Consider the following 288,358-nt stretch of genomic DNA (forward strand, 5'->3'; position numbering starts at 1 on the left):
GAGCACCTCGTGGGTGCCGCGACCCGGAGATGAGTGGGACCCTGCCAGCCCTTGGGGAACTCCTAGTCTGGGGTGGTGGGAGAGTCGGGGAAGGGAGTGCAGACTACTGTCCACCCCACACCTGGCCAGCAGAAAGCCGTTTCCACCGGGGAGCCAGGGATTTGAGGGAACCATGAGACGAACACCAAACGCTTTACCACTGGAATAAAATTGAAAATGTCCCCGGAACCCACTTTATCCAGAATTTCCAGGGGAGTTTGGTGCAAGTGAGTCACCAAGGACACAATGGCAGGTTCCGAGTGCCAGGACAGCTGAGCTTGGTGGATATTTAAACAGATATTGGAGAAAAGACAGTCCAAAACACTCAGGCTGTGCCTGCCCCAAAGCCAAAAGGGTTGCCTCCATCCTTTCCAGCCCAGCCAGCTGTGCGCAGCTCTGCAGCCCCGTGCTTCTCTCCGAGGCTGGCTGAGGACAGGAGGAAACCCAGAAAGCAGAGAGGGCAATAAATCCCTGCCTGCCGTGACAGTGCTCTGGCTTGCCCAGCGTTCTTTCCCTCTGTGAGGGAAAAAAAGAGGCATAATGAATAACAATCCCCACGATCGATCTGAAGATTATTAGGGAAGTTTGGTGCTACTTCCCCCTCTCTTTCCCACAGATGAAACGCAGGCTTTCCGACAAGGCCTCCAGCCACTGCCTTGGGAAGCCCCCTTCTCCTTCGTGAAATGAGCATAGGACACAGGCCGGGGGGCAGAAATCGTCCTGTTCTGTTCCCCACGTGTCCATGCCGCTGGGAAAGAAAACCCAGACCCCACGTGGGAGAAGGTGGCTTGACTTCTAAGGACAATTTCCCCTTCACAGCCCAAGAAACTGTTCCAGAAAGTGAGAATGACGATAACTGTAAGTTACCACTAAACATCACTCATGTGCCACCACTTAAGTCTGACAACAACCCCTCCAGGAAGAATTCCCATTTAACAGATGAGAACACTGAGGCTCTGAGAGACTGAGTGCCCAGTCCCAGGCAGCATCCGCAGTGAGATGGTGAGTGGCAGATTCACGCATCCAAATCCACATCTAAAGGCCACGCTCCTGTCATTTCCCTGCCCCTCATTCTTCTTGACCTCAATAAATACCTGATACCTAACAGGAGTGAGCTCCCAAAGTGCAGAGTCTGTGGAAATGGCTCTAACATTCGGGAATCACCAGCATAACATCTGTGCAGCCTGGATACACCTGGAAGTGGGGCTAATTCAGGCCCAGCGGCCACTGCAAAGGTAAGAATCATGATAATATAATAATAATAATATTATACTATTGTAACTATGAAGTCTTCCTTGGTGCAGCAAAAACGCTGGGCTTTTGGATATTCCCCTGTAGAGAGAATCCAAAACCTGATACTGAGGTCCCAACTCACACTGAGGGGAAGGCAGGATGCTTCATTCTAGTGCGGACTTCCCCAGTGAGATGCGCTGAACAGGTAGAGAGCTCTCAGCTCCCCACAGGCCCAGGACACAGATCCACACCAGGCCTGGCCTCCTGCCCTCACCCCCTGGCCCCAGCCAGAGCCCCCCTCCTCCGGGCTCCTCCAACTGTCCCCCTGGGAGCCGAGCAACCCCCCGGAGCCAGGCCCCACATAAGCTGCAGCTTCCCTGCGCAAGGGCAGGTGCCGGGCTCAGAGGTACCCGGATGCTGAGCACACCCACGGCAGGCCTCCCTCTGAGGGGCGATGCGCAGGGTGGTCAAAAGCTCAGACAGAGTCACAGATGGGCGTCTGAGTCCGTGCTGTGTAACCCTGTGCCTCAGTCTCTTCTCCTGTAAGTTGGGAACAATATTAGGCACCACCACAAGAACGGTTGTGAAGGTTCAAACATATAAATGCCTCAAAACTCTCAATGTGGGGTCGGGTCCACAGCTGGTGCTCATTAAGTTCTACCTATTCATATGAGGATGATTAAATCCAAAGATTCAATACACTAGAAGGTCAAGGCACGTCTGCCCCAGACCATACCGCTTTCTGCCCTTTTGTCCCCAACTGTCCTGAAACCCCCTCCAGGCCTCAGCCTGGCCCTCAGGTCCTCAACACGTGCAGCTCCACTCAGAATGAAGTCACTCGTTCAGCCCGCCTCTGACACGGACAGGGCCTGGGGCGAGGGAACAAGTGAAAGCCTGTGGCCCACCGTCCTCCCCCATCCCGGCTCCGGCTCCTTCCTACACCAAGGGACTTCGTGAGGCCCCAGGCCCAGGGCTGCCCATACTGGGGCTTGGGAGCAGGTCTCAGGGCCGTTTGGTCAGAGGTTGCAGGGTCCCTGGCATCAGTAGCTGGGGGGAAGGGTCCCTGGCATCGGTGGCTGGGGGGAAGGGTCCCTGGCATCGGTGGCTGGGGGGAAGGGTCCCTGGCATCGGTGGCTGGGGGGAAGGGTCCCTGGCATCGGTGGCTGGGGGGAAGGGTCCCTGGCATGAGTGGCTGGGGGGAAGGGTCCCTGGCATGAGTGGCTGGGGGGAAGGGTCCCTGGCATCGGTGGCTGGGGGGAAGGGTCCCTGGCATCGGTGGCTGGGGGGAAGGGTCCCTGGCATCGGTGGCTGGGGGGAAGGGTCCCTGGCATGAGTGGCTGGGGGGAAGGGTCCCTGGCATGAGTGGTTGGGGGGAAGGGTCCCTGGCATCAGTGGCTGGGGGGAAGGGTCCCTGGCATGAGTGGCTGGGGGGAAGGGTCCCTGGCATCAGTGGCTGGGGGGAAGGGTCCCTGGCACCAGGCTCCTGTTGGGAGCATCGCTTTGAACCCTTGTCTTCTGGGGAAGGGCATGGCCAGAGGAAGACCAAAGCAGGGACACAGGGCACGTGGCCAGGACGCTTGCACTCACTTGTTTATCCAGTACCTTCACGGGGCACCCTGTGCACCCCGGGAATAGAGAGACAAATAAGACCCAGGGCCTGCCTACAAGGCCCTCACAGTCTAAGAAGAGACTCCTCCTCGCACCTGCAGGAAGGTGAGCCCTGGGGGAGAGGTGTCGAAGCTGGCGGTGGGGCAGCTCCGGACAGCGGCACACCTGGGAGCAGAGGATGAAGGGGTGTCCCAGGGACCAAGGGAGGCCAGGGCACGCCAAGAGGCAGAAGCAGGCATGAGGCTGAGAGGAGGGGAAGCACAGGCTATGGGGACTGGCACAGTCTGGGGTGCAGATGAGGAAGAGGGGGAGATGCAGCGCAGAAAGCAGAAAGGGGTGATGCTGAAAGGCTCAAAGAGCACATCCAGACTCTCAATCCCAGCGCCCACCCTACTGCCACCCGCAGTGTGACCTTCGCTCATCCCCGCCCCCCGGCTCTCAGCTCCCCCATACAAGGTGGGGTGGGGCTGAGAATTCAGGACCCTGATGCTGGCATTGGGCTGGCTGTTATATTACCCCCAGTCCCCGCTTTCAAGCCTCTAAGAGAAGCCGATTAGAGCACATTTCCAGATGGATCTCCAGCCACCCCAGATCCACAAAGGAACAAATGTGTAAAGCAGTTCCAGCTCTTTCCTTCCTCTAACAGCCAGAGAAAAATCACTCTGGCCTCCCCAGACCCCACGGCCCTTTACCTGGCCAAATCCTCCACCTCCTGCTCTGGTCCCAGCTCCTCCGAGAAGCTTTCTCAGCCTGCTTCACCCACCCCTCCTGGTGCTGGGCCCCACCTCTGCTCAGAGCCCAACTCAGCTCAGTCCTAGGCCATGGGGACCGTGATTGGTCTGCCCCTCCTCAGTGCACAACCTTGTCCCCACTCGGCATGGCTGGCACAGAACTGGACACACAAGGGACATGAGCAAACGAACACGTGCTAAAGAGAGGCATACAGTGCCCCAGAGAAGTGCGACGTCCATGGAGCGCCCTGCCTAGTGTCCTCAGGCCCTGAGCCTGTGGGCCCACCAGCTACTAGACATGGCACTTCCAGAGGCTGGGCACAGTGGTAACAGCCAACCCTTCTAACCCTTCTAACCTCTCCGTGTCTTATCGTCGTCCCTGAATCGGCCCTGGTACCGTGTGCGGACCATCCACTTCACGGAGGCCTACAGCCAAGCAACAGCAGAGCTGGAAAGGTGCTCAGAGAGCAGCTGGTCCCACCTGTCACTTTGCAGCTAGGAGAACAGAGGCCCCGGGTGGCGAGGGCCTCACCCAGTTTACTCCAGGCGCTAACAGAAAACATCCCCTTGTATCTTCTGCCCCTGTGGCTCTACCCTGCCTCCCTGCTCAGTGCCAACGTGGCACCAAGAACATCCGTGGCAGCTTCAGCCACTGTGCATCTGCAGCTCCGGACAGCACCCAGCCCCTGCCAGCCTGTGGCTTAGGCTTGCTGAGCTGGAAGGGGCCGGGCCCAGGGCTGATCGTTGCAGCCCGGCTGGCCCCAGGGCCCTCCAGAGCCAATGCCCATCTCCTCCAGGAGCACAGTCCCATGCTACCAAGGAATTAGCTCAATCCATTAGCACCCCCTCAGAACCATTAGCACCTACTTCCCTTAGCTCAGGGAGTAACACTGTGAAACAGCAAAAGCAATTCCTCCAAAACTTGGGGAAATATCAGAACTACAGATTCAGAAATCCCTAGAATGTGGAAGGCAGAAGACACATGACCTTTTCAGGCCTAGCTTCCTATAGCTGATGATTCCCTCAACTGGGTGAAAGGAGGTCGAGACTAGGGTGTAAGGAGGTGGGTAACATACTGACCACCCTCTTCCTCAAATCTGTCAGCCCCAGTCCTGCTTCATATTTTTCCAAAACACCACCCTCTTCTCAGCGTACACCTACCCCCAAAATCTCCCAACCCTGTAGCACACGGCTCCTCAGACATACACTGCGGCACTCAGAGGGGTCTCCTCGTTACTCAATGCCCTGCTTATACCTTCATAAATTCAACACATTCACTGAGGCCCCCGGGAAGGCGGTACCCTAGGTCTCAAAAAGAATCTGGTAAAGGAAGGCAACCCAAGAAGACAAACCAACATGGTCACAGGTGAGGAGATGCTCAGGGAACAGCAAGACTTGGCCCAGTGCAGCAGGGTACGGGGGAGAAGCAGAAATGAAATGAAAATTGTAGTTTGAGGTCAGGTCACCAAGAGTCCCCAACACCAGCCTGAGAATCACCCACCCCAACCCTTGCAAACCATAGGTTTGGGTTAGAATTTAAGATATGCTCAGAGATGGTAGGGGTTACCCAAGGGTATCCTCTGGACTCCTCGGTCATGATAGTGGCCCAAGGACCAAGGCTGTCTAGGCCTAGATGACAAACATACCCTCAGCTTCCAGACCCCAGCTTAAGGGTCACCTGCTCTCTGAAGCTTTTGCCCACTAACTAGATCCTTCCTAGACCCAGTGGACCTATGTAGAGTCTGTTATAGCACCCGTGACACTTCACTGTGCTTGATGGTTGATATGTCTATATCCTCCCACAGTTTAAGTCTTTCAAGTGAAAAGACCATGTCTTATTTATCTCTGTATCTCTAGAGCCCAGCAAAATGACTGGCATGACATACTTGCTCAAAGAATGGATGGATGGATGGATGGATGGATGGATGGATGGATGGATGGATGAATGGATGAATGGATGGATGGACGGATGGATGATAGAGCTTGACTTGAAGAGTCAGAATTCATGGAAAAGACCTTTATTTCCCAGCAGACATAGACTCCATGAACATATCCTAAAATTACCACTTGCCAAAACTCTACAATGGATAAAAGTATTTGACCCAGTTATCTTGGTTTTCCCAGGTCCTCTTCCCTCTGTCTATCTGTCCCATTGGTGCCCAAAACCCTTGGCAGGCTCCTCACTAGAGCTGAGCTGGGGCGTCAGGCCCAGCCTCCCAAAGACATCATGGGAGAGGAAGAGCCACGACTGGATCCTGGCACCAGAACATCCCTTTAGTAATTACATGGTTCCAGACAGACATAAATAGACAGATTAGCCTTTCTGCATTTTTCTCATAAAAATAACAACAGTTTCTAAGCACACTGGCATGAGTGTGGACATTAAGCATTGCAACCTGCTGTTCTTGGCAGTCGAGGGCTGGCCTTCCTTGCTGTTCCCCCCACCACCTCCCCCTCCTCCTCGGGGCTCTTGGAGGACTCCTCACGCCTGGCTCTGTCCACCCCTATTGCCCCAGAGCAGGTTGGCAGCCAAGCCCTGAGACTGGCTAAGGACTTTTATGAGCATCATGTCCATGGTTTGCTGTTCTCTTGGCTGAATCTTTATCTGCTTTTAGTCATTATGTGACTAGAAATCCTGTACACACGGTGAAATGATTACATGCCCCATTCTGTACTAGAGGAACTAAAGAGAATATTCGCTCTATTTCTGCCCTGACCTAGAAGAAGCACAGTCTCCAAGGTGAACCCCCTTGCTTTACACACACAAACAGTTGATCTCTCCCCCTTCCCCTCCCCCTCTTCTTCCTCCTCCTCCTCCCCCTTCTTCTTCCTCTTCTCCTTCTTCTTCCTCTTCTCCTTCTTCTTCTTCTCCTTCTTCTTCTCCTTCTCCTTCTCCTTCTTCTTCTTCCTCTTCTCCTTCTTCTTCCTCTTCTCCTTCTTCTTCTTCTCCTTCTTCTTCTCCTTCCCCTTCCCCTTCCCCTTCCCCTTCCCCTTCCCCTTCCCCTTCCCCTTCTCCTTCTCCTTCTCCTTCTCCTTCTCCTTCTCCTTCTCCTTCTCCTTCTTCTTCTTCTTCTTCTTCTTCTTCTTCTTCTTCTTCTTCTTCTTCTTCTTCTTCTTCTTCTTCTTCTTCTTCTTCTTCTTCTTCTTCTTCTTCTTCTTCTTCTTCTTCTTCTTCTTCTTCTTCTTCTTCTTCTCTCTCTCCCTCCCTTCTTCCCTCCCTCCCTATCTTGAGCTCACACCCCCTCATTATTTTTTACTTCCCCTCAGGTGCCCATGCTGACCTTGGATCATGACTATGACCCAGGGACCAAAGCACCTATGCCTCTGGCTTCCCTCTGTCTTCCTCTCTCTTCTACACCTGACCTTGCCTCCCTCAGGCCCAGGGTTCCAGAATCAGAGACAGGACATTGGGGCCTGAAGTATTGATTCCTGGACCCTCCTCTCTAAGGTGCATGAATTCCCCAGGTGGAAAGTAGTCCCAGCCTCATTCTCCTGGCAGATACCAATCCAGCCAGGCTTCTGGCCACAGGTCAAGCATCTGGATCTGCTATCAGATGACCATGGCTCCTTCTGGAAGACAAAATATGACCGAGACTGCTTGCAGGCCACAGAGGACTTCATTTCCTTTTCAATGTGATGCTATTACTCCTCATGGTTTCCTCCAGAAAGATCCAGAACAAGGTATCCAAGGTTGATCAGGCTACGTTCCGCACATACCCAATCAACGATGCAAGGCATCTCTCACGAGGGCTATGCCACTAAATGAGAAGAAAGGGGGATTTGAAGTCAGAGTCCTTAGGTTCAAGCCCCAGCTCCACCACTCACCAGCCGTGAGATTTGGGTAAGTCTCAAAAACACAATTTGCAATATAAGGTTTTGATCATTGCCAAATGCTGGTGAAAAATAGTATCTTAGTATGATTTGCGTTACTCTTGTTTTTAGTGGATATGAGAATCTTTTCATATTTTTACGGCCATGTGTATTTCCTTTTCTATCTGTTTGTAATCTTTGCCCGTTGTTTTATTGAGTCACTGGGTTGAGTCACAGGAGCTTTAACCTGGAACTTTGTAGGGTCCATAAACCTCCAAAAACTGAGTATAAATGTTGTATAAGTAAGTGTGCATTCATCTTTCTTGAGAATGTGCTCATTGCTTTTATCAAATGCTCAAAGGGTCTGTGAAGTTTCACAGTTAACAACCTGTGGATGAGATTGCCACCAAGAACCTTCCAGGAGTTAACAACAATTCTCATGGATCCATAAATGCATCAAAGTTTAGGCCCCGAGCATCAGTAAACACTCATCTGTGGCCAGCACTGGCTCTATGGGGTCAGAGGATACTCTAAAGGATTAGCTTTGCAAATCTAAAATGAGTTAGCTACCCATGTTCAACTGGCAGCTGAGGTGTTAATATCCTAGGTGGGAGGGTGGTGCCCAAGTTATATCATTACCATTCACTTAAAAAACTATAGTTCCCGTAGGTCTGGAAATTGACTGAGAGACGATGACTTTCAATTTGTGATGCCCCAATTTGGGACTTTGTTCACTAGATCTAAAATCCCTTCCAATTACACAGATCAAGTAAAGCTCTCGTTGGCTACGCACCTATTCACCCCTAAGGAGACCCTGATCATTAGACAACAATGGGATTCTGATTACCACTCCAGTTCTGCTGTGGGCTTCATTAACCACAATTGCCTTGTTTCTAGAGGTGAAATACTGACCATTGGCATTTGCCCCTCTGGAATCCCATTATCCCCAGTGAAATGAAGAAAATATTTGCAATGGCAATCTCTGTCCCCATCAAACCCTGCCTGCGGAGAATAGTCATCACCGAGCTTTTCAAGGCTCCTGATACTTCCATCGCCAAGGTATTTCTCAATGACTTTGTGAAAAGAGTGGTGTACGGGTGACCTCTCCTATAAGGGTGGGGGGTGTGTGTGTGTAACTAGGTTGCGTATGATAAACCCATTCCAACATTCCAGTCTCTTTAAGCCTTTGGATCTCTTTGTAGAAAGGAAGTTCTGATATTTCAGTTTCATTTAGTGCAGGCCACCACTGAGTCCAGGTTTAAGTCAAGAACAAAGCAAATTGCTGGAATCACTCCGAGCCGCTCAAGCTAACACATTAAATCAAGAATCTCTAGTTAGTACATACATCTTGATAAATCTGGCCCAATCCAACATTACATAGCCTCCTCCCTTGCCTATCACCTTGTAATTCTTCTGGTATGTATGCTTTCTCCTCCTGGGTCATACTTCATTCTCATCCCTCTTAGGCATGCTAGGATCTGCCTTAGTCGTGGATATGGAGGCAATGAGGGGCAATGAGGGGTGGTGGAAATATGTCTTAAGGAGATTAGCACCACGTGGTCTTCAGTCAAGTAGAAAGAAGCCCCCTCAGCCAGTGATGGAGAAGCCTGCGTCTAATGGCAAAGTAGACACAGAGAGCCTGGGGGAGTGGGTCGAGGTCCTCTGAGCTGAATCTGCCCAAATGTCCCCATCCCAGTTCTCAGATCTCACTCTTTTTTGAATCATGTCCTCACTTTCCCATAAGAAACCTGCTGCAGCTGTGGATTATATTGTACTATCATCTACAACCTCATGATCACTTTATGATACGTTAAGCTACAAGGCAGTTAAAAAGCAATACTTTTAGGGCATTACAGAAGCACTCTGATTCTCTGGCCATAAACTGCGCTGAGAAGGTAAAACCCTGAGATTATTCGTTCCTTTCTTTCCAGTGCAATCAGAAATAGCCAACCCACCCACATCCCAGCAGCCCTCACACTCTGTGTTTCCACCATAACATTCTGTAGCAGTGGCCATTTAATCTGCCAAAGCTTTGCCCTCCATAATACTTTAATTCCAGGCAACTTCAGATGATGAATTTAAAAACCATTTGTCAACATAAGCCTTGCATTATCTGTATTCCAGTTTCTATTGACAAGAAAGTCATCACCAGCTCCAAACCTAACCTGAACAGGTAACCAACCATTCTTCCCATCTTCAAAGGTCTGTTTTCTGTAAGCTCTTGTGATGTCAGTGCTGAATCAGGCAGGAGCCAATCACGAAAACAGAAATCGCTGTAGGTATATCAAGCAGGATACAATTTCATACAAAAATGTAGATGTTTATAAAAACTGTTAGAAAGACTGAAAGGAATAAGATCAGGGAAAACCACCATCAGCTCTTAGGCATACCACTAGTTTTCAGAGTCTGGAAGTTGTAGGAACCACAGGAAACCACAAAAGATGATCTGGGTAGGAAAATGTCCCCAAAATCTCCCTTCTACCTAGGTTCAGTGGAGTGAAAGATGAATAAACTTTCCATTCTCTGTTATGATTTTTCAACTGAAAAGTTAAAATACAATTAGGAATCTGGGCAAAGATACTTTGTGAAGGATGGGCAGACACAGACAAATGGATGGAAAGGGAGCCCAGTCTCGGCAGATCCTGCCTCGGTCCAGCTGTTTTCACATTACATACTTAAAAGGACGATATTATATATAATACTTTAGAAAAGCAAAGACAGAAATGAATTGACATGGTTATCTCAGGCTACTTTGGGTCTCAGGACTAGGAAGGGCTCAGCTTTCTAAAATCTTAAAGTGGTGTTCTCTTGTCACCTACTTTGACTTTGGTTTTTGTTTTAATTGTTTTCACTTGGACCCTCAACTGGCTTGTCCATGGTTCTGGGATTTCCAGCAGTTTCTCAGTCTTTCTTCCACCAAGGCCATCACTTTCCTAGAGAAAAGCTTTTATCTTTGACAATCACTTCCACTAATTCCTGGAAAAAAATCTTTGATCTCTCTTCATAAACCCCAAGTTGGGTCCATACACCAGAATGTTCTATTCTCTTGTGCATACATCGCTCTGCATAACAATTCACATAAGCTAGCAATGACTTCTCCCAAAGTATGCTCAAGCATTGATACCTGCAGTCAGGTTTCTCCAGAAAAGCAGAACCAACAGGATATGTGTATATGTAGAGAGAGATTTATTTTAAGGAATTGGCTCACACAATTGTGGAGGCTTGGCAAGTCTAAAATCTACAGGGTAGGCCAGCAACTGGAGACCCAGGGAACAGTTACAGTTTGTGGCCAAAGACTGTCTGCTAAAAGAATTCCTTCTTGCTTCAGGGAGGTCAATCTTTTTCTATTAAGCCCTTCAAATGACTGGATGAGGCCCACCCACATCCTGGAAAGAATCTACTTTCCTCAAAATCTTCTGATTTAAATGTTAATCTCATCCAAAACTACCTTCACAGAAACATCTAAAATAATGTTTGACCAAACATCCGAGTACCATGGTCTAGCCAAGTTCACACATAAAATTAACCATCACAACACCTCCTCCAGGAAGCCTTTCTAGGTGCTGACCCACTGAAATGCCTCAGAATGTATCCTTCCTCCCTTGCAGCATCCCCAGGCCTCCTGGGTGTTAGGGTATTTTATAAACATGTCACATCTCACCCACTTTGAGCCTCTGAGCACCTCAAAGGCAGAATCACTTCTGTTTCATCTTTGCAGCCTATTGCCCAGCCCAAAATGAGCAGAGATCACTCAGTAAGTGTTTGTGAAATGGAAGAGGGAATGATTATTGCAAAAGCTGGGAGCTCACAGCCCAGTGACTGATCCTAGCTCCTCTTTCCGCAGGGTTTTGCTCTCTCAAAACATCTTTTCAACAGACATTTGAATGTACGAAGCAGAATTTCAAGGTAGACCCAGTGTGATTTCTTCGTCAGGGGTGAGACATACATGAGACCAACTGAAGATTACAGAGCACCAACCTCACTTAATATCAAGCTGGTACCACAATTGGCGCCTTGAAAAAACCTCTGTGGGTCTTTCCGCTGATTGTCACTCAGTGAGTCACTAGGAAGGGACAGGTGTGCTGGCTGAAACCTCCTTTAAGTCAGAGTCTAGACGCTGTGATTGGAGTCCTTTTGCTTCTCACGCTGGTCCAGGTTCTGAGGATAGAAGCTGACTTCTTCCTGCAAAGTAAACGCATCAGGCTCCCAAACCGCACCCCTGCCGTCAGAAGGGGCTCGTGCAAGGAGGCATTCGCCTCGGAGCTCCCACGGTTCCCAGCCCTGCCAAGTCACTGACTGGCTTCCCCAGACACTGCTCATTCTGCCAGCAGGTCCTGCTGCGAGCCGAGTCTCCTCATGTCCTGATCCTCAGACAGACTCAGGGAGGGGAGCGTGAGCATGACATATGCAGCCATGTGGCCATCAGCCAGGGACATCCAGGGCCCAGCCTGCTCTTTTAGGGGGTGAAGACAGACATGGCGTTCATGGCAGGGGGATGCTGGATTTCCCCAGCCAAGTCCAGACCTCTTTGCTGGGAGCCTTGAAAGCTCCAGGCTCCAGGGTTACTTGACAGGTGTTAGGGGTAGGACCAAGGAGCCACAAAGCCAGGAAGGAGAGAAGGAAAGGGAGCTGGTGAGGGAATGGTCTGAGCGGGAAGGGACATCCCCCCGCCCCAGATCCTGGGCTCTGACGAAGGAAGGAGCAAGCATTGCCCCTCACTGGTGTGGGAGAACCAGCGCATATCTGGCGTCAGACCTGCCTCTAATCAGCTGGGAGACTCTCCGCAAGGTCTCTGGGTATCCTGGTCTGTGTCATGATGGAGAGAAGGCAGTCTGGCAATTAAATGGTGCCTGCGTCTCTACTTCCAGGATCACGGCTCTAATTCTCATCAGAGAACTGGGTGCTCCCCACCCCAACAGTGCAAACCAAGCCCAGGGCCAGGCACCTGGATCTCACCATCAATTGCTCTCGGATGGACCAACTAAGACAAGTCTTCCAAAGGGAAAACATGGTTTTTCGCTGGCTGGTGGGTTAATAACCTGAGGAAATGCCAGGACCCTGAACCCTAAACCACATCTGAAATGGGTCAGGCGCTTTCCTCCATTGTGTTCTGCTGGTAGGTTTTCTCTGGACCAGAGAACAGGGCCTATTCCGTCCTCTGCCCCACCCTCCTAGCCAAGAACAGGACCAGACACCAGCTGGGTGCTTTGTGAAGGATGGGCAGACACAGAAAAATGGATGGAAAGGGAGCCCAGTCTCTGCAGATCCTGTCTCGGCCCAGACTGGATTTTTCTTTCCCAATCTCCATTGCTGAGCTTTGTTTTTCAGGGAAATATATTGGTGAGCTCAGATCTCATACTTCCCCGGTGAGCTGCAGCTCACTCCTTCACCATTAATCTCTAGGAGGTTGGCTCCCCATGTGGCTCCATTTCCAGTTTTATCTAAAATAAAAATAGACTCTTGCAAACATTCCAGCCTCTGGGTCATCAGTTCACAGGCTTCGTCCAGCCCTGGCTGGGGTTCCTCTCTCTGAGCTCACTCGGAGCACCAGGCCTGCCCGGGCACGGCCAGCTAGTTTACACTGTAGCTTGACTCCACACAGCGTGTTCTTCCTCCAGACCTTTCCAACGGCCCTTGGATACGAAGCTATTTAGAGACACTGATGCCACCCAGCCAGACACCACGGCCAAGGTGCAGGCCCCTGGGGCCAATTATGTCCCTCTTGGGGCATGACTCAGTCATCACTTAGGAGAGATGCCACTCTTTCTGGGGGCTATCAGGGCCTGCTATTTGTGGTCCTTCTGCATTTAACTCATTCTACTCTGTGGGTGTTTGTTTATTTATATATCTTGCCCTGTGATTGGAGTGGAAGCTTCTGGTGGGTAAGAGCCAGATCTGATTCTGCTCTAGGACCTTGCCAGAAAATATAACCAATATCCCTCCTATACAATTTTCATTCAAAGAGACCTCAAGGGACTTCCCTGGTGGTCTAGTGGTTAAGACTTCGCCTTCCAATGCCGCGGGTGTGGGTTCGATCCCTGGTTGGGGAGCTAAGATCCCACATGCCTCGCAGCCAGTAAACCAAAACGTAAACGGAAGCAATATTATAACAAATTCAATAAAGACTTTTAAAAAAATGGTCCACATCAAAAAAAAAACCAAAGAGACTTCAAGACAAGAGAAATATTTCTTGAAGGATTAACCAAAGAATAGGCACTTGTTCTAGAGATTCTATAAAGCTTATGCTGGATTAGACCCAGTGATCAAGAGCTATTTACCCAGGGTGCTTTGCTTAACCATCAACTCCCATTAAATTTTCCTGAATTGAACAATTGCCATTATGTCCTCTGCTTGCATTGAGAACTGAGATAAGAAAGAGACATGTGAAGCACTCTGATTTATTTATGGATGGAAAGTTGTCTAACACTGTATGTGACAAACTGTCCCATTTTTGCGTAAGGTTTTTCCCAAGCATCTTATAGGTACAGTTATACATGTAACATCACATAATACATATAGATATACAATACTGTAAAGTTTGTTGCTATATTGTATGTGCTGTTACTGGTCAAATTTCCCTATTTACCTTGGCCATTAAGATCACAGACTAAACGCCCACCCACCACTAGGAAATACACAGAAGTTCATTTCGAGTAACTTTATCTCTGACTTTATTTTCATACTCCTATTTTCCCTTTACTCAATCCCTATCTTTTTATTTTATCCTGCTGTTTATAAACTGCCCTAAGTTCTTTAAGGACAAATAGAGATATAAATCAATTAAGCAATAGATTAACTTATTTCATAGCTTTATCAATTAAGGTAGGTTAAGTTTTGCTACAATAATAAATAATCCCCCAGATATCAGTGACTTAATACCATAAAGATCTATGTCGTATGTATGAGTGTATTTATTTCTCACACTCCCATCATTTATTTCTCACACAGCATCACTGGGAGCTGTGCTCCAGGCCATCATTGTTCAAAGTTGCAACCTGACCCAAGTTTCTCCTTGACATATGCTTCCGTGATGACTGCAGTGGGAGAAAGAGGAGAAATTGTGTATTGGGTCTTAACAACATCTCACATCACTTCTGCTCACATTTCATTGGCCAAAATAAGTCACATGGTCATAACTTGTAATTTTGACTAATTACAAAAAGAGCTAGGACAGACAAAATTACCACTGGTCTAAAAGATGAAAAACCAGAATATTTGTGCTGTCCAAACTGAGATAAATTTGAGAGTGAAAGAAGGAACTAAAAATAATAAAATTTACGTAATCTGTAAAATATTTATATATTAAATAGCAAATTGATTTTATCTTATTGATGGGCCATAAAGTTATTTTACTCCAAAACTAATTTCAAAAATAAAATGCTTTCCCTCCCCACACATCCATCCCCAGAAAATAAAATAAAATAAAATGCTTTCTAAAACTGTAATATATATAGCTGCATACATCAAATTTAAAAAACCTTCTTTATGTTGATAATCTGAACATTAAAAAATAATGTAAGCAAAATAATTTATTCTTGGTCTATATTCACACAGTTTCTTAGACACACCACTCTTTAATATTGTATCTCTGAATTTCTCTGAAGAATGTAATTTTTTCAATACGATCTTATCATTTTCAATTTTTCCATAAAATTGCCTGCAGTTTTCTTCAGTGTTGCATGTTATGATTAATAAATTTGAAATTATTGACTCTTTCGACTGACCCTTCTTTATAGCCACAATTTTTTAATTGAGACAGCATTCTGCCTCCTAGTGCCGAGATATCTGGTAAGTTTGGAGAAAATTTGGCTAAATGGAGGATATTGTCAATTTCAATTATTTTTCAAATGGAAAAGAGTAAATATTTCACTTTGAATAATTTCACAGATGCTTTCCTTTTGCCTCAGAGTAGTTTTCCTTGACAAAACATGTCAAATAAGTTGTCTCTATTTATGACTCTTTTGAATGGTTCACCAGTTTTAAATGCTGCAAAATTATAGGCCTGCTCAATTTCACTCCATTGCAGAGGAGAGTAGAAATTCACTTTACTACTCTCTGAGCACCATCACAAGACTATTCCGTGAACCAAGATATCCCAGACACTCTTACAAAATTTGAATATTAAATGCTGTGCCTCATTTCAGGTCTCATTATTTCATTTTTTTCAACTCCTCCTTCTCTTTCATAGAGATAAATCTCCCTCACTTTGGTAGAGATAAAGCACGCAGGTTTTGTTTTCAATCATTGCAATTCACTAAAAGATTGAAAACCTGATGTCGTGGGGTGAACCTTTCATTTAATATTGATTAAATATTTCCAGCTGGTTTTGAACAAAATGAACCAAAACTTAGAGGGTTTGTTTACACAAAACCTCAGCAAATTTTAGGACCCTCAAGTTGGTTCACAAAGGAGTTCTTTAAAAGTTCAGATTCCCAAAATCTGATTAATGATAGGCAGCAAAAGGAGAAAGTCTATACTGCCATGCTGAAGTAGTATTTTGTACTCAAAATCAGTTTTGTCACAAAATTTTTGTAGTTCCGTTTCTCTGAGCATGTATAAAATGATTTCATTTTTTACAACTACAGCTTGTAATTCAATGGATAGAACAACACGGTTATTAATTATGTGTCCAAGAACATTCCTAGTCTATAAACGTCTTAATTTAGTAAGAATATTATTTGCTCTACAATATTGTGTTCCGTCAAAATTTGTATTTTTATTATCACTGAAAAAAAGAAAAAAACCTTCAATGTTCAACTTCTTGACAAATTCAATCGTGTTCATTTCAGCTATTTCATCTTTGACAGAATTAACTTCCAAAAGCTTTACTTTGATTCCACAAATTGGGTGAAAAGTTGAACCAGTGTTAAAATTAACTTGGTGGAGATTCTATTTGAAGCATCTGATGACACTGATATAATGTTGGCTTCATACAACTCTTGGAAAAGTTATGCTTCTGCTAGTATAGCCAACACGTCCACTACTATCACTTCACTTTCCATCCATGCCCAGGAAAACCTGGAGTTGAAACTGAGTAAAATTAACTTAGTAAAACAGTCATTTGGTCTAAATGAGTCATGAAATGATATATAAACACACCTTTTGTAGTTATTAATCCTAATTATCTTTGGGCACAGACTTGACTACAAACTTTTCAGAGGCATCAGTCCCTTCAACAGACTCATTTGTGTCTTCTAGTTTCCATGCGGTCAGTGGTATAACTACACCGATGGTATCAACAAACTTTTTGCGAGTTACACATTAATCATTCACTTTCCAGAAAGAATAAAAAATTGTTCTTTATCTTGTATTAAGCATGTATTTTGGGTTTTTGAACTCATTGTTACAGAGATTATGTTCCCCCCCCCCAAATTTTTAAGTACCAAACGATAGAGTAAATAGTTAATCATTGACACCAAAAATAAATGACAAAACCATTCTAGAAAGAATATCCAAATTTCTTATTCACTCTACCACAGAACTTCTCAGCCTCGATTTTCTACACATTTCACATATAGCTAACGTATAATTTTCCCCATTTTCCAGTGACCCCACTTTGTGGCCTGGCAGTCTTTGTGTACTTGCCATATCATAACTGGCTGGTATACCAGGTGAATTTCCCCCATCACCACCCAAGACCAGGATTCCAATCATGCTTAGTTGTATCAGGAAGCAAGAGTATCCTGCACGCTGCCCTTAAAAGGTAGATGTTACTTATGCTCTGTCTGGAAAGGGAGCTGGATAAATAGAAGTTTGCTATAGCAAGGGACCTACCTTTTATGTGAAATCATACATTATTAACTCTACCACTAAAGCAATAAAGCTAAAAATGCAACCACTAAAATAATATTGCGAAGTATACAGCTAAAAATTCAATAGGAAATAAAAATAGAATGCTAAAATATATTCAGTTAACCCAAAAGAAGGAAAGAAAGGAAGAAAAGTGGAACTTAAAACAGACGTGACAAATACAAAACAAATGGCAAAATGATATACCTAGACCCAACTATATCAGTCATTACACAGAATACCAATGTATTAAACACTACAATTAAAAGGTCAAGAGAGAGTGGATTTTTAAAGTAAGTCTCAATTATATGCTATCTACAAGAGACATACTTGAAACAATTTATTTGTAAATAGTTGAAATTAAAAGAAAAGAAAAGAAAAACTACGCAAACATGTATTACGAGGACCTCTAAAAGAGTTGCATTTCCAAAATCACAGGGCTAAAACACAGGAGACACGCTTGGTACTTGCTCCCACCATGGATGAACTAGGTCAAGGGCCAGAGTTTCCTCACACCACTCACCTCCCTCTGAACGTCACCTTCTACAGGTATACCAAAGCCAGCAACCCCTCTCTCCCTGGATCTCTGAGAACATACTTTAGAAACACCACTCTTCCTAAAAATGCCACTAACTGGCTGCTCTCCTGGACCATGGCATCCCAGGATGGTTTTGGGAGCTAATGGATGGGCCCACACTGGAGCATCCACCTAGAAGAGTAGTTACATAATCGAGGTGGTTTGGTTCTGTTTTATTTTTTTCACTCAAAAATATATCATGAATATCTTTTTTTCCGATTGATTTGAAGATACTTTATCTTTTTGTAATGACTGCATCATTTTCCTTTGTAGTATGAGCTATACTTCCGTTAACTGGTCCCTTCATAATGGCTGTTAAGAGGCTTTTCCAGTTTTACATTAATCAGAAATTAATGAATATTCCAGTTCATTCTAATACAACTTTCCTCACTGGAACCATCTCCTTCTTATGGTAAATTTTCCAAGCAGGGTTGCTGGGTCAAAGGATATGGGCATTTTATGTTCTGATATTTGTCACACTGCCTTATAAACAGGTTCTACTAATTTATACTCTTCTGAACTAAGTATCTCTCAAAACCTCAACTAATACTGTTACTTTTTTTCATGAAATCTGTTCACCTTCACTTATAGGCAAAACATGGTATCTCAATCATTCATTAGCTTTTTTTCATCATTATGAGGGTTGAACATCTTTTCATATGTTCTAACCACCTTATTTCTTCTTTTTGTAAATTGCCTATTCAATCTATTTGTCCATTTGTCTATGTGGGTTTTATTTTTCTTTCTCCTTTTGTTTTTTAAGGGTCTTGTAGATACTGAGCCTATTAACCCTACTGGAAATGCTGCAAATATCTTTCCCAGTTTGTCATCTGGCTTTAAATCGTAATCTGATTTTCACAGGGCAGATGCTTTTGTTAAATGTTAGCTGTTAAATAAAACTTACATATTAGGAACCTATAGGGTTTTCTGATTAAATATTTAAATTAAATCAGATCCATGTCCTCCTAAATAGCCCACAGATAACGCAACCTTCCCTCCAGGAGCAATGATCTAAGCTCTGGGGCCAGTAAGACATTGATTAAATGTCTTCTGATGACACTGTGCTTCTTGCCTCTATACTTTTCCCTTCCCAGCCTCTTCCCCTTGACTTCCAAAGCTCTCACTGAGACGTAATGGAAGCCATCTGCATGACCATCGCCTTCCAAGGTTCCTGCTTTTTAAAGGTGAGGTACCTTCAGAAGTTTAGTCTTAGCATTGGAACCTAGCCCTCTGCCTTTATGCATTCGTTCGAATAATCCTTAGGAATCACCAAGCACTCAGCATCTGTTTGGCCTGTGTTGGATGGCACACCCCTTGAAGTGCCTCTCCGGTCATTAGTGGACTTGCTGGGTTCTATCCCAAAAAGGAAGAAAAGACAGGAAGATCAGCAAGGGGAAAGCCCGTGGCAGGACACTGCAGCTCAAGGTCTTACCCCAGCCTCCTTGTCATGGCTGTGGTTGAAATAGAGGTTGTCATCTGTGAACAGGCCCAGCCTTTTGTCGACAAAGCCCAGTCATTGCCAAACCTCAACCGCCTCCAAGTGCACCGTGGCAAGGGTTTGCTCAAAGAGATGACTTCACCAGCCCAGGGTAGAGCCAAGAACCGAAATACTTTGCCTTCTGCTGTTTATTTTTAAATCATGATTATGTGTTCCCTCTTCTTTCAAGGACATCAAACATGTAGGAACGTTGTGCAGGGACTTCTGGGGGGCCTGGCCACTGGCAAGAGCACAGAAGAGATGTCAGGCAGGTGCAGGGAACACTGTATCCACGGAGGATGTTCAAAGGGCTGACCACACTTGGCTAGACTTGCTATTCAATAAGTGTGTTTAGTCCCAAGGCTGTGGTCATCTGGGAACAGTCACGGTGCACAGGGTTCTCCTCTAAGAATAATACTTCCTCCGCTGCATCCCCCAAAGGAAGCTGCTTATCTTCAAGATCAAGAGGTGAAGCTGACATCTTCCTTGGTCTCAGGCTCTTCCAAAGCGATATTTCTTCACTCTGTGCAAATCCCAGCTCTCTGGAGGCTCACACCTTCAAGTAATCTACCCGCTACCACTCCCTATCACTGTTCATTCATCAAAAAGACCCCAGTGTCAGGTGAACAATTATCTTCACCAACCAAAGTCCCTAGGTGACCTCAACATCTGCACCCAGCACCTGGGCTGCTTCTTTTTTTTTTTTTTTTTTTTAAGTTTGTCTGTTTTATTTCCAGTCCAGTACCACACACACTCACACACGTACTGCATCCACTTGAACTTGACCTGGGCTGTATCTAACTCTCTTGACCTTCCAATCAACAGTGGCCTTTACCTCCACCCACCTTAACCATCATTCCTTTCGTGACACCCTAGATCTTGTCTTCACATGTACTCCTTCACCTCTGAAATCTTGAATCCAGTCACCCTGGTTTCCGACCACAGGCTTGAATTCTTTCAGCTCACTCATTTTTGTGCACTATTGCTATACAAATACGTTCCTCCTACTTTGTGCATTCTTCAGCCATATAGGGACCTTCTGCCCTCATCTCTTTGGCCTTCTCCCTCTCTCCCTTCCTTCCTTCTACTCTTCACTTCCTCCCCCACCCACCTGAAATTTCATGGTTTAACATCAAAATCCCTCTTCTGCCAATACCCTCAAATCAAACCCTTGTCCTTTTGATGTTTCACCACATCCACCCAACAGAACTGCAACCCTGGGTCATTTTGACCGATTCACTCCCTGTGCCTAAATGTAGGCAGCTAAACCCTACTGATGAAATTAGTTCAACCCTAGGTTTGGAGTCATTATAAATGTCTGGCCACCAACTAACCCAACACTGCTCTCATCTTCCCAGAGAGCTGGTTCAGATCTTCTGCACTCTCAAACCTCTGCCTCTGCCTCCACGCTCTTTCACCTCTCACTCCAGGGAGATGACTCCCTCGCCTCCTTCACAGAAGAGATAGGTGCCAGTGAGCAGGAATTTTGCCAGATACTTACCATCAAACCTACCAATTGTCCCCTCTGCCTCCTACCCTCCTCCCTCTCACTAAAATGGGAGATTTCCTTCTTCTGCTCAAATCTAAGCCTTCCACTATTCTTCCTCTGATCTGCTTCCACCTTAGAAGTCTCCTTCTATTGACTGTCCACTCCCTCTCTCATCTCCAAATCCTCTGTCTTGCTATTAATTCCTTGCCATCAATACTTAAACATGCTCAAGTCTGCCTAACGTTAAACAAAGATAAAACAACCTTCCTCAACCCCAAGTACCACCTCAACCCTTCTCAGACTCTCTTCCCCGGTCATAGCCCGACATGTTTAACCTTCTTTATTATAAAATAAAACACGGATACAGAAACACAATGTAAATGCATAATGTAACGAATTATTACAAAGTAAATAAATTTGCCAAGATGTTCAAGAAATGGTATTTTTCTAGCCATCCCAGAAGCCATCCAGGTGCTCCATGTCAGTGATAATTTCCCCTTTCCCGAAACGTAATCACCATTTTGACTTTCATAGTCAAACGCACTTTATTGCATGTTTTTATAGTTGTATCACCATAGTTGTGTCCCTAGACACTGTAGTTTAGTTTTGTCCGTGGTTTCTTTGATACATCTTTTGAATATCTGTTATCTACATGTTCCTCCTTGATCCCTTTCTTTTCCTTTTCTTCACAATGTTTCAGTTAAAGAACCTTGGTCATTTGACCTGCAGAGTTTCTCCCAGTCTGGATTTTGCTGATTGTATACTCTTGGTGAAGTTCAACATGTTCCTCTGTCCTCTGTTTTCCTGTACATTGGCCCCTGGATCTGGAGGTTTGGTCAGGCTCAATTTTGATCCATTCGACAAGACTATAGGTGGTAGTGTTTCTTTCATCAGGAAGTGTTTAAAGTCTGGTTGTCTTTCTTTTTAAATGTTAGCAATCATTGATGCACAATGTCTAGACCCTAATTCTATCACTTCCTTTTGTAGCTGAAATTCTTCTGTAAAAGATGCATCTCCTCTTTTACAACTTGGTTACATGGTGGTGTCGCTGATATGGGACAGACAGGATAAATGCTTGATTCTTTCCTTATCTTTACCTAGTTGTTAAGATAATAAATTTGTTCCATAACATCCTCTCAAGGTGACAAGTAGTTTTGGGGGGTTTTTAAGTATTATTATGAACCCATGGATTCCTCTCTTTTGTCAGTGGAAGCCTCTTCAAAATGGTTCCTTTGTCCCTTTGACACAGCTTTAGCAGTCTTTGATAGCTCCCTTGCTATCTGGTATGACAAGATGTTCCAGGCTTATCTTTTATATTTTCTATCCCAGACCCAGAATTAGCCGTTTATCCAAGAAGCCTTGATTTGTTTTAATGGGAGACGATTTTTCAAGATCACAAGCTTGGTGATAAGGATGTTCGTGGATACTTAGGCAGATTCCTTAAGAGCATTATCTTCATTCCTCCGTCCCCGTTTACTCCTTAGCCCATCCAACTTAATTTCTGCCACCACCACTTCCTCAAAAATATTCTTACTAATTGCTAAGGGAAACTGGCACTTCTGAGTCTTTATTCATAATTGACAGAATTGACCACTCCTTTCTTCTTGAAATACTCAGTGACATTGATATCCATGACACCACCTCTTTTTCCTCCTACCTTTTCAAGTTCTTCTTCTCATTCTCCATGGTGACCCTTGCCCAGCCCTTAAATGCTGTGGTCCTGAAAGGACTGAAAACATCTTAAAACTTTTCTCTTTTCACTGGACCTCTTTCTCTGACCTATACCACCCATCCTATGGCTGAAATTAATTTACATGTTGATAATTCTCAAATCTCCTATCATGATCTCTCTCCAGAATATAAGGCTACACTAGCCAACTCTTCACTTGGGTGTCCTACCCAGATACTCATCATGTCTCCATTCCTCAACATGGTCCTGCTGTGATGATCCTCATCTCAGTGATTAGGGGCTGCACCTACCTAGTTCCCTGAATCAGAATCCGAGCATCCACCTTTGACTCATCTCTAACCCAATCAAAACCTGAAACTGACTCAGTGCATGCTCCCACCTAACTGTCCAGCATCTATACACTTCTCTCCACCAACACTACCCTTACTTCAGCTCATGCTGTCATCACCCGGCAGCATCTAAGCAAAAGCCTCCCTACCTGATCTCCTGCCTCTGGTGTGGCCCCTCCAGTGCATGTCCAATCCTTCTAAAACACAAACTGGATCACATCATTCTACTGTTTAAATGTCTTCACATCAGTCTTGAAATAAAGTCCAAAATTTTTCTTAAGATTTTTTTTTGTACAAGACCTCTGCTCTTTTCAGAGAAGCGAGCTGATAAGTTTTCTTTCTGCTTAAGGTAGTTTGGATTGGGATTTCTGTCCCTGGTAAACCAAAGTGCCAAATGGATATAATCCTATTGTAACTCAACCCGTCTCAGGTCTCTCACCAGTCCATGGCAGATGTCTGGTCACATTAACAGCAGTACGATGGCTCTTAGTTTCCACCTACTGTACAGGGACTCAGCACCACCCTCCCAAGACTCCCTCAGTTATTTCATGGCGGCAGTTTCCCCAATGGGTGCCTCACATGTGTTCAGGAACAGTTCTGGTCGTGTTCTATTATAACACACTCTTGTCAAATGACTGAGGCCAGAAGAGTGAGATAAATCAACTGACTCCATTATAATCATGGGCAGAAGTGGGAGGAGAGTGAGTGTGGTTGGCAGCCTCCACTAAAACCACTCGATTAACATGGAGGAGAGGCCATCCCATAGAGAAAGGAGAGCTGTCATCAAAGAACAGGGGAAGGAGAGCTGAGCAGACAAGACAATGGGGACCACCAAGGGCAAGGAGGGCCATCATCAACAACTGATGACAAAACGAAGGCCTAGGGAAGGGAAGAGATGTGCCCATGGTCATGGTCATTGGGAGAGAAAGTTGCAAAGCTCAAACTTGAGCCCCGGGATCCAGGGTGCTTCCCCTGCTCACCCGCTTCCTTTACAGGAGAGCTGGACACAACTTAGGAAGAGCCAGGAATGCTCACGAATTCTCAGGCCAGTTCTTTCCAATCCACTGTCAAGTCTGAGCACATCCCTGAACAGTGGGGCAAAGGCATGATCTGTTTAACAACCCAATAGCCCCCCAACATAAGCACCAGGCTCTCAGGCTCCCCATGATGGAAACTGCCACGAAACAGAGGCCCAGACCACCGCAGCCTTCCTCAACTCAGAAAATGGCCATTTTATGGAGTTGAAACTTGGCCCTTTGGCCCCAGGCTTGATCCAAATACTTCCTGACTCACACCCACTTCAGCCAACCCTGTGACTCTAAGATCCTGAAATTCTCTCACGTCTCATTAAGCAAATGAACCTGGTCGTTTAGACTTTTCTCTCTCTCCATCCTTCCAGAATTCCCTTTCCCAATTCTATAACCTAAGAGGTCTCCTTTCACTTCTTTCTCTAAGATTTTTCTTCTTTAAACCAAGCCCCGACCCAACCTCCACATCCCAGACTCCTCAATAGAAAGGAGCCTGAATTGAGAGCAGGAGCCCAGAGGGTGGAGCATACTGGGACCGCTTCCCTGGATGAGGCCAAGCCAGTTCCTCCTCCTCTTGGACTTCAGCTTGCCCTTCCCGATGCCAAGCACACACATGCCAGACTTTCCCCCATCTTCTGACCCACTATAAGCATGAAAGATACCCTCTCTTCCCCCTCCCCCAACCACAATCCTCATGATACCAAATTCTCCAGCACTCACACTGGGGCTTCATTCTGCTCCCAGACTAGACCTGAATGGTGGGAAGAGATGGTCTTGGCCCTGGAGACACAGGGGTCCAGGGCTGTTTTTGTTTTAAAAATAAACCACATGACACTTTCAGATTTGGGGATTGAAGAGCAAAGGGAAAGGGGATATAAGAGAAGCTTCAGGGCTGATTGCCAAAAATGTTTCCCAGCCCCCAATTTCTTTAACTGGGAGAATCTCACGGGGGAGCCAGCCACATGGTCTTGATTTATTACAACTTCACTCATCAGGCTGGTAGCCTTTCAGGCGTATTGAACAGCTACAGGCAAGAGCCTTTTCAAAGCCCCTTCCCCTCTGTCCCGGGGCTGGCCGGTGGCCAGGAGAGAGGCCCTGAAGCCGGAGCCTTGTGCAGCCTCCCAGGAAGCTGCTTCTGCTGGATAACGTCCCCCCACGGAGCCAGAAGAAAGCTCTGCAGAGGATCACATGTGACAGAGATCACACAGGGACAAACGGTTCAAGAAGTCAAAGTCAGAATGGAAGCCTTGGGACTGGGCATAGGTGTGATGGACACATGTGACCATGGGTATGAATGACAACGTGGATAGTACCACACACAACCAGCCTCCCGTGGGTGTCACCCCCTCCCTCCTCACTGGTTCACACTCACATACAAGGGCCACAGTCTCTGCCTGCTGGCGAGACACACCCAGCGAGCTCTGTCCCTGCCTGTGGCTGGGACACCACTGACTCCCAAGCTCCCTGTGAACTGGTTGTTGAACCCGTGCACACGCTCTTGCTACAGACATACACACACACACAGACTCCCAAAGAGTCCGTCTTCAGGAAAAGCCATTTTAGCTATGCCAGGAGTTCACTCCCCGATCTGGGTGAAGAGTAGGAATAAGTGCATCTGCTCTCCACAACCGCCTGCAGGACACAGTCTCTTCATTGAGGCCCTGCGCTGTGATGGAGCCTTGCAGCTGGCACCTGTGCCCCAGGTGTGTGTCTGTGGCAACAAACATGTGCAAACATGTACAAGGACCAAAGCCCTCAGACACACAGAGACGAAGAGCAAGTTCCTTCTGGAGTCGGCTGTTGGAGGTTAGGGGTGATCTCTGGGAAGTCAAAGAAGGGGGCACCACACAGCTCACCTGGTGGCTTTTTCTAAGCATTATCCTAAAGCCAGCAAAGGCATAAACCCAGCCACAGTCTAGCGCCGAGACGCATTTTCCCACCAAAGGATCCTTACTAGACCGTCCTTTCCCGAGAGCCAATCAGGGGCCATGTTTCCTGACTTCTGAGCAGAGCCTGGCCGAGCATGTCTCCTTTCCCAGCCCGGGGTGCCTGTACCCCAGATGCCCAGCCTTCACACGCTTTTATTCACAGGCTGCAAATAAGCTCATCAGATCTGTCCTGGGGCCCAGCCTGGCTGGTGGAGGACTTCCGAGCTCTCTGGGGCTCAGTCTACAACCAACCAGGAGACCCACTGTGTGCGCAAAGGATGAGCCAGCCTGGGTATTCCCAAAGGACAATGTCCCCTATCCCCAGCTTAGGGAGGGAACGTGTTTTACGATTGGGAAACACACTGATGGTGACAGAGGAAAGAGTCAAACTCAGCAACTGGGTGTTCTATTCCCCAGACCAGGAAGTTCTAGAACATGATGTTGTCCAGTCAGATGGCTTTGATGCTTCCCTAAACACCTCCCAGCTACACTCAGTTTTGGGATAACTCCAGGGTTGTTGGTCTTCACAGATGATCACAGATGATGGCTCTGGAAGGGGATATAAACCAATACCTCGTTTTCCAAATGGGAAACTGAGGCCAGAGGAGAAGACAGTCCTGTCCAAGGCAGTGCAGAGCTGGGCCGTGAAACCAGGCTGGTCCAACAACTAAGAACACAAGCTTTGGAGATAGGAGGTCCTGAGTTCAACCCAAACCCCACTGTGGCCAAGGGCCAACACCAGCTTCTCCAGAACGAGCATCCTTGCTGGTGAAATAAGAACACCACTAGCCCATGGAGTTAGGTGAGCACTAAACAGGACACTAAATGGAAGAATCCAGCATGTAGTAGATGCTTCATAAATGCGGAGCTCTGCCCCTTCCTGCTTCCCCATTCTTCCACCACTCTGAGCACAGCCTTGGCTGCTTCCTGACCGTTTGATCAGATGATGCTTTGGAGACCTGGCCCAAACTGAGACGGCTGCCCCAGTGGATGGGAGCACATCAGCTCAGCCCCTCCCAGGGTCAAGGCCAGCTGGAGCTCAAGATTCCAGGAAGACCCCCTCTTTCCAGTTAGAGCCCAAAGCCTGCATCACCCTTCCCCTTGTGCTCCAATCCATCACAATAGCAGTACCAAGAGGGGAGACCCCTCCTCGTTTGGTGGCCTTGGTGGCCCTCCCTGAGAAGGAGAGAATCCTGATTCATAGTGTCGCACAGCCCCACGTGTGGCTGTGGACCTGGGCAGGGCCCTTTCCATCTGTGGATCCTGCAGGGCTTCCCTGAGCTGGAGGAGCACACAAGCTTCATGGTCCCAGAAGGCAGAGCCAGGACCCAGGGCAGCTACAGGCTGTTGGGAGGTCAGAGGAGTATCGTACCTGCCACGCCTATACCACTTTTCAATATAAAAAGCATTACAAGATGCTTCCTATCTATCTTCTCAACTCAGAGTATAATGGGCCCTCTCAAAACATGATGACTCCAAGATGAATCCTAGCAGAGGAGGACCATCCGCCAAAGATCATACTAGGAATTTCTCCAGTGGGTAAGAGAGGAAGGAGGCGGCTTTGAGGTCCTCCCCAGAGAGGTCTTCCAGGCATCAGAGGATTCGAGTCTAGCTCCATCAGAGTTTCAGGACACTGATGGACAACCCCAAACATCACATAGTGAGAAGCTGGTTGCTTTTATGGGGCTCAGGCCAGGTATGTCCAACAACTTAGCTGCAACTCCCCAGCCAGGAAAGGCCAAGCTAAAACGCCGGGCCTCCCTCCCCAACCCAGAAATTGGAAACTCACTTGCCACGTGAGCCTAGCAGAGCAGGATCTACTGCATTGACCCAGTGAGAGAACTAGGCCGCCCACTGGGGGGCTCCCTGTGATTGGCACCTGCAGTGAAGCATTCCAGGCTGAGCCTCCCAAGACACACACTCTGCCTACTCAGTCTCCACGCCATTAACAAGCGGAGATTTCCCTAGGCTGGTCCTCACCAGGCTAAATGGGGAGGAGAAAGGCAGATTTCCCAGGACAAAGAAAGTCACTTTGTCCAGGAACTTGTCATAGCCAAAGTGGGCCATCTCTCCTCTCTGGATTCTAAGACCTGCCACTAAGATGTGCCAGGGGTGGTGAGAGAGAAGGGACACTGGGGTCCAGTATAGTCCAAGCCCAGGGAGTGGAGGTGGTCCACAAAGAGTGCTTCAAACCGCAGAGGAGAAAGAGGAAGCTGGCATGAAGACACAGGACCCCTCAGCTCTGCCTTAATTCTTGGGGCTTATGGGCACTCGGTAGCCATTTGGTTTTATTCTGTTTTGTCAAGGTAGGGATGGGGTAAGAATCAGAATGTCATCTATCACCATGTCCTTACAGGTGACCCACCCTGGTGGTTTTCAAACTATGCTTGAAGGAGCCCCGGGGTGCACAGGTCCTTTAAGGGGTGCTGGGGATCAGATTGAAGGGGCAAGGTAGGGCCCTGCTGCTCTCCACCCCACCTTAAAAGAGTGATTCCGAGGTTATCTATTCTATGTGTGGGGCTTTTTGTTTGAAGAAGGGCTCTCACGGATCCTTAAAAAAAATTTTTTTTTGGATACTTCTTGCTTTTTACAAGAGAAAATAAAACCAAGGCCCAAAGAGAGAATGGAATTGGCAAAGGCCACCGAATGGGATGTGATGATCTCCTGCGTGTCCAGCCAAAGTTCTTTTCATGCAAGTCACCCAAACTTTAGCGCTACTTTAAGGGAAAAGGCACTACATAGGAATATTGAAAGTGAGAGGTGAGAGGCAATTACTCTCTAATTGTGGATCGTAAGAAATGCAAATGGATGGGTTTTTTCCCTGCACAGAAACCACACACAATCCGGGCTTGGACAGAGCACCTGGGACCTGGGCAGGTCCCCGTGCTAGATTGTTCCCAGGTCAGATTGACGGTCTGCACATCATCAGGCCCAGTCTCAGGGCCATCACAAAGCCCGGTAAATGCTTCACTTTCCTGAGCCTGTCCGTGAACTTGAGCATAGAGACCATCCTAGGGGATTTACCTGGCTCAGGTATGGAATCTTTCAAAGCCCCAGACGAGAAGGCCCCAGGCAGGGCCCCAGCGGGGCTGAGTCAGTGTCAGGAGGAGACATGGTGTCAGCGTCTAGCTAATGCGCAAATAGATCATGAATAATTTGCTGGAAGCAGCTGAAGGCCATACGCATTCTACAGCCATCAAATGTAGACTGTACATTGTTTTTAAACTTATTTCATTTTCTCTTTTGCCAAAAAAGGGGGGAAAAAAAGACACAAGTTTTGGGCCATGAGATCAACCCACTTCATCTGCTCTATGTCCCTGTGTTTCTCCAGGCCTGGACTTTTATTGGTGTTTTGTCTGCAATGGGCTTTGGCCATGTAAATGCAAACAAAATGAGGTAACTCACACTTAAATCTTCTGGCTATATTGTGGCTGAAGGCTAGTGCCTCTGAGTGTCGGCAGAGATAGACAGGCAGGCAAGCACCCCAATCGAGTGGTGGCCATCAGGCCGGGAGCCAGCATGTTCCACAGATTAGGGGTTCAGACCAGTGGTCTGGGATGGGGAGACTCGAGAAGGCAGGACAGGATGAACTTAGCTACAGCCTGCGGGGTCTGCTTCACGACACCGGGCACTGAGAGTCACTACGTCCTGAGCTACAGTGGGGCCCCCATTCTGAGTGTAGCACCAGGGGAATTCACTGCCCTGAATGGACCACACAACCCCTGGTAAGGAGAAATGGCCAAAAGGAGACCACAGCCCGTCCTCGCTCATCCTTGCAGAAGTGAAGGAAGAGAGAAGAGCAGGAGGGGGTCGGGCATGGGGGTGGGTGCAGCGGGACACAAATAAGGAGAGAGATTGGACGTCCAGCGGCCAGGAGGCTGGGGACTGAGCCAAATTTAATTTAGAAAAATAAATGTGACATTTCTTACACCCAAATGACATGGATCAAATTCACACTGGTTATGCTTGTTTTAAGTGTATCAAACTTAAAGTTTGCCAGCTGTCCACACCCACAGATACTAAGCACCCATTTTTCCATCAGCTCTTCTGCTGTGACTCTGCTCAGCCCCAGCAGATCCCCTGCACACCTAGGCGCACTGACACTCCAGATCCTGCAACAGGGGACGGGCAGATTTTTTCTGCCACAAGGGAAATTTGGGGCCTGGCTGAGGCCTTTGCATCTAGAAAGCCATTGGTAAACACCTGAAATGCTCCCAGGTGAAGAGTAAAGAGAACTCTCCCGAGATGAAGGGGCGGTGGGGGGGGGGGGCGGGGTGGGCAGTGGGTTTTTCCTTCCTTCCATGTATTCACCTATTCAACCAAAGTTTCTGGGGCCACTTCACTACACACATCCGGTGCTCACCAGTGTCTGTGTCTTTTCTTCTTCACGGAAGTAGAAGACCCTCTCACGGTTAGAGGGGGCCCCACAATTAATTCTAGCCAACGGGCTGTAAGCAGAGGTGATGAGTGTCACTTCCGGGCTGGAGCATTCAGAGCCGCTGGGGGACGCTCCTTTATCCCCGTCTACCACAGCATCAAGAGAGATCATGCCCCAGACGATCCAGATACAAGTGACGGAGCTTCCGGCAGCTTAGGACTTTGAATGGCTGGGTGGAGCAGAGTCTCTGGCCCTGATCTGTGGTGGAGAGGAAGCATGAGCGAGAAGTAAAACACCGTATGAAACCACTGAGGTGTCCAGGGTCATTTGCAAGCCAACCTGACCTAGCCTGACTACTACAGTGGCCAACCCCATAAAACCTGTCCCAGAAACAGGAGTTTTGGGGGGAGGGTCAGAAATCAGCAGAATGGAGAGAGAATGGAGAACATAGGGAGAAAAGCCACAGAAAGCAGGGCCTGGGGGCTGCCAAGGGGAACTTTGCCAAGTTCATGGTCTCTGGAGGTCAGTCCCAGCCAGCAACTATCTCCCACCACCTGGAAATGCCCTCTGCTCTGAGCCATTCAAAGTCTGCTCTGCCTCCTCCCCAGCCCTCCCTGGTCATCTATCAGAGCTGCACGAAGGGTGGGAGAGACTACCTGGGCGTGGAGACGTGAGCAGCTACATAATACAGGGGGCCCAGTGGGAACTGAAATATGAGTCCTCTTGTTCAGAAGTTAGGAAGAGTTTCAAGATGGTGATGGTGTGAGGCCCTTCTAAGCACGGACACCCACGGAGTGCGGAGGCCACACGACAGAGGTACAGGCGGGGGCGAGAGCCTCACACGGGGTCTCCGAGCCACTGCGGGTGAGTCACAGCACTCTGTTCCTAAAATACCCCCAGGAAAAGCAGCAGCTCCTGGAGAAGCCCAATGGGACACACAGCCAGGGAATAGCACACATGCACCCCCCGAGGCCAGGCCTCCCCCTGCACCCCGTGTCAGATGGGATGCTGGGGGAGCTGAAGCCGTGAGCTCAGCCCCGTGGAGGCCCCGGAGGGGCAGGCGTGAGGTTCAGACCCGCCACCTCCCAGGGGCTGCCGCCATCAACAGAGTGAAGGAGAATGAGTCACTGTCACATGGCCAGGCCAGGAAAGAGGCCGCCAGGGCTGAGCTCTCTGGCAACCCCTGGGCAGCACTGGGCAGCCTCAGGGGAGGCACTAGGACATCTCAGCAGCAGCGCGCTCCATGCCGGAGGCGGGGGAAGGAAGTCACAGGCTGGGACGGCACCCAAGGGCTCAGGAACCTTGCCCACACAGGAGGACCACATCCCCACAAGCTCAGGGCGTGTTCCCAGCCCTCGCTCCCCCTCTCTTTGGTCCAAAGCCACAACCTGAGGTGGGGAAAGAGGTCTGGTCTCAGCCCCAATGCCGACCTACTTCATGACCCTCGGCACGGCTTCCCCTCTCTCTCCCAGCTTATTTCTTCCACGGTAAAATCCAAAACTGGGTTATATGATCTCAGAGGCACTGCTGTCTCCAGAATCATGATTGTTCCTGAGAGGACTCTTCCTCGAGTGGGACAAGTCACGCTAGCCTTGGGGACTGAGTTCCAAGTCCCCCTAAGAGCAGACGGGGAGACAGGGCTGCATGACTTGACCTCCTTCCCAGCTTTTCTGTAGCCAACCTCCCTGCGGGGTCCCGGGGCCCCTCTGCTCAGCCCCAGGTCGTGTGGTGCGATTTCACATCATGGGGGCCGTCCCAGGCCGAGGCTTTGCTGTGGAATCAGCCAGAAGCTGCCGTCCAGCTGGCAGTGTGTGGGATCTCGGACAAAGGCCATGTGTAAATCACCCATAAAATCTCTCTCTTGCTCTCCACCGAGCTCTAATGGACCCCACGGAATAATTTATGTAGCCCAAGTGGGGAAGACTTCATCCCTCACCCAGGGCCATAAAGCACAGGGTCTCCTGGTCCTTCCCCAACAGTTCCACGGGCCCCAGGCTGGAACAGGGGACCTCCCCTCATGCACGTGTTTCCAGTCCCAACCCAGGGGGGCTATTTCAGTCCTGTGAAGGCCCGGGTGTCACGGCCTCAGAATAAGGACGTGGGCAGAAGCACAGGCATCCCAGGGCTATTTATCACCGCCGCTGCCCCCAGGATCTACAGCATACTCATGTGGAATTTCATAAATTTTTTCCAGATATCTATTTCATTATTAAAATCAAGGCGATGACTGTATAGAGTTAAAAAGTCAAATAGCGCAGAAATTTACACGATGAAAAGAAAAACCCCCATCTGACATTGAAAGAATCATCTCATGAGTGGAATCTAGTCCCCTCTACAGATACAGAAACTGCAGGAAGAGAGATCAAGTGGCTTGTCCAAGGTCACTCCGCTGATCCGTAATGGAGCCCAGGCCCTCTGACCACCTGAGGTGACCAGTCCCTCGGGATGGCATTTGCTACCCATTCTGGAGCTGGGAGGTTCAAGGTGCCTCCTGTCTACTTCCTGAGCCCCACACAGACCCGGATGCACGGCCTACCCTAAAGAAAGATGGGACTGAAGCTGGTTTCTGGTCCCTCTTGTGCCCGTGTGGAGTCTGGCGTCCACCACCTCATCCACCAACGGGCCCCTCTGCTCCCGGCTCGGCAGCCCCAGCTCCTCGTGGAGCTGGCTGCGTCACGTCCCCGTGCACGGCTCACACTGAGAGGGTCTGAGCTAGGGCTGGAGGGGCGTGGGGAGCAAGAGGGAGGAACTGTCCAGCCTGGCACCCGGGGGATGGGGGCCCTAACCTTCAGAGCAGACTCCAGGGGAGGGTAAAACACAGACGGGTGGCTTGAATGAAGAATAAACGAATGAGTATCTCATCTGGGGACAAATACACTCGCAGTACCATTGGGCCCCGAGGTAAAAGTCCTGCAGGCCATGAGGAAGGCAGCCAGAGACCACAAGGGCCAGACCACCTGCTGGACGTGCAGGGCCCACCCCAGCTGTGGCAGGATGACAGTGTCCGGGGGCCTCACATTCTGAGCAAGAAACCTGCGCCATCTGGGCCTGGCCCAGCCAGAGCTGTGTGATCTGGGACGAGTCCCAGAATCATCTGAACCCCCAAAAGCACCCAGAAGTCTAGGGTACTGAATGTTAGGAGAGCCCAGGATAGAACGTTGTATGTCCTTAAACAGAATCGCAGAGAGGAGGAGAAAGTCATCTGTGATGGCAAACTTCTCCCCACCCCAGGACAGGGTCCTCTCAGCAGCCATCCTCACTCACCTTAAATACTTCCACCAAGGGCATTCACACCCCTAGAAGTCTGCTCATTCCTTGGTTCAAATTTGTATCTTTTGAAAGTTTTTATTTTATTTTTTTTAGACTAGAATCTGCCTTTTTGTAATTTCTGCTAACCAGCTCACGTCTAATCTCTTAGAGCAGATTTTTGCCACATATTCTTCCTCCATGACATGTAACTGCTGGCTTCCAAATGTGCCTCATGGGCATTCACGCATGCGTTCATGCAACACATTTTATTGAGCATCTACTAGGTGCCAGGCACTGGAGCAGAAGAGAGCATGAAAAAGACAAAAACTCCTGCCTCACAGACCCTATATTTATTACAGTATTGCTTATAATAATAATAAATAAAATACACAGTACGTCAAATGGAGATAAGGAGAAAAATAAATGAAGCAGGGAAGGGGGGTTAGTACTCAGGGTAAGGTTTTAGATAGAGTGGTCAAGAAGGCCGCATGGAGTAAGGACCTAAAAGGGGGGAGGGAGCAAACAAGTCATGCAGGGGGAGTGGTAGGTGCAAAGGCCCTGAGGCAGCAAAGGCTGGGGCACAGATGGGCTTCAGGACAGGCATGATTCTACGGAGTCTGGGGAAAACTCCACCCTTAGCTCTCCACTCAACAAGGAAATGGGAACGCAGGGGAATGAGAAGGACGTCTCAGAGATGAACCTTGAATCTGCTCTCATTTCTTTTATAACGTACGTTAATTAGTACTTTATTATTTGCAACAGATTATGCTGGCAACACACCTCACAATGAAGACGACTCCCCAAGGCAGTGCCACACTGTGCTGAGAACGCTCTCCTAGCAACCAACACAACCAACACAGCCCTCTCCTTGGAGAAGAGAAGGGAGCTCACATCCCTCACTGTCCTGTCCCCCTCCTGGACCCCCTCCAGCCTGTCTAGGTCAATCAATCAGTCTCCATCCTTCTTTAAATCACGATGTGCAGCTCACAACATGAAAGATGGAGAAAAGGCACACTGCGTATCCGTTCACACGCAACTCAGGTTGCCTTAACCCAGACGCGTGACCTCCATGTTGGGGAGTCCGCACACGGGCCCCCCCTCCCCCCCGCATCCACGTCACCTCCAATACCAGAAACATGAATCACTCGGATCCTTTCCCTTTTTTTAAGATGTTCCCAGGAAAATCTGTATTTAATTTATGGGCAATTTATAATGGAAATAGACCATATAAAATGTATACAAATGTGTAGGACTGTATATAGGGCTTGGAAGGAGACAGTTGAGCTTAGCAATCATTAACGTGAAGGGTCTCTTCCCCGCTGCCAGGTAGACGTTTGGATTGCCTGTACTTTCATTAAACTTAAACCAGAAAGGGCTCGGGGGCCGAGGTCCAAACATTCCTCAACTCTACAGAGGACGTCAGGACACAGAGCCCGACGACAATACATTTCACCAGGATTGCCAAAGCCCTGTTTAAGTTTGGAAGATGCCTGTATTGCATTACTAGGACAGAGAGAGCCAGACTGTGCACCACAATCAATTTTCCGGAGAAACAAAACCATTTCCAACCAAACCAACCCCAAACCAATGTGAGGCCGCAAGGGTTTGCAAGGCAGTCAGCAGACACACAGCACACCTGTCTTCTGTCCCCACTCTGGGCTCCTCGGCCTCCAAAGGCAAGACAGCTGCTGCTCCCAGCCTAGGGCCGTCCTGCTCAAGTCAAAGAAGAGTTACAGAGAACTTCAGAGTTGCCAAAAGTTATTTCCAGGGGACTTTGATCAACTGATGCCGTAATCTCTGAAAGGAAACATACTTCATTTAGAAGGTATTCTTTGGTGTCATTCCCAAGGAGAAGGCATACTTGTTTTTGGAAGAACAGAGCACTTTCTCTCTCTCTCTCTCTCTCTCTCTCTCTCTCTCTCTCTCTCTCTCTCTCTCTCCCTCTCCCTCTCTCTCCCAGCCATGAGCACTCTAATTATGATGGTGCACAAATAACCTTGCTGAACACAGGGAAAGATCATAGAACATGCTGTCAGCCAGAAAAGCATGTTTTCAACAATGCCCCATTAGGAGCCAAAATCCTAGATGGCGGCAACACCATAGCCTAAGGGCCAAATCCCAGGCTCCAGCCTTTCCTACCCACCCCCTCGCTGGTCTCCTGAAGTCCCCACCCCCTGAGGATTCCTCCTCTCTGACCCCATTCAGGGTGAGACCCGAGTGTAATAGAGGCAGGCCCCCCTAGAGCACATATGGGTCCCTCGAACCCTCTGGATGCCATGGTGAAGGGTGGTACATTTAAATAAGTTTTTCCTGGCATATTCTGACATGGCTTAGACCAACTACCTCATTTTTCAACAATGAAAAGATTAAACAGTTGTTAAGAGTTATAATATGATATAATATGCTATTAAGCAGAGATGTAAACTATCAACGTTTAAATTTCCAGAGAGAGACTTAAATATCAATTATATTCGAATCCAATTTGTATCCAGCTCCCCCCATGCCCCCATCCAGAAGCCCACGTCAGGGGCAGCTCCCTGCCGCTGCCATGGGCACACACAGCCCCTCCGAAAACAGCTTTGGAAATCCAGTTTCCGTGCGCTGCTTTCATGAGAATTTGTCGCGGCCAGGGAAACCAGGCTCAGGCTGTTCACGACACTTGTTTCCTTTAAATGGAGAACGATATCAAGTTTTGGAGACATTCTGGGGATACGTCTCCGTGCTGAATGATGGGAAAGGACCGTTAAGTACCTGATTTGAAACCAGAGTAGGACTCTAACTTCTGAACTCTCACTGGTTCGGTGCTGGCAACTTTTCAAAGTGTTTTTGTTTGTTTGTTTGTTTGTTTGTTTTTTCCAAATTACCTTGTAAGGCAAAATGCAAAAAAAAAAAAAAAAAAAAAATTATTTTCTTCATCTGTTTCCTCTCCTTGCATTCACGTTTAAAAATATGGGTTCTTCTGTCTCACTTGACTCCCCCAAACCATTCAGCCTGAAAACCCGCAGCCCCTGCTACTGACATCTTCCCGATTCGCAGAGCCCCGTTTACATAATGCATCAACAGCCGTGTACCTGCCTCAGTTCACCTCCAGGCCGCTGGACAGGTTCCGACACCGTGGGCCTCATCAGGAGAATGACTCCGTAACCCATTTCATCAATTGCAACTGCAAGATGGAAGGGAAGGCAGACCCCACTGCGGGAGGAGTTCTGGGTCAGCTCTCACAGAACACAGATGTGCCCTCACCTCCTGACTGTCTCTCTCCCTGTTTACTCCAACTAGAGCAGATCATAGCGGAACGGCACCAGCACGGCAGGCTCTTGACACTGCCCTGTGGTCCAACCAAGCCCCCTGTCCCGGCCAGACCCGCAGGCCCCCATCTCCCTCCATCGGAGCCCAGGCAGCTTTAAAGATGATAAGGAAATCTGTGGAAGGGGAGCAGGACCATCCTTCTCTTGACAAGCGTGTGGGGGAAGCGGCTGAAAGAACATGTGAGAAAATGCTTTGCAGGGTGACTATCTCCTGACCCCAAACTACTGCTACCCAATATCCAGGAAACCAGAAAGTCCTTATTAGGGCAAGATTGTGATTGCAATTATTTAAAAATGCACATTCCATGTTTTTCAAGGGGAAGCCAGACTCCCCAGATTAACAGCAGATCAAAACGGAAAGCCATGCCCGTGCATGAGGCAAAGCACTTAGCCGCTGATGCGTCTTAGAGGAGAGACTTTCCACGGCTGCTGTGTGCGCGTTTCTGCTGTCAATGCAGCGACTCTCCCCAGTCGCCAAGTGTGAGGCCCTCGGGGCTGGTGAGACGCAGCCCGGTGACCTGGAAGTTTCCCGCCTCTCCGCCTGCTTCTCTCTCCAGCCTGCTGCAGAAGGAGGGACTCGGGGTCCACTTCCTTTATGACTTGTTTGGCCTTCCAGCTGTGCTCCTGGACAGCTTGTGATGAGCGGGTCGGGGGGGGGGGCGTGTCTCTGACCCTTTTCCTCATGTACCCCAGCTGGCTGCACCTGCCGGGCCTCTGGCTCCAAAGGACGGGCCTGTATCTGGGTGAGAGGGAACCTCGGTGTATCAGTCACCACGTCCCGAGCACTGTTGCCAGAGGCCAAGATGGGTTCTCGCCCTGAGTAGGTCTCCCCGTCCTGTTTCTGAAGCGTTGAGTCCCCTGTGCTGGGTCTGCAGCCGAAAGACACTCTACCAAAGGCAGGGGCACAGGGTGGGGACAGCTGCAAGCATGGACAGAAGCCATCGTCTGGGTCAGGCTCTGTCCTCCCTGAAAGGGGCCCTGACACACATCTCCACTGAGGAAGGCAGACTCGCGTTCTGTTAAGAGAGAGCGAAAACTAAGTCAAAATGATCCGAATTCTGGTCTTTAGTCCCTCAGTCAGTTTCTGCCACTTGAAAACCTTGTTTGGGGTCTGAAAAGGGGACCCCAGCAGAGGCGGATGAACTGTGGGCTCTGCACCTGGAGAGGGGCCCTGGCCAGGCGTCCGCAGTTTCACCGCCACCTACCCAGGGCCTCGGGAGGGAAGCTGGCGGGCACCCCAGGCTGCAGACACCCGGGCTCCCAAGAAGCAATTCTCGGAGCTGTTTCTAGAAGTGACTGCTGGCTCCCCTCCTTACAAAGGGCATCCAATAAGGCTGAGCGATGAGTTGAGCAAATGCAGATTGTTCATTTAGAGGCATCGTGTAAAAAGATGGGATAAAACTGATGTTCTGCTAAAAAACGAGGCTATAAATATCGCGCTGGAGGGTCTTTTCCCCCAAAGTCTGTGTCACGCCAGGAGCAGAGGTGATAGCAAGGCTCGCCTTCCCAGCCTGGCTGTTTGCACACAGAGCTGCTTCCCGAAAATCGAGGGGGGGTAAGAAAAGAGGTGGGCAAAGGCGCCCCCAGTGCCTGAGTAACCCCAGAATCCATGGACCTTTGCAAAGACTCAAGGACCCTGCTCGGACCTAACACACCGCAGCTCCCAGGAAGCTTCCAGAATCCCCTGCAGATAGGGGAGCGCTTCTCCTCTGCTCTTTATACCCAGATATCACATCACGATGCCCTCGGTGACCTTTGAGGTCGGCATTAGTGCCCCCCCAGGTTACAGGTGAGGAGACCGAGGTGAGAGGTCACACGGCAGGAAGCGGTGGAGCAGGACCAGAGCCCTGCCTCCCGCCTCAGCCACGTGCTCTTCCTCACGCTGGCCACGTGTGTGTGTGCACACCACACTCTCACACACGCACACAGCCACACACCTCACAACACTCACACTCACACACCCACCGGCGCGCGCGTGCAGGGCTCTCTGAGTGATAGACCCTGGCATGGCTGGCGGCAGGTCACCCGCAGCCTCGGCTTGCAGAAGAACCAGGGCTCCCTCCGTGCTTCCCGGGCCCGGCGTGTGTGTGGGAGTGTAAGGGCTGGATTTGGGATCTGGATAATATAAATAACGGACCACCACACTCAGATCGTCTTGTTTCCATGCAACCACAATCCCATGACCCTCCATTACACTCCAAGCCACTCTTGTCATATAATATATGAACTATGCATAAACATTTCTGGGTTATGATGGGTTTCCTAAAACTAAGAGAATTTCAGCCATAACACTGACATTTTGTTTCTGGAAATTAAAGCCTGGGAACAGTGGAAATAAAGTCCATCGATTTATGAATCGTGTTTCCGCACATAGCTCAGTTCCCAGCGCCTGTGGGGAAACAGAAACGCGATCTCGTTTCTGACGGCGTGGCCACTGAGGCCAGCAGGCCTGACTCTGCTCGGTTTTCCACTTCATACCAGGAAGCCGGACTCTCCAAATAAGGGCCCTGCTGAAACCCAGGTGAACTAATACTTCAGGAAAGGACAAGGACGCACCCAAGTAAGAGGGGCCCGTTCATTGCTCCTGGGACCCGGGCGTCCTCTGCCGCTGCCCGGCTGTGGCACGAAGCGGACAACACTTCAGAGCTGCTGGGAGAGGAGGCTGGGGCTTCATCTGGGCCGTTCCTCAGACACCAGGTCTGCACCCCGCTGTGAACCAGGCCTGGTGACACGGGGCGGGGACTGGTTGGTGTGTTGGCCTGTCCCCTGACTGTGACCTTCTGCAGATGGCGGACACGGACCCCCAACACCCAGCAAGCTGGAGGCCCGACCAATGTTTGCAGCATGATCACTAAGGGAGGTTTGAAAATGACTTCAGGCAGGCAAAGAGGGAGTGGTGCCTGGCGTGGAGGGAGGGCTGAGAGAAACCGGGGAAGCTTAACACACAAGGTGGGATCTGGGTCTGGGCGCGAGGGTAGGATCTCAGCGATGCCGGCGGGAGAACAGACTAGGTGGAGGGAACCCAGGGCAAAGCTAAGGGGTGGGGCCGGGGGCGCAGGAGGAAGGGTGGGAACGTCGCTTCGATGAGCGCTTTGGAGATGAGAAGGGAATCAGGGATGCAGCAGTTGGGATAAAGAGATCCCTGGTGATATCTAATAGATGTCCTTTACAAGATTAAGGAAGTTCTGTCATATTCCTTGTATGCTCAGGGATGTTTTATAATCATCATAAATGGTCATTTAATTTTATCACATTTTTATTAATTTATCAACATTGTACTGAAGGTACTAGCTAATGCATTTAAGAAGAATAAATAAAATATGTAAGCATTAAAAAAAAGAGAGAGAGAGAGATCCATGGTGACGCTTCCGTGCTAGAAGGCTCTGGAACGGCCTGGAGGGGCAGCCTGCCACCCGCACGTCCCACTCCCGCTCCTTCCTGGATGCTTCTGTCTGCAGGGCTTCCTCAGCCAGGATGGCCTCCCCACCCCTTCCTCTAGGATAAACCTATCCATACCTCAAGGCCCTGCTCAAACTCCGCCTCTTCCAGGAAGCTTTCCCTGAACTCCTCAAAAGGCAATAATGCTCTTTTTCCTCCCCTGTTCCTATTTCTACTGAACACAGTCTGTTCTGCCCAAGCCAGCCATCAGTTCAGAGCCGTGACAAGGCGGAGGAAGCATTTCAGGGCTCACAGTGTTGCCGCAGTGGACAGTGCTCTTCTGGAAGAAGGGCCACTTCCTACACCATCAGTTGCCCCCATGGTGTGACTTAACCCAGGCCGAGCACACAGGACTGCAGAGAGGGGCCTACCGATCCTGAGGGAGACTGGCTTGGGAGGGGGTGATCCAGCCAGCCTAGCCCCTCCCCACTTCCCCACCCTGCAGGGACTCTGCCTGCCTTCCCAGCCCTTGACCCACGAACCAGGACTTCAAGGCTCCTGTGGAAAGAGACTCCTGCACCCAGTTCAGGGGGCAGCCCTGCCTTCTGCGCCTCCCCCTGGAACACCCAGCCACCCGACCTCACCAGCCCTGCACAGCTAGAGACCATAGTCAGCACTCATTAAAGCCAGGCAGTGTGGCCTGCCCAGTGCCAGCACTTTCTGGGCACCATCATGTCCAGCCAGCCCAACTCCCAGGAGGCCAACTAGGCCTGCCGGCTGGCACCATCCACCCCCAGGGGCAACCTGTCTGGTCAGAGCAGCTGAAAACTGCCCTAGCTCTGTGAGCAATCCCACTATTACAAGCTGGGGGAGGGGGAGGGGGGAGGGGAGGGGAAGGGGGAGTGGGGAGAAGAGGCAGGAGGGCCGCAAGAGCTCTGGTCTTGGTCCTTCCCACTGAGGAGGAAGGTGGGAGACTGTCCCTTGCCTCTCCTGGCAGGGTGAGGCGTGGGCCTACAACAAGGGCTCCCACCTGCGAAGAAGCCAGAGCCCACCCCAGGCCTCTGGGTCCGCAGCACAGACACAGGCCCCGGGACTCTACCCTGCTCATAAGTAAGACACAGAACATGTTTCATGGATTATTTACAGGGCAAACACTCACATGACAAAACTTTTTTTTAATTCATTTTTATTGGGTATGGTTGTTTTACAATGTTGTGTTAGCATCCACTGCACAACAAAATGAATCAGCCATTGATGAGGATGATTATAATTTTTGTGACTTTCTGTTTGAATGAATAAAAAAAAAAAAACTTCAATTTTCTGCCTGACAAACCTTCCCAAGTACCTAAATAATTCTAAAAAGTCTAGTAAATTAGCGAAAGTGTCCTGATGAGATTACACACACATATGTAAATATGCATGTACATAAACATATACTATATATATAAAACACATAGAAACATGAAAAAAAAAAATGAATCATCCATACACATACAGATATCCCCTCCGTTTTGGACTTCTCTCCCATTTAGGTTGCCACAGTGCACTAGGTAGAGTTCCCTGTGCTATACAGTATGTCCCCATCAGTTGTCTATTTTATACATAGTATCAATAATGTCTATGTGTCAATCCCAGTCTCCCAATTCCTCCCACCCCACCTCTTTCCCCCTTGGTATCCATACATTTGTTCTCTATGTCACACAACAAAATTATTCTTCATTCAACAAAGGGTCCTCTTAGGGAATTAACAAATTTTTCTCCAACACCTAAGTGCCCCTGGGAGAGCTAAGTAAGGCCTTACCCCAAATTCACACCACTGAGGTGTTAGTCACTCACCCCTTAGTATGAATCTTCTGCCTCTGGTAGAATTCAACTTCCTGAAAGAATGGATTCAGTGAAGGACTGATACAGGCTGGTCATTTTGGAGCAAGGGCCACAGTATGAGGCTAGGGAGAGCAGAGGAGAGAAAGGGGACTTGTTCAGCCAGAGGGTCAAATAAGGAGATAAAAGAAGAGCCGGCATCAGTCAGAGGCCCAGCTGGAAGAAATGAGGGTCTGAAACAGCCTCTCAGATTTGGGCACTGCATTAGTGTGCTGGGGCGGCCGTGACAAAGTACCACACACTAGGGGGCTTAAACAACAAAAGTTTATCATTTGCCAGTTCTGGAGGCCAGAGTCCAAGATCAAGGTGTCTGCAGGGTTGGTTCTTTCTGGGGACTGTCAGGGAGAATCTGTTAGCCACTGGTGGTTTGCTGGGCATTTTCAGCGTCACTGGCATGTAGAAGCATCACCCTGACCTCTGCCTTCACCTTCACATGGCCTTCTTCCTGAGTGCTTGCCTGTGTCCAAATTCCCCCCTTTTATAAAGGACGCCATCGTACTGGATCATGGCCCCCTCCAGTCCAGTACGGCCTCATCTTAAGTAATGACATCTGTAACAGCGTATTTCTAAATAAGGTCGCATTCTGAAGTTTCTGGGGGTTAGGAATTCAACACGTGAATTTGGCGGCACACGATTCAACCCATAAGAGGCACCTCTACCATATGACCCAGCAATCCCACTATTGGGCATACACCCAGAGAAAACTGTACTTCAAAAAGACACATGCATTCCAATATTCATTGCTACACTATTTACAATAGCCAGGTCATGGAAGCAACCTAAATGTCCATCAACAGACAAATGGATAAAGAAGATGTGGTACATATATACAATGGAATATTACTCAGCCATAAAAAGGAACGGAATTGGGTCATTTGTAGAGACGTGGATGGACCTAAAGACTGTCATACAGAGTGAAGTAAGTCAGAAAAAGAAAAACAAATATCGTATGTTAATGCATATATGTAGAATCTAGAAAAATGGTACAGATGAACTGATTTGCAAGGCAGAAATAGAGACACAGATGTAGAGAACAAACGCATGGACACCACAAACATATGGACACCAAGCGGGGAAATGGAGGTGGTGGATGAATTGGGAGATTGGGATTGACATATATACACTAATATGTATAAAATAGATAACTAATGAGAACTGCTGTATAGCACAGGCAACTCCACTTCGCTGTACAGTGGAAACTAACACAACATTGTAAAACAACTATACCCCAATTTAAAAAAAAAAAAAGAGGCACCTTTTCGAGGATGGAGCTGTGGTAGAAGGGCACTCAGCCGCGACCAGCTGAGAGACCTTGAACAAGGCACTCCCCTGCCTGACCCTCAGTCTATGGCATGTGGATGGTGGGTCCCTCCCACCTGCCTCCCAGCATGTTGAGAGGGTCAGTGAGGACGGGCCTGTGCTCTGCAGGCACCAGGGCAGTGTCAAGGTCTCAGCAGAGCCTCGCCTGCCTAGATCTTCGAGGCCCTTCCATCCCTCAAAGAAGGTCATGGGCCTAGCTTCCAAGATTCCCAAGCCCCTGGGATGAGGGAGCTGGGACATTGCAGGTGCAAAAGCACAACCTGACACCAAGTGCCCTGGAGACTTCTTAAATGGGTAAGCCTCAAGGACCACAAGGCGGAGACTTCCACAGAAAAGCGTTCTATGAACAATCCCAGTAAATTCCTGATGTTGCCTGCAAACAGCTTGTGCGACCAGGAAGGAATAGCACTATCTCTGCCCCAGGCCCACCCGCTGCCTTCAGAACAGAGCCAGATAAGGGAACACACCTCCCCAGCCCCTATCATTGGCCAGCACCTGGTAAGCCCTTAAGGAGCCTTAGACTGCAGGAGGGAAGACCCACTTGCGGAGCGAGGGCGACACCCAGTGGTCATTTAGAAAATGGCACGCTCAGGCCCAGTGGCTGGACAGGAGAGAGGGACGCCGCCCCACCATGTTTACCCAAGCGGCTCTGCCAGATTTGCGTCCCACATCCTCCGGCCTCCAAGTTGAGACGCCAAGTCCTAGGAGGGACAGCAAGGTCTCCTTCACCTTCACAGGGCCATCTGACCTCCTACACAAATATTTAAAAGAACAAAACCAGGCACGAGAGTGGGGCAGCTGAGCCCTCCTATTCAGACCACTCGTGCCAGCTGTGGACAGTCGAGCTGGCCCTCTAACAGGGTTCCGTTCCCCAAGGGACACCCGCAGCAGGGCTCCCGGGCACCTCCCAGCAGGCCTGGAGTAAGGGAGCAGGGGAAACTCAGCGGCGACCGAGGCTCCAGGCCTGGCTCTGCACCAGGACCCGAGAAGCCCTCACCCCCGCCGGGACTCGCACATCCCATCCCTGAAGTGTGGGCGCAATGGGGATACAGCAAAGCACCTCTGAGGGCATTTGCAGCTCATATGCCCTCTGGGTCGTTGTGAGCCACTTACTTTCGAGACCCTGAGCCTTGGCATCAGGCAGAGCTGGGTTCAAATCCTGCCTCTACCCTTAACCAGCTCTGTGGTCTTGGGCAAGTCACTTAACTCCTAAAAGCCCATTTCCTCTGATGTAAAATAGGCTTTTAAAAGAACTTACCTCACAGGGTTACCAAGAAGATTCAATGATACAGTATATGGAAAGCACCCCACACTGTACCTTTCCCATAACAGGTGCTTTATTATTTAAAATAAGGGTTCTTTTAAAAATATATATAACATAAAAATAAAATAAGGGTTCTTCTTTTAGCCTCAGCTCTACGGCACGTGCCGAAGACAGCTCAGTATGGAATTAAGTAACGGAAGGTCAGAGAAGGCATCTACTTCCTCTGCCCTTCCACAGAGCCTCTCAGCCACAGACCCCACCCAGCCCTGATCACGCACTCCCACCCAACACGAGGCCCAAGACCACTCACTGACTGCCTCAGGTTCAAGCCCACATTGATCCCGCCCTGCATCCCATCCGGGAACCCCCTTCTGATGGGGGGTGGGAGAGGGGGTATTCCTGTTGGGCTGGGGGTTCTGCCCCTGCCCAAGTCCAGCCTCCCTGTGTGACTGGAGACCATCCCACACACACACCAAATGTCAGCATCTGCCCTCCGACCTCAGAGCTGGCCACAGTCTGGGGTGAGCACAGAGGGTCTCTCAACTCAGCGATTTTAGATGAAGGAAAACAGCTGCCCAGAGCCAGTAAGTGGCAGAAGCAGGTGTAATTAAGTTTAAGTGTATTTAACTTGACCTAATCTATCCAAATATGTTATCTTTTCGACCCACAGTCAACATGAAATATAATTCATGAGACGTTTTACATTATTTTATTGGTACTAATTTTTCAAAATCTGGTATATATTTAAAACAGCACATTTCAATTTGGACACTAAAATTTTCATCAAAAATAGTTGATCTGTGAATCTGTTGTTCCAAACATCCTTTAAATTTTTCCAATAACTGAACTGAGTATTTTAAAAATTTAAGTTAATTCAAGGAAAATTAAATAAACGGTTCCTCAGCAGCAGCAGTGACATTCAGGTGTTCAGTAGCCACACATGCTAGTCTACCAAGTTGGACAACACAGCTCTAGATCCTTTGAGTAATTCTTTTTTTTTTTTTCTTTTTTTTTGGCCACGCAGCTTGAGGGATCTTAGTTCCCCGACCAGAGATCGAACCTGTGCCTCCTGCAGTGGAAGCATGGAGTCCTAACACCTGGACCGCCAGGGAAGTTCCCAAGTAATTCTTAAATGAATCCACACCCAGAGACACAGCCCTTCGTAATCCATGTCTTTTCTTCTGGCTCTGCCCGGGAACTCAGTGTTTTTGACCTTCATACATTATTGGGCTGGCTGTGTGTCCCAAACCCCTCCTGATGATCCACGGGTATGTGTAACAGTCAAAGCATCAAGATCAGTATCCATAGAATAGAAAGGAACCCGGTGCAACTTCTGAGAAAGCAGCCAGTGCCCCAAAGAGTCCACGCTTGTAAAGCATCAGAGGGATAAGTCCAGTCTGCACATCTCACAGACTCAAGGGAATCCGAGAGGAGGTGCCATCCAGCTGCCACTCTGCTACTCAGCAATGGAGGCCCACACAGAAGAGTGAGTGGTCCAGACCACAGAGGCAGTAAGTGGCAGAGCCAGCACTGGAGCCCAGGTCCTCGAATGCTCAATTCTGAGCTAATAGGTGAGACAACTTCACCAACTCCATTTCCTGCAACCTTAGGTTTCCCTAGGAAGGCCGAGTCCTCCACCACGGGGGCACCCGGGGGGCCAACGTCCCACATGGTCTCTAGCCTGGGAGACAAGACCCCGACCCTCAGCAAGCCCTGTCCCCACTCACACCCATCATCTGTAAAAGCAGGGGTGTGTTAGTTTCCTGGGGCTGCTGGAACAAAGGACCACATACTTGGTGGCTTAAAACAACAGAAATTTATTCAGAAGTCAGAAATCAAGGTGTCAGTAGGGACCATACTTTCTCCAATGGCTCTAGGAGAGGTTCCTCCCTTACCTCTTCCAGCTTCTGGGGGTTCCAGAAGCTCCTCAGTTTGTAGCTTCAGCACCCAAATCTCAGCCTCCATCCACATGGTCTTCTCCTCGTCTCTGTCTCAAATCTCTCTCTGCTTTTCTCTTAAAAGGACACTTATCATTGGATTTAGGGTCCACTCAAATAATCCAGGATGCTCTCTTCATTTCAGGATCCTTAACTTAATCATACCTGCCACGATTCTTTTCCAAATAAGGTCATATTCACAGGTGCTGAGAGTTAGGTCTTAGGCATATTTGCAGCAGGGGGGTTCTGGACCAAATGAACTCAGGTCTCACTCAGTTCTAAAACTCTGACACAAAAATGTCAAAGGGCAACTATTTCAATATCTCTAATGCATCCAGGTAGGTTAAAAAAAATATCAACATCCCAAGAGGTAAATGGACAATTTTTACATACAGTTTGGAAGATACTCCAATTAGTAAGCAGACATACATGGATGCTCTGCCTTCCTAATGTCAGAGAGATGCAAACCAAGACGAGTCTTAGATGTGTTTATTCTAAGAAAACGCAAACCCAGTGCTGGCAAGGATGTGATGAAACTGGGACTTACACATGGACCCGCCATTTCTTCCCAGGGAAAGAAAGGGAGGCTCGAATTAAACTGAATTGAATTGCAGGTGGGTATGTAAATTAGCAAAACTCCTTGGGGGAAAGAGCGTGGCAACATATTCCAAGAACCTTGCAAATAAAGATGTCCATTGGCTGAAAATTCCACAGCTGAGAATTCACCCTAAGGAAATCATCCTTGTAAACAAATGTCTGTCTCACATTATTTACAAAATCTGAATATTGCAAACAACATACACTTTCAAGAGAATGGGAAGGGTTTTGCATGGACACTCTGTAGCCACAAACGCAACTTTAAAACCAGGAAAGCAGCTACGGCTAAGTGAATAAATCAGGATCACTGAGGAGGAGGGAAGGGAGTCTTCAGAGATGCAAGCCGTGTTTAGTTGTGGGTGATCAAGAGCGTGATGTGTCTGCTTTATAATTATGTCATAAACTGCATCTGTTTTAAGCATTTTTATCCTTAAATCGCATTTTAGGATGGATGGATGGATAGACAGATATATAGTTGTTTGGGGTTTTTTCATTTTGTTTTGTTTTGTTTTTCCTTTTTAAGAGGTAGATCCAAGAACCGTTAGGACACCAACTGCCCCACAAGCGGAACTCCATCTGGGACAGAGCCTTGAAGGGCTCCCAGAACTGGGAGATGAATCGTCAGCGATTTCTTTGTATTTCCATGAAGTCCACGGCTGTTGACACACACGGTCCTGAGTGAGGATGAACGGAAGGAGGTCCCTAGGTTTTAGGTCCCAAGAGGTGAAAATGTCATGACCGCGACTCCCAGGCCACGCCCTTGCCTCCTCGGACGCGCCCCCCACCCTCCCGTGGGAAGCCAGGCGCGGGGAGCGGGGGTCGCTCTGCAGCAGAGGAGCCCCTCCCGCCGCATCACACCGGGGGCGGCCGCGCGGAGCTGCAAGGCGGGTGGCACGCGACACACACCTGCCCCTCGGGGCCACCCCTCCTCTCCCTGGCGATGGCCCCGCGCAGCCCACCCGGCTCACCCCAGCTGAGCGCGCAGCCGTGCTCCCGGGGTAGGTGGCCTCAGTTCCCCTGCCCCTTGCTCCTCGCCGCCCTCCCCACCTGCCCGCTTCTCTGCCACAGGCTGTCCTTGCTGTTCCGGACCGTCTCCCCACGGCCGGGCCTGGAGGCGCCCAAACCAACCTCTCGCTGCCCCCGGGTCAGTGAAGGATCGACTGGAAGTGCTCGCGGGGAGTTCCCGTAGGGCAGCCGCCGGCCCGCCTTTTCCAGCAGACCCTGCACCGGGTCTTCCCAAGCTGCTTCCCTAGAATCTTCTGGATGAGGCTGGCCCGGGCTTTCTGAAAAACAAAACCTACCGCTTAGAACTGATTGGTGGGGACTTCCCTGGGGGCTTCCCTGGTGGCGCAGTGGTTAAGAATCCACCTGCCAACGCAGGGAGCACGGGTTGGAGCCCTGGTCCGGGAAGATCCCACATGCCGTGGAGCAACTAAGCCCGTATGCCACAACTACTGAGCCCGCGCTCTAGAGCCCGCGAGCCACAACTACTGAGCCCAGTGCGCCACAACTACTGAGCCCGCATGCCTAGAGCCCGTGCTCCGCAACAAGAGAAGCCACCGCAATGAGAAGCCCGCGCACCGCAACGAAGAGTAGCCTGCGCTCACCCCAACTAGAGAAAGCCCGCGGGGAGCAACGAAGACCCACTGCAGCCAAAAATAAATAAAATTAAATAAGTTAATTTTTTTAAAAAAGCACTTATTGGTGGGAGGGGAAGGGCCCTTGCGGCTTCTTATGGCCCCATGTCCCCAGAGCAACCTCCTGTCCCCCACCCCACCACCCTGACCAACAAGGTAAGACTGGCCTGGCCGGGGGCAGGGAAGGTAGTGAATTGAGGGGCCCCCCAGCAGAGCTGCCTTCCGGCATCGCCTGTCCTTCCATCTGTGGGCCCTGCCCACACCCCCGCCATGGAGATGAGCCACCAGGGCCTGGGAAGCATGAGGAACGCCAGTCAGAATGTGTGTCTCCAGGCCTGAAACTACTTCATTCATTCCTTCACTCTGTGAATGTGAGCCAAACTCGGTATTTACATGGAACACAGTCCCTTCGTATTTAAGCCTTATCAGCCATGAACTAGATCCTTTCCTGGAAGCAAGCTCGGATGAGATCAGTCTTGGGTCCTCCCTCCAGGAGGGCGGCCAGTGCACGCACATCCACTGCTCAGGGGCCTGGGCTTCAGAGACCGTGGGCGAGTTTCTCTTCATGGACGCCTGTCAACAAGTAGGCTTCTTTATGTGGCAGGTACACACAAGGGGGAGCAAGGCTCGGAGAGGGTCCCCGGCTCTGCATCTCATGGGCCCTCCTGGCCCACAGTCATGCATCACCTACACTGCGGTCCACACACATTCCCAGGACCCAGCCCAGCCAATACCCACACCCAGTTACATCTTCCAGAGCAGGGTATCTGCCCAAGGCCACGGGTCCGTCATAGGAATGGCCTTTCTTCTTGGGACCTAGATTCTCTGGAGGCATCCTCAGGGCTAAGGGCCTGGTTGGGGCACCGGCTTTGACCCCACCTCTGTGCCCCAGGCAACAGCGGGGCACCACCTGGCAGCAGTGACTGCATACAGCCTACCAACCTGCAGGCCTGGGTTCCTGCCATCTAACCCCTAGACCTAGACAGAAGTGGCTTCCAGATCCCAGGCCCCCAGGCTAGCAGACAACTCTATAGGTCCAGGGCCCAACATGCATGAGTTGCCAAATCTGCCTCTTCCGGTGAGGAAGCTGAACCCAGCCGTGGGGTGGGTCCCAGAATCTTTCCCTCCAGAGAATGCAAGCCCGGTTTGAGGTGGTTCTGAAGAAGACAGGCACATTAGAGGCTCCAGAAACCTCTCACAGAGTGTGTTCACCCCTCTTCAGGCTTCATTCGTGAGTAGCCAGGCCTCTGGGCTCTCCAATCATGGGGCCCCCTGCTCGGTGCTTCAGGAGGGCTCCTTGGCCTCCAGCAGCCTTGTGTCCTGTCTGCCCCGTGATCCCCGCCTGCCTCATTCCACCTTCCAGCCCTGTCTTAGGCCTCCTGCTGGCTCGAATCTAAAGCCACAGCATCTGCCTCCGTCCTGAGTAAAGAAGACCTTGAGTGTCTGCCTTGGTGGAATCCCTTTCCAGACTCACTGATTTCTCACTTCCTCTGTGGAAGATGACTGAGACGGTCACAGCTCAAAATCACCTCCTATCACTTCCACACCCTGGTGAAAATTATCCCATCTCTTCCTATGTGAATTCCCAGGCTTCAGAGCACATTTCAAATGCTGCCTCTTCCACAAAGCCTTTCTGGTTCTCCCTTCCCTCTCCCCCAACCCTCCTTCCTTTAAATTCTTATGATCAGAGTCATAACTATATTCTACCTTGTATGGTCATTTGTCCCTCATTGTTCGTCCTTATTTTCCTTTCTAAATGGATTGACTTGAAGGCAAGGCCCATGATCTTTGCCTCTGGTAGCATTCAGGCTTGGCATTCAACTCCTAAAATGTATGTGAAAATGAGTAAATTCTAATACTTGTCCACTCATCCTAGGTCAATGCTATTCTGCTGCCACTTGGGTAAAGAAACACTAACCCAAGTGGGCAGGCATGGGGACAGGCCAAGGAGAAAGCTGTTCTGCCACCAGGAGATGGCTCAGTAGTGTTGCAGACCCAGATTAGAGGTCAGTGGGGGACCGAGGGAGAACTTTCCTTAAGTATTTCTACCCGGTTGCTCTAGGCTTGGCATTCTCACTCAGTAGGGCCTATGAGGGGGCAGACAGACACTGGAGATGCAGACAAGGGTGGCTAAAGGTGAGGGTATTCCGGAGGGTATTCTGGGGGAAGGAGGGCAGAGGAGAAAATTCTCCCTGAGTTCACCAAATGCTTCCCCTCCTAAGATGAATCCTTCACTGAGTTCTACGTTGGGAAAATGACCACCGTGAGTCAGATGTCAGAGTCGGTGTTCTTTGAGATGGAACCGATGAGCTTGATGGATATCACAGCAGAATTACTCCTGGGCAAGTGCTGGGTGTCAGTGTCACCAGAATTTGACACTGGAACACAGTGAAACATCATTGTAAATGGCAAGTGCCCTCAGCTAGAAGCTAAGAGGGCAGAACCAGAACCCCAGTCTTACCAGAGGTAACAGTCCAAGATTCTGTAAGGACACCTCATGTGACAGAGCAAGACCCCTAAAGTGGGGGACCTGATCTCCCAGTGGGTCTTAGTGTCACCTGGGCCTACCTGAAAATTTTTCCAGCCCTTCTGTGCAGTTGCTCAGTCAGGATCTTCCCCTGACTTCCTAGCAGTTCCCTCCAGCCCCACACAGGCTTCCTCGTGTGTAACAAGGGGCCAGAATGGGCTGTAGTCAGATGGTGATGGACACAAGTTTTCTCCAGAGTGCCTCACACTTTGTCTCCAAATTCTTCCTGGAAGCTGCAGAAAAGAGAGTAACCTGTCGGAGGTAGGCTTTTACCCTGTTTCCCAGAGTGAGGGAGTCCTGTACCCCTCACTGGTCAAGAGGCTGGTGGGGAAGCATGTGGCATCTGCACGCAAAGAGGTGACCTCTCGGAGGACCAGAAAGCGCCAAACATGAATCTAGACTCCCAGTTACAGGGACAGTTTGGGGACACTGAGCAAAGTCTCTGGGAGCCCCAGGCCCCAAGTACTTTCTAGGTTTTGGGGAAGAGATCTGGCTCACACATACTGCTTGGTGACTTGGCGTCAACGTCCAGGTCAAGTCCAACAAATGGTGACTAGTAACTCAGGTTAAGCGTGGTGGGAACTGCCTGGTGTAAGCTGGACCTCTAGCTGATCCTCTGCTCAGCCAGCTGTTAGCGGGTGACCTGGACCAGTCATTTCTCCTTTTTGAACCTCCCTACCTTCTCTAGCAAAATAAAGACTTGAACCTATGAGGTCACTGAAGACCTTCAAAGTGATGGTAAAGCATCTAATTCATAGACATCCTGTTTGTGAGTCTCCACTGTTCCCCACTTCTGTTCTCATGAGTGTCTGCACTGCCTGACCCGAGTGTGTCTACATTCCGACCCTAATAGGCATTGTCCAGGCCAGTGTCCTGGGGAGGAGAGAAGAGGAGGTGAGAGCCAACCCCTACCAAGTTGTAGAGCAAGGACACTAACAAGTTCTGCCCATGAACAACTGCATCTTTCCCCTCCGTTGCCCAAGATGAGCCTGACCTTCGACAGCTGCCTCAAGGCCTGACCAACCCACAAACTCGCCTTTCTGTCGAGCTCTCTGAACAGCACACTGCGAATCACGGCTCCGTCTCAGCCAGGCCCGTTTTGTTCACTCAGCCCAAGGAAGAGGCTTTGCCTACAGATCTGTGTGATTTCTAAAGACTCTGGCCCAAACCACCTGGCCCTCACCCATCAAGCTTGTCTAGTGTCTGGCTATGCTCATTCTCAGGCATTTTATGAGACGTTTAACAAGTCTGGTTATCCTTCTAGAAAAAGGAAGTCCTGGAAGAAAGTCCACGTGAGCCAAGAAACCTTAGTTTTCCTTGCCTCGGTGACTTCCCCTCTCTGCATGCACCTTGAACTTGGGCCAGGAAAGTGTGCTTAACCTTATGGCCTGGGTTCTCAGTCAGGATCTTCCCCTGACTTCCTAGCAGTTCCCTCCAGCCCCATGCAGGCTTCCTCGTGTGTAACAATGGGCCAGAATGGGCTGTAGGCAGATGTTGATGGACGCAAGTGTCTATGGGGCCAGAAAGTCAAGACCTGAGAGGGAACCTCAGAACACATGTCACCTGAGACCCTGTCTTCTTCCTCCTCAGAGGGTGGCACCCAAAGTTCCTGGCCGTGGTTCTGCCTGGCTGTCTGCTTCCTCGTCACAGAGGTGGCCACTGCGCTGGCACTATCCAGGATGACCTGTAAGTCATTCCATGAATGTCAACAGATTTCAAATTCCAAACGCCCTTAACCAAGGACGTGTCAGCCCCGCTGCCCTGACAGTGGTGTTCCAGTTCAGGGATCTTGCACCCTTCCTTAAAACAGGGAGAATTCTCAGCACGCCACGGCAGGGGCCCTCCAAACTTGTTACCTTATAATTTGTTTTATGAGATGAATGACATCAGCCCTGTTGTCTGGTTTCCTGTCGGCAAAGAAAAAACTTTGGGGACAAGGATAGTCACCACATGCAGAGTCCTTTTGTGGAGGAGAAAGCTGCTCAGTAACTAATTTCTCCACAAGCATTTTCAACAGCTCCAGTCGGTCTGTCCCCACTTTCTCACATGTCCTAACCTGTTAGGAGCAGTTGTGGTCTCCATAGCAGCACATGTGAGGCCCAGCTGCCCACCTCTCCAGGTAAGAGTGTTTTCCAGTGATGACCATGTGACCGTCTTCACCCCAGGGGACCAATATTAACCCCACTGTGGGAGTTCACAGAACGCAGTCTGACTTTGGAGGTCATCTTTGGCATGGCTCTTTCTTCCTCCACGTGTGATCTAATGGCCTCAGATGTAGGCCAACAGTTGTGGAGCCCTTCCTGGCCAGTCCTGCAGCAGTCTCTGAGGAGGGCGGCAAGAATGTTTCCCCTGGGCCCAATTATGGAGCTTGTCTCCTTTCCAGAACATGCCGTAATGGACTGAGCCCTCAACTCGGCCCATTCTCCCCTTCCTGGCCCCCATAACGGTCTCAGGTGGGCAATGTTTCTCGCTGTAAAAATGGGAGGTCCGTCCTGTTAACCTAGCTGAATGTTATGGGTTGGCTAGCTATAATGGCCAGGGTGGTGTGAGTGGAGTGTAGTTCTTGGCTTTGGTGACAAAGAGCCCTGGCCGCAGAGTCCCTGCTGGTGGCCGGACCCCTGCTGGGCCACAGACGCTGATTCAAGATGATGGCTTCTCCGCACTTGAGGACCTCAGGCCCCCAATTCATTATGAGGATTTTAGAAACACCAAGAGCATCAAAGAAAAGAAAGAACACAGTTTAAGTGTAAGTATTGGCTCACATAAAGGAGACCCTTAAAGGGCCCCTAAGAAGACAGGATTTGCATGGTAACCACTGACTAAAACTTGAACTGCTTTAACAAGCAAAAGCCCCTAAGTAGTGTGTCTAAACTGATGGGCGTAAGTATTCAGAGAAAGGACAACAGCTCCGAGGAGAGTGAGAAAGTCCTCAGGAAGGAAGTGGCAACCCAGAGCCTTCTTGGAAGGGGAAGGGGCTCTGAACTTGAAGAGCAGAGGGTGTAATGTGCCCGTAGGGTGGATGGTGGCCGTGAGCCAAGGCTGTTGCAGCTGGACTATTGGGAGAGAGAGGAAAGGCTTAGTCCCCCACTCCTGATGCCTCCTTCCATGTGGGAAGAGCTCTAAGAGCAGTGACACTCAACATTTCTCCACCCCCTTACCCATCCCTCCCCAACCTGGGGTAAAGTGATTCCTCTTATTAGTGGGATAAAGAACCAAGCTGCATAGCTAGGACACGACCTCCCTTCCCTTCCTTCCTCTCCTGGGTGTAGCCTGGGTTTCAGAGTCTGTGCTTCTCTGGTTTCCTCCTGGCCATAAAGTCTTCCCTGGGCGGCAGCAGCAACCCACGTCTTCCCCAACGATGTGGCAGAGCAGCAGGGGGTGAATAAATTGTCCTAATTCTAAGTCACTGGTTGGAGGATACAGCTGACACTCTCTGTAAGCCCTGTATGCTGGGCTTCCCAGAGAAGCCCAGCATCCCCCCTAAATGTGCCTGTCTGCACTACCGGTTGGTTCAAAGCCCAGTGCTATTTCCTTGGCCCCTCAAGACTGGGGGGAGCTGGCAAGGAGTGGCCACTCCCATCCTCCCTCCTCCCCAAGAGCGCATGTGAAGCTCATTCTTGGATCCCATGAAACTTGTATCCTTAAAAGAAAGTCCCTTTTGACTTGAGTTGAATCTGAATAAGTTTTTGATCCGTGCACCTAAATTTGCCCCAAGGTGGAAATGGCAGGGATTGGCTTCCTCGGTGGCTGAACCACTAGTCTTCCTGTTTGTCATCCTCTCAGTCTGGGCTGAAGTAGAACCAGGCGGACAGCGCCTCCTGCTGACCAGTGCCCCACAGTGAAGTGCAGCCTGACGGGGGTTGGCGGAGAAGCAGCCAGCTTGGGGCCATGGACCCTTTCCCACCTCCACCCCAAAGCAGGGATCTTCTTGCCCAGCTGATGGGCGCCTGGCAAGACAGGCCAGGCTCAGGCCCTGTGGTGCCAGGATGGCTCCTGCCAAGATGCCTGTTGCCTGGGGACAAAAAGAGGGAGAGCTAAGTTTACCCAAGACTGGGGGTGTTCCCAGGATGCTGGACTTCCCATCTCGAAACCAAGAAAGTCTTGGGCAAACCAGGGCAAGTTGGTCCTGCTACAGGGAGCTTAGGTTCAAGGAAAAGAAGAACCTGGACTCTCTAGGAACTTTGACTCCAGCCTAATTTACGTCAGGACTCATTCCTTTTGGTAAAACGGATATAATGTCAATCTTGAAGGGACATAATGAAGCTTAAGTGAGAATGCAGGGAAGATGGCAGGCGTTTGCCTTACTGGAAGGTTCTCTAACTAGTGCCCGACCCTACTCCCAGCAGGTTGCCTTGATTTTGTGTGAGATGACTCTTCTCCTTCCCGTACTTGCAAGTCAGATCATAACAGCATTGAGGCGGGTGGAAACCCCATTGGGTCTACATGCCCTTCTCTATCCTCCCAGAGCTCTTTGTACCAATTCCTTCCCTGCAGCGCCCCCCCCCCTCCAGCTAGGGCCCCACAGCTTACCTGTGCCTTGGGGCATCCTCTCTACCTCAGGGGTGTGATTTGGGCACCTTTGTACATAGTGCTTCCCCGTGTTAGTTTTCCAGGCCTTCGCACAGGGCGTCCCAGGGCCGGGCCTTCGCACAGGGCCTCCCAGGGCTGGGCCTGTGGGGCTCCCGTTCTGGGCAAAGAAGTGGCTCTTGAAGCAGGTCCGGGTTTGGATTCATGAAAATAAGTATAAACTGAGGTGCATCGCCAACGGGTAGTCACTGTTATTCTTAAACTGAGGGTTCAGAAGGGCTGATCCCGTCATAGTTCTGTTGTTCACCAACTGCCTAACCTTGATGCCAGAACCTTCTCCTGTTTGTCTACAATAAATGAAGAGGCAGAGCACAGAGGAATTTTTAGGGCAGTGAAAACACTCTGTATGATATTATAATGATGGCTTTATGTCACCATACATTTGCCCAAACGCATAGGACGTACACTACCAAGAGTGAACCTTAGGATAAACTATGGGCTTTGGCTGATTATGATGTCAGTGTAGGTTCATCCACGGTGAAAGATGTACCACTCTGGGGAGTGGTGCTGATAACGGGGAAGGCTGTGCATGTGTGAGGGTAGAGAGTATATAGGCAATCTCTGTAACTTCCTCTCAGTTTTGCTGTAAACCTAAAACTTCTCTAAAACAGAAAGTCTTTTAACTAAATAATAAACAAATAAAAATACAGGAGGAGATGATTTCTTCCAGCTCAAGTGTCATATGACTCTGATTAAAATGATAGGCCCATTAGGCAATTCAAAAGGAATTATGTCTAGAAATTTGAAAGCCAGCAGCCAGCCTGAGGAGGAAGAGCACTTAAGGAAACATTCTGGGACGTTCTGCCCCCACCCGGGACTGCTGGCTGTGGTGGTAACTGACGGTGATGGGACACAGCAGTGTTTTATGAGAGCCCAGGAGTAGGGAGCCCGAGGAGGCTATACATTAGTCATGTCTGAAAATCCTTCTCGCTGATACTGTGTGCCAGAAGAGCTAGCCACCGCCACTTGCCCAGACGAGGGACTTAATTGATCCAGGGAAAGGAACCTTCAGCCAGCATTGTTTTACTTGCTCAATGGCAATGACTTTTTCCAGGGAGGAAAACCCACATAACACTGTTGGAAGTAGAATTCTGGATCAAGTCAGGCCCTGATGTGTTATTAACCCATTATGCAAAATTACATGGTATTCGTTTGGTCTCCAATTTGAGAGAAGCAGCTCAATGCCCTCCACCCCCCCTACAAGCTAAAATCCTAGAGAAACTCAGGAGAACAAAGGGAAATCGCCCTGCATCTTCCCTTTCACCCTCTCGCCTCCTCTCCAGTCCCCACACGCTTGAATAGAGACACTGGTCGGTTACTCTGGACATCAGTCATCCCATGCTTAGACCTGGGCTAAGTGCCAGAGAGCCGTACAAACGCTGCTCCTGTCCTCAGTGTCCCCAGCTTGAGGGGAAGGACAAACACACAGGAAGGGAAAGAGCAGAATTAGATGCTGGACTGAATGATACAGACAAGCGGTTCGCAAATTCGAGTGTGCCTCAGAGCCCCCTGGAGAAGGCTGCGCCCCGCTCCCAGGGAGTCAGGTTCAGTGGGTCTGGGCTGGGCCCAAATGTTACGTTCTGACAAGGTCCTAGGTTATGCTGGCACCGCTGGTCCAGAAACCACACTCTGAGAACCAGCCAAACAGACCACTGTTCCCTACACCTTAGTGTCCAGCCGAAGCACGTGGGGAGCTCATGGAAATGTAAATTCTGAGTCAGTAGGTCTAGCATAAGGCCTAGAATCTGCACTACTAACAAGCTCCTAGGTGATGCCAATGCTGCTGGCCTGTGGACCACGTTCAGTGGCAAAGGTGCTCTGTCTAGACCATCATGGAAAATGGGAGAACAAGGAGATGAGTTTGGGTTGATCTTGGCAGGGAAGGGTTAATGGTATTTGCTGGGACTTGAAGGAGGGGCAGGATTTAAATAAATGAGGGCAAGAGGGCATTCTGGGAGAGAATGCCAGAGTAGAAGCAGGGAGGTGGGAGTGAGAATAACCAAGGTAGAGAAGTGGCCCCTGGCCACTGTCACGGTGCTGGCATCAGTGACAGATGGAGGCTTGGGGCTCCGCAAGAAGGCGCCTCGCTCCATTCACCCTCCACCCCACCCTCCGCATCCAAGAGGCTGTTCCTATTCCAATAAGTCTACCAGCAGCTGGTCTTCATAATGGAAATGATTATTGTTCTGCAGGCCCCACTGACAGCTCCCAATCCTGCCAGCTTGGCCAACTTGGATGCCTGTCACCTGGCTTGTTGTAATGGCTTGTTGTTTGGCAGCCTGAAGGAACTCCCACTTTTCTTTTCCATTCTCAAGCCAGAGGAGCCTGTGTCCTCCAAGAACTGAGTGTCCGAAAGGCACAGGGGGTGGTTAGGAACATCTCAGCAGGCAGCCGGAGCAAACCAGCCTGTTTTTGTAGGGAGCTTACTCCTGGGTCCCTCTCCTGATTCAGTCAAGGTCATGACCAAATAAGGAAATAAGAGCCCTCTCTTTCCTCCCCTCCCTTGTTCTACCAAAATGTTCACCCTTTTCCCACAGAGCTGCATTTTGTGGGTGCAGGAACACGAAGGCATGCATGTAAAAAGTTTGGAAACAGAACTAATATTTACTGGGTACTCTTTTAATTTTCCCAGGGCTGCCAAAACCAAGTACCACAAACTGAATGGCTTGTAAGAAATTTTTTCTCTTACAGTTCTGGACACTAAAAGTCTGAAATCCAGATGTCGGCAGGGCCACGTTCCCTCCAGAGCCTCCTGGGGAGGATCCTTCCTTGTCTCTTCCGGTTCTGGTAGTTCCAGGAGATCCTTGACTTGTGGCAACATCACTCCAGTCTCTGTCTCCGTCTTCACATGGCCTTCTCCTCTGTGTCTGTCTGCATCCAAATTTCCTTCTTATAAGGACACCAGTCGTACTGGATTAAGGGCCCACCCCTCTCCAATATGACCTCATCTTAACTGATTACATTGCAAAACCCCAAATAGGGTCATATTCTGAGGTACCAGTGCTTAAGACTTCAACATATCTTTGGGGGGGGGGGGGGACACGATTCAGCCCATAACAAGAAGCCCCTGTTATAAAGCCATATTAAAACATAAAGTCCTTGCAGAATTTGACCTTGTCTTTTAGAGAGCTTTCGTCCTCTAAATTAAACTAGGACTATGAGCGGTTTTAAACACAACGAAAACAACTACAAATCAGGCCCTTTCTCAAGAACAATGTTGAAACAAGAGGTCAAACACCTGTCCACCCCATACCTAACAGCCAGGGATGAATCTGCAAGACCTAAACAGCAAGTCAATTGGCAGATTATGATCACTAATTCATCTATCCGTTCAACATATTTGAGGCCCTTCTGTGTGCCAGGCGCTGTTCTAGGTGCTGACGATACGGCAGTCAACAAAACAGACAATAACCTCTGCCCTGGTATAGCTTACTTGCCCAGGGGCGAGAAGACAAGCAGACCAAATCAATAAAAATGTGGTATGGGTTGACAGGGAAAAATAAAGTGCGATGAGGATTGGGATTTGCATTTTAAGCGGGGTGGTCAGAGGAGGTGACAGGCAAGCAAAGGCCTGAAGGACAGGAGGCTCTGGCCTTGGGGTGAGGGGTGCAGACAGGAAACAGCAAGTACAAAGTTCCTCAACAGAAGCTTTTGTGAGAACTCTGCTTCCTACTCTGTGATGAGCCACTGCATGCTTTCAAACACTCACATGACAAGTGTCTATTTAACTGAAGAACCAGAGACCCAACAGGATGAGAGCCTTTGAGGCACTGAGTAGTTTTAGTCAATGAGGAAGGTCCCAATTTTACCTGGGCATAAAGTTACTGGGTTAAAATCAAAACTGGTTAAGGTCCTCCAGGCCATAAAAACCATAAAATTTGGGGTTATCATTTCTACCAGGCTAAAATCATTTGCATCTCCTCTGGACAAAAATCTTCCAGTTATGTGTAATCTCACAGAGTCCAGGCCCTAATCAAGAGTAAATAGGAAATAAAAGAAAGACGCAACCCTGGAGAATTTAAACAGACCGTGGGTAGGTCTGTTAGGCTGTGCTCAGTAGGATACTGAAAGGCTATGCAATCCTCCTTTTGCCTTCTTCATAAATGTTGGACCCTTTTTCTTAACATAAGACACGAATTTACATATTGGCAGCTGTGGCTTTCAATTTTCCAAATGGAGTGTGCTATTAATATTAATCTGCTTTTCACCATCTTCTGTGTCTGTTTTCAGTCAGGCAGGAAAATTACCAACAAGCAATTCTAGAATTACAATAACGTTCCATTATAAAAACTAAGCATATTTTAATACTGTTTTGATACTCACCTTTATGGATACTAAAACATTTTATGAGCAATTTAAATTTTGTAACAGGACAAAAAAAAAAATCCACATATCTGCTTTGAGTTGAAGCCAGCAACAAAAAAACTAATTGACACTAACTGCGGTCTTGAATTTTATATGGATTTTGGACATAACTTTGGGCAAGTTACTGAATTTCTTAGCCTCAGTTTCCTCCTCTGAAAAATAAAACCTTCGTCACTTCACTGTCGTACGTGTGATTGTGCTGACAGACACAGAGCTGGGATTATGCTGCTGTGTTCGTCTTCACTCTGTTAAATGCATATTCACAGGTCATAATTTCTGCTTTTTGGGCTTTCTTGTAGGTTTCTTCTTTTTACCATGTCTTTTGCTACATGGATGTGTCCTTTCATCTTCTTGTGACTGTAAAAAGTAAAAATCAGGTTTTTTAATCTTACCAATTGCTTTTTTTTCCCAAGGGAAAAAAAAATTTTACTCGTATTTCTCATCCTTCCTTCCTTTTGTAAAGAACGAAATGGTGTTTTCTGAAGTACCCTTAACATTAGATATGAAATTCAACAAATCTCAGTCTCTCTCTCTCAATCTCCTCTCTGTCTCTCTCTAAATGCCGTTTTTAACTGGAATCCCTTTCCCGTAATTTAGTGTCACGTTTTTGAGAAATACAGAAAACAACACAACGTGCATTTATCTAGAAGCTGTTAAAATTACACACTTAGCTCATGTACCAACTGTTCTGTTAGCTCTTCGCTAGGTTCTTGGAAAGTTACACCATATGTTCGTCAATAATTAGTTTTTTAAAATAACAACCTGTTCACCCAAACACATTAAATAAATATGCCATAAGAAGTGAAAGTTCCACATCACGGCTTCAGGCAGAGATGCACCTCCCGTTTACTCCACACAAGTTTCTTGTCAGAGAACATCACATTAGCCAAATTGGAATCATGCTACTTATTTGGATGGAAGCAGAAGAGGCAGCAGTTTTTAGGACTCTTCCATCTGTGTTGTGTGTGTGTTATTAGGTGTTTTGAAACACTCTCATGTTTAGCCTTTAATTTGCCCAAAAGTGTTTTTCTGTGTTATAACTTCATTAAGTGCATTTTGCATGCCAGAAGACCATGAGACCCAAAAAGCTTGAAAAAGTTAAGAATGGTACAGAAACTCTGAATATACTTAAAAACCACTGAATTGTACACTCTGTATCTCAATAAAACTGTTTTTTTTTAATGGTTATAGAAAAAGTAATGAGTAAAGGAAGCATTCATGCCATTACAGTTTATGTAACTGTTGTAAATGTAATTATGTAATTCCAAATTATTACTTATATAAACTTGTCTTTATCAGTCAATTGATAAATGTATTTTTTAATTTTTATTGGAGTATAGTTGATTTACAATGTTGTGCTAGTTTCAAGTGTACAGCAAAGTGAATCATTTATACATATACTTATATCCACTATTTTTTAGATTTCTTTCCCATATAGGCCATTACACAGTATTGAGTAGAGCTCCCTGTGCTATACAGTAGGTCCTTATTAGTTATCTATTTTATATATAGTAGTGTGTATATGTCAATCCCAATCTCCTAATTTATCCCTCCCTCCCCTTACACCCTGGTAATCATAAGTTTGTTTTTACATCTGTAACTCTATTTCTGTTTTGTAAATAAGTTCATTTGTACCCTTTTTTTAGATTCCACATATAAGCGATTTCATATATTCGTCTTTCTCTGTCTGACTTACTTCACTTAGTGTGACAATCTCTAGGTCCATCCATGTTGCTGCAAACGGCATTATTTCGTGATATAGTTTTCTATCTGCAAAAAGTATTTGGGTATCTTGGGCTAAAATGGAATTTGTAATTTTTCCAATTAAAATGAATGTAAAATGTTTTCATTTTATGGCTTTTCACTTAGCAGAAGCATTTTCAAGGACAAATTAAAGTTGTTAAGCAAGATAGGGGTTTAATTATTTGAAGCTTAGAGTTAGATGTTTAAGGGGGATTAGACTTGGCAGAGATGGAGATATTGAGATGTGTCGGTGTATGCTGAACGGATCTGTGCTAAGTGGCAGGGTTGAAATATATTCTGCCCATTGAGAAAGACGAAGACCTGCAAAACAGCGGAAGGCTAATAAGACTATGTATAGTGTTGGGGGGGGGGGAAGGGGTAGAGAGGCCAGTGAAAGGCAGAAAAACCAGGAAAAATCTAGAAAAGGGCAAACAGATAATGACCAAAAGCTGACTTGGAAATTTCATTTGCTCATCCAGCAGCTGGGCTGTGGTTTGTTATCATAAAGGAAGTTCACATGCTTCATTCAGTTCCAGATTTCAGACAAAAAAACAAACAAACAAACAAAAAAACTCCATGCTTAAGAGTTAAAACTGATTTTCTAAGCTCAAAAGTAATTTATATCCATTTATTCTCTCTTACCTTACTTTGTAAAGGACAAACCTTAAAACAAACCACAATTTTCTGCCTTGTTTGTAGAGAGAAAAAAACTGGCAAACAATATAGTTTGGGCACTTTTCTAATAGAAAAGGAGCTCAACAAATACTGAAATGTGGGAAATATAAACAACAGCAAACATAAAATAACGTCTTTTTTAAAAGGTACATAGCGGGACTTCCCTGGTGGTCCAGTGGTTAAGACTTCGCCTTCCAATGCAGGGGGTGCGGGTTTGATCCCTGGTCGGGGAGCTCAGATCCCACATGCCTCGCCGCCAAAAAACCAAAACATAAAACAGAAGCAGTATTGTAAGAAATTCAATAAAGACTTTAAAAATGGTCCACATCAAAAAAATCTTTAAAAAATTTTTTTAAAAAGGCGCATAGCAAAGGTATTAGTCAATCAGAAATTTAGAATCTGAATGTGTAATGTCGAAAGTTTTGAAGAAATACATGAGGAAAATATATTATTCTTTAGTTATTTCCAGTAACTTGAGAAAAGTTAAGTGTCTGGGTTCCAAATCAGCAAGTGCTGATTCTGAACTTCAGTGACTTTTTTCTGATAAAGGATGAAGAAATGTTGAATAATAAAACCCTACAAACCAAATTAAATTTTTAATAAGCTTTTTTTCATATTACATCTGATCCCAGTCAAGAGTAAAGAAAAGAGAATATAAGCCAAGAGAAAATAAAGTTATTGAAGCATTTTTTAAGTATTCGATTTTCTGGATAGACTGGCTTTAAACCTTCCCAAGGTCTACGGACTTTGCTTTTTATTTACTTTTTTTAATAAGTTGTAAAAGAAGTTTTTAAAATAAGTTTTCTTAAGAGGAATTTTTCTACATTTTAATGCAACTTTATAAATTCTTTTAAAGACATTTCCAGCAAATAGAAAGATAAGTCATATTGGAAAATGTGAATCATTCCAGAAATAGAGATTTTAGTTTCCTTTCAAACTTCATTTCCTTTTAATACTCATTCACCTGCAGCCCAAATTCTTCATGTATTTTGCCAGATATTATTTATGAACTACAAACGAGGCAATTACGTCCTCTGCTTTATGAGATCACTTAAACTCAAACAAGACAAAACAAAACACCCTTCTAAGGGTGATGATGGTGATTGCATCCGAGAAGGTCACAGCAGTTACGCTGAGCCCTCCTCTGGAGACACTGGGCAAACATACTCTTTTCTCCCGATTAGGGCAATTTCCACCCCAGAACAGCTTTTTCCACAGCAATAATAAACTAGTTTGGGAAATCCCCAGATACAGGCTCTGAATCTTTGAAAGCCAAACCTCAACAATAAAAACACACACACAAAAATGTAGGTGAGACAATGGTGACTCTGGCTCGTTTTCCCTTCAAATCCTTCCCAGCTCTTGAAAGCTTCATCATAGCCTAACCATGCATTGCAGCACCCAAATAAAATAGATTTTTTTAAAGCCTTCTATTTACTAAGTGCTTTTAGTCAGTTTCTCACCTCTCTAACCAACCCCATTCCATTCGCAATTTATTACATAGCGTATGAACAGTTCTTGGCTTATAGTGAGTACTCCGTAAATGTTGATGATGGCAATTATTAGTGTCATTATCCAGAGACAAAAAACGATGCTCGATATTTAAATCTTAACCAGCTTATCAATGATTACTAGAGAAAATCAAGTGTAAGTTGAATTCTTTCAAATTGCTCTCATGCAAGACATGTGTTTATTTTTAAGCCCAAATGTTATGTCTCTCTAGCCTAGCTATATAAAATAGCTTTGCTCTCAAAGTGAATGCCATGGGGAGAAAATGGGCAGGGGACTATGGCAGATTAAAAGAACACAAAGAGACTTAACAACAAAATGCAATGTAACTTGATTGACTCCAGATCCAGAAATAAAAATCTACACAAGACATTTTGGAAACAATTGGGGAATTCGAATATGGGCTGGGTATGAATGATATTATAGAATTATTAGTTTTATTAGGTATTATAATGGTATTGTGGCTATAAAGAAGGCTGTCTCTATTCTTAGAAAATGCAGGCTGAAATATTTAGGAGTAAAGTATTGTGATATCTGAGCAACTTATTTTCAAGTGGCTCAGCAAAAAGTTATATATTTAAATACAGAGAAAAAGCAAATGTGACACAATGTTAACAACTGGTGAATCTCAGTGGAAAGTTTATAAGTGTTTATTGTACTATACTTCCAATTTTCTGCAGAGGTAAGATTTGTTTCATAAAAAGTTGGGAATAAAAAATAGCAAAATAAATAGTTTTACTGAAGAAAATACCACACATTTCTTTAAATATTTTACTGTAATAATATACAATTATACATTCTTTTTACTTATTTACACTTCATAAAAGCATACCTACTCAACATAGTTACTCAATCTGAAATTAACTACCTTAAGTACATCATTTAACTTTCAGTGCTGATGCATGAATCTCTTTATCTTAAATATAAATCAGAATAGCTTAACACCAGCTTTAAATTAGAGACAATGAGATGCCGGGTGGATCATGAGTTAATATTTCAATTAAGTTAAAATTTTCAATAATTTCTTCTTTGCTTTTCTTTTTTGTCTAGAACAGTCTGTTTTAAGCTCAAAATAGCATCTTGAAATCCAGGATTTAAGTCTAATACTTTCTTGAAATCTTCCAAAGCATCATCAAAGTATCCTGTGCCGGAACCCAAAAAAATGGAAAAGAAAAAACACTGAGTATTTCTATATATTATTCATAGCAAAGTTTGGATACATATACTTTTGCTTTTATATTTACAAGCTTTCAACCACTCCTACTAAAGGAATATTTTCCTCTTGATAATGATGTAGGGATGTGTGTATCACAGTAACTTTGTGTACCCTTACAGACTAATACACTTAAAATTAGTTACGGGTTTACGTACTGGGATTTAACAGGTACATAGCCTAAATCATCCCGAAGTTTCAACAAAACCATGTCACCTATTTTATATAATTACAGTAAAATTAAGAAACAGGAAATTAATATTCTTTTTAACACTTGAATGAGGAACGATCCTAACAGTCCCTTTAGTCCAAGAACCTAAGACCCCTTCACTTTATATTGTCTTGTATGCCTGCAAAGATTTTAACTCAGAAAAGTTTCACAGGGTATCAGCAGCATTACCCTCATTTCGCAGCTGGCGATGCAGACAGAGGCACAAAGTAACGGGAGCATGCTCACCCCGGCGCCCAGGTCCAATTCCCACCCCGGTGCCCCGCTGTGGTCTGTAACACCTACTGAAAGCCGAAAATAAATTCAGGTAGGCGTCCTTTGCTCCAGGCTCTAAACCTAAATTTCACATCACTTTCACACTGGATGATTACTACCTTAGTTTTACAACATTTGAGAGCTCTGAATTCACAGCATACAGTCAAGGACAAAAGGGGGAAAAAAATTCTTACCCAGCCTATATAATATCAACCCTCTGTTGTAATATGGAACTTCAAAATTGGGTTGGACTTCTATGGCAGATGTGTAGTCATCCATGGCTTCATAAAAATCCACCCTGAAGTACTTGATTTGCCCCCTGTTGTTATATGCAGTAGCCAAATCCTCAGGGCTGCATTTGCTTTAAACAAAAAGTTCACATTAAAAACACAGTGTTGCCAAATTCCTCTTGCTTCCCCTCTCATTCTCTTTTGGGTGTTGTCAAACTCATAGCCTATAACATGCAGTATCTACACTGAAAAACCAAGCGGGAGAAACAAAGTGCAAGGAAATAAAGCGGTGGAGTCAATTTTTGTTTAATCCTGTTTTCTACATTTGCAAGGTTATATAGCACTACAATGTCAATCTGAAAAGCACATTCATTTTACTGTGTGTTCAAAGCCCCTGTTCATTGTCAACTTGTTTTTTGAATATAATATGAAAATGTTTATTTTCTAAAGCACGTGCCAGTGCGGCAAAGTAGACAGCTCAGAATTGAATGAAGCAAGCAGGGAAAGCCAGCCCAAAGTTCAAGTGTGCTACAGACGTGTCATAAAGTGAATCAGTTTTATCCTCAAATTTTTAAATGATCTCAAAACGTTGAGATTTTAAATCATTTTCCACCAGTAAAGAAACAGAGGTTAACTCTAAGTGAAAAATCAACATGCTGATCCCTAGGGAGCGCTCTCTCGGGACAGAATCGCCCTCCCTCCAGCCTCAGCAGGCATCCTTCCCAAGGCCAGACTGGCTTCCTGCTAGTGAGACATCACGGCTCTGGTCCACACTGGGGGTCCTGTGTGCAGAAAAGGCACTGCATCTGAGGGCTCCAGAGGTGGTCCAAGGAGCTTTTTTTTTTTTTTTTTAACATCTTTATTGGAGTATAATTGCTTTACAGTGGTGTGTTAGTTTCTGCTTTATAACAAAGTGAATCAGTTATACATATACGTATGTCCCCATATCTCTTCCCTCTCGCGTCTCGCTCCCACCCTCCCTATCCCACCCCTCTAGGGGGTCACAAAGCACCGAGCTGATCTCCCTGTGCTATGCGGCTACTTCCCACCAGCTAGCTATTTTACGTTTGGTAGTGTATACAAGTCCATGCCAGTCTCTCAGCTTTGAGTGAGCGGACTCCTGTGAGTGGTTAGACATCCAGGCAGCTCTGACAAGCCACCAGCTCAACAGGACACACACACACACACACACACACACACACACACACACCAGCCTCTGCTGGACAAATCATCTACACAGAGAATATCAGTGGGCTCTGCTCCATGTCAGAGATGATTCTGTTTTCCTTTCTTCTTTTCAAAGAGGATTCTCAAATTTGAACCAAACAGGGAAGATGCAGGCTAAACTCAGCGGTCATTCTTTGTTATACTCCACAGTTCAAAGTCTAGTTCTCAGAAAATATTTGTGACTGCAGTCAGTGTTATTAAAAGTTACTTCTCTTAACATCTTGATCCTTGAGATCTCAGACAGGGACTGTAATTACTGCTGTCAGGAGGGGTACTCACAGCCTAGGGGTCTCCTTCAAGTTTAAGTTTCCTAACAATGGAAAGGAATCACTGCAACTTTAGAAAATGTCTGTTTCTGTGAGCTAGGACTGAGAGAGACTGGGTTACATGGACACTTCTAGATGCCACTAGCACCACCGTTAAATCCTAGTGAACAAGAAGGGACACTCCGTTTATCTCGCTCTGTTATGATATAGCCGAACTGCTGCCCAGTAAAGAGTATTAAGAAAAATGCAGCCTCAGGACTCGGTAAGGCTTTAGTCGTTAAATTTCTAAGCTTCAAAACTTTGTTACAAATGTCTTATTATCAGAGGATCATCAAATGTTTGATTTAGAATTAGATCTCATTACAACAAATTCTAAAAGCCTATTCTCCATATGGAAATCGTTTCATATTTTAAAGACATGGGCTAATTAAAGCTGAATTTTTTTAATATTGAGAATTTTTTAATGATAGTGTTTACTTGGATGGAATATAACCAAGTCACCTAATCCAAAAGTAGATTTTTTTTTCTTTGCACTTGCTAACTTTAGCAAAGAAAAAAAATATTTGGAAATTAGGTTTATGGCTAAGGCTGCACTTTTGGATATTAAAAGAAAACGTTATAAACCATTCAGAGTGGCAGGGCATACAAAGACTGTGAATACTGTTTCAAAATGATTCCCTGACCCATTGTTTTAAAAATAAACGAACCCTAAAAGATATATTTAAGGAAGAAAGTTGAAATGACAGAATTCAGTTTAACCATGAGTTTCTAGAAGGATTTCAGAACTATAAGGAAATTAGAAGGTTCATGCAGGCATGCTGGGCAACCTTCTGCTAAACCTCCACAGATTTTCTTTCCTATGCTGGTAAGGGGCAGAAATTACATTTGCCGCACAACAAATTTGTGCTCTCAGGCTGAGATGAAAAAAGGAGGAGGAGTAACAAGACTAGAGGCCTCAATATGCCTGTTGCTGATGAATCCTTTTTGAAACCTACTAGATAAGTCTAAAAAATATAACAAACTAGTGAATATAACAAACAAGAAGCAGACTCACAGATATAGAGAACAAACTAGTGGTTACCAGTGGGGAAGGGGGGAGGGGCAATACAGGGGTGGGAGATTAAGAGGTACAAAATATTAGGTATAAAATAAGCTACAAGGATATATTGTACAACACGGGGTATATAACCAATATTTTATAATAGCTATAAATGGAGTATAACCTTTGAAAATTGTGAATCACTATATTGTATACCTGTAACATATAATATTATACAGCAACTATACTTCAATAAAAAATTAAAAAATAAAAAAAAATTTAACCTACTAGATAAGTCTATGCTTAGAGCTTGAAACAAGAATAGAAAACTACATTTTCTATGTTTACTAACTTTGGGGGGGGGGTACCATCTTATTGCTTGTCCCAAAACTTCTATTAACTATTATTCTGGTGTATTACTGACATAAGAAAGCCACCAAATGTTTCTGATTTAATTCCACGTGAGTTTAACAAACAGGAGAAGAATCATAAGCCTCATACAAATAAGACAAGCTGGCATCCTGTCAAGAAAAATCAAATCCTTGAGGGGAGAGGAGGGTGATAGTGCAGACAACTCAAAACTGTCAAAAAACCCTGCTCATTCAGCTGTCCTTTCTTTTCTCATCCTGGACCACTCAACACAATCAACAAGAACAACAAAGGCAAAACCTGGAGTACAACAAATGCTACACACTCAAGCATAAATCCAAGATGCTTTGAGAGAGTAGGTATTAGCAGGTGAAGTTGAGACAGGCTGGGACCTGGGACCCTTTGCTGCAGTGCTTGCACCTGGACAAACATCTCCTTGAGCAACAAAATACAAAGAAACTATATGGGACTAAAAAGTTGGCGCAAATTATGGACAAGATACAACAAGACCAAAAACAAAAACAAAATCAAACCCCAACTGCCATTTCTGAAGAGCCGGGAGCAAAAACAGGGTGTCGGGAGCAAAAGCAGGGTACCGCACATGCCCCCTGCACTCAACACCACCAAAGGGGTGGGCAAAACACCTAAGCCGCCCCTCCGGCCAGCCGGACCCCTGGACACACCCCCTCCCCTCACCCCATATAAGGAACCAGCTCGCCCCTCCTCCAGGAGCAAGGGAATCTGTTACTTGTGCTTACTCCCTCCTGCTGCAGCAGGGGCCCCAAGAAAGCCTTGCCTGAATTTCTTGTCTAGCCTCATCAGTTTCTATTGATTGGGGAAGGCCAAGAACCCTAGTCGGTATCAAGGTTGCTAACATGACAAAAAGAAAGACATTACATGTTCTCTGACAAAAGGACACAACACCACCTACAATAGTGTTCTCACCATAATTCTGGATCTGAATTGGATCAAACCTCAAGATTTAACTACCAACTCACAAGAAATGCAGGAGACAGAGGACCATATTAAATGACATCAGGGGGATGAATTCAGCAAATCCAAAATACGGGAAACTCTCAGGACACATGACCCGGTTTCCTCACCAAATAAACTGCAAGGCAAAAAAATGAAGGGGAGCCTTAAAGGCTAAAAGACTTGATGTGCATCCCGACTTTAACCAACTGCTAAAAACCAACCAAACAAGCAAACAAAACAAAACAACCTTTATTGAGCAACCAGGAAAATTCCAAAACTTGACATTAGGAATTATGTGCTAATGATAATGTGGTTACGCCTTTTAAAATCCTTAATATCTAGAAATGCACTCTGAAACATCCATGGATGAATAATATGATGCCCTGGATGAACTGATAATGCTTAAGCCCTGTGATGGTTACCTGGAGGTTCATTACACCATTTCCATATATTTACATTTCTTTTCACAAATGAAAAACAAAACACCTGCTGCGATGTCGTGGAGCTGCGGTACTGTGTGCTAGCGTGGCCCCCACGGCACCTCGCCCTCACCAGGTCTCGCTCTAAGACTCTGGATCAGAGTAACATGGAACGGGGACACTCGAGGTGAAAGGCAGCCGGCGCCCCGGTGTCCGGACACCCTCATGGGTGTCGCAGAGGACTGCGTTCTAGGATGCTCCCTCACTGCCTTTCTGGAAAGACAAACGTCTGCCCGCTGCGCGGGTGAGCTCGGGTGGCCGAGAAACCAGACTAGACGGGCCCTGCCGCCCACCTTGCAGAGGTCCCGCTGTGCCCATTTCTCGCGATACTTACCTCCCGGGCGCCTCTCCCTCGGAGGCCGCACAGGCGTACTGGCGAACGTAAGCGGAGTACAGCGCTTCGGCCTCCGCGTACTCGCCCTTCTGGAAATGAGCTTGGGCAAGCGCTAGGGTCGCGAGGTTTTCTTGCCCTTGCTGCCCTTCCATAGCGGTCGGAGGCCTAGCTTTCCGTGTAGAATTGGGGTTGATTTCTGAGCGATTAGAGGCGGCACGACAAAGGTACTTCCGCACCCCGGAATTTAACTTGACGGCAAAAACCTGGGCTCTAGCAAAGGGGGAATTTTGTGCCTTCCGAGGACCCGTCGTCTCGCGGGATTAACGACGCTGCTGGTGGACGGCGCAGGTGCTTCAGGAAAGCCTAGGCAGACAGACCGCTGTGAACTGCAGTTCTCTTGTTACTGCTGGTCTCGCCTGCCTCGTCTCCAGAAAAGCAGTAGATCGATAGTCCCAAACTGGTTTCTAAGTCCGTGGTTACATGTTGCAAGGAGTTTGCCCTTTGTTAACAAACAGTGAATGGTGGGGGCAGGGGGGCGGTGCCGGAAGCGGAAAAGATGTAGGTTTGTTTTATGAATGGCTAAATGACCCACGGATTTATTGTAGCACTTTTCCAATTCCTGCGTCCACCTGCTAGAGGTTGTTCTAAGTAGGCTGTGGTTACACTGAGACATTTTATGTCGAAATCCCATGAGATTAGTTGTCCCATGGACGTGAGTCCAGTTTCAAACACTACCATTTATTAACTCCAAGGCTCTAGACTGCAAACTTCTCAACCTTTTTGAACCTCTAGAATAGTGTAAGGGTTAGTAGAATAGTATTTTGTGTTAATAGCCTGTGGTCGAGGACGTCAGTTTACATTCCCTGGCCCTTTATGCCAAAGGGAAGCCCATGTAGTAATGTATTAAGTACAATATGTTTAATCCAAGTAAAAATTACGTAAAATGAACAGTCCTGAGAGAACAATTCCATTTAACATAGCATTAAAAAGAATAAAATACTTAGAAATTAACCAAGGAGATGAAAGACTTGGTTAGATGAAAACTACAAAACATTGATGAAAGAAATTAAAGCCATAAATAGACAAACCATGTTCATACTAAAGCAGTCTACAGATTCAATGGAATCCCTATCAAAATCCCAATGATGTTTTTACAGAAATATAAAACTCCATCCTAAAAATCATAAGAAATTTCAAGGGATTCCAAATAGCCAAAACAATCTTGAAAAAGAACAAAGTTGGAGGACTTACACATCCTGATTTCAAAACTTACTAAAGCACAGTAATCAAAACAGTGTGGTATTGGCATAAAGACAGTCTTTTCCATAAATAGTGGTGGGAAAACTGGATATCCCCATGCAAAAGAATGAAGTGGGACCTAAATACCATATTAGAAAATTCACTCAAAATGGATTAAAGACCTAAACTAGAGCTAAACTAAGAGCTAAAGATTAAAAATTCTTAGAAGAAAACATAAAGCAAAAGCTTCATGACATTGGATTTGGCAATGATTTCTTGGCTATGACACCAAAGAGACAGGCGACAAAAAAAAAAATAAATAAACTGGACTTTATGAAAAGTAAAAACTTTTGTGCATTAAAAGACTATCAACAAAGTAAATAACCCAGAGAGTAAGAGAAAATATCTGCAAATCATGTATCTGATGAGGGTGGGAAATGCAAAGATGGAGGTTCTGTGGAGCAGGTTTGGGCTGGTGTGTCCATCTACTCGCAGAACCAAGGGATCTGACATGGCATCTCCATCACACTTGGGAAGCTCTGGTCTACAGGACACGGAGGGCCCTGCCCCGTGACTGAGGTGCTGGGCCCAGGCTCAGTTGCTGTCCGTCTCCGACTCTCTTGCCCGTCTTCCACGCAGTCCACCTGCACTCGGTGCTTTGCCTGCAGGGTGGCATCATCAAGACTTCCCTCAGCCAGCTCAGCCAGCAATACAACTATAAGATGATCTGCTGAAAGCGTCATGCTCGCCTTTAACCCCACACCGTCATCTGCCTCAAGAAGTGTGGCCACAACAACAGCCTGTGCCCTGAGGAGAAAGTCAAATAAGACACCTCCACGAGTTCCTCCTTCCTCTGCAGGGCAGCCCTCTGTCTGAGCCCCATGGCTAGGGGGCTTCACTAAGGTTTCCCTGTCATTGACTGGGATAGTAAAAATAAATAATAAATTAATAAATTTTAAAAATACGTGTATACACACACATACACTATACATATATATTTCCAGAATATATAGAGAACTTCTAAAACTCAACTTTTCCAGAGTGGGTGTACTACTCTGCATTTCCCCCAGCAATGTATGAGGGTTTCAATTACTCCGTATCTTCACCATTTGTCAGTTTCAGTTCTAGCTATTATAGTGGGTGTGTAGAGGTTTCTCATTTTTCTCTAAATTCCTCTATGTTTTACTAACTAGAAATTTAAACTGTGCCAAATAAGAAATGAATAAATAAAATAGAAACTCTAATGTCTACTTTTTCTTTTAATTTTTGAGAAATCTCTTAAAAACAAAGAGCTCTTATTATGAAGAAAACTTACAGAACAGCAATTTCTTCAGTTTCACCTCTTTTTTTTTCTTTTTTTTTCTGGCCACACAGCGGGGCTTGCGGGATTTTAGTTCCCCTACCAGGGATCGAACCTGCACCCTTGGCAGTGAAAGCATGGAGTCCTAACCACTGGACCACCAGGGAATTCCCATTTCACCTCATTTTTTTCTTCTCCTAAATTCAACTAAAATATAAATTAATGCCTTTTATTTTAAAAAAGGTTATTAAGACTATTTTTACTTTCTCATCTATTATGTACTTTTGAAATTTTCTCACATGAACATACGTTAGTTTTATACTCAAAAACCAGTAAGTGGGACTTCCCTGGTGGCACAGTGGTTAAGAATCCGTCTGCCAATGCAGGGGACACGGGTTCCAGCCCTGGTCCAGGAAGATCCCACATGCTGCGGAGCAACTAAGCCCATGCGCCACAACTACTGAGCCTGTGCTCTAGAGCCTGTGAGCCACAACTACTGAGCCCACGTACCACAACTACTGAAGCCCGCACGCCTAGAGCCCGTGCTCCACAACAAGAGAAGCCAGTGCAATGAGAAGCCCGTGCACCGCAACGAAGAGCAGCCCCCGCTCGCCGCAACTAGAGAAAGCCCGCGCGCAGCAACGAAGGCCCAATGCAGCCAATAAATAAATAAATAAATAAATTTATTTATTAAAAAAAAAAAGTGTTAATTTCTTTTAAAAAATGAACTGAGAAAATGATAATAGGCAGTAGGGGGCAACATAATATTGCTATTTTCATTTTAGAAACTCCGTAGCAATATTTTGGAGCTATAACATCATCAAATTAGGTACTCTTGATTTTCCATTAAAAATCTGGGAACAATGTTTCCCCCATTTCTAAATGTGAACTCTGTATGACCTCTAAGGAGTAATTCACTGCAACCTCCAGTCATCAGACATTTGCCTAGTATCTTTAATAAGTTGTTGTTGTTTTCCTGTAGGTAGCAAAAGTGACATTGTACAACTACTGTACCTCCCGTCCCTATCTCCCCTTATCCACTCTGGAGCCCAATACCCTTCGACCCAACCCCCATCAAAATATTTAAATCAAAACAAGACAAATACCATGTTAGCATGAGTTATAGAAAAAGAAAACAGGATAAATACAATTTTTACCTCAACATTTATTATTTTTATGTTTTTTCACTAATGCCACATAAAACCTAAGATCTCAGCTCTTAGAATACAAAAAGATAATTTCAAAGTGTATATTAGCAAAAACATGTATGTAATATATATATATAATACATATATAAAATAAAATTAGCATTTGTGCATGACAGCAGGTCAACAATGCTACGCTGCTTGTTAGCACACTGCTTATTTGTATAGCTTTATCAATCAGTTCAATCATCTCAATAGTTCGGCCTACCATGCTACTTTGAAACTTAACATAATTCAGGCCAAATTTTATGATAAAGAAAAGCATTACTTAAAGGGAGTCAGCTCATGTTTATTACAAGAAGAGAACAACCTTTATTACAATGTCTTCAATATACTGCCTCATTCTGTCTATCCAAATTCTCTCCAAGTATTTGTTATATATAGACAATTTTGCTTCTCACTGCCCCTTTAATCAGGGGAGAATTTGTTGGTGTTGTTATCCTGAAATTTCCTTCATGTTGAATAAAACCAATTTTCAAGCAGGACAAAGGTCTGTCCCCAAGACATCACGGCAGATCCCTAAAACATTCACAGATATAAATCCCAAATAGTCATAAGCTTTTACAGTAGTTGGAAAGATATGTCTGTGTGTGTACATATATATATATATGTGTGTGTGTGTGTGTGTATATGCATGTGGGTATATGTATAAGTATATATACATACATACACACATATACATATGTGATAATCTAGGTCTACAAGGTATGAGAGGTTGTTTTTAGAGATTTCGGTTTCTTGATTAAACTGAACAAGAAGTAGTGACAACAACTCGGGATCTGTCTGAAATAATTAGTTGGAGGAAATATTCTAGCGCTCAAGTAGCAAGGAATTAGTGGCAAATGAGAAGGCTCCAAAAGAGAGTTCCCATAAGATATGTTAGGAAAAGTCTGAGGAGTCAACAGCTGATTTCGGAATTGAAGCAAATGGGAGTGTAATCAACAAGTAACAGCAAGGGCTAGAGAATGACAATCTAACTTTTGAGTTCTCAGCCGATTTCTGGGATGAGAAAGGGAAAGAAGAGATATTCAGGCATTAGACCATGGACCAAGAATCACAACTCTGAACATGCAGTCCTGCAGGAATTCCTAAACCTACGTCCCTGAAAACTTCTCTCTCACTGATGAAGCAGAGAATAGTTTCATTCCTGAAAAGAGAAAGTCTTGTGGGAAGATGTAATTAAGTTCAACAGGAGATATATTCCCTAGGGCTGATATCTTAGTTAGGATGTTGTTTTCTGATTTGGGGGAATACTGCATTCTGTTATAGACAAAAGCAAATGAGACAGATGAAATTCACTGTCTTAAACTTAGGTAAGTTAGAAACTTATGAGACATGTTAGACAAAGTAAATAGAGCATATATGTGTGACTATACCGAATATTGACAAGGCACTAAAAATACAAAAGGCAACCAAGGCACTAAATATTCACGGCACACTAGGTATGCATAAGACTTATCAAGTGCTCAGTATGTGGGAGGTCTTAATTCAATTACCCACTGATGACACTTATTCTGGTCTGTCCTCTGCCCAGGAAATACAACTGAATCCACAACTGCTCAGGAGGCTCATTGGCACCTACAGCTATGACCAGGTAAAACTGCCTTTTCTATTGAGCAAATGTGCCTCACTGGCCTTGGGCACACTCCATTCGATCGGGTCCCCTGGCTCAAATCTCAGCTCTGGTCCTCTTCCTAGCCACACTATCAAGGGGAAGGTGATGAGGCAGAGTAAGAGTCAGGACATAAGAACAGTATATAACTCAGGAATCAGGAACTGTACTCTCTCTACCTGACTGGCATCCTATACTAATAGTATTAATCTACCCCATCACTTTCTCCTTGTTCTTCACTGTATATTTCAAGTTGATTCAATAAACCATGTGATTTGAGCTTGTAACCCTTTCTGTTCCATGACCTCTGGAATGGCTTGCTTGGTAGTGTATTTGGAGGCTACCATTGTATCAAGGTAACTTCCCACAAGGCACGTGAACACAGTCAAGAGACTTCGAAGATTTCTGGTCTTCTCATTTTATTTAGGCACAGGAGCTTGCTATCTATAATGAACTCATTTAAGCTCTAAACCTCTTCTCATAGCTCACTATTCTCCATCTGCATCAGGCTTAACTTGGCTCTAAAGGACCAGAAACATATCACATTGAGAGAGTTAACTAATCTAAGTATTGAAGCTGCAATAACAACCTTGCATATTTCTCTTTGTTGCCTCTGCTAAATATCAGCCAAACTTCACCAAATAATCTTGACGGAACAGTGCTTAAGTCTGGCCTGAAACCATAAAATGAGAGGAAGTAAGATCGTGAGAAATGGAGAACATTATTAGCTACATAAAACAGGTAAGAAATTACCCATTACTGATTACAATTTTTCTTTTTTAAATTAATGACAGTAAGTCAAAACAGATGCATATTGAGAATCACTCCCCACAACCCAAGAGTTGTTTAAAGAAAGGATCCAGCTTGGTGACAATGTTTCAAGTAAAACTACAGCTACAAACTAGATGTTTTTGTATAAATGTATATCATTATAAATAGAGCTAAGTGTTCGGCACAATAATATGAAGAGTAAAGTGCCAAATGTCATCTCTTAGATGAAACTAAAAGGGTAGATTAAAAAGGAAAAGCTATATAAAAATTAAGCTATTAGAAACAATTCAAATTGTAAAAAACAATGTCTTAAAATGCCTTCTCTTCACTTCTGAAAATAAAATAGAGAAGACTTTCAATGCTTATTTAATTAAACACAGCTAGAGACAGTACTCATTTTGGTATTTCAACTGTTTAACCTCTGTCTAATACAGGTTATGTCAGTTCCCTAAATTCAACTTTGCCCCATTCCCATGTTTCACCCATCCCTCCCTGCTAGTAACCGTGACACTGTGAGAAAAATTTTCTTATTTGGAATATTTCCATAGTATCATATAACCAACCACAAGATAGATAAATAGACAGATAGATAGATAAATAAGACAGACAGGCAGACAATATGGTCCATTGCCATACATTTATATGACAATCAGCATCATTATTTCATGGTTGTATTTTTACACAAAATTTTATATATGTATATATTATGTATTTTATATATATATAGAAAATTTTTATAAAAATACAACGGAAATAATGATGCTTATTTACATAAAGTCAACATTGTTATATAAACACTCCTATTATAGGCAGTTTGTCATTTCTTCATCCCACTGCACTATGGCATAAGGGACAGAAGTTATAGTTACTTATTTCCTGAGCCAGGACACAGTGCTTGCACACGTTGCACGTCCAGAATTGATATTCAGTGACCGGGTTTCCTGTGGCAACACATGTCGGCAGCTTCCCTTCCCCTCTGTAAAATAAGAGGGGACAATTATACTTTGAAACTCCTAATTCCTTAAAACTTCATTACACTACAAAAACTGAAGAATGAAAAGCATTTCAAGATAAGTTTCAAATAAAAAACTTTTCTTACAATGAGAAAATCAAGTATTAATATACTTACAAGACTAAATTAAATAGGGTATTATGTTAAGGTAGATTACTTCAAAATTTAGTGCTTTAATTATTATATTACACTATTTAGATATAAAGATCCAAGCTTCTAGTAAGGTGTTATAGAATGACATCTACTAGTTACATTTAGCCTACCCTTCAAGAAGGCTGTCCAATTCAGATTTTCTGTTATCTTTTGGAGTATGTTTGGTGAAGATTTCTAGAGCAAGATCTTCATATTGCTGTTTCTGTTCTGAACTGAGGGTCTCTAAAGATTCGAGTTTAATAAAAGCTTTTGAACAAGTGCCAAAAGCCCTACTGGCACACGCACAGAGTGCTAACAGAGAGTAGATCTCAACAGCAGGGATAATGTCTTCATAGTCTCTCAGGTGAAGAGCTAGGAAACAGAAGACAATTTGGATTTTTTAAAGCAATCATGATATCTTGAACATGCATGGGAAAAAATCTATGTTAAGCTGTTTCAGTTTAACCTACATGAACTTTAGCAAACTTAAAGAAAACAATGGTAGGTGGCCAGAGAACAAGTAGGAGGAAGGAGGCTCCGTGATCTCCGCATTCTGTGACTCCAGCTAACAGCTCAGGGCCTATAAAAATAACCATCATCAAATGATGCACATGGCTGTGCCACTTAGAAATATATACACAGACCAAAAATAATTGGTGTCAAAACACCCATCTTTTGTTGCATATAAATATGTTAGAATTTCTGTGGATTCTCAAGATATGTTTCTTTTTGTTAAAAAAGCAAAGTATGAAATCGTATGTTTTCTCTTTGTGTTTCTTTGAACAGATTATTGCTTTTGTTTGTCTTACTGAAACAATAGAACTTTGAGAAAAAAAAGTGAAAATGAGACTGTAAGTTGTCGGTTCAGACAATTTATTTTGACAGCTACCATATTATTATATGGTAATATATTATATATATTATATTATTATTACCATACCAGCTACTTATTTTCAATTTTTCTATGCTGGAGATATAATCTCTTTCTTAAAAATGCACTGCACAATTAATATCAGATTGGTAACCAAATTGTATCTTTTTATTCTCTAGACCTTGCAATCTTAAAAATATCTTGTTATAGTATGATATTGGAAATTTCACAAAACAATTTAAAACAACATAATTATGCATTTTACAACTAGATTCCTATAAACTAGTGTTGGGGTCAAGTGTTTACAACAAAGTTCAGTGGAAGAAATTTACAAAAAGGAAATTCATTGAGTTACAATAAAGAATACCCTCTAATTTCACAGGTTCACAGGCAATAATTTACAGAGTATACATTGTTTCAGATCATTTTAGCACCAAAGACAACAATATTAAAGCATATGGATATCTTTACCCAGTAGATAATCTCAAGTTAAAAGTCCAACTGATCTTGTAATATAGTAAGTCTAGATACTGTGCATAAATTATATAAAATACAACTATTTTAAACAGTGCATAACTTATATCACATATTAATCAGTTAAAATTCAATGAAGGTAAGTTATAAACATACAAAAATAAAAATGATTCCTATGTATAGCTGATAATCAATTAGAAAAAAAGGTACATTCCTCAGTGCTAACAATGACAAAAACAGGAATAAACTACAAAAGAAATGTACAGAGCATACAAGAAAACTACAGAACTTTAGAGAGAAACACAGATATACAAAAGATTTTTAAAAATTGATGTTTCTGGATGAGAAAACTCAATATTATAAACATAACAATGATCCCAATGTTAATACATTAAATTAATGCAATTCTAATTCAAAATCCACTAGGACTTCACTGAAACTCTTCCCACCTTCAAAAAGATTCTAAAGTTAATCTGAACGAACAAATGCAAGCGAATACCCAAAATGTTTTTCATAAAAGAAGAGGAATGAAGGATAACAGAAATTCCAGATATTAAAATATAAAAGTAAGGTAAATAAGAGAAAGTACAGACACAGAGATCCATGTCTAGAAAACAACAGCCTAGGAAGAGATTAACAAAATGTGTGAATTTAGTTTCATAAAGGTAGAACTTCAAATCTGTGAGGGATGAATAAGTTTTTAATAAATGGTTTTGGAATAACTAAGAAGTTAAAATAAAATACAATATTTAATAACCTTGAAGTGAAGGACCTTCTGAGCATGACCCCTATCAAGACTGATTGATAGGACTATGTAAAAAGCCACTGTCAATATCATCATCATGGGTACCACTTCTCGAGGGCTCACAATATCCAGGCACTATAGTAAGTAAATTTTCTTTCCATAAATTTCTCACTTAATCCTCAAAACAACCCTATGAAGAAGATCCTATTATCCCCACTTTTCACAAAAAGAAACTGAAGCTTAGAGAGGTTAAGTAATTGTACCTTATAAATGCCAGGGAAAATCAACAGATATGACAGAGGGTTACTATATATAATTTCTAAAGAGCTCTTACAAAAATAATGAATAAAGAAAACGAAAAGTCATTACTATAGAATTCCAGAAACATTCAAATAAAAGAATTTCTCTAAAAGGTTTCTTTTAAAGATGATGCCATTGTACTATAGATTGATGATGTAATGGGGTGTGACGTGTGCTGGTGATGGCTATTTCACAGTGGCCCAACCAATGTGACCCAGGGTGAGCGGTGACAGTGCCGGCAGTGCTGTCATGGCCCATCTGAAAGCGTTGTAACAACTGAGTCATTCATATGCTTTGGTTTATAACGTAAGTCTCATAACTATGCTCTTTTGGAGTTAACCTATCTAAACTTGAAGATATTGTTAATCCAGAAATGAAGATCCGGATACTACATGTAAATAATCTTCTATAAATTATAGTACATAAATACGATGGCACATTATATAGCTATTAAAAATGACAACATAGATCTACATTTATCAACGTGGAAAGATAACTGCAATATACTGTAGAGGGTAAAAATCAAACTCCGGAGCAACATACATTGTGTGATATTATTTTAAATAAAACTGTATACAATTTTATAGGCTTGGAAAAAATGTCTAAAAGGAGGTTCACCCAAATGTTAGCAATGATTATCTCTGAATTATAAGATTATTTTACTTTTTTTGTATTTTTCTCTGTTTTGGTTGAAATTGTTATGTAAGTATCATTTTTATAAAAAACACTTAACATACAGTTAAATGCTATAGAAATCTATCTACTAATATGGAAATATTTTACAACGTATCATTATGTTTTTTAAAAGTACACAAAAGTATGGTTTGTTATACTCCCAATATTGTAAAAAAACAAATTATTTCTAAATATATATACTTATTTTTATTTAAATATATATTTTATATAATTATTATACCTAATGTAATACATATTACAGATATTAAATATGTAAATATTTATAGTTTATATTATATATATATATATATACACACACACACACACATACACACACACACACACACACACACACACACACACACACACAAAAGGATATGAACTGGGCTATTCAGTGTTTAAGTGATAGTGAATGCTATAAATGTTCTTTTTGCTTATCTCAAACTTCTGGTTTTTCTGTGAACCGTATATATTGCTTTCCATGTATTAAAAAATAAAAAGAACTTCAAAAAGGGAATGTGAAAAGCAGATCATAAACAGCAAATCTCAAATATATGAAAATAAATCCACAGGAAAAAAAGTGTTATTAAAATATAAGGGCAACTTGAAGGAGCTAGCCCTTCATTTACAATTTATGATTTTTTAGACATGTTATATACATTAGGTAATATGCCCACCTGTCTTTAATGCACTGTCAACATAGCCCTCGTAGAGCTGCCTCTGTGCCAGGATGAAGAAGTGGTAAGCCTCAGCCCCTCTCCAAGCATTATCTGTGAAACGACTAGTTGTAGACAGAACTTCTTCTTCCAGCAAACCAGCCAAAGCAGAACTGGCCTACAAGTAAAGCAGACCCACATTTTCTGTCAGCACAACCCTAACAATGGTCCTTCCAATAGAGATGATTTCTGAAACTGGTATATCAATACATTAAAATAGCTCAATTAGCAGATTTTATCATTATAAAACTGTCACTACAGACTTAATGTCTCCATTATAATTCACATTTTGCTAAATTGATATGATCAAATTTTTTCTTCAGTTTTATTGAGGTATAATTGACAAATCAAATTGTAAGATATTTAAAGTGTACATCGTGGTGATTTGTATACGGGTACATTGTGAAAGGACTCTCCTCCCCATAGTAACATCAAATTTTTAAATAGAATTGATTAAACTTTAAGTTAATATAAGGCTCATTTGCACATTAAAATAATATATATATTCTAGGAAAGTTTTTTAAAACTCACTGATTAGAAAGGATTTACCAAGTAAGGAATTTAAGCAAAGATTACAGATTAGCAAAAAAAAAATAATTTTCAATATTTCCAAGTTGAAATGTCTAAATGTGAGCAGTAATTCCAAATCAGTCATTCCTTTTCCTCATATCATTTAAGAAAATAAATGCAAACAAGTAAATTAAATGGCCTGTCCATAAAGAGAAGTCTGATAGTTCTTTTTTCCTTAAACACTTCAGATGACTTAATGTTACTTAATGTTCTACCTTACCTCTGAGCTCTTTCCTTTAACTTTTCCTCGTTGGGCATTTTTCATTTGTTCATGGTACTGCTCTATAAGTAAAGCTGATAGTACATAGAGCTTCTTAACACGTAAAGGTTTAGTTCTTTTCTTTGCCTCTTCATCTGCAATCTTTAAACATTTAAAGAATTGGGGGAAAATATTTCTTAATCTATACTTGTACAAATATTATCATTTCTGAAATATGATTCTCTAAAAAAAGGAGGAAGGTCAGTAGGGTGGAATATAAATACCACCCATTTTCTTTTCCATAGTACTGATAAGTACTTAGATCTTTCCTTAGTATTTAGCCATTAGAGTTAGAACTCAAAACAATTTTAGAAAATAACAGATGCTGATAAATAATTAAAGCAAAATGAAGAAAGCTTTCATAGAATGGCTAGTATTTTATATAACAAAGAGATTTTAAAAATAATGTTCCAAGTACCCAGAGATAAGATGGCTTTAACACGGTACATCCTTCAGAAATTTAAATTTTTTAAAATGATCCGGAGGGAAATTTTTCCTTTGTCGTTAAATCGAATGGGAAAAGTATAGACTAGAATGTAAAATTTGCATCCATTAATACTGTTACTAGTCATGTTCCCTCCAAATGCATACTATGAAAAGTGTAATGTCGAGATTGGGATTGACATATATACACTAATATGTATAAAATAGATAACTAATAAGAACCTGCCGTATTAAAAAAAAAGTGATATATAATAAAATCTTTCTTAAATAAAAAAAAAAAGTGTAATGTCTTTAAAACTTGCACACTTAAAAGGACTTAAAGTTTTGTTATCATCAGGATTTAGATTCCCTTAAGGGAATCTAAATCCTGATGATAACAGGAATTTGTACTTTATGTTACAAATGTTAAGGGAATTTGTACTTTATGGTCCCTGAAAATTCTATAATTCTCAGTTAACTTCGGTATTGAGTAAATATAAAACTGCTTCAGCATCAATAAGGTGCTAAAAGTAATAAACAGCCTTTTTAGTAAAATGTAATAATACTAAGATAACACATAGTTACAGTAGTAATAAATGAGAGGGATTTTGCTATAACAAATATTTGTTTCCAAAAAACGGAAAATGTATCCTTGAGTTATAAGAAAACATTGGTAACTAGAACAAGCCAAACGCTCACCAAGGTTATTACGTTACCTTAAACATCAGCTTAGCAGCATCATAAAAGTAACTGGCTTTCCGATAGAGTTCTATGGCATCAAGAATTTTATTCTTTTCCAATAAATGAGATGCATACCTCGCTAACAGGGAACCAATTTCCTTCATATTATGACTTTTAGCCAATTCAACAGCTTTGTTCCACTGGGGAAAATATATATATAGCATACAATTACCCAAGAATTCATAGTCAGATACGTCTTAAAATACATACAATAAAGCTTTAAGTTTATAATAATAAATAACACTATATCAAAATAAAAAACTGGTACATGTTTTTAAAAATCACTTAAAATCAGAGCAATTATAAATTTTAGGAGTCAAACGTGTCAAAATAATCAAATGATCTAAGACTGATTTGCTTAAGAAGTACATCTGAAAAAGAAAGCGTCAAAGTTTATAATCACATTAATCTTATAATTCTAATTTTGCACAAACTATGAGCAAGAAAAAGATACATTTGTTTATAGTAAAAAAAAAATACGCAATTTCAGTTAAGAAAATGTCCTATCAGATTTAACATTTAAAAGTTATTTTTATAAAGCAAATGGAGCTTTATAAAATACTTCAAGAAAATACTTAAAAGAATACATTGATAGTCAACAATTTCAACAGTTCTGCATTTTAATTTTAGTTAAATTCCAGCTCTTAAAAATATCAAATATGTGTTTTCTATAAGGGGAAAGGAAAATAGATTTGCCAAAATAAATACTGATAAAGTAACTCAATTCCTTCCTCTTGCAATGACCATTAACTGGTCCTTGTTTGGAAACAAAACCCAACCCTAATAAAATGCAGAAAATTATGAAATTACTTCCAGACAAAAACTTGCCAGACTAAAAGCACAGGGTTTGTTCAGGTTCCCATACTGAGTTAGTTATGAGCGGGTCACCCTTAATGGTAGCATTTCAAGAGGTAAATGCAAATTCCAGCATTTTCTCAGTCCTCAACTAAGTAAGAGACTATCTGGCTCCTTTCACAAAATCCATCTCAAGCTCTCCAACCCTTACTGGCAACAGTCTTTAAAGCATCTCTATGGTGACTTTAATTTTCAGTTCCTTACTCGGTTGAGATGTACACAGGTATCCACTGCTGCCTTTGGTTGATTACATTTCAAAAACGCAGTCACTGCTTGTTCACACATTCCAGCTCTCACAAACATTTGTGCTATTTCCTGTGGACAAAATAATACTATCGGATCTCAGAGAACAAGGAAATCACTTATATTTTAACTTATAAAACTCCATAGGGACAAAGGAATATTAAATTTTCTGGTGGCTATAGTAATTTTTCTTTTAAATGGACGTAGGCGCCGGGGCTACAAACCAGAAGAGACGCTAAAACATCACCTCCTATAAAATCTGTGCTTCACTGGCTCACAGCACGGATCTGATTTTCAACCGGGTTCTGAAGATACTGCACTCTTACCTTCTCTCAGTGCAGTAGCTAGTTTACAGAAATACCGAGCTCCAAAACAAACCCCACGCTAGTAAGTAGAAAAAACCCTTTAAGGCAATTGATGTTATACTCAATGTCAATCATTAATTAGAGGCTTAAGGGAAACCTGACACTCACAGGGCTCTCAAATACCTCTATAAAGCAATGCCCCAGACAAGTTGGCCATTCATCAGTTCAGGAGGCTGGACCAAAAACAGAGGAGAACCACAACAACCACCGATCACACCCCTTGGGCTGTACTTGCCGTCTTCAGAATATCACTTTTTTTTCTTTCTTAATATCTAATTGGTCAGAGTTTTCTCTCCCCATCCCTACTCCTAAAATATTTTGGGATATATCATAAAAGTACAATTCTGTACCCAACTATCTTTTTCAAAGTAATGCTTATATTTTCCTGATTATAAAGTAATACATTCTTATGGTAAAGAAAAATTAGAAAATATGAAAAAATAAAGGTACATATAATCTTATTCCCATAGGAAACCTCTCTCTATATTCTGGTGTAATTTCCTAATATCTGTGTCCTATGAATATATATGTATATGTGAGTTTGTGAATATATTGTAATCATATTATATATAGTTTTGTATCCTGTGTTCCTCACTTAAATATTTTGTACATTTTCCCATATTATTAAAAAATCCTCCAAAACTTGATTTAAAATTTGCAGTACTACTGAAAATTTTTAATTATTTAATTATTATAGCTATAATTACTTAGTACTTAATCGGTAATATTACTGTTCTGGATACCGTACAGCAACATTTTTTTCTGCGTCATCAGACACACCTAACAGATGACAGTATAATGTCAGATACACAGTCCCTAATCCCAGGGTTGTAAGTAATTTCAGTTTTCCTACTCAAGTAAACATATAAGATTGAGAATAAGGGTGTGTAAAAATGCCATTATTACAGGGATAATTGCTCTAATTCACAATAGAGAAAAGAACTGAATTAACAGAATTCTATACTCATCTATTTAGTAACCGACAAAATTTTGTAGCAGAACCCACAACTGATATATGTCCAGACCCTGCAGTTGAGAGCTACTAGCTCTCCAGGTCTTGTACAACTCAGTGATTTACCTTTCAGATAAAACAAATAAAATACAAGCTCACTTACACTATTCAACAATTAATTTAAAGAGCCTTAAAAAGAAAATTTAGAACAAAGTTATAGAGAACTCTGCGTTTAGCTTCTCTTTTTTTCAACATTAAATCCTTTATTGTTAATATAACCTAATAAAAGTCAAGCTATCTTGACTTTTATCGCTAATATAACCTAATAAAAGTTTATTGTGAACCTAATAAAAGTTTAAGCTATCTTAAACTTTTCTTATAGCAAATTTCAAACATACATACGCACACACTACTCCCCAGACCCACCTCAAATCATTTTGAAGCGAATCTCTGACAACACGTCATTTCATCTGTAAACGTTTCATGTGTTCAGCTAATTTTTTAAAGCAAGTTTACAAAACTGACAAGCCTACACAAGACTGCGATAATGTTAAAATAGTAGGAATATGACTGATTTCTTCCTCTCCAGTTTCAAGCATTCTGCAATACTGGTAAATTGTTTTAATAACTAAAGCATCATTCCATGCCTAAGAAACTGTAAAGTTTTAGTTAATTTTTAATTTTCTATATTGCAGAGGACATTTCCAGACTATGACATAAAAACCTTATAAAGTAACCTAACCACTCCAAAAACTGAAATTTATAATACCTACTGGAAGCAACTTGTGGTTTTCTGGAAGTGAATTGGCAAGATTCTCCAATCCCTCATAATCCTCTAACATATAATAACACTCAGCTAAGCGTTCCTGGTTCCGGCCTTGTACATAATATTGTACAGCATTCAACCTATGGAAAGAAAAAAAAACCTTTTAAAACTAATGTGAATCTCCTCATAAATAAGCACTTTTACTAAAAATGTTCTTCCGTTAGAATGCCAGCACTAGTATTACTCTAATCATCTTTAGTTACAGAATGTCTTTGAAGCATATAAATTGAAAAAAAAAAACAAAACTAAAGACTGCATAGCATATTTTAGTTACAACATTCTTTGAATGTTCTTAAGAAATATGTTTTAATCTGATATACAGTTGTATTTCCAAACACTGACATAAATAAATAAGCATACTGATCAAAATAACTTAAGAATAAAAGTCAACGATTTCTGAAAATAATCAATAGTAACAAAAGAAGATATAAACTGTGGCCTCAAACAGTAGAAAGCTACCTGGAACTACGGTATAAGTCTTCTGGGTTTTGAAACTCCAAAGTCTTACAGCGCTTACCTGACAGCTTGAAGGATCTCTTGCTCCTCAGTGTGAATCCAGAGCTATGTGAATTTTGGGATCTGGAAGGATGGTCTTCATTTCCCTAGCATTATTTCATAGGGAAGTACTCAGGCAGTTACAATTTTAAGTGCCAAATGAATTGATGAGGGGGTCCAGATAGGTTACCTACCACTTTTGCCGATCAGCAAAGTAGTCTCCGATGGCATTGTGGGCTTGTTCAAGGAGACTGTCATCCGCATCACCAGATCCAGTTTTCAGGAGCTGGAGTACTCGAAACCAATCTCCCAACTTCAGCCGGAGGCCAATAGCCAGATCTCTACAAAAAATGACATTCATTCATTCATTCAACAAGTATCTATCAAGCGCCTACTATGTGCTAGATTCAATTCTAGGGTACTGAGAATACACAACAGTGAAGAGACAGATAAGGTAACGCCAAACATTTTAGAAATTTAGCCTGACCAGGTAAGAGGCAATGGAGAGAACCTGCAAAAGGAAAAAGGAAACAATTTCCTGCCTCTTATTTTCCTAGACTTTCAATTTACTTGGCAAAATAATGATTTAAATAATAATCACTTCTTTTCATCAATTTCTTAAGACATAATCAGACTTATTTCATGTTTGGTTTTATATTTCTTTTCAGGGCTTGAGTTGTATTAGCAACCTCCTGAAAGTACAAATAATAAAAATTAGATATAATGTTCACAGCTGAAATGAAGTTCATACAGTATTTTATATAAATAAAAATGAAATATAAAGAATAAAACTCAATCCCTAAATACCTTTGATTTTTATTTCATGCTCCTTGACAACTGAAAATTAAATAATGGCCTAAACCAAAAAAGAGAACCCAAATAATGAGTGGTGTAATAAATGATAAAGCTTCCAGTCTTTGCAGTCATATGAATTTTTTTCCTACCAAGTGAAAAAAGTCTCCCATGGCCAGTCATTAATATTACATAAAAACAGAGAAGAAAGCTGCCCCCAAATTACAAAGCATAAATTAATGAAGGTCATGTAGACTATCTAGGTTGTAATCCAAACTGAAATTATTTTCTGAAAGAGATGGTATGATACATTTAGTCTATTTTACAATCCTCGTTTGTGAAAACAAACAAAAAAAAAAATCGCAAATTCTGGAAGTAGTCCGGATGCCTGCACCTTTATCACTTACCTTCTGTCCATATCGAGATACATCCTTTCAGCCTCTTCGAACCTGCCAAAGTAGGCAGCCACTTCCGCCTGCTTCATGGACTCACTCTGCAGGTTACCCAGGCGCTTCACAAACTTAATGCCTTGGTAATCTTTGCAGCGCACAAACGCTTGCTCTGCAGTGTGCAAATCCAGTTTCTGAAGACCTGCTTCAGCCAGTAGGCGCCTTTATTAAAAAGAGAAACAGAAAAGCCGATGGCGAATTACGGATAAACAAGTCTTGAATCAGAATTCAATTATTACACCTATTGTTTCTAGTGAAACATGGTGGAAAGTGATTATTTTAACACATTTATACGTTTCATATAATATTATGCTTATGTTGAATACTTCCGAATCTAAAATAAATTTCTATATTTTAAAAAGAAGAATAAGAACAGAAGCCTATTCCCATCAGGAGCCTAGTACGAGAGCAGGGGACGACAGAGCTGAGACTTTACACCTGAAAATTTGAGAGGTTTTATTTATTTATTTTTAAATACCAAAGTCGGGGGTGTGGATTATCCTCTATGAACTGAGATGCATCCTCAATTCCAACCTTCTCAATCAGTGCTCGGCTATCTCTCAGGGACCGAATCTCAAAGTTAATGATATAATCCTTGTTTGGATATTCTGGATTCTAAAAGTAAAGATGAAAAGAAAGAAATTCAAATAGTTGCCTTTAGAGTATGTATTTCTTTTTTACAGTAAAAACAGCAAACAAATAAACAACTGCATCATATTATGAGCAAAACTGGGAAAAAGAGAAATTGCCATGTGTGGGTCTTTTGAATTATCTGGAAAACACCCACAGTCCACAAGTGAAGTCCCTCCTGAGGCAATCAGGGGAAAAGAGGACAGTCGTCAAAGGGGTCCCTTACAATTATGCAGCCTTGTTTCCCTGGGCTCAAAATGTCTTTCCCCAGGAGCTACTCTCTTCCCATCCCAAGTGCCGCCAGCCTCCACTGGAGCAGAAAACACCATGTGCAGGACCTCTACCCCTCACTCCTTAATCTACTCTTTTTTTCTATTATTGAAAAAAAAAATTATAAACAGCAGTTGCTCTGAGGGTGGGTATGGACAGATTTACTGGGAAGAGGCATGAGGGAACTTTCTAGCATGATAGTAATGTTCTGTATCTTGACAGGGGTTTGAACTGCACAACTGTATGCATCTGTCATAACTCACTGGCTGGTACACTTAAGATCTGTGCATTTCATTGCATGCAAATTTTATTCCAAGTGAAAGAAAACTATAAGCAAATACTGAACTTGAATTAGTGAACTTTAATGATATGCATGCTAAAGTATATATGTACTAACTCTGAAATATATTAAAAAACAGGACTGATTAATGGGCAGATGGAGAGATGGACAGAAATATGACACAGCAAGTACAGTAAAATGCTAAACAGAATTTAAGTGCTGCCCACATGCTGTTGGGCAGCAGACAAATTTTTTTTTAAAAAAAAGAAAAAGGGCTGGTTTTCATCACTACTTTCCTTTTATAATTTAGCAGCCTGACAAAGAAAAAAAAAATTTTGAAGGCCAGTCTTGCAGGAAAGAACTAGCTAACAGCCAGAGAAAGAAAACAAACAGTTATAACGAACTCACCGATATTCTACATATTTCTAAGTAATGAAAAAGTGAAGCATACAAGAAAATTAGAGCCCCCATGTGTAAAAGAGTAATGGCTCCCATGGACCAGAGTTCTCTGAAAAGGTTAACTGAGCCACACACACCCCTTCCCCACCCTGCAACTGAACCCCTGTATCTAGAAACTGAAAAGTTCTTAGGGAACTACCGTACAAAGTAGGATGGAAAGAGTATGAGGTTTGGACTCAAACAGTCCTTAGCTCAAATCCTAATTCCATCCCTTGCTGGTTATGTGGCAGCTCTTTCTAGAACCTGCCCTACCCCACTCCCTACCCACCCAGGAAGCCAGGGCCATCTTCCCCAAATATAAACCTAATCATATCATTCTCCTGCCTTACTCTGCCACCGACTCCAGGATCAAGTCCAAACTCCACAGCAAGGCATATGAGGTCACTTATGACCTGGGCCCCCTACCCCATTACCTCTCCCCGGCCTCATTTCTGCCAGCACTACAGTTACACACACCAGCTTTGAAGCCAGACAGCTTGGAGTCAAATCATGCTTTTGCCTACTGCTAACCGGGTATCACTGGCAAATCAGCTTATTTCTCCAAGCCTCAGATTCTTCCTCTGAAAAAATGGCATAGTAATCAAACTTACTGCCTAGCATTGGGAGGATTAAGTGAGATAACACATATCAAACACTGAGCACAATGCCTAGCCGTGTTATTCACATTATTCACAGTCTCAGAACTGACCCAATGCTCTCTTGCTTCAGACCTTTGAAGAGATACACCTACTGACTGAACCACAGCACCCCTGCCCCTCTTCCAGTTGCTGAAGTTCTTGTCTATCTCCCCAACTCCTCTACTTGAAGCCAGGAACTGTCTTACTGGCTCTCAATAAATATTTGCTGAGTCAATGAACAGATGAACTTTGGGTAAATCATTTTCAGCCACTAAGAGCCTTCCTCACCTAAAAATGAGGTCTGTGTAATATCTACCAGGTACAGCTGTAATCACAAACAAACATCTCATACAAAGGAAATTTAGTGAACGTTAATTCCCATCCTTTTCCTTCTGCACTCCTTCTTCTCTAGTCCTCCAAGAAATTTCTCATGTTATTTCTTTTTCCTATTTTACTGAAATATAATTGGCATGTAACATTGTATTAGTTTTAGGTGTACAACACTCATGTTGTTTCTTAAAACTGTATGCTTGAAGGAATCCACAGTTCAGCTAAATATTTCCTGGGTCAACAAGACCTCAGAGGGAACTAAGGTATGACAATATTCTTTTCTCTATGGCTTTGCATGTAGTAAGTCAGACAGATAACAAAATTGTCACAGAGAACCTGGGTTTCCCTCACAGGTTAACAACGCCTGCCAGTAAACCGGGCAACAGTACTGTAGTTATTCTTTATCCTAGTATTAGACATGCATATAATGTGTATCAAGAATTTTAAAGTACATCTAACCAGTTTAAATATGTGTTTTAAAAAATTCTTCATAAAAGTCAATATAATCATCAGAGCAACACATCACAGGCATTTTTAAGCATTCCAGAATTTAAGGCAATCAGCAACTATGGAGCCTTTCTTGAAAAAAATTATAATAATGAAATCCAGCCAACTAAAAGGTTAATCAAAATTAAGAACTCATGTACAGAGAAAATGTAGAAAAAGACTGGTAATAGCTTTCATTTAAATATAAGACTACATATGTGGAAAATTAGGGTTACAAAACAAAATGTAAATGTTCTATATCTTGACAACATAAAAATAACAATGTGCCTAACAAAAAGAGGAGAGAAAGAGGGAGAAAATGTAAAAACACCGTCTTTTAGAGTGGACAATCAATACTATTAAAAATTAAGATGTAGTTTAAAAGCAATAACCTCTCGGTTTTTCAGTTTTTTCCTTAACCCAGAAAAACTGTATCATTTGTGGTGAAAAAAAATTAATGTTCTACAATTCCTTCAGATTCACTGTCACATTATTGAATTAAAATTAAACACTAAGCAAGTAGATTGTACAGTGATGCCATTTTTATAAAATTACTTCTGTTTATTTATCTAATCTATCAAATCTATCTTTCCACATACTGGTTACAGCTATAGGAATAATGTTCTGATGTTTATCTAACGTTAATCATTAAGAAACCTAGATTGTAACAGAACTTTAGACCTTCCTTTTTGACTTTGACTGCTGATAGCTTTTAAGCCTCACCCTTCCCCCTTCCCCTTCTGCCTCACATCTGGACAAGCTGATAAGAAAGCATAAGTGTTCCATCCTTTGGTGACACAGGAGTTTCAAACCACACATATCTCTACCTACCCATGGGAACCCTCACCCTAGGCCCACCCTCTAACTACCAAAAAAACCCAAGCCAGTCTCCTTTCCCTGCTCTCAAACCAATTTTGGAGCAGCTTGGGAAGCCTATCCTTTCTCCCCTAAAAACTCATTAAGTTTGTAAGAACTTTTTACACCCTTTTGGTGTATCTGTGGTGTCATCACTCTTTACATGCAAACCAAATTTTGGGTGGGGACCATTCCTGCTGCGGCAGGGTGGTCATGACACAGAAAACAACTGGTTCCCAATAAAAGAGCTGCAATTTACATGTCAAACCAAAATATGAAAACATGTTACAAAATGCAACTAACTTCTGGAAATTTAAAATCCACTATTCCAATTCCAAAAAACATATGTAGTACATGGAAAAATAAATATTTTGGATAAAAGGAAGGTAAACTTTCAATACATTCTTAGAGTAAAAACTTTTCAAAGAACGTTCAATGAAGGCCAAAGTAGGGATTCAAAAATTATCTGGAATTAGAAATAGATCATTTTATAAAAGCTTAAAAATAAAATAGGAGAACAGTGGACCCCCAAATAAAAAAGTTACTCAAATATCCTAGAACAAGAAAAAGACTAAAGAAAATTATCAAATATTTCTTCAGTATCTCTGTTATGAATATTAAAATATTGAAAACAACTAACTACCATTTATGAGCTCTTGGTCGTAGCACTGTGCTGTTTTCCACTCATTATCTTATAAAATAACAATCCTGTAAGATAGGTACTATTACTATCCACATTTTATAGAGGTAAAAACAGGCTCATAAACAGGAAAGGAAAAATGAAACTTTAAAAGATGAAGGAACCTGTCTAAAGGTTGTATAAGTGACAAAGCAGGGCTGGAACTCCTCAATGCATACTCCTAACCAGGACACTACACTGCCTGGTACAAAAACGAATCCCAGTCAAGCCAGCAACAGAAATATAATTGTTTTTTAATAAGAATTACCTTTAATATCTCATCCAAAAGAACAGATTTAATTTCTAAATCCTCAAAATTACAAATATATCCAGAAGTCTGAATGGGTTCCTTTAAAGACAAAAACAAATGTTATGTTTAACTGTACAAAATTTTCCTTCTTTACCATATCATGATTTTAACTTTTATTATCAAAATTTTCAGAACAACAAAAGAGAGAGAATGTCATTAACACCCATATACACATCATCTAAATAATTATTAACATTTTAGAAATATGCTTCAGTCAATTTTTTAGCTAAGGTATTTTAAAGTAAAGTAAATTTAGACATGACATTTCACCCCTAACTATTTCATATCTCTAAAACATAAGGATGTTCTCTTACATGGCCACATTACTATTATCACACCTTAACATAATCAGTATTAATTCCCTAATAGGATCCAGTATCAGTTCAAATTTTCTGAATTAATCCAAAAATGGTTTATACAGTTTGATCATTCTTATTCATTCCATGCAACATTAAATTTAATTCTTAATGAAATTGACAAACACTATATTTGTATCTAAGCACATATATCAAAGTCCCATACCATACTGAAAAGTATGTCCTCTGTTAACATTAAGCCGGAGGGCATCCTTGATAGATTCATTTCCTACGTAAGAAGATTTAATTTGCCAACATGGAAATACATGAGCCTGCTATATGTCTGTTTCTTGTCCTAGTGTTATACAGGCTTGTAGAAATAAAGTATGGTAAATGCATATTATAATGTAAAGTAGCTGTTCTAAATCCCTAGTAAAAGAAATACACTCCCAATATACTTAATACCTCCAAGAACACTGTAAAAAGAATAGGATAACGTTGTCTGATAATGAACATAACTCCAGAATGCAATTTTTTAAAATATGTGTGTGATGTCATAGTGAAATAGAAAGTAACCTAAATCCAAATGAAATATATCAAATTTATAACTCTGAAAGTTAGTGCTTCATATATAATAGAAACTACAAAAATTATTATCATGGGAAGACACTAAAAAGATGAAAATAAGAAGTAAATATTGAATCATATTTAGTTTGCGCTTAATATGTCTAAGTTTAATAATGAGGCTCTTGTAGGCACATTATATGTGTTTATTGGGTTTTTAAATGTATATTTTCTTTAAAAAGTAGAAATTGACTAAAATTATATGAGAAAATTTTATAAAATCCCTAAATTTCCTCAAAAAAATTATATTACCTATGGGCAAACAGTATGCTTTTATGAACAGAAAAAATCAGAATAAAATTTAATTCACAAAAAATCACATGTAATGAAATATTTCTTATAAATTATAGAGGCCTTTCATATACTTTATTTTGGTACTACATGTAAACTAAGTGTCCCCTTATAAAAAGGTTAATCACTAGAAAATTTTTTATTTTTAGCTAGATAATTTAACAAAGCAAGAGGGTCAAAAGATAAAGTCATAAAAGATGATCTGTGGATAAAAAATAATACCAAAAACAAAGAGAAAAGGAGAAATATGAGGATAAGGAGAGAGATCAGGCAGCACCAAGATGGCACAGGGAGACCCTGAGCTCAATTCCTCCCACAAACACACCAAAACTACACCTACATATAGAACAGCTCTCTGTGAGGATGACTTGAAGACTAGCAGAATGGCTCTTCTACAACCAAGGCTGTAGAAAGAAAAAACACACCAAGTCTGGTGGGAGGGGAGGGGAAGTGATCTAGCCGAGACTCACACCCCTAGTAGGCAACCCAGAGATGGAAGGGCTTATCACAAGCATGCGGGTCTTCCCTAAGGAGCAAGGGGTTCACACCCCACACTGAGCACCCCAGCCCTGGGGTCCAGCACTGGAAAGACAAGCTCCCTTGGCTGATTTTTAAAACCAGTGGGGCTTACCAGAGGGCTGTAAGAAACTGAGACTCTGCTCTTAAAGGGTGCAAGCACAGTCTTGCTTGCAGAGGCAGCAGACTGAAAAGTGCCTGGAACCCTGACCCACCTGCCAAGACTGCACCAGCACGGTCTCCCAGCCGGCACTGGGCTGCAGCTCTAGCACCCCCCACAGAGGTGGCAACCACCACTGCACCACGGGAGAAGACGCAACATGCACTGGGCCCTGGCTGTAGCCCTTCCGGCTCCAGCCCCACCTTCTGCCAAGGCAGCAGTCCCAGAAAGCCCCGGGAGAAGCCCCCACCTGTGCTGGGTTCCAGTTCTAGCCCCCTACTCCCCTCCCCAGCTCCAGCCCATCCCTCCAAGGCAACGGCCGCAGCACACCCTAGAAAAAGTCCCGGCCTACACTCACTTCAGAAGGAGCTCTCCCACCAAAGCCACTGGGCACACACAGACTGCATACAGATGTTCTCACATAAGGACACACCTTAAAGAATGGGATAGGTAATTGTTTCACCTAATTTCACAGAGACAAAAAGAGAAAGTAAAACAAAATGAGAAGATAGAGGAATATGTTCCAAATGAAAGAACAACATAAAATCCCAGGGAAAAACCCTCATGAAACAGAAACAAGTAATTTACCTGATAAAAGAGTTCAAAACAATGGCCTTAAGAGTGCTCACTGAACGTGGGAAAAGAACAGAGGAAGACGTGAGAACTTCAACAAAGAATTAGAAAATATGAAAAAGAACCAATCAGAACGGAAGAACGCAATAACTGAAATGAAAACTACAGGAGAAGGAATCAACAACAGATTAGATGATATAAAAGTATGTATGAACGACCTGGAAGACAGAATAGTGAAAATCACCAAGAAATAAGAAACTATATGAAGGGAAAAAAAATCTCACTGGTAAAGGCAAATATATAGTATAGGCAGTGGATCAATCACTTTAAAAAGCTAGTATGAAGGTTAAAAAATAAAACATTGTAAAATCAACTATACCTACAATAAACAGTTAAGGGATATACATAAATATGTAAAATATCCAAAACATAAAACGCAGGGGGTGAAAAAATGTAGAGCTTTCAAAGTGCAATTGAACTTAAATGACTATCAGTTTAAAACAAATAGATACATGGACATATAAATATAGATATAGAAATGTCATATATATGAACTTCATGGCAGCCACAAACCAAAAACCTACAATAGATACACAAAAACAAAGAGACAGGAACCCAAATATAACACTAAAGAAGATCATCAGACCAAAAGGAAAGAGACTAAAAGAAGAAGTAAAGAACAGAGAAGAACTACAAAAACAACCAGAAAACAAGTAACAAAATGGCAATAAGTACCGTACATATCTATCAATAATCACTTTAACTGTAAATGGACTAAATGCTCCAATCGAAAGACATAGTGTGGCTGAAAGGATAAAAAAAACAAGACCCATCTATATGCTGAGACTCACTTCAGAGCTAAAGACACACACAGACTGAAAGTGAAGGGATGGAAAAAGATATTACATGCATAAAAATGAAAAGAAAGCTGGGCTAGCAATACTCATATCAGACAAAATAGGCTTTAAAACAAAGTCTATAACAAAAGACAAGGAAGGGCATCATATAATGATAAAAGGGTCAATCCAAGAAGAGGATATAACATTCATAAACATATACGCACCTAACATAGGATCACCTAAATATATAAAGCAAATATTAACAGATATAAAGGGAGAAATTGACAGTAATACAATAATATTAGGGAACTTTATTCCCTACTTACATCAATGGAAAGATCACCCAGACAGAAAATCAATTAGAAAACAGTGGGCTTAAATGACATATTAGATCAAATGGACTTAATAGATATCTACAGGACACAAACACAGCAGAATATACATTCTTTTCAAGTGCTCATGGAACATTCTCCAGGATAGATCACATGCCAGGCCATAAAACAAATCTCAATAAATTTTAAAAGACTGAAAAGATATCAAGCATCTTTTCTGACCACAACAGTATAAAACTAGAAATCAATTACAGTAAGAAAACTGGAAAAAACAAACAAACACATGGAAACTAAACAACATCTAAACTAAACTAAAAAATCAATGGGTCAACAAAGAAATCGAAGAATCAGTACCTTCAGAGGGTCACTGAGGATGAAAATGATCAAGCAGGGAATATCAACATTAAATACTCATTTCCTAATTCTCAAGGAAAATATGCTTTATCAATGAATTAGAATTTTGCACACAAATGGCACCCTTTTCTCACACATAATCTGAAGAAAGGTCTACGATTTGAGGAAAGGTATGAAACTAGAATTCGTAATAACACTCAAACGTATAAAAATGGATTCAGTATTAACCATCAAACAACAGTGTATCTCCTAAATAATAACACAGAATACTACGTCCTGAAGGACTTCTAGTAAGTTCAGTTTTGAAGAGTATGACCTCACATGCTAGAGGAGTGACTAGCAGAGTAACTAACCAAACAGGGACCACAGGCAGGGTCCTCATGAATGAAAAGAACAGCACACCATGGTTTATAAAGAAATCCAGTCAATGGTAATGTTATGAGAAATTCACCTACCTCTAAATCTAATAGAAATCGAAGGACTTGCCAAGCCAGACAACAGACTCCAAAAATAAATAAATAAAAGGTTGTTCTTTTAAAACTACTTAAGAAACACTTTCCACCAGGCAAAGACTTCCCTTGGTGCTAGACTGACCATGTGTGCTACACACACATTATGAACAGCCAGGCATAATCCTCTCACTTCTCCAGGCATGTGATTTTGGAATTAATACAAGTAGGGCCAAGGATGGAAAAAGGACCCTAACACTCAAAAAGTATTTTACTTCCATCCTCAAGTTTATCCCACGGTTACCTGTCAAATTTCCACACTTGTTTTGTACCAAGGGTCAAATTTTCTTTGAACCCTTGAAAGAAGTCCATGCTTATATAGGTCAAATGCAGCAGCCCTGAATGCCCTTCCTTTGAGCCATTACTCAGGGCCTGAAAATTACAAAGATCCTTAAGACTCCTAAAAGCTTTAACAAAGCCTTTGAGAACAATTTACATCAGGTCATTGACCAACCCAAAGATCCTGAGCAGGGCTCAAACGGGGAAATGTGAAAATAATCCAGGATATGAAAGATGTTTAGTTTACCACTAAATAAATTATTACAGAAGATCTTCAGTAGCTCGGGGGCCCCAGCATGTAATTTCTTCCCAAGAAGGAAACTACAGGTCCAAACAAACATCAGTTAATGACATAAAGCATTTATCAAGTCATCTCTTATTATTTCCACTAGTGGAGTATAACAGGAGCATTGAAAATTCCAAATTGAAAATCCACTGATAATTCAAAAATTGTTTAAAAGATTTATCTTCTTAATGATGTTTTGATTAGGCTACCACTCAAATTATTTTGAATTCCCAAGCACAACAGCTAACAGTTGATACACAGCAGACTGACAGGAAAATTCTGAGCCTAAAAATTAGCTGATGTGAGCCACAAGTAGAAAATAAAAATATAACTCTAAAATCAGTGAGAAAGCAGCTTTCTGACACCCCAGAGACAGCAGATTATTAATCACAGCCCACATCTGCCTGTTCATAAGATTATCAGGATGAGAGAGAACATGGATTACTAGGTGATAAAGTTCATGTAAATGTACAGAAGACAAAGGTAAGCACAGAATAAGCACAGAACAGGCAAAAGAGAATGAAAGGGCAAGGCAATTCCAAAACCACATTTTTTTGGCTGGTTGTTTTAAGCAATTTTGGTAAATAAGACTACTTTATTTGTTTTAAACTTTGTCAAGGAAAGAAATAAAGACTATATAGTTAGTGAGCATGGTTCCATCTTTTCAAAAGAATAGATAAATGCTTAGGAAGTGCCTTTCAGTGAAAGTGGAGAATATTTAAAGGATAAATATTAATCGCTCTTAAGACCAAATATTTTTAAATTCCACAGAAATGTTTCTATTTATTTTCAGAATTCATGCAGCCAACACCAACAAACTTCTTGAAGAAACAAAGGGGAAATGTCCAGGTTTTGGTATTTGGCTCATTATTTATGTACTGTTAATGCTCATTTCTTGTTTTTACCTCAGGATCCAAGTTTCTGAAAACATACATTCTTGTCTTCTCCATCATTGCAAACAAATCAGGATTATCTTTGGCCCACTTCATATCCCAGACATCTTTTCGCTCCAATTTTAACAACTCGCCAATAACTTGCTGTCCTGTGCTGTCTGTTACCCGAGCATCCAAGTCAAAGAAGGTCAGAACTCCTGAGATGTCTATGATAGCAAGACGACTACAAATAATGAAAGTGGAGAAGGGGAAAAAAATTGTAAAAGTACTATCTGCGTTCATGAATATAATTACTTAGCACCATTCTTCAAAATAAGTTCATCAGAACCCGGGAATAAGGTAGAAATGGCTTTAAATAAATAACTGGCTTTAAACTAACATTTATAAATTTGATAGAAGACATGGGCTGCTTTCCATTTTGCTTCCTTGTGAAAAAAGTATGCAAAGGGATTAAAGCAACTGGTATGCAAATAATTTTTTAAAAATTACACTAGAATTTCTATATTTTGCCCAATGAGAGAAAGACATCTAGACACAGTATAATAAATATAACATTCAAATACAAATATACTATAGTAAAACCACACTGAACTGTAAGACAAGTTTAAAACAAACACAAGTCTTTGCATTTATTACATAAATACAACAATCCCAATGGATGACTTCTAAGTCTAACATGTACGTGAGGAAAGTTTTCAGACTTACCTGGAGTTGCAATTCAAGGACAACTGGTAGGCTCGACAATTAAGGGAGTATTTTTGAATCAAACCAACGTTAGGAAGACTGTATCTCTGAATGGTGCCAGATTCACGACTCTACAGAAAATATTTTTGATTACTAAAGCATATTTACCATAATAATATTAAATTACAACTACGGGTCTCTCTATATGTTCATGCATTTGTTTCAAAACCAAAGTGATGGTGTCATAGTGAATTCTCAGTTCTGATACTGATCATGTTCTGAGTACATATTTACCTCATAATTTAATTAAAACCTTTTTAAAGTGGCTGAAGGTGATCTAATTTTTTTTTCATGTAATATTCAAGAGAGAAGTCAGAAACCTAGTTCTTTAATAATACACAAAGTCTTACATCACAAGGAAGATGTATCTAGGGTTATTTACACTTGTCTAGGTTAACATTCGGGGTACATTAAAGGCTAAAATATAAAGCACTTATTGAACTAAATTTCATATATGTGAAAAATCAATATAAGATCACCATAGGAAACAGCTGTTACTGAAAGTCTATGTTTTTATCCTATAGCCATCTATGTGATACCAGTTTGTGGCAAAGGGAGATGATCAGAAAGCAGTGATACAATGAGTATTAGTTTAAATGTGCTTAAAAATAAAACAGAATATAAGTTTCTGTGCAAGCCTTAAGGCTGACAGATCAACAGTTAGAGCAACAGACAGGAGAGAGCTGTGATTTTCAAACCCTGCTGTGCCTCCGGCCATAGCCACAGGGAAAAGGCAGAAGGCTGCACTCAGCCCATCATTCCCTAACCCCTTTCTAATGGGAGCAGCTCTGCCCTCCCAGCATGCTTCTCCAGAGAGGCCTATCAGAAAGGCTGGGGAGGGCAAGAGAGGGGTGAGGAGGGCGGATATTTTTTAATGTACAAAAAGGAGGTATAGGCTTTAAAAGATTATATTGAAGTACACAATAAGATTTTGTTTTTGAAAAAGTGGGTCCTGTGGCTTTAAAAGTTTGAAAAAGGCATGGCTCTAAAAGCTGTTTATATTTCAACAGTGGAAAGTTTTAAACGCAGAAGATACCTTTTCCATTAAAATTTTTGGCTGGTATTAAAACTATTCGAGTGTTTCTTACAGATAGACTCTCATTTAGGAATTAAGTCAGTTTTTGTGACTGATCCGACTTGCATGTTTTTTTATTTTTCCTGCAAATGTCAGAAACACAACTAACACAACCAAAAACCTGCTGTGTAGCAAAGAATCTAAAAAGAAAACAAGAGACTCCTCAGACCTGACTCTAAGACAAACTGCCTTCAAACATATACCAAATTTATTTGTTGAGGAAAAATGAATACTATGTTCTTAAGATTTTTTTCCCCCACAAACTTAGCTAATGTCTAAAGAATGTAACTAGAACTGGAAATATACACACGCAAGGATCTATTTACATAATTCGAATTTAATGACTCTACCAGCATTACCATATTAAACATTTATTTCTAAAATTAATATTTTCAAATTTCAGAGCTCAAGAAAAGGCACAACAACATTGATACATGGATTTTATTTGAAAAATTCAGCAAAAATTTGCCACAGGCTTCTTTATTTTACTGGCTACCAAGCACACTACCTCTTCATTCCAATTCTTATGGAAGCAGCTGAGCCAAAGCACTTTCTCCAATATGAAAAAGCAGGCCACACAGAGGAGGAAACTTTCCAAGACCTACTACCACCATCCATCTGCTCCACATCTGCTAACCTTTATAGGGCTCATTCAACCCAGCCTCAAACTCTCCCCAGCTGGCTACGATTCTACCACTTTCACAAAGTTATTTTTTGCAAATGATTAACAATTTGTGACGCAATCTTTAAAACTTTCTTATTTCTTTTGTTCGACCTAGTAAAACTTGAGGTGCCCGCAAGATGATATTCAAATCCAAAACATGTTGCTTTATTCTATTTTTAACAAGTTAAACGATTATTATTCATAGAATAAGTTTTTCTTTCAACAACTTACCACAATCAATGTCTTATCAGATGCAGTTATGGCACAAATTGGATCCCTTGTGCCCTAAAATAAATCAGCATTACTCTTTAACAAATATTTATTGACTGGTTAATCTGGTACAAGGTAGTATACAATTCACTAAGAAGAATACTGTAACTATATATTTATTAACTTAACCAACATTTACTTACTGAGCACCTACTATATGCCAGACATTGAACTAAGCACTGGAGATACTCGGATAAAATCTTTGCCCTTGGGGATTACTCAGAAGTCTACTGGGAAAGACAGTGGACCCAACACCTAATGACAGTACAGTATGATCAGAGTAGAGGTAAACACAGGAGGTATAAGTGCACAGAGGGAGGAGCATAAACTTACACCAAAATGGGAAGAGAGACAAAAACTTGAACTTAGCTGTAAAAGATAACATTCAGCAAAAGGACCAGCGCGTGCCAAAATAGAGAAGGGGGCAAATAGCACGGCACTGCTACAACCTGGATGGATTATTTTTTTAAGCCAGTCTCAAAAGATGACATGCCATTACATGCTATATGATTCCATTCGTAAGACATTCTCAGAGTGACAACACTATAGAGATGGAAACAGATTAGTGATTGCCAGAGGACAAGGACGGGGGTGGAGAGTGGGTGTGAAAATGAAGAAGTAGCATGAGGCAATTCCTTTATGGTGATGAAGTTACATAAAGCTACACGTAAAAACTAGTGAAAACGGAATAGGAATCGGGTCGTAGTCTAGTTCACAGCATCATTACCAATGTCAATTCCCTGATTTTGATATTACACTATAGTTACGTAAGATGTCACCACTGAGGGAAGCTGGGTAAAGAGGTTCTATGTGCTATTTTTGCAACTTTCTGTGGGCCTATGATCATGTCAAAATAAACTTTTTTTCAAAATCAAAAGAAGAAGAAACAGATCTAGAAAAATTTGAATTAGAATAGAAATTTTTAAAAGAATTACTAGAATAAAATGCTATTCATTGGAAACACATTTTTTTCAGGTCTCAAAATAAACTTACAGCATTTCCAAATCTATGGATATTAACATTTGCTGGCAATAATAAAATCACCTACTTGAATGGCTTTACTATAATCAAGCACACCATCCACCGATCCAGAAGGTGTATCATCAACATGATAAATTCTGAAAAAAAAAGTTTTAATTTCAATGATAGTATAAGTAAGGTTTATACTATTTCATGATCTCTAGAACAATTAAAGGATTGGATGACACCGATGAATACTGTTATTTAATAATACTGTCCTGATTATTTTAAAGAGTTCTTGACACAGCTCAATCTTACAAAGGCAGAAACTACCTACCATGTGTTTACTAGTGATGCAAGTGCCGTGTTCCTGAGAGCTATGCCAAAAATATATTTGGACACTGAATCATATATCTCCGATGAATTTCGGTAAGCCCCAAGAGATATCTTCCCTTACTCTCCCAGTGAACATCGGTCAGGAACAACTTCTAAAGCACCAAGTTTCTCTGCTGTTTCTCCATAATGTCCCTTCTAATGATATGCTTAATAAAGGTAAAACTTAAGTGTATTTGGGAAGCTCTAATTAATGGAATTCTTGCTCTGAAGTAAAAAACCCTCCCCTATGCCTACTGTGCTATGAAGATACACCACTTCAGGTGTACCATCTCTCAGATACCTTTACTGTAACACGTATGCACACCACAGTATTGCTGCTAGTTTCCTTGTCTCTCCCACTAGACGGTGATTTTCCTAAAAGCAAAGACTACATCTCCAGTGCCTGCCACACATTGTCAGGCGCTCTATAATGTCTGCTGAAGAAAACATGAAAATGAATGGAGGTGAACAGAGAAGACACATCATTGAGTAGCCTATGAGGCCCTGGGCAAGTTATTTAACTTCTCTAAGCCTCAGTTTCTTCATCTGTAAAAGAAGGCGGACAATTCCCCCTTTGCAGGATTTTTGAGAGGCATAAATAAAATGATGTTTGTAAAGCACACATGCACAGAGCCTGATACATAAAAGGAGTTCAAGACATTGCAGCTGTAATATAGTCACAGGAAAATTAAGCCATTTTCCATCTTTAGAATATCATGAAATTTTATCATTGTTAAATTGAAGTCATATTTGTACTTTCACCAATATAATGAGATCAAATGTCAAATAAATTTTAAAGAAATGTATTAAATACAGAAAGATATACTAATTTAGAGGTGCCATGTTTCTGCTTTCTAATACATTTTTATTAAGTACATACAGTCAATATTTCTACTTAGTTATCACAAGATAAAAGTCAAAGGTTAGAATAGGAGGTCTCTCAAGAGATCATTTGACCCAAATCCCTTTCTTAAAACAAGTAGGGTACTACAAGAAAGGCCAGTCTGAGTAAAGTGGCTCGGAGCCAGATAAACGTGGCATTGTGTCCCATCTCCTCTTATCAGCTGGGAACCTCTGGCAAATAAGTTACGCTGTGTGTCTCAGTTTCCTCTCTGTGAAACAGGAATAATACGAGTACTGACTAGACTTCCCAGTGTCTGGCACACAAGAAGTACTCTATCAATGTTGGTTCCTATCAACATCAGCAACGGTATTTTACAGATGATGAAACTGAAGTCCAGAGAGAACTGGCCCAAAGTCATTAAAGCTAGTAAGTATACCCCAGACAGAAATATAAGGAAATGATGCCTTCTTTATTGAAACAGAAGCCAGAATCTCTTTAGCTGGTTCACGGAGCACAGCCGCTCCATGGAGAGGCTAGACTTTTCTGCCCCAACCTTGTCCTAAGATCCACCTTCTCCCCACAGGCCGCAGGTCTCTTGTTACTGGTGCTACCGCTGCCACATGCTGTCCTCAAAGAGGCCAAAGGTTCTTCCCACTGGGTCTTTCAGAACCACAGAGAACACAAGATATAGTATTTTTCCACTTCTTTGTTTCCCTGCTGCCACATGAATTTACGTATCCAAAATACTTTTACTGGGGTTATATCACCTATCTTAGTACACGAGTGAGTCTTAAAGGGAAGGGAAGATTGCCTTAAGATCTCAAGTATGTGTGAAGGAAAATGATTTGAAAAAAGCAACCTGAGATTTCTGACATGACTCCCCGCTGCCCACCACCAACAACACAAGCCTGTGCCCTCATTAACAATCATTAGGTTAAAGTTACTCAACCAAATGCTTTGCTTAAAGGCTTAGGATAACAACAAAAGGGCAGTAAACATGGAATATCACCAACAGAGACAATATAACTTACAAAACACAGTAAATGCACTGCTATACTTATTATAAAGAATCCCTCCACCCTGGCTCCTAATTTCTCCACGTGGTAGAGTCATATTTACCCCCAGTTATCAGAAATAGTTCCAACCCCAAAACCCCTGGAATCCAGGGCAAGAGAAAGAAGGCAAGTGACCAATTCTCCCCACCTAGAGACCTCCTCCATATCTGTGTCTAAGGACCTGCCTCTCCTGTGGTGATTATGATACTAGAATCACCCCACCGTCCTGGAAAGACCTCTACCTCTAACCCATAGGAATGAAGTTTTGGTTAGACAATCATATGTCAGTGTAGCATTATAACTCTAATATGGCGAGAGTAGATAAGCGAGAATAGCCATCCCTTATAAAAACATAGGTTTCCAGTCTTTTAACTCTAAAGGCTTTTCTTTTGTTACATCATGCTACCTCTCTTTTATTTTGATAAATTTAAACACATAAATCTGAAAGATACTCAAATTAATGGAAAATTATTTCTAGTAATCAAAACAATTTCCAGTTCTCAAGCATGACATTTGTAAATAGCTATGTCCGATTTAAATGTGATATGGTTGAGCTACTAAAAAATGTTCATCAAAAGATATACCTTTCTCTCCCTTCTTTTCGAGACCGGGTGATCTGATTAATTTCCAATGCTGTGAGCTTCTTTGCCACACGATACTGCCAGGTATAAAATGCTTCTTTTGAAGCTGCTATCACATGGGTTTTGGTCATTGTAACAAACAATGGTACTATTAAAAAGAACATTAAGGCAATTAGGTTACAATTAGACAGAATCACAAAATGTGCTGCAGAAGACTTCAGTGATCACTGAGTCCAACCTCGCATTTTATAGACAATATACCCTAAAAACAGTCTGAGAACTCAGAAGAGTCAAAAGTTTGGAGGACCATACAGAAATATCAACTCAAAATGAATCAAACATAAGTATAGAACTCTTAGAAGAAAACTTACGTGTAAATCTATGTGACATTGGGTTACGCAGTGATTTCTTAAATATGACACCAAAACCGCAAGCAAGAAAAGAAAAAGTAGATAAACTGGACTTCATCAAAATTAAAAACATTTGTGCTTCAAAGGACACCATCAAAAAAGTGAAAATACAATCCACAAATGGAAGAAAATATTTGAAAATCATATACATGATAGGGAATTACATCTAGAATGTATAAAGAACTCTTGTAACTCAATAATAAAAAGACAAATAGCCTAATTTAAAATTGGGCAAAGCATCTGAACAGACATTTTTCCAATGAAGATATACAAATGGCTACTAAGCAAATGAAAAGATGGTCAACATTATTAGCCACCAGGCAAATGCAAATCAAAATCACAACGAGATAACACTTCACACCTACTAGCATGGCTAGAATCAAGAAGTCAGACAATAATGAGTATTTGCAAAAATGTGGAGAAATGGTAGGAATGTAAAGTGGTGCATCCACTTTGAAAAACAGCTCGGTAGTTCTTCACAATGTTAAATATATCAATAGAATTACCACATGCCCTAGCAATTCCACTCCTAGGTATATACCCAAGAGAAATGAAAACATATGTCTACACAAAAACTCATACACAAATATTCATAACAGCATTCATAAGAGTCAAAAAAATAGAAACAGCCCAAATGTCCAAATGTCCAAATGGATAAATAAAATAAAATTATTTCTATAATTGTAACAGCTGGTTGGAAGGCAGTCTATTCTCTTATTCACTACCATTACTGCTTGGTTCAGGCCTTTATCCTTCCCTCTGATCTCATATGTCTTATATTTCCTCATTAATTTAGAAAATGAAATTCTCCAAAGTTCCTTTTAATTTAGGAATATAGTCTCTTAAACATTTTTTTCATCTGTTCCATTTCTTAGAGAATATTTAATTAAATTCCTACTGTGTACCCTTTGATGAAGTAGTCTCATCAAATCCACCTTACAGATAAAGAAACAGAGGATTAAAGATGTAAAATAACTTGCCCAAGGTCACAAACAAAATAAACAATATAAAATTAAACACACACATTCACAAAAATATAGAAAAACAAAAAACTCTTTCATAAAAGATCATTTTAGTAGCTAATTTCTAAATTCACAATTAAAATGGTACAAAACATATTGTTCTATTCAAAACTACTGTACAAAGTAATCATTAATACAGTCAGAATAAAGGAACAGTGTTAATAACAGCTACCATTTATGGAGTTCTTGCCACAGTCCAAACAAAGGACATTTAGGGCAGTAAGAGACTTAGGAACTAAACAAAGAATTAGAAACTAGACTGATGGTATAGTGTTTACTGAACAGATTAACAAGTCGAGATTCAAACGCAAGAATTTTTATATGCTAAATAAATAACTCAGTAGAGTTGAATCATATTAAAAAGGTTTTTTTGATTACAGTTGTCAAGATTTCTCTATTCAAAATGTGTACCACTACCAAACTCTAGAGGTAGTGAGAAGCCTTCCTGTAGGAAACAGCTGGTTGGAAGGCAGTCCTGAGAACGGTGGCAGAGCCCGATTCAGGGGGAGCCCGGAGTGGGACGAATGAGTAGGCCAGGCCGAGGCTTTGCTGAGCTTTTGCTGATCCCATCTGCACTAAATCATAAGACATTTGCTAAATATTCAGTAAATTCTACCATAGGTACTCTGATGCTGGTAACTATTATGCCTTTAGTGTGATGTGAAGTTAAGTTCACAAACCTTAACTGCTTTCTAATAAAATAGTTTTTCCTAAGCATATAAAAGTATTTTTCTAACCAATGTTTAGCTACAGTTATAAATTATACTCTTGTTTCCTTTTTTTTTTTTGATACATCCTAAATGATCACAAGTTTATTAACAGCCTAATTAATTCAAAATTAAAAAGTTAGTGGTTCATAGCAAGTCAGACTTCTTGGATTTATATCACAGGCACTTGCTAACTCTGTGGACTTAGATAAATTACTTATTCTCTCTTAACCTCTGTTTGCTTACTGTAAATTGAAGATAATAATAATATTACCAACCTTAGAGCTACTTTAAGGATTAAGAGAGATAACAAATATAAACCATAGTACAGTGCCTGGCATGGAATAAATGCTTAATAATAATAATTTTAAATGCCAATATTTATTGAATTTTTTAAATTATATGTCAGGCATTTTTATATAATTATATAGTTATGATATATACTTATATTAATATATTATTAATGTATTACATACATAACTCACACCTACCCTATAAGGCAGGCACTATTATTACCCCCATTTAGCAGATGAAGAAACTGAAGGATGGAATGGTTAAATAACTCACTGAAGTTGCACAGCTAGAAAGCGGTAGAAGCTGGGACACAAACACAGTCAATCTGGTTCCAGAATCTGTGCTCTTAACCACTATGGCAGACTGCTTCTCATTAAGGGTTAATAGGGCTTCCCTGGTGGTGCAGTGGTTAAGAATCCACCTGCCAATGCGCGGGACATGGGTTCAAGCCCTGGCCTGGGAAGATCCCACATGCCATGCTGCGGAGCAACTAAGCCCGTGCACCACAACTACTGAGCCTGCGCTCTAGAGCCCGCGAGCCACGACTACTGAAGCCCACGCACCTAGAGCCCGTGCTTCACAACAAGAGAAGCCACTGCAATGAGAAGCCTGCGCACCACAACGAAGAGTAGGCCCTGCTCGCCACAACCAGAGAAAGCCCGCGCACAACAACGAAGACCCAACGCAACCAAAATTTAAAAAATTAAAAAAAATTTTTTAAAAAAGGGTTAATAACTGTTAGGTGTGGTTGCTATTATTTTTTGCTTTTTATAATAAAATGATATATAAATTCACTAGTCAATACAAAAAACAAATACAATATATATGAAACATGTTCTGAATCAGCATGGCAGTAATTTTGGCAAATTCATATGGGTAGATAATCCTATCTACATAAATTATGCTAGATCATTATTTATTATCTATCCCATCCAGGTGGTTTAGTTCTTAGTTTGCTAGAACTAAGCCTCTAGGAAAAAGTTAAAAGACCAAATTTTAAGAGACTGAATATTTTAGGAAAAAAACACAACCAGGAAAAAAGCAGTCCATGTCCTTCTCAACTATTCAGTATCCAGAAAGAAAAAATTTGAAATATCTAGAAAGATCATTGGCAAAAAATTGTAAAGAAAGTAATTATGCTTCCATTAATTGAAACTTGTAACACTAATAGGTAATAGTTACTAGCTAAGCAAGGATGTAAAATAATTTAAGACAATCTAGGAATTCACATATAAGTAAAACCTGCTTATAATATTTTAATGCTGAGGCCTGAAATAAATGTCTACATCTGTAATGTTCCCCCACTTTTCTACCTATTTCTCAGCCCTTTAAAGAGCTGGTAAACTGAAATTGCACTGAACTGTTTTCATCAAATCACCTCTCTCTGGCCTATATAGAAGATTTAGTGCAAATGCTACCGGCCACCATTAGAAAGCTCCTACGTGCTCCCCACAAAATGGCTGCAGCACAGGCACCTGGTACTTTTCAGGCACTTTTCATGTCTTATTCTTATGCAAATGCTGTTTCCTCTCCTTAAAATGTTACCTGAAGAAATACTTATCCTTCAGAACTCAGCTCAAATGAAACCTTCTCTAAGTAGAAAAAATGTCCCTGACACCCTTATGCACCGATATCTACTTATCTAGCACCTAGCACAAAACCTAGCACACAGCAGGGGAGCAACTGTCATTGTTCAATAGACGAACTATATTTTAATTATCTGTTCAGACATTCTACAGGAAATGTCAGAGTTAATTTCTTATCAATCCCAGTACCCAGTACAGTACCTGAAACAGTATATACTCATCGATGGTTTGCTAAATAAATAGATTTTATTTTAAATATTTTCATACATTCAATAAACATTTGTTATGGGGCAAGCACAGCGTTAGGCAGTGGGGATACAGAAATGAATAAACACAGTTAGATCTTTAAGAAGCTCAAAATCTTGGAGGGAAGGTAGATGAGAAAACCAATAATCACAGTGCAGAGTAAGTACTTTGGATAGAAGCACACCAAAGGTATACTGAGGGCTCAAAGGAAGAGGCCCCAAAAATGGTACCTAACTCTTACGTGTACAGTACAACAGAGCCTCACAAACTAAACTTCTGTAATAATACATAATGTTCTTTTTAAAAGTTTCTCTAGAGATTTTCAGGAAGAGCAGATGGCAAATCACGTTTCCTAGAACAATATCAGTTATACACTTTTTTTGCTTTAGCCTCCAGTCCTCATGAAAATTTGGCATAGAAACTTAAAAAAGGAATTGTACAGGATACATATGAAGCAAAAATGTTGAATCTTTGGCTGAGTTTACTGCAGACCAGTGAAAGAACTGTTTGCTAAAATTTCAGCCAGTGAGACCGCAAAAAAAAAAGTTTCAAGACTCAATAATACAAATAATCATGCCCTCAAGCATTTGCCATTTTATGAGGGTAAAGGATTCACATCTGGCTTTATTAAAACACAGACTGCCTGTGATTAAAATTACTTTGAGGCTAACCCTATCATCATTATGATATTATGCTAAAACTTTTGATATTAAAAGAAAAAGCATATAATCTGAAGACTGACAGAATTCATCCCTTAGATTTAAGACTATTATATTTCTAATAAATGGAAGATATTCATGTGATAAGTGTAATAACTTTAAGCTAAGGAATATTAACATTAACAAAGAACACGAACATTTATGTACATATATAAATATATAGAGAGAAACATATAAACATACCTAACAGTGAACATAAGACAAGAAGTTGAAAAGTTTCAGTGTTTAAAAGTGAGTTACCAAGACCCTAAACATAGAGTATAAAATCTTTGAGGCCAGTAAGTATTCTTCACATTTGCTTGTATCACCCAAAGTCCTTAGCAAAATACTTAGAAGGCACACTTTAACATTTAATTGTTAAGGCTGAATGTGAAATCTAAAAACAAAAAAGACTAGTCCTCAGATTCAGAAAATAATTCAATGGGTTTTCAATTTTTGAAACCTACTATTTTTTCTAACATCATATCCCATAAACTAACATACACTTTAAAAGAAAACCATTATTTTGGAAGTTACAGTGAAATGGCAACAAAATATTTGGTAACAATTTTTGACAAAATACTAAGAATAAGATTTGGAATTTTTTATGGTTACTTTCATAGCTATTGGATAGAGGGAAGGGTAAATCTAAAGAAACAAATGTCTTCTGAAAACAAAAAAGTCAGGAATTTTTTTAAGTTGTCCCTATTAATAGACTAATTTCATCACAAAAATCTGGACAGGGCAAACTCACTTTAACAAGCAGCTAAAGTGTTTTTCATGGAAGAGAGGTACTTACAAGCAGTTTATTAATAATAAAAGTGGTTTCATGGCAAAATTCTTTCTATAATCCTCAGTATGTTACATTCTAATCATTACATTGGATACCAATTCTCATACAATTATATTTCCCATTTAAAGCAAATGATGGCAGTATAGCAGTCGTGAGATTATTGTGAATTTTAGATACAGTAAACTTAAAAGTTATTGTATTAAGCAGGATCCTTCTGAGAGTGAAATGGGGCATTACTAATAATTTTACCATGACAACAGGCATAGACTGGTACTGAACCTGAACCTGGCAAACCAGGAAGTATGTTCATCCCTGTTTTAGAGAATACCGTTCTAATTAATAATACCATTGTTACATTTTAAAATTAGTTTACAAATAAGATTTGATTAAAGAGGGAGTAAATATTAACATTTCCTTACCAAGATCAATGTATTTGGGATCCAGAGGTGTGCCAATAGAATTACAAAGAACTAGCACGAACTGTGAACAAATAAAACAGAAAGTATCAAAACTCCTGCTTATGTACAGTAAAAGAAATAATGCTTAACATACCATGCTTATCTCTTTTTCAAGTATCACTAACATGGAAAGAATTGATAAAATTAAATACAAAGAACAGCAAAGATAATCTACAGCACAAAAGTAAAGAAATATGAACTAAAATTAAACTAAGGCTGATTTCTCAATATAGTGGAACACTGGTTTTTAAGAGACCATTTAAGAAACACAAGTACACTGGCTACTTTTCATTTTTATACTTCTAAAATTCCTGGTCAGCTATAACCTCAAAACTCATTTTTATCCTGTAACCAGCTATGTAAGGGCTAACAATTTGTTACCGTTGCACCAAATGTTTCCATCTCGTTCTCCTCCTTTGAAGCAATATATAAATGACATGAGAAAGCCAGAAAAATTCAGTTAATTCAGAAAAAAACATAACCCAACCCAATGAAAATAACTTAAAATGCCCAGGGGTTAACACATACACAATTATCAATGATTAATATTAGGAAAAATAATCGAACATAATGCACGCTTTACATCAGATTATTCTAATGATAATTTCATTTTTTTTGCTGTTAGTCACCTTCTCTATATCTAGTACTAAGAATAATATTTTACATAGATGTTTTCCTGATTAGAATAATAATTTCAAATAAACCAATTCTCAATGTACTATTTACACAGACTTCTTTTCTCAGTATCTCAAGTAAAACTTGTTTAATTTCATAAACGTAAACTAAATGATAAAAATTACAGTAAAATATCATAATTTACTCTTCCACTACTTAAAACAAGCTTATTTACTGCCACAAAATACAAATGTTTTAGATACTTATTATTCACATGCTCATAGCTTAAAGAATCAAATGAGACATCTTACTAAAAACAGAAGTCCCCCAACTTCCCATTTCTTGTTCCCTAGAGTAATTACTTTCAGCTCCTGTAATTCATTCTTTTGCTATTCACCTCCACAAATGTAAGTAACATGTTTACAATGCTACTTCTTGTTCTGTTTTGTTTCAATTCGGGAGGTCATGTAACCATTACTTTCACCCCTCCTTCCCAGCCTCCCATGACACGGGGGCACGCTCCCATCACTCCATCTTTCCACTGCAGTCTTGTTAAATCAGAATTTAAGTTTTAAAATGTTATTATAGTTCAATTTTTAAACAATTTTAATTTTTTTAAAAATCTAGTGAATACATCATTTTGACTCTAAGTGCTATTCACAGCTTAGGCAAGTATATAACATGATTTATTTTCCTTTCAAGCATGTTTTAAAGCTTTCCCTGGCGTAGATAATTGCCTTTATTTTTTTCTTTTTGCTTAGTTGTCTCTGTGTTTATTACTAACTCAAGTCCCCAGTTGTCTCCCAGTTATCTATGTCTCCCCTCAGGAGGTCAACCTCATTAACTATTCTACTAATTTCATCTTGGATTTCTTTTGGAGCCACCTGGGCGGCTCTCATTTGATGACTCACTCCCTAGGCATGTGCACAACTGCCAGCGGGTACCACTCCACACCACTGTTGTCAGGTTACCTTGTTTCTTCCTCTTTCTTAGTTTATTCTTCGTTTTGGTAAACCAGATCCCGAAGTAACTTCCTAAGTTAAGAAAGCTCGGAAGGTAAATTTTTGGTGATCTCGTACATCTAAAAATGTCTTTATTCTACCCTCCTATTTAATGAATAGTTTGCTTAAGGTATGGAATTCAAGGTGGGAAATCATTTTCCCTCAGAATTTTGAAAGCAATTCTCCAAAGTATTGAGGTTGACAAGTCAAATGCCATTATGATACCTGATCCCATGAAATCTGTTCTGGAACCAAGTGGGAAATGAAGACTGCGGTAAAATTAATTTAACTGCCCTGTTTTCAGCAAGAGTTCCTCCACCCTTCCCTGTGCTTGGTGCCCTTCAGGGCAGGGACTCTATATCCTCTCTGGAAGGTAAACCAGTCTCCCTCGTGGTTAGAAGGGCAGCTGCCCACAGGCTCAGGAGGGGGAGGGGATCTAGAAATCTGCTCCTTTATATGCCCCTTTTTCTTTTTCCCAAAGTATTCTCCTGCCTGCATAATCTCTGGTACTTCCGAATCGCTTTTCTGTTCACTTCTTTCTCCTACCAGGTACCACCACCAAGGCCTGTGTTTCTGGGATTCTGTGATGTAAACTCGTTGCTTCTTTCCTTTCTCCACTGATGGCTGAGCGTTCCATTTTCTTGGGTCCGCTAAGGTAATTACCACTAATCTCCTTACTCTCTAAACTCCAAAATTATGTTGCTCTTTCCTCTCCCTTTGTGGTCCCTATGGGCTTATAGCTTTTTAAAAAATACCTTTCCTGTTGTTTCAGTGAGTTTCAGGAGAGAACAGAGCCAAATGTGGCTGTTCAAATGGCCACCTTAAACTAAAAATTCTATACTTTTTAATGGGATAAAATAATTTATAACACAGCCAAAGACATTGGTAGTCCTTTTTTGAAAAATTTGCATACTTCTGCAAATATTTAAATTGTTAGCAGACTTTTTTAAAGGGCATTATTTATATTATTTATTGTATGCTATGAGACATTGACTTTTAAAGCAATATAACTCCACATAAAAGTACATTTCTGAATGTCAAAGCTACCCAAATTGTTATAAATGGCCATTGCTACATAATTTCTTGAGCATTTGTACTAGACATTTGGTTATTCATTTCTACTTATGGAATTTTAAATTGGAAAAGAATTGTGGTATTTTAAATATATTTCAGAGACAAAAAGCTTCAGTACCGGTCAATATAAACTGCCAATGGATTAACTAACTGGTGAAAAAAATCAGGGGACACAGAACCAATGGAGTCATATAACTCTCCAAACAGAGGTCTAGACAGACATGGCCAATAGACCCAATACTTTGCTGTACCTGCCAGTACAGAGGCCATGCTTGAGAAGACAGAGAACTATAGCCCAATTCCGCCAAGTAGTTAACCCATCTAAGTTTTAAGATATCAAGGAACACCTACCTGAGGATGATTTTCATCAGTTTTTGTAGCCAAAATGCAGAAATCTCCACAAGTAGTAATAGAAATTAGACTCTTCACATACTTAACATATTTCTCGTTGTTTTTTGTATCCCAAAAGATAACACAGTACTCTGGACGATCAGGTCTGGTATAAGCATAAACTACAGTGTTTGAGCAATATCCCCACTAGGAAGAAAGGAAGAAGGAAAGGGAGGGAACAGAACGAGGGAGGGAAGAGAGAGAGAGAGAGGAAGGAAGAAAGGAAGCAAGGAAGGAAGGGAGGGAGGGAGGAAGTAAGTTAGGAAGGGAGAAAGAAAGAAAGAGAGAGAGAAAGAAAGAAAGAAAGAAAGAAAAAGCAAGCAATTAACATTGGGAAAGTCATATTATTATATTTTTATATTTTTCCTCTAGAAATACTGCAGATACGTGGTTTATTGGTGCTGACAAAATAAATTCTTTAGAAATGGAAGAGAGAAGGACTGAATGTTCAACTTAATCTCTTTTCTCACTAAAATAACAAATCTAAAAGTAATAAAGACAGTTTTAAAAAAAATGTACCACAAAAATAAGTTTGGTTTAACTTCCCTTATTTTAATTTGTAAGATTTAAGCTTCAGCTTGGGGGACAACAGCAAGAGAGATCCCTGCCAAAGTTCAATTCTGAGTCCTGAAGCCAAAATTCAGAAATAGCGGCTTTGCCTTTTTTCTCCCATACACGTTTTTTTATATTTGTTTTTATCAGAGTAACATATGCACATAGTTTATAGTCAAATAATTCTACAAGGCTTATTTAACACAAAAACAAAATGCAGGACCCCCCTGCCTAATTTCCTTGGGGTAGCCATTTACAACTATTTTAGCTGTAACTGTTTTGGCATTGATTTCCGTATCACATGTGGATTGATTACAGAACTTAGAGCTTTCCCTCTCCCAACAAATTTATACATGATTTTGAATAAACCAATACTCAGTGTCTACATTATTAACACTGTGTTTACTCTTCTTTTTTGCGGAGGGAGGGGCCGTGCTGTGGGGCATGTGAGATCCCAGTTCCCCGACCAGGGATCGAACCCATGACCTGCCGCAGTGGAAGCACAGAGTCCCAACCACTGGACCCCCAGGGAAGTCTCCAGTGTTTACTATTCAAAGTAATACTGTGATTACTTTCTAAAATAAACTTTTTAACTCTAAAATAATTTTAGATTTATACAAAAGTTGCAAAACTAATACAGTGTTCCCTATACCCTTTACTCATTCTCCCCTGTTGTTAACATCTTACATTATTACCACAGTACATTTGTCACAACTAAGAAACCAACATTGATACGTTACTATTAACAGAACTCCAAACTCAGTTCGGACTTCATTTGTTTTTCCCTAATATCCTTTTTCTAATCCAGAATCCCCTTTGGAACACATTATTATATTTAGTCGTCCTGTCTCCTTAGGCTCCTCTGGGCTATGATGGTTTCTCAGTCTTTCCAGGTTTTTGATGACCTTGACAGTGTTGAGGAGTCCTGGTCAGGTAGTATGTAGAATGTGCCTCAATTCATGTTAGTCTGATGTTTTTCTCAGGCTTAGACTGGGGTTACCAGTTTTTAGGAAGATCACCCCACAAGTGAAGACCTCTTCTCATCACATCACATGGGGGCATAGTGACAGCCATGTGACGTCACTGATGATGCTAACCTCGATCACCTGGACAAGGTGTGCTCCAGGTTTCTCCACTGTAAAGTCACTTTCTTTTTTTCCCCTTTTTTTCCATACTCCGCTCTTTGGAAGTAAGTCACTAAATGCAGCCCACACTCAAGTTGGGGGAACGAGGTAGGAGACTTTGCTCCACCTCCTGGCAGGGTGGTGTCTAGTAAATTAGAATACTTCTGTAAGGAAGATGTGTTTCTTCTCCCCCATTTGTTTATTTAAATAATTTATTGATATCAGTTTGCACTCATGGACATTTATTGTATAATTTGGGTTACAATCCAACGTTACATCATTTATTTTGTTGCTCCAATTGTTCCAGCCTTGGCCACTGCGAGCTCTTTCAGGCTGACTCCCTTGTCCCTTCGGCGTACCCCATCCTTTTGTTTTTTGAGCACTTCCTTACTTTCTGGCACTATAAGATGCTCCAGGCTTATCTTGCATTTTCCCTGCCCTAGCCCTAGAATCAGTCATCTCTCCAAGGTGCTTGACCTTTAAAAATTAGATATATAAGTCTTCTCACAACAACTATCCTTAGTAGTTTACCAGCTCAGTCTCATACTTCACAGCTTGTTATGGGTCAAATGTTAAATTTAAGGTAAAATATTGATCAGTCATTATGCTGCTTAGTCCCATTTTCCCCTTCTGATCCATTCTCCGCCCTTCTCTGCCCTGCTCCGTGCCCTGGAGGCTGACTTCTATGAAATCCATTACCAGGACTACCTTGCCTTCTGCTTTCCAGTTGGACTTGGCCAATAGAAGGCACCAGCAGGTGGTGAGATGGGCTGAATTATTTACTCCCCAAGGCTGTCTCTGCCCGGCCAGCTAGCAGTGGCTGTGCCCCTATGGGGTAGCCCCTCTTGCGTAGCCACAGTGCTGGTGGGTTCCAGGAACAATACTTCCTTCTCTTGCCCACTGTTGCTAGTCTCTGGGTGCTTGCTTTGTCATCCCTTTCTGGCCCCCTTAACTCTGCTCATCCCTCTGTAATAAACCCTTCATCAATCTCTCTTCAGTTACTCCTTTGTCCAATCTGTTTCCTGCTGAGACCCTGACACTGTTGGAGTAATTTTACTAATTAAATATAGTATTCCAGGAACATTTACCAGTTCTAAGGTCTTCACACTGAGAAAGCCTCCTTTCAACTGGTTTCTAAAACAATGTGGCTATGAATATATGCAAGAAACACACATTATACTTTCAGCTATAACAAAATTATATCATAAAAAACATCTTTTTTTTTTACAACTGCTCTTAATACTCACCTTATAATCAGGTCGAATATTTGCAAAATATATAAAAGAGTCAACAGCTAGTGCAATTTTCAGTCCACCTCCTTCCCAAGACAGTGCAGACATCTGCTTTCCAGGAATCTTCAAAGTACCCAGATGCTGAAAAAAGTAATTATATTTAACCTAAAGTATCACAGTTAAATAAAATACCACCAATCACTTCACAGAGATCAAAAGTGGTACAAAAATTACTTTATGAAAGGTTGCTACAGACTTCAAATCATTTCCCTTCAATTTTTATAACGTAAAGCAAACATATGAGAGGAGAAATTTACAAACTATAGCCAAAGAATTCAGTATCAAATTTCATCAAATCTAAGATGCCAGAGATTTAAATACGCATCTTTATTTTTATGTACAACTTAGGAAAGAAAAACACACTGCTAGCTAAAAATAGGACAACTTTGATTTTAAGATGCATCCCAATTTAGGGTTGTAAAGAATTGTGCTTCTTAGAATCAATGAAATATTGGAGTAATAAACTCAATCCTTAAGTCTTGCCTCTCGTTCATGCCCCATGCCACCCCCAACAGCCAACCAGATGCCAAGTGTTTTGCTTTCACTCCTTTCTATCCTCCACTACAGTTACCTTCTTTCTTGACTGAACTATGGTAACAGCCTCCTAACTGCAATTTCTACCTTTTGTCTCTTTTCTCATTCCTGCCCTTCAAATTCAATCTCCACTCTACTGCCATGATTATCATTCTAGAACACATATCTAATCATGTCCTGCTCTGCTTTTAAAAAATGTTTAATAATTTTAAAAAATCAATAGCTCCCCACCAGTACATTCTCTAGAATAGTATACAGTGCCTTTCCCCACTGCCCAAAACTCTGTGGCTCAATACCTTAACGAGTTAGCTGTAATTACTGTGTTTTCCTCATGAGGGAACTACTGTGCCTCCATTCCTTTGGCCCATATAATATCTTTTTTTTTTTTAATTTTATTTATTTGTTTATTTATTTATGGCTGTGTTGGGTCTTCGTTTCTGTGCGAGGGCCCTCTCCAGTTGTGGCAAGCGGGGGCCCCTCTTCATCGCGGTGCGCGGGCCTCTCACTATCGCGGCCTCTCTTGTCGCGGAGCACAGGCTCCAGACGCGCAGGCTCAGTAATTGTGGCTCACGGGCCCAGTTGCTCCGCGGCATGTGGGATCTTCCCAGGCCAGGGCTCGAACCCGTGTCCCCCGCATTGGCAGGCAGATTCCCAACCACTGCGCTACCAGGGAAGCCCCATATAATATCTCTTCTGCCTGAAATCCTCCTTTTCCTTTTCCCCAAGACTCCCTCATCCTACTATTCCTTGTCCTCCAGGAGTACTCCTATTCATCCGTCAAGAAACAACTTAAATATTACTTCCTGCCTTCTTCCCTTCCTCTACGGTTCCAGAGAATTTAGACAATGAGCTACTTGAGAGCGCTAACTTTATCATATTCACATTTATTTCCCTATCCCTTAATAGATTCCTTGGCAAACAAGTACTCAAAAAAATATCAAGTAAATAAATGTATCATGCATTCAAATGAATTTCTTCATATACTAACAGTAAATTTAATGGCTAAATTAGCAAATGAATAAATGAATACAAACACTTTTTTAATGTGGACAAAGAAAGAAAACATTTTTAATCTATGTTTATTTGACAAAACAGTATAATCCCAAGAATTTTAATAAATTATACTGGTAGCCCTCGTTCTTAAGCAGATATGCTCTATAATCAAATTTAATATATTAAACTCCATTTAGCCAGGGAAAACAATGGGGAAAAAAAAAAGTTGTAGCCTAGGAGGGCCCACTCTCTCTGTCCTGCTGCCTGTACGAAACCAGAAGGAAAAAGCAGGGTCTCACAACATCACTCTTCGTACTGACAACCCATACTAGGAGGAGAATAAGGTCCATCTTCTAACTCTGCAAAACACGCCAGGCGGTGGCCGCAGCAGGGAAAGAACACTGTAGGCATGTCCCCAGAGTTACCTCCTTTGATTTTTACGACAGTGCCATGAGGTGTTACCTTTATTTCAGGAAGTAAGTTAACCGAGTCTCAGAGGTTAAATAACTTCTCTAAGTGAAACCACACTGTAGAAACGGAATTCAAAGCCAAAGCCAGGTCAACCAGCCGACAAACCCCATGCTCTGTCATCTCCTCCCATGGCTAAGACCACACCGAGAAAACTAGAAGGCCCCAGCCCTCAGAACCAAAAGTAAATTCTTCCCTGAGGTTTTCCTTAAGTTTAAATCTTTAGTTAATTTCCTCCCAAGTTCTTTCTAATGACATAGATCCAAAAATAAATACCCCATATATTCACTCATTCAAAAAGTACTATGACTAAATACCCCGAGGACCTATGCTAGATACCTTTAATTACAACTATACCAAAAACCACTTACAGTTTCCAATTTAACACATAACAGTTGATTTGCAAGATAAAGCAAATGGGCCTTTGAATGCATGTTTTTATACTTGGAGAAGACTGAACTAACAAAAATAAGCTGATAAGATAATATAATGATAAATAAACCAATGGCAACAAACAAAAATAACGAATAAAGAACATGAATTTAAAAGAAAGCTATAAACATTGAGATAACCAGAATTCAGATGTTTAATTATTTAGGAACCTTGAGAACTATACTTTTGTTTTTTCTTAGCTTTTACATCTACCAGAAATATTATTATTAGTTGACAAAGTGCAGAGACTACATACTCTCCAGAGCACATTCTGCTGGGTAACTTTCAGCATCAGCTGACACCATTACTTACCCTTACAGAATTTATTAAAATATATTTAGGGCTTCCCTGGTGGCGCAGTGGTTGAGAATCTGCCTGCCAGTGCAGGGGACATGGGTTCGTGCCCTGGTCTGGGAAGATCCCACATGCCGCGGAGCAACTGGGCCCGTGAGCCGCAATTACTGAGCCTGCGCGTCTGGAGCCTGTGCTCCGCAACAAGAGAGGCCGCGATAGTGAGAGGCCCGCGCACCGCGATGAACAGTGGCCCCACTTGCCACAACTAGAGAAAGCCCTCGCACAGAAACGAAGACCCAACACAGCCATAAATTAAAAAAAAATATATATATATATATATTTAAAAATATTAACATAGTGAAACAACTGGTATAGGTTTTTGTGTAGCCAAAAATAAATATTATTGAAGTCTAAGGTGAATTTATAAAAACCAACAGGATATCCAAGAGACTGAATATAGTCTAAAGTTAGAAAATAAAATAGGTAAAAATTTATTAAGCTTAGTTACTAATAAGTTCTCATTTTCTAAATTCTTTAAAATGCACAACATATTAATTCTCCTATTTTATATTTTCTACTGCTGCTTCAAGAAAATTCTCTTCAAAAATTAAATTTATTAATAATACTATTGAGAAGGATACCATATGTATTTATGAAAAAATGTTTATATATATATATATTTTTTAAAGAAATTCACGTTCTTTTATTTATTTATTTATTTATGGCTGTGTGGGGTCTTCGTCTCTGTGCGAGGGCGCTCTCCAGCTGCGGCAAGTGGGGGCCAGTCTTCATCGCGGTGCGCGGGCCTTTCACTATCGCGGCCCCTCCCGTTGCGGGGCACAGGCTCCAGACGCGCAGGCTCAGTAGTTGTGGCTCACAGGCCCAGTTGCTCCGCGGCATGTGGGATCCTCCCAGACCAGGGCTGGAGCCCGTGTCCCCTGCATTGGCAGGCAGATTCTCAACCACTGCGCCACCAGGGAAGCCCAAAATGTTTATATTTTAATGTAGCATCACCTAAGATTAATTATAAAGAGATTTTCTTAAAATAATATATTATTCCACAACAAATTGAAACAATTAGAAGTTTGGGAAAAGGATAGACAGCACATTTAATTTATCATATTAAAACCCCCCAAAATTAATCTGAAACAGCTAAATTACGCTAAAAACAACTCAAAAAACAGCTGTAGAGAGATGCATATTCAGATCACAGAGAAAATACTCTCAATAACTACTCCCTAATGATTTCTTACATGAAACATCTGGTCTTCTAAATGTAAAGATTATAAAATAAATTCCACAATAAAATGAAGGCTTATAATATAAGGATATTATTCAAAGACATACACCTGATAGTTCATCATTTTTACTTAAAATGTCCGTTTTAAAAAATGTGACAAGTTTATACCCCTTCCTCCATTCTTCTTTCCCCTACTTTATTCACTGCATATTTAAATGGAAAGAAAGAAAGACAAAACCTTTAATACGTTTACCTCACCAAATGGAGTGTAAAACTGCACAGTGTTTACATCTTTGTCCTGAGTGATGGCCTTCTGGGAGCCTGCCACAGCTAACACACTGCCAGTGTGGTTCCACTGGATACTTACTACATACATGCCACTATCAATTAAAACAGGATCTAGTCAACAACAAAAAAAAGGAATTGTGGTAAAATATTTAGCCTAGAGAACTTTATAATCTTAAGAATAATTTTAAAATATTTTTTTAATTCTCCACATTAAAAAAAGAAAAATTACATACTTTGGTCATTCTCATGTCTCATTATTTGGCATCTGCCATTGTCAAAACAAATCGCAAGGCAGGGGCAATGTGGCTCCACATAGCCTTCTGTGCCGTGGTACCAGTGAATTCCAGCAATACTGATTGCTCCAGTGACATTCACCAAACAATTCAGTTTCATTTTCATCTAAATAAAATCAGTTAGTTAGTATTTTATATTTTAAAACAGGGATTAGTATGAATAGAGTATTATGGACAGACACTGAAAATAGGATTTAAAAATCTAGTTTTGAATACAAGCTCCATCACTTACTGCTTTACCAACCATGGACAAATCACTTCACCTGAGTTTCAGTTTTCCCCATTTGTAAACTGAGGATTTCAGAAAAGCTCACAGAGTTTTTATGAGACTCAAATGATCAAAGGTATACAAAATTACTCTGAAAATAGCAAAGTGTCATGTAAAAGTTGGACTTACTATCACTTCCACCAACGAGTGGGTTCATGTGACGTCTTAACCCTCACTAAAAATAAAATCTCCCCATAAGTAAGATCAGAGATCTATCATAGCTAGATCTCACAAAGCTAGAGTTTTTCTTGAGATTCTGCTACCTAAGCCTATTCTATTTTGCCTTCTTTCCAGGACCTGATTTTTGTCCCTTACTGTTTAAATCTTCCATCCTTTTTATAATCTAGTACCTTGCTACAAAAATATCTTTGGTATCTCATGTCACCTTTGGCTTCAGGTATTAGAAGACACAAAGATCAAACTGCACATCATCCTACCCATCATCCCTCAGCTTCAATACACTGAAGCCTTGTATTGAAAAGCCTGTCCTTCCCAGCTACCAGGAAATCAGAACTAAGAGCATTAATTTACCTTGAAGCAACCCAGAAGGTTTTTTTTAATAAAATGAATTTTTAGACAAGTGGAAAAAAAAACCTGAATTGAAGACTTTCTTGATTACACAAGCTATCATAATAAATGAATGTGTATACATATATGAATGATATATAAAATAATCATACAAAGTTGTGTAAATAAAAGTAAGGAATATATGTACTTACTATAAAATTCCCTTGATTATCATAAATGTGTATTTCTCCATTTGCCATTCCAAAAAGTAAGATTTTACTATCTGCGGACCATGCTACATGACATAACTGTATACCCTTCAGGTCTTTTCCCCAAATGCGATTCCCTAAAACAAACATAAAACATAATTATTTCCTTAAAAGTTCAAGGTCATGATTCTCTAACAACTGTTCTAGAAATCTTTGTTTCCCTAAAGAGCTCTCACATTCTTCACAGTATTCATGCATCTGTTCAATTTATTCAGTCATTAAATATTTACTGAGCACTTACTATGTGCCAAACACACACTAAGCATTTGAAATAGCAGCTGTTTCCAACTTTCTCCCTTCTCTTCTAAATTCTCACTCAGGACCTCACTCCCAAATAGCAGATGAATTCATCTTTTACTTTGGAAAGAAAGTAAAAGCTTTCAAAAAAGAAGTCCCCCATTCCCACTTTCAAACATTCAGAACATAACTGAATCCACACTTATCCTTTCTGCTTTGCCCCCTAATACAAAGGAAGAGGTATGTCCCCAACCAGACACCAATCTAAAGCTAATCCCTCTACCTAGTCTCTGATCTAATCCCTTCTGAGCTTTGCAAAGATCTCCCTCTACTGATTATTCACATTTTCTCTCTCTCTCTGTATTTTTTTGGTTTTGGTTTTGGTTTTTTTTGGCCTCACAGCGCGGCTTATGGGATCTTACTTCCCCGACCAGGGATCGAATCCGGGCCTGGCAGTGAAAGTGCCCGGTCCTAACCACTGGACCGCCAGGGAATTCCCCTTCTCTTTCTCTTTAAACTCTTCTCTCCAGGCCCTTTCTTATAAGCATTTAAACATACTCAGATCTATCCCTCTTCAAAACTACCACCTTAGATAAAAACAAACAAACAAAAAACACCTCCTTCAACCTTAAGTTCCCTTCTAACTACCGCCCTATTTCTACCATTCCTTTCCCAGCCAAACTTCTTGAAAGAGTTATCCACACTGTAGTCTTTACTTCCTTACCTCCCACTCAACCCTCAACCCAGTCTGGCTTCTGCCCCATAACTCCACTGTGGGGAAGGTGAAACTGCCTTCGTGGAGGTCACTAATGGCCTCTTGATAAATCCAATGGATGCTTTTTTCTTTTTCTTTCCTTTTTTTTTAAGTACTTAAATTCTTTTATTTCATGTTTTTACTTTTTTTATTGGAGTCTAATTGCTTTACAATGTTGTGTTAGTTTCTGCTGTAGAACAAAGTAAATCAGCTATATGTGTACATATATCCCCTCTCTCTTGAGCCTCCCTCCCACACCCCTCCCTGTCTTTTTTTTTATTTTGACCACCTCTTCCCTTACGTCTTGGTTTCTATGACATCTCCAAGACTTCTACTTTTCAGTATCCTTTATGGAATTCTCTTCTCCTATCCATCCATTAAATGTGCTGGTTCTCACTCTACAGATGGTCCCTGGGTTTTTCATCTATTCCAATGGTTTAAATTACCATCCCTATGCTGGTGATTCCCAAAACTATGTCTTCAACCCAGATATTTCTAAGATGCAGGTGTATATATCTAACTGTGGTCTAGACATATTTATTTGGATGTCCTATGGGATGACAAAATCAACATGTTGAAAACTGAAATCGCCCCTCAAAACCAGTCTTTTCCCACATCCCTTATTTCAATGAAAGGTACCACCATCCATCCAGTGGCAAAGCTAAGAACCTGGATATCACTCTAGACACTTCCATCCTCTCATCCCCAACCCAATCAATAACAAGGTCCTATCTGTTCTACTATCTAAGTATCTCTAGAATATGTCTACTTACTTCCATCCTCTTTGTCATCACCCTGGTTCAGGCTACCATCCACCATCGTCTATCACCTGAATTACCACAGTAATTTCCTAACTGGTACACCTGCCCCCATCTTTCTTCCCTTTCTCCTTTCTTCATATTGCAAATATAGAGATGTTCCTAAAGAACAAATCTGACCACATTGCTCCCATTCTTAAGACCTTTCATTGGACAAAAAACAAAACAAAACAAAACAAAACCTTTCATTGGCTTCCCAATGCTCTTAGAGCTAAGTCCAAACTCCTTGTATAACTTATAATCTGCATGATCTGGCCTCTGCTAATCTTTCTAATTTCATCACATACAGCTCTTCTTCCTTTAGTATTATACTATACTGATTCTCAAAATTGTTTCAATATCCCAAAACATGGCTAAGTTCAACTCCTCTGGACCTCCTCAAATGCTATCTCTTAGGCCTAGGACATTCTACACACCAACCTTCTTTGTGGCTAATGCCTCAGCACAGATATCATTTCCTTTAGGATGCCTTCCCTGGTCCCTCTAAGTCTGGGTTACATAATTCTTCTACATGTTGCTGTCTTTTCCCTGTCTCAGTACCCATCACAACGCATTGTAATTGCTTGGTTACTTACCCATCTCTCCTGATCTAGATCTGGAATATTTTTTTGTTGTATCTAGTGCCTAGAACTACAGCTGTCACTTTGCAGACTCTCAGAAACAGAATTTTTTTATACCAAAAAAATTTTTTTAATAAACTCTTTAATAGAGAGAACTTCACACTAAAACAAAGGTACAGACTCTCAGAAGGCCCAGTGTTATCTACGAACTAGAATTTTAAAGATATAATTAAAAACACAACAAACAATGATATGATCAGTTCTATTAAAAAAAGACTAGATCATTTCACAATATATAAAAATACTGAATCATTATGTTGTACACCTGAAACTAATGTTATATGTCAATTTTATCTCAATTTTTAAAAAGTGATAGATCTCTATATACTTTTTGAAACTAAAATCTACATATTTACAATACAGTCTAACAAGTGTAAAGATAAATCATATAATTAGGTAGACATATTTAAAGTAACTCTGAGAAATTAATTCATTTTTTTCCAGTCCTACTGTAGAAAAAAAATTTTTAATAGATTTTTTACTTGAATAAACTTAAAAATAAGTAATTCTTGAACGTCATCAAATTGTACAGTATCTATTTTCTCTTTTAATGTTTATTTTTCTGTCAGAATGCTAACATATGATAATTAATTTAAACCTCTAAAGATTAAAAATGTCAGCTAAATCTTGATTTTAGCTCTGGGTGCAAAAATGCATTACCATCCACTGAACCAACTATCACAGCCCCATCCTCGTATACAATGCAGATCTTCTGTCCGTCAGCATTCCAACTCATGCTTCGAACGACTGATTTATTTCTATTGTTGATCATCTCCTCATACCAAGAGCCTGTTTTCACAAAGAAAAACAAATGACAAGTCAAAACTTTCACATCTAATAAATGGTACTTCAGAGTTGAAACATTGCATAAAATACACTGTGGGATAAATAACTGCAAAGCTTTCTACAACCTGAGACATTAAACTATGAAATCTTCAAATCCAACAGAACAAGATGAAAAAATAACTTAGGCCTTGACTAATAATTGCTTCAAAGATTATCACAGAAAACACAATAAATGCCCATCTTTTTTTTTTCCTCTCTCTCTTTCTCGCTTTCTTTCTTTCTTCCTTTTTTTCTGTCAATTAAAAAACAAAACTTCATTTGCTTCTGAAGGCCGAAACAACTGATTTTTCTCAAAGTCTGACTTTTCCCACTTGAGTACACCTCAGATAATAACCAAGGAAAGAACAAAATAACCACAATTACTTCATAAGTATGCACAAACTCTCCAATGATTAATTATAGGCATATTAAATATAAGCATATTATGTAAAAGCTCTAAGACTGCTTGAAAAAATTTTTAAACAGTTCATATCACATTAGTGCTATCACATCACTAATGCTGAGAGACAAAAACGTTCTTGTACATGGGGCTGGAGTGAGATGTGACTTGTCTCAAGGTGTAACCAAATGTGAGGCAAATCACAGGGCTATTCTGTTTTCTTTTTGTTTTTTAAAAGGCTTTACTACATTCTGGTACAGGGAATTCTGGCCTGAAGCCAAGCAAGTAATCATGTAACATGGAATAACTAGTCAAAGCAGGGTATTATCCATCAAGACTGAGGCTCAGAGAGGACCTACTTTGGAAAAAGACAAAGTTTAATCTCCTATATTTTCACATTCTACTCGCTACACACATATACACAGACATAAACTTTAAAAATAAATAAATGAGTTTGTGTACTACACCATGTTTTAATTAAGAATTTTTAAAAGGTATACACCGTGAATGTTTTTAAAACAACACACATAAACTAAGGTACCCTTTTCATTTAAAGATGATGGCTACAGGCCCCAAGAGAACGTGTTTTATGAGTTATTTTTCTGGTAATAGTGATGCACCTAAATTAATCCCTCTCCTGTTCTCTCCTGTGGGCAAAAGACACAAATTGTGAGCCAGTAGTCAGAACTGAGATAAAATCTATATCCAAGAAGGAAAAGGAAGCTAACTGACTCATTAAAGGAAATTAATTATTGCTTTTGACATCTTCATAAAGTGTTTTTATCTGCTGAACTAACTCCAGCCACTGACCGCAGAGAAACTAATCTTACGGGAAACCTGAAAAAAAAGAGCTATCTCAAGCAGAAACGATTCTGCCAAGAGCCTAAGTTCAGTTTGAAGATAACCAACAGTCACATAATTCACTTTCTTAATGCAAGGTCACAGTTCAAAAGAAATACGGTTAAAGGGAAAAGTAGGAAGCCATAAACCCAGAAATATCACCCCTGTGAACGCCTACTGCCAGTTAAAAAGTGTCTATTTCAAAGATGCTGTTTCCCCATTCAAATACTGTAATCCAGACTCCAATTTGGGAAAGATTAAATAAGCTCTCCTAAGATACCTTTATATAACATCCAAACAATGATAAGACCATTTTGATCACTGGTAGTCAACTTCTGATATTGTTCATTCCATGTTACAACTTGAACAGAACCTAAAAAATTATAAGACAATTTAGAAACTAAAAAAAAGTTACAATTAATTTCAAATTTATATTTTTAGAATAAACACCAAGAGCATGTTAAAATCAATACTGTTCCTGGGCAACAAACAGCAATTAACAGTCTTTAATATTATTCATAAATGTTCATAGGATGCAGTTACTATTATCACTCATTTCTATAATAATGTATAATACTAATTTTCATGTTTATTCCTATTTCATGCCAGCTAAGGTGCCAATTATGACCAGCTGCAAGAGCTGCCATATATCTGATGACCGAAACAAATGTAAGATTTACCCAATTTGCCTGACTCCCCAAGATTATTATGCCCAAAGGACATCATACTAAGTACTTGTTTTTGGGGGGAGGTGGTATTTGTTTGTCATTAATATGTCCCCTAATCTCTCCCCCTGCACCACACCTTGTTTTCCATTCTAGTAGTAACACACTCTTGAGCAGCTCTTAAACCTCTGGGTTATAGGGACAAATGTTTTTTTTTTAGTTTTTTTAATCCTTAAGTATTTTATTGTATATTTCCTAAGAACAAGGACATTCTCTTTCAAAACTATTTTACAAATTAGAAATTTTAACACTGATACAATATTATCTCCAACCCACAGTCCACATTTAAGTTTTATCAATTGTCCAAATAATGTCCTTTACAGATACTTGTTTTTCTCATTTCAAGATCCAGTCTAGGATCATCTAGTACATTCAGTTGTCAGGTCTCTTTAGTCTACTTTTATCTGGGACCATAAAACAGACTCTAAAAAAGGATTATATCCTATCCATAGACAGATAACAGTATCTTTAAAATTACAGCTACTTTTTTTCATATCTATTGAAGATGTTATTTAATCATGTGAAAGTTGTTGAATGATTCTAGGCTGTGTTAATTATAGCTAAATAGAAATGATTACTTTAAATATTACCATCATTTAAAATGATGACATTTTTGCATTAAGTAGATGGTTTCTAAATACCTAAAGATAATACTATTCAAATATGATTTTAAAATTTACATGACTCACCACTATGACCTTCAAGAGTCTGATTCATAGAAAGGTTACTAGGGGCTGCAAGACCCCTCAATTTTGCATCATCTAGAACAAAAACAAAAACAAAAAATACCATGGAAAATATATAAAAGTGACAGATTATAAGATTTTGACATTTCTTGCTTTTTTTGAAAGGAGTTCCTATTCTTGGATAATATTAGAAAGATTTTTTTTAAGCATGCCTTATCCTGATCTGTTTTTCTCAACATGGACAATAACACCTACCCCCTTGCAAAGATGTTATTCTGGCAAAATAAAGCAAAATGTATAAAAGAACATTGTTTATTCAGTATACTGAATATATTAGTAATTATTATTGCTACTTATTCCTTCCCAAAAGATAACAAATAGAAGTATTTATGACATATAGATTGAGAATTCTAAAGCATAAGAGGGATCAAAAAGCAAAGACTTTGGAAACTAGTTTTTACTAGATTTTGCAGAATCTTATATTCATTCATTCAACAAATATTTATTGAATGTCTACACTCTTCTATGCACTGTGGAAGACTCTGACAATAAATGATGAGCAAAAGCCCTCTGCCCTCAGAGAGCTTGTAGTCTACTGAGGGGACAGATATTAAATACACACACCCCCACAAAAATATATATGCATGTATATAAAATTATAAACTGGGGAAGTAAAGGCATAATAGGAGACAGTAACAGAAGGGGATTAATTTAGATTGAAGAGAGAGCCAGGGAAGGATTTCTGAAGAAATAATATCTAAACTGAGACTGAAGGAGAAACTGGGAAAAGCCAAGCCAGGTAGGGGGGAAAGTATTCCAGGCTAGGAAACAGCAAGTGCAAAAGCCCCTGGGTAGAAGTATAGAGCCTTCGGCAGACTGAAAGAAGGCCTATGTGGTTGAATTAGTGGAGAATGGCATAAGATAAGGCAGAAGTGATAGGCACAGAAAAAATTATAAAGTCTTTGCAGGAAGTGATAAAAATTTTAGATTTTATCCAAAGTGCAATGTAAGCCTTTAAAGACTGTTTTTTATTTAAAGTGACTTATTCTCCTTGATTACTAATCATACTATAGAGAAGAATACAATAATACAATAATATAAAATGTCATCTCAGTAAATTAATCTTCACTTAGAAAATCTGATTGTTACACGTAAAATATAACATTTAAAACATTCATTTAAAAATACAAATTTATGAAAATCTTAAGAATTTGTGAGAGTGGGAATTATAAAAGTTGATGCTGAAGAAAATTCTCCTTTCAGATAACATGTATCTTAAAAAATTATGAAAAATATTCTTTATTCTGAAAACAATCTCAGGGGAAAAAAAATACCTGAGTTCCTCTAAAACCATTAGCTCTAATTATCCAGTTACTGTCTTGGTAACATTAACAATAATACACATATATAACATCACAATCATCTGTCAAACAATTAGGATAGAATAAATGTTGTTGACATACATGTTAGGTTGAACATTATTTTTTTAACAGAGGGTTCTTTCACTCATTGACTCTTTTAAAGATTGTACTACACACTTAAGCCTTATTCTACTCTTCTAAAAAAAAATTAGATACAAACATTCTTCTTAACTTATAGCACTGAAAATCCATTCTAAGGCCTATAGTCAGAGTCACTGTAACCAAGTAAAATTAGTGATATGTGATTCCAAGGGTTTGCAGGACCTAACATATTTGAAAGTGTGATGAAGTAGTTCCATCTTTCCATTTGTTTACATGGTCTGAATTCACAATTCTGCATAGCGGGTATGTTTTCTCTTTGTTAAACCACAAAGTACAGGACTCTTGACAAAATATATTCTGACAGATGACAATAAGTTTTTGAAATTCTACTTGACATGGTGAACAAACAGCATCCACATCTGAACACTATCTTTTGCTGGCAGCAACTCCAGAACTTGATCATGCAGAAAATATCTGCAAAACCTACCTGAAAGTTCTGATGTCCAAAAAAAAAAAGGTCAAAAGTTTTCAATGAGGTGGAGTAAAGCCACCAAGACCCCAAGACTCCACTGAGTTACATTAAACTCCCCATGGCCAAGAAACAAACCAAACTGGCACGGTATGTGCTTCTAAAAGCATATACCAATAACCCTTGGATTTAAAAGGCATGATGAAAGGAGGCACCAATAAAAGAAGGCATTTGAAACCCCTGAAGAGGGATTTCGGAATGAAATCAGTAATTCCAACCATCCAAAGTATCTCCCAGAAGCTCAAAAAGTCCAAAGGATTTAAAAAGATTAAACTGTCATAAAGTGACTGAGAATGAGAGATACCACAAAGGGGAACAGAAGACCCTGCTCAGAACACCAGTAACCAAGCACACTAAATCTCTGAGCACCTTTATCTTCGGAAAACCTGGCTGACGTTCATAAATATCAGTTTTTACATTTTGCATCCATAAAACTGGTTAGCTTTTATTTGCATACATAAAAGTTGTTAGCAGGGCTTCCCTGGTGGCGCAGTGTTTGAGAATCTGCCTGCCAATGCAGGGGACACGGGTTCGAGACCTGGTCTGGGAAGATCCCACATGACGCAGAGCAACTAGGCCCGTGAGCCACTACTACTGAGCCTGCACGTCTGGAGCCTGTGCTCCGCAACAAGAGAGGCCGCGACAGTGAGAGGCCCGCGCACCGCGATGAAGAGTGGCCCCCGCTTGCCGCAACTAGAGAAAGCCCTCGCACAGAAACGAAGACCCAACACAGCCATAAATAAATAAATAAATAAATAAATAAATAAAAATTTAATGGAAAACAAATTGTGTTTGTTGGCATTGTGGAGAATCCAAATGAATTCTTCATTATTTATTGGAAAAAAAAAAAAAAGGACCAGAATATTAAAAAAAAGTTGTTAGCAGCCCAATTCCAAGAGAAATTCCTGTTATGTGCTGCATAGTAAGTTTGACAAGCAGGAGCGAAATATATGGAAGACATTTCGGTAACACTTGAAGAGAGGGTGGGATTCTGAGAAGGAGCTGCTACGGGTTCTCCAGACTCCCTGGCAGGATCACCTGACTGCCTTGCTTCTCTGCGTGATTGGCTACCAGTGACCGTGTGCACATCCATGGGTACAGCTATGGACACCTGACCTGATATTTCTGGAGCTTGGGTTTTCAGCACATTCTTTAGGTACGGAGTTGGTGTGGATTATGAACATCTCTAGAACAAAGGCAAGAAGCTTCGCACGTCCAAAGTCTCGCTACATGGGCACGTCGGAAGGCTGAGGCACTCCCACTGCCTGCGGTTCCTGAAGGACTATGCAGGTGGCTACAGTTGGCTTGTATGGTCTTGGAACACTTTTTCTCTGACCCGAATGTTTGCTTTAGGGTGATACCTCCTCTAATGAAGATGAGTAGACTGCACCCTCTGCAGCAGTGGCAGGAAGAGCAAGAGATGCCATCTCTAGTCAGGGCCATTACCCTCAAACCCCACCACAAGCAACTCTGGCCCAAGCTGGCAGCCCTTTAGAGACTTTTAGCAGGGAAATAACATGATCTGGTTCCCTTTTTTTTTTTTAAGATCACAGTAGCTGGAGTGTGAAGAATAGACTAGAAAGAGGCAAGAAACAAAGAAGGGAGGGAAGCTGATTCTCACAACAGTCTAGGTGAGAGCTGATAGTGGCTGGGACTAGAGAGGTAGCACGGGACAAAGGAAAAGGATGGATTCAGATACTCTTTGGAGACAGAAGCATAGGGTTGTTGATGAAGGTGATGTTAAGGGGGAAGAAGGGGGCTTCTAGCTTCAGCAAATGGGTGAAATTTAAGATATTTATTGAAATGGAGAGAAATGAAAGAAGATATATGGGAGAAGGTCAAGAGTTCAGTTTTAGACAAAGTAAGTATGAGATGCCTGTGAAAGATTCTTGCGGAGATGTCCAAGTCTGAAAAATCAGAACTGGGCTACAGATATATATTTAGGAATCATCACCCCATAGATGGCATTTAAAGCCAAGGGAATGAAAGAACAAGTCTAAAGAGAATGTAAAACGAAGAGAGCCCAGAACTTCTCAGGAATTCGAACAGTTAGAGGAGAATCTAGTAAAGAGACTGAGAACTTACCAGAAAGGAAAGGAGGGGAAAGCAATATGTATAAATATAACAATAATTTAAAACATTTCTATTCTCCTTTTGTCTTGAAAAGTAATGGTTCAAGACAGAAGGAAAGGTCAAATGCTGATAAGAACCCAAAAAAGCCATCCATGAGATTTGGAAAATGAAAGTCACTGGTGAGGGAGAAAAAAGAGGGAGAAAAAAAAGAAAAAAGAGGGAGAAAGCAGACTGATACTCCAAGGATAGAGAGAGGATAAAAAAGTGATGAGGTCCCTAAGAAGGTGAGAGGAAGTGGGCTCCAGCAAAACCTGTGGAAGTTGGCCTGTGAGAGAAGAAGGATACTGCCTCCCCATCTTAACCTGATGTAAGAAGCTGGGGCAAACGCTGATTCTAGTTCCTTTCCTTCTAAGGCAAGGGAGTGAAAACTGGGAATGCCACCACAGGGGATGCAAAGTAGTGCTTCAAATGTACTCAGCATGCAATATCTGGTGATTGTTACTGGAGGGATCTGTTGCATCACAACCATTATTATTAAATACAATAGACTGACCTTTTAAGAATCATCCAACAATATTTCTCATATTTATCTCTTTCAACATGATTTACACTCATTAAGTTCCAAAACAATAATTTACTCCATATTCCAAGCCTCTCAAGAAACTATTTTCCATCTTGCTCACTAATTTCAAAGAATACTCTAACCACACTTCATCAAAAATGCAGAACAGGGACTTCCCTGGTGGCGTGGTGGATAAGACTATGTGTTCCCAGTGAAGGGGGCCAGGGTTCGATCCCTGGTCAGGGAACTAGACCCCACATGCATGCCACAACAAAGAGTTCGCATGCCACAACTAAGGAGCCCGCGTGCTGCAACTAAGGGCCCGGTGAGCCACAACTAAGGAGCCTGCGAGCCACAACTAAGAAGCCCACCTGCTGCAACTAAGACCTGGTGCAACCAAATAAATAAATAAATAAAATACCAATTAAAAAAAATATATATATATATTTTTTTTTAAATGCAGAACAGGAAATGAAGTAATTTTTTTCTTGAAAAGCCTTCAATATTAAACATAATAAATGCATTTCTTAATGTAACTAAAACTTCCTACATATTTTAAGGAAAATAAAAATATGTATATGTACATATACTTATATATATTCGAGAAATATAACAGAGACAAAAATTTTCTTTTAACACAGTTAAGAAAACTAAAGTGTTGAGAGATTAAATTACTAAACATCAGAAGCCAAACTCTGATTGGTACATAAGTATCTACCTTCCAAGTTTGCCTTTTATTTCATATAGTTAATCTAGCACATCAAAACAATTATTCTTTCTTTGCTTAGGCTGCCATGAGCCCTCCACATAGTGGGTAAAAACGAGGATTTAGGGGCTTCCCTGGTGGCGCAGTGGTTGAGAATCCGCCTGCCAATGCAGGGGACACGGGTTCGAGCCCTGGTCTGGGAAGATCCCACATGCCGCGGAGCAACTAGGCCCGTGAGCCACAGCTACTGAGCCTGCGCGTCTGGAGCCTGTGCTCCGCAACAAAAAGAGGCCACAATAGTGAGAGGCCCGCGCACCGCGATGAAGAGTAGCCCCCGCTTGCCGCAACTACAGGAAGCCCTAGCACAGAAACGAAGACCCAACATAGTAATCAATCAATCAATAAATAAATCTTCAAAAAAAAACAAAAAACAAAAAAACGAGGCTTTGAAAGTGAAACAAACTAAGTTTTGATGGAAGAAATTTTCACATATTGAGGTATGGGGAAGTCATTCTGGCTTACATATTATTTAGCTTAAACTTTATGCTAATTAGAACAGTCTGTTTTGTAGCCTATCACACATATCTTGTATATGTGCTTTAACCATAAAAGAAAAGTGTGCATTGTCCAGAAGTAAAGAATGTCCATTCTGGAGACAGAGATCAATGCCTCCCTTCCTGGGACCTCAATACTAGTACTCCTTCGATGATAAGGCTCCCTTCCCAGGTGCCAAAGCCATACTGACTTGCTGTGTAGGAAGCAAATATATTCCTTGAAGGAATGCACCCCTGTCGTGTTTGATGTTCTTTGCTCTGACTAGAGATAAAACCATGCTGAAAACCATCTTCTTCGGAATAGTTCCTCAGAGCTGTCTGAGAGGCTGCCTCCCCAGCTATAGTCCTCAGTTTGGCTCAAATAAAATTCTTTTCTAGTCCTATTACTTCAAATCTTAGCTGTGTCTCTTATTTCCTGTGTGACCTTGGACAAGTTATTAACTGATCAGCACCTAGTTTTCTCATCTGGAATACCTACCTCTCAAGATTATTGTGAAGTCAAATTAGATAGTGAAGGTTAAACACCCCAGACATAGAAAGTGCTCAATAAATATTTATAACTACCACTTCAAAGCTGTAAAGCAGTGTTACTCCAAGTGCGGTCTGAGAATCAGCAACACCAGCATCATTAGAAATGCAAATTCTCAGACCGAATTCCAGATCTACTCTGGGGCTTGGGTCCAGAAATCTGTTTTAACAAACTCTTCAGATGATTCTTATGCCTGATAAAGCTTGAGAAGCAATGCTGTAAGGAATCCAAAATGTAATTTAGTTCAACCCTTCATTTTACAAAAGACTGAACTAAAACCCAAATATACTCAGCAACTTGCTGAAAGACATTCAGAAGTCTTCTGGCAGAGCTGAGGTTCCAACTCCAATCTCTTTATCTAGCTCTCCAACCTAGAGCAACACTAGATAATAAAGAAATGTGAAACTGTTTGCTATGATTCCAGAGAACTAGGAAAAGAGAAATCAAGCTGTAAAACACAAGAGACTTATTACTAAAAATATTTTTTTAAATCCCATTTTCTGTTCTTGGGAACTAGGTGCATAATTATTAACACATCTGAAAAGTGGAAAGGACAACAAAGGCCTGTAAATAATCTGCCAAAACGTGAGATTTTTGTGACCTTACTGAAATGCTGATTCACATCATTTTTATTTTACTTTATTTATTTTAGACTCCTACTAATATAGCACAACCAATACACATAAAACAACATAATGACTTAGTTTTCATTCTTCATTCATTTTCATTTGCCATCATAATTTCAGCAAAAGCCATCTGATGTTTACATTCAATATTTTCTGAACTTTGTTACAAAAATACTCTAGAAGAATACCCCAAAATGTTTGGGTTTTTGTTCTTTTTCCTTTTGAAAGAATTAGAATTGCATATGACAAATACCATGAGCAAATCTCTCTGACCAAATGATTTTCCATCAAGTTCAAACATTTGGGCTTGCATTCATTTACCTGTCTGTGTCTCTAATTTCAAAACCTTCAGTAATCCATCTTCACCACCACATGCTATGAATCCTTGGTCCTTGTTCCAAGATATACATTTCAGCTTCACATTATTGGGAATGGCAATCTGAAAAGCAACCACACCCACTCTCACAGCTTTTCACCAAGGGGTTGGGAATGAGTCTACAGGAAACGAAGGCTGAAGAAGAAAAACGGCCAGCCTTGCAGAAATGTGAGCCGTTATGAAAATGAGCATAGTCCCCTGAACTGCCCTGGGCCCATTTGGGAAAGAGAGAAAGGACTGCCCACAAGGAGAAGGGCAGTGACTGCAAACGAACCCAATGGGGAGTGACCTGATGGATTTTTAAAAGGGGGAAGGGGGACTTCCCTGGTGATCCAGTGGTTAAGACTCCCCGCTCCCAATTCAGGGGGCCTGAGTTCAATCCCTGGTCAAGGAACTAGATCCCACATGCCACAACTAAAGATCCCGCATGCCGCAACCAAAAGATCCCGCAGGCATCAATGAAGATCCCGCGTGCTGCAACTGAGACCCTGCGCAGCCAAATAAATAAATAAATATTTTTTTAAAAAAATAAATAAAAGGGGGTAGGGATAATGGAAGTATAAATCTATATCATCAATTCATATTCCCTTTCTGCATACACTTTGTCTACCTTTTTATTACTTTTCTCCTGCCAGAGGCCTCTGAGGATCCAAAGAGTTTAAATCACCTGGATAAGCAACAGGTGAAGGAGGAAAGATAGGGAAGCACGAAGTGATCAGCCCTGCAGGCCCCCCAAAAGGACCTAACCAGGGGCAGGAATGGGAAAGAATCATGCGAGAGGGCTGCTGTCTCCGCCAAGGACTATTTGGGTCTGGAAGACCATCAGGCGGAGGTTCGAGGCTGGACCATGCAGGAAGGTGGGCGGAGGGATGTCGAAGCCGGGATCACCACTCATGGCCTTTCCGGCAGGATGCGGGAATCGCCCGCAGGTCGAGAGACCAGAGGAGGAGCGAGGGCGAACCCCGGGAAACTCACTTTCTTGCTCAAGTAAAAGAACATTCTGGGAACCCCGAGAGGACGACGCCAGTAGATAAAGCCCGGCACAGGAAACTTCTTCTAAGCCGCCAATCGCTAGTACCCGCGGCTCTTGGAAGCTCCGGTCGCCCTGGCAACCGCCGCCGCCGAGTCGCATCCGGGGCGCCGAGGGACACTTCCGGCGTCGTCCTCGTCTCGCCGGGCGTCGTACGCCTGCGCGGACGTCGCGGGGCTCGTAGCCCCGCTGTCGCGGGTAGGACTTGGTCGCTTTGCTTCTGGGCTTTTCTGCCCAGTGCCCTGGCTCGTAGCCTCAGCTGCCCTCCGACTGGGCGGGCTTCGAGGACCGGCCACACCTCGGACGGTCGCGGCGGAACTCGACTGAGGTGTCAGTACCGAGTCAGTAAGGGCGCCCATTCAAATGAGATCTTAAAGATAAGGTGTTCCGTAAGCCCCGAAGTCCCAATATTGTGAAAGGGAAAAGTTATTTACTGTATTTGGTAGACTGGCGCCGTTGGCCAAAGGAAGGTACAAACGTGCATTTTCAGAGCGTGCAAACCTTCCTTTGTGCCTTTGGGGATGGGAGAGCCCCCTGGAGCAATTTGGGGGTGGGAGATTTTGTTAATTCTGTTTGTTTTAGTACTTTTTAACAACTTGTTTAAGCTGTTACTGCAGCCCAAGGGTCCTTATAAAAAGAATAAGTGTGTACACTTGAAACTAACACAACATGGTAAATTACCTACACTTCGATTTTTTTTTAATTTTTAAAAAGAGAAAAAAAATATGTGTGAGCTGTGGGCTGTTACAGCATATAATTGCCATTGGGGCATAGCCTCCCATTTTTAAGTACTTGAGGTGTTTGGTATTTTCTTGCCTGTGGTCCACTGTATTCTTTTTCTACCTTATTTCTTTCTTCAATTCTCCTTGTCCTTTCTGAATGCTTGGAGAGTTACAGACCACCACAATTTTAGACATAGCGCAGAAACTCCTATGAAATTATTCAGTCTCATCTGCTTTTTTAATTTGTCTCTGGTTTTACCTTTTACCATATTTGCGGCTACGACTGTTGATTTGTATAATCTAGTGTGTACTTTGTGCAGCGGTAGCTAATTTCCCCACCTAGAGTCTTTCCCCATCTCAGGCAAATAACATTCAAATCCTTTGACCCGAGTCTCTTGCCTCACCCAGCATACTCGAAAATTGACGATGGTCCTAGTGCCTTTCCTATTAAATCTAAACCCAAGCTAAAATCAGATCTTCCTTCGTTCTTAAAATGTTTTTACTTTGGTGCCCCCACTTTAAGCAAGCCAATATGCTTTTTTCAGTCCCACTATTCCTGTGTGCTTCCAAGGCCATTTTATATATCCTATGATGTTCCTGCTTCCTTGGCCAATTGCGCCTAGCCAAACGCACACATCAGGTCTCCCTGAGAAATCCTTCCCAAACTTAAGCCCAATCCCATTCAGATAATATGTTTGTTTTCAAATGAATGTGTATCTTTTTCAGCACCAACTACATCCCTAAGATACGTTTGTTGGCACCGGATCACAGGTTCCCTATACTGGACTCAAGAAAAAAATCAATTATCTAAGCCAGGGGATTCCAGTCAACTGGTTAAGCTTAAGACATGATTAGTTCAAGCTACTGATGGTCACACTCTTGAAAAATTGTCTCTCTTTAAATACCTTTCCCTAGTTCTTGCACATGAGCTCTCATTTATTCCTCCTATAACACCGTTTCTTTGTGATATATTAATATAACTGATTGTGTGCTCAAATAAGTTTGGAAAATAATATTTGCTCTATGTCAGGTGCTTTCAGAAATGTTGAGCAATAACAATATATGTTTCATATAATATTTACTGCCTTTGATATGTTCATTTTTCATTTCTTTCCTTTACAGTTTATATTTTAGATTTTTTACTGTTTCTGGGTTTGCATCTGTAGGTTATATTTTCTTCTCAAGTGCATATATTAATGTACCCTCATCATTATTTTATCTGAATTTATGTAATTTTGTTTTATTCCCTCTCCCACAACATTCTTGATTAAAGCCTTTCTGTTTAACCTGAACTTAAATTTTTAATTTTAAGAGCATGAGATTAAATTATAGGAAGAGTCACAATATTGTGTCCTTTGACAAGAAACTGTTTCATTCAAAATAATTGTAATTCAGCTTAATTTAAGAAAATATGTTAATAGACAAAGTTGATATAAGAGTTACCAAAAAAAAGCATGACAATAATATATAAAGATATTGACATTTTTATTATACTAAACACAACATAAACCAAGAAAAGAATGAGTAGTATACAATTTAAAGAACTATTTTTTTCTAAAAGTTATAAACATAAAAGCTGAAAAAAAATTTATCAAATATGTAAGTTAAAAAAAAGAGTTAGGTTTATCATTAACATTTTAAAAGACATTAGGTTTTGTTACTTATTATACCAGTATTTATAAATATATAATTTTGTTGACTGGATCCCTTGAGTAAAACAATAAAGTAAATTTAGGGTTTTTTGTCCTTGGTAAAAAGTTTACACTTAATTCACAACTAGTTGTGTGTTTCTTTCTAACATCAGAATGAATTAAAAATGACATATAACAGTTCACTTAATCTGTATTAACTATATTTAGGTATGTGCATTACAATCTCCTGATCACAGCTTCAACAATACTCTGGCAAAAATGAGAAAAAACCAAAAAGTGATATAGTTCTAAATTGTATTCATCTCAATTTAATTATATGTACTTTTTATGTGTAAATACCCTGTACAATTTACACTCTAAAGTAACAAGACTGGTTTACACTATTAATACTATCAAGAAAACAGATCAAAAGTTCGTATTTTAAGCCTGGTTATCTTACTAATATAAACATGTAAAAATTAAATGGCTCAATTAGTAAAGAAAGAAATTATGAAACTTTTCATTCTGTTTCCTACCAACTATTTCACAGTCATAGCTTAGAGACACTAAAATTTGCTCTTACTAAGGGACATTTATTTCCTTAGAAAAATGATACAGATTCTCCAGAAGATCCTCATACTACTTATCCAGTAACATGAAATGGCACATTACTAGCAGGAACACTGGAGTATGCCAAAGTATTAAGTACACCAAATGCTTCATATTTCCCGGTAAAAAATTTGAGGAATTTAACGATGTATTTGTCCATATTCATTTGCTTGCAACTTCTCCAAAATGTCATCAAGTGGCTAGTTGTTAAGGCTAACACCATATATTTTTAGACATTAGAAAATGCAAACACACTTTCAAACACTTCAATACAAGATAAAAAATATATATATATATGTTTAAGTTCTATTTTGAACAAAAAGAGTGAAATTGTTTTCTTACCAAAAATCTAATCTATCTAAAACTCAGATATTCTGTTCTTTAGCGAGCATGATATAAAGCAGTGGTCTTCAAACATTTTTCGTTCATATGTCCCCTAAAATAATTTTGACAAATAAGTGATATCTTGTGCCTATTTAGATTACATGAAAATTTTCATCATAAGTTTTAGTTGCAAATATGCAGTTTCTGCTATATTATAAATATCGATGCTTTAAAACAAAATTTAAATCGGTCTTTTAAATGTATCCCATGTAATATTAATACCATACTGAATTGTTACTACTGTTGTTCTTCTAAAATAAAATATTTCCTTGAATTTGTATTTCCTTTCTACTTCCTCCACAATTTTATTCTACTTTGAATCTTGGAAATCTGTCCTATCACTCTATTATACTTCTCTGATGTAAACTTTATACAAACAACAAGCACATACACATTTATATTGAAATTACCTTTGAATTAATTTTCTTTGACCATGAGGTGCTAAATTTTTTTAATCATCTCAGTTGAGTTACCATTACAACTATTACGGGGACACAATTGATCCAAGCAACGAATAAGTCACAAGTTTTGACATAAAATCATTAAAAATAAAAGGTAAACTTTAATTAGAAAGGTATCTCCTAATGGGATGAATTGGGGGAGGTGTGTTTATGAAGGCTTAATTTAAAAAACTGTTGAACTGGCCCTTTATTTGGCTCTCTGGAGATTTTACCTTTCCAAGAAATTCACCTTAGTAAAGTTCAGGGTAAGTAAGAGGCCTGCCTTTCTTGTATAAATTTAGGAGAATGGTGACACTGAAGTGAGAGATGGGAAAAGAGAATGTCAACTGACCCCAAGTTGCATTGTAGGCAGATAGATTTAAGGAAGTGAAGGATTTGGAAATTGATTCCTTTAAAATTTCCTGTGTCCCCACATACCCCTGGAAAGTCTCTGCATACCCCTAGGGTATCCCTATCACAGTCTGAATACCATGCCTCTAAGATCCCTAGGAAAGGTGGTGTTAACTTGAACTATGCTAAGAAAAAGTACTTTTCCTGAATTACTCCTTTGGCTAAAAAACTGATTTTGAAAGTTTCTGAGGTAGTACCATGTTACATTTTGAAATCTGCTTTTTGACCACTTGGCTAGACAAAGCACACAGCTATGTGTCGTCTGAACTATCACACTCCATTAATCAGCTGACTCGTTTTGTACATGTACAGATTCTGAATAAGAAAGTCATATTGAGGAATCAGGATAATAGCACTGTCAAGTAGAGCTCAATTAGGAGCTTATACTGTTATGGAAAAGCACTAGAAAAATAAATAATTACACAGCTCTTACATGTAAATAAGAATGGGTACAACGGTCTTAAAACATTTTAAAAGAACTCTAAATTTAAAAAATTAAAGCTGTGTATTACTACGGCTCATCTTAAAACTTAATGAATAAGGCACTTATCCTGTGGAATGTCCTAAAATGTCAGCTCAGTTGTAGTACCTAGGCTGGCTTCAAGCAGAAGCAGAAAACCTTCCAGAAAGGATATGCTTGGTGTTCAGTCTGTGCAGATATGAGCTGACCTTATCCTGGAATGCCAGTGTGGCTTCACATGCACAAGCATCTTCCGTGGAGATGAGTCTTCGTGCTTCTGCAATGGCTGAAGACAATGACAATACATGAAATGTTATAGCTAATTAGAAATCATAGCAAATCAGGAAATCTGTGATTCAATCCTTCCATTTTTAATTCTTACCTAAATGCATTTTCTAGGAGATAATATAAGAGCACATGGAAAGAGGAGAAAGTACTGTGGACTTTGTCACCAAAGAAACTGAGTTAGAGATGTTGAGGAAAAGTTTGCAATTGTCAAAGCTGGGTGATGGTTATATGAGAGTTCATTCTATTGTGCTCTATACTTTTGTAATTGTCTGAAATTTTCCATGATATAAAGTAAATATTTAAGTTGATGCAGGGAGAAGCCAAGAATGCAGAGATAAGACAATCCCTTGTGATACTGTGTACTCATTACGAAATGAAAATGTTCACTATGGAGAACAGTGTGAGGTTCCTTTAAAAACCAAAACTAGACCTACCATGTGATCCTGCAATCCCACTCCTGGGCAAATATCTGGAGAAAACCCTAATTTGAAAAGATACATGCACCCCAGTGTTCATAGCAGCACTATTCACAATAGCCAAGACAGAAACAACCTAAATGTCCATCGACAGATGAATGGATAAAGAAGATGTGGTACATATATACAATGGAATACTATTCAGCCATAAAAACAATGAAATAATGCCATTTGCAGCAACATGGATGGACCTAGAGATTGTCATACTAAGTAAAGTAAGTCAGACAGAGAAAGACAAATATCATATATCACATGTAGAATCTAAAAAAGTGATACAAATGAACTTATTTACAAAACAGAAATAGACTCACAGACATCGAAAACAGACTTATGGTTACCAAAGGGGATTGGGGGAAGGCAGAAGATAAATTAGGAGTTTGGGATTAAGACATATCCCTACTATATATAAAATAGTTAAACAACAAGGACCTACTGTATAGTACAGGGAACTATACTCAGTATCTTGTAATAACCTATAATGTAAGAGAATCTGAAAAGTTATATATATATATATGTATATTACTGAATCACTTTGCTGTATACTTGACACTAACACAACATTGTAAATTAACTATACTTCAATTTTAAAAAATGAAAATGAGGAAAACAGTCCTCTATTTGTGTGGCCAAAACATTTCAAGGTTTAAAACTAGATAATTCCTGATTTCCTATACAGACTATTATTCTACTGAATGGTTTGAACTGAGAATTCTAGTTCTTACCCATAAATACTTTGGAACTAAAAATTCAGGTTTGTATTGACATTTAAGCAAAGAACGTGGGCGAATGATAATTCTAACTCCAATTTCTTTCTGTAATTCAGTGAGGCAGCTATTCCTACTCAATATCATAGCCCCTAAAGTTGCCTAACAGAAATAAGAGTAACTTCCAGGTCTAAAGACTGATGAATAATCTTCCAACTGAGTAGTAGTACTGCTTGGGGACAAAGAGTAGTCCTTTGCTCTTGCATTTTCTCCCACATTCTATCCGTAAAATGTTACAGAAAATCCCGAACGAACTTTTTGGTCAACCCAATACAAAGATAAGATACAAGGCTGGAGGACCATAAATTCACTTGATTATCTAGCTGTCTAAATCCTATTGAAACTTTTAGGGACAGCCAGCTCAAATCCCCATCTCAATCAGTAAATTAATTAGTAAGCCAAAAAGTATCTACTAAATATCAAGTACATGGCCCTCATCCGTGTACAGAGTATAAAATTTGTGCCTATGATACTTTTCCAGTATATCTTGCCTGATAGCCTATAAGCTCTGTGAGGGTAGGGGCTCAGTGTAATATTCTCATTAAAACACCCCATAGAAAACTGGAAAACTGGGAGGTTGCACAATTGAAAGTTGAGAGATGGATCCATTCACACTGGCAGCAAAAAGAATAAAATATTGAGGAATAAATTTAACAAAAGTAGTGCAAGACTTGTACAGGGCAAACCACAAAACATTAATCTGTCTCCAGTTCCTTCCTCGGGACCTAACAGAGTCCTAGATATAGAACAGAATTTCCATGAATACTTGCCAAACAAATAAATAAGTGAATGGCTAAACAAATGAGGTCAGAGCCTAAGCCATTATAAACCATTCTGGAATCCTCACCTTCCAGGAGAAGAAAAAATGCCCAAGACTGATTTTTCTGAAGATTAAACATTTAAGATAGGAAGACAGCACCCAGAAATACTCAAATTCTAAAAGCAAGCTGCTCCTTATTTTTCTCACCCTCCCCAAGAAACTGATCCACACTTTACTTCAAATGAAGAAGTACCTGCTGAGTAACTGTCAGGTGTTATGGTAGATGCTAAGAGTACAGACAAAATCTACTACCCGTGGTGGTTGGGGTCTACAGGAGCATAAAAACACAAGCCCAGGGGCTTCCCTGGTGGCACAGTGGTTAGGAATCCGCCTGCCAAAACAGGGCACACGGGTTCGTGCCCCGGTCTGGGAAGATCCCACATGCCGCGGAGTGGCTAGGCCCGTGAGCCACAACTGCTGAGCCTGCGCGTCTGGGGCCTGTGCTCTGCAACAAGAGAGGCCGCGATAGTGAGAGGCCCGCGCACTGCGATGAAGAGTGGCCCCCCGCTTGCTGCAACTGGAGAGGGCCCTCGCACAGAAACGAAGACCCAACACAGCCAAAAATAAATAATAAAATAAAAATAAATAAATTTATTAAAAAAAAAAACACACACAAGTCCAAAACTTGCATTTTCTTCCCCAAATCTGCTTCACTCTCAGTCCCCTCAGTAAAGATACCCCATCCTTCCAGGTGCTCAAGTGGAATAGGAAAGCCATCCTACTCCTCCCCCATCCTATCCCCACATCCAGTTTATCACCAAGCCCTGTTCATCCTACCTGCAAAACATGTCTGCAATCAGTTTACTTCTATCACATTGTCACCATCCTAGCCCAACTGCAATAGCCCCCGAACTGGTCTTCTTTTGCTCTTCATCCTCTTCAATCCGCTGTTCACACAGCAGCTAGAGTGACTTTTAAAAATATAAACAGCATCGTGCCGCTCCACTGCTAAAAACCCTCCATGACTTCCCATTTCTCACAGAATTTCCCATGCCCCAGAGGAGCAGCATGATTTGACCCCGCCTAACTCTCCAAACTGCCTTACCCCACACTTATCCCTGGCTGGTCATGCTTCCGTCACACGGGTGGCCTTTCACTTCCTCTCCCCACTAAAGCCACCACTCAGGACCTGGCATTGCTCTCCCTCCTTCCGCCAGCACTCCAGTCTCAACCTACCTGCCGCTGATCCTCAGCATTCAAACGTCACTTCCTCAGAGAGACCCTCCCAACCTGAAATAGGTTCCCCAACCCCCATTCTGTTCTCTTCCATCACTGCTCTTATTTAATTTATAAATGTGTTATGTACTTGTCTTTTCCCCCTAGACTGTTACCAAAGACCATACCTGTTTTGTTCATGATTGTATACCTAGTGCCTAGAACGTAGCAGATGCTATATTTATTGACTGGATGAAGGAATGATTGAAGGAACACACAAGTAACCACAACACAAGGCATCCAGTGCTGAAAAAGAGGACACAGTTCAATGGAAGAACAAGGGGAATTCTGGTAGAGGGGGTAAAAACTGAACTAGCCCTGGAAATTAAACAAACAAACATTATTTTGTAACATTTGATTCACAAAAAGTAATTTATAGGACACTGATGTAAGTTATGATGCATAATAAAGACAAATGCCTCATAATGCATAAAAACGAATGCATGATAAACCCACTGCACAACTTAAGAATTAAAACATAACGAATGCTGTTGCAGAGACGTCATTTAAGAAGTGGAAATATAAATACAATCTAGGAGAAGATATTTGCAACACATAAAATCAACAACGAATTTATATCCAGACATGTGAAGAGTTGTTATGATAAGTAAGAAAAATATAAATAACCCAATAGAAAAATAAAGGCATAAATAGCTTTTCCAGATAAGAGACCGAAGTGACAAATAAATATTAGAAGAGAAGCTTAGCCTCTTTAGTAACCAGGAAATGGGGGAAAAAAAGACTACAGGGAGATACTTCTTTACATCTACCAGACTGACAAAGTTTAATCCAACAAAACCAAACGTTGGCAAGGATGTGGTTCTTGGATTTTGACAAGCAGAAGAGGCAAGGGAAGCAGATCACAGTAAAGGATGGAGACAGATGAGTACAGGGCATGCTTCAGGAATATCAAACAGTCTATGTGGCTGAATCACAGGTCTTGGAGAGAAGGAGTGAATCTGGGGCCAAATGTAGTGACAAGATGAAAAAGAGTGGTTACCAGGGGTAGGGAGAGTGGAATGAGGAGTTTTTGTTTAATTGGTACAGAGCTTTAGTTTGGGATGATAAAAAAAGTTCTGGAGATGGACAGTGGGATAGTTGCACAACAAGGTGAATGTACTTAACACCACTGGACTACACTTAAAATGGTTAACATGCTAAATTTTATGTCATGTATATTTTACTGTAATTAAAAAAAAACCTGGACTTAGGGAGAGGCTTTAATTAGGAAAAAAAAATGGAATCAGACCATGGAGGGAAGGATGCCTGGTGGAAAGGTAGAATTATTTCATTCTGAAGACATTTGGGAACCACTGGAGAATTCTGACCAAGGAGCAAGACTCAGAAGCGTGCTTCAGACTTGGAGACAGGAAAGCTCACTCCTAAGACTGTCCTAGCACATGAATTAGGCTTAAAGGGACAGTCTTCACCTGAACATGTCTTCTTGTCTTCATTCAAGGTGTAGCCAGTATAACAATCGCAGTGGTAAGACGCGGCCCCGTCATTCACACAGATGTGCTGGCACCCATGAGAGCCCAGTGCACACTGGTTACGAACTGACCAGGAGTGGGGCAGGAAAGAGAATATTCACAAATTACAACTGGAAACTAAACACAGACTTCCAGGAGAAAGAAGCTTTGGTTCGGTGCCAACAAGTGCAGCAAATGAATCCTACAATCGTCAGCAACGCGTCTCCCATGTTTCAGAAGGAGAGAGCCTCTTTTCCTGTTCCCTATCCCACACCCTTTTCCTTGTTATCTCTTGCAGCTATCTCGGTGCCTTCTCTTTTTTGCTATCCACAGTCCTGGGGCTGCACTGAGTCTTGATTCTATTCCAGAACTTATCTCCAGCCTTTCCTGATAACCATGAATGCCTCCAACCTCTCCAGCTATACACAGATCATCTTCACCATCACCAAAAATAAATTATTAGGGACCTACCTGCACATGGAGTTACATTTGATGCTGCACAAAAACTGTGTTGACCAAGGGCCTGCCCTTGATACTTAAAGTGGGACAGAAAACACTGGCCTGCACACACACACACACACACACACACACACACACACACACACAGATAGAGGAAAAATAATAACAATGATGATGATGATGGTGATGGTGATGGTGTGTATGACTGGATAGGGAAGTATTTGTGTCTGTCACAAGTAAATACATTATAAGGAACAAGGGCTTCCTGGGATACATAGCTTCTTCCTCGGCCATTGCAGAAGCCAAACTACTTTATTTGTTCTCCTCTAACTCTCCTCTTAAGTGTCATTTTATGCTCACAAACCTTCCATGGCTCACTATTACCTATAAAACAGCTGTTCGTGAAGCATAAGGCCCCAGGTAATCTATCCATAGTGTCTTTCCAACTTTCACACTGATATTCCCCTTCACTACTACAATTCAGATGTTTCCAGCAAAATGCCTACTAGCAGAACATTTTGTTTTCCCCTCAGCCCAGCTTAGCAGCGACTCTAGCGATAACAAGTAGATGTGCCTTCAGCCCCTGGCCCGTGATCTGGGGCTCCACATTTAATTTACAGGCCTTCCCACTGCCCAGCAAGGGGAAGGCAGGCCATTAGAGGGGATCTGACCCATGTCGTGTACCCCGGTTTTAGAATGGCATCCATTATTGCTGTAAAATATATAAATACCAACTTCCCACCGTCTCGTCTTTTTCTTCTATCTCCTTTTGCTGTCCTCTGCTTTGCACCATGAGACAGTGTAGCTTAGTGTTTGAGAGCATATGTAACCACCAGAGCAAGTGCCTGGGTTCAAATCCTGGCTCTGCTACTCACTAGGCAAGTGACCATAGGCAAGTTACTTTGTCTGTGCCTCAGTTTCTTTCTAAAGTTGCTGTGAGTAAAGTTGCTGTGAGCAGTAAATGTGTGACTGTGCCTAAAATGCCTAGAACCGTGCATGGTACCCAGTAGGCACTGAAGAATGTTGGCAAACCGTTATCTGGAAGTGTTGCCTGGAGTAGTCTGCCTTAACTGAAAATCTCCTTTGATTTCTTTTTTTAATAAAATGGTCCATTTTATGCCATAATATCTGTTAGTTTACATGTAAATGTGTTTTTGTTTCTTTTTCCCAGGTCTTCAGATTAAAGGTCCTGCTTAAAGTACCAAGAGGGATACTTGTAACGGTTTGAGAAATGCAGCTTTGAGTCCTTTCCATCCAACTGACTTAGTCCCACCCCCGAACAAACCAATGCAAGCCACTCCCCTTGCCCTTGCCCTCTCCACTCCTCCATCTAAGCCTTATCTGCCCTCCGAGGCCCACCTCCAGTCCCAGACCTCCTGCTTCCCAGCCCCTCCTGCCCTTAGTTACTGCCGGTGCCTCTCCCTGGCTAAGAGTCCCTGCTTTCTTCAGGTGCTGGTTCTCTTTGCACCCAGCCTGTACGTAGCTCAGAGGCAGAAGCTGACGCTTCCTTACACCTCCACAGCTTAGCAGAGTCCTGGGAACAAAATAGGTGCTCAGTACTCTTTTACTGATCTCATTTTTTTAAAAAAAGGGGAATTAGAGATATGCCACTTCCTTTAATCTCTCTTGAAAAGGTCACACATTACATCTCAAGGAAGAGGAAAGCATACACAAAATCTAAAAAAATATTGAATATGCCAAAACTAAACACCACCTTGAGAGCTAGGAATTTCTCTTAGGAGTGTTTTTACATGACAAATGCCACTCTGTTCTGCCAGTGAGTTTAAATCAAATTAATGAGGATTAGCAGTTCTGGCACGGGCTTCCTCGCCAAGTTGTAAGTCTCAGATTCACCCAAGACTGATCATCTAGAAACTGTCAGGGAAGGACTTGCTTCAAACTTACTGGAAGATCTGTGTGGGTCTAATTCAGTCATTTACAAAGCCTCCTTTACTAAAACGATCTGGCTTTAAGATTAACGCTACAGAAAAGTTCCAGGACAAGTTTTAATTGGAAAAAGATCAGTTCAGCCTATCACACCAAATAGTTACTGCCCAGCTGACTTCCTCTAAAGTTTCCTATTTGCTTTACAGAGCTATAAAATTTTCCTGGATTAGGACCGTACATTCAATTAGCTTTTCTTATATCCTCCACTCCCTACCCATTACCCAGTAATTTTCTGAAGTGAGCTATGTTTGCAAAACCTAGTGAGCTCACTGCCTCCTGAGCAATGTTTACCTTGGTCTGAAAAGCATGGTAGAATGTCTGAAGCCCAATTCCTTACATTACCTTTAAGAATCTCTCTCTTGGTGAGATGCAAGTTGGTTTCACTGAAGTAGAAAGAGCCCCGGATGAAAGAATTTACTGAGTGGACCTTACCTGAACACGTTTTTTTATCTTCATTCAGAGTGTAGCCCTCGTAGCATTCACAGTGATGAGACCCAGCTCTGTCATTCACACAAATGTGCTGACAGCCGTGTGTGCCCAAAGCACACTGATCTTGAGCTGCCCAACAAAAGTCCAGAAGAAAATATATTAAACGTGGAAAAGTCTTTTATCAGCCATATATAGAAATCTTCTTATTTGCAGCTAGCAATGCAGAAGAGGAAAACTTATTAGAAACCACTCAAAGCCATCAGTAATATTTGTTCTCACTAGGAATTAGCTGAGTAAAACAAACTCCTACACACACAATACTTATGCTTCTATTTTTCCCCACCCCTTTTCAGAATCATCTATACTGAGCTTTTATAATCGAAATATCTCATGAATACTTTCTAAAGTGTTCCCTTTAGATTTGTTGTATTTATGCTGAATCAGAGGGATTCTAACAGCTGTGGAATGAATTATACTAGATTCAGAAAGACATAGAATTAGAGTTTGAAGAAACTGTAGCTCGACCCTCTCCTGTAATAAATGAGGAAACTGAGTCCAAAGGAGACCAAATGACTCAGAGCAGCATCAGAACTCAAGACCCAAATTGCTACTCAATGTATTTTTCTCTGTACTGACATGATATTTTTTAACTATTTTTTTTTTTAATCTTTGAGCTTTTTGTTTTGAAATCACTTCAGGCTTATGAAAAAGTTTCAAAACTAGTGCAAAAAATCCAGTACTTCACCCCATTTCCCCAAATGTTAACATCCTATATAAGCATAGTGTAATTACCAAAACCAGCAAACTAATACTGATACAATGCCATTAACTAACCTACAGACCTTATTCAAATTTTGCCAATGGTTCCACCACTAATGTCCTTTTTCTGGTCCAGGATCCAATCCAGGATCACACATTGCATTAAGTTGTCACATCTCCTTAGTTTCCGCCAATCTGGGACATTTCTTTAGTCTGTCTTTGCCTTTCATGACTGTGACACTTTTGAAAATTACTGAAAAATTAGTTTGTAGAATGTCTCTCAATTTGGGATTGTCTAAGGTTTCCTCATGATTCTGAATTTTTAGCAAGAATACCACAGAAGTGCTATTGTGTCCTCAGAATATCATGTCAGGAGATGCATGACGTCACTGTGTGTTATTGCTGGTGATGTTAACTCTGATGTCTTGGTTGAAGGGGTGTCTGCCAGGTTTCTCCACTATGGAATGACTGCTTTTCTTTCTGTAAATAGTAAGTACCTTGTGGGCTGTTATTTGATTTGCACATACTAAATTGTCTTTAGATTCTGGAAAGGACTCTTAGGGCTGGGTACAGAGAAGGAAATAAACAACACACTCACACATGTGGATCATGAGACACACATGCTGCCATTTATAACTTTTCTAATAAGAAAGGGGAAAAGCCCGAGATGGCAAGAGAGGAAAAGAGACCGAGCTCCCCATCGATGTGACCCCCGCCAAACACTGACTAGGGAGATAGGTAAACAGGGAGGCGACAGTAAAGCCTCTGCCCCCACTTACCCGAACATGTTTTCCTGTCTTCATTTAAGGTATAACCTTCATAGCACTCACAATGATAAGAGCCAGTTCTGTCGTTCACACAGATGTGTTCACAGCCGTGAGTGTTAAGAGCACACTTATCAATAACTATCAAAAGATGACCAGGACAAATGTCAACACATGGAAAGCATGGTAAATACATAACTACGGGCCACACCACACACACACACACACACACACACACACACACACACACAGTGCTAACTACGGGCCACACACACACCCCCTCCCCACACACACACACACAGTGCTAACTATGGGCCACACACACACACACACACACAGTGCTAACTACAGGCCACACACACACACACACACACAGTGCTAACTACGGGCCACACACACACACACACACACAGTGCTAACTACGGGCCACACACACACACTCACACACAGTGCTAACTACGGGCCACACACACACACACACAGTGCTAACTACGGGCCACACACACACACACACACAGTGCTAACTACGGGCCACACACACACACAGTGCTAACTACGGGCCACACACACACACACACACAGTGCTAACTACGGGCCACACACACACACACACACACACAGTGCTAACTACGGGCCACACACACACACACACACACACACACACAGTGCTAATGAAATGGGGCAGCTTGGCACGAGAGGAAGGCTGCTGGACTGTGTGGGAACCCACTTCCTGGTCTTGGCTCTTTCACTAACAGACCCCATGACATGGGTAGGTAAGTCTTCTCCCTTCTTGTGGAGGTCTCAGTTTCATTTTCTATAAAATGAGCAGGTTGAATGAAATGATCTCTAAGTTTTCTTCCTCTCAAAAACTTTTTTCTAGGATTTAACAGATTGGACCTAATTCCCACTCTTCATTGATTGTACGTGAGTATTCATAGAGCAGATGAGTGAGAACCTCCCTAGATTTTCTTCCACTTCTAGATTCCATGAATCTTCTACGGTCACAGAGAGGTAATAGGAGCTTGTATTTAATTAAATAAAACCCAGGAAAAAAAAATCCAAAACCTCAAAAGGACAAAGAGTTTTGGCCCCCTTCCTCACTAGCCCTTTTCCCTGCTAACCCTTCTCTCTAAACCTAGTAATAAGTACTGTAATAGGCTGTTTTAGGTATTACCTCACTTTTCCCCTCATGTTCCTTTTCAAGGCAAGTCGTTGATAACAGTAAATCCACCACAGGGCAGTTAGGAGAAAAGCATAAGGCCAGTCCAAAGCCCGGGGTGAGTCCCAAAAAAAGTTTCCATCAGCCACCACCCCTTAAGCAGCCTCACCTGAACACGTCTTCTTATCGGCATTCAAGGAATATCCTTGGCTGCACTCACAGTGGTGCTTGCCTTCCCCGTCACTGACACACACATGCTGGCACTGGTGTGTGCCCAGCGCACATGGGTCCAGAGCTGTGCAAAGGAAATTTACAACAGTCAGCGTGGACACGTAAGAGGCATTTCAGATATTTCCTCCTGTGTCAAAACAACATCACTCTCCAGGTTCCTCTCTGATTCTATCTTTAGTTCACTCTAAAAATTGGCTACTTGTTTCCTGCCCCTGGCTTATTATAAATACCACTCTTAGTAATGTTTAAATTAGTAACTAATTTAAAATCATAGATCTTGTGGTGGACTTTCTCAAAAAAGAAAGGGAATTTTGAATTTGGAGCTGAAGCCAAACTCTTTACATGAAAGAGCCAAACTCTTTATATGAAATTCGATATTTTATTCAATGTATCCACCTAGCCAGAAAAAAAGACTTCTGCTTCCCAACAGAAAGAAAACAGTAATGTACTTCCTGAAGTTCTATGAGCTAGTGGTCCCACTGCCACCAGAACCCAGTTTCCAAGGGTTCTATAGTTTGTGTCTAAACAGAATTCACACCCAGGCTTTCCTCTAGGCCTGGAACCCACTCACTCTTGGGCAGCAATACATGTTTGAAATTGCAAATGGTGGAGGGCAACGTAGGTAACTGCCTTCCGAATATGCGGCATGGGTTCCTGAGCCCAAATGTATATGCATGCGACTCTCATATCTGCCAGTAGAATAAACTTACATGCTATATACAAATCAGTAAAAAGAAAAGAAAGAATACAACAAATTAGATTACATTAGCTAAACTGCATCCTCATCTTTTTGCTCCTGGAGCCATTTTTAATCTCAGATTTTTCTTTCCCCAGTGACATGTTTTGATAAAAGAATCAATGAATTTAGTCATTTCTGAGAAAACAAGGAGGCCTGTTGCAGGAGGCTGGCACCCCTGTGGCAGGTCACCCAGCCTCCACTGTTTTGGCAACAGGACAGGTTAATAGGACAGGCCCTTTCCCAAGAAGGGCCTTCTCATGGAATAATCTTTCCAGCTCGTTGACTACAACAGCTGCGCCTCAGTCTTTTTTCCACAGGATATTTTCCCCCCAGAACAAGCAGATCTTTCGTACCAGAATGAAAAGATGGCCACTCACCACTTGTTACTTTATGTCCTTCAAGCCCAACCCCAGGTGCTATCTTTGAGACCCAGCCTTGCCATAGACCAGCATGTTTATGGAAAAGTTCTCACCCACAAACACAGGGGGGTTTCCTGGGAGAAAGAAAGCTACTTTCTTTTGGGAAACCAATGAATGCTGAGTCAATGCCACCAAAGCCAAGGACAGCTTGTGAAGACCCAGTGTCCTAGGGCAGGAAAGATAAGGGGTCCCTGGCCAGGTCTGGTTGAGATGAGGCCAGGCTTTGCTCCAGACCGAGACTTCATCTCTCATTTCCTGACAAATTGTTGATTGCTGAGTTTCACATTCATTTATATATAAAGTCTCCTTGAAATTTACAATTGTAATTATTGGTTCACTTGTTTATCTCATCCCCAGCAGCAGACTGTCGCTTGATGGTAGGGAGGGACTACTTTATCTTTGTATCATCAGTGATCAATAAACACATGTTGAAAAAACAAATGTGAAATAGATTATACAGCAAAAGGTATGTACATTTTAAAATTCACCTGAACTAGAAATTTGTCCACACCTGCTTAGATAATTCCACAGAGGGCTTTGAAAGATTATCTCCAAATGATAAAAAAATAAAGCATGACAAAGAAAGAAAGAAAGAAAGAAAGAAAGAAAGAAAGAAAGAAAGAAAGAAAGAAAGAAAGAAAGAAAGAAAGAAAGGTAGAAATTTTTAAAAGAAAAACAAAAATAAATTTAAAAGTAAAAATTAAAAAGTTTGAGTCCCACAAATTCATAATTCTGGTCAGTGACTACAGATAAACCCGAGCCTTGAATGGATTCATATTCATGGGTTTGGCTGATTCATGCTAAAAATTCTAATTAAATCAGCATGTTCGGATTTAAACTCCATCCTAAAGGAAGAAAGGAGAAGAACAGTAACAGAATAATTAAAAAATTAAAAATTAAAATAAAAAAACAAAAAATACCCTGCTTCTTGCTATCTCACAAGTGAGCTGAAATCCTAACCTTCCTGGTCCCTAATCCTCTCCCTCCACAAGGAATAATCAGACACCGAGCTGAATCTGAAAACTGGAGTATTCACTAAACGTACACACTGACTGACAGTTACACTGGAATATAAGCCAGTTGATCTTTCCACAGACAGACACGGTCCCCGTCTTCTGCCCGAAAACAAGCAGAGTTCTGTTAAATCTAGAGATGGAAAAACTAAAGAAAATATCTGGAAAAAAATGTGGTGGGCAGATGGGAAAAGAGAGTTGTCTGGAGATTTTTTATTTGTATTTTTTTCTGACCCCATCAGGGAATAGCAGGATCATGTACCCTGGATATTTCCAGAACTTCACATTTCTAATGCAAACACGAAGATTTTTATGAGCAAACCAAGTTATATATAAGGCAGCTCTATATTTCTAAACCAACAAAGTATGTTTAAGTTGGTTAAAAAAAAAAAGAGATACACACATACGAAAAAGCATTGCTTATATTTAAGTTTTCCATAAATTGCCACCAAAAAAAAAAAAAAAAGAATAAATCTCTTTTTCTTTGGATACACAATGTCTGACTGTATAACATCTTTTCTAGTTGGAAGCAAAGACTTACCACAAAAGGTTTCCTGGAATCTAGAGGAAAGTTTCTCAATGACCCCATAGGTCTCCACATAGAAAACGTGCTCGTCCAGGGGCTCACTGGCCATCATCTTGAGGGACTCCATGTCTGCCCGGTCCACGCCCACGGCGTACAGCTCAATACCGGATGCCTGGGCCCGAGCCGCCACCTCGTTCACCTGATCCTGGGGCCGCCCATCTGTCACGATGATGGCCACCTTAGGGATGTTGGAAGCGGGTCCCCGAGCTCCTGCCTCCACTGTGAAGGCTTCGTCCATCGCTGTCTGGATGGCCAGGCCTGACATGGTGCCTGTGGACAAGGGTGTGATCCGCGCCACGGCCTGTTTCAGGGACTGCTTATCCGAGTGGGTCTGGAGATGGAACTCGATCTTCACGGTGCTGGCGTAGTTCACCACTGCCACCCGCGTGTCCGCCGGCCCGATGTCCAGAGTGTCAATTACCCGCGAGACAAAGGTTTTTACTTTGGTGAACTCCAGAGGCCGTACACTACGAGAACTATCAATGATAAACACCAAGTCCAAGGGCATGCTCTTGCAAACACCTGCAAAGAAGGGTGTGGGAAACAGACATGACTAAGCGATGAGCAGACCACAGTCAGAAATGGGGCAGTTCTGGGACTTCCTTGACAGTCCAGTGGTTAGGACTCCACGCTTCCACTGCAGGGGGCGAGAGTTGATCCCTGGTCCGGGAACTAAGATCCCGCATGCCCGCGCTGCCGGGCCAAAACAAAAACAAAAAAAAACAAGAAAGAAATGGGGGCAGTTCTCCCACCCAGAGAGCTCTGGCCAGCATCCCTTGATCCCAAATACCCCACTGTCTGCTGTCTTCCCCAAGACCACCCTCCCTTTGGATGTTGAAAGCACTGAGGCCTTCAGGATTCCCTAGTGAGAATTCACATAGAGGTGTGACATTTCCCCCAAATATCTCCCCTACAGGCTGGCTGAGTCCCGAAATTTCACTGGGAACCGTATCTTTCTGCTTAAAGTTTTGTTCAAAGGTTCCTCTAGACTCCCAGGAATGAATGGATTCCAGACCTCTCTTGGGCATCTTGGCCATCTGAGGCAATGGGACAGTGACCCTGAATAGTGTGAAAGGTGAACTCAGGGCACCCTCACTGCACCCTCCCCTGCCTGCCCAGGCCTCAGAGCCTCGGGCAATGGCAGAGTGTGAGGTAAGGCACGCTGGTGCTCTCGTGCTGGCCTCCTTCTTTTACTCCACTTCCAAGGCGGTGAAAACTGCTCCAGAGTAGCCCTAAATTCTCCTTCCATCTGGTCATTCACTCATGTTTAGTGAACTTTGAGGTCCAACTACCCCTGAGTTACAGTTTGAAAGTGGAAAGAAGGATAACAACTTAATCTGGTCCATGTTGATTTCCATCTTTGTCAGCATGTCTTGTTTCAAGAAGCAGAGATTTTGACTTAGTATCTGTCCTACTGCCCCCACCAAAGTGTCATAGTCACCTCTCTTTCATTTTTTCATTCACCAAATATATGTTTTTTGAGAGCCTACCATGTATTAAGCCATGGGGCTACAAAAGCAAATAAGCCAGATTCCCTGCCCTCAAGAAACTTGTATCATTCCCACACAAAAGCACCTGGCACATTGCAGCAACACAATACATTTTTGTTTTCAGCACATCCTCCTTATCCTTTTTTCCTCTAATCTCGTTCTATACTCCTCCCTCTCTTAGTCACCCAAATCAAATCCAAAAGTCAGGACTAGCTAAGAAAGAAGCCATTCCTCTTCTTTCAACACACACACACACACACACACACACACACACACACACACACACCCCCCAAGCCCTGAATGGAAATGAGATCCTTGGGCATGAAGTGTCATTCAGGGTTCTTTTCTTTCCTAATAGGAGGCTGGAAATTGATGCAACTCTAAGAAGGCAATTTACTCAGTGTATAGGGGGAAAAGGTGTAGGTATTTATTCATTCAAAATAAATTCCTAGACTAAGCAGTTGATGACAGAAAAAGCCCAGTCTGGAACAGGAATTATGCCTCTGTATAGTATTCTTTTAAAAACTGAAAAGTATCCTCTTGGTTTTAGCCTGATTCCTAGAGGTATTAACTAAAACAATAAATAATATCCTACTTTCAATAACACTTTAGAGATCACAGGATTCCAACACAACAACCCTGTGAAGTTAGAGATGCAGAGGTTGTTTTTATACCCATTTTAAAGGCGAGAAAACTGAGTCTCAGGAAGCTGTAAGAGCTAAAAAGTGGTAGAAAATAGCGGTAGATTGGACTCCAGGTTTCCTGACTCCCAGCCCAAAGGGACTTTTCATTTCATGGTTGCCTCTCTCTGAAGGAACATTTTCTACTACCAAAATTAACATTACCTCATGTACCTAGTAAACATCCTGCTTGGTGACTTTGAGCCACCAGCCTGAAATATGCTGTGCATCATGTATTTAGCTAGGTCAAAAGGAATTAATTCTTCAAAAAAAAAAACAAAACCCTCCAGAATTTCATTTCATCCCTGATTACCATGCATCGAGAGCAAAGAAGAAGAAAATCCTTCCAGGAGCTGGATCTGGATGTTTTTGCGTAATTTGAGTAAAGGGAAAACTACATGTGATACGAACCCATATCTGACAATGCTGTCACTAACACCCAAGTGGTGTCCTTACTAATATCGAGGCTATGTTCTTGTAAGTAAACATGCAGGATTCCTTCCTTCTTCACTTGATTTTTCACATGGAATCATCTATGGGAGGTCACAGGGGTGTGGTGGGCAGGCTAATGCCCCCCAAAGATGTCCATGTCCTAATCCCCAGGACCTGCAATTATGTTAATTTACGTGGTAAAGGAGACTTTGCACGTGTGATTAAGCTAAAGATTTGAGATTGAGGATGTTGTCCTGGATTATTCTGGTGGGTCCAATGTAATTACAACAGCCCCCAGAGTGGAAGAGAGAGGCAGAAGAGGAGATCTGAGAGATGACGTGTGAGGACTCATCCTGCCTTTGGCGGCTTTGAAAATGGAGGGAAAGGGCCATGAGCCAAGGAATGAGGGCAGCCTCTACAAGCTGAAAAAGGCAAAGAAACGGATTCTCCTCTAAGATCTTTCCAAAAGGAACATGTCCCTGCTGACACCTCAATTTTAGTCCAGTGAGACTAGTGTCAGACTTCTGAGCCACAGAACTCTTAGATAATAAATTTGTGTTGTTTTAAGCCACTAAGTTCATGGTAATTTATTACAGCAGGAATAGAAAATACAGGGGGCTTGACTCAGATGGCAGGACATTCTGTGAGCATCTGCTTACTTCCTGATTCAGACCCCCTCATCATTAATTGTTTTTGAATCTCACTCCCCTTTACTAGATAACAGCGCTTTGATTCTCAGAAACCAAGAAAATGAGAATCTGAATTTCCTAAAATGTTTCCTTACTCACAATAATTGTCAATTTCTGATAGCTCTGCTAGAAATAAAAGCCCATAGCAAAGCTTAGCAGTTTCTGGGTGCAAAAAGAAGTGAATTTGAAAAAGGGTGGAATGCTGTGTTTATTAAAGAATTATCATTCAATATTGGTTTGGGTTCCAGGTAATAAAGGACCAGTACTGCTTAGGAGGAACTTGGACCTCCCTGTGCAGAATCCCTCCTCTCCCTCCCAGATGCTTCCCCAAGGGAGGTGGATCAGGACCAGAGGTAAAATTAACTTCTGGGAGAAAGGCTTCTCCCCTATCCCCATTCCTGGCCTGGAGCAACCAACTGTCTACTAACTGAATTTAACCATCGTGAACCCTGGCACTCCCTGTCTCAATGACAATGCTCTCGCCATATCAAATCCAGCCCACTGGAGCTGATGCAGGAAAGAATCCTCTGTGCTCTTCCTCAACATTATCCAGAAAGGTGCAGGAGGGGGAGACAACACAAATCAACCTGGGCCATGAAGCATCACTGGCCAGATGAGACTGGACATCCAGAAAATGGTTTGATGCAGCCTCTCTTTAAAGCAGGACTTTAACAAGTCTGATGCTGGACTTTTTTTGGTAATGAAGATAAAATCTTATGCAAACCATATTGAGAGCTTGGTAGCTTGGAGCAGTGGAAAGATCCGTGCTTGGGATATCTGAGCCCTGAGTTTTATTCTGGGCTCTGACACTGATTTGCTGGGTCCCCTCCCCTTGACAAGCCTCGGTTTCCCTATATGTGCTGTCAGGGGCTGTGTCAGATGATCTTCCAGCTCTGCTGCTCTAGGAGTTTGCTCAACCAGAGAACTAAAAGCAGAATCTCAGGAAAGGTTTACTGAACTGAACCAGAGGTGGGTCTAGGACAGAGAGCTGAGAGGCGCCTGGTGTTCCCACAGCTGCCCCATCCTCCCTGCCCAAATCTCAGGGGGCAGTTGCTGGAGTTTGACCTTCAGGAGACCCAAAGTCTAGCCCTGACTATGAGTGACCTTGGGCATCTCCCTTCCCTTCTCTGGACCTCAGTATCCCCACAAGATTCATCGGGGAGGGGATCTTTCTCCTGCACCACAGTCCGGCTCGGGCTGGGATGGAGGGAATACCTGGTGGACGACGGAGGTTCTTCCTCCTCATTCAACGCCTGATGCCCCTGCCCACCCATCCATCCCGCCCGACCCCGGCCCGGGATCTCCCTTCTTCCTGGAGGGTGTCCCTCCCTGGGGCCCTCTCAGGTCCCTCTCGGCCTGGGGTCCCTCTCCCGTCCCCGCCCAGGCCGTGTACCTGCGCCGCGGGCCCCGTCGTGCTGGCCGGCCCCAGAATAGGGCGTGCCGGTGGGGGCGGCCGGAGCGGGACGGCGTCCGGGGTTGCCCCCTGGGCCGCGGGTCCCCAACCTCAGGAAGCCGGGGCGGTCCAGGGGGCCGGGGACGGCAGGGGGTGGCAGCAGCAGCAGCTGCCAGAGCAGCAGGAGCAGTCCCGGCAGATAGCGCAGCATTGTGGGCTTGGCGCTGCTGCCCGTGTCCGTCGGTGGGTCGTCGCTCCCTCGCTGGCTGGGTCAGTCGTAGGCCCGTGCGCCGTTCCCGGGCGGCCAATTTAAAGGTCCCGCGGCCGTGGGCCCCGCCCCGCAGCATTGGGTCCCGCCCCTCGGCCATAGGCCCCGCCCAGCGAACCCGTCCGGGGCCGCGCGCCGCCTGGTCAGTGCATTCCCGCGGCCGACGTGGAATGTCTGGGGTCCCTCGGCCAGCGGCGCGGTGCCCGACTGCGGCCCGCTGCCGCCGCCCCGCCCGCCGCTGCCCTGCGCCGGCCCGGGCTTGTCTGGGTGGGCTCGGCCCGGTGCCTCCCGGCCGGGCTCTACCTCTCTCGAAACTTCTGCCTCGCTGTACACCCGGGGCCTGGTCGACCCCCACTCGTCTGGCCAGGGCCCCAGGCTCCGGGTTCAGGAGGCCCGAGCTCTGCCATCCAGCTCCGTTCAGGTTTGCCTGCCTCAAGGTTTCACCTCCATCCTCACACTACATTCCTTTCCCCAGCCAAGTAACCCCAGGTTTTTCTGTGGGCTCTCTGTTAAAAAAAAAAAAAAAAAGGCTCACAGATTCTACCAGCATGAATAGACATGCTTTCATCCCGGCTTCAAAAACCCATAAACATTTGAACTTATATTACCGGGACTAGAAAGCCAAACATACATTCCCCAGAGAGCCCCCTGTGAGCTGGAAGGACAGCCTGTACCCCAGGCTTCGAAGGCTCTCCCTCTATCCCACTTCCTCCCCAGAAGAGTGATGGTGGCAGAACAGGACTGGAGGCTGCCCAGGGGACCCTCCACGAACTCACAGTCTACTGGCAGAGAAAGAAGCATAAATGATGTACCTGTCTAAGGGAACACACTGAATTCAAGGAGAGACTGGCTCTGCCTGAGGAAACCAGTAAGGCTTCTAAAAGCAGGTCGCCTCTGAGCTGGATCGTCAAACATGACAATGAACATGAGTTCCAACAGATCCTGTCTGGTCTTCCTGCTTTCAGACTGCTGCCTTTTAAAAGCTACACTCCACACAGTAACCTTAAAATCACTTCTCTTCTTAAACCTTGCAACTTCATTTCCAGGAAAATCCAAACTCCTCTTCATGGCCACCTCATCTACTGAATTGACCACATCTGGAACTGTATTCTGCCCTACATGCGTCAACCACACTAGCCTTCCCCCTGTCCTGGAGGACACCAAGCTTGTTCCCACCTTGTGGTCTTGGCACCTGGTTGTCCCACTTCCCATCTGCCATCTTCTCCCCCCACCCTAACACACCCATCTCCCTCTCATCACCTCAGAGCAGTGGTTCTCAAACAATTTCTCATCTCATCAAACCTCACAGAATCTACACACTCCGTCAGTATCCATGGGAGCAGCTTATTAGGACATTGAGAGTCACAAGGAGGGAAAATGTCTCTCAACTCCCGGTGAGAATTCACCAATTTCAAAGAATCTTAGAAGAAGCTAGAATGTTATCATAATGGGAAAGGGACACTAAGAAGATTGAAAGAAGTTATGCCAAGGTGAGAAGGGCTTGCCAAACACAATGTCTGCCAGCTCTATGGACATATGTCATTTGTCAGTCATCATACTCTTTGGATGATTCTCAAAGCCTTTGAACACTCTTACTAAACTTGAGGATTCCAACTTTATGAGTCAGCACTTCCCCAAGTAGAATCCAGCAACTTGCTTCCCAGCATCTCTTGCAGCTATACATGCAAGGAACCCAGACTTCATTGACCAGATGAGCTCGGCCATTCTGTTTCAGCAGCTAGTGGTGAAAAGAAGCAAGCACTTTGTAGACTTCATTCTGACAAGCGTGGGGAGACAGCTAGCTTTCAAAGCAGCCATGGAGAGGGTAGAGCTGGATACAGTGCCTGGGGAAAGCAGGGTGAGCTCTGTTGTCTGTGCCCAGCAGCAGTAGCTGTAGATGTCCCCTAGAACTGACCTGCAGTATCATCTGGGAGTGTTTCATGACTGTGTGGTCATGATTCTATTAAGTCTTTGAGAATAAGCAGAAAATGTGGGAATTAAGTTTAAACTTCAAGTTCTAATGTCTGTGCAGTTTTTAATGCCAGCTTTCTTGCTACGTGAGAGTTGGTTGAAGGCCGTGTTGGCTGCTCTGGAAAAGAAGAGGAATACTTTTGAAACTTAGGTAGCACATTTGTATCATTGTCAATAAGTTCTGAAGAGGTCGTTTAATGACCTACTGCTATTAATTAACATTTAGAACTCAAGATGTACTTCTATTCAAAACAATTGAATTAATATTTGAAAAGAGCAACTCACAGCAATTTCGCTTCCTTTAATAAAAGATTGGCATTGATTTTTATTGTTTCATTTTATAGGTATAAGCATGAGTGTTAAGTTTCATTACTTAATTTAAAAAAATATCAACCAATTCATTAGTCATCAGTGTAATGTCTTCCTCTTCAGAGCAGTCTTTCCTAAGGCTATATCTTTTTTTTTTTGTTAATTTTATTTATTTATTTATTTATTTTTGTCTGTGTTGGGTCTTCGTTTCTGTGCGAGGGCTTTCTCTAGTTGCGGCAAGTGGGGGCCACTCTTCATTGCGGTGCACGGGCCTCTCACTATCACGGCCTCTCTTGTTGCGGAGCACAGGCTCCAGACGCGCAGGCTCAGTAATTGTGGCTCACGGGCCCAGTTGCTCCACGGCATGTGGGATCTTCCCAGACCAGGGCTCGAATCCGTGTCCCCTGCATTAGCAGGCAGATTCTCAACCACTGCGCCACCAGGGAAGCCCCTGAGGCCATATCTTAATTAGTTTTTTCAAGCTTATATTTACCACTATCTACTATAACAACTGCATTTTATATCATGAATCAGGAGCTACATAAATATACGATAGGGATACATACAACAGAAATAGTAATTTCCTGAAACAAGTTACCCTTACCAAATGTGACACACTCTAATGTCTTCTGTTGTATTCATGTCCATTCGGTTCTATTTCATTTTTTTAAAAAAATATGGTCATCAACATCCAAACAGAGTTCATGATTCACTAATGTTTCCCAGTCAGCAGTTTGAAAACTGTTTTAAATAGATTCTTTCCCAGTGTCTCTTCCTTTCCAATCTATTACAGTATCCTGTGTGCTTCTTTTATATATTTTTTTAAAATATTAAATGTATTTATTTCTATACCCCACGAGACTGCAGGCTCTGGGAGCGCAGAGCTGATGCCTGTGTTGTCCGCTGCTGAATTCCTGTAAATTCTCCCTCACTGCGTGCAGGTTCACAGTCTACGGTGGGACCAGGACTTCAGGAAATGAAAGCTCATAGAACAGGGCTGATATTTAGCTGTGCCTTGGCAGGACAGTAAACAGGCATGACAGATTGTTTGTAGAAGAAATTAATTGGCATTACTTTTCCAAGAGTCAAATGATGCTGAGGAAATGGCTTTTCTCAGATTCACTCCACTGCCTGACAAGAGCCGGCTCTGTGCTGGGCATGGGCCCCGCAGACAGGCCCTTCCTCTGGCCTCCTCTAGCCGGGGAGTTGGTGCTCCTCCACCACAGGCTCCTTCTCTGAAGAAATGCAGGGGGAGAAGCAACATGAAGCATAATGGTCTGTTTCAGCACATTCGCATGTAGGCATATGTAGAAATTAAAACCATTTTGGTTTTGATAAAGAGGTCTAAACTGGTTCGGCTAGTGAATAAATTATGGGTAACTTTCTTTAAAAATTCATCAATACTGCTATTTTGTACAATTCTAAAAGACTGTTTCTTCATCATTCAGCTCTAGCTAGGTTATGCTCTGATAACTAATGACTCCAAAATCTCGGGGTCTTATAGCAACAAAAATTTACTTCTTGCTCTGTTATGTGTCTTTCATATGGCTACATCTTCATTCTGGCACACAGACTTAAGGGGCAGCCTCAATCTGGAATATGCTGGTCTTGTGACAAAGGGAAGGAATGAGAGATGGCAGAACCAGACGACAGATCTTAACGTTTTTGCAAGGAAGTGGCTTCTGTTAATTCCACTCACATGTTACCCCAAGTTAATGAACCCCAAACCAAAACCCCATCACATGGGCAAGCCTGATGTCAGTGGGTGGGGAATATAAGCCTTTTACAAGAGGTATGCCAAATTGCTAAAAGCCATAATGCTATGTAGCACAATGTATTTATACATCTTTTATAATGCGATGGATGGGTACCCCCTGGGGTTTCCTCTCTTGGTTCAGTAAGAACTTTTGGGTTCTGAATCCAGAACAGTCTCTCATCAAGAGGCCCCTGGCTTGGGCTGATCTAACAACTTTCTAACAGCTCTTCGGCTCCAGAGCGAGAGAGCCTCCATGGATTGGTCTCCATGTTCTTGCCGCTTGGTGACTGGTCAGTAAGGGAGCCGCACCAGCTCTCCCGCCCAGGCTGGTTGAGAAAGTAACTGAAAGCCTTGTCGTCACTCCCAGGAGCCAAGCCCTTTCCTTCTGGTCGTGTGCTGCTGCCCAGCTTCAAAGGCTCCCAGGACACATGCAAGGCTGTGGTGTCAGTTGGACTCCGAGAGATATTTTCTCCGTATTCTGGACTTACTGATTTATGACAAAAATGCCCAGTTGTGCTATTTAGAGAAATTCTCAGGTTCAGTCCTGACTCTGCTGAAAACCTAGAGAAGTAGGCCTGCTGAACACACAACCTAACCCATGCATAAGAATCACTCGGGAGACTTTTAAAGGCAGAGTCCTGGGTCCCCACCCCAGATATTCTGATTCAGATGGTTTGGGAATCAGCCAGGAATCTGCATTTAACATCCTCTGGAGGCAACTGCCACACTGAGGGAGTCTGCAATATGGTGGTTCTAAAGATCTCGGCAACAAGCCTGGACGGAGACCCACTGTAGGGGCAGGTGCAAGAAAATAGCCACCCAGCATGGAGGGTGCATGGTGGGACCGCGTTCCTGCAACAAATGGGCCTTGCCAAAGGACCAGCTCTGTGGTCATGGGACATCTTGGACCAGGGAGTGACTGCCCTCTCTCCTCCTTCTCTCCGCACTTCTCAAGAGCAGTCACTGATGACTTGGATCACCAAATGCAAAGGCCTCTTGGGAGAGTTCCGACAGCTCCACTTTGGCGGATGCTCCAGTTTCAGCCCCTTCCTGCCGGGCTGGGTTATGACCCCGATTCTGTACCAAGTGTCTATTTCCTTTGCCACTTCCTTTTCTGCCTCCACACTCTGTACAGTCTGGAAATCCACAGGCTTTTTTCTAGGTACTTTAAAAAAATTATAATAGGTGTTTTTCCTTGTTGTAAAAGTAATATAACACTGTATAGAATCTAGGAAATGTAGGTAAGCAAAAATAAGAAAAAAAAATATCCATGACACTACCACCCCAAAGATACACTATAGGGTATTCTTTTTCTCTGCTTATATATTCATCTATTTTATATAAAATGAGATCATACTGTATATTGTGGTCTTGTAATTTGCTTTCTGTACTTAATGTATTGTGAACAATTTTCCATTATAATTATTCTTCTAAGACATCATTTTTAAGGCTATACTGTATTCCATTGTATATTCCATTTATTTAACCAATTCTCCGTTGTGGGACATTTAGTTTCTACTTGTTTTTAAATTATAAACGGTGCTTCAATGTATCTCCTTTTATGAATTGTTGTGAATTATTGTTCTTTCCCTAGAATACGTTGCTGGAAGTGGAAAGTCTGAATGACCAGGGCTTCTTTGGTTCTTTGTGTACCATCTATGTCAGGAATTTCATCTGATGTGGTTTCAGCTACCACTCCTCTGCTGGTAATTACAAAATCTGGGTCTCTTGTCCCAATCCTGCTCCTGGACAGTAGACCTCCATTAATAACCCTGCCTGTTGTACTCTCTATTCACAGGTCACAAAAGCACTCCAAGCTCAAGCATTTACAAGAGTGAACTCAACCTCTTCCTCTTTAATGAACTCCCTCTCCTTTATTCTCATTTCTGCCAGTGGTACCGGTATTCTCCCAGCCACACAGGCATGAAGTCGGTGTCCTCTTTCCTCTCTTGAGCCCTTTATATTAAATAACTTACCAATGGGAATTCCCTGGAGGTCCAGTGGTTAGGACTCCATGCTTTCACTGCCGAAGGCCTGGGTTCAATCCCTGGTCAGGGAGCTAAGATCCCACAAGCTGTTTAGCGCAGCCAAAGTATTTTAATAAATAAATAAAGTTACCAAGTCTTCTACCCACATCTTCACCTGTTCAGATCTGTCCAATTCTCAAGGCTTATCTCTAATCACCTAATTGTAGGAAGTATATTCTTATCTTTCCAGCCAGACATGAGCCCCAAAGGAGAGGAAGGGGAAGACAAGAAGAAATATTTGAAGAAATAATGGCTGAAAAACTGTCCAAACCTGATGAAACATATAAATCCACAGATCCAAGGTCAATGAACCCCAGCCACAAGAAACACACAAACACAGAACATAAAAAAATGTACATAATGTAAAAACTGTACAAATCAAAATGTACAATCAAGGAACATCATAAAAAAAAACTGCTCGAAACCAGTGATAGAGAAAAACTTTTAATCACCTGGAAGAAAAAAAACAAAAAGAATTTCCATACAGAAGAACAAAATTAAGGAAGACAGTAAATTTCTCAATGGAAACAATGTGTGCAAAAAAACAGTGCAGCAACATCTTTAAAGTACTGAATGAAAAAAAACCTGACAACCTAGAATTCCATATCCTGGGAAAATATCTTTTGAAAACAACGGTAAATTAAAGACATTTTCAGACACGCAAAAGCCAAAAGAATCCAGTAGCAGCAGAACCACACTGCAAAAAAATGTTTAAACACGTCCTCTGCCTTAAAAAACTAAAAATAGAATTACCATATGACCCAGCAATCCCACTACTGGGCATGTACCCAGAGAAAACCATAATTCAAAGAGACACATGCACCACAATGTTCATTGCAGCACTATTTACAATAGCCAGGTCACGGAAGCAACCTAAATGCCCATCGACAGACGAATGGATAAAGAAGATGTGGCACATATATACAATGGAATATTACTCAGCCACAAAAAGGAACTAAATTGGGTCATTTGTAGAGACGTGGATGGCTCTAGAGACTGTCATACAGAGTGAAGTAAGTCAGAAAGAGAAAAACAAATATCGTATATTAACGCATATATGTGGAACCTAGAAAAATGGTACAGATGAACAGGTGTGCAGGGCAGAAATAGAGACACAGATGTAGAGAACAAACATATGGACACCAAGGGGGGAAAGTGGCAGTGGTGGTGGTGATATGATGAATTGGGAGATTGGGATTGACATGTATACACTGATATGTATAAAATGGATGACTAATAAGAACCTGCTGTATAAAAAATAAATGAAATAAAATTCAAAAATTCAAAAAAAAAAACAAAACCATCCTCTGGCTGAAGAATGTTAACAGATGGAAATGTGAATCTACAAAAGGAATGAAAGCACCAGAAATGGTAGCTAAATGGGTATATATGTAGGTTTTTATAAATTTATTTATTTATTTATTATTGGCTGCATTGGGTCTTCGCTGATGTGTGTGGCTCTCTCCAGTTGCGGTGAGTGGGAGCCACTCCTCGTTGTGGTGCGTGGGCCTCTCATTGCGGTGGCCTCTCCCGTTGCGGAGCTCGGGCTCTAGGTGCGTGGGCTTCAGTAGTTGTGGCACACGGGCTCAGTAGTTGTGGCTCGTGGGCTCTAGAGTGCAGGCTCAGTAGTTGTGGCTCACGGGCTTAGTTGCTCCACGGCATGTGGGATCTTCCCAGACCAGGGCTCGGGCCCGTGTCCCCTGCATTGGCAGGTGGATTCTTAACCACTGCACCACCAGGGAAGCCCTAGGTTTTTAAATTATTTTTCTCTTTAAAAGATAATTAACTGTTTAACCAAAAATAAGAGTCACAGAAGGTCAGAGGAAGAAGGAATCTTGGCAGCCACTTGTTTGCAGTTATTTACTAATGTCATTCAACTGATGGGAGGGCCAGAAATATAAATCAGGTTTCCTGATGCCTTGTCCAGATTTTCAGCTACCTAACTGAATGATGACAGATACAAAGCTCCTTTCCAACAGACCAGAGAACAGTTACTCTTTTTCTGGTTTCCAGGTCAAATACTTTTCCTTTTCAGACCTTCCTCTAGCCATTCTTGCTCACACACCCCCTCATGATAATATTTGCACAGGGCTTTATAGCTGCCAACCCTCCCACGTCTGTTCCCTCACTTGATCCTAAGAACAACTCCAAGAAGTCTGTAGGCCAGGAATTTGCATCTTCTTGATTTTACAGGTGAAGAAACTGAAGCTCAGACCCCAGTGAAATTTCCCAAGATGAGGGAATAATATCCTGGTGAAATTAGGAATTGAATTTCAATCTTCTGTCTCCAGATCTTGTGCTCATTCCACCAGCGCCATTCTGCCTCTCTCATGTGCCCGAATTTCATGTTATTTGGCAACATTCACCTTGCTCTTATTTTCTCATACTTGAAGTCATGACTTTTCTAGAAAAACAAAGCAACCTCAGAAAAGCAAAGGCACAACTTTTTCTTTCAGTCAACTCTTGGGCTTATTTATAACATATGCCTTCTCTGAAAGCAAAAGAAGACCTGAAAATGGCACAAATAGCATTTGCCTACAAGGAACACTGGAACAAACGGACTTAGAACAAACTAAGTTCCACAATGACTGAACACATTAGCCTGGAAAACAGAGCGATTAGTACACCATCAAACAGAAGGAACAAAATGTACAGTTTAACAATGGAAAGTCTCTTGGTTTCATATTGTAAGACCCTTTAAATGTAGGTGTGCTGTACCCCACATTTAGATGATACCCAACTTATACTGAAAATAATCTATTAGCAGTGAAAATTTTGTGGCGACTAATTGTTTCATTCAGTAAACATTTACTACCCCCGACCCCACGCCCCCGGTTTGCATAGGTCATTGAACTAAATGCTGTGGATGGAAAAAAAAAAGAGGCCCTTATTTACAAGTTGTCCACTAACAGGGACACAGATACAATATAACATGAGCTATAATGGAGGTAGGTGCTGGAGGAGAGGAAAGGAAGCAGCCCACTTCACCAAATCATTCTCCAAAGCCAATTCATTGAAAGTCCATTTGTCAAATGATCAGAGGAGATAATGACCAATTTACAGAATTTACCATTTAGTAAAATCTTCTTTTAAGTAGTATTTTTAAAATATTTCAGTATATAAAAATGTATTCTTCTGAGTACTTACTACAAGTCTGCCCTTGTGCTAAACACCGTACACACTGGCTTCATCTTAGGAAGTTATTGTACAAATTAAAGCTCACAGAAGTTAAGTAACTTGGCCACACTTACATGGTCAATCAGTGGCAAAACTGGGGTTTAAAACCAAGTTTGTCTGAATCCATCGTCTGATTTCTCAGCAACTCCCTATACAGTCTGTCTTACAGCAGCTACTGATTTTCGGTTATGTACTAGGCACTGTACTAGGGTAGGTGCATGAATTACAGCATTTATTTACAACTCTGTGAGCTATGAGTCCTTTTCCAGATGAGAGAAAGGCTCCGAGAAGCTGTGTAATTCATTTCAGGACTCTCATCTGTTTGAAACCCGTAGCTTCCTGTCCACTAAAAGACAGGCATCAGGGACTTCCCTGGTGGCACAGTGGTTAAAAATCCACCTGCCAGGGCTTCCCTGGTGGCGCAGTGGTTGAGAGCCTGCCTGCCAATGCAGGAGACACGGGTTCGAGCCCTGGTCTGGGAAGATCCCACATGCCGCAGAGCAGCTGGGCCCGTAAGCCACAGTTACAGAGCCTGCGCGTCTGGAGCCTGTGGTCCGCAACAGGTGAGGCCGCGGTGGCGAGAGGCCCGTGCACCGCGATGAAGAGTGGCCCCCGCTTGCCACAACTAGAGAAAGCCCTCACACAGAAACGAGGACCCAACACAGCCATAAATAAATAAGTAAAATTAAAAAAAAAAAAAAAAACCATCAGAGTATCTCAGATCTGCATGGGAAAGGACTCTTTCATTAAAAAAAAAAAAAAAAAAAAAATCCACCTGCCAATGCAGGGGACACGGGTTCCATCCCTGGTCCGGGAAGATCCCACATGCCGCGGAGCAACTAAACCCGTGCATCACAGCTCCTGAGCCTGCACTCTAGAGCCTGCGAGCCACAACTACTGAGCCTGCGCACAACTACTGAAGCCCACGCACCTAGAGCCCATGCTCTGCAACAAGAGAAGCCACCGCAATGAGAAGCCCGCGCACCGCAACGAAGGGTAGCCCCGGCTCGTGGCAACTAGAGAAAGCCCGCGCACAGCAACAAAGACCCAACACAGCCAAAAATAAAAAGACGTCATCACAATGACCCACAATGGCCAAGCTATTTTTTGAACATACCTGGCGTGCTCCTGCAGGTCCCTTGGCCGGGGATATTCTTCCTTCCTCATTCTCCAGGTCTTACTCACATGTCATCTTCAAAGTGTGGCCTTTCCTGACACCGTTTAAAACTGCACCCTCTGCCCCCCTTTCCTTGTTTCTTTTTTGTCTCCATAGCTCTATCACTAACTTACTATACAGGTTATTTTAAATCATCTGCCTCTCCCCACTAAAATAAGACCAGGGAATTTTTTTTTTTTTACATTTTGCCCATCCCTACATTTCTTGCACCTGGAACAAAGTACATGCTCAAAACTTATTGAATTGCATTAAACTTTTGCTCAAGATTAAATAGAAGTGAGAATTGGGTACTGAACCCAATAGAGGACGCCAGAGAGAATGTATATTCTGGTGAGCTCAATTTTGGGAACAAGGGCCTCATGGGACCCTTGAGTTGACAGATCTCGGAAACACTTGGAACTTCACAGAGCTTTTGCAGCTACACAGTGTAAGTAAAAGTTGAGAAAGTGAAGCAAGATGGCCAAAACCACAATACAGAGTGGCATGGACAAGTGTAGATGTGGGTGAAGAAAGCTAGAGAAGGAAACTGAATAATTAAAAAGACAGGCAAACCTCAATACAATATTTTGAAGGCCAAGAGAAGAGTGACTTTGAAGGTTAGGTAGTTGGTAACACTGGATGATTAAAAAAAAATGAAGTTAGAAAGGATAACAGGACTTTGTGATTTAGGAGGCCATCAGCATCTCATGAGACATTTCTGTGGGAATGCGAAGAGAGTATCAAACTTAGGAGTCAGAATGGTGAAATGTATGAGCTACTCACAGTGAAGTTGCTTATTATTTTAAAAAACAGGGCTAAACATTTATCTTTCAGTGTTACCTCTATCTGAATTTCAGAATCAAATATACTAAGTAACCTAGTTTTTCTCTAGCACTAGCAGAACGAAAAGAATTAACTTTTAAAGGCAAACAGTTTGGGTATATTTACTAGGATATTTAACTGTTATGTGACAACAGATTTCCCTCTGATGGAAAATGATCCCTTAACAATATTTTCCCCTTCCTTGGTGGAAATAATTGGGATTAATATATTATGACTGTTCTCCAGTTAAAAGTCTAAGGCCTGTGTCCTCTCCCAGAAGACAAACCTGCTTCGAATGAAGCAGTGATCAGAAGCTGTGATGGTCCACACATCCACCCCAGGGACAGGAACAGTGCCCAGCTGGGTCCACCGAGCTTGGCTATGGCTATTCTCAAAGTACTAGAAAACCCTGGCAGTCTGAGTTTATTGCAATAGAAAATGTTGGGTTTCACCTATCAAAAAAGGATAACAGATTTAAAAAAAAAAACAATAAATATTTAAGAGGTTTATTAAAGCATCTTATCACAAAGATGGAAACACATACAAAATTAGAAACATGCAGCCATCATCTTCCACAGTCAAGTTAAAATGTCATATATTTTTCCTGTTTTCAGAGCTGAAAACTTCAGATCTTATACCGAACTCGCTCACCCTGAATATTTAATTCATTCTTCCTGAAGTATCCAGGGCAGCAAATAACCAAAATGCAAACTATTATATAAAGAAAGTGCAGTTAAAAAAGAATATGTGTAGAGAATGCCCACTTCCCACCCACCCCCCAATCAAAGGCAAACAATGGCACTTTCCTCTTGCTTAACCTAGACTGTCTTCAAAAACTATTAAAATGTAATACACTTAATAACAACAAAATCTGACTTTTAATAGCTATCCAAAAAGCTTGTTAGTGTTTAAACAAAGGAAAATGTACTTTATATCCAACAAGTTTGAAGAGCCCTGTGTTGCAGCATTTTGTAAAATAAACAAGACAAAAAGCTGGTATAGGGTTTATTGACAAAGGCAGAATTTCTTCAGGCAGGTATGTAAGGAGGTGGTGGTTCCTTCTCGGGCATCTTCACTGCCATTTCATAGGTTGGCAAAACATACTGAAGAGAGACAAAAAATTATATTAGACTTAATTCTCCTTTAAAATTCTATCTGAATAATTCAGCTTTCAGAATTAATACCTTTAATAGGGGTATATAAACCTACGGAAGAGCTGAAGAAACGATTAGCTAAGTACACTTCACCCTTGAGTACGCCTGACCCTTGAGCAATGTGGGCATTAGGGGCGCCGACACTTTGCACAGCTGAAAATCCACATATAACTTACAGTTGGCCCTCCGTATCTGCAGTTCCACATCTGCAGATTCAACGCAGACTGTATAGTACTGTAGTATTTACTACTGAAAAACACCTACATACTAGTGGACCCTCGCAGTTCAAACCCATGTTGTCCGAGGGTCAACTATAGCTCCTGAGAGTAGAGATGACTAATAACCTGGAGCTTTTACACACAGGTGAGATGTCTGATCCAAGATCACTAGAGATGGATGATGGAAGGAGGGAGGGCAGACAAAATTTTGCTTCTGAACTGACCCTGAGGCCACCAGGACGCCTTGACAGGCGGTATGTGCCGCCACCTTCCCCTCGCTCCACTGTGACTGATAAAGCAGCAGTGCCAAGTACACCTCAGGAACTTAGGATCTTGGTGAAGGGTACCGCTGAACCATGCTAAAGGAATGCTCCATTATGAGGCTGTATTTCATCAGAATCTGTAGGCAAAGGATCAAGCACTTGTGTCCTCTGCTCTAAGGTAAAGGGCACATCTATGTAGAAGAGTGGCATTTTTAATCTAAGTGACTCCAATGTGACAGGCTGGCCCTACATGGGTTACATATACTCTACATGCTGGAAACCTGGGAAAACAGTACAGCAGCAACTAGACGGCCTGAGGGGTAGGCCTCCCAACAGACTCATGGAATCCACTGCATTCATCTCCCCACAGGAAAATCAGCTTCCCCTTTGGATCACATGGATGTTTTTGGAAAGCAACACAAGCTTCAGCTGATGGTACCCTATCCTTAGAAGTTCCAGAAGCCAAGAGCCTGGCATCGCTCACACTGCTGGTCCCTGTCTGATCTCCCCCTCAAAATGTAACACTTGGAGACCGATTACGAATCAAACCTATCGGCCAAACAGAATGAGATGAGCAGTGCAGGGTGCCTCTAGCCCATGTACCCAGGATTCCAAGTGGGAAAGGCTGAAACTTGTAGATACAAGCTATCCACAAGTTTAGGATTATCCCTAAACCACAGTTATGGCACTGAAGAGAAAGTCAAGATCCAGGTTCTTCTCTTTGGAATAACTGATAAAGGCTAGTGAAGATTTAATACTGTAAAGGATCATTCACCTGTGGAGGTGCTTCAAAGGCAGGGTACACAGCAATCTCTGGCATGTTTCTGTTGTTGATGTATTTATAACAGTTCCAAACACAGTTGATTAGATAAGCCTAAAAGAATACAAACAAAATTTACATATGCTCGAAACTCAACAGACCACCTGCTCTAAAATTAAGGTGACTTACAATGCTCTCCCCACATTTTCTCCACAGAGAAGGAAACTGGCATCCACTTGGACCTAGCACAGGCCAGGCGCTTTCCCTACCTGCCCTCACTTAAATGTCACAGGTTTTACTACCACTGCTTTACAGAGAAACCAGAGTTTGGGGTTCCAATTCAAGTGTGACAACCATTGTGCTGCAGAAGAAATTCTATTTTTGAACCTTGGGAATTTTAACAGGTTTTCAATCCAAATCATGAACCACATCCAAAAACACAATGATGTTCCTTAGGAAGAATCCTGGCATTTCCAACCACTGCCTGGAAACAAGAGGGAGGACATACCCTGGAAGCTGTCTCTACTACTACATCAGAATAAGGAGAACTGTAAGGAGACACAGCAACAAGAAGGTTTTAGACGGATCATGTCACAGTCCAAATGGCCCCCCAAATATTTAGTGAGCAACTCACCTTAAAAATGATGAACAAGGCAAAGAATACAAGAACAATGAACAGGAGGCAGCTGGAGTCCAAAGCCAGGAGGTCATCTTTATAGGGAAAATCAGGCTATAAAAAAAAAGGGGGGTGGGGGATGAATAGGCAGAGCAGAAAGGATTTTTAGAGAAGGGAAACTATTCTGTTATGATATCACAATTATGAGTACATGTCATTATACACTTGTCCAAATCCCCACAATGCACAACACCAAAAGTGACCTCTAATGTAAACCACGGGCTTTGAGTGATAATGATGTACCAGTGCAGGTGCATCAATTGGAACAAATATCCACTGTGGTTCAGAATATGGATTGTGAGGGAGGTTGGGTGGGCAGGAGGGGGTATATGGGAACGCTGTACTTTCTGTTCAATTTTGCTATGAACCTAAAACTGCTCTAAAAAATAAAGTTTATTAATTAAACATATACACACACACTTATAATTCAGCCTTGGCACCTGTACTTTGTGATAAACTAGAAAGCATCTTAAGAATACAAACAAACGGCACCCAAGTCAGAACTGATATTCTAATAAAAACTTATAAGCAGAATTTAACTCAAAGTGCTTTCTAAGCCTCATCATCATTAATGCATGCTACTGATCACTTAAAATATATGTTTGAATACCCAGAATACTCCTAAGAGTCTAAACTGAGCTCATTTTCTCTTTACTCTTCACTATTTTACATCTTCCTGGCCTTTGGGAACACACAGTCTCCTGTACATGACCCCAGATTTGTCCCTGGGTCACTAAGTCAGGAGATGCTGAGATTTACCTAAGTTTCATGGGCTATTCAGTCCTACATGGGGAAAATGATTTTTTAAAAGCCAAGTGTCAGGAATTCCCTGGTGGTCCAGTGGTTAGAACTCCGTGCTTCCACTGCGGTGGCCGGGGTTCCATCCCTGGTCGGGGAACTAAGATCCCACAAGCCTCAAGGCGTGGCCAAAAAAAAAAAAAAAGCCAATTGTCAGTCTCAACGCTCATCAGAAAGGGGCCAAAAGAAGGCACGTCCCTGGTTACGAAGCCAGGCAAGCTTATACTATTTACTGGACACATAAAATGTTCTGCTGAGAAAGATCAGCTGTATTTACTCAAATATTTCTTTAGCATTTACTGTGTGCAAGGCAATGAGCTAGGTTCAGGGAGAAGGGCATTACAAACTAATTTAGGATTTACAAGCTGGCCAACAGAGAAAGCATCTTCCAGTCTGGGACACCAAGTGAATAACAGAACAGAGAAACCACTGGGGTTCTGCCAAAGGAATAGTAAATTCCTTTTGATGTTCTTCTATAAAGTTCAATTAATCTTTTAAAACTTGTAACTGTTTTTAATGGAAACATCAACACAAAGGCCCAAATAATTTTACATTTTCATAAAAAAAGCACACAGAAATCCCAAGGACCAGAAGAAAATCGTATCCACACACCAACCCCAAACCCTAGCTAGGAAGTGTCTCCTTGGAACAAAACTGTTCTTCAAGCCTTCATCTATAAATAAAGAAAAGGACAAAAACTGAATGGGACCAGCTCCCGGGGGAATGCTATAAATTTTATTCAGAAGGCTTGCAAATTTTCAGCCAAGGACTACATGATCAGAGAGAACTATGCTCAGGAAGCTGCTGACCATGGCTGCCCAGGCCAGCAGGCCCTGCCCCGGGCCACCTCTCTCCAGCCCCATCACATGCTGCTCCCACCACGTCTGCTGGGCCACCGCGGTCACCTTTGAGTTCCCTGACTATGCCACGTTCCTTCCTGCATCAAGGTGTCTCTTTTACCTGGAACTTTCTTCTGTACTTTTCCTATCTGAAGTCCTACTCAGACTCTTGAGTGCAATTCAAAGCTCACTTCCCAGCCCAGGTGTGGTATCCGTGTGATACCCACTCACAAAGCAACCGACACTTTTACTTCACCGTCTTTATCACAATTTTAATTCAATAATCGTCAACTTCCCAATTCTTTCACTAGAAAGTAAGTTTTAACTGATGTAGCCCTAGGACTGAGCAGAGTGCCTTGCACATAGGAAGCCATCAACAAATGTTTTTTGAATGAATGAATAATAAATTTGTGGTATGCAAAATGGACTATCTGAAGTGGGTTTCGAGAAAATTCCCAAAAGACAGCATTTTTGAAATAAACTTCCATTTATCTGGATCCTACACCTCCATCCAGACCTTACTTCAGCCCACAGTGTTCCCTGCCCCTCCATCCCATGGCATTAACTTATGCTCATTTACTGCTGTCATGGGACAGCCCTAGCTTATTATCACAAATGAGATCTTCATGTCTTGACTCCCCAAATACATGGTTTGCTCCTTGAAGAGAAGGAAGTTATGTTTCTATTTATACCATTCACTAACAGTTTGCCTAGAATAGAGTGAAGGCTATAGAAGGCACTCAAATATTTGCTACAGATGCTTGCAAAGACAGAAAGCTACAACTCCAATGAGTGCCAAATACAGTCGAATTATTATATTTTTCATATACCCCAAACAAAAGCTGAACTACTCCTGAAGTTCTATGATATCCATCTTTAGGGACTTTTAATATTGGATTATCCACATGGTATGGCAAGAAGATATTCTATTTTCATCTTTTTGGTTTCAACACGGTCATTAAGAGTAGTAATGATAATTGCTTTAAAACATTTTAAAAAATAAACAGGGGAGGTTAAAATAAAAATAGTGCCCAAAAGCTGACTCTGAATTTCAATGAATGAAAAAGAAGTTTAATTAGCATACACACTTACTAACTGATCCAGATACTCTTTGATTCTTGGCAAGTAAGTGAGAGAACTGATAGCAACCAGGCAGCTGAGAACGAAGTCAAAAAGCCGGTAGCAGAAGAACGGAATCAGCCAACCCACTTGATACTGAAGGAAAGAAACAGCAACCACAACATCATGTCACGTATATGCAACGACTGGGTACCATTCAGTAAAACTCAGAACTCCAGAAGTTAAAATCATAGAATACTTACAGAAATTGCTCCGTATACCAGCATTGAACTGATGATAAACATAAGAACAGAGACGGCAAAAAGAACACAGGCATTATCTAAGAAAACAAAAGCAAGAATCTAATTAATCTACTTACATAACAAAAAGAATAAAACTCTTTATGACAAAATAATGTTATTAAGTAATGAAGTTTGAGAAACCCATGCCTTTTTCTTGTTTGTTAAATGGCCACAACTCACTGCCACTTATTTAGGATGGCACATGAAGCAGGTACTCTGCCAGCGACAGATCTCTGCCCAGAGTCTAACTTCTGAAGATATGAAATAGATAATTATAATTCAGTGTGGCAAGTGCTACAACAGAAGCAGAAACGATTAGTTTTGCCTGTAGAATCAGGGAAAAAATATGGAAGAAATGGTACAATTTGGGTCTTGTGAGATAAGCAGGGTTCGACTGGAGCAAAAGGCTGGTATTTGCTTAAGAGACAGATGTATTAAACATAGAGTTATACAGATGCCCCCAACTGCCTTAGATAAAATACACAGCCTGAAATTCAAGGTTCTCCCTTAATCCCCCACCCCCATTTCAACACCTAAAATTCCTGCTCCGCATCCCTTCAACCATGGCTTCTCTGCTACATCCGGGTCTATTTTCTTCTTTGTTCCTCAACCCTTCCTCAGATTGCTGCCTTTCTCTACATTAATCCATGTTCACTAAATTTTCTCACAAAGCACTCATGTCATCTCAAACAAAACAAAAACAAACCAAAAAAGCACCCCCACTCGACTTGATGAGTTTCTCAGCACACATCTAAAGCTGATTCTCTGACTCTGGCTAGTTAAGAACCTGAAAGGCACTAACAATGATGAATGATTAGACTAACTGCCGAATGTTCACACTACTGGATAAATGTTATGTATCATCTTGTCACTTGGCAATGCAAACAGCATCAATATCTGGCACTAAACCAAGTAAGAACAGCCCTCTTTAAATTTTCCTAGAGGATATAGGATAGCTAAATGTCAAGGACTTAAAGAACTTCCCTGCCGCAGCACGCAAAATGGCACTCAAAGGGAAGAATTCAAATATAAACAAACTTGAAAGCAAAATTTATCAGTCAAACAATCAGCTTTCAAAAATCTGTTACTGGAAGACTAGGAGTTGATTTTGACTTCTTAAAGTATTGGAACAATTCAAGTGAAGTTCAAGGTCTTCCGCTGGAGCAACAAATAGCAAAACAGAGGAGAGATGGGGTGGTGGGTGGGAAACATATTTCATGCCTGGAACAAGGGACACTCCAGTATGTGTGAATCAATAAGGCAAACAAAATATGAGAGGCCAGATGCCAGAGAAGAACCTCAGGTTCCCACCCACCACTACATTCAGCACACCTCCTTTGGGAGGCCCCAAGTGTTCACCCATCTCCAAAGTGAGTATAAATAAGGATAAATTCGTATTTGAAAAACAGCTTGCATATGCTGCAGAAGTATTTCCTATAAACTGAGTGTCACATCCTATTTGGCTGATTAAAAATAACTAATCACAAACCTCATTTAAAAAAATCAGAGGGATTAACCAAGATGGCGGAGTAGAAGGACGTGCTCTCACTCCCTCTTGCGAGAGCACCAGAATCACAACTGGCTGCTGGACAATCATTGACAGGAAGACCCTGGACTTCACCAAGGAGGATACCCCACGTCCAAGGACAGAGGAGAAGCCACAGTGAGACGGTAGGAGGGGCGCAATCAGAGTAAAATCAAATCCCATAACTGCTGGGTGGGTGGCTCACACACTGGCGAACACTTATACCACGGAAGTCCACCCACTGGAGTGAAGGTTCTGAGCCCCACGTCAGGCTTCCCAACCTGGGGGTCCGGCTACGGGAGGAGGAATTCCTAGAGCATCAGACTTTGAAGCCTAGTGGGAATTGATTGCAGGACTTTGACAGGACTGGGGGAAACAGAGACCCCACTCTTGGAGGGCACACACAAAGTAATGTGTGCATCGGGACCCAGGGGAAGGAGCAGTGACCCTGGGGGAGACTGAACCAGACCTACCTGCTGGTGTTGGGGGGTCTCCTGCAGAGGCGAGTGGTGGCTCTGTTTCACTGTGGGGATAAGGACACTGGCAGCAGAGGTTCTGGGAAGTTCTCCTTGGTGTGAGCCCTCCCAGAGTCTGCCAATAACCCCACCAAAGAGCACGGGTAGGCTCCAGTGTTGGGTTGCCTCAGGCAGAACAACCAACAGGGAGGGAACCCAGCCCCACCCATCAACAGTCAAGTGGATTAACGTTTTACTGAGCTCTGACTGCCACAGCAACAGTCAGCTCTACCCACCACCAGAGCCTCCCATCAAGCCTCTTAGATAGCCTCAACCACCAGAGGGCAGACAGCAGAAGCAAGAAAAACTACAATCCTGCAGCCTGTGGACCAAACACCACAGTTACAGAAAGATAGAGAAGATGAAAAGGCAGAGGGCTATGTACCAGATGAAGGAACAAGAAAAAACCCCAGAAAAACAACTAAATGAAGTGGAGATAGGCAACCTTCCAGAAAAAGAATTCAGAATAATGATAGTGAAGATGATCCAGGACCTCGGAATAAGAATGGAGGCAAAGATCGAGAAGAAGCAAGAAATGTTTAACAAATACCTAGACGAATTAAAGAACAAACAAACAGAGATGACCAATACAATAACTGAAATGAAAACTACACTAGAAGGAATCAATAGCAGAATAACTGAGGCAGAAGAACGGATAAGTGACCTGGAAGACAGAATGGTGGAATTCACTGCTGCGGAACAGACTAAAGAAAAAAGAATGAGAAGAAATGAAGACAGCCTAAGAGACCTCTGGGACAACATTAAACGCAACAACATTCGCATTATAGGGGTCCCAGAAGGAGAAGAGAGAGAGAAAGGACCAGAGAAAATATTTGAAGAGATTATAGTCGAAAACTTCCCTAACATGGGAAAGGAAATAGCCACCCAAGTCCAGGAAGCGCAGAGAGTCCCATACAGGATAAACCCAAGGAGAAACACGCCGAGACACATAGTAATCAAAGTGGCAAAAATTAAAGACAAAGAAAAATTATTGAAAGCAGCAAGGGAAAAACGACAAATAACATACAAGGGAACTCCCATAAGGTTAACAGCTGATTTCTCAGCAGAAACTCTGCAAGCCAGAAGGGAGTGGCATGATATACTTAAAGTGATGAAAGGGAAGAACCTACAACCAAGATTACTCTACCCGGCAAGGATCTCATTTAGATTTGATGGAGAAATCAAAAGCTTTACAGACAAGCAAAAGCTAAGAGAATTCAGCACCACCAAACCAGCTCTACAACAAATGCTAAAGGAACTTCTCTAAGTGGGAAACACAAGAGAAGAAAAGGACCTACAAAAACAAACCCAAAACAATTAAGAAAATGGTCATAGGAACATACATATCGATCATTACCTTAAACGTGAATGGATTAAATGCCCCAACCAAAAGACATAGACTGGCTGAATGGATACAAAAACAAGACCCATATATATGCTGTCTACAAGAGACCCACTTTAGACCTAGGGACACATACAGACTGAAAGTGAGGGGATGGAAAAAGATATTCCATGCAAATGGAAATCAAAAGAAAGCTGGAGTAGCTATACTCATATCAGATAAAATAGACTTTAAAATAAAGAATGTTACAAGAGACAAGGAAGGACACTACATAATGATCCAGGGATCAATCCAAGAAGAAGATATAACAATTATAAATATATATGCACCCAACATAGGAGCACCTCAATACATAAGGCAACTGCTAACAGCTATAAAAGAGGAAATCGACAGTAACACAATAATAGTGGGGGACTTTAACACTTCACTTACACCAATGGACAGATCATCCAAAATGAAAATAAATAAGGAAACAGAAGCTTTAAATGACACAATAGACCAGATAGATTTAATTGATATATATAGGACATTCCATCCAAAAACAGCAGATTACACGTTCTTCTCAAGTGCGCACGGAACATTCTCCAGGATAGATCACATCTTGGGTCACAAATCAAGCCTCAGTAAATTTAAGAAAATTGAAATCATATCAAGCATCTTTTCTGACCACAATGCTATGAGATTAGAAATGAATTACAGGGAAAAAAACGTAAAAAAGACAAACACATGGAGGCTAAACAATACGTTACTAAATAGCCAAGAGATCACTGAAGAAATCAAAGAGGAAATAAAAAAATACCTAGAGACAAATGACAATGAAAACACGACGACCCAAAACCTATGGGATGCAGCAAAAGCGGTTCTAAGAGGGAAGTTTATAGCTATACAAGCCTACCTAAAGAAACAAGAAAAATCTCAAGTAAACAATCTAACCTTACACCTAAAGAAACTAGAGAAAGAAGAACAAACAAAACCCAAAGTGAGCAGAAGGAAAGAAATCATAAAGATCAGAGCAGAAATAAATGAAATAGAAACAAAGAAAACAATAGCAAAGATCAATAAAACTAAAAGTTGGTTCTTTGAGAAGATAAACAAAATTGATAAGCCATTAGCCAGACTCATCAAGAAAAAGAGGGAGAGGACTCAAATCAATAAAATCAGAAATGAAAAAGGAGAAGTTACAACAGACACCGCAGAAATACAAAGCATCCTAAGAGACTACTACAAGCAACTTTATGCCAATAAAATGGACAACCTGGAAGAAATGGACAAATTCTTAGAAAGGTATAACCTTCCAAGACTGAATCAGGAAGAAATAGAAAATATGAACAGACCAATCACAAGTAATGAAATTGAAACTGTGATTAAAAATCTTCCAACAAACAAAAGTCCAGGACCAGATGGCTTCACAGGTGAATTCTATCAAACATTTAGAGAAGAGCTAACACCCATCCTTCTCAAACTCTTCCAAAAAATTGCAGAGGAAGGAACACTCCCAAACTCATTCTATGAGGCCACCATCACCCTGATACCAAAACCAGACAAAGACACTACAAAAAAAGAAAATTACAGACCAATATCACTGATGAATATAGATGCAAAAATCCTCAACAAAATACTAGCAAACAGAATCCAACAACACATTAAAAGGATCATACACCACGATCAAGTGGGATTTATCCCAGGGATGCAAGGATTCTTCAATATACGCAAATCAATCAATGTGATACACCATATTAACAAATTGAAGAATAAAAACCATATGATCATCTCAATAGATGCAGAAAAAGCTTTTGACAAAATTCAACACCCATTTCTGATAAAAAAACTCTCCAGAAAGTGGGCATAGAGGGAACCTACCTCAACATAATAAAGGCCATATATGACAAACCCACAGCAAACATCATTCTCAATGGTGAAAAACTGAAAGCATTTCCTCTAAGATCAGGAACGAGACAAGGATGTCCACTCTCACCACTATTATTCAACATAGTTCTGGAAGTCCTAGCCACGGCAATCAGAGAAGAAAAAGAAATAAAAGGAATACAAATTGGAAAAGAAGAAGTAAAACTGTCACTGTTTGCAGATGACATGATACTATACATAGAGAATCCTAAAACTGCCGCCAGAAAACTGCTAGAGCTAATTAATGAATATGGTAAAGTTGCAGGATACAAAATTAATGCACAGAAATCTCTTGCATTCCTATACACTAATGATGAAAAATCGAGAAATTATGGAAACACTCCCATTTACCATTGCAACAAAAAGAATAAAATACTTAGGAATAAACCTACCTAGGGAGACAAAAGACCTGTATGCAGAAAGCTATAAGACACTGATGAAAGAAATTAAAGATGATACCAACAGATGGAGAGATATACCATGTTCTTGGATTGGAAGAATCAACATTGTGAAAATGACTATACTACCCAAAGCAATCTACAGATTCAATGCAATCCCTATCAAATTACCAATGGCATTTTTTACGGAGCTAGAACAAATCATCTTAAAATTTGTATGGAGACACAAAAGACCCCGAATAGCCAAAGCAGTCTTGAGGCAAAAAAATGGAGCTGGAGGAATCAGACTCCCTGACTTCAGACTCTACTACAAAGCTACAGTAATCAAGACAATATGGTACTGGCACAAAAACAGAAACATAGATCAATGGAACAAGATAGAAAGCCCAGAGATTAACCCACGCACCTATGGTCAACTAATCTATGACAAAGGAGGCAAAGATATACAATGGAGAAAAGACAGTCTCTCCAATAAGTGGTGCTGGGAAAACTGGACAGCTACATGTAAAAGAATGAAATTAGAATACTCCCTAACACCATACACAAAAATAAACTCAAAATGGATTAGAGACCTAAATATAAGACTGGACACTATAAAACTCTTAGAGGAAAACATAGGAAGAACACTCTTTGACATAAATCACAGCAAGATCTTTTTTGATCCACCTCCTAGAGTAATGGAAATAAAAACAAAAATAAACAAGTGGGACCTAATGAAACTTCAAAGCTTTTGCACAGCAAAGGAAACCATAAACAAGACGAAAAGACAACCCTCAGAATGGGAGAAAATATTTGCAAACGAATCAACGGACAAAGGATTAATCTCCAAAATATATAAACAGCTCATTCAGCTCAATATCAAAGAAACAAACACCCCAATCCAAAAATGGGCAGAAGACCTAAATAGACATTTCTCCAAAGAAGACATCCAGACGGCCATGAAGCACATGAAAAGATGCTCAACATCACTAATTATTAGAGAAATGCAAATCAAAACTACAATGAGGTATCACCTCACACTGGTTAGAATGGGCATCATCAGAAAATCTACAAACAACAAAAGCTGGAGAGGGTGTGGAGAAAAGGGAACCCTCTTGCACTGTTGGTGGGAATGTAAATTGATACAGCCACTATGGAGAACAATACGGAGGTTCCTTAAAAAACTAAAAATAGAATTACCATATGACCCAGCAATCCCACTACTGGGCATATACCCTGAGAAAACCGTAATTCAAAAAGACACATGCACCCGAATGTTCACTGCAGCACTATTTACAATAGCCAGGTCATGGAAGCAACCTAAATGCCCATCAGCAGACGAATGGATAAAGAAGATGTGGTACATATATACAGTGGAATATTACTCAGCCATAAAAAAGGAACGAAACTGAGTCATTTGTTGAGACGTGGATGGATCTAGAGACAGTCATACAGAGTGAAGTAAGTCAGAAAGAGAAAAACAAATATCGTATATTAATGCATGTATGTGGAACCTAGAAAAATGGTACAGATGAGGCAGTTTGCAGGGCAGAAGTTGAGACACAGATGTAGAGAATGGACATATGGACACCAAGGGGGGAAAACTGCGGTGAGGTGGGGATGGTGGTGTGATGAATTGGGCGATTGGGATTGACATGTATACACTGATGTGTATAAAATTGATGCCTAATAAGAACCTGCAGTATAAAAAAACAAACAAAACAACTAATACTAAACTTTTATTGGGTTATTTGTATGGAAATATGTTAATATAAATGTTTCAGACGTTACATGAAATTTCTAAAAATCTTATATTTGTATTTGTATGGAAATATGTATGGAAATATGTTAATATAAATGTTTCAGACATTACATGAAATTTCTAAAAATCTTATATTTGTATTTGTATGGAAATATGTATGGAAATATGTTAATATAAATGTTTCAGACATTACATGAAATTTCTAAAAATCTTATATGTTCTGGTATAATGTTATATGTAATAATCCTAGTTATTACTTTAAAATGTATATCTCAGAAATAACTAATTTTCTTGTCAACTGCATTATTATGAACTTTCATCAAATCTTTAACCGTGGTCATTTTTAAGTCTTTTGTCATTTACAGACAGTTCTGGGTGTACTCTGATGATTTTGCAAATATGTTCCTATAAAAGGGTTTCATCTTCAAAAAATTCATGGAAAAGACTCTGACAAGTACAGGTTTCTGGTAACTGACTGTACTGCTGAACTGAATGAATAAGCATTTTCAGAACTCTAATGAAAAACTGATGAACTCATAAAAGTGCTAATAAAAAAATCAGTTTTCAGGCCAATGATTAGAAATTAACTTACCTTTGCAATACTGGGTCTGTGGGAAAGTAAAATTTTACCTTCCACAGAAACACCAACTACTGTATGACCAAGAACTATGTATTTTTTTTTAATATTCGCTCAATAACAGGGCTTCAGTAGAATATAATCAACAAAAATATGACAATAAATAGACCTGATTTTCTCTATAGCAGCGACAACACTCACGCAACATGCAGTGACCCTGTGACTTCTTCCCTGCAGCTCTAACAAAAGAGTCAGTTGTACAGACCTACGAGAATGTCAGTAACCGTAAGTCTTTTTCTACACCTCAATTTTAAGAGAAACACACATGACAAGGGAAAACGCTGACATTAGCAGGTTCAGTAAAATTTTACAGCCTAAAGTAAAATTTTATAAATGCCAAAAAATCGTCACTGGAAGCTAAAGTTTTATTTATTGTTCTATTCTGGCTTCTAAATAAAAACAGATTACTCAGAAGAAAAAAAATCAAATGCCAGAAAGCATGTTTCTGTACGTTCTTGGTATTTCTGCTATCAATTTGACAACAAAATTAAAGGATTATACTGTATTTGGAAATACAACCAGGAAACTCATTTAAAAAAAAAAAAAACACTTTAAAAACACAGTATGAACAATTGTTAGTGTTATCACACTACAATGTATAACAGATGGCCAGAAAACTCTACTTGGCTCCTAAAATAGGTTAGCCCTGAGGACAATGAATCATTTGAATTAATGACAAATTTTTTTTTTTAAAAAACTTCATTAATGGATCAGAGAAGATCACAATGTACAGAAGTACAGAACTTTATGATAAAAGCTAATCTAAAAAGATCCTACAATATAAATACAACACACATGTGGACTGGGAACATTTTTCTGAAATGAAATTTTTCTGAAGAAGAAACTGTTCACACTAAAAAGTCTGAAGCATAATTTTCTGTTCAATATTAAATGTTTAACATAATTTTAATATAAAACTAAACCTGTATTTTAGAGAAAGATAAATAATGAAAAATACTGCTATCGGAATAAATAGGTTTAAAAAGGTAATTTCCATGAACATTCATTCCATGAATGTTCTAGGAATACTCTATTTTTAACGCCAATGTCAAATCTCCACCTAAACAATAAAAATATATTAAGAATTGAGACCCTGGGCAAAAGATACCACCAAATATTCAAATAATTCACATTTTATATTTTACTGTAAGATTTTTGCTCCATGAGCAAATCCATCCTCTACTACAACTTGTCAGCTGACCCTCAAAGGCTCAGTCTTTTTTGTAATTCCTTCTCCCCTCCTCTCTCTACAGTACCCCAATGTATACAATACACATTTCTCAAAAATCTTCCAGCAGTCTATTACATTTTCTGGCTACAAATGCTCAATTATAATTCTCAATTATAATGCTCAATTATAATTTTTGAAAAACCTACAAAAACATTTTGTGCCTCGGCAAGTATAACAAACATAATTTAATCAATCCTCCTCTAAGTAACTGTATGTGTGTAATTAGCAGGAGATATTTTCAACTAAAAACATACCAGCCATTCTCTCGGACGAATAGTAATTGCCAATGACTTCATACTGAATGTTGACAGCTGGCATTGAGTTCGGATGTGTTACTTCCACAGTCAGCAAAATTGCCATCAACAGGTTGACCACCTGTGAAAGATAACAGTTTATCAATTATACTACTAACCAGGGAGTGAGCAGTCCTCAGCACAATCTTTAGATGTCTTCCCCTATTTAACATTGTTTTCCCTGAAGTAACAGAGACACAAAAAGGGGACTACCTGTGAGACAAAATACACAATACCGTTTTAAGAATACTTTAAAGTAAATATTTCATAAAGTGAAAATACAAACTTAATCATTTCAGAGAAAAGATGTTTGACTGATCCTGTGTCAATATAACAGAATAAGAAGGCACAATAATGAAAAATGAGAGATCATCACAAATTGTTCATTTGAATCACATATTTATTAATATCCCAGTCTCAGAATTTCCAGACTTGAAGAAGCTAATCCATCAGATAAATATAATTTCCATGGGCTAAGTATGTAATGATCCATCAGATAAGCCTAAGGCCCCTCCACAGTTATCTCCTGTCCAGCGATAGGGAACTATAAACTCTTGAGCTACACTCAAATGCTTAAAAAGATTTTGACTGTGCCACTTAACTTTCACCTATTGGTCTTAATTCTACAGTTTGAGATAATTTGCTACCCCTTCTGAATAAGTGCTCCTCTGACACCTAAGGGCAGCCAACATATGCCTCCAAATATTGTCTTTTCTAGAATAAACACTCAAGTACTTAAACCAGTTTTCTAACCAGCATATTTTCCAGCTAGCTCACTAGTTCCTCTTTGCTCCCCTCCATACACACGTTCCAGTTTGTTCAACATACTATTAAAATGAGAGAAGATCAGCCTGATCACAACACATCGGGATCTCAGTTCCCACATCCTAGGCTAACAAATTTCAGTTAACGCAGCCTGAAAGGGCACTGGCTGCATAAATCTTTTGAATGTCACATGAGTGACTCCCTAAAACTCCCAGTTCTTTTTCACATTTGATCCTGCTAAGCTACCACCTATATCTACCTGTAGAGTTGGATTCAGAGGCCCAAGCGTACGCCCTTATATATATTTGCAATCAAATTTCATCTTATTAACATTCTTGCCTATCAAGATTTTCTCCATCTAGATTCTGACACCCTGCGGATAGACTTACTCTCTCTCAGCTTCCTGCATTTGAAAATATGATCATCGTGTAATGAGAATCTCCATCTAAGTCATAAGCAAAAGAACAGGGCTGATGACAAAGCCGCCAGACAGAGGCTGTTCTCTTCCCCTTAGCCAGCAACCTTTGAATAAAAGTCTTTAGTCCAGAGAAACATCTTGAGACTTTGTCAAACATCTTGCTGAAATCCCATCACTGGTATCTGGTGAATTTTCTTAGTCTACCAGGGTGTAACTCCAATTCAAAAAGGAAATTCTCTAGGTCTCTAGTTGTTAGTGAACTGCACAGTTATCCCAGGAGGCACCACTTCCTTTAAGTGATCAAAACAACCCTAATGATTTGAGGATTGGAGTAGGCGTCCCTATCTAAAGTTCACAGAATCTGTCTTCCTTCCCTTTGTGAACATTTGATACTTTCAAGGGATATCGGAGCTTTACCAACAGTGTTTTAAACAATCTCTATTATGTAGCTCTCTCCTGTCCACCCTGAATGATAACACAGCTTATCAGCTGAAGGCATTTCACATTCTATAAGACATGCAGCCCAAGTTTTATCTTTAAATAAGATAAACAATGTCACAATACCTAATTCAGAATCAACTGATATTTCTGACTATATACTATAAGTAAATTCACATATATTACTTCACTTATTCCTCACAACAATCTTGTGAAGTATTACTTACGCCCATTTGCAGATGGGTAAACTAAGGTTCAGCAAAGTGAAATAACTTGTGTTAAGTTCACTGAGCTGAAGAGCTAGGATACAAATCTGGTTCTTTTTAAGGCATCCTTCTGCTTACCACTATAGGATTACTTATAACCATTCCTAAGCAACCCTTGTTTTGAGATCTTTCCAAAATAAACCATTATTTAAGGCTATAAAATGTTTATACTTTACCCTCTAAATAAATAGGTTCAGTAACATGCCTTTTTCCTTGCACTGCTCAAAAGCAAGGTATTTTATCCTTCAATGCTTGAAAGGTCTTACAAGGGACAGTCATATTTGCAAGGTGACTCCCCAGTTGAAGGCTGATTTTTTTTTTTATTGCCCATTTTTATTGCAATGGGTTTTGGACAGTATATGTGGTGTATGAGTATGAGTTAATACAATCACGTGAATTAATTATTGAACAATCAGATATATCTACTAAAACACTGTATATTCTGTGTATGCAAATGAGTTCAAAATCAATTCACCAAACTCTTCTTTGCTAAGCACAATACGGTCATAGTTTAAAAGCTCTGCACTGTACAGAAAAACACTTTCATGTCAAGAAAAACGTGCAAACTCAAATTACTACGTGAAGGAAATGACACAACAAAAATATTTAGGAGTTTAATTTTCCCTTCTTAAATATTTGTATCACATGTAGGGTTTATAAAAATCTCTTTTCTTCGCTTCCATGGGTAAGTCACAGACTCACCCATTATTATCTTCTAATATTAGTGACACTTCAAATTTCTTTTCACTGTGAGTCATACCCCCGAATATTAAACAAAATAAATATAAGTCTAATCAAAAGGACCAAGAAATGGTAAAATAAATTCAGCACTATTTCATTAAACGCTCAATTTTTCAAATCTTCACTGAATTAATTATATTTCAATAGCACCCCAACTTAACATTTTAAAGTACTAATCTGGAAAACCCATCCTTGTGATCTTAAAAGATACATCACTGAGCACCTGTCCTGTGCTCATATGTAGGCCCTATCCTATTTACTTTTGATTACAGTTGATATTTCTACTAAGTTCCATGTAGCGTTTTTTAAAACACACATAAAACTTTATAGTTTTGTAATATAAAATTTCTATGAAGAGAGCAACTATATACAAACAATTCCAGAATATTTATTCCTGATTCATTTTTCCCTTTTACTGCATTCACGAAAGAAAATTAGTAAAAATGTAATTAAAATAATGATCAACTTCTAAACCTAGTAATATGGAGAGGTATAGAATGCAGCAAATATGTCAACAGCATGGGCAATGGACACACCAATGTAGGAGCGGTATTATATTTAGTGAGATAAACAATGTGGTTTGTGTTATAAACCTAGCGCACACTTTATATAAGTAAACAAACAGCAAGGAAGACCAGATGTGTCAGATTTCACTTGTTTCAAAGGAATAGTATCAGATCCTTGCCTGGGGAGAGTAATTCCTCTTTGCTTCTCATTTCAAGGCCACACCCATCCCAGAAGACCCTTGAGGACCGGTTTTGTTTCTGTTTTATTTTTTAATCATTATTCTTTAGTTTTCCCACAGCCTATTTTGCCACAACCCAATATCTGCTAAGACTATAATTAGAACAGTGTTTTAGGGCAACCTGATAAGGGTCTCAGGCAAGTCAGAGAGCCGTCATCAGATAGAGACCAAAATGGACTATCTTTAAAAATGTTGTTAAATGTATATATAATTAAATGTATGTATACGGTTGTTGTTTACCATTACGTGCAGTTACAAATGAGTTATTCCTACTATTTTTGGAGGAGATAATTCATTTAATAAATGTCTAATAAGTACTGCAAATGCTCTAATAAGTTACTATTAAATACACAGTTTATAGAGAAAGGTATATCATCTTCCTCCCTCAAGGAGAACATCTTGTTGTAGGGGGTAACAATTTTTAAAAAGATAATCATACTAATGTGTAATTAGTACTATTTAATAAGTACATACAAGAGGTATGCAGTAACTTTTCCAGGTACACAGTGAGGAAACCAGATCCCTCTGGCTGGGAGTCGAGGAAGCTTCATCAAGAAAACAACTGAGGGCTTCCCTGGTGGCACAGTGGTTGAGAATCTCACTGCCAATGCAGGGGACACGGGTTCAAGCCCTGGTCTGGGAAGATCCCACATGCCGCGGAGCAACTAGGCCCGTGAGCCACAATTACTGAGCCTGCGCGTCTGGAGCCTGTGCTCCGCAACAAGAGAGGCCACGACAGGGAGAGGCCCGCGCACCGCGATGAAGAGTGGCCTCCACTTGCCGCAACTATAGAAAGCCCTCGCACAGAAATGAAGACCCAACACAGCCATAAATAAAGAAAAAAAAAAAAAAAAAAAGAACCAGCCATTTATTAAAAAAAAAAAAAAGAAAACAACTGAACTATTAAAAAACTAACTGCATAGAGGAAAACGTAGGAAGAACACTCTTTGACATAAATCACAGCAAGATCTTTTCTGACCCACCTCCTAGAGTAATGGAAATAAAAACAAACAAATGGGACCTAATGAAACTTAAAAGGTTTTGCAGAGCAAAGGAAACTAAAAACAAGACGAAAAGACAACCCTCAGAATGGGAGAAAATATTTGCAAACGAATCAACAAAGGATTAATCTCCAAAATATATAAACAGCTCATGCAGCTAAATATCAAAAGAAACAAACAACCCAATCCAAAAATGAGCAGAAGACCTAAACAGACATTTCTCCAAAGAAGACACACAGATGGCCAAGAGACACATGAAAAGATGCTCAACATCACTAATTATTAGAGAAATGCAATCAAAACTACAATGAGGTATCACCTCACACTGGTTAGAATGGGCATCATCAGAAAATCTACAAACAACAAAAGCTGGAGAGGGTGTGGAGAAAAGGGAACCCTCTTGCACTGTTGGTGGGAATGTAAATTGATACAGCCACTATGGAGAACAGTATGGAGGTTCTTTAAAAAACTAAAAATATAATTACCATATGACCCAGCAATCCCACTACTGGGCATATACCCTGAGAAAACCATAATTCAAAAAGACACATGCACCCCAATGTTCACTGCAGCACTATTTACAATAGCCAGGTCATGGAAGCAACCTAAATGCCCATCGACAGACAAATGGATAAAGAAGATGTGGTACATATACACAATAGAATATTACTCAGCCATAAAAAGGACTGAAATTGGGTCATTTGTGGAGACAGGGATGGACCTAGAGACTGTCATACAGAGTGAAGTAAGTCAGAAAGAGAAAAACAAGTATCATATATTAACGCATATATGTGGAATCTAGAAAAATGGCACAGATGAACCGGTCTACAAGGCAGAAATGGAGACACAGGTGTAGAAAACAAATATATGGACACCAAGGGGAGAAAGTGGGGGGCTGGGGGTGGGATGAATCGGGAGATTGGGATTGACATGTATACACTAATAATGTATAAAATAGATTAACTAATAAGAACCTGCTGTATAGCACAGGGAACTCCACTGTACAGTAGAAACTAACACAACATTGTAAAACAACTATACCCCAATAAAAAAAATAATAAATAACTGGAATTGGCAAAATGGTTGTTAATGGTTGAAGCTGTATGATAAGTAAATGAAAGGTTTTTATACTATTTCATTATTTTTGTGTATTTGAGATTTTTCTCAATAAGGTTTTTAAAAAGTGACTTGGGGGAGAGCATTTTGGAGAGCAGGAATAGCATATTCAAAGGCACTGAGGCAAAAAAAAAAAAAAAAAGGTATTTGAGGAAAGATACTAACTTTCAAATATACACAAGCTATACATATTTAAAGGTGTCCGGGGTGAGGACTGGAAAGGAACACAGCTTGAGGGAGCCTGTCTTCACTTCTACCCCAGCTACCTAACTTTTAGACTGTTTATGGTGAAGACAGTCATGAAAAATTAGCCATATATTAAATCTTTCCAAGACCTAAAATTATAACAAATGCCCAAAATGTCTTCTTGTAGTACACCATTAACCATGAAAGAGGACACCCCTGCAGCAGACTTTTAAGCTCATTTTCAATCGTTCAATAAGCATCTGAACTTATACCACATAAGAAACTGTTGTTTAAAATCACGTGGCTTCAAATTTTTCAATAAATGATAGAAAAAACAACTTATCAACGTCAGAGTTTAAACTGGAGCTCATTCTGAAATTTCATATTACTTAAACCAGGTATTAAGCCAGGCATGCTTCTTTCAACTGGCTCTGGCTTCTCTGTGTCCTACTGCACTATTTAATACCATACAATTAATCCTTTACTCTACAGTGTGCAATCGCCTAACATGAGACCAGTAGAGGCATTTCTAGAAGGCAATGACACTGTATCAGATACAAAGTCGTTGCTACAGTGTCTGCACCCAGCAGGAGGGAGGACTGCACCCCTAGGTTCCAAACAGCACAGGGCAATCTAAAGAGAATCATATTCTCCCACCTGGAACAGAGGAGGAAGAGTATCCTGACAAGGTACTTGCAGAGGGAAGTGACATTCCAGTTCACCCACTCCCATATTATTTCTCTTAGTAAAGAAGCTTCTGGCAAAAAAATGCACTGTTCAGACAACTCCTCTTTGCTTGTGTCTTGGTGATCTTGTTTTCTGAATGTTACATGTCTCCCCAGCTAGACAGATATTGTGTCTTTATAGTGCCAGGATCCTGAAGCCACACTTTTTTTTTTTAAAATAAATAAATTTATTTATTTATTTATTTATTTATTTATTTATTTATTTATTTATTTATTTATTTATTTATTTATTTATTTAATTTAATTTATTTATTTATTTATTTATGGCTGTGTTGGGTCTTCGTTTCTCTGCAAGGGCTTTCTCCAGTTGCGGCGAGCGGGGGCCACTCTTCATCGCGGTGCGCGGGCCTCTCACTGTCGCGGCCTATCCCGTTGCGGAGCACAGGCTCCAGACGCGCAGGCTCAGCAGTTGTGGCTCACGGGCCCAGCCGCTCCACGACATGTGGGATCCTCCCGGAAAGGGGCACGAACCCGTGTCCCCTGCACTGGCAGGCGGACTCCTAACCACTGCGCCGCCAGGGAAGCCCCCACACTTTTTAAAGTCACCAATACAATTACAATACTGTAATCCACAAAACCAATGGCCTTTTCCAGTTCTTAACGTAATTTGAATCTGATATTACTGATCACCTTCTCCTTCCCCCTTGACACTGTACCATTAAGTTTCACTTTTGTATCTTTGCTCCAAAGTTCTTTGCAATACCATCAGTATCTTAATGGCAGATGCCATGGCCAAGACAAGAAACACTTGAGAGCCTCTGTGTGGCAGCTAATAGGAACACAAAAGACGAATAACACGTCTCTGTGATTTATTCTTTTTTTATGTGCACCACAGCCATCTACATTGTAGATAATCAATATATCTCTTAAAACAGATTAACTGATGTAAGCACCTTATAATATTCTACTAACCAGAGAAATCCATGCAAAGAAAGAACAGCTACGGCATCTTTTTATAAAACTAAAGCACGCAAAAAGGATGCTATGCAAAATGTTTTCACATCAAGTCCTTCCAGTGGGAAACAGATTTACAACTCCCTGTTCCCTATTTTGGGAGAATAAATGCCCTTACTAAAGTTCTTCTCTCTGCATTTTGAGTTTCATGGTTTATAACTCCTACTTTTCCTTGCTATTCCCTTAATTTTTATGAGCTGAGCCCATAGCATCAAAAAAAAATCTGCCTTGGAAAGAAATACAGCCAATTACATTCAGATGGCTGAAACAGAGATGGTGTTTATTTTCTTCTTGAGGAGTTAGAAATCCTTTGTTCTGTGAATGGAGGGAAGGATATGAGAAGAAACAGGAAGAGTAAGTTTGCAGGTTGAGTCCCAGGCTGCTGAGCTCTTTCTCAATTAAGTAGGAGGGAAGGTCATCTTCTAGGAATGAAGGAAGCAGGGTTGACTAAGAGGCCTGAGGACCCTGAAGATTTGAATTATTCAGTTAGGGAAGGCAGAGCTAAGGACAAACAAAGAAATTGAAGACCCAGACCCTTAGCAAAATGAAGAAATAAAAAGTTAGAAATACAATGCTGCTGTTGTCCTGAACTGATCAACGTCCAGTTTTACAAATCAGTTAAAATACAAAGGGGGGGTGGTCTTCGTGGGGAAATGTGATATAATTATAGCAATAAGATGATGTTTCTGAATATAAAAACAATGGAAATATTAAAATAAGCTTAGAAACAACCCAATAAGCCTACACATTCAAGTTTTGTTGTTTTTAATGTACATTAATGAAGCAAGACTGTAAGTAACAACATGGCAATTAGGAATAAAGTGGAGTTCCAGTAGTCCTCTGGGGGTGGGGCATGAAACTGTATCTGCCTAACTGAAGATGATTCTCATCTGGTGTTTGCCAAATGGTGATGATTTCGATCAAACCTCTGGGGTGGGAAGAAATGAGAACAGAGAAAGGCAAAAAGATACATCTGTGATAAAGCTTTTCCTTTTTCGCAGTTCACAGACGTTATCAGAAACTGCAGTATCACTAATGCCACAACCTCCCAAACCAAAAACAAAAATTAAAAAAATCACAAAGTCATTAGCGAACATAACCAAGTCGACAATATGAGAACTTTGTCAAAACTTCTGTAAAGTCATCATAACCTAAAACTACTTAAACAGAAGCACATATTTACAAGTCACAAGTTAGATTCAATGTATATGGATACTGGAGATGGTGGTAAGAAATCACAAAGGTATTACTAGTGAACCACCAATCAATAATACTGTAAACTTGGTTATGACATAGAATTACATAGATCTTGGCCCCCAGGGAATGCTAGCATATGTGACCAAAATGGAGTAAGCCCTCAAAAAAGGTCTCAAAAAGCGGAATAGGTCTGTTATGAAAAGCGTCTCATGAGCACGGGATGGGGGAGTGAGGGGATCTACTGCATTAGGAAAAGGCAAATCGAGTGTATGTAAATCCTGGCAAATGGTATTACCTCCAAGCGTACTTCCAGACTCACAACAGAGGCCTTTCTGCCTACATCACAAACACACTGTAACAAGGTCCAGGAACCACAGACAACTGCGTTAAAAATGGATACGGCGCCTTCCCTTCAAGCAAGAAGTAATGTTAAAACTAGGCTGCATCTATCAAGGTGCATTCCTATTTGTTTCGCTGGGAAAAAAAAAAAAAAATCCAGAAAGCACTGGGGGAAGGGAGAGTTCTTTCAGATCACGGAAGCACACAAAACGATGCCGAAACCTGGTCATTTCCAGAACTCCCCAAACCAAAACCTAGCACCCTCATCCCGCCGCCCACCCCCCACGCCCCCCTGCAGCCCCTCTGCTTTTCCCAGTCCCGCTTTCCTCCTCTTACTCTCTCCCAAAAACCATCTCCCTATTCCCACCCACCACCACTCCGATTCCGGGACACAAGTCTGCCCCCTCAAAGTTAGAAGCCCCTAAAAAGAAGGTCCCCCACGCCTTCCCGCCCCACCCCTTCCCAGTGGATCCTCCCTTTCGGACCACCCCCCCTTCCCGCTCCTGGCGCATTCCCCCCAGCGCCCCTACCCTCCCGCCTCGCCAGCCCTTACCATGTACCAGGTCCCCAGGATGATTGTCCCGGTGCGGACATGGCAACAGCCGCAGCACCGGGTGCTGTAGAACCGGTCGCTGCGGCTCCGCTTGAAAGTCATGGACACCATTGGGAATCTGGCGGGCCTCGTTCTTGGCCGGGGCCCTGACAAACGCCTTCCGCCCAGCGGTTGAACCCAGATAACTCCGTCACTGTCCAAAATCAAACGACGCGTTTTCTAGCCCGCCCCCGGCCCGGGCCCCAGCCAGACCCTTCACACCTGCGCACTGAAGGCCCAGCGCTGCTCTCGCGCGAGCTCGGTTTACCCTTTTCCTTCACCTTCCCTGCACACAGGCCAATGGAAGAGCGGAAAGCTAGGTGGACCCGGCCCTTGATTGGAAAAACTTGGAGATTGACAAGATCTCACGCCCAATCAGAACTGCAACTCGCCTTAGCGCTAATGGATCCCTGCCTCTTACTTGAGGGCGAGGGGTGGCTCGAAGGCCTAGGGTAGTTCGGGTTGAGGGGAGCCGGGTGGTCAGCATCCCCAAGATGAGAGCGGCAAAAAGAGAGGCATTTAGTGGGGAAAAAAAAGAGGGTCGAGATGGAGTAGATGGCAGAAACCGGGAACGAAGGACTTTCCTGAGTGACATCTGCCACGTACTGCTTCGGAGGCGACACGGGACCACGACTGCTCACGTGAGTTTTGCGCATAGCTCAATTATGGGGCCGGCTAGGGGCGGTGCCTGAGGGAAAGGGGGCGGGGCTAACCCCTGCTCTGGGGCCTTCCAGGCTAAGGGAATCGGGGATTTACTGGAGGGGGAAAGGGTTAGCTTTCCACTCTCACTCACTCTGACCCCTCTTTGGTGGGAGCAAAGAAGTACCTACCATCCAGCCCTGCCAAAGGCAAGTGTGAAGCAAAAGAAAGGGTTGACGAAAATGGAAGCAAAAGGGTTGACGAAAATGAAAGCGAAGTAAAGCGGAAGAACTGCTTAGCTGTCGAGTGTTTACAGGTAGAGTGATTTTTATAGGGAAAAATTGTGAAACACGATGCAATGTACTAAAAGATTCCCGGGTGTTTTCAGTGAAAAACCAGCCATAGTCTGGCTCACCTTTCAGGGTATTCTGAATCTATAGGAGCTCTCCATCTTTCTTTGTGGAGCTAGGTGTGGACAAAGAATGTAACCTGCTATTTCAATAAACTAAGGCTGTGTGGCGGTGGAGCCAATCAGCCTCTGTAGCCACCACAAGTGGTGCATCCTGAGGGGATTCAGGATGGAGAGAAATAGGTTACTGGCGCTAGATGGTTATGGTGCATATCAAAGGAATAATTTTAATAAGCCCAGACTCTTGCGTCTTCCCATACATGGAAAAACACTAAATTCACTGACCTGAGATATCTAGTTTTCTTTAATTAACAGTAATCATTTGATGTTCTGACTGCCTGGAATTTTTTTTGCAAAAACTCCTGTATCTCCTGGCTCCTCTGTTACCTGTTTGGAACAGGCCTTCAGAGCTATCTGAGAGGATGTCTCCTGGGTTTAAATCCTCAGTAAGTACGACAAATAAAACATAATTCTCAACTTACAGCTTGTGTGTATTTTTTTCAGTCAACATCTGTTCAACTCTAAATGCAGGTAACAGGTAGCAAGAGGAAGTACTCGTGTCCATTGAACTTCATATTGAATCCCCCTCCTTGGAAAAAGCCATTCTGCAGCTATTTGTAAATTCATTTCCCAATCCTGATTTGAACAATGTAAGTGGGTACTTTACAATGTGCTTTAAACCGGTTCTAAGATTTTACTGGTCCCGTCGTTAATTAATGAGTAAACAAAATCTTTGACACATGTTCATTTTGTATTTGTATGAGACATGACTTTTACCTTTTTAAGAAAATATATCGTTTCACTCTTTGGAAAGTACTCTTCCTTTTAGGGAACAGAAATGCCTTCCCCTCTGCCATTCTTAGCTGAAAACCACAGTGAATTCAGTGTAAAGTTTATTGCATTGGCATGGCTTCAATGAACACTGCCTGAAATTATATATTGATTTGTTGATTATTTATCTCCCCCACTAAAATATAAATTCTAGAAGAGCAGAGACTTTGTTTACTTCTGCAACACTGAAGGAATTGTCTGTGGACAATTATCCTGGTTTGGATAATACTCTCAAACTATCTAGGAGGCCATAGTTAAGCCAAGCTACGCTGAAGAATGGAATGGGGTGGTAGAAGTTTAACTCAGAATGAATTATGATGTTTCTCCACTTGGTAGGGAGAAGACTAATAATACCCACACACACACCAAAAAAAAAAAAAAAAAAAAAAGTTTCCATAGGCTTTACTGTGTTCTATGCTTGGACCCCATCACTTTATTTTGAATCATTTCATCCTTAAAACAACTCTATAAGCAGCCACTTTTACATAATTTAACTCCACAAAGAAGTTAAATTGCACGTCCAAAGTTAGAAGGCCAGTATGTGTCAGAACTTAGATTAAAACCTACCACACCAGTGGTTTCCAAACTTTGTGGCACACTAGAATCACCTAAGGATCTTTAGAAACCACTGCGACCTAGCTACTACCCCCAGACATTATGATTTAATTGTTATGGGGTCAGACCTGGGCATTAAAACTCTCCAGGTGATTTTTTTTTTTCTACTGAAGAATTTACTGGGGCTGTTTGACCTGTGAATATGAAAAGTCTGAGCTTACACGGCAATGTGGGGTTTCCTAGCTCACTTAGCGTGAGCTTTTCTACACAGTCATCAGGATGTACAGGACTGGGGGTGATGACCAACACTGGACAGATGTGGACCCCCTGCCCAGGTGCACTTGCCTCTCCCTGCTCTCTCTGCCCAACCAGCTATCCCTGGGGCAGAAGACAACTCTGTGTGCCTCCAGTCATTCTGGAGGCTAACTCTGGGTCTGTCCAGGTATGTCTGTGTGTCCTCTGGGACCTGCCAACTGGTAATAACGTCTTCCCTGTCCGTGCCTTGTTTTCAGTCACCAGCCCTACCTTGGGGCAGCACAAGAATGGACTTGCCTTTCAGAGTGAAGATGACAGAACCAGCTAAAAGTTCTTTTTTAAAATTTTTTTTTAAATTGGGGTATAGTTGTTCTACAATGTTGTGTTAGCTTCTACTGTACAGTGAAATGAATCAGCTATATGTATACATCTATCCCCTCTTTTTTGGATTTCCTTCCCATTTAGGTCACCACAAAAGCTCTCCAGGTGATTCTAATGACCAGCATTATGTTATTCTGCCTTGATATAAAATGTGGGAGATAAAAATAAATACAATACAATCAAACAAAAAAAATAAGATAGGATAGAAAGATAAGATGGGGGAAAGTTACCTGGTTTATCTAGATGAGCCAAAATCAATCCATATTCCAAATTAAATATATTTAACATGGCATCACATCAGCTCTTAAGGTCTGCTTTCCCTGTGCTAGGACTCTGGACCATGAGATGGTGGCTAAGTGTCAACACCAGAGAATATACATACTGTTGATTAAGGGGGGAAAATATGATTATGGAAGTTTTGTCTGAATAATTTTTATCTAATATGCACGCCATTTTGGAGGAGAAAATAATTTTAAGGTATTATTAGCAGCTTATCTTTTTTTTGTTGTGATTTCTGGGAGAAAATCATGTAGAAACAACCACAATAAAAGAAATTAGGGCAAATTTGGAGCTCTTCAAATAGCAAAGTTTAACCTACTTTTCTCTTTTATTTATTTATTTTTTTTAATACTTTGGGGATTGATTTTACTTTTTTTTTAAATTAATTAATTAATTAATTTTTGGCTGTGTTGGGTCTTCATTTCTGTGCGAGGGCTTTCTCTAGTTGTGGCAAGTGGGGGCCACTCTTCATCGCGGTGCGCGGGCCTCTCACTGTCGCGGCCTCTCTTGTTGCGGAGCACAGGCTCCAGATGCGCAGGCTCAGTAGCTGTGGCTCACGGGCCTAGTTGCTCCGCGGCATGTGGGATCTTCCCAGACCAGGGCTCGAACCCGTGTCCTCTGCATTGGCAGGCAGATTCTCAACCACTGCGCCACCAGGGAAGCCCTACTTTTCTCTTTTAAATAATGGCTTCAGCTTATTCACATGCCTTTAGCACATTTTTTTTTTTTTGAGTTTTGCAATTATTGAAACCTCACACATACATTGTTTGGCTGTAGAATTCTAAAATCATATTTTTTTCCAAAAACGTTTTTATCCCATATCACGGAGTAATGATTTATAGCAAAGGAATACATGTCACTCAATTTGCTTCTCAGTGTGTTATACAGAATTATTTGCTCATTTGGTAAACATTACCTCATCCACTTCACCTTCTTCATCATCATCATCATCATCATCTTCAATAGCTTCTCCAGTAAAGTATAACACTGATTTTAGGATTATACACTCACGTAAAAAGTGACCAATTTCAAACTCTGCAGCAAGGATAGCTTCGGCAGCATCATCCAGATCTCCACTCTCAGGAACTTCAGGAGGAGCAAAAAAATTAAAGAGTCATTAGAAACTGTTTTGGTCACAGTACGAACCGTTGCACGTCCCTTGTGTTTCTGCTTCTTCTTAATGGTTTTCAAAATGACATTCTTCCCTTTTTTCCTATCTATCTGGCACCCTGTACAACCCATAATTTCTGGCCCATCAAAAGAAAAAGGATCAGAATAATCTGATTCTGACCTCATCCTATATGTCATTATCAGCACTTCATTTGTGAAATATTCATTGGGTTCAAAGTGAAATTCTAAGACAAAACTCATAGGCTGACCAGCATCTGAGAACTTCACTTTAATATCTTTCAAGTATTTCAGAATAGGTTAATCATGTTCCTGAACCATATCACTGAGCAAGTCACCATTCTTAAAAACGGTCAACCAAAATTCAGGAATTCCCTTGGGGTCTTCTTTTTCTTTATCCTTTTTCTCATCTTCAATCTTGGCCTTTTCTTTAAGCTTCTCTGAAATTTCATCTTCCTCATCTGGTTTCCATTCACGTTCTTCTTCTGTAGGTTCATAAATGGCATTAATGATCTCAAATCTCTTATCAAATAGAGGCTGATAGAGGACAGCATACTTTTTTTTAACATCTTTATTGGAGTATAATTGCTTTACAATGGTGTGTTAGTTTCTGCTTTATAACAAAGTGAATCAGCTATGCATATACGTATATCCCCGTATCTCCTCCCTCTTGTGTCTCCCTCCCACCCCTATCCCACCCCTCTAGGTGGACACAAAGCACCGGAGCTGATCTCCCTGTGCTATGTGGCTGCTTCCCACTAGCTATCTAGTTTACATTTGACAGTGTATATATGTCCATGAGAACAGCATACTTTCTTTAAAGATCATGAACTTCCTCATAGAACTTGGCTTCTATCTGTGCCCATTTAACTTGAAGGTTTTTGAGAGCATTCACGCGTCTTTTGACGACCCTAGGCAAACTTTCAATGTATCCTGTTGGTGTTTCTACCAGACCATCAGGTCTTTCTGGAAGGGCTGTAAGAATCTGAGGATTTTGCATCATCTTAACAGTCAGCTGAGGCTCTTTGATTTTTGTTTCTTCACCAGTTTCTTCTTCTACTTCTTCAAAATCATCCAAATCTTGACCAAGTTCAGACTGTTCTTTGTTGTCGATGTCTGCCATGTTGTATGAACGCCAAAAATCTCGTCCCCCTTGCGTGGTACCGGGAAGGGTGAGAGCGAGGGGGCCAGCCATCTGGTCCCGGCTCGCAGCATTCTGACGGCGAGCGCTCCTTAGTCTCCGACCCTGTCACGGCCTGATTCCTGCAGCTCTCCGGTCCCCGGTAACCATTTTCTCTCCCCGCCCATTTTTCCCCCTCAGAACAACACTTCTTTCCTCTGATGTGACTTTAGCACATCTTTATTGATATACCGTGTGATGGGGATATGAGAATGAACAAGACAAACAATGTGCCTTCCCCCGTAGTTTTTCACAGTCTGGAGGGGAAAAGATAGTCGGCCATCATGGTCACTATGGTAGACACGCTATCTGCTATCACAGGGTAATAAAGTGTGTTATGGGAGCACGGAACAAGAATACCTAACCTATCAGGATAGGTTTCCCAGGGGAAGTGATACCTAAGCTGATAGTAGAAGGAAACTAGGCTGGGGACAGAGAAAGCCTGAACCAAGTCAGAGGCAATACTATGGAAAAAGTGTAGTGGAGAGAGAGGGAGGACGGAGTAGGGGATGTTTGTGTAGCAGAAATGGTGTCTGCCCTGCCAGGGGCTACATTACCTAGCATCCGTTTTCCAGCATCCCTTTTATCAAGGTGGCTGTCTGAATAGTTATTACCAATGGAATATGAGCAGAAATGACATGAGTCAAACAGGACCAGGGCTTTTAAGAAGGGTGGGATAGTTCCCCCCATAATACCTTTGCTCTCCTTTTCCCTCTTTCTCCGCTGGCTGAATTCAGAGAAGTCTGAGGCCCTGGGGCACGGCAGAGTCACCAGATAGAGCCTGCGCACTTGAATCGCCAAATAAGGGGAAGTCACAAGATGACCCTGGATGGTAACACAAATAAGAAATAAATGTTAATAAGATAAATCAATACTGTTTGGGGGTTTGTTTTTTATAGCAGCTAGCATATCCCAATCTGAAAGAAATTTAGTACAATTAGAGAAATGTGGGGTTGGGAGAGGAATGGGAAGAGAAGGGTAAGAGCTGAGGTCAGACAGGAAAGTTTGAACCAGATCAAGAAGACCTGAAAAGTGTAGGGGAAAGTTGGGAAAGGTTTTGGCATGGACCCAAAAGCCAACAGGGTACACTGTCTAACTCACCTTTCTGGATTATCTGATTCTAAAGTCTCTGCGCTTTTCTTTGTCTTTGGAGCTATTTAAAACTCATAAATTATAGATAACTGTTAGTTATTTTTATTCAGTAGATACGATTGACAGAGGTGGTGACAGAAGGGATGAGACTAGGAAACAGAGAGAGGAGTCAAAAATGTCTTCTAGAGTTCTGGCTTGAGCAACTGATTAGATGCATACTAGCTGGGTTCTGGGAGTGGAAGACAAGGTGTAACTAGGGAATGGGCATGTTGAATATGTTATGGTTAAAGGCTCTCCAAGAGACTTGTCAACTTAGCAACAGGATAAGTGGGCTTAAAGCTCAAGAGTGAGATCTGAGCTGGTGATATTTATGGGAGAGTCATTTTGTAAATGTCACAATTGGGAGAAGGTAAAAATGAGAAAAGAAAAGGGTCTGACACAGAACCCTGAAAAACACCAACATTTATGGGACGGACAGTGGCAGAGAGAACTTCAGCGAGAATGAGGCGGAGCTGCTAGAGGATACACAGAAAACAAGAGGAGGTGGTTAATTGGAAGCCAGGAAAGAATTTCTAGCACTAAGAACAATTAATGTATAAAATGCTGTAAGAGGTGAGATGGAGACTGAAAATGCTCGTTGAAGTGAACAAGATCTTGGATATCTAGTCAAGAGCAATTTTAGTGGAGAGGTAAGGACTGAAGCCAAGCTGCAGTTGACTGAAGAGTAAGAAGTTAGAGAGAAAGTGGAGACAATGAGGAGAGACTACATTCTCAGGACGTTTTGTCAAGGAAGGGGATAAAAGATGAGAGCTGGAGGGAATTCAAGTCCAGAAAGTTTATTTTTCTTTTCCTTTAACATGATGGAAACTTGACTACAGTATATGCTGATGGGAAGGTGCCAGTAGAGAGGGAGAGATTACAGACAGAAAAGAGAGAGAATACTGTCGAAAGAGTTTAAAGGAGACCTACGTCAATGGGAAGACATCCTTGTTTGTGGATTAGAAAACGATATTGTTGAAATGGAAATGCTCCCCAAATTGATGTGCAGATTCAGTGCCATTCCAATCTAAATCCCACCTGTGTTTTTCTAGAGAAATTGGCAGGCTAATTCTAAAATGCATATAGAAATGCAAGGGGGGAAGGATAAATTGGGAGATTGGGATTGACATATACATACTACTCTATATAAAATAGATTACCAATAAGGACCTACTCTATAGCACAGGGAACTCTACTCAGTATTCTGTAATGGCCTATATGGGAAAGGAATCTAAAAAAGAGTGGATATAGTATAACTGATTCACTTTGCTGTATACCTGAAGCTAACACAATATTGTAAATCAACTATACTCCAATAAAAATTATTAAAAAAAAAAAAAAAGAAAGAAAAAAAAATGCAAGGGACTCAGAATAGCCAAAACACTCTTGCAAAAGAGCAGGGTTAGTGGAGTTCCACTTTTCACATCTTACTACAAAGCTATATAGTCAGGAGGGTGTGGCACTAGTATAAGGCTAGACATGTGGGTCAATAGAATAGAATTGCGAGTTCAGACGTAAACCTTTATATTTATATTTATGGTCAATTGATCTTTGATAAAGAAGCCAAGATTTTTTATTTATTTATTTTTTTGGCCACGCCGTGCAGCTTGTGGGGACCCCGACCAGGGATTGAACCTACGCCCTCGGCAGTGAAAGCGAAGCACAGAGTCCTAACCACTGGGCCGCCAGGGAACTCCCAAGAAGCCAAGATATTACAATGGGTTAAAATAGTTTTTTGAACAAGTTGTACAGGAACAACTGGACATCTACATGCAAAACTATGAATTTGGACTTCTGCCTCATACCATACACAGAAATTAAATCAAAACTGATAAACTCTTGAGTCTTTTAAAGAGAAAATTGGCAAATTAGAAGACTGCAATGATAAATTGAACTAGTGCCCAGCACAAAAGAGGGAAAAAATAAGCAGTGATGACATGGAAGGCAGATTAACAAGATATAGGAGCAGATTCCAATTCCTATAAAATGGACTATAAAATGGAGATGATAATAATACTTTTCTGGTGGGTACCGTGAGGATTTCATGAGTTTAGTCACATTAAGGATTTCAACAGGGCCTAGTATCAGCATTCAATAAATATTAGCTATAATTGATTTGAAATTGATTTGTGTAAGTAGTATGAGGTAGAAAGCTAATGATATGTTTAATATAAACTGTTTAAATTATATTAGCGCCCGGAAAAAGATTTCTTACATCTGCTCTAAGCTTCCCTGCAGATTTTTATCTTTTTTTCTTGTTTTAATATTTCCCTGCAGATTTTTATAATCCCATTTCTACCTCATCCTTACTCCCAACCCAACTGATATTATTTCATTACATGTTATTTTTTTAACATCTTTATTGGAGTATAATTGCTTTACAATGTTGTGTTAGTTTCTGCTGTATAACAAAGTGAATCAGCTATATGCATACATATATCCCCACATCCCTTCCCTCTTGTATCTCCCTCCCACCCTCCATATCCCACCCCTCTAGGTGGTCACAAAGCACGGAGCTGATCTCCCTGTGCTGTGCAGCTGCTTCCCACTAGCTATCTGTTTTACATTTGGCAGTGTATATATGTCAATGTTACTCTCTCACTTCGTCCAAGCCTACCCTTCCACCTCCCCATGTCCTCAAGTCCATTCTCTATCTCTGTGTCTTTATTCCTGTCCTGCCCCTAGGTTCATCAGAACCATTTTTCTTTTTGAAGATTCCATATATATGTGTTAGCATACGGTGTTTGTTTTTCTCTTTCTGACCTACTTCACTCTGTATGACAGACTCTAGGTCCATCCACCTCACTACAAATAACTCAATTTCATTTCTTTTTAGAGCTGAGTAATATTCCATTGTACATATATGCCACATCTTCTTTATCCATTCATCTGTCGATGGACACTTATGTTGCTTCCATGTCCTGAGTATTGTAAATAGTGCTGCAATGAACATTGTGGTACATGTCTGTTTTTGAATTATGGCTTGCTCAGGATATATGCCCAGTAGTGGGATTGCTAGGTCATATGGTAGTTCGATTTTTAGTATTTTAAGGGACCTCCATACTGTTCTCCATAGTGGCTGTATCAATTTACATTCCCATCAACAGTGCAAGAGGGTTCCCCTTTCTACACACCCTCTCCAGAATTTATTGTTTGTAGATATTTTGATGATGGCCATTCTGACCGGTGTGAGGTGATACCTCATTGTAGTTTTGATTTGCATTTCTCTAATGATTAGTGATGTTGAGCATCCTTTCATGTGTTTGTTGGCCATCTGTATATCTTCTTTGGAGAAATGTCTATTTAGGTCTTCTGCCCATTTTTGGATTGGGTTGATTGTTGTTTTGATGTTGTTTGTTGGAAGATTTTTAATCACAGTTTCAATTTCAGTGCTTGTGATTGGTCTGTTTATATTTTCTATTTCTTCCTTGTTCAGTCTTGAAGGTTGTGCTTTTCTAAGAATTTGTCCATGTCTTCCAGGTTGTCCATTTTATTGGCATATAGTTGTTTGTAGTAGTCTTTTAGAATCCTTTGTATTTCCACAGTGTCAGTCATTACTTCTCCTTTTTCATTTCTAGTTCTGTTGACTTGAGTCTTCTCCCTTTTTTTCTTGATAAGTCTGGCTAATGGTTTATCAATTTTGTTTATCTTCTCAAAGAGCCAGCTTTTAGTTTTACTGATCTTTGCTATTGTTTCCTTCATTTCTTTTTCATTGACTTCTGATCTGATCTTTATGATTTATTTCCTTCTGCTAACTTTGGGGTATTTTTGTTCTTCTTTCTCTAATTGCTTTAGGTGTAAGGTTAGGTTGTTTATTTGAGATGTTTCTTGTTTCTTAAGGTAGGATTGTATTGCTATAAACTTCCCTCTTAGAACTGCTTTTGCTGCATCCCATAGGTTTTGGGTCATCATGTTTTCATTGTCATTTGTTTCTAGGTATTTTTTGATTTCCTCTTTGTTTTCTTCAGTGATCTCTTGGTTATTTAGTAGTGTATTGTTTAGCCTCCATGTGTTTGTATTTTTTACAGACTTTTTTCCTGTAATTGATATCTAGCCTCATAGCGCTGTGGTTGGAAAAGATACTTGAAATGATTTCAATTTTCTTAAATTTACCAAGGCTTGATTTGTGACCCAAGATATGATCTATCCTGGAGAATGTTCCATGAGCACCTGAGAAGAAAGTGTATTCTGTTGTTTTTGGAGGGAATGTCCTATAAATATCAATTAAGTCCCTCTTGTTTAATGTATCATTTAAAGCTTGTGTTTACTTATTTATTTTCATTTTGGATGATCTGTCCATTGGTGAAAGTGGGGTGTTAAAGTCCCCTACTATGATTGTGTTACTGTTGATTTCCCTTTTTATGGCTGTTAACATTTGCCTTATGTATTGAGGTGCTCCTATGTTGGGTGCATAAATATTTACAATTGTTATATCTTCTTCTTGGATTGATCCCTTGATCATTATGTAGAGTCCTTCTTTGTCTCTTGCAATAGTCTTTATTTTAAAGTCTATTTTGTCTGGTATGAGAATTGCTACTTCAGCTTTCTTTCGATTTCCATTTGCATGGAATATCTTTTTCCATCCCCTCACTTTTAGTCTGTATGTGTCTCTAGGTCTGAAGTGCGTCTCTTGTAGACAGCATATATATGGGTCTTGTTTTTGTATCCATTCAGCCAGTCTATGTCTTTTGGTTGGAGCATTTAATCCATTTACATTTAAGGTAATTATCGATATGTATGTTCTTATTACCATTTTCTTAATTGTTTTGGGTTTGTTTTTGTAGGTCTTTTCCTACTCTTGTGTTTCCTGACTAGAGAGTTCCTTTAGCATTTGTTGTAAAGCTGGTTTGGTGGTGCTGAATTCTCTTAACTTTTGCTTGTCTGTAAAGGTTTTAATTTCTCCCTCAAATCTGAATGAGATCCTTGCTGGGTAGAGTAATCTTGGTTGTAGGTTTTTCCCTTTCATCCCTTTAAATATGTTCTGCCACTCCCTTCTGGCTTGCAGAGTTTCTGCTGAAAGATCAGCTGTTAACCTTATGGGGATTCCCTTGTATGTTTTTTGTTGCTTTTCCCTTGCTGCTTTTAATATTTTTTGTTTGTATTTAATTTTTGACAGTTTGATTAATATGTGTCTTGGCATGTATCTCCTTGGATTTATCCTGTATGGGACTCTCTGCACTTCCTGGACTTGACTGACTATTTCCTTTCCCATGTTAGGGAAGTTTTCAACTATAATCTCTTCAAATATTTTCTCAGACCCTTTCTTTTTCTCTTCTTCTTCTGGGACCCCTATAATTCGAATGTTGGTGCATTTAATGTTGTCCCAGAGGTCTCTGAGACTGTCCTCAATTTTTTTCATTCTTTTTTCTTTATTCTGCTCTGTGGCATTTATTTCCACTATTTTATCTTTCAGGTCACTTATCCGTTCTTCTGGCTCAGTTATTCTGCTATTGATTCCTTCTAGAGAATTTTAAATTTCATTTATTGTGTTGTTCATCATTGTTTGTTTGCTCTTTAGTTCTTCTAGGTCCTTGTTAAACGTTTCTTTTATTTTCTCCATTCTATTTCCAAGATTTTGGATCATCTTTACTATCATTACTCTGAATTCTTTTTCAGGTAGACTGCCTATTTCCTCTTCATTTGTTTGGTCTGGTGGATTTTTACCTTGCTCCTTCACCTGTTGCATATTTCTCTGTCTTCTCATTTTGTTTAACTTACTGTGTTTGGGGTCTCCTTTTTGCCCACTGCAGGTTCATAGTTCCCATTGTTCTTGGTGTCTGCCCCCAGTGGGTGATGTTGGTTCAGTGGCTTGTGTAGGCTTCCTGGTGGAGGGGACTGGTGCCTATGTTCTGGCAGGTGGGGCTGGATCTTGTCTTTCTGGTGGGCAGGACCACATCTGGTGGTGTGTTTTGGGGTGTCTGTGAACTTAGTATGATTTTAGGCAGCCTCTCTGCTAATGTGTGGGGTTGTGTTCCTGTCTTGCTAGTTGTTTGGCATGGGGTGTCCAGCACTGTAGCTTGCTGGCCGTTGGGTGAAGCTGGGTCTCAGTGTTGAGATGGAGATCTCTGGGAGAGCTCTCGCCAATTGATATTACATGGGGCTGGGAGGTCTGTGGTGGTCCGATGTCCTGAACTCGGCTCTCCCACCTCTGAGGCTCATGCCTGACACCAGGCCGGAGCACCAAGACCCTGTCAGCCACACGGCTCAGAACAAAAAGGAGGAAAAAAGAAAGAAAAAAAAATTTTAATAAAAAATAAAAAATAAAATAAATTATTTAAATAAAATTAAATAAAATAAAAAAAGAAGGGAGCAACCAAACCAATAAACAAATCCACCAGTGATAACAAGCGCTAAAAACTGAACTAAGATAAACATAAAACTAAGATAAACATAAAAATTACATGTTATTTTAATTTGACCTTTCACACCATAATTTATGGTTAAAATGTGTTCTTCTATATTATACTTCTTTATCAACTTTAACCATAGCCTTCTTGAAGGGAATAATTTTTAAAGACTTCTACCAAGGAAAATCTGACTGTCAATAAAAGCATTTAGAGCAGATGAATGAACCTGTAATATGATGTATTCATTACTTCCCAGAAATAAAAGGATTAGTGAAACATCAATTCAAATCCCTACTAGACTCCTCATTAGACTATCTTATCAGTTCTGGGACATCTGGAAAATATAGCTGGAATATTCAAGACAGTCTGTCCGCACATCATCTTCATAAAGCAAACATTGTTTTGGCTGGAAATACTCCTTAATAAAATAGAACCCAGCTGCTTTCCTTTAATATTCTATTGAAATATTTCAAAAAGAACTTCATTTCATTTGCTCAAATCATTCCCATAACCATCGCCTCAAATGTTTTTTTTTCTTATAAATTCTTGATGGCATGTGAATCTTTAAAAAGTCCCACTTGGCACATTTTGTGGTTTTGTTGAAATGTTTGCCTTTTAATCACGCAGGATGGAGGCTTCAAAACAACACAACTACTTTATAGAAATAATTAGTGGTCTGCCCAAAGCCTGCAGTTCAATAGAATTGTTATTCCCTTCTATGTTAATGTGTATAGTACTTAAGGAATTTATTATATACCTGAAAGAAGTTTAACAGAGATAAAGAAATTTGGAAATTTGTTTTTGTTTTTGTTTTGTGGCCATGCTGTGCAGCTTGTGGGATCTTAGTTCCCCAACCAGGGATTGAACCCAGGCCCCGGCAGTGAAAGCACCAAGTCCTAACCACTGGACCGCCAGGGAATTCCCAGAAATCTGGAAATTTGAATTCTGCTTCATAGAGTAGTTTGTTAGTAAAAGTCAGTAGAACATTTAAGCTATGTTATAAATTAATTTCTTTTCCCCTCCTCCCCAAAATTGTGCTTTGGAATAAGGAAAAATACTAAAGAAAATGAACTAACTAAGGGCAAACAACAGTGGGAAATAATCTATAACAAACTGAATGATATCTTTGCTATCATCAAAATATATCACAGAGGGCTTCCCTGGTGGCACAGTGGTTGAGAATCTGCCTGCTAATGCAGGGGACAGGGGTTCGCGCCCTGGTCTGGGAAGATCCCACATGCCGCGGAGCAACTAGGCCCGTGAGCCACAACTACTGAGCCTGCGCGTCTGGAGCCTGTGCTCCGCAACAAGAGAGGCCACGATAGTGAGAGGCCTGCGCACCGTGATGAAGAGTGGCCCCCGCTTGCCACAACTAGAGAAAGCCCTCGCACAGAAACGAAGACCCAACATAGCAATCAATCAATCAATCAATAAAAAAATGAATAAATCTTAAAAAAAAAAATATATCACAGAAATTCAGGGACTTCCCTGACGGTCCAGTGGTTAAGACTGCGCTTCCACTGCAGGGGACACTGGTTCGATCTCTGGTTGGGGAACTAAGACCCTGCATACCCTGCATGCCTCCCCCCCCAAAAAAGGAAAAATCACAGAAATTCATAAGTAAATATAAAACAATGCCAATCTTCTTGATAATTTTTTATTTTGAAAAATATAGTTATTTTTCATAAAATTATGTTGTCTATGTTAACATCTAATGGATTTATCATTGTTATTTTTAAATCAATTTATAAATATTTTATTTTTTAATTTTTAAAATAAATTTATTTATTTTATTTTTTGCTGCATTGGGTCTTCGTTGCTGCGCGCGGGCTTTCTCTAGTTGTGGCAAGCCGGGGCTACTCTTCATTGCGGTGCACGGGCTTCTCATTGAGTTGGCTTCTCACTGCAGTGGCTTCTCTTGTTGCGGAGCACAGGTTCCAGGTGCGCAGGCTCAGTAGTTGTGGTGCCCGGGTTTTGTTACTCCGCGGCATGTGGGATCTTTCCGTACCAGGGCTTGAACCCTTGTCCCCTGCATTGGCAGGCGGATTCTCAACCACTGGGCCACCAGGGAAGTCCCCCTAATGAAGCTTCAATCTTTTTACTCTCATGAAAACAGAAGGCAATCAGGCTTTGAAATATTTCTACCACAATTTAATTATTCACCTCCAGTCCCTCAAGGTATTCCTTGTCTCTTAATATTGGTAATTATCTCCTTTAGCCAAATAAAAATGTGTGATTTTTATTTGTAATTGCTCCAGGTATTAGAAGGAGTAATTGTTAAGTGTTGCCCAAGTACCGTGAAGATGAAAAATGCTATGTAATTATCACCGTGGGAAAATGACTTTCCATGCACTTAGCTGAAATCACTACTTGGGCTTGTGGAGTTAAATCTGAACTTTCAGGACTTCTGGGATGAACGCGGTGACATAGGTTTAGCATCTGTCTGGTTTTTCTCAAGTCATACAAAAGCATCAAGAACGATGGCCAAATAATGAACTTTTTGTTCAGCAAAGTTGGGAGCAGATCCACAGCCTTCAAAATATGAATCGGAGCTGCTAACAGCAGCTGAAATCAGACAGAAACCAGAAAGAAGGAGGTGGTGATGCGGTGGGAGGCCCAATCAGCAGCAGCAGAGTCCAGAAAGCATCAGCAAACATAAGCCTCCTAAGATGAGGGAGTCACCTTGAAGAGAAGGTGTGTGTCTCCTCTTATCCATGGACTTGGGTAGCAGGACTGGAGGTAGGAGTCCTCCTGGAACCTGATTTATTTCAGAGTAGCAGAGGAAGGGGTCTATACAAATAATTAAACAGGGAAGCCATAGGCATTAGTCTGCTAGGGCTGCTGTAACAAAGTACCACAAACCGAGTGGCTTAAACAACAAATTTATTGTCTCATGGGTCTGGTGGCCAGAAGTCTGAAATCGAGGTGTCTGCAGGGCTGGTTCCTTCTGAGGGCTACGAGGGAGAATCCGTTCCGTGCCTCTTGCCTAGTTGCTGGACATAGGGCAGTGGGCTTCTCAGGAGGTACACCTTCCAGCAGAGCACAGAGCAGGCAGACCCAAGGAGGGGACCACCGGCCACCACCCAGTTTCTATTGATGCAGCAAAGCTGAACAAACAATTCACACCAAGGTAATAGCAACTTAAGTACGCCCACCTCCTTGTTGGCATTTCAAAAAAAGGGAGCCAGGGTGGGTGCTACTTAACTCCATTGGAATTAAGCTACCATGGTAAAATTTTAGTACAATTTTTAGATAAATCTTCCCCTCTGGAAAGGCATCAGGGGAGGTACTTGGAAAAGCTATCACTACTTTGGTCCCTTACATCACATAATTGGTTAGAGGAATGGGAAGTGGCAAGTGGCCCCGGTAAGCATTGTGGAGAGCTGGCTCCAGTAAGCCTGCTGGACGGCACTTGCCAAGGGGCCAGCCGGCCATGACGGAGTGGTGCAGCGGAAGATGCCAAGGAAATCTGCATGAATGCTGAACGTGGCTTTCCTGTCATGCTGGTGCCCTCCTTCTTCAGATGCTTCACCAGGCCCGTCACCAGCCTTCCTACCCTCTGTCACTGGCAAAAGGCCCAGCCAGTGACTGCCAGCAGTAGAGAGGAAGAGGAGGGATTTGGGCATTGAACAGCCATCCTCCCCGGCCGGCCCAGCCCACTGGGATCTACTCCTCCTCTGAGCTCCCTTGCCTTGACCACCGTGGCCAGGGCTGCCATGATGCACAACTCCAGAGGGCGCCACTCACTTGCAGACCCAGGCTGGTTTTGTTCAGTATCTGTGTACGAGTTTGTCTTACCACCTCGGCTAGACAGCTCCTGGTGGGCCAGGACAGATTTGTAAATCTTTTTATACACCAAACCACCTAGCGCTAACCCAGCCTGATAAATATTTGCTGATGGATGGGCAATCCAGAAAAGGGGTCATTGACCCTGAATCACAGATAAATGCACGGTTTAGTCTTGTAAGAGCATCTATTTTAGAGCTCTGCAAACCTGATTCTGCCCAGCTTTGGCATCTGGTACAGATATTAGTCATTCAGCAATGTGACCTTTCCTGACACAGGGTGTCTCCGAGCAGGAGCGTGACTTGACGCACAGCGGCTTTCTGCCCATGCTAAGGTCAGTTTCCTCTTCCCTAAAAGGGTTCAGTTTTTAGCAGGGATTTCACGAGCCACAGGGAGAGCTGACGCACTCTGCAAAGCTCTGAGTGGGGTTTGGATTAGTCATGGTCATAACCACTGTTTATGCAACCTCGGAGCAGGCCCAGGCTCACATTTCTCCCAGAGGCCCATGGTATTTCTCTCTGTGATTTTTTTCTTTATTTTATTGAAGCATGGGACCTCAAAACCATACTTGAATACTTGTCCTCTAATGTAAGAGTTTGAGCAGCTAAATGGTACCTTATTGGGCCCTTTCAAGCCCGCCCACCTTCCATCGGGCAACTAACATGCAGTAAAAACACTTTCAGACACTTTCACAGCACTGCCTGTGTGCTGGGCTGCCCTGCTGGAATCAATTGTAAGTGGGTGAAAAACAATGGGAAAAAAACAAACAAAAGCAAAGATGCTGAACTGAGAATGAGAGGGCCGGTATTTTAGTCAGTAGCTTGTTGCCTGGCCTTGAGCCGATGATTCCTCTGTGCTCCGTGTTGCCATGTGCACGGTGGAGCAAGAGGAGCGTGCCCCAACCCTGCCATCCACAGGACACCTGTTCTGAGCCGTGTGTCCCTCTGGGAGAAGTAGGAGGGTGGGATGGGGCAGGCCAGCACCAAGCCCCCTAGCCCTTCCCTGGTGCCCTTGGCATGCATGACCAGGGGTGGGGATGTCACCTGTGGCCACAGGACAGAGGTGGCTATGTTTTTTCAGGTCAGAGACTGAGTTTGGAATTGTTCTCATGACACAGTCCCCAAGCTCTCTGGTTCCTAAACTAATTATTAAGACCAATAAATTGATTCTTCTTTTCTAAGAATGCCAGTCTCCAAATGCCCCAGGGTGAGAGGGCAGCCTTTAGTGGCTCCAGCTGCCTGGGAGGGCAGCAGGGGACCCAGCACCACCCCAGGAGACATGGGCTTGGCTTGAGTTCCAGTTATACCCTGAACTCACAGAGTGACCTTGAGGAAGTTCCTTCCCTTCCTAGGGCCTCAGTTTTCCCATCAGTGAAATGAGGGGGTGGACTGTGGGAACCCCAGGGTTTCTTTCGACTCAGAGGTCTGAGGATCTGTTTGCCTTTCCTTCTCCATCAGGCCTTTTTTCTTCCTTGCTTCTCCATCCTCTCAGTCTTCTAATTCCTTTCCCCATTCTTGCTGGAGATTTTGGTTCTTTTTCTGGCTGGTCTTGGCTGTTTCACTGATATGGGCCCCAGTTTTCTCAGTGGACAATGAGAGTTTGACTAAGAGTGTCTAAAGGCTCACCCAGCTCTGATGCTCTGGTCATCCTGGGATCCCATGGTGTAAAGTCCCATCTGGTGCATAGCCGGGGTGGTGCTGGATAATCTGTGCTGGGCCCCTCCATTCACCCATCGCAGTAGGACCCATCCCTCAGATGCCCCAGCTGCTACCTCACCTACTGGTCCAGACTTCTCAGGAGGACTCCATGGACATGTCTTAGACTGAGGCCAACAGGCAGACTCTGTTGTGACTACTTTTTTACCTGTCAGCTTGATTTATAGTCTCCACTTACTCAATCAAACACTAACCTAGGTGTTGCAGTGAAGACATTTTATAGATGTGATTAAAGTCCATAATCAGTGGACTTTAAGTACGATAGATTATCCTAGATAATCTGGGTGGGCCTGAGTCAATTGCTCGAAAAGCCTCAAATGCAGAGCTTAAGCTTCCTGGGGAAGAAGAAATTCTACCTGTAGACAGTAGCTTCCATCCATGCCCCTGAATTCCACCTGCCTTTCTCTAATGACGTTCCGTATAGATTTCAGTTTTGCCCAGCGGTGGCTTCTCTTGTTGCGGAGCACAGGCTCTAGGTGCGTGAGCTTCAGTAGTTGCAGCATGTGAGCTCAGTAGTTGCAGCACGCAGGCCCCAGAGTGTGCGGGCTTCAGTAGTTGTGGCACACAGGCTCAGTAGTTGTGTCTCGTGGGCTCTAGAGTCCAGGCTCAGTAGTTGTGGCGCATGGGCTTAGCTGCTCCGCGGTATGTGGGATCTTCCCAGAGCAGGGATCGAATCCGTGTTCCCTGCATTGGCAGGCGGATTCTTAACCACTGTGCCACAAGGGAAGTCCCTGCTGTTACTTTTAATGGTAGAACCTTCTAAATATATCTTGCTGAGAATGGAATATTCTACCACCCTCACTGCTCAATTTAACAGCTATTCTTGAATATCTAAAATGAAGACAAACAGCCAAGCATAACCAAGCATGTGAGGCTCCAGGGAATACAAGGATCCTGGGTCTGTGAGCTAAAACAATCCTGCAAATTAGGAGAATCTATGGAATCAGGGGCTGGAAAGGGATCTTGGGCAATTGAAACTAAAGAACCCAGAGTTCTTTGCCTTTTTGTTTTCAAGATCTGAGCTTTTAAGCATCTCTCTCTTTATCCTACAAATACAAACTTACCAAATATCTGAACTATAATTTTTAAAAGTAATAAACAGTGCAGATTCCATTAATGTTTGTCCCTGTTGGGTGAGCAGGACAGGTCGACCTTTTTTTGTACAGTTTATAAAATGGAGAATATTGTCCTCTGAAGTCCAAGAGAAACACAATGCACCTAGTAGATCCTTCTGTCAGGGGCTGAGGGGCTAGGAGTGGGCTGGGATGGGGAGTGATGGGGTCCCTACGACAACAATGGATGTCAGTGAAAATTACATAGAAGACAAGCCAAGTTTCCCAGAATCTTCTTCTGCTCTCAGACAATCCCAGGCCATGGGGTTCAGGGCTTGCTGAGCTACAGTGAGCAGAAGACTTTGAAAAGGCTCCTGACCCTCTCTGGTGTGCAGCCTTGAAGCAGGGCGGGACAGCTAGTGTCGAACCTTTTCAGCCCTAACCTGGAGCATGCCGCTCTTCCTCCTTCGCTCGGTGCATGCATTTTCTTCTTGCTTCTGGCCAGTGCGGACACGCAGGAGGGACTGGCTGCTTCCTAACCGGAGCTTCCGACTGCTCAGCCGGCAGCCCGCCCTATATCTGGGGCAGCTGTTGAGGGCTTGTCTGGGCCAGGCAGGAGGGCATCAGCACAGGCTGCCAAGCGTGAGGCGTGCCCCAGCAGCTCAGCTGGTCTCTTGCAGGCTGCGATGGGGCACTGACTCATCTTCCTCCTCCTACAGCTTGCAGCCAGGCAAGGAGAGCTCACTCAGAGCAAGGAGGGGCATTGGCCCCTTGGGCCTCCTTTCTGCCTTCAAGGCTGGCAGTGAGCTCCTGCTCTGAACACTTCGCAGCTGGTCTCAGCTTTGCCCGCTCGACAAGTCACAGTGACCTCAGCTGGTGTATCTGGGGAGCCGAAGGTTCAGGGTGGTGCAGCTTACCTGGCCTTTTGGGTGTGATGGGAGATGAGCAGGGTGTGGCGTAGGGGGCATACTCACAATTTGAACGTGTAACTCACTGGGGGTGATATTTTGGAAAAATATTAATGTGCTTTTCCCTTTTGCCTTTCTGAGTATGTATATTTTCTAATTTTCCTGAGGCATTCATTTACATGGATGAGATGAAGATTGTTCTAGAAGGACTGCAGAAAGGAAGAAAGCATTCATATTTACTTTTTGACACTCAAGGTTTTCATAGCCTTGTTAAAATATTGAAATACAATAACTGTACATATTCAAAGTGTACAATTTGATGAGTTTTGACCTACATATACATCTGTGAAATGGTCATCACAATCAAGGTAGCAAACTGATTCATCACCCCCAAAAGTTTCCTTGCTCTCCCACTAGTTCCCCAGGCAACCACCAATTTTCTTTCTGTCACTATAGATTAATTTGCATTTTCTAGAAATTTATATACATGGAGTCATAGTACTTACACATGTTTTGTCTGTTTTCTTTCACTCTGCGTAATTCTTTTGGCACTCATCCCTGTCATTGTATGAATCAGTAGGTCATTCTTTTTTATTGCTGAGTAATATTCCATTGTATGACTATCCCACAATATGTTTATTTACCCATTGATGAACATTTGATTGTTTCCAGTGTGTGGCTATTATAAATAAAGCTCCCGTGAACATTTGTGTATAAGTCCTTGTGGGATATATGCTTGCATTCCTCTTGGGAAAGTTCCTACGAATGGAATGGCTGGGTCATATCATCAGTGTATTTTTATCTTTTTAAGAAACTGCCAAACTGTTTTACCAAGTAGTTGTAATTTTTTCTACTCCTACCAACAAGGTATAAGAGGTCCAGTGCTTCACATTCTCACCAACTCTTACTCTGGTCAGTCTTTATCATTTTAGCCATTCTAGTCCATTCTAATGGGTGCAAAGGAGTATTTAATTATGCTTGCAATTTGCACTACCCTAATGACTAATGACATTCAAAATAAGATTTGTAGCGAGACATTACTCCAGCTAGCCTGGCTATTGCTTGGGAGGATTTTCTACGTTCCTTTATACTGAAGCAAAATACCACTGGTGGCTAAAACATGGGTGTGGCATGTGCATAATGACATTCATACAAGGATATTCATTGCAGCATTCTTTGTAATAGCAGAACAGTGAAAAAGCTAAGTGTCCATTAATAGAGGCCTGGTTAAATAGATTATAGTATTATAGTATTAGGTTCTCCAGAGAATTAGAACCATAGGATGTGGGTATATATAGAAAGAGATTTATTTTAAGGAATTGGCTCACATGATTGTGGAGGTTTGGTGAGTCCAAAATCTGATGAAGGAGGCTGGCAAGCTGGAAACTCAGGAAAGTTGCAGTTCAAGTCCAAAGGCAGTCAGGCTGGAAACACAGGAAGGAGTCAATGTTGCAGTTCAAGTTCAAAAGCAGTCTGCTTGTAGATTCTCTCTTGCTCAGGAGAGGTCAGCTTTTTGTTCTTTTCAGGCCTTCAACCAACTGGATGAGGCCCACCCACATTATGGAAGGCAATCTGCTTACTCAAAGTATACCATTTTAAATGTAAATCCCATCCAAAACCACCCTCAGAGAAACATCCAGAATAATGTTTGACCAAATATCAGGTCGCCCCAATGGCCCACCCAAGCTGACACATAAAATTAACCATCACAGGTATGAATGGAATACTATGTAGCCATTAAAAAGGAAAGGTAGCTCTATAGGTACTAAAATGAGTATATCTCCAAGATAAATTACTAAGTGAAAAAAGAAAACAGCTGCAGACAGTATGTAAAATATGCTACTATTATTAAAAAGTTTTTAAATAATGTGTGTGGTTATGATTGTAGATGCATAGTACATATTTTAAAGGACATACAAGACATTATTATGGGGGAGAAGGCAGTTGCCTCCAAAGAGAGGAACTGAGTGGCTAGGGAATAGGAAAGAAATAGACTAACTTTTTAAATTTCATCTACATCTTTTGTAGTTTTGAAATTTTATGGCGTGTACAGAAGCCTTTGCTTTAAAGCCCAGCTCCGTAGATCAGAGCTGTGTCTCAGCCTTTCCTCCCGGGGGGCTGCAGGCACAGCGGCAGCCACTTTAGAGCAAAAGTGATGACAAGGGGGGATGGGCGGGGGTGGAGACCAGAGTATGCTCCGGAGCGGCGTGGACAGGATTCAAGAGTACAGCTCACCCGTTTGCTCTGGGGTGGACAGCCCAGGCCAGGGGCTGGGGAAGGCGGGCCTGGAGCTTGGAGCAGGGGGGGACAGGACGCTGCAAGAGCCGGGATGAGGTTGAGTTGGCCAAGGAGCACCATGGCTCCACCAAGCATTACTTTTCGCTTTGCAGTGAAGTCTGGTCTGTTCCCTTCTTGGTCCAAGGATGGGAAAGATGACATAGGTCCCACAGGCCTTTAAACCCACCCAGAGGAAATCTCTTTCTAAACTAGACTCTCCCCGACATTTTGGGTTTGTAAATCTATGTAGAGACCCTCCCTCCTGACAGGGGGCCTGCAGAGGAAATCCCTGCACAGCGTGGACGGGTGAACCCTCTGCTTTGTAAGCTCTTTAAGGTTTGGACTCCACAATAATAGGGCTTTGCTCAAAAAAAAAAAAAAAAAAAAAGAAGCCAGCATGTGTTGCAACTTGATGGTCAGCATATGGTAGTGGTTAATGGCGTGCTGTCAATGTGCTGTGCGATTCCAAATTCCTCCAGCCCTCTTCCCGCTTTCCCATGCTCCTCCCTCCCTATTTCCTTCTCCCATGTCCCCTAATTTCCCCCAAACCCTGGACTGACTTGATTCCCTACTTCCCCATCTCATCTTGACCACCCCACGCCCTCCTTTGTCAGATGTTTTCAAAGCAGTAAACAGAACCCCAGTCCCACTGCCACTCACTCAACCAACACCCACCCCCCACACACATTTTAAAGCAGACCTTTAGTTTTTCTGCTGTTTTGTTGGAGTTTATTTGGGGAGGAGGGGGAAGGGAGTTGCTTTTTTTTTTTTTTGACTGCGTTGGGTCTTCGCTGCCGTGCACAGGCTTCTCATTGCATTGGCTTCTCTTGTTACGGAGCACGGATTCTAGGTGCGTGGGCTTCAGTAGTTGTGGCTCGCGGGCTCTAGAGCGCAGGCTCAGTAGTTGTGGCGCACGGGCTTAGTTGCTCCGCGGCATGTGGGATCTTCCCAGGCCAGGGCTTGAACCCATGCCCCGCGCATGGGAGGATTCTTAACCACTGCACCACCAGGGAAGTCCCGGGAATTCTTTAATAGATTTTTTTTTTCTTCTTTTCCTTGCCCTTCTTTCCAGAAGACCAGCATTTCATGGCTCAGGACTCAGTAAAGAACCAACTGCTAAGTCCGACTAAAATCAGAAGGAAAAAGTTGAAAATGGAGTTTTCCCACTGGTCTAGCTGTCTTTAAAAATGTTTCTTTTTTCTTTGTAACGTGTAATTAAAATTTTGTTTATTTCCTGAACTCTTTTAAGAGGTTTGAGTGCATTTGGTGCATTTTTGAGAAAAGTACAGCTTGTATCTTCACTATCTTGCATCATGTGTCCGGCACCACATCCCACAAGACAAATACAACCAAGGCCTCTTAGAGCTTCCAAGGTATGAAACTGCCGGTGGCAGCTCATTCACATTGCTGTAACCGCCGCCCTCATGTGACAGAGCTGTCTCTCGGATGGACAGCCCAGTTCCACACCCCCTGCCAGAGCTTTCCCACTTGAGGCAGAAATACAGGGCCTGCTATACATTCTTGTCTGGTGTGTGGTCACATGCCCCGAGTCGCCAAATCAGAAGTTATTTATACCAAATGCTCAAACCAAAAGGATTACTTAAGCTGTGATCCTTGAGTCCTTCTGTTCTCTCATCTCCCACCTCCAGTAGTATGTACCATTGGTCCTATCACCAAAATATGTTTTACGAGTGTCCCTTTCTCTCCATCCCCACTGCCATCACTCTAATCCAAGCTACCATCTTCTGTCTCCTAGAATATGCAATAGCTTCCTAACTTGTCTCTCTGCTTTCACTCATGGCAGAAAAAATTTACTGAAAAGTCCTCTATTTTTCCCTTCTTTGCTTCACTCCCCTGCCCTGCATTTCATTTTTCAAGTCCTGGAATTATAGGAAAGCTGTAAAGCAGCCTAACAAAGTCTGTACTTGTGGGAGCCTGAATCACAGATGCTTCTTTGCTAGAGGTTCTGAAGGATAGAGAGTGTGTCTGGATCCAGCAGCAGAGCCAGAGATGAGATTTTCTCAGACTGGGAAGGGAGACAGTTCCATGGCACCTGAGAGCAGTGAGGAGCCCAGCCAAGGCTCCAGGGAAGGAGGTCACCAGGTCAGATAACTTGGCAGCCTGGGGTGCCGAGGGGGACTTGTGGGGCAGAGGCATTGAAGGGACTACCCTTGTCTTGAACAGTCAGGGTACCTGCTGTAACCATGACAACTAGATGCCCTCGCCCAGTTTTCTGAGCACCTAATAAGGATTCCCTTATGGTCCTGAAAGGGGAAGAAGTCTCAATAATGACCTGTCCGGAAGGAAGGGCCTTAGGCAGAATAAGGCAAGATCTGAATGTGAACCAAGATTCACACCTACTATATACTTACCATGACCAGTCTTCCCAGTTTTCTCTGTCCTGACGGATTTCCTAGGACATGGGACTTTTAATCCTAAAAGGTAGTCTAGGATGAGTTGTTTACCTTGTTCAAAGTTCCTTCTACAAACTGGTAAATTTTTTAAAGATAAGATCATGTTACGTCTCTTATTCAAATCCAGGTTCCTTATCATGGCCTCCAAGCCCTTTGTGAGCTGGATCCCACCTCCTTCCCAAGTTATCTCCAAGTGCACCTAGACTACTCCTGGCCTCACTCCTTTCCATCAGCCACTCTACCTCTGTTCTGTCTTCAACAGCACAAGTTAATTTTTTTGTTCCTTCTTTTTTTTGGCTGTGCCTTGCGCATACAGGATCATAGTTTCCTGGAATCTTAGCTCCCTGGCCAGGGATCGAACCCATGCCCCCTGCAGTGGAAGTGCAGAGTCTTAACCTCTGGACCACCAGGGAAGTCCCAGGCCGAGTTTATTTTTATCTCAATCTATGACCTACTGTTCCTACTGCCTGGACCACCTTCACCTCTTCCTCCTGACCCTTTCCAAGGCTGTCTCCTCCCCTCCTGCACATCTCAGCCCAGAGAAACTCTCTCTTGCCATCCCCTTTAAAGTAGTTTCCCGCCCCACCCCGGTCCCAGTCCCTCTCGCTAAAGCACTCTCTTTAATGTGCTGCTGATCACATGTGGAAATAGCGGGTCTGTGTCTTTGTCTGTTGTCTGTCTCCCCCTTAGCTTGGAAGCTCCCAAACTCTGGCTCAGAGCTTTACACAAAGCTGGTGCTTAATGAATAGTTGTCGCCTGGCTGACTGCAATTTTTTGCAAGTTTAATTTTTTCTCTTCTCTTTTCTTTTTCTTATTTTACTAAACAAGAACAGTGAATAAGCAGATTCAGTTTTTTGAGACTAACATGTATTTTGGTGGATCAAATGAAAACCAGTCACTCAGCCTGCTTAGTGTTGGGGTTTGTTAGAATAAGCATTGTTTTCTCTGGCGAACATTGTAGGCTATTTCCCTTTCTTCAATCCTCCTTGGGGATTTTCTTTCTAATCTCTCTGATGTATATAAAGAAGCCATCAAAGGTAATACAGGAAGGGGGAAAAAAACAGAACAATGGGGCACAAAGTAAGATGGTTAAAAACAAATGCAAATGCATCAAAAAGCACAATAAATTTATTTGTTCTTAATTTTCCATTTAAAAGATTGTGATTATCAACTTGGATTTAAAAAATCAGCTATATGCTTTTTACATGGGACACACCTGGGAATAAGGGTACAAAAAAGTTGAAAATCAAAGAATGGGAAAATAGGTCAGGCAAATAGTAACCAAAAGAAAGTTGACAGCGGCCAAAAAAGATTTTCAAACCAAAAACATTAGCAGGGAAAAAGAAGATCACAACATAGTGGCAAAATGTTCAATTTACCAGAAAGATACAGCAGTTCTAAACCCACATACCACCTATTTAAATAGCCTTAAAATATATATTTTAAAAAATGATAGAATTACAGGGAGAAATGAACAAACTCGCCATAATGATGAGCGATTTTGACACACCGCCATCAAGTATTGATATGTCAAGCACAAAAAATGTTAGAGATTTGAAAAAGTAATTAACAAGTGTGATGTAATATACTCACTAGTATTTGGGAAATGATTCTCCATTGGTCTCTCATGCTTCTCCAAGTCCTGTGAGTGCAGATTTTGTTCTGCACATCTGTTCAAGGATGGCTGTGTAGTGGACAGCCTTGGAGTACAGAGACAGTGTCTCCCTCCAGAGCAGTTCACTGTCTAGTATAATAAAGGTTAATGTCTCCCTCCAGGACAAGATTTGAGCTGGTTTGCTTGCAGCCCATAATAAAACATTGGAGCTTCCTAAACTTGTGGTTCCTCAGCTGTGAAACAAACCCACTGCACGTCCAGCATCCACAGGATTGCCTCATATCGCCCTCGAGGGCTAAGAAGAATCGGCATGAGCGTGAAACTCAGGCTGCCTGCTCTGCCCTGACTAATAATGTCTTTGTCTCTGATCCAGGAGTCTCGTGTCTCCTGTCAGCATCTGTGACACTGTAGCAGGCTAAGTTACTGGACTGCAAGTAAGATAAATATGAGACCCTTCACAGTTCTTGATATGTGGACCCTTGCACCCAACCGTGGACAATACACCATCTTCCTCGAGCAATACACATGGAACGTGGACAATTTACCTAGCACAGTGCCTGCCGCCTGAAAGACAGTCAATGAATGTTAGCTCTCACTTGCCTCTAGCACTACTGTTCCTCTCACTTCCTTGAGCAGTCAGCAGCCAAAGGGAAGAAATGAATCATGTGAACAGAAATCATAGAGTATTAAAACCGTCTGAGAGATGGAGATAAGTGGGCACACAGGGAGCTATGGTGTAGAACAACCCCTTCTGCGTTGGCCCTACATTGTGACTTCATTATTTGATTTGAGGCAAGACCATTCCCAGGAACACAAATATTGGATTTCTTTTTTTTCGGCCGCACCGCGCAGCTGATGGGATCTTTAGTTCCCCAACCAGGGATTGAACCCAGGCCATGGCAGTGAAAGCGCTGAGTCCTAACCACTGGACTGCCAGGGAATTCCCAAATATTGGGTATTTATATTCAATTGTCAAGACACTTTCCCAAGGTCCTATGGAAATTAAATCTATATTAACCATTTTCTTATCACTCAGATCAGCAATAACCTAGCTTATTAAACCGTTATGAATTCATGCTTTTAAGGGCCTTCTGAGAATGTGAATTTCTTTCTTTCTTTCCTTTTTTTTTTTTTTCTGGCCGTGCCGTGGCTTGCAAGACCTTAGTTCCCCAACCAGGGATCGAACCCAGGTCCTCAGCATTGAGAGCTCAGAGTCCTAACCACTGGACAGCCAGGGAATTCCCAGAATGGGAATTTCTTCATCCTCCCTCCTCCTAGAGCTACAAAAGCTTAACTCATCTTGGATGAGCTTTTTGTGTGTGTGTGTGAAACTGGCTTCTTTTCTTTCTGTAGCAATTTTTGCCACCTACACTCAGATACGGAGGAATTGCACGTGTTAAGTCTCAATCCTATACCTAGAAGCTCACTCTTAACTGACTGGGCAGAATCTCCCGTGTATAAGAGTCTAGGTGTCTGCAAGAAAACTCGAGGTCCGACCCCTACTCTGTAGCCATGATCCAGGGAGAAGGGGTGTCGAACGGTCCAGGCTTTGAATCCATGGCGGGAGGGCTGTTATGCTTCTCTGTTACATGCCTGCTATACTCCTTTCCCAATCATCCCAGCCCCACGTAGTCCAACGTGACTAGGGCTTTGGGGACAGTCGTGATCTTCATCACATTTCCCTTGTGGCCAGTCTCAGCTCATCACTGTAGCCCCTTAAATAGCATATCCACTGCCAAGACACTGGTGCCCAGGGTAAGTCTTATTGAGGATCTCCTGGCAAAGAGGAGATGTTATTCTGCGTGCACTCCGAAACACCTGCTATAAATCTATTCTTCCCCCAAGTTCTTCTCCCCAGAGAAGCTCCTCCTTCCTTCTCTCTCTCTACCTCCCAAATCTCCTCCTTTTTCCTCACCAACCAATCTGCTCCAGCGAGCGCTCTGTACAATTCCTCCTTCTCTGAACCTGGGGCTGTCTGTGTACTCCGCTCAGCAAATCCAAAGCCCAACGAAATAGTCCATCTACCGTTTTGCCAGACACCTTCCTGGGGGGCCACCACTCCCTTCTATCTGTGTGCAGGATTTGCAACACTAGGACTCACGTAGCTGGACACCCGCCCTTATCACGTTTCCTTATGGGGCCAGGTTCTCCGCATCCATTCTTTTTTAATTATTTATTTATTTATTTATTTATTTATTTATGGCTGTGTTGGGTCTTCGTTTCTGTGCGAGGGCTTTCTCTAGTTGCAGCACGCGGGGGCCACTCTTCATCGCGGTGCATGGGCCTCTCACTATCGCGGCCTCCCTTGTTGCAGAGCACAGGCTCCAGATGCGCAGGCTCAGTAGTTGTGGCGCACGGGCTTAGTTGCTCCGCAGCATGTGGGATCCTCCCAGACCAGGGCTCGAACCCGTGTCCCCTCCATTGGCAGGCAGATTCTCAACCACTGCGGCACCAGGGAAGCCCTCCGCATCCATTCTCGTATTCAGTTCTTCTTGCAGATGAAGAGACTGAGAGGCCAGAGCTGAAGTCAGTTGCTGAGAGTTACCCAGGGACTCCAGAGGTCCGCGGGGAGGGCAATCTGAGAAATGCAGTAGATAACATCAACATTGCTCAACAGCTGAGACCCAGTCTTTAGCCTGGGGCTTTTCCTAAAAGATTGTAGAGACCCTGGGGTGTCCAGTGTGTTAGAAGAGCAGTGAGGGCCTCTCTGAGGCTGCCTTCCTGGCAGGAACTTGCAAAGGTTTAACTGCAAAGAATTAGAGGACCGGTCAGAGGTGTGGGTGGAGTTAAGAGAGCCAAAGGGATGTCAAAGCCCTTAGAGCCATACACACTACTATACACAAAATAGATAATCAACAAGGACCTACTGTAGAGCACAGGGAGCTCTACTCAATATTCTGTAATAACCTAAATGGGAAAAGAACCTGAAAAAGAACAGATATATGTATATGTATAACTGAATCACTTTGTTGTTCACCTGAAACTAACACAACATTGTAAATCGACTATACTCCAAAAAAAAAAAAAAAAAAGCCCCTAGAACCAGCATCAGAGGAAGTGTGAATGGTTCTAGGCTGAAGGGACCACCAGGGGAAGGAACTGTGTCACCTGCAAAGAGGGTGTGTGTGTGTGTGTGTGTGTGTGTGTGTGTGTGTAAGGTGGGGATGAATACCTAGTTCTTTCTCCCCTCCTGCCCTGCTATCTTATGTTAGTGCCTCCCAAACATGAGCAGAAGCGAGGGAGCAGGGGCACATGGGTGATGCAGTCCTATCTGTCAGCCTCCCAGGGAAGATCAGGGCAAAGAAGGGGTGGCAAGTGGAATATGTAAAAAATTAATAAACAGAAATCTCAACCAATAGAGTCGGGAGACCAGAAGGGGGAGCTCTCACATCCTGTGACTGTAGCAGAGCCCAACAGGAAGAAGAAATATTCCTCCTCTTTCCTGGCAAGGACTCAGCCAATGAAAAGCCATGGATTCTTTGCTTACTAGAGCCCTCCCACCTTCCTTGCCCCTCTACAAAAGCGTTCTCCTTCCCTTGCTGTGCAGGGACTTGCACATGGCTGGTCTGGTTGCAGATCCCGAGTTGCAATTCTCTGCTGACCCGAATAAACCCATTTTTGCTGACAGTCTATTCTTTCAGGTCATCAAATATAACCAGCACCACCGATGCAAGAGAATGGGGAGGGTAGGAGAAGCAGCCACTGTTGAGTGAGAGAGCTCCTAAACTGGCAGGGGAGAGACAGACTGCATGATCTCCAAGGGCTGTGCGAGGGTCCTTGCCATCCTTCGAAAAAGGATGAAACATGTCACTCGAAGATCCCACCAGACACCCGAATGGGTCCAGGATGACGCATTTCAGGGAGAGGGTTGGGTGTGGGCGGTTATTTCAACCGTGGTCAGCAGAACCCCCTCCAGCCCTCCAGCAGGTCTATAACCACACACAGCTGCCCTCAGAGCTGTGGCCACCTGAAGTCACACCCTGAGCTCAGGTCCTCTGGCCCCTGACATGTGGCCACAGAGAGACAGCTTTTTGCTAAAATGACCAAACAAAGAGAACTCAAAAGATCTCTTATGTCATGGCTCAAGTCCACTTAACAACAGATGTAAAAGTATGCTGCCCTGGACACCAGCCTCGGAAGTGTCCTCAAAACACCCTTGGTTCCCTCGGTGCCTATATGAGTCTGTAATTCTTGACTTTATCAAAACACTTTCTCCATTTGCCACAGGGTCCCAAATTGATCCACACCACAACTCAGACTTGCAAAGAAAACAGATTTTTAAATTTCGTAGAGGGTAGATTCAATCTTCCCAATAAGCTACCACCCACGGAATAGTAAGAAAAGCAAAACGTCTTTAGTCCATTCCAGAGATTTCATCTGATGCATAAGTTTAAATTGCTCCTCCAGATGATGGCACTTGGGCAGCTTATTCTCGGCTTTCCATCCCCTCCTCCTGCCTCCCTGCAGAAGGGCATCTGGGATACGGATGGGGGTGGGTCTCTGGCTTGTGGCCCCATAGCAGAGGGATGGGCCCTCCAATCTTCAAGGTGGTTCCGATCCTCCCTGGTCTCCACTGGTTTGCCTCTGTCCTGGCCTGACGTGGCTCCAAGCATGGAATTTAGTGAGATGTGGGCCTGGGGAGCCCCGGAGGTCTGAGGCCAGGAGGGGTCTGGCCTTGTGCGGCCAGGTGTTGCCGACTGTGTTTATTTTGCAAAGACCAGATGACGCCTGTGCTGGGTGGCCCGTGATGGAGCCCACACCCAGCCTGACGTCAAACCAGGAGTCAGCTGGCCCAGCGGTAGAACTAGGGTCCTCAGAAGCCCCATTGTCACCTAAAAGTAGGGGTGTCTGTGCTGTACCTCTGGGCTCTGTAAATGGACCTCTTTCACCTTATATAATCTACCTCCTGGGCTCCTGGCCCAGGGCATCCGAGAACTGGTGAGCAGGCTGTGAGCCAGGGGAAACCAGCCGCCATCAGGCTGGTCCTGCCAAGCTGCGGCCCTGGAGGGGCAGCCCTGGCTCTCGCGAGGAGCGGAAGGTGCCAGAGGGCTACGCGAGGGCCTGACTGCTGTCTGGCAGGAGGTCTCCTGCCCCAGAAATGCCCTGCCCCAGTCCCAGCTCCCACTACCGGATCATGTAATACGTAGCTAAAGCTTACACTTAATGCAGCCGCAAAGCTGGATCACATGCACAAAAAAGCTGGGGGAGGGGGTACTGACAGCTGGAAAAAAATCATGCAAATGATCGCGCTAACTCTGTTCTTCACGCTTAGGGTTCAGGGCCTCGAAAAGTCTGGATCTGGCCCTGATAATGAGCTCTCCCTCCCAGGAGCTTAACTCAGAGAAAGAGCATTCTCTTGCTCATTCTGCGACCTTTGTCAGAGGGTGAACGCGGCCCAACTCCTGCTCCTTTGACATTTCCAAGCCCTGCCCTCGGCTGGGCCCTGGGCAGACGCTGAGAAGACACGGTTCCCGGCCTTGAGTGTTCACAGTCTCACAGGGGAGACAGACCTATAGGATGAACGATATTTACAAATAATTTCTAGTTCTGAAATGCCCTCCACATGCCAAGATTTTTACATACCTATTCTTCCCGACGACCCTAGGGGTGAGTATATCTCCAACTTACCGACGGGGAAACACACTCAGAGCAGCAGTCAGGGCCACCCAGCCCGAGATTCGCATCTATGGGTTCAAGGCTGCTCCGCTGCCCTGTGCCACCTTCAGCCATGATGCTTCGGGCATCCTGAGGGTCTCCTCCCAGACATCCAGGACTGCAGGGCAGGCTAAGTCTGTTCAGCTGTCCTCCTCAGGCACAGGCAGATCGGGCTTGGCCCCATGAAGGGAGCCCCGTCTCTTGGCCTCTTGATTGACATGAGGGTCCCTCAGGGCCTTCGCACAAACTACATTGTGGGAGGAGCGGAGGAGGAGGGAGCGTGTGCTCGCTGACCTGGGCTCGGGGCTGGGGCTGGCAGAACCCCGCCGTCCGTGAGGGCAGGACCTGCTGCTGTTGCAGCAGCACCCAGAGCCTCAGTGGAAAGCGTAGGGCTGGGCGTGAGTCAGAAATGGCCGGAAACGGAAGACCCCAACAAAGGTCTAATGAAGGGTCCAGTACAGCCTGTGGGCGGGATCGGGGGATTCCAATGCCAGATTTAGCACATAAAAAATACAGGATGCCCGGTTGAATTTGAATTTCATCTAAACAACAAATGATTTTTTTTTAGGATGAATACTTGTAGCTCTAATATTGGGGACATACACTAAAAAATTATTTGCTATGTAAGCAGATAGGGTAGGGGGTCCCCCCAAAAAGAGAACTAAGAGTCACTTTCTTGACATAAGAGAAGCCATTTTAGCCTAAGCCACTTTGTGAGCTAAGCCTGACCACAATGCTTGTCCTGGAACAGGTCTCGGTAATAATGATCTTAAGAGAACAAAAGGACCAACTTATCAGGTGAGAGAAGTAACCACAGCAAAGATAACAAATCAGTTGTAAAGACTCCCAGTTCTATTTCAATGGTAAAGACTAGCCTAAAGCACTGTCTTGAGCTGTTTTGCAGAATTTAAATCCCCCCTGGGCGCTCAACCACCAGATCAACAGGACCTAAGGGATAATAATGTTGACCTTTTCTGACCCTCAGGACTTCAATCAACTAAAGCTTGAACTCTGCCCACGCTGCCCAACTCCTTCATGAATATACATGTACTCTTAGTTTAAAACTGCCCCAATTTTGCTGTTCGGGGAAACACTGCTTTGGGAAAGATCTCCGTGTCCTCCTTGCTTGCTGCAAGTAATAATAAATCCTTCCTTCTCCTGATCTTTGGCTCAGTTGTGTTTTTTGGCTCAACACCCACCAAGAGGCAAACCACAGTTTTCGGGTAATAGTTATTTCTCTGAAATTCAAATCTAATGGGGAATCCTGTTTTTTTTTTTTGGCAATACAAAGTTAAGGACATCCAAGGATAGCTACAGCAGGCAGCTGGGCGGGGAGGGTGATGGGAGAGATGGTGGGAGGGAAATGCCCCCCAGGAACCTGGTGGAGCTGGAGGTCCCCAGGGCCAGAGCTCAGCAAGGCAGGAGGGAATGGGCAGAGGGGGTGGCAAGAGGAGGAGTAATTAAATGTATGACTACCTCCCTCCTCTAGGACCTACAGTTACTACTCTCACTGCCTACAGCACCAAGTTCCATGCTTTAGCATTAGGGAGTCTTTCCCCTCTAAGCTCCTGAGACACACCCACTGCTCTGAGCAGGCAGTACTCCTGGGTGAACCATCAATTCACTGGGGCTCAATCCAGCCTCAGGGCCTTTGCTTATGCTGTCCCCTCGGGCAGTCTTGGAATTTAGAGTTGGAACGGTCCTCAGAGGCATCTGTTCTCACCCCCTTATGGGCCAGAGAGGAAACATCAGGCTTGGCAGGTTGAAAAGACACACTTAAAGCCACTTCTCTTCCAGCCAACCAACCTTCCTTGGCCTTTAAGGTCCTACCCACATCTCTGCCAGGAAGCCATCAAGGTTCTGCCGGGCCTGCCCTTAGACAAGTAACTATGGCTCTCTCCATTTCATCACAGGCTGTTCTGTCCTACTTGCTGCCGGTCTCTGTGTCCCTTTTCCCTGACCAGAGTGTAAAGTTCTTTTTCTAAGCCTTCCCTCAGCACAGTGCTGGGAATGTAAATGCAATGATTTTCTTTTTAAATTATACCCTTTGATTATAGTTCAACAATGTAATCATAGTTATTAAATAATTAAAGAGCCGCCTAATTTGGTGCTTGTGGTAAATGGGGAGACTTCTAGGACGTGACAGCATTTGAACAAGATTAACGTTTCAACATAAAGTTTAATTTTTTAATTAAAACCAAGAGTACCAAACATTGTTTTCATCTATTTTCTTACAAGGATTGTTGATGCAAATGATTTATGATGATTTTTCCATGGAGAAAGAATTTACTCTGGCTTTTTCTTTTCTTTTCTTTCTTTTCTTAGATGTGCTGATTTTTTAAAAATTACTTTATCGAAGTTAGTTGATCCGCAATGTTGTGTTAATTTTTGCTGTATAGCAAAGTGATTCAGTTATACATATATACACATTCTTTTTCATATTCTTTTCCATTATGGTTTATCACAGGATATTGAATATAGTTCCCTATGCTATACAGTAGGACCTTGTTGTTTATCTGTTCTATCAATATATATAGTAGTTTGCATCTGCTAATCCCAAACTCCCAATCCATCCCTTCCCCACTGCCCTCCCCTTGGCAGCCACAAGTCTGTTCTCTACGTCTGTTTCTGTTTCATAGATAAGTTCATTTGTGTGTCATATTTTAGATTCCACATGTAAGTGATATCATATGATATTTGTCTTTGTCTGACTTACTTCACTTAGTACGATAATCTCTCGGTCCATCCATATTGCCGCAAATGGCATTATTTCATTCTTTTTTATGGCTGGGTAGTATTCCATTGTATATATGTAATACATCTTCTTTACCCATTCATCTGTTGATGGACATTTAGGTTGTTTCCATGTCTTGGCTGTTGTGAATAGTGCTGCTGTGAACATTGGGGTGCATGTATCTTTTTTAATTAGAGTTTTGCCAGATATATGCCCAGGAGTGGGATTGCAGGATCACATGGTAACTCTACTTTTAGTTTTTTTGTTTTTTGGTTTTTTTGGCCACACTGTGCAGCATGCAAGATCTTAGTTCCCTGACCAGGGATGGAACCTGTGCTCCCTGCAGTAGAAGTGCAGAGTCCTAACCACTGGACCACCAGGGAATTTCCTATTTTTCGCATTTGAGGAACGTTCATCCTGTCTTCCACAGTGGCTGCACCAACGTACATTCCCACCAACAGTGCAGGAGGGTTCCCTTTTCTCCACACCCTCTCCAGCATTTGTTATTTGTAGACTTTTTAATGATGGCCATTCTGACCGGTTTGAGGTGGTACCTCGTTGTAGTTTTGATTTGCATTTTTCTAATAATTAGCAATGTTGAGCATCTTTTCATGTGCCTACTGGCCATCTGTATGACTTCTTTGGAGAAATGTCTATTAAGATCTTCTACCCATTTTTCTTTTTTTTATGGCTGCACTATGAGGCTTGCAGAATCTCAGTTCCCCAAACAGGGATTGAACCCAGGCCATGGCAGTGAAAGCCCAGAATCCTAACCACTAGGCCACTGGGGAACTCCTGTCTTCTGCACATTTTTCGATTGGGTTGTTTTTTGTTGTTGTTGTTGAGTTGTATGAGCTGTTTGTATGTTTTCTTTTGTTTTTTGACCACAACACACAGCTTGTGGGATCTTAGTTCCCCGACCAGGGATCGAACCCTTGCCCCTGCCATGGAAGTGGGGATTCTTAATCACTGGACCGCCAGGGAAGTCCCAGAGCTGTTTGTATATTTTGAAAATTAAGCCCTTGTAGGTCACATGATTTGCAAATATTTTCTCCCAATCCGTAGGTTGTCCTTTTGTTTTGTTTATGGTTTCCTTTGCTGTACAAAAGCTTGTAAGTTTGATTAGGTCTCATTTGTTTATTTTTGCTTTTATTTCTATTGCCTTGGGAGACTGACCTAAGAAAACATTGGTATGACTTACGTCAGAGCATGTTTTGCCTATGTTCTCTTCTAGGAATTTTATGGTGTCATGCCCTATATTTAAGTCTTTAAGCCATTTTGAGTTTATTTTTGTGTTAGCTTCTGCTTTTCTTAACTTGGGGGTTCCCTGGATGAGTTTCAAGGAGACTATGAACTCTTTTAAATAGTGTAGAGAACGTTGTTCTTTGGTGTTCCCAGCAGCCCCCTCGGCCTCTTCCCTCTGCTCATCCTGTACACCCCCCTGAGCCCTCTCCACGTAGGGTGGCCAGCTGTCACCACACACGTGCAGAGCACCGGCCTGGGGAGGAGTTAAATGCACAGCGTTTATTGACAATATATCCTTACACATATCAACTATTAATTCATGCTTGCTGATAGAGCAACTTGTATAACATTTTTATTTTTCAGAAACAGTTCTTTTAATTCAGAACAATGTTATGCAATTATCTGTCAGCAAGGATGTGGCTTTTGGTTTTTTGGGGGTTTTAAATTAATTAATTAATTAATTTTTTGGCTGCGTTGGATCTTCGTTGCCGCGCGCGGGTTTTTCTCTAGTTGCGGTGAGCGGGGGTTACTCTTCGTTGCAGTGTGGGGGCTCCTCATTGCAGTGGCTTCTCTTCATCGCAGAGCACGGGCTCTAGGCACACGGGCTTCAGTAGTTGTGGCTCATGGGCTCTAGAGCGCAGGTTCAGTAGTTGTGGTGCACGGGCTTAGTTGCTCCGCGGCATGTGGGATCTTCCCAGACCAGGGCTCGAACCCGTGTCCCCTGCATTGGCGGGCAGATTCTTAATCACTGCGCCACCAGGGAAGCCCAAGGATGTGGTTTTTATGTATTTTGAATGTTCACATTCCTGAAGAAAAAGCTTTTTAAAAAATCACAGAGGTCCGGTGCAATATTTCCTATTGCAGCAATCACACTTTTCCTCGGGAACAAGCGACAATTAAGGTACAGTGTTGTCATCTATGCTACAAGCTTCCAGAGCTTTTCTCTCCCCTTCCTTCTGTGACCGCCCCTGACCCCCACACACATTGCCAGAGCTTTGGTGACACAGTGCAGCACATCCATAGACAGTCCTTTATGAGTTAATAGCTTTGCAGTTTTCCCCAAGAATAATAGTCATATTTGTGGGACTCAAGGGCTATTTCTGGTGATGAAGGAAAGAAGGAAGGGAGGCAGGAAAGAGGGAAAGGAAAGAAAGAAAGGGAGACAGAAGGAAAGAAAGAAAGGGAGAGAGAAAGAAAGAAAGAAAGAGAAGGAAGGAAGAAAAAGAAAGAAAGGAAGAACGGAAGGAGGGAGGGAAAGAAGGAAGGAAGGAAGGAAGGAAGGAAGGAAGGAAGGAAGGAATGAAGGAAGGAAGGGAGGGAGGGAGGAAGGGAGGGAGGTAGGGAGGTAGGGAGGGAGGAAGGAGGGAAGGGAGGAAGGAAGGGAGGAAGGAAGGGAGGAAGGAAGGAAGGAAGGAAGGGAGGAAGGAAGGGGGCTGACAGTGTTGAAAGGCTGCACGAGGCGCCCTTGGCCAGTCCCCAGGGTCCATCTGCTCTGCTCTCGCTGAAATATCCTCCCTTTGCCATTTCCACCTCTTGAGAACCTCACAGTCCTTCAAATACACCTCCTCCTTGTGTGACACTTTCCTTCCTTCTACTGTGATCACTTTCTGTCTTCGGCTGGGACCTTTAAGATGACGGCAGGGCCTAGTCCTGAGCCAGAAGAAAGGATATTGCAAAAGGTAGGCCGAAGGGAAGGGGTATCATGGGACCTGTATCGGGAATGACTGCCAGGGAGAAACAACATAAGACAGATCTCTGGCAAGCCGCAGAAGCATCTCATGACAGCACTGCCAGAGGCAGGCAGGGCTCCGAGCAGAGGGCCAGTGGGGGAATTAGAACGGCCGCCCATGCAGGCAGAGGGGCAGAGAGGCAACTCTTCGTTTCTACACACTGTGATTTTTTTTTTTCCCATGAGGGTAAGAATGGAGTAGAGAAGATGTTCAAGAAATATTCTTGAGTGAGAATGAATCAGTGAATGGTTTTCCAGAGGCTGGGGGATTTCAGGGGCTCTGAGTCACAAGGAAAAATGGAATGCCTGCATCCAAGCTGCAGAGGAAGCAGTAAGCTCGTTACTCATGGTCGGGGCCTTGCTGGTGAGGGAGCAGCTGGGTCCCGCATCCAGCAAAGGCCCTGGTTTGGCCAGTGAGACTCGACATCACTGTCCAAAGGAAGGGCGTTAAAGGACCCTCTGGATCTGATTTCTCTCTGTATCAAATTTTCTAAGGCTTGAACATCAAATACCGAGAATATGAGTATCTCAATTTTCTTCTTTATACTTTCCTAGATTTTAAAAATGTTTTGCTCGATCGGAGTGCTTCGCCGTGACATCCCCATTCCCTTCCCCTATTCCTGCACATGTGGCTCTCCAACGGTGTTTCACTCACGTCCGGGGTCATTGTCCAACAGAGCCTGGTCTCGGAGCGAGGCTGAAATCCAGCCTGGGCCCCATCGGTCAAGCCCTGCTTCAGAACAGAGGAGGGGCGCCTTTTCATGGTTCATCTGCCCAGACGGGGCACCTGTTTCTAATTCTCTCAAAGGTACCGTATGTGTTGGCCGAGGCCGGGCTGACATTCCCTGGGGATCGAGTCTAGATGAAGGTACCTCTCTGCCCCCATCACCCACCTGGGATGTGCTGCTGGATCCCAGTGGACTCGGCCACGTTTGCCAGGCCCCCCTGCCATCGCTAGAGGCACAGCCTTCAGCGCAGGACACCACCGTGCCTGTGAGCAGGGCCCTCGTGAGGTGCATAGTGGCTCTGCTTTCTCTGAGGTCCTCAAAACCACGTTATGCCAGGAAAAGTGCTACACGTTGTCAGGTGGCTTCAAAGCCCCAGTCACGCAGAGCTGTAGTGAAGCCGTGCATCCTATGTTAACTTCACTCTGGGATTAACTTAACTGCGAAGGACGAGGGGGTGCTGGGAGAGGGAATACATCTGAGTGACAGGTGATCTTCTCTGCTGACCTTCAGTTATCCCTCCCCTGGGAGGGCTGAGGGGTCCTTACTGAGTCTAGCTTGTCGTGTCTGGGCTGTCTTCTGGAGGATACACTCTGCCTCACATTTTAATGCTTTCCGGAGACTCCTCTGTCCCCCAGGCAGACAGATATCTGGTGGCTGGTCCCACCAGTGACCCAGACAGGCCCACACCTGGCTGCTGCCCGCTTAGGGGCAGACATGTTTCCTCTGGCCTCCTTTTGTTACTTCTAGAATCAGAAAGAACAGGTTCATCCGTCTTCTTTCCTTCCTTTCAGCGTAAATGGCAGCTACCACACAGTTCAGAAACGCTCAGGGTGGAACCCAGGGGAACGGGTGTGAGCAGACACTGGTGGCTTCCTACCCTACAGCGCCCCCTTTCTGTCTTGGTCAGTAGCAGGCGGCCGTAAATTCAAGGACCCCTTTCCAGCCTCGAGAGATGAATCTTAATTGGTTGAAAGCAGTGGTCTTGGGGGAATTCCCTGGCTGTCCAGTGGTTAGGCCTCATGCTTCCACTGCCAGGGACCGGGGTTCAATCCCTGGTCAGGAAACTAAGATCCACAAGCCGTGCAGCGCAGCCGAGAAAAGAAAGAAAGAAAGGAAAGAAAGCAGTGGTCTCGGCACCCAGGCACCCAGTGTCTGCTCTGGGCTGGCCATCCTGTTCGGCGTGGCCATCCCAGGAGAGAGTCTTCCCCCCCCCGACTCCCCCCCAGAGCCTGGCCCCTGCTCAGATCCAGGCACATCCTGGGATCCACGTAATGCGTGAGGCTCCGCTGTCTCACAGCTTTACCCCCAGCCCCCTTACACCCCTGCCAGGGCTGTGTGGAAACTTCAGAGACCTTCCCTCTCTCATCCATCACTGGCCTGCACTGTTTACCCCTGGGACACCCGCTCACTATGGCAGTGACCCTTCAGGTCAGGTGGTGCTGTGCTTTCTGTACAATGTTCCCAGTTCAGGAGTATCTGGCAAGGCAGGAAGGCCCCGGGCTCCAGGAGGACCGGGTGCACCTCGGGGCCGGCCTAGTGTTCACAGGCCTCTCTGTGATCTCCCTCAGGCTGGGGGGGAAGAAAATCTCTTTTCCGTACTACTCTCAAAGGCACCCCCTGCAGGACACCAGCAAAGCGCTTCCTTGACCTTGGGTATTTGTTAAAGGCACTGATATCAGGCCTGCTTTGTAAAATTCCCTGAGGCTCGTAACAGGGAGGAGAAGGCACCAGGAGAACACATGTTAGTGTCTCAGGGAATTGTCCCTCTGCCTCTTCCAAGGAAATCTGCCTCTTCCTGTACCAGCCTGCCTTAGGTTTGTGCCGAGTGGGAAGGGCTGTCTCTGGTCATAGGGGCACAGGGCTGGGCTGTGAGCGGGAGTGCTGGGATTGGCCAGTGGGTGGGGGCGGAGCTTGCTGACCAGTCCAGCAGGGGAAGGAGGGGCAGGAGGAGGTCACAGTCAGCTACCCTCCAAGGTCAGGGTTTGTGTTTCCAGACCTCCTGGGACCACCACGTATATATGCGTCTGGCTCTGATGGGGAGAGCTGAGATCCAACAAGTCCAGTGGGGGCCAGATGCAGTGTGCTGGGCCCTGTAGGAGAGCTTGACAAGGCTCTGGCTCGTTCAGGATCCCGCGGTCTGGTGGGGAGGCAGCCTCAGGCACTGACATGCAGACTGTGGAGAGAGAGGCCAGACCTCGGTGCACCTGAAAAGTTGATTCCTGTTTGGGGGGCGGGGGTGGGGTCTATGGAATCTTAAAAGGCTTCTCGGATGGATGAGGTAGGGCTTAAGGCGACCTTTGTTAGGGAGTTGACAGGAGTCCGACGGGGGCTGGGGTGGGGGGAATGGGGGAATGCATTTTAGACAGAGGTGACAGCTTCTGGATGGCAGATATAGTCAGGCTGAAACATCATCGGTATGCGGGGAGGGGGAGGGCCGTGGAAATAAGCTTGTGGCCAAATCACAAAGAGGACTGAATGGGGGCGGGGGCAGGGGATGTATTTAACTTCAGTTTGAATTGTTATCACCCTCACGGTTTAAAGGCCCTTGTCCCCAGGCCCAGCTCTTACCTTTTCCTCCCCTCCAAGTTTTTAGCCAGTTCTTTCAGTATTTACCACCATAGGTCTAAATATTACACATGTATTACTCCTGTTTGATTTTCCGATTTTAAATGCCATTCATTGAATCTTCACTATAAAAGATGATTTCACTCCTTCCCACTATACAGAAACATATTTCCTATCCCTTCAAATATAGTTACACTATAATTCTAGTTAGAAACATATTTTGTGTTTACATTATTACTGTATCAGTGATATTCAAGCTGAATTATACAGTGTACCATGGTAACTTTTCCTTTCTCACTTATTTTTGTGCTTTTCCTGAAATTCATCATTGTCTTTGTTTTGTGTTGTTTAAATTTCTAAGTACTCATCACTAATTAAACTCCAAACTTTGTGTCAAGTATATCAATCTCTGTTCAAGATGTTCAGAAGCCTGTGGGGACCTACCAATTCAGTCTTCCTGGGAAGTCCCTGCTCCCGTCTGAAAAACTCCCCCGGAAGCCAATGCACAGCCATCACTGGGAGATTCCCGTCACCTCTCTCCTGGGTTAATGTCCCCTGGTCTTCTTCTTTCTTGTTTTACCCCATATTTTGGTGGGGCACATCCCCCAGTAGCTTCCTGAGACCAGGTGCATTAGAGGTAAATTTTTTGACACTTGAGATCTGGAAAACTCTTCATTCTATCCTTGCACTTGATTGTTTGGCTGTATAAGGAATTCTTGATTGAAAACCGTTTTCCTTTAGAATTTTGAAAATATTGCTCCACTGCCTTTAAAAAAGTTGCTGTTGAAAAACTGGGAAATATTTTGATGTCTATTTCCTTTGTCTGCAACAGAATTTTTCTTTTAAATCTTTTCTTTTTGTCCCCATTGTTTTGAAATTTCACAATGACCTGCCTTGATGTGGGTATCTTTTCTTCTACTTTGTTGGAATGGTCCCTTGCAATGTGGAAACTTTCCCCTCAGGTCTGGGAAAGTTTCTTGAAATATTTCATTGATGATTTCCTCTGACAATAGGGTTTTGTTTTGTTTTGTTTTCCTTTTTCCAGTTTTATTGACATACAGCACTATTTAAGTTTCAGGTGACTTACATACATCATGAAATGATTACCATAGTAAGTTTAGTGAGCATCCGTCATCTTGTATGGATACAAAATAAAAGAAATAGAAAAAAATTTTTTTTCCATACAGAAGTGTTAAAAAAATATTTATCATATCATATGTTACATCCCTAGTACTAATTTATAACTGGAAATAAGTACCTTTTGACTGCTTCTGTCCAATTCCCCCACCCCACGCCTCACCTCTGGTAACCACAAATCTGATCTCTTTTTCTGTGAGTTTGTTTGTTTGTTTGTTTTTGAAGTATAACTGACCTACAACACTATGTTAGTTCCTGGTGCACAATATTATGATTCAATATTTCTGTACATTTCAAGATGATCACTCCCACACTAATACCATCTTTTTTTCTTGAATTTTTGAATTTTATTTTATTTAGTTTTTATACAGCAGGTTCTTAGTAGTTATCCATTTTATACATATCAGTGTATATATGTCAATCCCAATCTCCCAATTCATCACACCACCATCCCCACCACCCCGCCACTTTCCCCCTTTGGTGTCCATACGTTTGTTCTCTACATCTGTGTCTCAATTTCTCCCCTGCAAACCAGTTCATCTGTACCATTTTTCTAGGTTCCACATATATGCGTTAATATACGATATTTGTTTTTCTCTTTCTGACTTACTTCTCTCTGTATGACAGTCTCTAGATCCATCTACGTCTCTACAAATGAGGGTTTTTTTTGTTTTTTGTTTTTACACCCTCTGACTATAGGTGGAAATACCATTTCTCCCAGAATGTAACCAGATCTTGTGGCCCTAGAATATAATCAGGGAAGTAAGTACTGGGAGAAAAATAAACAAAGACATCCCGTTAAGTCTGTCTGGAGTAGGAATCAAGGCGTCCACTGACTTTGGAAAGGGAGTCCTGTGGTCCCCTTTCAGTCCTTGCTGAGGTCCTTCATGTCAGCCCGATGCCTGGAAGCTTGGGAGTCCCACCTTGCAAGACTTTCTCTGGGCAGCCCATCTAGGATAACACCTTGTCTTAGTCTCTTCAGGTTGCTATAACAAAATACATAAACTGGGTGGCTTATACACAATATTTATTTCTCACAGTTCTGGAGGATGAAAGTCCAAGATCATGATGCCGGTGGGTTCTGGTGGGAGCCTTCTGGTGGGGTTCTGGCTTGCATACTGCTGCCTTCTCCCTATGTCCTCACATGGTAGAAGGAGCCAGAGTGCTCTCTGAGGTCCCTTTTATGGGCATTAATCCCATTCATGAGGCCTCCACTCTCGCTCCAGCGCCTCCCAAAGACCCCATCTTCTAATACCATCACATTGGGGGTTAGGATTTCAACATATGCATCTGGGAGGAAACACAAATATTCAGACCATAGCACATGCCATCCATGAATCCTTGGCATCTTACTTTGCTTGATTCTATCAGCCGCACGGTAGGTGCTCAATGTCTGTTGAATTAGGTTAAATTGGATTATCTGGGCTACAATTTCTCCATCTTTTTTTTTTCTTTCTTTATTTTTTGGGCTGTGTCGGGTCTTAGTGGCAGCACGCAAGCTCTCTAGTTGAGGCGCATGAGCTCAGTAGTTGTGACGAGCAGGCTTAGTTGCCCCTTGGCATGTGGGATCTTAGTTCCTCGACCAGGGATCGAATCCGCGTCCTCTGCATTGGAAGGCTGAGTCTGTACTACTGGTACCACCAGGGAAGTCCCAATTTCTCTATCTTTAAAATGAGGGAGTTAGACTAGAATTCTTAGGGTCCTACCTACTCTAATGTCCCTGGGTTGTCCCTGTGGGAACAAGATAGTATCTGTAAATGTGTTTGTCTGCTTACATTTAATGAATTATTTAGCCTGATGTTTATGGGAGCATGTGTCCATCACATAAAGCCACAAAGCCTGCACCACCTTCAGCAGCGGGGCAAACCCAGAGAGGCTGGAGCCAGTGAGAAAAATGACCTCCATCTCCAAGAACATGTTACTCCTTCCCCTCCAGACACCCTGGGAGTTGTCCCAGGTTATTCCTGTTTGGAACTCCTTCCCCGCTACCATCTAATCAGTTACCAGGCCTCCTCCATTCTGCTTCTGAAGTTTCTCACCCTCCTGCCCCCTGCCCTCCATCCCTGGTATCTGCTTAGGATGGCTTTCATCATCTCTCACCTGGCCACTAATAACTGCTTCCTAACTCATGTCCCTCTACCTGTGCTGTCTTCCAAGAGAACCTCCCACCAGCTGCCAGAGAAATCTAAGCCACAAGACAGGCTATGCCCTTTCCCTACTAAGAACTCGTCATGCCCACCACCTCCCACCACAAAGTGGGAGAGATAAGAGAATTCCATAAATACCCACTCTTTATACATTAGTATCTTTTTTTTTTTTTTTTTTTTTGGCCACGCTGTGCAGCTTGTGGGATCTCAGTTCCCTGACCAGGGATTGAACCCAGGCCACGGCAATGAAAGCCTGGAATCCTAACCACTAGGCCACCAGGGAACTCTCATATATATTAGTAGCTTAAGGTTGACGACGCCCATTGCACTGTTGTGCCATCTGATTCCCATACGGCCCTCTGCCCCCAGCAGGAGGAACCCTTTGAAAAGTGAAAACCTGTGACCCAGGGCACTCCAGAGGGCATGTCTGGACACTAGATTCCTGACCCCAGCAGTCCTCTTTCTGGTGCTGCTTCCCTCCAAAGACTAGGTCTAATTAGCTGCTATGAACCAGTCTCACATGTGGATAACCACAAGGATAGGACAGAGGCAAACCCCACGGAAAACAGCCTGCGACATCACAAAGCAAAGTGTTGGATGTCACCCTGACCAGGGTGGCCCACCACAGCACTGTAGCTTCTAAGGGACTTCCTGTAGTAGAAGTGTCCTTCCATCCTCACCAGGACTCCAGGGGAGACTGGAGTTTCAGCAGCCACTTCAGGAGGTACAGAGTCAGATGCATGATGTCTTGCCTCCCTGACTAGTAATCCCAGCAACGTGTAAACCCAGTGCAACATGAAATCTGCTGGCTGGTAAGGGCGCCCTCATGTGTTACTAGGGGGTAATGTCAACTTGGTCTTCGCAGCAGCAACACAATTCCCCTTGGCATCTCTCTCCTTCCTGCATCTCTCTCCTCCCTGTGTTTCTCTCCTCCTTGTGTTTCTCTCCTCCCTGCGTTTGTCTCTTTCTCGCTTGCCTGTCAGACCACTTCATGTGCTCGGAGAAGAAACACAGGCCGGGCTTCTGAGTGTGACCCCTCTAGCCAGACTGAACGTTTTGTCCCTTTATACTCTACACATATTTACGTGCTTAAAAATGATTGAGGATCCCAGTGTGTGTACGTGAGTTGTACTTAATGATTTATACTGTATGAGAAACTAAAACTGAGAACTTGAAATTATTTATTAATTCATTTAAAATAGCAACAACAAACTCATATTAACATGATATTTTAGTGAAAAATAACTAGGCTTTGAAAAACAAACAAAAAAGAGTGAAAAGCATGGCACTGTTTTATACTTTTGCAAATCTCTCGAATGTCTGGCTTAGTAAAAAATAGCCAGATTCCTATATTTGCTTCTGCATTCAGTCTCTAGCCATGTCACATGTCATGTAGCCTCTGGAAAACTCCACTGTACACTCGTGAGAGAATGAGTGAAAAGGGCAACTAACATGTTAGTATTTTTATGAAAACAGTTTTGACCTCAGCACCCCCTGAGAGGGTCTTGGAAACCCCTAAGGGGCCCCAGACCACTTTGAGAACTGATGAATTAAGAATATGGTCACATGAGCCACAGGCCTGGGTATGGATCTGGAATCTAAAAAAAAATTTACGGCTATTTTTGACGTTCAGGTTCCCTTTGCTTTGCTATCCGAATAACCTAGGTTGCACTGAGAGGGGTGAGGCTCATCAGGCTCCTGCGACGTTCTGGGTTCTCTGCTTTCTGCTTCCCTGGGCTGCCTAGTCAAGGCCTTGAAGCCTAAACTTCACCAGGATTTAATCACTCTTTTCACATAATGGCCTGCAATGCCCTACCCCTCAGAGAATCTCTAGTGATGGGGATTTCAGACACGTGGAGGAGCCACCAAGGAGGACTCTTTAGGGCAGGAGATTTGGGGTGTGTTCACAGCAGTCTTTGCCCCCTGGGGCTGGCCCCATGGCAGTGTCAACTGAGATTTCTGGGAAGGAGATGGTCGGTAGTGATACGCAGGGCCTTGGCACGGGGGCTCTGGAGTCTGGCTGGTATGGTTCTGAGACAAACACTTACTAGCTGGGTGACCTTGGGAAGGTCTCTTTGTCCTTCTCCACTTTGGTTTCTTCATCTATGAAACAGGACTCATTGTACGCCCCCCTCCCTGGTTGTGGTAAGACCTACAGATAACATATGCAAAGCACTGCGGTGTTGGCCAGGAAATCAGTAGCCGTGGAGCCCCAGCCGTATCGTTTCCTAATTGCTTTCAGGAAGACTCGACCTTCAAAACGTTTCTAGTCTCTGAGCTCTTATCACCCTTGCCCCAGCCATCATCATCTTTTGTCTGAATTAATGCAGGAGCCTCCTAACCCATCTCTCTGTTTCCACCCCAGCCCTCCAACCGTGATCTACTGTCCATGTAGTGACCAGAATTAATTTCTCAGTCAGATTATGTGATGGCTCTGCTTAAAACCCTCTAATGGCTTCCCCTCTCACTCAGAACGAAACTCAAGTCTTACAGGGCCTTCTAGGCTCTACAGGGTCTGCCCTGTCCCCTCCCTGACCTCACCTCCTACCTCTCACCACTGTATGTCTCAGCCACACTGGTCGCTTCCTGTTTCTTCAACATGCCAGACATCCTCTGACCTCAGGACATTTGCACTCACTTCCCTCTGCCTGGGATCTCTCCCCCAAATATCACATGATTTTTTTCTCATTTCCTTCAGACCTTAGCTCAAAAGTCCCCTTTCAGAGAAGCTTCCTCTGGACACCCTATTTAAAATAACACCCCATCCATCAGTCCCTGGCATCTTACTCTGCTTGATTTTACTCAACCACATGGTAGGTGCTCAATGTTTGTTGAATTGGGTTGAATTGGATTATCTGGGCTATAACTTCTCCATCTTTATTTTTATTTTATTTTTTATTTCTTAGCCACGCCACATGGCGTGTGGGATCCTAGTTCCCCCACCAGGGATTGAACCCGTGCCACCTGCACTGGAAGCGGGAAATCCTAAACACTGGACTGCCAGAGAATTCCCCACTTCTCCATCTTTAAAATGAGAGGGTTGGACTAGAATTCTCAGGGTCCTACTAGCTCTAACATCCCATACTTTTGTTTATATCCCTGTGTTGGAAAATGACTTGTGAGTGAGAACCAAATTGTATCTATAAATACATTTTTCTGGTTACATTTAATGAATTATTTAACACGGTAACAGGCCTGTTACAGTCTCCTGATTCAGCAGACATCACAGGAACAGAGCCCCTGCCCATCTCAGTGCAGGGTAAGTTCTTTGGGTGAACAGAGAAAAGGGAACCTGAACTCCAGGATAACCATCACAATTTTTTTCTTTTTTCTTTTTTTTTATGTTCTAGATCTGTTCCCAGGCCTGTGGCTCACATGACCATATTCTTAATTCAGCAGTTCTCATAGTGGTCTGGGCCCTCTTGGGGTTTCCAAGACCTTTTCAGGGAGCCCCAAGGTCAAAACAGAGGACCTGGCAACAGCCCAGCTCCTTTCCTGGACTCCTGGCTCTTCTCTTCCATTGGAGCAGCCAGAGTGACCTGTATCCAATGCCACCTGACCTCCTCCCTTCCAGGTACTTCCCAGGGCTTTTCCAGTATTTCTACAGACATACTCTCAGGGCAGGTGGACAGAATGGTGTCCTCATACCTGGGGTCACACCCTGAAGCAGCCCACCACAGCTCAAATGCAATGGAAGTCTCCTGTTTCTGCTTTAAATGCACGGGGATTTTGCATTATAGGTTCCATAAGATAACCATTTTTAAACAGATAAATTTATGTATTTAATTATGTTACTCTCAAGCAAACTCAAGAAAGGCAAGTCCCATTTATCTTGTGACTTCAGGATTTCCTTGCATATTATCAAATGCCTCCTGAAGCAGGGGTGCCTCCCCTCTTTCGTTTGAGAAAGGTTAATATCCAGGAAAAGTCCTCAGTGGGGCGCTGGAGGGCCTCCCTGCCCCCGCCCTGCTGGTGACCCTGCCCTGGAGCCTGGGGCCTCGCCCCTCCGACCTTTGCCACATTCTGGCTCGTTTCTCCCCCTGGAAGTCCCCTGTCCCCTGGGATAGGTCCTCCTGGGTCTCTGGTGTCACCCCCTCCCGAATACTCCTCTCCTGCCCCTGCCTCTATTTGGCATCGGTCGCTCCACTGTCCATTCTGTCACTTCGCTCGGGGTTTGCGCCCTTGACGGAGGGCGCACCGCGTAAAGTAAGCGGATTCTTTCCACCCGTGAAGATCAGGCCTGTGGAGTCAGGAGGTCCGCGGTCGGGGGCGCCGCCGGGCCGGGCGGGGCGGGTGAGGGACAAGTGTCCGGTCGCCCGGTGCCCGCAGTTCCCGCCCGGGCCGCACGGTGGAGCGCGCTGGGCGGGAACGCGCGGCCCGTGCCACCTCTGCACCCCGGCCGCCGGCCGCCGGGTGCTCCGCGCTTTCCCGCCTCGCTCTGGGCGCCTCCCTCCGGGAAGGGCCGGCTTGGGCGAGCAGGATACCGGGAGGAGGCAGAGCCTATGGGGTGGGACCCAGCTGGGGACGTGCGGGTTGACCGGGGGCCCTCACATCTTGTCGATGCCTTCTGGAATGCAAACAATGACAATTGCCATCGCTGTCCCCCGACGGCCTCCGCATGTCATCTTGGGCCTGAAAGCTGCAGTGAGTGTGCTTTGCCACTTAGCAGCTGTGTGACCCCGAAGGAGTGACTGCACGGGTCTAGGCCTGGGTGGCCTCGTGTGAACAAAGTAGAGAAGCGACTGTCTACCAAGAGGACTTAATAGAAGGCCAAGGGTGTTCTGGGTGCCATGTGGGCACACCGTTCCTCCTGCTCCACTCCTGGGGTCTCGGGAACAACAGCCAGAACTCCATGTGGACGCTACCCTCGCCAGAACCCCCGTGGGGACCAAGCCCCTGCAAGTGCTCTGTGTTTCCTCTTAGGCCCTCAGAGCACTGTGGGCCGGGAGCCAGGCACGCGGGGCGAGGCCAGGCCTCCTGGGCATGGATGGTGCACTGATCATCTGAGTTCCAACAACGTCAGGGGAAGCACAAGGAACGTCCTGCAAACTTTCCAGAGCCTTCCTTGGGACCTCTGAGCACCTGGGTCGTCTCTGACCTGTAACCAGTGTGCTTTGTTGGGGGAGGGCGGGTCACGGAGCGGGGAGGAGGACCTGCCTCCCAGGTCTCCCTGTGCACGTGCAAGTGTGCTCCCAACCGCCTGTATATTTGCCAAAGGGAACTCTCATTTGTTGAGCAGCGTGGGAGGTGTGGGAGGGAGGGAGTGTTAATACTGTTTGAAACCAATTTGGATGTGATTGAATGAGAGGCTTCCTGTTTACATTTCTCTTTGATAATTGCCTATTACAACAGGCTGGAGTGACACGGCGGCACCCCAGCCAGAACCTTGGCTGTTGGCAGGTTCCCCTAGCTTTGAACTAGCTCTGTCTGAGCTCAGCCTGGGATGCTGGGGGAGCTCCCGCACCCCTCCTGCGGCGGGCAGGTGACATCTCAGCCCCCTCCTGACCTCCCGTACTGCCTTCACGCATGGCTTCCCCAGCCTGGACTTTGACTTCCTGTCTCCCGCCCTTCCCCGCCCTGCCTCTGCTCAGATGCCTTGTGCTCGTGTTTGTTTCCTGGTTTTCTCCCCATCCCATCCCCAACCCCAGATCTCCCAGAGGGAGGCCCACAAGCTCTACATCAGCCAGTCCTGAGGGGCTCCAACCATGCTTCCTGACCTATCCACCCCTCACTTCTCTCAGGGAACCCTGACCACACCGCAGACCTGCCGGCATTCTTTGGACCCTGAGCACTGCTCGGGATTAGCTGTGCCTCCAGCACATGGCATTGCAGGCCTCCCCACAGCCTTCCTTGAAACTCCCAGCAGCCTTCCTCCTGACTGCCCATGGCACTAACCCGCCCACCGCATGCGGCCACAGCCAGCCAGTCTCTACTTCTGGCCTTCCTGTGTGTTCCCTAACTGGTCCCGTGTGTGGACTTTGCCTCCTCAGCCAGACGGAGAGCTCCTGGAAGGCAGGCCATGGCTCAGGCTGCTCCAGCACTCCCACTGAGTGCCTGGCTGGGTGCTGGGCATAGAGGGGCACTTAGAAGACCTTGCCGAGTGTAACCTAAGGAGGCTGGTCAAGGTTGGGGAGGGAGGCGTGGACTGAGGCTGCGGGACTGAAGGAGTAGTGGTGGCCCTGAAGTTTTTGTAAATGACAACAAACACCAATTGCAGGAAGGAAAAGAAAGAGTTCTATATATTTAAAAAAATAATAATAAAAATAACAATAGAGGACTAAATCAAAGAGGATCACTGACAGGTCACTAGCTACAGTAACACCTCGCTGACCTGGAGCATCTGGAGCCATTGAAATTCACAAAGGGAGCATCAAGTGTCTCTGAATAGTCAAGATTGATGCCATAAACTCCCGTGCACTAATGCTCACACACTTTACCCTGACTCGAACCCCTCGGTACCCTACGGTTAGGAATCCCTGCTTTTATGAACATTTGTAATAAATGTGGGCAACTGGTTTGTAAATCACAACAGATTAGGAGCACAAGTTAAAGTGTCGTTAACCGGCTTTGGGCCGCCACTCTGACAGCACGGAGAGGTGACAGCTGATGGCCATGGTAAGGGATGAGGCTGATGACCTATCCAGGGCTATCAGCAGGACTCCAAAAGCCCAGCAGCCCAGGGCCATCTGGCAGGGGCACAGAGCCACACCCAGACAAGACGCGCCCTCTAAGCCCAGCATCACTGTGCAGCTCAATATGGAAATGGGTGTTCATAATGATTAACCTTGAGTCACGAAGAAAAGTTAAATGATGTTCAGATGACTCTGTTTAAGAAGTTAAGGAAGCACCTTATTCATTTTAAGTTAGTTGCCCTCCAAAACAGATAAAATTTATTTTAGGAAGCTTAAAAAAAGACATCTTTTGCTAACTAGAATACCAAGTGGTAGCTTCCATTTCCGGTTTCCTGAGCATTTTGTACACATGCTCTCGTTTGGGAGCTGCAAAATTTATCAGCACTTTAGAGATGAGGGCAGGTGACTCACTGAGGGTCCCACGGCCTAAGTAAAAGGGCCAGTCTCAATGTCAAGTGTCCTTGACACGTCCACCAGCCTCACTTCCTCAGTCTCTCCAGGATGACTCAGCCCCCTCCTCCCCACCTTCACGGCACCCCAACCGCCCGGCGAGGGCTCCAGATGGATGTTTCTGTCCTGACACTGAAAATGTCCTTTTCCTCAGCTGTTCCCTTCTGTCCTGGTCTGTCACCCCACCACCCCCAGCAGCCCAGGGCCACTGGGCGTGACTTTCACCCACACTGGGTTTTCCCTATTAGCACACCTCAGCGCTGGGCATCTCACCATTGATATCACTTTGGTTCAAGCACTGGATCTCTTCAGACTGGTTCTTCAGGAAGACAATGGGCTGGACACTTATGCCATCAGCACCTGTAACCCAGAGTTAACCATTTACCGAGAGACAATGTGGTCTAGTGAGCTATAGGGTCAAACTTCCTGGGTTCAAATTCCAGCTCTGCTACCTACAGTGTGGGAAAGTTACGTAATCTCTCTGTGCCTTGGTTTCCCCCATCTGTAAAATGCAGATAATAGTGATACTTAACTCACAACGTTATTGTGACTATCAAAAAAGTTAACATGAGCAAAGTGCTTAAAATTTTGCCTGACAGTAAGCATTTGACAAACATCAGTTGTTATTGCTAACACAAGGCAATTTACATAGATCATCCCCATAATCTGCCTCAAATCCTTTTTTGAGGGTAAGACTGGTTATAAAGAATCTCGAATTGTGATGCCAATCCACTAAGGTAGGTATTTAGTAGCTGAGGCTCCTGAAACACAGAGAAGTAAAGTGACTGACTCTAGGACAAGAGTGCCAGGAGGTGGCAGAATTGAAATTTGTACCTGGGTGCTATGGTCTGAATGTTTATGTCCCCCCAGGGTAGGGTATTAGGAAATGGAGTCTCGGGGAAATCATTAGGTCATGAGGGCAGAGCCTCGTGGAAGGGTTAGTGCCCTGATGAAACTTGTCCCTTCCACCATGTGAGATTACAAATAGGAGGCACTGGCTATGAACCAGAGGCGGGCCCTCACCAAACAACACATCTGCCAGTGCCATGATCTTGGACTTCCCAGCCTCCAGAACTGTGAGAAATAAATGTTTGCTGTTAATAAGCCACTCAGTCTCTGGTATTTTTATATGTGATCCTGAACAGACTAAGACACTGGGTCTACCTGACATTTGACTCATGATCTTTCCACGACGTCATAACTACCTCTCTCAGTAGAAATGTTCAAGAGAAGAACTTCCTTGGGAACATAAGAGAGCAGTCTTCCCACTTCTGAAAACTGGAGTTCCCGCTTTCAAATCCTGCTTCGAGAGATTCAATCACCCAGATATTACATTTTCAGAACCTGAGAAGGAAAGTTTGGGAGGAGGGAGTACTTCCATTTTTCAATAGCAGAGAAGCCCGAGAGGCAAAGTTTGCCATCATCATTGTCCGTGGGTGTTCTGGTGATCCATCACTATGTAACCATGGCCTCAAATCTTAGTGGCTTGAAACAATGCTAATCATTTTATTATTCTCTCTCGCACTTCTCAGGGTTGGCCAGGCTCAGCCAGGTGGTTCTCATCAGGGTCCTTCATGTAGCTGCAGTCAGATGTCGGCTGGGCCTAGAGTCATCTGGAAAGTCTCCTCACTCACGTGGATGGTGGTTGATGCTGGTGGTTGGCTGGGACCTAGTGGGAACTGAGGCTGGTGGTTAGTATAGGACCAGAACACCTACACGTGGCCTGGGCTTCCCCACAGCATGGCGGCTGGATCCCAACAGCAGGAGTCCCTAGAAAATAAAGTGGAGGCACATGGCATTTTTCTGACCTAGCTTTGGAAGTCACATAAGTGTCACATCTGCAGTGACTTCTGCTCTTCAAGGCAGTCACAAAGTCCCACCCAGGTTCAAGGAGAGGGCACAGAGACCACTACTCACGGGAGGAGTGTCAAGAGGAGTACGTAATATAGGATATACCGTGAAGACCGTCTTTGAAAATTAGTGTGCCACGAGGCAAGCTTTCCTGGAAGAACTTTCCGTTTGAAGGAAAATTGTGATGAATGGCAAATTGAAGCTCTAACAAGGACCCCTCTCTGTCATCACATCTGATGATAGCTCCTTCAGGGAACCAGCCACAAGAGACATGGTTGGCAGCAAGATTTACTGCTCTGCCAAAGCTGTCGTTGAAATAAATAGGATTAGGGCTGCAGTGACTTCATCATCTGGACTGTTCTAATAACATGTAATTTGCAGCCATGCCGTAACCAGCAAAGCTGAGGGGGCATGTGAGTGAGATTGCCTGGTCACCTTCTGTACAAGTCCGTTTGCTGGAAACCTGGCAGGTCCTAGACCTTGTCCCAGAAGACAGGTCTTAAATCCGCCCCTTACTAGCTTTTTTTTATGAAGACAAATGCTGGAGGTGATTTAGATTTTGAAGTTCCTGAGTCAGCCAGAGCCCCAGGAAATGTCCTCCATCTTCCCCCAGCCCCTTTCTGAGATCTCAGTCCCAAGCCTGGTTGCGAGCATTCCCGCTGGAGAGCACGGGTGCTGGGGCCTGGCTCCCAGGGGACCTTCGTCCAGCCTCCAGGCGTGCTCAGCATCCATCCTCGACCCACCGTGGCAGGCCCTGCTGAGGGGTGGCTCCTAAGACGTGGAGCACAGGATGGTGGAAAGACCGCTACCCCGGCCGGTCCCACCCCTTTCCCCGTGGCTGCTTGACCCAGCCCGCTGCTGGCTTCCTTCTGGTCTCTCCCCTCCAGCTCCCTGGCCCTGCTGCGGGAAGCACAGCCTCCTAACCACAGCATCTGTGGCCCTCCCATGCAGACCAACCTGATGTTGTCCTAGGCCCGTCCCCTTCCGGCCTGAGCAGTGAGCGGCAGGGCTGGCCTTCCAGAAGGGCCGCAGAGCAGCGCGTGCCTTCATCACACCCTTGAGGCTCACACTCCTGTGAGGACTTTCTGCCCATGGGGGCCATGAGTGAGGCTGCAAGTGAGCAGAGGGGCCGAGGAGACTCCAGTCCCTGGGGTAGGTGGGCTGCTCTACTGGCCTGGGATGTGATGTCACTGCCTCTGGGCTGCCGCTCTTGCCCCTGCAGAAGCTCATCCCGCTGTGGGCCCTCCTGATCCCACAGGGGGTTCCCTTAGTGAGTGAATTGCCCCTGATCTCAGCTCCTCACCTGGGAATTCTCAGTACAGAGCAGCAATGAAATCCGGAAGTTTCCTAAAGTCCTAGGTAAATGACACCACCCAGATTATCCAGATCTAGAGAAATGTCAGTAACAATCGTCACCGTTTTTTGAGCCCCTACTATGTGCCAAGCACAACACCAGTGCCCTATTCTCAGTATTAACTCCTTGCAATAACCATTTTACAGATGAGACCACCAAGGCTCAGAGATGTTAAACAGATTTCTCATCGTGTCATACCACTAAATGTTGGAGTCACTACATGAATCCAGATCTGTATGTTTGCAAAGTCCTCAGGAGAAGCCATGAAGTATTTCTGACATACGCTAGGCCTTGGCAGGTAGCCCCTGAGTCCACGGAATAACCCAGTCTGGAGTCTCCCATTTCCTCCTCGGTCCCCTTTGCATACGACAGAACCAGAACCAGTGGGTCTGGGCGCGGGGAGGACAGTACGAATGGCAGGAAAGCTGGCAGGCTGGCAGGCTGGGGCTGGTCTGGAGATGGGCTCGCCCACCATGGGGTCCAGCTCATGCTGTTGTGGAGGGAAGTCAGGTCTTAGATGCTAAAGTTCCAAAGATAAAGGGATTTCTGAAGATGACTCCACAAGGCTAGGGGTGCTGCTGGCTGTTTTGACAGCTTAGCCATTACCCAGGGGAAGGCCCCTCCCCATGACTGCCCCTGAGATAGCTCCTCACCTTCCCCTTCCCCCGAAGAAGTACTTTCGGTGGAAGGTGCATGGACTTTAGGTTCAAGTCCTTGATAGGCCACTTGCTAGCTGTGTGACCTCAGGAAAGTCACTCAACGTCTCTGAGCCTCAGTTTCCTCCTCTGTGACTGTGGATAATAATACCCATCTGCCTGTTGTTGGGAGGATTCGAGATCTTAGTCATGAAGCCCTCAGCCCCTGGCACGCGGGAGACATGACGATGCTGGCATTATTATCCTGGACCCCTCAGAGGGCAGGACACTGAGGACAGGTTGATCAAGTCCCTGCCAGAGTGTGGAGGAAGCTGCACAGTCAGCAAAATCTCCAGTGCGAGCTTGGATGGGTCTCTGGACCCCCAGGCTGGCTGGCTCATAGGGCAGGCCTTCCTCAGCCCGCTGAGAGCAGCTGCCATGGAGGGTGGCGGTTTCCCTGAGGAAGTCTGGTTCAGTGAAGAGGAAATAAGAAACGGCTTTGCGCCGGGCCTCATTCAGGAAGGGCCAGAACAGGGATCTGAACCCAAGACTATCAACCACTTTTCCTTGCCCCAGACAGGAGAGAAGAAGGAAAACGCGAGCCGGCCTGATGGGGCCAGACCTCTGTTTGCTGGGAACCCAACCCAACAGAGCTTTGTGTGAGAACTGGGGAGAGTGCCCTGCCCTCACCCAGGGTGCCTGACAAGGGCTAGGAGCGCTGGACAGGAAAGGCAGGTTTCCTGCTGGCCTTGGGCTCTGGAGAGGCCAGGCCGGACCAAGAATTTCCGGCAGAACAGGCCCACTCGCTGCTGCTGCCCCCAGCAGGGGCTGCCACTCACAGCCCTTAGATGCGGGCACCCAGCCCAGGACTCCTGCCCCACAGTCCCAGGCCCCGAGGGGTCCAAACTCGGGAAACTACCTTCTCCCAGAGAGCGGGAGGGAGGAGAGGACGGGCCTGTTGGATCCAGGGCTCTCCGGCCTCCCATCCTTCGCAGGTCTTGCCCCACTTCAGCAGCCAGCGCTCCTCCAGGTGGGCCAGGAGTGGCCCCTGGGAGGGGTGGTGGCACAGCCTGTGTCCACTCATGGGGACGAGGGACAGAGTCTTGGAAGCCCCGGTGGAGAGGGACACATGACAGGAGAAGTGGCTGCTGTGGACCCCTGGAGGCCTGGCTGGCGCAGAAATGTCCGTCAGAGGCCGCCCTGGCGTTGGGCCCTGGATGGCTCCCGCCGCACACCCAGCTCCCCCCACGCGGGGCCCAGCAGGGGCTAAAGGCCACGTTCCCACGCCGCTCCCCCTGGAGCTGGGCCAGGCCCCAGGCAGCGCCTTTCCCTGCCGCGCCAGCTCAGAGCCCGGAGCACCTCAGGGTCCGGTCTGGGGGGAGCCAGGCGGTTTCAGTTACCTGCCGACGGGGCCCAGGCAATCAATGCCTCTCTATTTCCTGAAAGGTTCCACACTCACAGTCGTGGGCCCAGGACAGACTTGCAGTATCTTCCCATCCAGGAAAAGCCCTGGGCTCCTGGTGGAAATAGAGAGGTGTCCCCCCCGACACCAGCAGCGATGAACTGAATCCCAAGTCCTTGAACATGGCCTCTGGTTGTGGGGTGGGGTGTACTTAAACTACCTGAGGACCTGAATTTGTTTATTCATTCAAAGGTTGCGCTTCTGCTCGAATGTCAGGACGCTGTGGTTGCCTTAGGGCACGGCGGCCATCCACACAACCCTGCAGAGCCCCGGGAGCTGACAGGAGCCGGTTAGTTCTCTGTCAATGAGAGACCTAGACGGAGTGGTCCTGAGGGGACCATCCAGCCGGCAGTGTGCAGTCCTTGGTCACTATGTCCTGGTCTCTGCTAGCAGGAGCCTTAATCCCTGGGGCTGATTAGGAGAAGAGACTGCAAGTAGCCCCAGCCATTCTGGCTGTCATGGGGGCTGTGCCCGTATGGTCGTTGACTGGCTGGCATGATCAGACCCAAAGTTGCCAGAGGACACTCTCTAGGGCCCCTGCTCCAGGCCCTTAAGTTGTTGCTTGGCTGGAAGAACCTAACAGTCAAAGATGAGCAGCTCTCCAGGCCCCAGTCCTCCCCCCAGGGACCCCTTACCCACCACGGCCAGGTCAAGGAAGGACTTGCCCTCTGGCCTCCCATCCACCATGGCCATGGAAGCACACACAGGAGAGCTTGAGCTCCTTGGAAGTGTCTAGATGAAGCTTTCCAACAGGAAACCCCAGCAAGGCCTCGGCCGGTGGGGTAAGGACTGCTGGTCAAGGCTCTCTGACCAGGTGGGACCAGGCAGGGCCACTTCAAAGAAGATCTTCCAATGGCCATGATCAAAAAATCTACAAACAGTAAATGCTGGAGAGGGTGTGGAGAAAAGGGAACCTTCTTGCCCTGTTGGTGGGAATGTAAATTGATACAGCCACGATGGAGAACAGTATGGAGGTTCCTTAAAAAACTAAAAATAGAACTACCATACGACCCAGCAATCCCACTACTGGGCATATACCCTGAGAAAACCATAATTCAAAAAGAGTCATGTACCACAATGTTCATTGCAGCTCTATTTACAATAGCCAGGGCATGGAAGCAACCTAAGTGTCCATCAACAGATGAATGGATAAAGAAGATGTGGCACATATACACAATGGAATATTACTCAGCCATAAAAAGTAACAAAATTGAGTTATTTGTAGTGAGGTGGATGGACCTAGAGTCTGTCATACAGAGTGAAGTAAGTCAGAAAGAGAAAAACAAATACTGTATGCTAACACATATATATATACTCTAAAAAAAAAAAAAAAAGTGGTCACGAAGAACCTAGGGCAGGATGGGAATAAAGACGCAGACCTACTAGAGAATGGACTTGAGGACACGGGGAGGGGGAAGGGTAAGCTGGGACGAAGTGAGAGAGTGGCATGGACATATATACACTACCAAACGTAAAATAGCTAGCTAGTGGGAAGCAGCCGCATAGCACAGGGAGATCAGCTCGGTGCTTTGTGTCCACCTAGAGGGGTGCGATAGGGAGGGTGGGAGGGAGACGCAAGAGGGAGGGGATATGGGGATATATGTATATGTATAGCTGATTCACTTTGTTGTAAAGCGGAAACTAACACACCATTGTAAAGCAATTATACTCCAATAAAGATGTTAAAAAATTGTTTTAAATTAAAAAAAAAAACAAAGAAGAGCTTCCGTGGCCTCCATGAGAAACTGGCTGGCGTCCTGGAGACTGGGCATTCTGGCCTCCTGGCATCCGTCCATGCCCCCCTTGCCTGCCACAGCTGCCATCCCTCCTCAGGAGGCTCCTGGGAAGCTGAACTCCTCCACAACCGAGAGGTGCGGCCCCAGCAGCACAAGGTTCACTGGCACGGGAGGGGCAAAGGCCCCCAGAGAGCAGGGCCAGAGGCTTCTCAGGGTGCAGCCAAGGCCGGATGTGCCCTGCCCAGAAGGACCTGTTCTGGGCCAGCTCAGGGAGGTCTAGAAGCCTGCACAGGGCCGCCGGAGGAGGTGGGCCCCACAGGGACAGAGCCCTGCCCTCTGGGTCCAAGGACCTGTCAGACCCTGGCAAATCATTGAGCTTGTCAGAGCCTAAAAATCAAGTGAGTCAGGGAGATAAGACACGCAATTAGCCAGTAAACTGGCCGCCTCATGAATCACTTCACTTCCAGGCAGCAGATTGCCACCTACATCCCACAGGTGGAGAACTCGCATCTGACGGGTGGGCATTCTCCCAGAGGTGAGGGGTGAGATCCTGGGACACGACCCTACTGGACAGAATGGGGCAGGGAACACCCCAGACACCAAGGCGGCCTGGAGAGAGGTTCTAGGGCTGCCCCTCGTCTGCTGCGTGACCTGGACAGCTTCCTTTAGCTCATCCGTAAAATGGGCCTATAATGCCTGTCCTTCTTTGAGGCTCTGGGGAATATCAGGTGAGCCAAGGGAAGCAGACCTGTTGAGTGAATAGCAGGCTGCTGTGTACATGTGCCTGTGTGAGCGCACACAGACACACACACACACAGACAGACACACACAGACACACACACGCACGCACGCACGCACACACACACACACACACACGGGAGGAATTGTCCCTCCTGCTGTTGGTGTTGTTATTATCTGGGTCCAGCAGTGCATTTCCCTATAACATGCACAATCAGGGACCATAGTTGCTGTTAGGGACTAAACTGTGTCTCCTAAAATTGGCATGTTGAAGGCCTAACCCCCAGTTCCTCAGAATGTGACTGTTTCTGGAGATAGGGTCTTTGAAGAGGTGATTAAGGTGAAATGAGGTGGACCCTAATACAATCTGACTGGTGCCCTTATAAGAGGGAGAGACACCAGGAAAGGCCATGTAAGGATGCAGTGAGAAGGTGGCCAAAGACAGAGGCCTCCAGGGAAACCACCCCTCCTGACACCTTGATCTTGAACTTCCAGCCTCCAGAACTGTGAGAAAACAAATTTTTGTTGTTCAAGTCCCCCAGTCTGTGGTGCTTTGTTACAGCGGCCCCAGGACACTGATACTAATACCTCACCTTGCTTGTCCTGGAAACTCCTCTCAAAGCCTCCTCACGGGTGGTATTTCCTTGGACCTGGACCCTGCTAGGCAGGGGCAAGCTCCTCTCCAGCCGTCACATTTGGGGTGGGGTCACCCTCACCGTCTCCTGTAGGGCGGCTCCTTCCCAGCCAGACCAACGGCCCTCTCAAGAGTCCCTGGCACTCAGGCCTCTCTCTGGTCAGCAGCCTGCCAGCTGGGCCTGCACCTGCCCAGCAGGGCTTGGTTAGCCCCTCAGCGGGGGCCTGGAGCCAGGTGTGGGTGCCCCCATCTGTACCGCTTCTGGACCCTCAGCCCACTTGGCCTTATTCTTTCTCCTGGCTCCCAGCCAGATTGAGAACCCCTTCAGGAAGGCTCAGCAAGTATTCCCTGAGGCGGGCATCTCAAAATTCTTCCAGAAACCCAGCTATGGTTTCCATTCCTCGTCTAGCTGACCAGGGCATTCAGGAGGATCCTGGAGGCCAAAGAGAGGTGGGAACAGACGGAGCATCAAGAGGACAGGTGTGAGGGCCCCTCTGCCTGCAGGCCCGGGCCCCCAGGGGCAGGTCCTCTTTGGTACATCCTTCCGCCTGAACCAGGCTGTGAGCCCGGCTGGAAACAGCAATGCCTTCTCGGCATGACCCCTGGATGGCTGACCTCTGATGCTGCGGTCGCTGAGGTGGCCACTCTGCTAGGAGGGTCCTAGTTTGAGGTCAAGAGCCTCACCACTGCGGGCGAGGAGCAGAGGCCAGTGCTCTGGAGGCTACTTTGGCCATCGAGGGGTCACGACCAGGAGGTCATGAGAGAAGGTGGTCAAGCTGGTGCCCACCACAGTGTCCAGAACTGAATTAACACCAGGCCTTTTGTGCCAGACTCAAGGAAGGAAAGGGCTTGCGTTCTCTCCTCAGCCCCCGAGGACACTGTCTGCCCTCCCTCCCCTTCCAGGAAGAGCTTCCCTTGTACCGGGAGACCTTGCGGCTCTGCCAGAGCTGCTCTGGTCATCCTGGCTGCACTGCAGGGAAGCCGTGGGGGAGGGGCGGTCAGTCTAGCCAGGTCTGAGCGAGGGTTTCCACCCCTTGACGGATGGTTGCCCTGATGCGTCCACTCATTCGTTTATTCAATAAGAAGCTACGAAGCATCTTTCTGACCCAGACTCTGTGCTAGGCTCTGGCCCAGGGTGGGTGGGAAAGCTGTGGAAAGTCCCCGTGGTTTGCACAGGGATTTATGACTAACGTGAGGGATGAGGAGCCCTTTCTCCAGAGGCGGGTGGGTGCCTGACAAGGAAGGAGACACACACGCACCCCAATAAAACTCCTCTGAGAAGCTCTTTGTGGCTGGGCTGTTTGTCCTCCAAGCACATCTGGGGCCAGGACCCAGCCCCACACCGTGTTAGCTTTGTGTTCCCAGGTCCTCCACGTGGGAATGGTTACTCTAGGCTGTGCTGCAGGGGGAGTGAAGAGGGTTGGGTGAGCAGAGGTGAGCATTCGACACAGCGACCTTGCCCTTCTAGCCCATCCCCAGGTGGCCCCCCCAGACACTGAAGGGGCTGGTGTTTCTTGAGTGCTGACCATGCCAGGGGCTGGCAGCGGTGGGACGGAGCTCTCGGCTGACGCGGCCAAGATCAGGGGCATCGGGACATTTCCTCCTCTTGCTCAGGCCCAAGCCCTGGGTTACCCAAAGGCCATGTGTCTTAATTCTCTGCCTCGTCTGTGCCTACAGCCACAGGGCTGAATATGGCCTCTCACAGTCATCACCAAGTCCTGTGAACTCAGCTCAATATATCCCCATCCCACTTTTCTGCTCCATCTCCATTACTGCCACAGTCTCACCCGAATGGCTGTTAGAGCCTCCCAATCCCCTTGTCCCTTACAATCTAGTCTACCTTCACAGCCAGAGTGATTTTTAGAGTACATGAGATCATGTCACTTCCCCGTGGTTATTGGAATAAAATCTGGATTCCTTACCGTGGCCTGTAGTTCTGTACAAAATAGGGCCCCTCCCGGCCTCTCCCACCACTCCTTCTCTACATCAGCCATCAGCCTATTGTTCAAACTCGGGGAGCAGGACATATTTCCACCTTACGGGGAGCTTCTCAGCCTTCCCCTCCTTAGAATATTCTCCCCCCAGATTTCGCCTGTCACAGCGCAAGCATCACCTCCTTAAAGCAGCATTCTCTGACCCCTCCAGGCTCTCTCGCGGCATCACCCTGATTTGTTCTGTTTATCGCATTTACTGTCACTGAAATGATCTGTTTTGAGTATTTTTTTACTTGTTCTCTCTCCCCCACTAAGATAGAAGCTCCAGGAGGGCAGGAAATTTCTCTATCACTGTCACTGCCATAGCTCCTGCATCTGGAAAAATGCCTGGCACACTCGTGGGTATTCAATACATTGCTGTTGAATAAATGCACAAACGGAGACCAGGCAGTGGGAATAAAACCAAAACAGAATCTGACATGGTCCCAGCCCTGGGGGCTCCAATATGGAGGCATGATAGTGAGAAACGGGCATTTAAAATGCAATGTGATAAGCATTTCTGTAAATGCCAGGACCACTGCTGTGGCGCCCCTTGAAGAGACACCTACCCAGAGTGTGTGTGAGCATGTGCAGGGCAGGCTTCCTGGGGAAGCCATGTCCAAGTTGAGATTTAACAGATTGTAAGCAGGTGCAGGGGAGGGAGAGGAGCTTGTCTCAGGCAGGGACACCTGAACCTACAGAGAGCCAGAGGGCGAGAGAGCACAGGGAGGGGGTTCCGAAAACAGCACCTGCAGCGCATCTGACCTGCCCGACTGGAGAAGGACTGTCTTCACTTCCTCCCTGGGCTACTTGGAGGAGGGGATCCAGATCATTCATTTATTCCTTGAACTCTCACCACTGGGCTCTGACAACATGCCAGGGCCTGGGCTGGGCACTGGGGAGGCAGAAATGAAAGGGCTTAGTCCTCTGTGGGTACAGAGACAATGCTGAGCTATAATGATAAAGCAAGTCCCAGCCCAAGACCACAGCACTAGGCGCCAGCCCCTGGGTGCAGAGGGTACTGCTGGGTCCTCCTGCCACACATGTGCCTGGGCTTCGAGGCTAAAGCAGGGACACTCCTGCCAGCCCTGCAGGGACTTGTCCCTGAACTGGTCCTGCTGCCTGAGGAGCCTGCCTTTCTGCTCTTTCCTGCGCACGCTTGCTCGCCACACACTCGGGCACACACATCACCTCTGCCCTGACCTCACACAGGCCCCCACGTCTTCACACACTCACTTACTCCATCCCAGTGTGCCGAAAACGCTCACATATCACACTCCCGCCCTCCAGAAGGAAGAAACTCCTTCGCTACTTGGGAGGACCCAACACATTTGTAATATTACAGACAAAACCAGCACAAGGTAATGTAATCTTAATGATATATATCACACGATGGGATGATTCAAGCAGGCTTCTTGGAAGAGGAGAATTTGAGCCAGGTCTTGAAGAAAGTCATGGACTGGTGAAAAAAGAAGAGAAAAGAGTTTGTTTTAAAGACGCAATTAAGCAAGCTCTTCAGGCTACAAAAAAAAGATAACGTATTGACCCATGGAACTGATACGTCAGGGTTGGTGTGGCTTAAGACAGTCTTGGATCCAGAGGCTAGAATGATTCCAACAGAGCTCTGTCTCTGTCTCTCTCACTCTCCTTTTTTTTTTGGCCAAGCCACATGGCTTGTGGGATCTTAGTTCCCCAACCAGGGATTGAACCCGGGCTCTCGGCAGTGAGAATGCAGAGTCCTAACCATTGGACTGCCAAGAGATTCCCTCTCCCTCTCTCTCTCTCTCTCTCTCTCTCTCTCTCTCATGTATTTCCCAACAGGGTTCTCACCACATGGGAGGCCAGACCTACCTTAGCAATTCAAGTGGACCGAAACTGTCCCTCCCAAGAGCTCTAGCAGAAAAAGGCTTGGAGGACTCTGGCTGGCCTCATCTGAGGTCACATGCCCATTTCTGAAACAATCCTTGTGGTCAGAGATATGGAGGTCTCTGATTGGCTAAGCCTGAGGCATGTTCTTACTTCTCCAGCAGGCCTGCCCCATCCAAACCACATGGAATGAGTTCCCTAAGGGAAAAAAAGGGCTCTGTAATCAGAAGGGGGGATGGGTACTAGACAGGTAAATTAACAGAAGTCAAATACCCCTTCCTTAAATATCAGCCCCTCCCTTGGTTTTAGCACTTACATTTTTTTTTTAAACACTTCCACATACTTTATCCAGTTTGCTTATCAGGAGATCATCTTGAGCTGGGTATGGTTATCACCCTTGTTCTACTATTGAACAGAGCACTTTCAGACATTGAACTCGATTTTTCTGTTCTACTATCATAGAATAGGCCAGAGAATCACCTTGGAATCCGTTGAGTCATCTTCTCTAGAAGGACAAAAGACCTTGGAGCTCTGGGGTAAAACTTCCTCAGAAGATGGAAGTTGGGGGTGGGACATGGGGGATTGGTTCTTGACACACCAAGTTTGAGGTGTCTTTGGGACATCCAAGTGGAACAGCCCAAGAGTCAGTTGGGTATATGAGGCTGGAGCCTCCCCCTACAAATGACCAGACATCACTGCCATGGTCAGAGCTTCTTTTCCCCGTGTGTTAAAGTAGACAGTCAAGGAGCATCCATTCAGAGCACAGGGGCTGAAGTCCTGAGCTCAGGCAGCGTGTGGGGATGGGGTGAGGGGAGTGCTGTATACGAGGAGATCTGCCTGAGTTTGTCCCCTCTGTGCCAGGGAGAGCCAAGGTCAGCCCAGGACCCCCAGCCCATCTGAAAGGACCTCTAGACCTGGATCTATCACTGACCACTGACCACTTCTCTCCTTGGTGCCTCAGCTATCACCACCAACACTACAGGGCTATGTAAGCTGGTCTCCAAAAATGGTCCCCAATGATGCACACCTCCCAGCATTCATGCCACAATGTAGTCCCCTCCCCCACTGAATGTAGGCAAGCTGGTGACACACACTGTTCAACAGAATGTGGGAGAAGTGATTCCATGCCAATTTCAGCCTTAGTCTTTATGACGAATGGCAGCTTCTACTTCCTCTTTCTTGGAAGGTTCGCTTTTGAGATCCCTGAGTCACCATGTAAGATGGCTGGCTACCTTGCTGAAGGGACCATGTGGAGAGGCCACATGGAGAAGAAAAGAGGCCCAGATGACCCAGCATCTTCATTCAGCCTCTAGATGGCTCCAGCCCCTGCCTTTACCTGAATGCCCCTCATGAGACACCACCAAGCAAGACCAGCAGCTGAACCCAATCAACCACAGAACCACAAGAGATAATAAGATAGTGGTTGTGGACTTCCCTGGTGGCACAGTGGTTAAGAATCCGCCTGTCAATGCAGGGACATGGGTTTGAGCCCTGGTCCAGGAAGATCCCACATGCCGCTGAACAACTAAGCCCGTGCGCCACAATTACTGAGCCTGCGCTCTAGAGCCCATGAGCCACAACTACTGAAGCCCATGCACCTAGAGCCCGTGCTCCGCGACAAGAGAAGCCACCGCAATGAGAAGCCCGCACACCGCAATGAAGAGTAGCCCCCGCTCGCCACAACTAGAGAAAGTCCACACGCAGCAACGAAGACCCAACGCAGCCATAAATAAATAAATAAATAAATAATTTAAAAAATCTATCTCTCTCTATATATAAATAAAACAGTGGTTGTTTTCAAGCCACTGAGTTTTGGAGTGGTTTGTTATGCAGTGATAGACAGCAAAAACCATCTCCCTGTTGGGGAGATTGGCTGGTATTCCTAAGTCTTGTGCTGCCTTCCTCCCAGCCCCCAAGACCTAACATGGTTAAGTCAGGACCACGTGAATGATCACGTTAATAACCATTCTGAGCAGGCTGGCTAGTTTTTAGGACACGTACAGGAAGGGGTGCACACATGTTGTCAGATTCCAGGACTGAGGTTCCAAAAGACACACAAAACCCTGTTCCCACAGGGCTAGAGACGAAAGTAGGGGACTGGCTGGCTCCCCCACTCCATCTCTGAGTGCTGGCCTGGAGAAGCAGATGGCAAGGCTCAGATGCCATTCAGATGCCCTTGCACAGCTCTGAGATTGGAGGCTGTGGTATAGTGGGATAGGATGGGTGAGCCACTTCCCATCCTAGTTCACAGGGAAGTGAGCTATCTGAGCATAGCTCTGCCATCTTGGTCCCACCTGGGTCCGCATTATATTCCCCCAGCACACTAGACCCAATCCCTCTGCTGCAATCTCCATGCTTCATCTGTCCTGGACCAGCTTTTTCCTGATTCCCATCTTTTATAGGCCCAAGCATCACCCTGCAACAATAATCACTTCTCTGCTCTGGGGAATCTTTCCTTCTGTTTTCCCCAGATCTCCAGGATCACAGGGTCATTGTCATACGTGGCCTGTATTCACTGAAATGTGTCATGTGTGACTCTTGTTCCACTACCAGACCATGAGCTTCTAAAGAACAGGGACTACGGCTTCATTTTCCCTCTAACACATTCATTAGTGAATTTGTTCAGTCACTCACCAATCCACCATGTGCTAGAGTCTCTGTTCTGTGGTGGGACATAAAGCAAAAGAGTATTGTCCCTGCCCTTGAATCATATTTGATCTATTGTCCAGTTGGACAGTCAGGTGTGGAAACAATTATTGCAATAAAGTATATTATCTGCGATAATATGATGCTGGAATGGAGGTGTGTACACAATGCAGCAGGAACACAGGCGAGTCCCCAAGGCAGCCTTGGGGGAGATAAATTCACCAGTGATTGTTGTACGCCAGGCTTTGTTCTAAGTGCTTCATTTATTTTATGTTTTCATTATTTTGAAGTGTTTAAAAGTGTGAACTATCATTATTTTAGAATAGATAAATATAGACAAACTACAGAATTCAGAAGGTGCAAATGTCACCCTTTGAGCCTTTCCAGAGGAACACACCTTTGCCCAGATTTTGTACCTTCCAGATATACTACATTTTACGCAGAAGTCTGAATGTGCACCCACGCACACACACTCACAGTTTTTACGTAAATGATCACACAGTATTCTGCATCTTGGTTTTTATTTTTTCATGCGAAAATCTTGAAACTCTTCATATCACTGTAGAAATTCCTCATTCTTGGCTAATAACTGCACAGTGTCAGTATTCCATCATATGAAGATACTATAATTTGTTTAACCATTTGCCTATCAATGGCTATTCATGCTTATTCTAATTGTTCACAATTACAAATAATGCTACAGTGAATAACCTTGCGCAGGTATTATTTTGAACAAGTGTCATATATTTACAGGATAAATTTATAGAAGTGCAATTGTTGGGTCAAGTGTAGCTAAATGTTTAAGAACATTTAGTTCTTAAAAACGTACCACTGGGGCTTCCCTGGTGGCGCAGTGGTTGAGAATCTGCCTGCTAATGCAGGGGATACGGGTTCGAGCCCTGGTCTGGGAAGATCCCACGTGCCGCGGAGCAACTAAGCCCGTGAGCCACAACTACTGAGCCTGCGCGTCTGGAGCCTGTGCTCCGCAACAAGAGAGGCCACGACAGTGAGAGGCCTGCGCACCGCGATGAAGAGTGGCCCCCGCTTGCCACAACTAGAGAAAGCCCTCGCACAGAAACGAAGACCCAGCACAACCAAAAATATAAATAAATAAATAAATAAATAAATAAAAACATTAAAAAAAAAAAAAAAGTACCACTAAGCCCTATAAAGATTTTCCTCTCATCTCCTAATAGAACCCCCTTCTGCCACCACCAAAAGAGCCTAGCAGGCAGAGGAGAGGAGGAAAAAGACAACACTTTCTTTTAAAATGCTTCTCTCTTTCCTTCTTTATCTTTTAACTATAAGTGTAAATTTCATATACAAATATTAAATATAAATTTCATGTACAAATGTATATTATATATAAAGTATAAATAAAATTTAATAATACAATACCATTTAATAATACAAATATGAAATTTATAGATTTAGATGAATAACAAATGCAAATATAAAATTCAACAAGGGGGCACGTGGTCCGGGAGCCACTTGCAGCCGCCTTGGGACCGCAGGGCAGAGTCGGCCTGAGGAGGAGGGCAGGACACCTGGCCCAGGTTCCCCGGTCGGAGTCCTGGGTGGTGTCTCGTCTGCAGCAAGTTCAGGCTCATAAGCCAACCTGTGGCATTTTTGTTTACGCCGGTTTGGTTGGGCTTTTGTGTCACTGCCTCCAGAGCAGTCTGCCCGATGCGCGACCCGGATCCAACACCGGTGGAGGGGCTTCCCTGGGGGAGCGGATGTTTATGGCCGCGACACCTGGAGGGTCAGGAGGGGCTAACCAGGCAGGCCGGGAGCGGGGAGGCGCCCAGACAGAGGAAGGGACAGCTGCCTGCAGAGGTGGGGAAGCAGCAGGCATTCTGAGAGCTGGCGTGGTTCCGAGCGCTGCAGCTTCCCTCGTGAGGACGGGGGGGATGCGGGCTGGGACGGGTGGGGCGGTGAGCACCACAGGCGCTTTGTGATTGATTTGATTCATCTTCAGCTTTCGCACGAAGTGACCAGAGTTTCACCTGCAGTGATCACAGGTGTGACTGAAGAATCGGTTTCCTGCAGCCTCTAGGCAGCCCCACCCAGGGTTCAGACCTCTGAGACCCACCCCCTGACTCCTCGGCCTGGTGGGCCCAAAAGGCAGCCACCTGTGGAGACCTGGCATCAGACAGGCCCCACAGGGCCACACTGGGGCGCCCATGCTGGCCCCCTGAGGGAGAAGGCTGGCAAGGAGAAAGGCCATGGGCATGCCAGCCCCTGCCCCGCTGTGGGCGGCTGTGCACACAGGAAGCCAGTTACCCTCTCCCCATCGAGCCCTCAGGAATATTCTCGGTATTTACTATTCCTCCTTATCTCAGGGGGCCCTCTGGAGCCTTTGACCCCATACCAGGGTGAGGCAGGAAAGGAAACGACAGGGGCTGGGAGAAGAGAAATTTGCCCTCCTCTGTGTCTTGGGACTCCAGGCATCCAGGGGAGCAGGCTCTGCCGCCCCAAATTGCCACTAGCTGGGCCCAAGCCTTGTCGTCGTCCCTGCACCTACAGCAGGCCCCCGGTCACTGTCTCCGGTCACTTCCCACCAGCCCACCTTCCACATCGGGATCCTCCTGAAATGTCACTCCCCTTCGCATCACTCTGCTGGGCCACCTTCAGATGAAGGCACATTCTCTTCTATGACTCAAAAGGCCCTTTGTCATCCCGGCCTACCTGTCTGCCCTCATTTGTCCCTGTTCCCACCTCATTCTGGGCCCCAGGCACAATGTCCCACAGCCGTTCCCCAAAAGCACCGTGGCTCCTGTATTAGTCCCTACAGATGCTGTAACCAATGACCACAGACTAGTGGCTCCAAACAACACAGGTTGATCATCTTCTGGTTCTAGAAGTCAAAAGTCCAAAGGTGGGTCTTAGGGGCTAAAATCAAGGTGCCAGCAGGTCTATGTCCTTCTGGAAGTTCTAGGAAGGAATCCATTTCCTTACCTTTTCCAGCTTCAAAAATGCCACCTGATTCCTTGGTTCGTGACCACTTCCTCCATCTTCAAAGACAGCAGTGTGGCATCTTCCAACCTCTCTCTTTCTGACCTCTGTTTCTGTGTTGCCTCTTTTCTCTCTGACACTCCTGCCTCCCTCTTATAAAGGCCCTCGTGATAGCATTTAGGGCCAACCCAGATAATCCAGGATAATCTCCCATCTCAAGAGTCTTAATTTAATTACATCAGCAAAGTCTCTTTTACCATATAAAGTAGCACATTCACAGGTTCTGGGGATCAGGACATGGACATCTTTGAGGGCCAATATTCCTCCTGTCACAGATCACTTGGAGCTTTGGCACGTTCAGGTCCCTCTGCATTGTGATAGGCAGAATAATGGCCGGCAGAGGGGCTGTAGAGTACTGGGGTTCTGAGGCAGGCCGGGCTCTGCTCACCAAGCTGTGTGCACAGGCCAGGGCTGCATACTCCCAGAGGGGCACCTTTGTCTAATTCGCACAAAGGCTCCATATGGGCCAGGAAATGCCCTGCCTGCAACACCCACCCCTCCCACCCGTCCCTCCACCCGACCGCAAGCTACTCGTGCCTCAGGACTCAGCTCAGTAGGGACATTTCCCTAACTCTCCCCTGTTCTCCACCCATACTCCCAGCTAAGTCAGTCACGCCCTCTTGGGGCTCCCACTTCATCCTGTACTTTCCATATCCTAGCACCTACCACAGGACACTGGGAGTGTCTGTCTGTGAATCTGCCTGGGCGAGATCGGAGCCAGGGCCAGAGCCATCTCTTCTTCCCCAGGCCCTGCCATCTCTATTCCCAAGGCAGAAGCCCCCTCTGGGGTCTTCCAGCTCCTGCCTTCTTTGTCCCCGACTATGTGCAGCCTCAGGTAGGGCTACAGAGGCCCCGTGAAGAAGGTAGGAAGGAAACAGAGGTGGTCCTCACCTGAGAAGTTCTCTCAGCCCCGGGGGAGCCGGCTCCCTACGCGGGGAACCGCAGAGCACCTGCTGCCAGGGTAGCCCAGCCTGGGGCAGGGAAAGTGGAAAGCGTGCAGAACAGAAAGTCCTTTGCTTTATAAAGATCCAGGCTTCTTTTCTACTCCACAAACGTCCCCAAATCTGGAGTGTCATGTGGCCACTTGATCCAATTGGGTAAGGGGAAACGGCAGGGGACTGCCAGCCAGGGGCAAGAGAGCAGTTGGGAGCCTGTGGCTGTCATTCACAAGAAAGACAATGAGCGCCAAACCAGGATGTGTGGCTGGCAAGGAGGGAGCTGGCGGGACTGGGTGACGGGGGGAACATGGCATGAAGGTGAAGGATGAGGCAGAGTGGACGTCTGTGACCCAGGATACGGGCTTAGGAGGTGGAGGAACGGTTCCCAGTGAGAACACTCATATAAAAGGCTACCCGCCACATCCCCAGTGCAGCCGTCTTAGTTTGGGAAACCCCATAAGCAAAGCCTAAGACAAGGACTTGGGTTCAACTAGTTTGTTTGGACTGTGATTCAGGAAAGGGCCAGTCACTGCCCTAGGCACCTGGGACTCAGTCTTCTCGGGGGCCCTCCAGGAAACGTGTGGAGCCTGCCTTAGGATCGTCCTAGTGGAGGATGAGAGTCGGGGGCATCTCTCCATGAACTCCCTGACCCCCAGTGTTGAGGGTGGCCCCTGAGACCATTAACCACCCTCCACTTCTGGGTGCTGCCTAGTTTTCCATAGCTTCAGAGAAAACCTTGAAGCAAAAAAGCAGAGACCAGCTGCAGCAACTTAGGAGGGACATGAGTAACGTGCCCGGAGGTGTCCGCCACAGCTGTGCTGAAGCCGGGCAGGTCGGGGTGGCTTGGCCTGGCTCCCAGAGCGTCTGCTCCGTCCACCCACCTCGATCCCCCTCAGCGCACACCAGCTGCTCCTCTGAAGGGGCAACCGGGCCAGGAGCTCCCTGCTGCCCTACGCCACAGGCCAACCTGGTGTGGATGGAGAGGGGAGGAGAGTGGGAAGCCTCAGTGGCTCAGACCAGGATACTGAGAAGACTCTGGGGTGTTGCCTGGGACCCATGGCAGCATGAGGGCTTGGAGAGGGGGGTGGGTGGTGGAGCAGAGAAGTGAGAAGGGCATTGAGCGGAAGGCATCCAAGCAACAAGGAGGGAAGCTGGCTGTGGGAGGAGAAGGCCACCGAGAATTCCCACACCGAGGAGGACGTGCCTGGGGGGCTTGAAGAAGAAGAACAGTTGAGGGTTTCGGGTTAAATGGCAGCTTACACACATCTAGTTTCACTTTTCCCCCGCAATCTCACTAAAACAATAGAGAGGAAGAATGAGGAAAACAGAAGAAAAGATAACAGCAACGAAACTTGGGAAGCTTACGCAGCTTCCAGAAATGGAAGGTAGGAGAGAAAAGATTTAAACTATTAGAGGATTAGTCGAGGAGAGTCAATATTGAACTAACTGAAATTACAGAGAGAAGAGCCTGGGTAAGGTATGAAAATAGACCCATGCCAAGCACACCTCTGCAACATTTCAGACGAGCAGGGGCAAGGATAGAATTCTACAAGCTTAAGAGGTGGCAGAAAACAGGTCATGTGCCCAGGATGAGGAATCAGAACGGCTTTGATGGTCTCATCAGCAATGTTGGCACGTAAGAAGACGGGAAGGAACACCCAAACAGTAGAGGGAAATGCCCTCCAATCTAGAATCCTCCATCGGGCTAAATGACCAATTATGTGTAAGAATAGACACTTTAAAATTTTTATTTATTTATTTAGGCGGCACCACGGCTTGCAGGATCTTAGCTCTCTGACCAGGGATTGAACCTGGACCCCGGCAGTGAAAGCGCCGAGTCCTGGACCGCCAGGGAATTCCCTAGACAATTTTTTTTTTTTTGGTCGTGCCGTGCGGCATGTAGGATCTTAGTTTCCCAACCAGGGATCGAACCTGTGCCCCCTGCAGTGGAAGCACAGTCTTAACCACTGGACTGCCAGGAAAGTCCCCCTAGACGCTTTTCGATATGTGACATCACAAGAAGATTCCCTCCCAGGCAACCTTTCTCAGGAAACAACCGGAGAGGGTGCTCCCCAAACTGAGAGTGAACTAAGGGAAGAGAAAGGACACAAGAGCCAGGAGGGCCAACCCGGAAAGGAGGAAAGGCCACCACTGGAGGAGGTGCCAGAGGACATGGCTGCAGAGCATAGGAGGCAGTCGGTCCCCACCGGGGTGGGGAAACTCACCAACCTGAGGACAGAGACCTGGGCGAGCCTGGCCCAGATCTGCTCTGCCCCGGGCTTGCCTTGTGTGCTTGTGAAGTGCATGCCCTCCTCTTGTGGCCTGAGGCCGCCCCACAGGGGTTTCTGATTTGTCCTGAGAACAGAATATAATGATCTTCAAAGGGACCACAGCCCTGCCAGGTGCCCCACTATGGGGAGCCGTGCCTCCCTTTGCTCCCCCCTTGGCTTGTCCAGATATGTCCCCAGAAAAGGCTTTTGTAGATTGTCCAGGCGCTGAAGCCACACCACGGCCCAGGGACTCCGTCCAGCTCATCTCCTCTAAGTCTTCAGCTAACACTAGGAGGGTTTTCCTTAGATGTAAGGCTGGTGTTTGCCCCTCAGGGTTTCAATTCTGGCTCTGTCTGCCCCCTCTCCGTCCCCTAATCCATTCTTTACCCTCTCCACCCTGCTCCAAGCCCAGGAGGCTGACCTCTACAAGCACCTGATGGGCTCCTTTGTGCACTGGGCCCTCTGGTGTCCGTTTGGGTCCGGACAATGGAAGTATCAGCAGGACATGGAAGGAAGGAGGATAGTGAGGTCAGGCAGTACTGGCTCTGACCCCTTCCTGTCCCATCACAACAGGTTGTTTTCCCCTCTCTTCAAGACCAGTGCAGGGGTCTCTCCTAGGACTACGGCTCTCCCTCTGGGTTCTGCTAACTTCTCCTCCTCCTGACCCCTCCGGTCTAAGCGTGCAAGCGGCTCCCCACTGTTACCAGCCCCGGGCCCCCCACCATCCTGCCTGAGTTTCCCTTAACTCTGCTCACAACTTGTAAACGGTCCCTTCATCAGTCTCTCCGCGGTTCCCCTGTTTTGTGCTGTCTATCTTCTGCCAGGGTGCTGACAGAGACACACACTAAACAGTATGCTATTTGCGGGGGAAAGTATATGCGTAGAAAATCTAAGGAAAAGGAAGTCAAGTTGGGGGGAGGGAGGAAGGTATGATCAGGGAGTGGCTCCCAAAAGACTTGTAAGTTACAAGTAATAATACTAAGTTTGATGAGCTCACAAGTGTTCACCTTATGATTATTCCTCAAATTGTTCTGTCTTATACACTCTCCTTAATGTATAAAATATTTCACAATAATGATTGTTTACAAGGGGGACATGGGATGCTTCTGGAGGGCCGGAAATACCCTATTTCTTGACCTGGTAGATTGTTACATAGGTGTTCACTTTATAATAATTTGATATAGTATATATTTATGTTTTATGTATTTTTCTATGTGTTATATATTTCACAATAAAAATTTTTTAAGCAAAAAAAGATGGTCTACCACATTGTTTTGTGATGTCCTTTCTTACTCCCAAATTTCAGTAAATTCTGCTACATAGCCTTGTGTTGGTGATCTTAGCCTTGTGTTGGTGGTCCTTTGGGGAACAGAAGACCCCCAGGGCGAGAGGGATTCTGGGCAGGGGTGATGCAGCACAGAAAGAGAGGAAAGAAGAACAGTAGAGACTTCAAGCAAAAGCAGAACATTGGAGACAGAAGATACCAGAGTAAACCTAACTGTCCCCAAGATATTGGGAGGGAAGACATCTTGGGATCCTCACCTTATGCGTGATAGGGACTCAAGTCAAGCATTTAAAGATTACAGAAAAAAGGTAATCCCCTAATTCTGGAGAATTTGGAGGCATCCTAACAACTCAAAGATGGTTTACATGGGAGCAAATAAGACAGTGGTTGTGGACATGTCTTAGGAGTGCCAGGTAGTTTGAAGCCTTAATAACTGTTAGTATTGTCTGGGATTCTTTCTCTGTCCCCTTCTGGGATGAGTTTTTCTAAGAGCGGTAGGGTCTTTGCAGGAGGGCAGGTAAACCAGTCAGGGATTCTAGTTGCAAACAATACGATTTACTCCAGCTAGGTAACACAGAAAAGTGTTATTAAAAGGTATCATGAGGCTCACAGAGCCTCCAGGAGGCCAGAGAGTCTGACTTGGATGCCTTGGAGCCAAGAACGATACCCAAGCCACACAACAGGAGCTGCCCAGAGAAGACAAAATGATGCCACCGCACCACAGACAGCCCTGCTCCAGTGATGGCCCCCAAAACTGCCACTGCTGCCCTGAGGGGCTGGACGTCCCCACTGCCATGCTTTCCAGTGGTGGACCCTTGCCAGTCCCATGCAGGGACATGTGAACAGCAGATACTGGTCACAGTGACTGCCCCTCAGGAGGCACGGAAGCGAGCTCTGGCCTGTACCTTGATTGGGAGGGACTCATATGTGGAAAATTCTCCAGACATAGGAATTGGCTGCAAAAGATACAGGAAGGCACATGCCAAGTACTTACCATTGGAAGGGTAGAGCGGGCGATTGGGTGGAGGGAGTTACTTTTGAGCCCAAGACAGCAGCCAGGAAAGCAGGTCTGAAGGGAGCTGGCTTCCCAGGGACTCTGGTCCTGGTTGGGCAGGGTAGACCGGGGCTGGCCCCCACTCCCCATCCTCAGGTCCTGCCTGGACCGTGGCTCCAAGACCACCCTAGCTGCTCTCCATGTCTGCAGCCCTGCCACCCTCATTCAACCAGCCACCACTCACCCCCAGGAACCGGGACCACAACCTTGGTCCTACCATCTTCCGTCTTACTGTGCTGTCCATGACCCACTCCCAAGTCCTGACTGAAGGACCAGAGGCTGAGGACAGTCACATAGGAGCAGCTGATGGAAGCTAGGGTGCAGCTCCCAGGAAGGTTCTCTGTGTGCCGCAGAGCACTTGGGGGTCTGAGGACAAGGTTCCGGAGAGGAGGAGGGCTGGGGGCAAATGCAGCCAGAGTTGAGGGAGCACCTGGGGCCTGATCGAGCAGGCGGCAGCCCTAAATGACAACGAAAGGGCATCGCTGGGCCAGGATGTGCACAGAGCTTCCAGGAAGTGGGCCCTGCACCCCCCAACCTCCAAGTCTACCTGTCCTGTGCATCACTGGGCTGGGGGCTTCGGTGCAATGACGGGGAGTCAGGGCCCAGAGACAGAGGAGACTTGGTAGGGAGAGAAGCGGGGGAGGGAAGGCAGCCTTCTAGGATGTGGAAGTGTTGAAGGACTTCCAGGAGCGTCCAGAAAGCCAGGAGAGGTAGGAATCATCTGCGGCCAATTTCCAACTAAGCCCAATCTGTGTAAGAGAGGGCCTTGCATGTCCCCAGCCCTGAGACAGTCCTAGGGGAGATGGGAGGGAGGGAGCCAGCTCTGCCCTCCTGGCTGCCTCTGCCTCACAGGCCTTCCCAGCCCACCCTAGACGAGGTCGGGGTGCTGGCAGCTGCTCACCATTAATTGCACCCCACGGGCTGAGGGGAGCAGGCTGGGGGTGGCACCTACATTCCAGGATGTGGTACCCGGGGCCAGGCTGGCAGGGGCCACGTGGAGCCGCAGAGGAGAGGCGGGGGCAGCCGAGGATGAACTCATTCTTTCCTCAGCTCAGGATCTCAGGATCGTAAACCTGGGATGTTGAGCAATGGCCCCAGGTGCGTGCCCTCCCAGTTTCGCTGGGATAATAGTCGGGAACTGCAGGAGGCTGACCTGGTTTCGACGGTGCAGCTTGGCTCTGGCGCCTTCTCCCCTGCCTTCCCCACCCACTTTCTGCAGGGGCCAGGGCTTCACCAAGGTCCCAGGGAGTCTGGGCAAGAGAGCAAAGGGGGTGTCTCTGGGGGGACCCGGAAAAGTCCCTTCCCTAGAGAGGCTCCATCAGGACAAGCCCAGGTGTCCAGAGGGGCGACAGCACCCTGCACCCTCCTCGGGGGTCTTCCTGCTCTTGGCCCCTGTGAGTCACTGTTTACTCCACAAAGATCTAGAATTGGATGTGGCAGGGCCCTTAGAGTCCTCTGGTCCCCAAAGCCATTTCCTTTACAGATGGGGAAACTGAGGCCCGGAACAGGAAAGGGAACAGTCACAAAGTCAGGTAGTGGCAGGGCCGAGACTTTGCTCAAGTTTCTGAACTTCCAGCACATTCTTGTCCCTCTACCTCAGTGGAACAGCAGGGGAAGGAACCATAAACCCAGCAGAGAACCTCGGGAAGCTCCCCTAGGAGACGTGCCCAGGCTGCAGGAGTGAACAGAAGCAATTCTCCTGGGTGACGCTGAGGCCCTCAGACCCATGGGAAATGGCCTTGCTCCCGAGATGCTCCGGGGCTGGGCTTCCCATGGGAAAGACAGCACCTTGGCCGTGGAGTGAGGGGCACCTGCAGGGTCAGCTCACGTCTCCCTAGTCCTGGGACAACCGGGCCTTCCCTTCCCTGTTGCCCCAATTCAGAGCTCAACTCAGACACCCCAGGGCCGTCGGGAGAGCAGCACCTCACCCTCGGGAGACAGGAGAGCCTCCCAGCCTCCTCTGCAGGCCTTGGAGGCAGACAGGCTTCCCGTCTCCCAGGTTACCCCCGCATCTGCAAAGGGCCCTTTGCGTGACACTTGGTCCACGTGAGGTTAGACGGGGGAGGGAAGAGGTCAGGGTCAGGGTCAGGGATGGGTCAAGGCTGGGGAGGGGCTGCAGGGAGGATGATCCTTTGGAGCTGTTAATTCTCCCTCCTGGTCTCCATGCTCGTGAGGCCCCAGAGCAGGAGAAAACTCCAGACACCCTCTGTCCTCCTCCCAGACCCCCGCACCCCCAGAGGCACCATTCCTGGAGGTGGGGACTGGGGGCTGGGGCCCGAGATGGAGACCTGGTCAGCCTCAGCCTGGCTGATGCCAATTAAGACCCAGGAATTCCCTGCCCCTGACTCTAGGCTCAGATCAAAAGACCTTGGCCCTCGGATGTGGGGCTCCAGACCGTAAATCAGGAGCCCGGCCTCCCACTAACGAGCTGCCCTGGCTCCGACCAGAGCGGGATCTCGGATCCTGTTTCACTCCAGGGAGCAGCCAGCCCAGAGTGAGGGGCCGGGGAGGCCCTGGACCCCAGAGCGCCTGTCCTCACACAGCACCCAGCTTTGCTCAGGAAATCCTGGGGTCAGTATCTGGGGGGACATGAGGAATCACACTTGGTCCCCTGGGCAGCTCCCGTCCCTCCGGGCTCCAAGAGCGACTCTCAGTGCCCACTGTCTGGCCCCAGAAGAATTTTAACCGCCAACATCTGGGTTCAGGAGACTCGGAAGAGCAAATGTCTTCACCTCCTTTGATTCCCTTCACACAGCGGGCTTTTTAAATTTTTTTTTTTTTTTTTTTTTTTAGTTTTTTTTATTGTTTGCTGCGTTGGGTCGTTTTTTGCGCGCAAGCTTTTCTCTAGTTGTGGCGAGCGGGGGCTACTCTTCATTGCGGTGCGTGGGCTTCTCATTGAGGTGCCTTCTCTTGTTGCAGAGCATGGGCTCTAGGCACCTGGGCTTCAGTAGTTGTGGCTCGCAGGCTCAGTAGTTGTGGCACACAGGCTTAGTTGCTCCGCGGCATATGGGATCTTCCCGGACCAGGGACTGAACGGGTGTCCCCTGCATTGGCAGGCAGATTCTTAACCACTGTGCCACCAGGGAAGTCCCAAGCGCTTTTTAAATTTTAATTTGAGGTGACCTCTGACCTGAGTTCCTATTCCCATAGATTCCAGATATTTCCTGTGCCCTCAGATAACCTCCCAAGCCAGTCCGCACCTGACCAGAAGCCCCTGCTGAGGGAGCACTCCATCTCTAACATGGCCTGAGCTGGGCCGGGAGCCCCTGGCCTCAGGTTCCTTCCCAATACGCCCCTCTCCTCTCCCAAGGGCCAAAGATGCCTGCATGCCCATCCAACATCTCGCCAGGGCTCTGGGCCCAGCTCATCCCAGCTCCCAGGAAGCCAGGGCTACAGGCACCCTCGGTCCTCTGCTCTTGGGATTTCCAATAACAAGAACAACAACAGAGCATTGGTGGAGCACCTATCTGTGTCAGGTAACCTGGTCGCTCAAGAATAATTGCTCCTAATTCACCGATGAGAAGCCAGCACTGGATAAGGAAGGGGACATCTAGAGCTCACAGCTGGCCATGCCAGAGCCAGATCATAAGCAAGGTGCCCTCTCCCAGCGAAAGGCATAAGCCATGGACACAGGCTGCTTGGTCTTGGAGCTGCTGGAACATGGGTGAGTCCGCCTGGTTTGTGAGCCTGGGAGGTTGAGGTCCTTTCACCCGGATGTTGCCTGCCCATCTCAGCACGGTGACCAGTGTAGCGAAGCACCAGGAGTCTCAGCAAAAGCCACAGAGGGCAGAGAAGGGACAAGTGGGAGAGGGATGGGAGGGAGTGGGGTCAGTCAGACCCTCAGCCTCCACCTCCCACGCTTTCCAAGTAGCCTTTGGACTAAATTGAGGAGTTGCTTCTCTGTGGGTCCCCACTGCGTGCCCAGTACTGCGCTAAGCTAAGCTGTGAGGTGGGGTACGAAAGGGGGGACATCCTGATCCCTGCCTTCGAGGCACTAAGAGACCAGCAGAGGAGCAGGGACACACACGTGTGAAGTGGCCCCAGGACTGGAGCCAGAACTCGGAGGGTCAGGGTGGGGCAGGGCTGGGCAGGCTCCTTGCAGGTGGGAATTTTCCATCAGGGCCTGGTTACACAGAGGCCTCCCTAAGTCACCCACACGGGCAGGGTCGGGGCCTACAGCCATCCCTGCACTGCAGCCATCACTGCACTGCAGCCGTCACTGCACTGCAGCCACTCCCATCAAGTGCCTGTGGTTCTCCAAAGCCCAGAGCCTGGAAGATCCAGCCAGAGCTCTGGGGTGACCCACTGCCCCCTCCCCCAGACCAGAGACTAAATGACACCATAGGGCAAACTCGCTGGCCCCAAACCCCAGCTCCACTGCCAGCCCCAGGCTTCTCACCAGTGTTTCGACCACATGACTCCCCGTTAAAGCCTTCCCCTGCTCCCACCCTGTCCCCGTCATGCCCAGTGACTCACGCTGCCTTCCCCGGCCCAGCTCACCACAGCTGACATCACCCTCCCCGACCCCTGCCCAGCAAATCCTCACGGGCCTTCTCTCCCCTCTGAGCCCTCTTCCTCATCAGAGTCAAGAAGGCTGGAGCTGGAAAGGATCTTAGGGAGGATCTGGGGCAGCCTCACTTCGAGCTGGGGACACAAGACGCTAAGAGGGCCCGAGGAGTGGGCTCCAGTCCATAGGCTGATGCCTTTAGAACTTGGCTTTCTAAGTCCTGAAAGGGACTGATTTAGGGCTCCATCGGGGTGTCAGGGGAACAATCACTGCTCTGCCAGTAACTAAGCTCTTACCCCTAACACCTGCCCCGCGGGCCCCAGACGCCAGGGCCCAGGCTCCCTGGGGGCCACGGCTGCCCGAGCACTGAGGATCGCCCAGCCCCTTCCCACTGCCCAAGTGGGGAGTGGCCGATCCTTCCTCACAAAGATCAGTCCTTTCAGACAAAGTCAAGAATAGAAGGGCAGAAGCAGGTAAAATCCTGCCAGCCTCAGGGATGGTGGGTGAGGGGACCCTCCAAGGACCCAGAGGTGACAAGGAGAGGCAGACAGGAGCCAAGTGTTGGCCAGTCCTCAGAGAATGCCTTGTGCTCCAGGAGGTAAGAACATCCATGGGGCAGTGGTTTTCAAAGAGTGATCGCTGGTCCAACAGCATTGGCATCGCCTGGGAACTTGTTAGAAATACAAATTTCTAGTCTTCCGGCTCCACCCCAGACACTTTGAGATGCAGCCCAGCAAGCCCTCCAGATGATTTGAGTGCATGCTCAAGTGTGGAAAACACTGCCATAAAGAATAGCCAAAACGATTAGCAAGTCTGGTACCTGGTCAGCACCTGCCAGACCTGGCCCCAGTGGGATTCACCAATGGTCCCACAAGCCCATTCTGCCTGCCCTTGCTGTGATCCCCTCCCGCCAAACCTGGCAGGGCTTCTGCAGGCAGGACAATCCAGAGGGGTCTTGAATGAGTCTCATGACCAGAGATGTGTCTTGTTGGCATGGACAGCCCCAAAGGCACATCTCTCATCCTTTTGCCTCTGTCCATTTACAATGTTGCCTCTGTCCGTACGAATAGGATTTGACTTCAGTTTCCCTGTCTCACACCCAGCTCACCATTAGCCTTAGAACTCTGTCCTGGACCTTGGTCTACTCCACTGGGCCCTGTACCATGCCATGCACAGGACTGGTCTCCTCACTGGAGTAACACATCCTGATCCTGTACCCCCAGGGCTGGCTGAGGTCACTTGTGGACAATCATCCACCACTGTACTGCAGCCACCCAGGGCCTCCATGTACAAACGTGTGGGCTGTTAACTGAACAGCTGGATGAAGAAGCCAATGAAAGGATAAAATCCAGCTCACATTCCCCTCACCTATGTCCCCTAGTGCAAGGTGGCATCCGCCCAGCTGGGGCACAATTTTTCTAGTTTGCATAAATGCATTATATGGGCTAGTGCTTGAGTATCACACCCCCTTCATCAAGGTTCCTCCGTCTCTGAGCTGCATCTTCCCTTGCCTTCCCCACGTCCACACTGGCTGGACCTCCCCCGTCTCATGTCTACACCACTGGGGACCCCACCCTCCCACAGTGGCCATCCCTGTTGGCATCACACCTACCCTAATTGTCTCCTTTTTTTGGAGCCTCTTGGCTGGATCAATTGTCCCAATTTTTCTATTTACTGCTCAGGCTCACTGACTCTCCTGTCATATTTTAAGATGACATAGTAACCAGCAGACAAAACATCTTTGTCCATTTAAGTTTGAGGTCATTTCATTACAACATCTCCTAAGACATTCCATTCATAGATGTGCTGGGAAGGCCTTCCTTATATGGCCTGCCTGATGTTTCAGCCCTTGTACCTTCTGCACATTAGGAGCCGGGCTCCCTCTGCCCCAGGGCAGCCCTCAGAGACTTGGAAACCAGGCTCCACGCTACCTGGATCTTTTCTTCCCCTTTCCACTTTTGGCTTGGTCTCTCCCGTCACTGCAAGTCAAGCTCTGCTATGTTGATTCTGCTAATTGATTTTTTCCAGACAATTGAACACACACCAGTAGGCACCTAACTTTTCTATTTTAACCACTTGGGATTAAGAAAAATCTTTCTAGAACATGAAGTGTTCTTCTCCACCTCCTGTAACAGATAAAAGAAGACATCTTGCAGCCTTTTCTTGGGGTCTCTAGATAATAATTACTTCGTGAGCCACTGTAAAAGCATTTACAACAACTCAAGTAATTACATAATCGCTGTGGGAAAAAAAAAAGGAAAATATAGATGAATGAAAAGAAAAAAGAATGGCATCACCTGGTATCTTACCAACCAGAGACAATGAGTAATGACTTTTTGTTGTATAACTTTCTGGACTTTTTCCTAAGCAAACACACTTCGCCAGTCTGGGGCATAAATTCAGTCACTTTTATTTATTCAATAATTGCTTGAGTTCCATATACCCATACAAACAGGAAGCCTCATTCCACACCCACCCCCCAAACAAATCGGGGGCATACTTAGTCCTGCCAGTAATTCTGATTGCAAATGGCAATTGGAGAGAAACTGGAAAATCAAGAGGTCCTGATTTCCATGGCTTCTGGCACAGCACTGAGGTGTCTCTATGAAAAATTGTCTTGCAAAGTCTACTGGGAACATAACTCCCTGGGTCTGCCCCTTGCCTGGTCTGCAGAGGTGTCCAATGTCGGGCTCCAAGGTTATCACTCTCGTAGCTCACATTTCCAAGTTCAGCCATGTTCCCCAGCAGAGGGTGACCAGGCAGAGGCAGCTGAGTCCAGGGGGGCTTCCATCCTCAGCCACACTCCGGGCCCAGGCACGTCAAGACCCCGAGGTTAAGCCAGGTCACCAATTCTGACCCCTCTTTTCTTCCTAGTGTCATTCCCTGGCGGGTAGTGGGCCTCTCCTGCTGGGGCACTTCATCAGAGGAATTCCAGCTTCAACATGGGAGGGGCCTTTGCCTTCATCCCTTTCTTCCCAGGTTTTCCTCAGCCCCAAAATCCTGCTCCTCCATGCGGGCACTTAGATGTTTCCACCTTTGTCAGGCCACCCAGGAAGCTGTTCCAACCTTTCCCCTGGGAAATCAAGGTCCACTAGCCTAACCTTTGGATAACCAAGAGGGGCCACTCAAGGGACAGTTTCCTGAAGAAAGAAGTCAGTTCTTACCCAGTTGTCTAGCTAAAGAAGGAGCTGATAGCAACTTGCATTAAAAGAAAGAAGTCTCATCTACTAGGCTACAGGAACCAGCGTACTTGCCATACGCCCAATCTCCAGATGAGGTCTTTGAGGTCATCCACTTACTACTTAAGAGACTGAAGCGCCAGCCTCCAGCACTGAGATTTCATCAAAAGCAGTTTCCTTGATGCCCTGATACATCAGGGATCCCTGTCCTGCTGGGAAGAACCGAGCACACCCTCTGGCCCCTGGTCCCTGGGGCATGGAACCTGGTGCTGACCTGACAGCACTACTTACTGGGCTTCAGGTGCAGCCATGGTCACCTCCACGGACAGCTCAGCTCCAAGGACAGGGAGGGCTTTGCTTCCAGGCCAGAGGCAGCCATACTCTGTCAGCTGCTGCCTGGGCCAGGGAGGTGTCTCCTTGCCAGCTCAGGAGCGTGGCGGGAGCTGCCCTGGGAACTTCCCTGCAGTCAGTGCTTCCTCAGCCGCCATGCATACGGGGGGCGGGCGCTTTGATATGCAGCTGTGTGTTGATGTACTGAGGTGACCTGAGATAATTAAATGTTTTTCCCAGGTTGAGAGAAGAGGAGAATGAAGGGGGCCAGAGTGCTTAGGGTGCTGCGGAAGCCCCCGCTGGCCCCAACTTCTTACCCGTGGCTGGTACAGAATTTTCAGGTAGGAGGAGCAGGAGGAAATGGCTGGAGGCAAAGGACTTGCCTGGAAGCAGCCCCTGCCCAGCAAGTGCACCATTGTTATCTGAAGTGGTCTGGGAGGAGTGTTTCTCATGTTACACTTCATCTGCCTTCTCGTTTCCCCAGTTCAGTCCTCCCCTGATTCTTCTGCCTTCCTGCCTCCAGCCTCTCCTTCCAATCTATCCCAGCTGGCTGCTTCCTTCATCTTCTTAGAACACCAATTCTATTGGGTGTCAGTGTTCTGCTCCAGAACCTTCAACGGCTCCCACTGTGACGAGGTGAAGTTCAAATCCCTTAGCCTGCATTCAAGGTCTTCTGGGGTTAGGGTGGTCACACAGCCCAGTTTGTCTGGGGCAGTCTAGGTTATACCAGCTGTCCTGGAGTAATGATTAATAGCGCGTCCTCTCATGCAAAAGATGTCCCAGTTTGGACAGTGAGTGAAGTGGTCAGCTTGCCTCCAGCTCAGTCCCCACCTAATGCTCCAGGCTAACGTCCAACCATCTCACCTTGAGTCTTCGAGTCAGTGGTTTTTAACTCTGGCAGCTCATTAGAATCACTTGGGAAGCTTTTAATAGATACTGACTGTGCTCACCCCAAAAGCAATTTCATTAAAACAGAATCTCTAGGGTTGGGGCCCAGGCTTTGGTATTTATTTTTAAAGCCCTCAGGTGACTCTGATGTGCAGTCAGGGTTGAGAACAAATGACCTGAGTAAAACAGGTGTCCCGGAACTCTGTCCCTGAGTCCATCTCTGTCCCTGACTTTTCCTTCCCATTGTCTATCACCCATGTAAGCCCCGCCCAAGCTGCCAAGCCCAGCTCCAGCGCTGCTTCCTCCTTTACCTTTCCCAACCCCTGAGCCAGAAGGGCCTCCCCCTCCACCCATCCCTGCCTGCTCCCTCCACAGCTACCCTGTATTATGCTGTAATCTGGGTCCAGGTTTTGCCTCCTTCATAGTCTATGAGCTCTGTGGGTTGGATCATGACCGATTCATCTCTGGGACCCCAGGGCCCAGACCCAACCTGCAGCAAAGGCCCCCGCCCTTGGCTGAGTGACGGTCACTGCTGGTCCTGAACTTGGGCAGCCCCTCCACCACACGTCTGGGCACCATGCTGCCTCTCCAAGTTAACTTTCTTTTCCTGTGTGTGGTCTCTCATTCATTCATTCATTCATTCTGCCAGATGCTATGTTCCCCATCCCCTCTTCTTGATTCCCTGCACTACTAGAGAACTCATCTCCATTCCCTGGGCAGCCCAGCAGACTGTCTGGCACATAAATAATACTTGGCAGATATTGATTAATAATCAATTGATAATGGATAAACAAAATGCGATATATCCATATAGTGGCATATTACTCAGCAACAAACAGGAACGAAGTACTAACACATGCTACAACATGAATAAATCTTGAAAACATTATGCTAAGTGAAAGAGCCAGACACAAAAGGTCATAAATTATATATCATTTATTCGAAATGTCCAGAATAGGCAAATTCATAGAAACAGAAAATAGATTAGTGGTTGCCAGAGCCTGGGGTAGGAGGAAATTGGGACCAACTGCTAAGAGGTATGGGGTTTCTTTGGGGGAGGTTAGAAATGCTCTGAAATTGGATAGTGATGATGGTTGCACAGCCTTGTGACTATACTAAAAACCACTGAGTCGTACACTTTCAAATGGTGAATTTTATGGCATTTGAATTATATCACAATTAAAAAGAAATACTGCTGATGGATTTTTCCTCCTTTACCCTGTTCTCAAACTTTAATATTCACAAGAATCACTTGGAATATTTGCTAAAAGTGCAGGTTCCTGAGCCTCACCTTGAAACTTCAGATGCCGTAGATGAGGACAGAGCCCAGGAATCTGCATTTGACGGTGGTACCCTAAATGCCACTTCTCTCTGCCCCAAAGGACTTGGGTCAGAGCATTTCTGAGCCAACCTCAGAACCTCAGAAGACAAATACAAATTTTAACCTGTTATTTCAAGAAAAAAGCTGAAGATTTCAAACACAACCTACACTTTAGTTTTTAGTCTGCTCCTTATTAAAAACAGACTGGGACCCAAAGAAACCCCGTCAGGGGTAGGTAATGAAGTAACCGTGATCATAATAAAAGAACAGCATGGAAAAACTGCCTGGCCTCGAGCAAACCACAAAAAAGTGGTCTTCTGCTGCCAGTGTTCAACTGAGGCATTCAGTTGAAAATATCCCACTAGCCACACGGAGAGCTTAATTTGGGGAAGAATTAAACATTAGAAAACCACTGCTCACTGCCCCTGTACAAATACATGCTTAGAGACACCCACGCCTACACAGCCAAAATTCTAATTTTTGGTATGTGCTCCATGATTAAGGCTTTCTTTGGAGTTACAAGGAAGCAGAGCTGTAAAACGGTATTAGAATGTGATCAAAAGGAATGTCTGTATGCAATTATTTTGTTTTGAGACCAGCGTTCAGAGGCACGGGCTTTAAAGTGCTGGCTTGGTCACATGATGTGCTCTCACATACATACACACACAAGACTTTGGTCCCCATGAAAGAGGGAAGACAAAGGCCTGGGTTTTATCATTGTTGCTTCTTTGTTACAGGATAGAGTCTCACCCCTAATAACTCAAAAAGGACCCTCTTCATATTCCCCAGCTGGTCCTGAACCATTGCAAGAGGAAGTCTTGCTAATAACCTCTTGCCCTGGAAAGTAGCAGTTACTGTAATTTGAGAACGGACAACCCTTGCTTAACAAAAATTCAGTTAACAAAACTCCAAATTGAATAAGGAATGAATGAGAGGAAATAACATTTGCAATGCACGTCTACTGAGTTCCGGGTACTGTGCTGCGCAGTTTTACGTGGATTTTCGAATTTCATTCAATGCGTCACAACAACAACCCCACAGTGGAGGTATTATTATCCCCCAGAAGACAGTGAAGAATCTGAGGCTCAGAGTGGTTGTGTAACTTTCTCATGGTCACAAGGTTAGTGAGTTCCCACTTGTTAAATCAAGTAAAAGATCTCAAAGGAACAACACAGAAAAAGCATGGGGGGAATTTGGGTGTCAATGAGTCCATGTTGGGGTGGCTAGCTTGCTAAGGCTGCTGCCATCAGTCGTACATGCACATGGGAAAGCAAAACCCAATTTGTCAGACAACACCTGAGGCCATCAGCGCTTTGCCAAGCCCAGCAAGCCACCATTACCAATGGGCATAAAAGCAACGGGCTGTATTTGGGAAGGAAATTGTTAACACAGACGTGAACCAGTGATTGCATTACTGGCATCCTAAGTCATAGGCTGTGGTCTGAGACCCTGTCTACCAGTCCAGCCCTCATCTGTATCTGCCCTTCTCTTCCTCTCTGGGCTCCAGCCAAACAGGGTATGGTTGTCCCTTGAGAGTTCCATGTTCCTTTCTGCCTCAGGCCCTTGGCTCCTGCTTTCCCTCTGACCACCTCTCTCATGACCCCAACTTCACTCATTAACTGTGAGAAGGAAGCTCATGAGAGGGAAGCTCATGAGGGCAGGGACTTGGGATGGCTGGTTCACCACTGTATCCCCAAAGCCTAGAACAGTGCCTGGAACATAGTCAACACTCAATAAATATCTGTCAAGAGAATGAATGAATGAATTAATTAATTAATATTTCATACCTCAGCTCACACCTTACTTCCTCAGTTCAGCCCTCTCTGGGTCACATTCCCCCTTGTTAAATAGTCCAATTACTGACCTACTTTTTTCTTTCATATATATATTATTTGTCTAACATCCGTCTCTCCCACAGACTATAAACCCATGAAGGCAAGGACTATACTGGTTCTGCTCATCATGATACTCTTAGTGACAGTTATATTGTAGGTATTCAATACATGTGTGGTGGATGAATAAATGACTAAGCAAGTCTTAGAGAGGTCAAGTCTTTCTGAGCTGCTATTTTCATCATAAAGTACTCAGGGGAACTGAGGAAAAAAATGAGTCAGGAATCATCAGAAGAAATCTGATTTTAAAGGCAGTAATCTGATTTTAAAATGGGCAAAGGACCTGAATAGACATTTTTCCAAAGAAAACACACAAATGGCCAACATCACTAGCCATCAAGGAAATGCAAATCAAAACTACAATGAGATATCACTTTAAACATGTCAGGATGGCTGTTATCAAAAAAACAAGAGATGAATGTTGGAGAGGGTATGGAGAAAAGGGAACCCTGGAACACAGTTGGTGGGAATGTAAATTGGTGCAGCCACTATGGAAAACAGTATGGAAGTCCCTCAAAAAGTTAGCAGTAGGACTTCTGGGTAAATATCCAAAGGAAATAAAATCAATATCTCAGAAAGATATCTGCACTCCTATGTTCATTACAGCCTTATTTACAATAGCCAAGAAATGGAAACAACCTGAGTATCTGGTGACAGATGAATGGATAAAGAAAATGTGATACACACACGCACACACGCACACACGCACACACTCCCACAGAGGAATGTTATTCAGCCATAAAAAAGGAAATCCTGCCATTTGTGAAAACATGAATGAGGCTGGAGGGTATTCTGCTAAGTGACAAGAAGCAAGACAGGGAAAGACAAAACTTATGGTATCACTTACATGTAGAATCAAAAAAAAAAAAGATTGAACTCATAGAACCAGAGAGTAGAATGGCGGTTGCCAGGGGCTGGGGGTGAGGGGGAGATATAGGTCAAAGGTTATAAACTTCCAGTTATAAGATGAAGAATTCTGAGGATCTAACGCACAGCGTAGTGACTATAGTTAATAATACACTACTGTATACTTGAAATTGCTAAGAGAATAGATCTCAAGTGTTCTCACCACAAAAAAGGTAATTATGTGAGGTGATGTGTTAATTAACTTGATTGTGGTAATCATTTCACAATGTGTGTTTATATCAAATCACCATGTTGTACACTTTAAAAATACACAATTTTATTTGTTAATTATACCTTAATAAAACTGGGGGGAATATCATATTTAAATGGCCAATTATTTTTTCTCCAGAAGAACACAGTCCTGATTTTAGAGTGAAAATCAGTGGGGAAGTGAGGTTCACTTAAAAGTCTATCACCTTGTAGCCATTTTTGATGGAGTACATGTGCTCCATTAAGTGAGGGGAACTTCATGAGATTAATTTGATTTACTGCTCTTGCATTTCCTAAAGCATATGGTGGCGGGCAGAGATATGGGTTGTGAAAGTCTGAGGGGATGTATAAAATCTTCTTAGGAGCCAAAGGCCGTTTAGTTTTCATGGCTTAGTTTGCAGGGGCTGCCTGGCAGATCCTGATGCAAACCTCAGCTGTATGGGGCAGTCTGAAAACCTGGACATGTGGAGGCCAAAGATTGGGTTGGGACAAACCATGAATTGACAGATTCCCCATAGACCACCCTGCTACTTCCTATTTCCTGGCAAGTTTGGTCATCTGTGCCCATGCAGGGACTATCCTGGTTGTTGGTGTGCTGATGGGCATGGGAGGCCTGGGTCCTCTGTGGCTCCAAACACCGCAGAACTCCTGGAAATGGGCAGAAATCACTGGAGCACAGAGCGTGCAGAATCCAGGGTGAAGGGACTGCCCGCTGATGCCCTCTGAGGACCCAGTTATCCAACACAGCTCCCTGCTCCTAGGTCCAGATGTCTTATTTCTCACCTCTATTTTAGAGTGGACCAGGGGAGGGGATGTCTTTGGAAACAAGGTAGATTTTTTCTAACCTGTCCTAATAGGCTGGGTGGGTCCTGCTGTATAGCAGGAAGAAAGGCTAATAATAAATCCCCTCACACTTTTTGTGTATGTGAGGTGGTAAAACATACATTACATTTACCATTTTAACCCTTTTTAATTTGACAATTGAGTGACATTAAATCTACTCACAGTGTTGTGCAAGCATCACCACTATCCATTTCCAGAACTTTACATCAGCCCAAACCAAAATTCTGCACCCATTAAATAATAACTCGTCGGGAATTCCCTGCCTGTCCAGTGGTTAGGACTCCATGCTTTCACTGCCAAGGGGAGATCTAAGATTCCGCAAGCTGCGAGGTGCAGCCAAAAATAAAAAAATAATTAATTAAATAAATAAAATTTAAAAAAATTTTAAAATCCTCCCTCCCTGGTAACCTCTGTTCTACTTTCTGTCTTTACAAATTCACCTGTTCTAGATACCTCATATAAGTGGAATCATACAGTATTTGTCCTTCTGTGTCTGGCTTATTTGACTTAGTGTAATATTTTCAAATTTCATCCATGTTGTACCATGTATCAGAATTTCCTTCCTTTTTAAGGCTGAATAATATTTCATTATATAGATGAACCACATTTTGTTTATCCATTCATCTGTTGGTGGACATTTGTTTCCACATTTTGGCTATTGTGAATAATGCTGCTGTGAACATGGGTGTGCAAATATCCCTTTGAGATCTTACTTTCAATTCTTTTGGATATATAAACTGAAGTGGAATTGCTGGCTCCCATGGTAATTCTATTTTCAATTGTTTTTCTTTGGTGAGTATTAAGCAAGGTCATCAGCTGGCTGTGAAGCAGGGAGTGGGTGTGGGAAATGTGAGGAGAGAGAAGATACAAAATAGTCATTTTAGAAAAAGAAAATAAACTTAGGAGAGAAATGTTTTAGGATTACCAGGTTGTGTTGCATGATCATTTGAGGTTTGTGGTCATGAACATAAAATGAAAATTACCTCCAGAAACTGTGTGTATGTTTACATGAATGTTAT

General features: G+C 43.7%; 4 protein-coding genes, 1 non-coding gene and 2 pseudogenes across 6 annotated transcripts; all 7 read right to left on the reverse strand.

Moving 5' to 3' along the window:
- Positions 1 to 64,889: 64,889 nt before the first annotated feature.
- TTC32 (tetratricopeptide repeat domain 32) lies at positions 64,890 to 71,173 on the reverse strand. The gene is made up of 3 exons (XM_068564582.1): positions 70,700 to 71,173; positions 65,975 to 66,141; positions 64,890 to 65,225 (listed from the first exon to the last, which is right to left on the reverse strand). Exons 1-3 carry the CDS (start codon positions 70,849 to 70,851, stop codon positions 65,098 to 65,100), a joined length of 447 nt encoding a protein of 148 aa, XP_068420683.1. The 5' UTR covers positions 70,852 to 71,173; the 3' UTR covers positions 64,890 to 65,097.
- A 6,405-nt stretch (positions 71,174 to 77,578) lies between these two features.
- WDR35 (WD repeat domain 35) lies at positions 77,579 to 138,435 on the reverse strand. The gene is made up of 27 exons (XM_068564128.1): positions 138,304 to 138,435; positions 137,274 to 137,391; positions 129,914 to 129,985; positions 128,780 to 128,872; positions 127,095 to 127,223; positions 123,949 to 124,082; positions 122,902 to 123,067; positions 122,634 to 122,779; positions 118,375 to 118,500; positions 115,413 to 115,598; positions 112,333 to 112,393; positions 106,161 to 106,305; positions 103,391 to 103,460; positions 102,304 to 102,357; positions 100,295 to 100,404; positions 99,602 to 99,812; positions 93,596 to 93,676; positions 89,200 to 89,336; positions 88,680 to 88,883; positions 87,675 to 87,821; positions 86,933 to 87,065; positions 84,804 to 84,914; positions 83,720 to 83,884; positions 82,542 to 82,682; positions 81,713 to 81,869; positions 78,102 to 78,342; positions 77,579 to 77,802 (listed from the first exon to the last, which is right to left on the reverse strand). Exons 1-27 carry the CDS (start codon positions 138,325 to 138,327, stop codon positions 77,652 to 77,654), a joined length of 3,513 nt encoding a protein of 1,170 aa, XP_068420229.1. The 5' UTR covers positions 138,328 to 138,435; the 3' UTR covers positions 77,579 to 77,651.
- Positions 131,596 to 133,345, reverse strand: LOC137778097 (E3 ubiquitin-protein ligase RNFT1 pseudogene; annotated as a pseudogene).
- A 2,730-nt stretch (positions 138,436 to 141,165) lies between the features above and the next one.
- On the reverse strand, positions 141,166 to 161,507 carry MATN3 (matrilin 3). Of its 2 annotated transcripts, XM_068564652.1 has the most exons (8): positions 161,237 to 161,507; positions 156,508 to 157,074; positions 153,734 to 153,859; positions 152,421 to 152,546; positions 150,886 to 151,011; positions 148,009 to 148,134; positions 143,191 to 143,301; positions 141,166 to 141,516 (listed from the first exon to the last, which is right to left on the reverse strand). In XM_068564652.1, the coding sequence occupies exons 1-8, from the start codon at positions 161,445 to 161,447 to the stop codon at positions 141,461 to 141,463; spliced, it is 1,449 nt and encodes a 482-aa protein (XP_068420753.1). In that variant the 5' UTR covers positions 161,448 to 161,507; the 3' UTR covers positions 141,166 to 141,460. The 2 variants fall into 2 exon arrangements, with proteins under 2 accessions (XP_068420753.1, XP_068420752.1); XM_068564651.1 differs by lacking the exon at positions 148,009 to 148,134.
- Positions 161,508 to 173,214: 11,707 nt separating this feature from the next.
- Positions 173,215 to 198,146, reverse strand: LAPTM4A (lysosomal protein transmembrane 4 alpha). The gene is made up of 7 exons (XM_068564696.1): positions 197,844 to 198,146; positions 188,340 to 188,460; positions 178,753 to 178,829; positions 178,523 to 178,645; positions 175,752 to 175,847; positions 175,133 to 175,231; positions 173,215 to 173,825 (listed from the first exon to the last, which is right to left on the reverse strand). The coding sequence occupies exons 1-7, from the start codon at positions 197,952 to 197,954 to the stop codon at positions 173,751 to 173,753; spliced, it is 702 nt and encodes a 233-aa protein (XP_068420797.1). The 5' UTR covers positions 197,955 to 198,146; the 3' UTR covers positions 173,215 to 173,750.
- Positions 198,147 to 202,129: 3,983 nt separating this feature from the next.
- LOC137777681 (nucleosome assembly protein 1-like 1) lies at positions 202,130 to 203,482 on the reverse strand (annotated as a pseudogene).
- A 30,001-nt stretch (positions 203,483 to 233,483) lies between these two features.
- On the reverse strand, positions 233,484 to 233,556 carry TRNAR-UCU (transfer RNA arginine (anticodon UCU)). The gene has a single exon. It is a non-coding gene; the product is annotated as a tRNA-Arg (tRNA).
- Between the last annotated feature and the right edge of the window lie 54,802 nt (positions 233,557 to 288,358).

This window comes from Eschrichtius robustus, chromosome 15, assembly GCF_028021215.1.
Source record: "Eschrichtius robustus isolate mEscRob2 chromosome 15, mEscRob2.pri, whole genome shotgun sequence".
NCBI lineage: Eukaryota > Metazoa > Chordata > Mammalia > Artiodactyla > Eschrichtiidae > Eschrichtius > Eschrichtius robustus.

Bases quoted from the DNA above. Each gene is read 5' to 3' on its own strand.
- LAPTM4A (XM_068564696.1), bottom strand. From the start codon at position 197,954: ATGGTGTCCATGACTTTCAAGCGGAGCCGCAGCGACCGGTTCTACAGC. The intron at 175,848-178,522 runs GTAAGTGTGTAT...TTTTTTTTATAG, and splicing joins AAGAGTATCTGGATCAGTTA to CCTGATTTTCCCTATAAAGA. The intron at 175,232-175,751 runs GTGAGTTGCTCA...GTATTCTTTTAG, and splicing joins CCTTGTTCATCATTTTTAAG to GCTTATCTAATCAACTGTGT.
- MATN3 (XM_068564652.1), bottom strand. From the start codon at position 161,447: ATGCTGCGCTATCTGCCGGGACTGCTCCTGCTGCTCTGGCAGCTGCTG. The intron at 152,547-153,733 runs GTGAGGCTGCTT...ATCTTTTGATAG, and splicing joins CGATAAGAAGACGTGTTCAG to TTATTGATAAGTGTGCTCTT. The intron at 151,012-152,420 runs GTAAGTGGGGGC...TTTGTTGGGCAG, and splicing joins AGACAGGAAAACATGTTCGG to CTCAAGATCAGTGTGCTTTG.
- TTC32 (XM_068564582.1), bottom strand. From the start codon at position 70,851: ATGGAAGGGCAGCAAGGGCAAGAAAACCTCGCGACCCTAGCGCTTGCC. The intron at 66,142-70,699 runs GTAAGTATCGCG...TTTTGTTTAAAG, and splicing joins GAGGGAGAGGCGCCCGGGAG to CAAATGCAGCCCTGAGGATT. The intron at 65,226-65,974 runs GTAAGAATTTTT...GTTCCGGCACAG, and splicing joins GTTGATATTATATAGGCTGG to GATACTTTGATGATGCTTTG.
- WDR35 (XM_068564128.1), bottom strand. From the start codon at position 138,327: ATGTTCTTTTACTTGAGCAAGAAA. The intron at 88,884-89,199 runs GTATTTAAAAAT...TTTTTAATAAAG, and splicing joins AATCCACACCCCCGACTTTG to GCGCCTACTGGCTGAAGCAG. The intron at 87,066-87,674 runs GTAGGTAACCTA...TTCTTTCCATAG, and splicing joins TTTGCTGATCGGCAAAAGTG to GTTGAATGCTGTACAATATT.